The sequence below is a fragment of the Ochotona curzoniae genome, unplaced genomic scaffold (genome assembly GCF_017591425.1).
Source record: "Ochotona curzoniae isolate NIBS_2020 unplaced genomic scaffold, NIBS_Ocur_1.0 contig_883, whole genome shotgun sequence".
Taxonomy (NCBI): Eukaryota; Metazoa; Chordata; class Mammalia; order Lagomorpha; family Ochotonidae; genus Ochotona; species Ochotona curzoniae.
This window is the reverse complement of record NW_024466599.1, coordinates 75,281,962-75,570,319: the sequence shown is the minus strand read 5'-3', so window position 1 is coordinate 75,570,319 and position 288,358 is coordinate 75,281,962. Positions and strand designations below refer to the sequence as shown.

The following is a 288,358-nucleotide window of genomic DNA, read 5'->3' as shown; positions in this document are numbered from 1 at the left end:
GGAAATAACATCGCAGATTCACAGATTGCAAGATTTAGCATTATAAACATGCCAATACTCTCCAAAGCGATCTACAAATTAAATATAAACTCCATCCAAATCTGAAATGTTTCATTTGCAAAAATTGACAAGTTGATCTTAAAATCCATATGAACATTCCAGGGATTCTACTTAACCAAAACAATCTAAAAGAAGAAAAAGTTTGAAAACTCATGAAAGTTTTTAAAATTCACTGTAAACTATTGTCATCAGTACCTTATGGTGCTGGCACACACTTAGAAGAACAGAACAGAATTGGAAGTCTGAAAACAAATCAGAGCATTTATGATCTATTTTCAACAAGGGTGGCATATAATTAAGTTAGAAAAGGCATTGCGATTTCAACAGAAGGCACAAGAACAACTGGGTATCAATGTACAAATAAACTCAGATTCCTTCACTTCACATATAAAAACGGACTCAAGATGGATCATTAAGCTAATTCTAACAGCTAAAACCATAAAACTATTAGAAGAAACATAGCAGCAAATGTTCATGACCTCATGTTGGGCAAAACAGTGTTAGGTACGACACCAAGACCCTGTGCCCTAGTCCTGGAGCCTAGTTCCATGTTCTCTTGAAGCAGGGGTGGATGCCAGCACTGAGAACCCATTCACTTCCAAAGATAGAGGAAAAAAATAAATATGTTGGATGTTCCCCAAATTGAAATTTTTGTGCTTCAATTAATTCTATCAAGAAAGTAAAAGCAGGGATGAAAAAGCCACTTGGGACACTGGCACCCCATATTGGAATGCTGGGCTTTGAGCCTTGGTTTCCCTCTCTTAAAAAAAAGAATTTGTTTATGTTTATTAGAAAGACCAATTTGCACAGTGAGAAGGAAAGGTGGAGACAAAGATCTGGTTCACTCCTCAAGTGGCCACATTGGCTGGAGCTGAGTTGATCTGAAGCCAAGAGCCAAGAGCTTGCAATGTGAGTGCAGGGTTCCAAGGCTTTGGGTGATCCAATAGTGCTTTTCCAAGCCTTAAGCAGGGAGCTGGAGGTCAAGTAGAGCAGTCAGGACGGGAACTGGTGCTCATATAGAATGTCAGCACTTGAACAGGGAGGATTAGTCTATTTAGTCACAGCACTGAATCCTGGCTTCACTTTCAATTCCAGCTTTCTCGTTGTTGTAAATGACTGCTCGAGTACTTGCGTCTCTGCTACTCGTGTGACGATTCTCAAAGGGCATACAGAAATATGCCACAATTGCAAAATAGGAGGCTAAGCATCAAACACTACTGGGGAACAGCAAATCAAATCATATCTAAATACTACCTCATGCCTGCTAATAAGTATTGGTAAGGATATTGGGGAAATAGAATCTCACCACACTTCTGATAAGAATACAAAAGGACTGGAAGACAATAGTTCCTCTGATGGTTAAACATGGAGTCACATGACCTAACCCTTCCATTTGTTCCCAACCCCAATACAACCCCCAAAACAAAAGCTTGTCTCTACAGAAATTTGTATGTGAATATTCCCAGAAGTATTAACAAATAGTGAAAAAAAATCAAAATGTTCATCAACTGATAAATGGTAAGGTAAAATGAGGTACATCTAATGATGGAACATTATTCAGCAATTAAAAACAGTGAATTCTGGTCCAGCTGCAACAGGGGGACACTGGAAAACACCGTGCAAAGAGAAAGAAAGCAAGACTTCCTATGGCATGATTTCATTTACATCAAATTCCACAAGGCAAATCAAGAAGAGATTAGTGGTTGCCTGGGGTTGGGATCAGGGAGCGAGAAGAGCGAGGAGACAACAGAAGAGACGATGATTACTAATGGGTATCCAGTTCTAAGGGAAGGTGATGAAACGCGAGTAAAATTGATGACTGCGCAACTGAACTGTTTGACGAAGAAAAACCATAGCGAATATCTAATGTCTTCCGTATTTGTACCCTAATGGGTGTTGTAGTGTCTGAGTATTCAGATTGCAGTGTGTGCCAGCAGTTGCACGAGGCTGTGGAGACTTTACACACCCATGCACACGTACACTCCAAGTATTCCTTCCGGGGGTAGGACAATGCTTAGCACAAGTCACACACTCAATTTTTAGTTAACAATAGCGAGCCTAAAAATAGAGAATGTTGAAAATAACATAGAACAAATGTCGTGTGTTTTCCTAATGCTCCATCTCTCCTGTCTGCTAATCTGGAAGCTGTTTCAAAAAACCTCAGTTCTCCAAAGTTATCCATGTGCTGGTTATTCAAGGATGACTAGTGCTAGAATGCCATACCCAGAAGTAAGCTGCATTAAAGGGAGGCTTCTGTGCCCAGATGCTGAAGGTCAGGTTCAAGCCCTCAGGCTTCCAGATGCATTGTATATTTCCCAGCTCGTACCAACCATAAATTTCCATCAGCATGTGGCAGGCTAATACTCTCTCAGCAAGCTGCTGACAGATGACTGCAGCCAATGCCATCCTTTACAGGCCTCATGAATATGCCAACCTGCTCCCAAACTCACCAGGCCACACTGGAGGCACAGCTGCTCATGGACACAGTGCAGCACCTGCTGTCCCAATAGGCTAGTGGCCCATCTGGCCTCAGCCATCAGTGATATGCATCTGTAATCATTAAAAGGCCATTCTCCTTGCTGCCGCTGCTTCCCATCACTTCTCCAGGAGTCTGGACTAAGACCTTTACAAACGCTTTTCTACAAGTACAAGTACACATGAAACTCAAAAAATTTTTGCACCAAAACAAACCATTCTCTTCATTCATTTTCTACAAACTTTCTGAAGTACTACTACAAGCTTCTCTCTCTGACAGTCAGAAAGATAAACAGAGAGCTCTTATCCGCTGGTTCACTTCTCAAATGCCTGTGAGAGCAAGCCGGGAGCTGAGAACTCAATCCAGCTCTCCTAGCTGGAGATCAGGAATCCAACCACTGGAGCCTTCCTTCACTGCCTGTCAGGGTCTGTGCTGCCAGGAAGCTCAGGAAGCTGTAATCAGGAGCTAGAGCTGGGGACCAGATCTGAGCATTAACTGCTGGACTAAATGCCTGCCCCTCTTGTAAGCTGCTTAGGAAAGTGTGTCTGCTTTAGCTTCCTGTTTACTGTGGCGCATGAAACTCATTGTGTGGTGTCCATCAGTTGGATGAGGACAGTGTCATTTTGATGCAGGTAAATCTGAGACTCACAGAGACCGAAGTCTCCTGCGGCTTGTACTTGGAATCAAAACAATAATAATAACTTATTAAACAATTAGGGGTATTCCCGAACAGTCTAATGGACAGTCTCATGACCTTCACAGCCAGCTTGGGAAGGGGTGGATGGCTCATCACACCCTCCCGAAACTTCAGGTCTAGAGAAACATTTTTTTTTTTAATTTTTGTTTGTATTTAGCCTCTCCTACCATGTAAATGCGAATTCCCATCAGATGTGTTACACATTAAGTCAGAGGGTTCTTTACATTGTCCCCTGAATAAACTGATTGATTTGCTCATGTGATAGCTCAGGACTCACAAGAACTTGTTCTGCAAGCCAGAGACCCTGGAGTGTGTGGCCATGAGGCTGGTGGGTGGGGCAGGCAGCACAGCGATTGTGTGGAGGTGGGGTAGGCGGGGTGGGGCATGTCAACCTCTTGGGATAGAGCGTCCAAGTTAGATTCAACAGGCAGCCTGCTGGAAGGAGCAAGAGGAAGCCCTCGCAACACACCCCAACACACCCAGACACAGCAGAGCCGCTGGAGCACAGGTCCTCCAGCACAAGAGCCCATTTCTAATTGTCTGGAGTGACAGCCTGGCTATAGAGGTGGCATCTCAACCCTTCACTCCAGCTGCCTCTCTGAACCACTCAAGGTCCCCTGAGCTCTGCTTCCCCCATGTCCACAGTCCTCCCTTTAGCCAGCACCACCACAGCCCCCACAACAACAGCTCGGCTGCTTGTTGCCTCATCCCTGGCCACCTGGCAGCTTTGTAGCTCCCAATACGTTGTCGCCTTGTATCAGGCTTCAGGATGCGTGTGTGTGTGAGTGCGCATGTGTGAGTACAAAACATTTGAGAGCAAATGAGTAGAGTATCTTATTGTATCATATTTCCAAAAGTTGGTAGTGAATCAATCCTCACCTCTCTGAGTCACTAAATCATTGAATTTGGGAACATAAGTATGGTTGGCTTTTCATATATAATGGAGTTTTGCATCTGTGGATTCAATGGATCACAGATTTAAGAGAGAAATAGCACAACAAAGGAACAAGGAGAAAAACAACATCCAGGACAGGAGTGTGAGGGCTTGCTCGGTATCTGAGAAGCTCACATTCTCCCTGGTGATCATCACCCTTTGAGATGGGGAGATGGCAGGACAGGTGTAGAGCGGCAGGTCAAAGGTCTGGAGGGCTGACCCACGGGCAACAGGAAGCCAGAATGGGGCTGGGAAACAACAGTCTCTCCACCCGACAGATGGCGGGCGCAGCGTGCCTGTGGATTCCACTCCACAGGGCCTTGAAAATGAGACATTCCTGCTCCTTCCCTCCGCATCACCTTGTCCAGGAGAGTTCAAAATCTCTACACACTGGAGTTCTCAATTCCCATGGCACTTGAGCAAAGCAAAGTGTCTTTTTCCCACCTGTAGTTCATTGACAAATGATTTATGCAGCTAAAAGTCGTTTTGCAGGGCGTCCTTTGAAGAGGGTCCTTTTGTTCTTCACCACGTGACTAAAATACAGAAGTAATCCCAAATTGCAGAAATAACTACAAAAGACTATGTGGGTCAGATAATGTGTGCTAATACAGTCATCTGGGTCCATTCCATGTGAACCTGCTCTTGGCTATCAGGTACAGATGAATTATGATGTTTGGATTTCATCTGCAAACACTATCAATCACAAAGACCTAGGGACCATTAGCTGACTTTTACCTATGTCCTCTCGCTGAGGGAGGGAAGGAGTCACCCTGGAGAAGGCCAGGCTGCCCACTTTGCCCTGGCCCACTGGCTAAAGAGAACGCCCTTAGGTCATGGATCACGCTTACCTGTAGGGGCTCCCTACTCCTTCAAGTCTGGGGACTCAAACCACAGCTTAAAAGCCTACAGCAATAGGTCCGGTATAATGGTTCTATGACTAAATCCTTGCCTTGCACCTGCCAGATTCCCATATGCTTGCTGGTTCAGTTCCTAGCTGCTCCACTTCCCATGCAGCTCCCTGCTTGCGGACTGGAAAATCAGTGGAGGATGGTCCAAAGCCTTGGGATCTTGCATCTCCATGGGAGACCCAAAAGAAGCCCCTGGCTCCTGGCTTCAGATCAGCTCAGCTCCAGCCATTGCAACCACTTGGGGAGTGAACCAGCAGGTGGAAGAGCTTTCTGTCTCCTTCTTTTTGCCTTTACAATAAAAATAAACAAATCTGGGCCTGGCACAGTAGCCTAGGGGCTGAAGTCCTCACCTTGCATACACCAAGATCCCATATGGGTGTCGGTTTTTGTCCCGGTGGTCTCACTTTCCATCCAACTCCCTGCCTGTGGCCACTGGGAAAAGCTATCGAGGACAGCCTAAAGTCTTAGGACGCTGTACCTGCATGAGAGACCTGGAAGAAGCTCCTGGTTCCTGACTCCTGACTTTGGATCGGCTCATCTCCAGCCGTTGCAGCCACTTGGGGAGTGAGTCAGAGGACAGAAGATCTTCCTCTCTGTCTCTCCTCCTCATCTGTATATCTGACTTTCCAATAAAGATAAAACAAATCTTCAAAAAACAAACAAATCTTTCTAAAAACTATGTAATGATCCATTTTGGCAGGGATTTTAGTACTGTAACATTTTAAACATGAATCAATTTATTAACATTCTCCAGACCCTGCAATATGCTTCTTCGAATCACATGCATTTTGTATGCATCATTATTTATATTACTTGTTTCATAATATAAATCTTATATTAACTAGATAAACTAATATCATTTTATTTCAAGTTATTTTTAAAATTTTCCTTCTTTTTATTATTATCATTTTGTGATACAGTTCCATAGATTATGGGATTTCCTTTATCCCCTACCCAATTCCCTCCCTCCTCACTGAGTTGCCCTATATCGTTACTATAGTATAGTTCTTCATACACAGTCATATGTCCATCACTGCAGGCATAGACAATGGAAGAGAGTCCAGCATCCTATTGTCAAGATACAGTAAACAGTTTCATTGGAAGTTCATCTTTGTCTGAAAGTAGAGATGCATACTGCATTATATCCTCACATCTGGATACGATAGTCTCCATTACACAGTTACTATACATCCCCTTAAATGAAAAACCACAAACCATAATCAACAACAGGAAGAGAAAAGAAATTAGTAACACTATGAAGTTAAATAACATGCTACTGAATGACTAATGTATCGCTGAAGAAATTTAAAAAATAAAGACCCTTCTTGAAGAAAATGATGTTACTGTAAGATCTATGAGTCAGTGAAGAATTTAATCAGAAGAAAGTATTTTGAAGAGATGCAACTAACAAAAAAATCAAAATCCATGAGATATAGTTTCCACTGATCTTTGTTGGTGAGATATGTCTCCTGCAGGCAACCAATAGATGGGTTTTGTTTTTTAATCCAGTCTACTAATCTATGACATTTGATTGATGAATTTAAGCCATTTACATTCAGGGTTAATGTAAATAGGTGGTAATTTGGTCCTGTCAATTTAGCAATGGGTCGTTCATTGATTTAGTCTCCTGTTGTTATTTTACTGGGATGTTCTTCACATTTGCCTTTGGTTTTGGTGGGTGATATTCCTTTTCTGGCAAGAGAACATCTTGAAGTATCATTTGTATGGCAAGTTTGGAAGAGGCTTTTTCTTTTAACTTTTCTTTACTGTGGAAGAATTTTACTCCATTTCCGAAGACAAAAGAAAGCTTTGCTGGGTACGTTATCCCGGGCCAAATTTTTTTTTTTCTTTTAGAATTTGGAATATGTCACTCCATTCTCTTCTGGTCTGTAGAGTTTCCTGTGAGAGATCTATGAATTTAATTGGAATTCCTCTATATGTCAGCTGATTTTTTTTCCACATGCACATTTCAGGATCTTTTCCTTATGTTCAATTGAAGACAGCTTGATTATCATGTGTCTTGGTGAAGACTGCTTTTGCTCAGCCCTGTTGGGAGTTCTGTGCCCTTCCTGTGTTGTTTCTTTTTTTTTTTTTAAAGATTTATTTTTATTATTTTGTTATTGGAAATGCGGATGTACAGAGAGGAGAGACAGAGAGGAAGATCTTCCATTCGATGATTCACTCCCCAAGTGAGCACAACGGGTCGATACTATGCCTATCCGAAGCCAGGAGCCTCTTCCGGGTCTCCCACGAGGGTGCAGGTTCCCAAAGCTTTGGGCCGTCCTCGACTGCTTTCCCAGGCCACAGGCAGGGAGCTGGAAGGGAAGCGGGGCTGCCGGGATTAGAACTGGCACCCATATGGGATCCCGGGCGTGCAAGGCAAGGACCTTTAACCACTTGCGCCACCGCGCCGGGCCCCTGTGTTGTTTCTTAATTATTACTCCAGATTAGAGAAATTTTCCCTTATTATTTCATTGAATACACCTCTAATACCAGTTCTCCTTCTGCACCTTCTGGGACTCCCATAACTCTTATATTGGGCCTTTTAATAGTGTCCTTCAATTCTTGAATACTTTTTTTAGCTTGACCCAGCACTGCTTCCAGCTTTTTGCTTGTTTTCCCTTGGTGACAGGAAGTATCTTCCAATTTTGAGATTCTTTCTTCTGCCTCCTTCATTCTGTTGTGGAGACTCTCCACTGTACTTTTAGTTTGCTCCACTGTATTCTTCATTTCTGACATATCAGCTTTCATTTGATCCATTTCCAGTGTGACATATCCCTTAAATTCCTTGAATGCCTGCTTTATGTGCTTCTCATTGTTGATATGAAGTTATGTAACAAGTGTTTTGAATTCTGTATCCCCCCATTTTTTCGTTGGTTTCCTCGGTGAACTCTGAGATTGGCAAAGGGTTTTGCTCCTTTGCAGGTTAGTCTTCAGTAATATTCATATACCTCTGTGTCTTCTTTTGCTCTTGGCCATTGTGTTCTAGTTAGCAGAGTTTCCTCCTTAAGGCAGATTTCTGAGCTGAGTCATCTCCAGCTTACAGTTCGATTTTACCTATTGCAGTTGGTACATGGCTCTTTGTTTGCAGTCACTTGTGCCACTTCCTCCAGTGAGTACCAGGTCTGAATTCTTATGTTAGATTTCCACCATGGTCTCCGTAGCCCCAGCTCCTGGCTCACCACTCTCCAGCTCCTATGATCCTGTGCTGTGGCTGCACCATTGTCAGTACAACCTTTCTCCCACTTCTGGTTGGAGTAGGTCCCAGGATTAGGGAGACACCAAGTGTCCTATATAGCTAGGTTGTTGCTGGTGATCTTGCCGGAACCTGTAGGCCATCAGGTCTGAGGGCTCCCTAGACCTGTCTTGTTTAGAACCTGTAGGATGCCACGTTGTTGCAGTTCACTGAGCCAGAAATGAACTCACTCCCAGCTCCGTGCATGCGCAGTCCTGCCCCACAGCCCTTGTCTCCTTAAACAAAATGGTGCTCAATACAGCCATAGGAGGGCAGACTGGACTGTGCAATCCACCTTGTTCCTGCACCTCCCCTCTGGGACTTATTGCTCTGTATCTGCTCTTGGTCAAATCAAACCGACAAGCAGGTTGGGCAGTTATTTGTCCAGGTTCATCTTTGGAGCTTCTGGTAAACATCCCTTCCCACCTTTTTCCTGGTGGAGTTTTGGTTGCTGGTGGAGTTCAGATTGCTGTTCAATGAATGCTGCTGGGTTATCAGTCACTTTAACACCATATCGTTGTGTCTGCTGCGTTCCTGTGTCTGTCAGTCTCCAGGTACCCCTCTGCTGTTGTTCTATCCTCTTCTACTTCCTGGAATGTGTCCTCTCTGCTTCACATTGGCTAATATTTCTCCATCTGTTTAAATGTGTCCTTACCCTATTATGCTATCTTGATTCTCTCATAAATGTTCTATTTCAACATTTCTATCCAAGAATGCTTGAAAAAGCAGCGTACCCTTGCTGTGCTCTCTGAGTCGAGAAGGCGCTGAACACTGTGCTACATGTAGCTGGACACCACATCTTCAAAAAGACAGTCTGAGAAGATTCTCCTCCCTTCAGATAAGAACTGTAAATTCTAGGCAGATAAGAACTGTAAATTCTAGGCAGAATTTACAGAAACTTACAGAATTTACCAGAAGTCCAGAAGTTCCTCCTGACCCCTCAAGTTTGAGAATTTGCTAGAATGGCTACAGAACTCAGGAAAGCACTATACGTATGGTTACAGATGATTATACAGGATACACCTCAGGAGCATCCACAAGAGACCAGTAGGATGTGGCTTCAAGTGACCCAACCATGAAGTATCTCCGCCCTCGACCAACACGTTATGTATTCTCCGGCCAGAAAGCACAGTAGAGCTCCAGTAACGGCAGTCTTCTCGCTGGCATCAGTAAGTACGTAACACTGACTACATCATGGGTTGCACAACTGAACTCGGTTCCCAGCCCAGCTTGCCTCCCTGAGGATGAGCTTGTATCATCTAATCCAAAGCTCCAGTCAACAATCCTCTTTCCAGAATGACCAATCTATCCTGCGATACCTGATTAGCATAAGCCAGCAGCAACAAAGTCCTGGGGAATTGTTTAGTAATTCCCTTTGATGAATCAAAGACAAAAAGGCTTTTTTTCCCTTAAGATTTCTTTATTTAAAAGTCACAGTTTTAGAGAGAAAGACAGAGACAGACAGATGCATTCATTGGTTCACTCCCCAGATGACTTCAACAACCAGGTCTGGCACAAAGCCGACAACCAAGAGCTTCTTTCAGGCCTCCCACATGGGTAGCAGGGTCCAAGCGCTCAGACCACGTCCACTGCTTTTCCCAGGTTTTTAGCATGGAGCTGGATTAGAAGTGAAGCAGTCAGGACATGAATCAGTGCCCGTATGGGATGCTGGCATTGCAGGAAGCAGCTTCTACTGATTATGCCACAACAAAGTTAATTTTTTTGTAAGATTTATTTATTTTTATTGGAACATCAGATTTACAGAGAGAAGGAGAGACAGAGAAAAGATCTTCTATCCACTGGTTCACTCCCCAGGCGGCCTCAATGGCCAGAGCTGAGCCAGTCCAAAACCAGGAGCCAGGAGTCTCTTGCGGGTCACGCATGTGCTTTGGACCATCCTCGACTGCTTTCCCAGGGTACAAGCAGGGAATTGGATGGGAAGTGGAGTAGCCAGGGAATGAACTGATGTTCATATGGCATCCTGGTGTGTGTAAGGACTTTAGCCACTATGCTACTGCACGAGGCCCAAGGCTAATTTTTTATAATACAACAGGGAAAATTTCCTTTTGACAATGACAGACTCAGCTTCCAGGTCCTGCTTCATGACTTACTCATGACGAAGTACAGATTAATAAATGCTGAACTTTAGGTAATAAATGACTCCCTGTAGATCTCAATTAGGTGGGTTAATCACTACCACCGAAAATGCCTGCGGCATATTGTGGATCGTTTGTTAACACAATTCATTCCTTATCTATCTGTTCATTCAATAGACACATTCGAAGTTTCTAAGTGCTTCAAACTGCCACTTGTCATGCCTGGTAATTGAATCCATAAGGCTAATGGGTGGTTTCACCAGAAATGGTCGCTCGGAACCTGAAAATAAAAATCACCCTTGAAATACTGGAAATTAGTGCAGTTCTCTGCACGCAGAATGGAGTGGGAGGGTGGCTAGCCTCTTTGAGTGCCCTCAAGTCCATTTCTTGAATCCTCAAGGTGGAAGTCTCTATAAAGAGGCAAGACTAACAGAGGCTGTGCTGCCCACATGCAGGGAGTACCCTAACTTCAGGTTACCCCGATATCCACTTCTGAATACAAGCTTACCTTCCTCACAGCGGAAGCAAAGACACAGGCATTCCTAAACACAGTTTCCAGTTGTATCAGTCTCCATGCGGTCCATCCAGAAGTCTCTCTCATATACCTGTTCCCAGGGACCACCTCCCAGCATTTGAGGCCAGCACCAAGGCACACCATGCAGGCATGTCATACACATGCCAGTCTTGGCTGCTCCACTTCCAGTTAACTCTCTGCTAATGGGCTTAAAACAGCGGATGATGGTCTAAGAACTTGAACCTCTGAGTTCATGTGGGAGATCCTGGGTTCCTATCTTCAGCCCAGCCCAGCCCAGCCCTTACCATGGAGGCTTTTTAAAGAGTGGACCAGCAGATGGAAGACCTTTCTCCCTTTCTCTGTTCCTCTCTCTCTCTCTGTAATTTTGCCTTTCAAATAAATAAATAAATTTTTTTAAAAAGAGAATTCTATTATAATTGCTTAGAAATATGAAATAGTAAATATTTTAATGATTATACAGTATATACTATACCCTGAGTTAGAGTATAATATTCTAGGCTTTTTCTACCTGTCCACAACACACATATTTTCATCTGATACTAAAATATTCATTAGCAGATACATATGTATATACATACATATACATAAAGATGTATCTCGCATTGCTATATATGTATGTGTGTGTGTGTGTGTGTGTGTGTGTGTGTGTGTGTGTGTGTGTGTAGAAGTATTTCCATTTATGGATCCATACATCCATGTAGGAGGTTTTGACATCTAGGTTATGTAAGTCCATGCCAGGTTGTTCACACAGCAACATGTTTGTTTGACAAGTAATTTCTCACAATTGGCCCTGTCGTTAGGAGCAAGTGACTGTGTTGCCGGGAAAGATGGTCCCAGGCAAGAGAGGACAATACATCAGCATTGTCACCTCCACTTGTCCCCTGGCCCATCACAGCATGTTGCCAGGCTCTCCTGTGAGCCAGAGCATGGCCCAGGTGACCAGAAAGACATTTGTTCTCTGCCTGGCTCTTTTTGCTCTCAGTGTGAACACAGCTTTGTTAAAAGGGGGGGACTGCTTCTTGGGGGGTCCAATGCACACTTTCTGGGTTCAAATCCTGATCCAATCACCTGCCAGATCACCCATTACCTAATGCTCAGAAACAAACAGCACAACTCTTGGTCCATGGTAACTCCTCAACAGATCAATGTTTGTTTTCCCTAGTCTCTAAATCCGGCTCTAAATAAATAGGAAACACATTCAGTTCATTCACTTCCCATGTTTGTTTGGAATCACCACTTCCTTTCATGCTGTTTCTAAAAAAAATGGTTTTCAAGCATGACAGCATGTAGGTGACCTAAACTCCTTAGGAAACATATAGATACTGCAGTTGCTTCTGGAGAAATCTTTACATCCCTTGCTGCTCAAGCTCTTGGCACTGATCTTACCGTTCATTCCTCCTTGGAACCTTCCAGAAGGAGGTATCTCAATCTGTGTGCATGGTCTGATTGCATGGCAGTAAGAGGTCAACAGGAAATGACAAATGAATCTACTTTGTCTTCGCTCGCTACACAGAGAGGACTAATTGAAGGCAAAGTGAAAGTGCTGGAGGGCTCAGTGAGCTCTCATACAGGAAACCCCTCCAATTCACCGCTGGGCATCCTGCCAGTGGATGCCACAATGTGTGCAAGGCTATTGCTGAGGACAGGGGAGGGAGGGTGCGGCGGGACCAGCTAGGACACAGAGGTTGGGACATGCTTCTGATCACATTCTCCCCTTCCCTTGCTCCCAAGGAGGAGAATGGGACTGTATCATCCATGCCATTGTTTGCTGCATCAGAGTCTTGGATTCCCCAGCTAGGAAATAAAGGAGATACTCTCTACCTGGGAATTTTGTAAATCGCATTCATGAAGTGTTGGGTGCTTAACCTCATCTGGGGCTGCTAGAGCAGAGTTGGTATATGGTAAAAAGATGAGATTTTTCCCATTCCAAAAACACAGAGCTTCCATCTGGGGCCATCAGGCTAGTGTAGCTGCAGGGGCCTGGTGGGTTTCTATGTGACCCTGAAGGGTCGCTTTTCAGCTTTCAGCATCTGCAGGGGATCAGGGATCTCCAGGGCGAAGTTCCCATGAACTGGCGAGGGTGTTTGGCAGGTTCATCGTCTCTGAGAACTGGTGTTGCTACCTCTCCTTCCCAAGCAAATATGCCAGGAACAGAACCACAGCTTCAGATGTTCTTAATGCAGAAAATCACGTTCGAGCAGAAACTGAATCTGCTGTTCAGACAGAGGATGTACATCTCAACCTGCCCACATGCTATTGCCTTTCAACACGGAATGTTTTTCTCCTCCCCTTGGCAGAGATCCACCCAAAAACGAGGGACCTCCCTAACTTTTTTGGAAATAAAATTAAAAAGTAAGTATAGAGGCAAGCATTGTGACGTATAAGATTAAGCTCTTCTGCATACCATATGATCCAGCAATAGCACTCCTAGGAATATATCCAAAGCACCTGGTTCACGACAAACCAACATGCACCCCTATGTTCATAGCAGCACAATCAGTAATTGCAAAAACATGGAAGCAACTGAAATGCCCATCAGCAGAAGATTGGATAAGAAAGCTTTGGTTCATCTACTCCATGGAATACGACTCAGCTATTAAAAAAAACGAAATGCAGTTCTTTGTGGCTAAATGGGCCCAACTGGAAACTATAATGCTAAGGGAAATGAGCGAATCCCAAAAGGTTAGATACCACATGTTTGCCTTAATTTAACCTGTAATTTTTGTTTGGTTGTTTGTTATTTTTTGAACCTGTCATTGATACTGTCTCAACCCAGGTGTTTTGAAGAATTGAACTTGCATTATTTTTAACATATTGTTTACTCAATACTATGTCAATTAATTCCATAACATTGTATATTGATGCTGATGTTTTGTTGGGGATTTTAACTGACCGGAACTTTACTCTGTTAGCTCTACCCTCAGACCAGAGAAGGTCTCCCCAAGAGGCCACTGAACTTATCTGGACAATAAGATGCTGGAGTTTATGCTAGGTATATGCTTGCAATGAAGGAATCTCAACTGAACTTGAACTGTGGTTATGCAGCAAGGTGGAGGAATCCACTATGGGGGAAGGGTTGTGGGAGGGGTGGAGGGAATCCCAGTGCCTATAAAACTGTATTACATAATACAATGTTAATAACAATTAAAACAAATAAATAAAACTTTAAAAAAAAAAAGATTAAGCTGTTGCCTGCAACACTGGCGTCTTTTATGGGAACGCCAGTTCTAGTCCCAGGAACTCTGTATTCAATCCAGCTAGCTCCCTGTTAATGAGTGTGGGAAAGCTGCAGAAGATGGACCAAAGACTTGGGCCCCTGGCACTCAGAGGGAAGACCTGAAGACCTGAATGAAGCCCCTAGCTCCTGGCTTCTTCCTGGACCAGCTCAGACCAAAACAGTCAATTCAGGGAGTGACCCAGCAAATGGAAGATCTCTGTTTCTCATTCTCTTTCTGTAACTATACTTTTCAAACAGCTAAAAATAAATAAAGAAACCCCCAAAAGGCAAAAAGAAAAAACCCACCCCTTTTAAATGTGTCTATTATATTTCCACTGTACCATAACATTTTCCATCATCAATAAAGCATGTATGTACTTATTTGAAAGAGTGAGTAAGTGTGTGTCTGTGAGAGAGAAACAAAGAAATAGAAAAAGACAATATGAGATATTCCATCCATTGTTGAACAAGAGCCAGACCTGGGTCAGAGTGAAACCGGGAGTCAGGAGTTCAGCTTGTTCTCCCAGATGGGTGGCAGGAATGCAAGTATTTGGGTCATCTTCTACTGCCCACCACCTGGAGCTTGAGCAGGGAGCTGGATCAGATGTGGAACAACCAGGACTCACACAACATGGGATGCTAGTCACACACACAAGCAGTGCTTGACCCTGCTGTCCCATAGCACTAGGCCTAAATGCTTCAGTATTGGCAGGAAAGAGGACCAAGGTGGCAATCTGCAGCTTAGAGAGGCACCTTTTTTGTCTTATCTTTTTCTTCTATTTGTTGGGCAAAGGGTGGGGACAGTGGTGTTTACAGTTTCTGGATTTCTGAACAACCAGCAACTGTCCCAGGGAAGGTAAAAGGCAGAGCTGTGGTTTTGCATCCAGAGTGGAGCCTAATGAACCAGGATCAGGGAAATTGCTCTCACAGGGACGACAAAAAATTACCTATTGCCCCTTTCTTGTACATGTCAGATACGGTGTTTCAACATCAGCGCACAATATGAAAATCCAAACAGTGTTAAACAATGAGCCTGAAAGCTGATGAAGAGTAAGGAAAAGCTTCTATTTTCCGCAGATTGAAACTTGGCTTTACTTTGACTAGAATTCAGGGTATGACGGCAAAGTTTCTGCGCTGCAGTGCCCTGCCTGCCATGGTGGCAAACCCAGTCCTCTTGTGAGGTCCATCTTCACCTTGGCCTTGTAAACGGGATCATGAAGCCCCCTTACTTTGCTTGCTTCAGGTAGTAGGTCAAATAAGAATAAGCAGGAATGAGGGAGAATCTGGGAACCCTTAGAGCTCACATGCAGCTGGGCTCCTCGACTGTCCTGACGGCCACTGGGTTCAGCTACATGAGCAGTCCTCCTGCGAGAACGCCCACACTCTCTCCGCTGCCCCAGAAGGCCACACCTGTGGTTCCATCAGTAATCTTCCAGCCTCAACCTGCATGCCAACATGTGCCTTGTCATCACCTATTTGGTCTTCAGGAATTGCCATCCTTGACAAGAATCGTAACAGGAATCGATTTTTTTAAATTTAATTTAAAATGTTTAAATTTAAATTAATTTCAATTTTTCTGACTCTGAGATTCTTAGTGTGGCTACTTAAAGAAGATGTGGAAATGCAGGGAGGCACTGGGCATGCTCCAAACCAGAGGGGTGAGAATCCCTGGTAGGGTTTGTTAGCTTAGGCTCCCTCCATGTCAGGTTCCCTGGATTCGAGTTCCACTTGTTTTCCTGATTCCAGCTTCCTGCTCATGCAGACCTTGGAGGTAGCCCCTGGTGGCCCCGTACTTAGGCCTGTGCCATCCACGTGGAGGACTTGGATGGCACTGCAGGCATTTCATGACTTTACCAACAGTTGGAAATTTCTCTCCTCCTCTCTCTGTCTCAACTAAATAAAGGAATCATCTGGAAAGCTTTACATTTTTTACTTTTTATGCCAAGAGGGGCATCCCCTTTTGACTTTTGTGGGTATATGAAAATATACTGACAATCCTATTTTGTCGCTGCATTGATATAATGTAGCTATGTCAGTGCTACATGTTAAAACATTCCCTTTGCTCCAAAAGTGTATTTCCTCTGTTTAACTTTAGATAAACATTCTTTTGGGGGCTCCAGAAATATGAAGGAATGTCAAAAGTTTGTATAAAGAATTGAACTTGAGAGATATGTTCATTTTGCTGCAAAAATGTTAAAATCCAAGCATCGTTTTTCTTAGTGTATGTTTCCCATGACTATTTGGGAAGATGTCATGGGCCCTGTGTACTATGCCAAGTGGGCAAGTCAACTCCACCGAGGAAGACTAACTCATTGTTTTCTGAAGTGGAACCCAGGCTGCAATTTCCTCAAGTTTCCTCCGGCTATTGGCAGGGTTAGGCCATTGTTTGTGCCATTTGTGGTCATCCAGTTAACCGGCAGTACTGGGTCTCCTTTTTTTCAGTACATCTCTCTGACTTCATCTGAGACAGAATAGAAACAGGACTCAATCAAGCCCCTCCAACACCCGTCATGTGTCAATCCCCAACTACAAACCAGTCTGGAGCAAGAAGCATCAAGACCCTAATCACAAAAGAAGCCCTGGTGCCTGTTAGGAATGTCCCCAACTTGCAGGTGACTGACTCGTGATTGTCTTGCAGTGGCAGTTGTCAGCAACACTGCCATTTTGAGCTGGTTGGTATGCCAAAGAAACAGCAGTGACTGTGTATGACACTGAGCTAAGTGGAAATGAAGTGCTGTCTGCTGAGACTGAACAGAGCTGCAGGCAGGGTACAGGCAAAGGTGTCATGTGCCCGGCAGGAGGCACCATACCACACCAGCCCCATGAAGGCGCCCATACAGCTCTCAGCAGCGGAGCTTCTTTCTGCCATGCTGAAGCCTAAACCCCAGTAAACCTTTCCTGATTTACTCATCATCCTCTTGTTGACTGGTATTTACAAATGAGCCAAGGAAGCTGGAATCAGTAACATGTCAACCCATGATCTGCCCACAGATCCTGATATTCTGGAGACACCGCAAGCCCCTCACTCCAGCCATCACACCTTGGGCTTCTGACCCATGCCTGCCAGCAGACCCTGTATGGAAGCACAGGAGAAACAGGATCAGGGACATCCACCTCACTTCCAGTTGCAGGGACCTGGTCCCCAGTCAAGGAGATGGATGGAGCCAGAACTCAACTGAACCTATCTCTACCTCTCTTTCTCTGAAACAACCCAAGAATGAGCTAGAAGGCACCTAGGGGCAGAGCCCAGAGACTCTCTTGAGGGAATGATTTGCTTGGCCCTTTTCATGATTTTCTGGCCATGAGAGAGGCCTGTCCCTCCCTGCAATGAAATCACCAATAGCTCCTCCTGAGAACAGAAGGTGAAAAGAACCAAAGTGGAAGCTATCAGAAACCTTCTAAGTATGTCCTATGAATACAAGGATCAGAGTGAGGAGCAGGTAAAGGTTGTTGGTGTCCACGAGACGCCAAAAGCCTGAAGCCGGTAGCATAAATTGCTTCCATGGCCTTCCTTCCTAACCTCCTCTCCTTCCCTCTCCATTCCTCAAACGTCTGCTATGAACCTACTCCCAACTGTGCAAGATACTGCAAGGTGTCAAACACAGAAAAATAGCCCTGGGTTTAACATTGAGGTCTCAGAGCCAAGTATCGAGAAAGGTAAGCACGTTGTAACAGGACATAAGTAGAAAATCACAGTGAGGGAGGCCAGAGCAGGGACCACATGACTTAGTCCTGGGGGCTTGCGGAAGCTTCGTTTCCCAAGTGGCACCATTGGAGCTGAGCTCTAAAGAGGTTCTCTAGTTGCCATGGAGACACAGTTGGCAGCTGGCAGTGCCTGAAGCGTGGAATTGAAGGGGAGCACCAGTGTTCTTCAGTGCTATTTACTTAAGTGTTTCCCATTAGGAATCGGGGCATTAATTATCCGCAATCACCTTGGTCATTTCCTTGATGTTCTTTCTGCAAAGGCAGCTAGGGGTAAGAGCCTGGCACTTAGGTCAAGGGATTCTTTTCTGCTTCTGTGCACAGCCGTGAAAGGAAATGGCAAGAATCGCTGTCAAAACCTCCCACATTTCACAGGCTCCTCAATAGCAGTCAGCTAAGGAGTGGGATTGGCGCCTGAAAGATCTGAAGGAAAGGCTTTGGAGGAATGAAGCTTGGAAAGCTGATGGGTAGAATGCCTGCCCTGGGCAGTGGTCCTCATTCTCAAGCCTTTGCTCCTGCAGCAGCCAGAACCAGTGCAGACGTCTCAGCACTTCACCATTGCGTCCTGTGGTCATTACGGTGTCTCATCAAGGCAAGGCCTCATGGAATCCAACACAGACCAGTCTTTCCCCTGGTTTCCACTCGCCATGACCATTTATTTTAAAGATGTATTTATTTTACTTGGAACTTAGAATTATGGAACAGGGATGAGTAGGAAAGTCAGTGAGAGAGAATCCATCTTCTGATTCACTCCCCAAGTGGCCACTATGGCCAGAGCTGGGCTGATCCAAAGCTGGGAGCCTGGAGCCTTTTCTGGGTCTTTCACATGAGTACAGGGGCCCAAGGAGCGAGACCTTCTTCCACTGTTTTCCTAGGCCTTTAGCAGGGAGCCAAGTCAGAAGTGGAACAACTGGGACACGAACTGGCACTCATGTGATGCCAGCGCCATATGAGAGAAGTAGCCTGATATGCCATCGCACCAACCCCATGTCATAACCATTTTTAACCTTGAATCAAAGTAATATATTACAATATTATCAGGGTTTGGTGCTTGCTTTTTGTTGTAGTTTTTCCCTTTTTTCTTGTTTTAATGACGCTTAGTTTTGAAATCATGCAGACTCACAGCAGGTTGGATATCCCAATTCCCTTCTTGCAGCTTCTTACAGCAGGGACACCCAGATTATGTGCATCTAACATCTACCACAAAATTGGTATCAGTGCCTGGCTACGAACCTTGCTACAGACCTTGTTCAGACATCACGAGTATTTACCTACACCCATGTACACATGTGTAGAGTACTATGCAAATTGGTCCCATATAAAGGCTTTTGTTGTCATATTTTGAAAAGTTTCATAACAAGAAGGCATTTGAATTATAATAAACAATAAAACTTTCCTTTTAAACATTTTAGGGAATGTCTCCCCCCAAAACCCTAAATATATAACATCTTCACACCAAAAAAGAGTAATGTTTATTGCTAAATTACTTACAGTATGAAATTTTAAAGCTCTCAAATTCCCAACTAGAAGTAATTAGGATCTAAAATTAACTCGAGTACTTGAAATGTTTATGGGAAAGGCTGATTTTGAATGATGCTTTTATGAGGCTAAGTCAAATCCGAATTATAGAATCGGACACCTGTGAGGCACGCGTTGCAGGTCAGTAAGTCAGATCACCACTTTGATATCCGCACTCCACGCCTGGGTTCCCATTTCAAACCCAGCTCCCCTGCTTCCATTCCAGTTTCCTGCTAATGTGCTTGGAAAGGCAGCAGAAGACACAAGTAGTGGGGCCCGGCCAACACATCTGGAAGACCTAGATGGAGTTCCTGGCCATTAGCTTCAGTCTCGCCCAATGTCAGCCACTGTAGGCATTTAGAGAGAGAACCAGCAAACAAAATCTCTTATGCTTCTCTTTTCTGTGTCACTTTCAAATCAGTCAGTCATCCATTCATGAAATACAACTGTGCAAGTAAGATGATCACTATGCAATAAGAAATCAATACATGGAGGAAAGCAAGAAGTGTGTACCGTAAATGTTGGAAATATGGAAATTCATGCATATGAAAAGTCTTCAAAAGTTAATAGAAAGTTCATTTTTATAAAGACTATGCATGGATCTCAATTTTTTGCAATGAAATAAGGATGTGTTAAATTTCACTTTCCATTAGCTTCTTGAAGTACCCTTGTACTTTTTTTTTTTTTAAGATTTATTTTTATTATTTTTTCATTGGAAAGGCGGATATACAGAGAGGAGAGACAGAGAGGAAGATCTTCCGTCCGATGATTCAATCTCCAAGTGAGCGCAACGGGCCGATACTATGCCTATCCGAAGCCAGGAGCCTCTTCCGGGTCTCCCACACGGGTGCAGCGTCCCAAAGCTTTGGGCCGTCCTCGACTGCTTTCCCAGGCCACAAGCAGGGAGCTGGAAGGGAAGCGGGGCTGCCGGGATTAGAACCGGCGCCCATATGGGATCCCGGGCGTGCTAGGTGAGGACCTTAACCACTTGCGCCACCGCGCCGGGCCCAGTACCCTTGTACTTTTTTTGTTTAGAATTCGTTATTACACTGTGCTACCAGCTTTGTAATACCCATCTTATTTGATCATCACAATATCCTGAGAGGAGCAGGGCAGGCAATTCCATGGGAATTGATTAATCTGAGACAGCATTCCCTGATATTCTTATCAGCTTTTGAGAGTCTTCCTTCCAGGACTTGGTTCAACACCTTCACCAGGACCCTCCTTGGTCAAGGAAAATCACGGCTGCAGCTGCTCTCCAGATATAGCTGCATGAAAAGTCTGAATATGAATTGGATGAAATGAAATTGTGAAGGGACTCCATCCTCAGACAGGTGGCTGCAGTAAGTACATTTAGAAAAATCTATACATCACACACACACTGGAACCAAGTTTCTAACAAATGAATCAGTACATAAGAACACAATAGAATGTCACTGGATAATGAGGGCAAAATGCTCCCCAGCCACTGACAGTGTGCACAAACACTGTCAGAAGTATACACCTGTTGGGGGAAAGAAGAGCACACACTGTGACTTCATTGAATAAGTGACTTCATTGACAGACACAGACAACTGACTCTGTAGTGCAGAAGGCCAGCTGAGTGCTCACCATTGGAGATGCAAGGACAGATGCACCTAGGGGAGATTTGGAAGTACTGACAATATTCTATTTCCTGCCCTGGCTACACTCAGTTTTGGAAACGCTTTGAACTGTGCAGTCTCCTAAGTGGTTAGAAAAGCGAACCATCAGATAAGTGTCCCCTTACTTCTCTCTTGTATCTCAAAGGGAAAATAAGTTTTGAGGAAAATAAAATGGAAAGATATTAATTTGGGGGCTGGTACCATGACATAATTGGCTAAGCCTCAGTTACAGTGCTGGTATTCTATATGGGTACCAGCTCATGTCCCAGCTGTTCCAATTCCAACCCAGCTCCCTGCTGATGGCCTGGGAAATCAGCAGAGGATGGTTCAAGTCTTTGGGCCCCTGCACCCACATGGGAGACCCGGAAGAAACTCCCAGTCCCTAACTTCAGATCATCTCAGCTCCGGCCATTGTGGCCATTTGAAAAGTGAACCAGTGGATAGAAGGTTTGTCTCCCTCTCTCTGTCTCTCGTTCTCTCTGTAGCTCTACCTTTCAAATAAGAATAAAATAAACTGTGTCCAAATATTCAAAGATAGTCATTATTTTGTGCAAATAATTTTGAAATCCATGCATACATTCTCCCATACTACTCATTTTTCTTTGAACTCTCTGCTGATTTATCTTAGGCATCAATTTGCACATTTGGATCATCAAAATAAACTTCTTTCTAAGCTTAAAAATGTTATTTTAATACCTTTAGGGATCTTTATAAAATCATGAAAATATATATACTAAAGAAAACCATGCACAGATTTCAAAGTTCTAAATTAAACTAAGTTGACCTTTTAATTTCACTTTCCATGAATGTTTGAAGTACTCTGATCAAATCTGCCCATTTGCTCAATTCTGTTGTTTGCAGAATCAAGATCCCTCACTCCTGTTTTCATTGTTTCAAGAGTCAGCCATTTATATCTGATCGGACAGCACTGACTAAGAAGTGAGTACTGACATTCGAGAAGCAAGGACTATGCAGCATCAGCTTCTTGGACCTCTTGGTGCGTTGACTAACACCACTGGGAAAGAGGGAAAACGGGATGCTTACCTCCAGGCTTTGCCCTGATGTACTGGATGGGCGTGCTCCTCAGTGTCTTAATAGCTAGGCTACAAGCCTACCCTTCTGATACTTTAAATAGAGATTGGAGAGAGAGTAGTGGCTTTGTATAATGGTCGCATCAGTCATAGTGTTGTGTTATTGGAACCCACATGTTCCCTGAAGGGGGATTATTCAGGAAGGGACTTATTTTTGCATTTTTAAGGTTTTTCCCAGAATTTTAGTTGAATTAATATGAAAGCACAGGAGAAGAGGGCATGAAAGGGCTTCTCCTAGCCAAGGCCACATCCCAAACACTCAACTGTTTTGTTTTTTAATTTTTATTTTTTTATGATGTAGCTTCATAGGCACAAGGATTTCCTCTCCCACTGTCCCCATTCTCCACCTATCCCCACTGTTTCCGGCATATCATGACCATAGTATAAGCATTGTCACAAGCCCATCATTCTGCTATTTAAGTGTATTGTGACATTATAGATACAGAAAAAGTCTAGCATCCTATTACCTATATATATTTAACAATTTCATTTGGGAGTCCATCTTTGACTCAGGAGTAGCGATGCATACTGTAATGCAAGCTCACTTCCTGGTATGCTCATCTCCGTTATACAGTTTTTTTAGATGAATATATGCATATACATGCTTATCTATATATCTATTGATCTTGTATTTTGCATGAAGGTTCTGTTATATCAGGGAGAACATGCAATATTTGTCCTTTGGGAATTGAATTATTTCATTGAGCATAATGGTCTCTAGTTGGAACCATTTAGCATTTAGTTGCAATTGGTAGAATTTCATTCTTTTCAATGGCTGAATAGTATTCCATAGAGTAGATATGCCACAATTTTTTTATCCACTCCTCTTTTGATGGGCAAATAGGCTGTTTCCATGTCTTCATTATTGTAGATAGTGCTTCTGTCAATACAGGATTACAGGTCACTTTCTCATATGTAGATTTCACTTCCTTAAGGTAAATTCACAGAAGTGGGATAGCTGGGTCATATAATAGACCAAGTTTCAGTTGCCTTAGCAGTCTCTGTACAGAATCCATAGTGGCTGTACTAGCCTATAGTCCCAAAACCAGGTTACCTTCATCCAGACACCCACACCAGCAGATGCTGTTAGTAGATTTCCAAATGTCAGCCTGAAGCTCACTGGAGTTAAATGGAATCTCAATGTGGTTTTTATTTGTATTTCACTGATAGCTGGGGATTCTGAGCCTTTTTTCATATATCTATTAGTCATTCGATTTTGTTATTTTGAAAAATATCTGTCCATTTTTTCCCCCGTATCTTCAAAGGGTTGATTGTTTTGCCCTCAACAGTTTTCAAACAATGGGGAAACCCAAAGCGGCCCCAGGAGTTCTATTACACTTCTGATGGTCAGTGTGAGAGTGGGTATAGCAGAACCATGCAGACCCGGGCTTGTGGCCAGTTCTGCCCTCAAAACCAGCTCTGGACAATAAGACGCTGGACTTTATGCTAGATATGTGTTTGCAAGGAATGAATCTCAACTGAACTTGAACTGTGGTTATGCATCAAGGTGGAGGAATCCACCATGGGGGGAGGGGTATGGGAGGGGTGGGGGGAATCCCCAGTGCCTATAAAACTGTATCACATAATACAATGTTAACAACAATTAAAAAAAAAAACAAGTCACTACTATGCCAGCCTCAGCTTCAAAATTCTAACAGGGGTATGAGAAGTCCCCCTTTGGTGGATCCAGAAGATAATGTATGCAAAAGGGACCAGTGTAGGTTGGTACCTCTTGGGCAATTCAGATATGATCCTCAGAAGTAACCTTCCCTTCTTTATTCAGCAAATCCAAAGAAACCTTAAAAGTTTATGAAAACCAACTTAGATATTGATTTGCTTTGATGCAAACTCAATATCCATGAACAATTTCTCCCTAATGTGCATTTCCCATGAGCTTAAAGAAGGTCTCTTGTATGTAGATCTCAAAACTTCTTGCATTTTCCACAAGTTCTATGAAGTCCTCTTGTGCTAGGAGCCACATGCCCTTCCAGTCACCAGGGATAGAGATGAAACGGGAATGAGTAAGGCCCAGAAAGCCTTGCCTGGGAAGTGTAAGCAGCAAAGTGTCCACAAATACATAAACACCAGCATCTGGCCAGTGATGAACAGTTTTGAAGGAAGTGACTAACATTCTAAAGGAGAAAAAACAATGGGATTTATTCCACTTGACCCAGCACTCAGCAAAGCCTCTCAGAGAAGCTAATGTGAGCTGAGACCCCGAGGACAGGGACAAACAAATTGCATGGACGGCTGGACACAGAGAAACACTCAGGGAGTGTCCAGAAATAGAAGGTTTGGCATTTGTGGGAACAGAAAGGAGGTGCGTGTAGCTGCAGGAATAGGGGAGTAAGGGGGAAAGGTGAGAACAGAGGAGTAGGCAAGAACCAGATAACGGGGGAGAGCAAGGATCATATCTATGCCGATAATGAAGGCAAACTCCTAAACCCTTGCTGAACAGGACAAGACTTGATCCACATTTAGAACCTTCACATGCGATGGAGAATAAAGTGCAAATAGGACAAGGCAAGAGAAATTGCAGAGGGGTCTGCAATCCTCCGAGTGCCTGAGTCCAGGCGAGACTGGAGGGGACAGAGGGAAGGAAGAGACAGAGTGAGTTCCCACTGGTGGGAGAAACAGGAGGATGGCTCCTGGCTAGGGATCCATCAGGAGGATGGGACAGCAGATTCAGCATGATGGCAAAAGGAACAAGTGCAGGTGGTGGACAGGGTCTTGGAGCTCAGGGGAGAAAATCCAAACTAGGAGATGGGTGATAGAGGAGGGTCCAAGAGCCCAGGATATCACGTGGCCTCTTTTAGGAAGAGAAGGTAGAGGATGAGGTCTCATTATGACCCCATTTCAAGGAAAAGGCCAGCAAAGTAGCAGAAGAGACAGGTGGTGACCCCTACAGGGGAAAGGTGGAGGTGTGTGCTGTGTTAGAAGCCCAGGGAGGGAGTCCTCCAAAATGACAGAGTTGGAGGGTGATGCTGAATGAAGCAAGGTGACGAAGCAGAATGACACGAGTGTTCAGTAGGTGGAGGACTTGGAGTTGAGTCATTATTTGGACTGGGGTGAGAGCAGGGGCTAAGGTGTAATTGGAGATGCCTACACATGGATAATCTTTCCCATTCATTAGGAGGGAAGGGAAGCAAAAGAACTGTATGGTGCCTTCCAACTTAATCTCCCCAGGTTCATAGATTCTGTGTGTCCAAATAAGAGAAAACATGGTGGAGGCATGAGCTGGGAACAAGGCAGGATGCAAGAGCTCCCTGTGCTGAGCGGAAGTTATCCAAATTCCGGAGTCAGAGAGTAAAACTACAATAAGGTCCTTTTGAAATTTGGCTTGTGCTGAGAGTCTGGCACTTCCAGGCTGGCCTAGGGATTCCTGAGCAGTGCCCTGTCCCACTGATGGGGAGCCTGGAGGCACTCCTTGCTGGCCTCCTCCATCTTCCTGGCATTCCCCCTTCACTGGTCACATAGCGATTCAGGCGCACCGTGATACCCTGCACACAGTGGCACACGAAGGGGCTCTGGCAGGAGGTGCTGAGACTACAAGCACCGCATCCCGAAAGTGTCCTTCTTACAGGGCGAGGTGGTAAGGAGACACTGAGTCACATAAGAGAAGTGTCCACTGTGGGGTGGCTCCCACACAGTGGCTTTTGTTTTTGGCAGTAATCCCCAGCAGTCATCAACTCGCTAGGTGAAGTGGATGTGGCTGAAGTTGTTTGGAGCAAAGTTTTCCAGGGGAGGTGAAAGGAGTATTTATTGGGGCTGGGAATGAAAACAAGGTTCGGGAGCAGCGCTGTACTATGAACAGAGATGTTTGCAAATGGAGAATTTTTCACTCATGGAAAGGGAGGCAAAGCGCCCTTGTTTATGGACTCTGTATGTCCAAACAAGTGAAAACAAGGTCAAAATTTCAAAGAACAGGAGCTGATTCATTTACCTAATCTTTATTGTGGCTGAAAAAAAATTAAAAGTAAATAAAAGAAAGCTGAGAAAGATACAGTGGATAAAAGTCTACTACAACATTTTGAAGATGATATCACCCACAGTCCTAATAACTATTTAACCGAAACAGGAGAAAAAGGGAGAGAGAGAGAGAGAGAGAGTATGAGAGAGAGAGAGAATGAGAGAGAGAAAGAGAATGAGAGAGAGAGAGGCTGTATTTATTACAGGTGGTCCCAGCTCTCTCCTAAGAAGGGCAGAGTGGTAGAACCACCACTACCTAGTGCTAAGTGAGCTACCCAGCCTGTTAGCACTAGGCAATCCAACCTGGGGAAGAACTGTATTTACTTGCCTTGCAACAAGCCCTTTGTTTGTTTGGAAAAGAGCGGAAGGGGAAAGCAAGAAGAGTTGGATCCCATTCCCATGGAAGCCCCAAGACTGACTGCATGTTTAGCTCTTTCCTCAGAAATGCTCCAAAGCCTGACCCATCCTGAGGAAGAAGTGGTGCCCAGGGCACCCTCACATGCCAACAGGTGACCCATCTTCTAAATACGCTCCAAGGGACATTTCCCATCTCACCTCTGGATATTTATTCAAAATCCTTCAAAGAGAGACACAGTCCCTCAGTCACGGAAGCCTTGTCTGTTTGCACACTCTCTGCCTCTCTCTGTGGGCCTCTTGCCGGCTTCTCAATGCCCCTCAGCGGGTTGCGTTACATCAACCCCCAAGGTCGATCCAAAAGGGGAGATGTGGGTGTGAACTCCTACAGGTGAAAGACGGAACCTAGACTTAGCACCCATTAGATTCTCAATGAGGTCTGAACCTCTGAGAGATGCAGGACAACTCTTAATGCTTCCTGTACCAGCTGAACCCTACTGCAGGGACACAGCAGGTGCATGCCTGAAAATGAGACCAGGACACAGCAGCAAGCCCTGCATGCTTGCTCAGTGCTCCACAGCACACCAGAGCCCAGTCCAGGTGGATTTCAGATACACTACATCCAGATACAGCCATACCAGCACACAGGGCACTCCAGACTTTTCCCAAATAACCTAAGCTAAGTGCTGCAAAAGAGGAGTAAAACAAATAAACAAACAAAACTTGGCAAAATGTGTCCTGAAATGGTCATTTAAAAACCTCCCAGGGGCCTGCATGGTGATGTAGCAGCAAGCTAATCCTGCTAGTCTTCCACCAAATGCAGCTGGAGCATGAGCCAGCCTTCTGCTTTGCTTTTCATGCCTTCCATTCCTGCATGAAAGTCCACATCAGAAATGGTTCAGTCCTGCAAAGTATGCTCCAGAACCGAACACATGACTACGTGATTTTCCTCGAGGTCAGAAACCTCACCTGGGAGATCTTCAGGCCTTGGTTTCACGTGTGGCAGCTGGTGCAGAATGCAGCAGTCTGGTCAGCCCCATCTGCGGCCCTGGCTCTCACACAAACCAGTGGATACTACAGCCTATCCCAGCTAAGCCTGCCCCAAGGCCCAGCTGTCACGTGCACCAGTGGGTGCTGTGGCCTAGTTAGAGTAACCCCAAAGAACCTGTACCAGGCACACCGCAGCCCTGGTTTTCATGCATGCCAACAGGTGCTACAGCATAGTCCAGCTCAGCTTGTCCCCAGCCCCAGCTTTCATACACATGGCAGGTACTGTAGCCTATTGGAGACAGACCCTACAAACCCCTCCAGTACCTGTCCCGAGCCCCTGCGCTCTCAGGTCCTAATCACCTCTTGATACTCTTCTGTCGGGTGTTCAAACCAGAGTGGTCAGACCGAGCGAATGACATCACACCCCAACTTTCTGGGGTTGCATCCTGTGCCATGAAAGGTGATAAAGAGACCCCTGCTCCCAAGGCTGCCCACAACAGCCGTCATATGAGAGCCTCAGGGACAACAGGATGAGGGAAGTGCAGAGATAACCAAAGAGGAATCGCAAGATACTGCTGAAATCTTCAGGAATCCATGAAGGGGGAAGGAGGTGCTTTGGAAGGGCCTGAGCGGTGAGCAGAAACAGCGGATTCTGCCAGTCCTGCCTGACAAACTCAACTTCATCCTTTCTGCTGCTACCTTCTTTATCTTTCTTTTTCCTCAATTTTTGAAACCTCAGAGTCTCCCTTCACCCTTACTCACCCTCTGCTTACTCCACTTTTCTGCCTTCTTGCCCCTTCCTTCCTGCTACTCGCGTTAGAAGCTGTTGGAGGAATGAGGTGGGGACCTCTCCACGGAAAAGCCGCTAGCTTATACAACCACCCTATTCTAATTGTCTATGTATTGCGGGTGACAGTGCATTTAAAAGAAGAATTCCCAAGAACTAGAGGTGAAGAAAAGAGGCCAAGGAGCAAGGTGGTCTCTGTTTAGAATAGTCTCACAGAGTTGGCTATTCTCTTTAATGCGCAACTTGGGAGAATATCAATATTTACATGGCATTTACACAGCTGGTACAAGGCGCCAGCTCCACCATCCCACACAGGCATGATGCTTGGCTGCTTTATCTGGGGAGTACTAATTGCTCTCTGAAGGTGGAATCACTGTTCTGGGACCTGGGGGGCTCATCTGGAGCTCAACAATGGGGCCTGGACTCAATGGTCCCCAACAGCCCTGCTTAAGTTGGCATGACTCCCCTACCCCCACCCACTGCAAGACAAGTAGCTCGTTCTTATCCCACCAATTCCTTCTGGTTTATTCTCTCTCTGACAATGCCAAGACCCCTGAGCAGGGCAGACACCAAGGATTGTTCTCCTGAGACTTCAGGGAGAAAAGGAAAGCTTTAGGCTCAGACAAGAACTCATGTCTGTAACTCTTGATGCACGCTACACTTCCAACACTGGCTACCAAAAGGAGACACATTCCATGTGTACTCCCAAGATAGGGGGCCAAGGTCACCCAGAACACACGGCACACACCCAGGCCTCGGAGGCATGCTTTGGAGCCGTCTGTTTGCTGAGCTGGCCAACGAGAAGCTCACAGTGTTCCTTTTACTTGGTAATTCTTTAGCTAAAAACTGCAGGAGGCCAGTGCAGCAGAAGAGTGGTCAGCAGCTTTAAGAAGCTCCCCAAGCCCCCGTCTCTAAAGACGCTTTTGTTTGCCTCTCTCATTTGCTCCCCTTTTCTGGATGTACAAGGAAGACTTTCTAGGCAGTGTCAAGAGACACAGAAGCAGCAAATGGCATTGCAGCTCCATCATTGAGAGTATCAAGGCCAGGCCTAGGAAATCTAGGCTATTGAGACAAGAACCCTGGACCAGAGTGGGTGTTCAGACTATTGGTGACAACTACTGAGACTCACATTTGAGCTTCTGCGTTTCATGCCTGGCTCTGATGCCTGTCTCTACTTCCTGCTAATATGTCCTCAGGGAGGCAGCAATGGTGGCTCAACTGATCTGGTCCCTGTCGCTAGTAAAGAAACCCGGACTGAGCAATGGCTTCCAATTTCAGCATGACCTAACCCCAACTGACGTATCAAGTAGCTGATCCCCCACCTGCAGCATTGGCATCCCATGTGGGCACTGGTTTGTGTCCCAGCTGCCCACTTCTGATTCAGTTCCCTGCTTATGGCCTATGAAAGCAGCAAGGGATGGCGTAAGTCATTGGGTCCCTGCACCCATGTAGGAGAATTAGAAGAAGCTTCTGGCTTCAGGCCCCTGTACCCTTATGGGAGATCCAAAAAATATTCCAGGCTCCAAGCTCTGAACTTTCCATCTTTGGCTATTGCAGCCATTTGTGTAGTGAATCAGAGGATGGAAGATCTCTCTTTGTCTTTCCCTAACTCTCTCTCTCTCTCTCTCTCTCTCACATACACACACACACACACATCATCCCTTCCCAGCAACTTCCCCTTCTCATTTTCATCCTCAGCAGAAAGCAAAGCGGCACTCCAGTTCCTAGACTGGAGTTTGCTCTAGGAACAGCATTACGTTCTGACATCCCCCTTCCCTTGCTATGTCCTGCCTTCAGCTCCACACCTCTTGATCCTGAATATCCCTGAGGAAGAGTTCCCACCATGCTCCAGACACAGCCATACTCCCCTTCTACTGGCTGGAAAAATTAAGGTCCTCTTGTCATTGCTGTGGCCCTCAGTTAAAACATAGCATTGATGAAAGTCTAGGATTATGGAAAGGCACCTGCACTTTGAATTGAAGTTCAATAATAACAGTGATTAAGTCTGTGTCTTAATCTTTTCAGGGATTAAAAGAGAAACTTAATTCTCACGGCTCTGGAGGTGGGAAGCCAAGGTCAGGCTGCTGGCAGATTCAGTGCCTGGTACGGGATACCTTCCTGGCTCGCAGATGATGCCATCTTGCTGTGACCTCACAAGCTGGGAGGAGGAATGCCCCTTAATGTCTTCAGTCTCTTTCTAAGGCCATGAATTCCCTTCATGACGCTGCTTCTGCTTGACCTGATCTTGACCTTGCAAAGGCCCTGTGTCCAACGTAATCATGTTGCCCAGGGCTCTCAGTGGCAGCCATGTGACATCCAGAACTTGAATGTGAGGCTGAGATTTCTCCACACTTTCCCTCAGCTCTGCTTCCCTCGGAAGGGAAGAAGAGACTGCAAACCCTGTGAGTGTGACGAGGTGACTACAGGTAGGAAGGCAGGAGATGGCAAGGGGGCCATGCAGGGGCCATCAGTGTGATGAAGGGAGGAGTCTACCCTGTAGCTTGGAGTTCTCCGTTCCCTTAAGAAATGATATTAATACATCCTGAGCAAAAGGAATTGCTGCTCTTTGTGCCTACAAAATGGAGGCAACCTTCCAGGGTTCTGACCTCCCTCATTTCTTTAATTTTATTTATGTGAGTGGCAGACAGACAGAAACAGAGGCACACCCATTGCTGTCTCTGCCCTCGAGGCCTATAATAACCAGGGGCTGTGTTCAGGCAAATCAGCTGAAGCATCTGTCTGGTGACTTGGGGCAGCTTCAGGACAAACTCAGGGGGTCTCAAAGGCTGGGGGAAACTCCTCAGGCTGTGGTCTTGAGTTTCCTGTCATGTGAAAAAGCCTTGCATGAGCCTGATGCACAAATTCTAAGTCTACCTTGATTTCTGTGACTATTGCCCTGTCAGAATGATGGGTATTGGTCAATGGGATCCAAGGGTCCCCTCTGGATGGGAAGAAAGCAAATTTTAAAAGCAGAGGCTGCATGGTACCCAATTGGCCAGAGAAAAGCTTCAATCTGCTTGGAAAGCTAGGAACAAACATTAAGAATTGGGTGTCCCCTCATCAGAAAGTGAGCACCAACTCTCCAACTTGTGTTTCTTCTTGAGCTGTCAGCATTGTTCTTTGGGTTTTTTTTTTAATTATTTTATTTGATAATACTTGATTAGGGCACAAAGGGTCAACGGCTACAGGAAAGTGGGTAAGACCATTGTTTCCCCATTACCATTATTTTTTTCTGCATCTGGGGTAAGAGGGGAGATAAAGGGAGAAGTCCCACCCGGTCTCCCACCCAGTCCAGAGTTCCCAATGTGGGGCATGCTCTGAGGGTCCTGCTCAAGTGATTTTGATAGTTCGACATTCTGAATTGCTGCCAATCTCACCATTCCAAGCACGATGAAATCTCTCCAGAATCCACTGGCTGACTTAGTCCACGTTAGAGTCTCCATTTGCCCAGACTTTCACTGCCGACATATGGCTGGGGTGATGGATTGATTTGTTCTGTCCTCTGTCCTATGTTGTGGTACCAAGTGTCCTCTGCAGGTTCCAATGGACTGCCATATCCTCCACGTGCACTTGGATATGCTGTCCACTGCTCCATCTGAGCCTCTGAGGAGGCCCAACTTTGACACTTGCACTCAGTGATCAGACCGTGAAATGTACAATTCTCTTCATGGTTGGGGTTCTGAGATCAGCAATTCAGTTGGAGAGATCCCCGAAGAAACTTCGTCTGAGGTGATCCCAGACCTGATTTTTGTGTGTCCTTGCCGGTACAGGGTCTGGCACAATCCGTTGCCCCAACCAACTGGTTGAAATTGCTGGGTCAATTTTGTTTCCAGGCCTGTCTTCCACACAAACCAATGGGTGCTGCAGTCCAGCCTGATTCTGCCCACCAATCACTCAACCATCACAAAAACCAGTGGGAGCTACAGCCTAGCTGGAGTAACCCACAATAACCTCCGCCAGGCCCACCCCCTGCCCTGGTTCCTGAGCTTGCCTATATGTACTGCAGACTTGTTCAGTCTGCCCCACATCCCATTCAGTTCTCATACACGTCGATGGGCATTGTAGCCTAGTTCAGCCCAACCATCCCCACCATCTAGCCCATACACATCTGGCGGGTGCCGTTCTGTCTAGCCACCCCTGCCCCTGTCCTGGTTTTCGTGCTCTCCAGTGGGAGTGATAACCCACTATTTCCCTCTTTGGCCCACTCCCACATCATGGACTCTCCAGGTGGTTCTGCAGTTTGACTTGACAGAAGTAGCCCCCAGTGCCAGCCTCTGCCAGCTGATGCTGTGGCAAAGCCCAACCAACTCTCACCCACTCTGATTTATGCTTGCACCAGCAGGAACAGTCAACCAAGCCTGGCTTTTCCCTGATCCAGCTCACATGAGGCCCACAGGTGTTGTAACCCTGCCTGGTCTGGTCTGCCCCCATCCCAGCTCATGCTTTCCAGTGGGAGTGGCAGTCCAGCAGGGGAGCCCTCCACATTCCCCCTAGCTGCTTTGCCCCCTTCCTCCCTCTTTCTCACATGTGTTGTTTGGGTGCTGAGGCCCAGTCTGTCATGGCCCCGTCACCTCGGTTTTTACCAGCGGGTGCTGTAGCCTGGCCTAGCCTAGCTCTCCCACAATTCTAGCTAATGCTGATGAGGGTTACAGCCTAGCCCAGTCCAGCAGGTACCCAATCCTAGCTGTAATGTGTACTGGTGTGTGTTACGACTGAACCTGACCCGACCCACCCCACACTCTATTCTGGTGCTCAGATTTGCCATTGGGTGATATGAACTGGTTCAGCCTGATCTGCCTCCGACCTATGCCAAATGTATTAGACAGCATTGTGCTTCCCCTGAAGAGTGTCATGGCACTCAGTGACCCCACCGTGTTCCCAGAGTGGACTTGTCAGTGCATTTAGTCCAGGCAGCCTAAGTGCTCAGATGCACTGCCTCCAACAGATAGTGACTTGGTGAGGTGGCAGTGGGGTCGCAGTGCAGTGCAGCTCAGGAGAGATGGAAAACGTGCCATGGGGTTCACCATGTTCCCTGCTGTGACATCAGAATCCAGGCTGCTGTCATCTGTGGCTTCCAACAGAATCTGCTCTTGGATCTTGTTCAAGTTCAGCCAGTTAGCTAGACCCATGCTCTCAACCCCAGCAGTTGCCCACAGGGGAACTCCTAAAATGTTGTTGCCCTTATCACCTCCCACAAACTGTGCGAGCTAGTTCACACATCGATCAGGCCAAAAGGCTTTCTACAAATTCTACTTTCTTGTGGAAGAAAAGACTACAGCTTTCCACTTCAAAGACATCTCATTAAATTTCCTTTTGTATAGAAAGGCTCAACACCCTGCTATATCCAAAAACGACTCAGCAGAGGGCGACTGTGGCTCAAGGCCACAGAGGGATAGAGCTTCCTTGTCTGTGAGTTGCTGCAAGCACCATCAACACGAGGATTGTTCAGAATGGCACCTGTGAAGTGATAGACACCTTATTGGTCGCTGTCCCAAGGGCCCCTCGAACCTCTGATCAGTTCAGCATCAGCAGCCTAACCTACTTGGAGTCTGCACCTGCGAAAGCAGTGTATGGCCTCATAGACGCCAACATGAGGCTGTAGTATTCACAGGGAAGCTGAGGTGGGGGATCTTTTACACTAGCTGACACTGGGGCCAACAGCCCTGGCTTTGTCCAAGGTCTCAGAACCTGTTTGATGTTTGAATACCCAAAATGGGGCGAGTTCTAAGGAAAAAGATGGAAGGAGAGATGAAAGGACAGGAGGTCAGAGAGAGAAGGGTTGAGCTAAAAGCAAAGCTGCATAATCAGAGGAGACAAAGAGACTACAGCAGCCAAGCCTGCGAATGTCTGTGACGCTGCTCTGCGGTTCAGAAACCAGAGGCCCTGCTGACCCAAGCCCCTCTCTTCCCCCGTGAAACTGAGAGTGTTGGCAAGATCTGGATGATAAGAGCCTTGTGGCTCAGCCCCATGCTCTGAGCTCCCTTTGGTCCTGCAGCATCAGAGCTCTCCTCTCCTCGGGCACAGTCTCAGAGGTGTCTAATGACCAGCGCTGACGGCTTTCCCTACTGCCTAAAAGAGGAGCCACAGGCAGCACTTTCCCAGAGCTCTGTCTGCTCTGCCTTTTAGCCCAGCTAGAGTGACTGATGTGTTGAAACAGATGGTTGCGCAAGCCAGAGGTACCCAGCACAACAGAGTCGATTGCAGATTTACCTACATATTGGCATACACGATGCAAAACATATGCACAAACATACAGGTACTAACAGCAGTATGTTAACATATTTCATACCCATATATTAGTATGCTGTCAGTATGTATATATTAACACACATGCATTAGTGTATATATAGATAGATAATATTCTCAGTATAGCACATGCAAGGGATCGCTAAGCAAACTGGTGTAAATGCATATTATAAAAAATTTATGCATGGATTTCAAAATTGTTTTTCGCATCCAAATGTACTTGGCTTTTAACCCCATTTTGTCACAACTTTTTAAGTCCTATTGTATGAAAATTATATATATATGTATGTGTATATATACACACATGTGTATAGATGTACTCATTCAAGGATACACAATGCTACTTAAAATTTTTGCAGAAAATGGAATTAAAAGATGAGTTTATTTTGGTGCCAAACATTTTTAAAATCCATGATTTTGTAAGTATATATACATTCACACACAAAGAGGTTATAAAGAACTGGCTCACAAGGTTATGGGGGCTGCCAGTTAGAGACCTAGGAGAGCTTATGGTGAGTTCCTGGTCTGGGTCCAAGTCCAAAGGCAGAAGAAGACCAATATCTCACCTCAAAAACAGACAGAGAGAACAAATTGTCCCTTTGAGCCTTTGTGCTCTATTCTGGCCTGCAACATATTTGATGAGACCCACCCACACTGGGGAGGACCATCTGCTCCACTCGGTCTACACAATCCAGAAACACCTACCAGCATACCTCCAAGGGGGCCCAGACCCATGTCTGGACACTCCCTGGCCCTGTGAAGTGGACACAGAAAGTAACCATTACAGTGGTCACAGACACCAACAGTGGCACTCAGCGGGCCTGGAGCGGAGCTTCTCCAACGGGCACATTTCAGCAGCCCAGCAGCACCCGAGGCAACAGGTCCAAGTCCCAACCTGCTGCACCAGACACTCAAACGTGGCCCCACAGCTGCGTGTCAACCTTTCCTACAGGGGTGTGATAGTCTCTAAAGCCCGATGGCCAATGGCCAGGAGACCAGAAGGCTGCTGTTTTCCGTGGAGCTCACTTCTTTTTGGAAAGGGGTCTTCCAAAGATTTACAGGAAATGCATGTTGTGAAAATAAAGCGTATGGATGTCATAATTGTTTGCACAAAACTAAACATCTAAACAAACAAAATTAAACATCTAAACTAAACAACTAAACAAACTAAACAAAACTAAACATCCCATTTTTTAAATCCTCATATTTGAAAGTTATGCAACTTATTAAGGGCATCTGTGTATATTTAATCCTCATAATGGTTCTGCAAACTTAGATAAATAAGATCTTGGTAAAGTCAAAATGAGCTAGTTATTTTTATTATCAGAATGCACCGTGGTACAGCCAGCTGCTTCTCTCCTTCCTCCTTATTACTCCTTCCCTGATGGACACAGGGCTCTGAGCCCCAGATTCCACACCCACCCCAAGAATACAGGTTTTATTCTCTCAGCTACCAGAACAGTGCACCCTAATAGCCCTTGGTGGGGGCCACACTGCCTGAAGACAGCACCCATGCCCAAGATCATACGTCCTTCCCAAAGGTAGCACCTACCCCCAGTGATGGATGGATGTTAGGGAGAGCAGTCTGACCCAAGGCACCTGACAGATGCAGGGTGAGTATGAAGGGTCGAGCTGCTCAGAGCTCTCCACGGGCCAGCTGTAGCCTATGCACAGAAACCAACTCTTCCTTCTCTGCAGTTCAGTTTGCAGCCTCTTCCTCTTTAAAATGCACACACACTATTAACACTTCAGAGTCCTTCAAAGACCCTGTGTCAAGCAGCGCGTTGACACTGGTTACTGTTCCCAATAAAGATGTATGCCATCCCTGTCAGTGGACAACCCCTGCTTTACTTACACACACACACAAGCACACACAGACACACACTCTCTCTCTCTCTCTCTCTCTCTCTCTCTCTCTCTAACACACACACACACACACACACACACACACACACACACACACACACACAGAGTTCTGTAGAAGTTTGGGGCCCTGCTTGACAGGCATCACAGCAGAATTGTTGGAGTTCTAGCTCTGATAACAAAAGCTGTGCAACATCTCTTGTAAATGGAAAAACCCAATGCCCTTGTATCTCATGTGTTCTGGGTGACCGTTTCCAAACTTTTAGCCACCTAAGGATTTAACTTCCCTTGGCGATCTTCCTTTGGCCTTGCATCATTTCAGCGTTTCACGTAAAACGGGCTCGGACCTGACGTTGTACAAACTTTCCAACACCTGTTGCTTCTCTAGGAAGCACAGCTCATGCTGCACACCCTCCCAGACATATCTCCAAGGAGGACAGAGCAGCACAGGGGCTGCTGACTACAGCACAGAGACACCCATCGTGCAGTCCACCCACTATCATACACGTTTTTTATTACCCTCCTAGCAAAAAAGAAAGCCCAGCATCCTTAGAGACCTAACACCCTTGGCACAAGTCTAAGAGATTTTTTTCTTTTCTCAAGAAAATAATTCCTAAATGAACTATTATGTTATGAAACAACCACTAATAGATACATTGACCTGACTTAAAAAAAAAAAAATCCTCGGGCCTGGCACCGTGCCTAGCAGCTAAAGTCCTTGCCTTGAATGTGCTGGGATCACATATGGATGCCGGTTCTAATCCCAGCAGCTCCACTTCCCATCCCGCTCCCTGCTTGTGGCCTGAGAAAGCAGTCAAGGACAGCCCAAAGCCTTGAGACCTTGCATCCGCATGGGAGATGTGGAGGAGGTTCCTGGCTCCTGGCTTTGGATCAGAATAGCACCGGCCACTGCGGTCACTTGGGGAGTGAATCATCGGATAGAAGATCTTTCTCTCTGTCTTTCATCCTCTCTGTATGTCTGACTTTCTAATAAAAATAAAATATATCTTTTAAAAAAATTCTTATTGATGTGAGGTTACTTGAAAAAGTGTGTGAGGAGGTATAAGTAAAAATCCACGTATTTTGGTGCAAAAAAAATGTTGAAATCCACAGTTTCTTTCAAAAAACACATTTTCCATTGATTTTTAAAAAAGAGTTATGTATTTTTATTGGAAAGTCAGATATACAGGAAAGAAGAGCCTCCATCTGCTGATTCACTCCCCAAGTGGCCCCAATGGCCAGAACTGAGCCAATACGAAGCCAGGAGCCAGGAGCCTCTTCCAGGTCTCCCATGCAAGTACAGGGTCCCAAGGCTTTGGGCCATTCTCTACCGTTTCCCCTGGCCACAAGCAGGGAGCTGGGTGGGAGCAGGGAGCAGTCAGAACATGAACTGATGCCCACATAGGATTCCAATGCTTCCAAGATGAAGATTTAGCCACTGGGCCATCACACAAGGCCCCCATAAGGGCATTAGTTTGAACCCAGCTGCTGCATTTCAATTTGAACCCAGTTGCTCCATTTCTGATCCAGTTCCCTGCTTATGTCCTGAGAACATAGCCCAGGATGGTTCAAGCCCCTCAGATCCTGAACCCACCTGGGAGACCTTGAAATAAACAAGACACGACAACACAACAAGGAGGCACTGTCGTGCACAGAAATTGAATTTTCCTCTGGGGAAAGCCTTAAAGTTATCATCAGTTTCCAAAGTTTACAGCAGGAGGAGGCAGCAATAGCGGGTCACTTTGCCCCAGCTTAGTCAAGAAGCTGTTACATAACTCCTATCTTGGACTAAATTTTGAAGCTCCCAACAGTATCCTGAAGCCTTAACCCAAAATGTGACCGTATTTGCAGTTGGTTGGCATCTTGGTCTTACACTTCTGTCTCTAGACCTATACATTTCTGTTGTTTAATCCACTTAATGTGTAGTATTTTGTTCTGACCATTTGAGAAGAGTCGGTATTCTCTTACAGGAATGCTAATCCTATCATACCCAATGTTTGGCATCACTGTAACCTTACGATGATCTACAAATCCCCATCTACTTCTTTTTTTTTAAATTAATATCTTTATTTTTTAATTGTTAACAACATTGTATTATGTGATACAGTTTTATAGGTGCTTGGATTTCCCCCGCTCCTCCCACAACCCTCCCCCCATGGTGCATAACCATAGTTCAAGTTCAGTTGAGATTCCTTCCTTGCAAGCACATACCCAGCATTGAGTCCAGCATCTTATTGTTCTGATAACTAACAGCTTCTTGGGGAGGCCTTCCCTGGTCTGAAGGCAAAGCTAACAGAGTAAAATCCCTGTCAGTTAAAAGCCCCAACAAAACACCAGCAACAATATACAATCTTATGGAATTCATTGACATAGTATTGTGTAAACAATATGTTAAAAATAATGCAAGTTCAATTCTTCAAAACACCTGGGTTGAGACAGTATCAATGACAGGTTAAAAAAAAATACAGGTTAAATTAAGGCAAACATGTGGTATCTAACCTTTTGGGATTCGCTCATTTCCCTTAGCATTATAGTTTCCAGTTGGGCCCATTTAGCCACAAAGAACTGCATTTCGTTTTTTTTAATAGCTGAGTAGTATTCCATGGAGTAGATGAACCAAAGCTTTCTTATCCAATCTTCTGCTGATGGGCATTTCGGTTGCTTCCATGTTTTTGCAGTTACTGATTGTGCTGCTATGAACATAGGGGTGCATGTTGGTTTGTCGTGAAACAGGTGCTTTGGATATATTCCTAGGAGTGCTATTGCTGGATCATATGGTATGCAGATTTTGATCTGTTTCTGCACTGCAAGTAATTGGCAGCTGTTGGTAGCTGGGCTGGAAGTAACAATAGAAGTGACAACTCAAGAAAAGTCATCTGGCAGCAGGGTAGATTTTAGCAGCACAAACTGGAGGCAGGGAAACTAGCAAAAACAAAGTCTGCTTCCATAGAACACTGGACTTCGATTAGTACTTACCAAGTGCCCAATGACTATGCCCGAATTTATTAAAGAGCAAGGAACAGAATTCAGTAACCAACGACATAATACAGAGAAACGTAAAATGATGTTGAACTTCCGCCAAGGGTTCCAACAGACCTTTCTCTGTCAAAGGCCATTTAGATATTTATGACTTCATTCATGAGCCAAACTAAATTATCATTGCGGTCTGGTAGAGATTAATTAAATTTTGAGTCCTGCCTACAGTTGCCTTGACAAAGGCCAGACCTTCTGTGGCCCACAGCCCAGGCATGTCCCCATCACTGTATGATCACTGGGCGACACTCTAAAGGTAATACTGAGTAAGGAGATGCCTATTTTAAGGTCTGGGAATTAGGAACGTAGAAATCTACTGCTCAACTAAGCAACTGATCAGTTCAGTCACTCATACTTAATTTCTGGCCTGATCATATTTATAAGTCAACAAGGGAAAGGAGAGAATGGGCAAATAAGAACATGGATTGGTGGATAGAGGGTATATGTAGAAAAGTGTGAGTGTGCAAATATGAGAACAGGTGTACTGGGCAGAGCTGTGGACGCACGTCTCCTAGTTTGTAAGACTACAGGAGTTTGGGCATGTGCCTGCATGAGAAACATTGTGTGAGCTTGTAAGTGCGTGTATGTGTGTGCGTGTGTTGTGTTGGGGTCTGTGTATGTGCACACACATGTCAATGTGTACATTACTGAGTGAAGTATATGAACAGGAAACTTATTCGTAGTAGCAGGTATATAGTTGCCTTCAGAAGGAAATATTCAGAACTGAACTTCCCTTCGGTGCTTGAATATCCAAGAAATGAATCCTGCAGTTCGCTTCCTCTACTTTGTATATGAATTTTTTATTGCATTAGTTCATTTTTCACTAGCACAGCAAAATATCTGAGGCAGGATAACTTTAAAGAAAAGAGATTTATTCAGCTCCCAGTCCTGGAGAGTTAAGGAATGGCACCAACATCAACTCAATTCAGGTGAGGATCTCATGACAGATGGCAAGAGCTTATGTAGCAGGGGCCACACCACTGAACCTGAAGCCAGAGGGTATCTCAAGGCTGGGGCTGTCTCTTCCAACAACCTGTTCTCCACAGAACCCAGGGTCTCATGAGGAACCACATTAACCCCTCTAAGGATGGTATACCCCCAATGACCTAAGAATCTCCTAGCTTTTAAAGAGCCCAGCACCAACTGAGAACCAAGTCTCCAGCACACAAATAAGCTCAAGCCACATCAAAGCCACGGCACTGGTCTAAGAGAAAAAATAAAATCCTAACGCTTCCTGGGCTCATAAGAATGTACCTCACAAGCAGACACATGTCACTTGCCCCAGTCAATTAATGAGTTGGGGGAGGGACATGGATAATGAGGTCCAGTTTCTCTATCTTCACGTTGTGGCGCTTTCTTGGACATATGGTGGTATAGGGTGCGATATCGAAGCTGGCGGCAGTGGGCTGTATCAGGAACTCAGACACTGGCTTTCATATGGGATGCAGAGTTCCTCAAGGCAGAAGAACTTTGTCAGCTATGTGGAAAGATTTGATGAGCACAAATTACATCAAGAGCTCAGCTACATGTGGCTGAGGGAGAGGGAGAATTACCATTTTACTTTCCCCAAATAAAAAAGAATTTTGGCTTCTGAGGGTGCAAGTGAGTTAAGTCAACCTATTTACTATTATTTTCTAAGAATATCCAAAGCTGCCTGCTTTCATGTTGAAACCACATTGCCTCCCTGGCTGTAGACAACTGCCTAGTTGTCTGGTGCCCAAGCAAGTGCTGGAAAAAAAGCAGTCAATAGCTGGCTGACATTCTGGTTCTAATCCGTGCTAACTGTGTTAACTATACCAATGTGCAAACACAGCTCTTCATTTAACATTAAATCTTCAAGAATTGGAGGTCCATTTGATGGGGTTTATGGCCTGTGGAGGGGGCCAGTGAGGGCTTTTGATGTGGGTAGGGCTGCAGCCACCGGCCTCTGCAGGCCAGGCTGTTGAACTTGCCAGCACACACATGAGAACCAGAGCTGGAAGCTAGCTGGGACAGAGGCCTGAAGATTTGGCATACACACCAGGGCTTCCTGGGCCTGGCCATAGCACCTGTTTGGGGGGAAGTCCATCACATTGAGGGAGGCAACATATCCTTTCATGTCAAGGTGGCCTCAGACCTGTCAGGGTCTCTGACCTCAGGGACCAGAACCATCTTGGGTGTGTGGTCTGGCATTTCAAGTTGCATGTTTAGGCCACCTACATTGCTTACTCCTGTGCAAAGAAGCCAACAGCATCTCAAAATAATGATGACGATGTAAGGGACATAGCCATTGGCACTGAACAGATGTTCTCCGACTCTTGAAAGGGATCCGTTAAATGGAATAGAAAGAAAATTCTGAGCTGCTAGGTAGCCAAGCCCTGTGTTGGTAATCAGCAGAAAGTAGCTACAGAAAATGTGATGAAGCTGTGCCCTTCAGCAACCATTAGCTTAAGAGTTGAAAATCTGAGCAGGAAATGAAATGACACAAGTAGGTAGTACCTGGCTTAGAGTTATGAGCGGAAAGCCACACACCCTCTGCTCTTTGTAAATTTCATCTTCCTATCAATCAGTGACCCATCCTCGAGGTGTACTTTCCCTCCTGGAAGGTCTGGGGCAGCATGATGAAACCACTCACCCTTCCCAAGACCATATGAAGACTGGCAATGTCGAGAGACAATCTCTATTCCTGAGAACACAAATGGTAGCTAGAAACATTCCCCTCTCTCCCACCTTGTCCCTCCCAATCCTCTCCACCCCAAAACATGCCCAAGATATACCTGTTCTCTCCTACCTTTTAAATAAACTTTAAAAAAAAGGCACTCCCTAGTGATCTGGGGAGGTAAATTCAATTGAAGCTAGATTCCATCCAAGTTTCATATGAAGGCAAAGAGATCCAAGGACAGTTTAAAAATGCCACATTTGCTTCGGTCATTACTTAAACAATGTTGTAAAAGAAGGCGAAGAAGAAAGAGAGAAAGAAAGAGAGAAAGAAAGAGAGAAAGAGAGAAAGAAAGAAAGAAAGAAGGAAAGAAAGAAAGAAAGAAAGAAAGAAAGAAAGAAAGAAAGAAAGAAAGAAAGAAAGAAAGAAAGAAAGAAAGAAAGAAGAAAGATAGGAAAGAAAAAGAAAAGAAAAAGGAAGGAAGGAAGAGGAAAAATTCTACTGGTTTTGTTTCTAGCTTTGTACATTTCTACTGCAGCTATCATTTAGAATTTTTACAGATACCCTGTCTTGTGTTCACAAAAAAAGATCCTTGTTCTTGAAAAATGGTGGAGACACTGCTGTGCCCCTGGGCTGATTTCATGTTTCTGAAGTCACCAGAAAAACCTTGCAGCTTAAAACACACGTTTGCCACTTTGACACTGAGACTGAACATTTGGCCCCCAGACTGCCCGTTCTCCTCTGTCTGCAGCAGCGACTACCGTTTTCTCAACAAAGCAGAGGCCTGACTACCACGTGAGATCAATTTCAGCCTCAGAGTCTCGGCGTTCTAGAGGATGTCTCCTTAGCTCTGTGTGTTCTGCATCCTTTATGAAAGTGACTTTCCAGGTAATCCTTGAGTTCCACTTCAGCTATGAAGTGCCCCTCCCCATGCCCAGTGAGCACCTGCTGGATCCAGTTCACTGGTCTTGTACCACCACCTACAACCCCAACACCTGGGATTGTTCCCATGGAAAAAAACAGCGGCAGAAGATGATACCAAGGATCCTGAAGACTATTTCTGTGCAGGGGTGTTGATTCCTCTGTAGGATAGACTGAAAAAAAAAAAATTCAGATTCATCTTGAGGTCTCTAATTTTCCTTTGACTCCTCATAATGGATCATGGTTCCTGAATTCATCTAGAATGGTAAAACTGGAAAGGATTCAGGCCTGTAGATACGGCCAGCTAGAGACAGAAGTACTTCCCTTTGTCTCTCCTTTTTGACTCCTTGCTAATCCCAGTGTCTGGACCAACATGCGGAGTTGGCAATCTTCAGTCAAGGTCTTTTCACAATCCTTCACTGTGATCGCTTCATGTTTCCGACTCTTTGCCCATGTGTAATAATGAAGACATAAACAGCTCTACCCACTTCTTACAGTGTTAACTGATCCCCAAACTGCATTGCTCAGGGTTCAGGAGCTGCTCCTTTTAGAATTCCAAGGATGGAGAGACAGATTGATTTCCAATGATCTTCCTTCCTGGAATACAAGTGTCACAAGGGAGACTTTAGGGTCCTTGTGCTCCCACCATTATATCCACGTGGTACATGGAAGCCATCCAATAAATATCCTACAGCAATGGATAGATGAAGTCCTGCCACCCCCAGCATGATTTCTCCCTCCCAGGCATCTTTCCTAAGCTCCCTGGGATGTCTACACCCATGAGGGATAAGGACTGGCACCAGTGCTCTGTTGCCATGCCCAGCTGTACCATCTGCTCCTTGTTGGAACTGACCTCTGACTTCTGAGTGTGAACAGGGCACTACTGGCAACTCCAGAACGTGAGAGCCCCAGATCCGCTCTTGCTCAGTCCTGCCAAGACTGAGGCCCTACAAGTCCTATGAATTCTCCCTTTGAATAAATGAGTGCATGGGAAAATGTCTTCCTGTTCTTCTGCAGTTTCTTACAGCCCACTTGACCCTGGCCCTTACAGAGCCCGTCATCTGGAGTTGGCTTGTACTCCGCTTGTGAGCATGTCCAGCCTTCTAAAACACACTCTTGTGCTTTCCGTTTTATTCTTAAGGGTTTATGACCCTTTAAGAGTTCATGACCCATTTCTGTTCAGCAATGTTCCCATGGAGCCTCAGAGATGGGAAGCCTTTTAAAACACACGCTTCCATTGCTTAGATCTGCAAAAGCGTCAGTCACCAACAGGTGGCACAGGTGAGCCCAGATGGCCGAAGAATGGGCAAGCAGGCAGGCAGGGCAGCTAAGCAGGGAAATAGCAAGAACCACTGTTCTTGTCACATGTTCTTCCAGAATATACACTTGCTCTCCAGGGTAAAGGCTATGGAATGGATATGTGGGATTAGCCCTATGGTGTGAGAAAGTCACCAGGCTTCTTTTCCTCCCAGTCTTAGAAGACAATGGTGTCTTGGCCTGTGCATCCCGAGTCTCACCCAGCAAGTCTCCCTGGCCAGAGAGGAGAGTGTCTGCAATGATGTAAGGTGAGGACAGACAATGGGCCCCTGGAGGAGCTGTTACACGCCCTTCGTTTGTCTAGAGATTACTGCAGACTCCGGTTACTGTAGGCTCAGGCTATAGTGGATGCTTGCCGTCAGAAAGACCACATTCCCCTCATCTATGCTCTCAGAAGAAAATAAAGTCACAGAATGCTGGGATATTATGTTTGAAAAAGCTGTCTCCCTGCAGAAAGCACTATTTTGAATAAAGGCTAGAAGGGTGGCACAGGAGGCATGCTATGATGCCAGTGCACCTGCTGCCCTCCCACTGGGTACTTGTGCTGGCCTCACCCCATGGAGTGGCCCCCTTCCCAGTGCCAGCCATGGCCTAACTGGAATTGAAATGAGTCTTTTAGCTGTTACTTTTACACTGTGCCCTCACTAAACTTTTAAGCCTATCACACGGGTCAGTGGCCTCTGGGTTTCTCTGTCGTGCAGTTTCTTGTTCCCCTTGTGGAATTGCTGCTAAAAGCAGCAAGAATACAAGAACAGCAGACAAGTGGCCCCCAGACAAGGGATAAGACAGGAAGCAGTTGGTCCAGGGTACTAAAGGATTGTGGGAAGGCAGGTGGGAGCTACGGACATCCTCAGTGCTTCAAGTGCCCAGCAGCAAGTGGCAAGCTGCCCTGCGTAGACCCCGTGTCCTCAGGAGGGAAACTGAGATCAGCGCTCCGTCCTAGAGGGAAACTCAGAACTGCTGGCTCCTGCAGCAGCTGCTTCCGCCACCTGGACATCTGCCTTGGCCAACGGAAGTCTCCAAGTCTATCCTATTGTGGATGTCACCTGGACTTACAGAGCGGGAAGGGCCTTTGACATCTTGAGTCCAGGACTTCTACCTTCTAGGGCTCCCATCTGAACACTCTCCCATTCCCATACATGGGAAGGTAACTTCCTCTGGCTATTTCTCTCTAGGTATGTTCCACCATATGTCCACAGTATTTCAGAAAGAAAACTGAAAGATGCAAAGTGAGACCACCGAAACCCACTAAAACCCTGGACACACCTTCAAATGGGTGGCACACGAATTTTCCAGCCTTTTCCTACTTGGTTGAGATACCACCAATGGGGAACATCTTCCATGCAGGTATCAGGACACCTGGACAAGGAGGTATCAGGGAATGCTTAAAATCCCAAGACCTTCTGAAAACCTTGGGTATCTTTCCCTCGCTTCTTTCAAGAGGCACTTCATCTTCCAGATCCCTCCCAGGAAGTGTTTTCAACTTTCTTCTTTTCCTGTTCACCTATTTACTTCACAATAAAACTTCTCTGCCTGCAACCAATTCTTGCCTTTTTATTTCTTTACTAAGATGAGGAAAGAACCCAGAGTTCTGCCAGTAGCACATAGATCAGCAACCTGCCCTGGCAGGGAGGAGAGGTTCAGAGGAGGTGGAAGAGGAGGAATGCCGCTGGTTCCCCCAGTGCCCTGAAGGTGGTAGGGAGGTCCTGGTCTTTGCCTAACGGTGTGCCATTCCACAGGCCCAATTAACCAGATGGGCATGGTCTTCCACAGGTCCACACAGACAGGAAGCAAGGTGGAAACACAGAGAAATAACCAAGAGGAGGAGGCCACCCAGAGCTCTGCAGCCTGTTCTGGCCAACCTTGACCTGGTCCCTGCCTCTGAGAGCTCTGGCCAGCCTTGACCTCGTCCCTGCCTGGCCAACGTTGACTTGATCCTTGCCTCTGAGAGCTCTGGCCAACCTTGACCTGGTCCCTGCCTCTGAGAGCTCCCACCAGCACAGGTGAGAGGGGCATATACAAGTGCCTGGAAGAGCACTTCCCACTCATTAAGCCCCCATGAGGACATCTACGTGGATGCCTCTCCTTGGTCCTATAAAGATCTCTTTCTAGCTATAAGGATGCCTCTTCTTAATCCTGACTTTGAAAGTGCCAAGCAGAAGCTGAGGAACAAGCAGGAGGAGGCTCACATCTGGGTCCATCCAATCCCAAGGCATGTGCTACCTTTTTACCACACACAGGTTTAGATTGTATTTGGTTCAATAGAGAATGATTGCAGTTGGCACTCAGTGTCTGCTTGGAACTGATTCTTGGAGCCTGCATGAATGCTCATATTCCTTGTATAAAATGGCATGGTATATACGTAGACTCTACATGGCTCCTCCCAGGGACTTCAAACCAGCTCTAGATTTCTTAGAATGCCCAACACAATGTAAGTGCTATATAAATAGTTGTTATGTGGTATTGTTTAGGGAATAATGACAAGATAAAAGCCTGTGTATATTCAGTGCTAACATATTTTCTTTCAAATATTTTTGGTCCATGATTGGTGGAATCTGGGGGAAGTGGAACCTGGGGATATGTAGGACAACTGTGCTTCCCCCTCACAAGCCAACTGTTACTGAAACGAAAGGAGGAGGGAGAGGGACAACCAGGACAAACAGGGGAAGGACAAACACTCCTGAGTGTGCTGACAGCAGTAGAAAGTCTTAGGGAGCACTCAAGAGCACAGAGACCACAGTAGAATTTCTGAAGAGTAAACAACTAAACAAATGACCCATGGATTAAGTACTGAGACATGGAGAAGATTCTGTGATGAATAAGAGCTCTCAAGTTGACTTCCTGTTATGTATCAGGAAATGGAGACATGCACCCAACCCTTCATTCAACAGAGGAGCCTGGAAGCCAAGTTATAATCTTATAGGGAGGGGCAACCTGACAATCCAGTCCCAAGTTGCCCTCACAACCATTGCCACCTATGCTTCTGAATATTTGACATACAGCTGGTCTACGCTGAGCCGAGTGAGTTGTGTCAAATCTACTAGCTCACAAAGCTTTTTTAAAATCTCATTAATATTATATATTGAATATGTGCTGAAACCATTTCATATATTTAATTAACTATATTCTTAACACTGACTTTAATTCTTTCATTTTTACACTTTTAAAAGGGGTGGCTGTTAGGAAGTTTCAAATGGCATTTGTGGCTTGCCTTATTTTCTGTTGAATCAGCACTGCCCTGGAAGGAAGTACAAGATCGCCTTATGACTAAGCTTTTCAACAGTGTGACAAAATAGCAGAAAGAAATCTACTTACCAAGGATAATGACTTTATTCTGGCTCAGAGTTTGCATGGTTCCGATCCACAATCTGGCTTCCCCCATTAGCACAGCTCTCGGGTGAGGGTGGGAGACAACAGCGATAGGCACAGGCAGCAACTGGCAGAGCCTGGGAGCCCGGTGCCTGGGTCCACCTGCTAACGAGCACCGCATCCCGAGGTCATTAAGGCCCTTACACTGGGCCAACTTCCTAAAGACTGTAACTGGATTAGGCTCCACACTCTTAGCATGGAATTGAACTGCTTGAGTTCAGAGCCAAATCCTGTTAACACCGTAGCAATCCCCTTTCAGAGTTGTTCTTAGTCCAAGGCCCTAGGCAGACTTTGGAGAAGCTTCCAGCACAGTCTTTTCTGGAGTCCACACTCTGCAACCCTCGGACCATCCTGGGCTTTCAGAATCGGAGGCCACCTAAACAGATGCCATTTAGCATCAGAAGTAAGTCTGCCATAGTTAACCTTCAGGAACAAACTCCCGGAGCCTGTTGCTGTAGCTCAACAAGCTAACGCTCTACCTTCAAACACCAGCATCCCATATGGGCGCTGGTTCATGTCCCAGCTGCTCCACTTCCAATCCAGTTTCGTCCTTGTAGTTTGTAAAAGTAGCAGAGAATGGATCAAGAACGTGGGCCCCTGCACCCACATGGGAGTCCCGGAGGACAATCCTGGCTCCTGACTTCAGATCAGCTCAGGTTGTTGCCATCTGGGGAGTGAATCAGCAGATGGAAGATCTTTCAGTTTCTCCTTCTCTATGTGAATCTGCCTTTCTGATCAAAATAAATAAATGTTAAAAGAAAAAAGAAAAAGAGAGACAGAGGAAGGAAGGAAGGAAGGAAGGAAGGAAGGAAGGAAGGAAGGAAGGAAGGAAGGAAGAAAGAAAGAAAGAAAGAAAGAAAGAAAGAAAGAAAGAAAGAAAGAAAGAAAGAAAGAAAGAAAGAAAGAAAGAAAGAAAGAAAGAAAGAAAGAACGGACTCCTGGAAAGCTTTGGAAAGAGCCAACATCAGGGCTCCCCCTCCACACCACCACATAGAAACCCCAAGGTACATCTTGTCTTCCAGCAGGGTAAGCTCAGCAGTGACAGCTGTCAAACAGTAATAAGCTCAGGTGTCAGAATGGCTGGCTACAGATTATTGTCTCCAATGCAAGGAGAGACTGTGAGGAAGGCACATGGATAATAACCAGCGGAGGAGAGGAGCAGGCAGGAAGAAGCAAGCAGGCATGTTCAACAAAGAGGTGCACTCCACAAGGTGCAGGGTCATTATTTCATGCGAACTGGAGACACATGATCAAAATAAATAAATCTTAAAAGAAAGAAGAAATAAATGAGCAAGTCTGGGGCAGGACTTGAGTGCCACCCTTTGATTTGGAAAAACCAGAAATGCAATGGTGTCAAGATGCATGATGGGATTAGGTGTGGCAGCCACAGTTAATTGTATTACGTTGACTCTAGAATGAGCTAAAGGTCACGTGGGAACGCAGTCGGCAGCTTTGATGGTTATTTCTGACTGGTGCTAGTTTATGGCAGCCACTTCATAGGAGTTTCTGTTTTTCACTCACACGAAGGAGGGGTTGGGGCTGTACTCTGCAGGGCTGCAGGGAGGAGCTGGAAACTTCAGCTCTTCATTGCTACCTCCCTGTCCTATGCCAAGAACACAGATTTTCCTGGTTGCAGCAACTCACAGAGTCTGTACGTATTAACAGATAGTAGTACAACTTGCTGAAAGCAAGCATTCCATGTGGCCATTCACAAATACTCTGTATCTTCTTTAAGCTTCCACTGCAGATCCAGTGAGAAAGGCTGCTGTGCTCTGTTCATTGAAGCTGTGCTAGGTAGGGCCTCTACCCTCCTGAGAAGACATGCCCAGGGGCCACTGCACCCTTGCTGCAGCCCTGGTGAACGCTCAGCTGCTTCTAGTTCCCAGCCTTGGGTCCACCAGCACTTGACAAAAATGGCCCTTACTTCAATTAACAGCAAGCATGCATTTGCTGGCACGCAACCAGGTGCAACCATGTTCTCTGCTTTGTTTTAGCATTCTCTCCTCCAGACCATGGAAGAACTTCATGGCTCTGATTTATATGATCATGGGACATCTCCAAAAATGGGTGCACTTTGTCATGGGCATGAAGGAGCACTTGGTAGCAGCAGCTCCTGACTTACAGGTTTCTTACGATTTTTAAGGTGTTTGAATTGGGATCTTATTCAAGTATCTCTTGTATCATTTCCTATGTTAGCTGTAGCCCACCCAGGCTTGCAAGAGGCCAAGGGGAACCCTGCCTTTGGCTTCTTTGCAGAAAGCTCTCAGCAAACTGACCAGATCACGGCTGGCAGGGGGCCAAGAAGCTCATTTACTCCAATCCTCTTGTTTATACTGGGTGCTGTTCTATTTTCTCCATATCCTCTAACCAACAGCTCTGAGATGCATCCCATATCCTCAATCCTGATGACTTTCTGTTAAGCTTACCTCTTCTGCTACCAGCTTTCAGCATCATCTTCCTGTACCTGGTCCCCTTTTGAAAAAAAAAGAAAGTAGGTTTCTCCTAGAGGAGGTTGATCTTGCCATCCCAAGCACTCTTAGCTCACACAATCATGTCAGTTTCATCTTTGAAGAATCACATATTGAACAGAGGACGTCACTGTGCCAAGTGTGGAAACACTGTGAGCCAGCAGGCAGGTCCCACTGAGCTTCCTCTTTGTTCTCCATTTCACTTTGTACAGTTGGTTATAGGTGGCCAACCATGACCCAAAAATGTCAAACAAAAAATGGCCATAGAAAACAAAACACAAAGTGAGTTGATCTGGGTATTAAAGCAATTGAAATCCATGCTTATGTGAAGTCTTCCAACGGTTCATGGAAAATACATATTACGAAAAAAAAGGTATGGATTTCAAAACTTTTTACCATCATCCTATATTAATGTTATTTTCCAAAAATATTTTAGAGTATCCTCTTATATGTATAGGGTTTGGTATTTTATGGTTTCAGGCATTCACTGGTTGATCTTGAAATGTAGTCTGCATGGATGAGGGGGAACTACTACTTTGCAAAGCAATTTGGCGTTTTGAGTGTTTCTTAAATAAAAGCTCTGGCCTCATTTGGTTCAATTCATTTATGCCTTTTTTTTCTCAATCTTCATGAAAATCAAATGGAAGTCTCCCTCCAACTTGCAGAAGACCAGCTGTGCTAGTTCCTTCAAAATCCCATTCCTAGGCTCTGACGCTCTCCTCCAACCTCCTAATGGGCATACCATCCTGCCCTCCTGAGAGCCTCCTTCATCCTCTCCTCCACACCCACGGGAGCCTTGGATGTCCAGGCAGAGCCACAAAGCGGGGCTGACATCTTGCCCATGGCAACCGCAGCCCAGCTCCAGTTGACCACCTCATTATCACTGGCCAACACACAAAAGAGCCACTGGGGACTTGTGAAAACTAGCCAGATTTCCGTGTAGTGTTTCCTCTTTGCAATGGCATTTTGTCTTTCCACCTCTGAGATGAACTCTAAATTAATTATTGCTGGATGATTCCGAATCAGTCCCCCGCATGCAAGGGTGTTTTTGCATGACTCTACTCATTTTCATTCCAAGGTTTTCAGATATAAAACAAAGAGTTGACGGAATCTACCCCACTACTCTGTTATAATTAAGCAGCCTCCTACAGCCTGCATTGGCGAAGCACTGCATTGATCCGTCGTTCATTTAACCCATAAGAGATGGCTTTTTATGTTTGTTTGACTTATGGGAAAATGGCCACAGCCCTTGTGTATGATGTCTTGGCTCCTGCTCTCCCTAGGTTACAATAATATTAACTGCTGTTTCTTGGTTGCCTGGCTATAAATCTCAAGTCCAATGCTGGCACAATGCACAAGGGCTTAAAGGGGGTGAGCAGTGGGGAGTCTGTAGTTACAAACAAAGTAGGTTCACGTTCTAAGCTGCTTCGCAACGCAATTCTGAACCTAATTTATGAAGCAAACGCACTTTGAATACCAGGAACTACCGTGCTGTTAAAGATATGGGTATCCCTATACTTCTAAATGTGTCTTACAGCAATCGACTTTTCTGCCAAAGGTACAGGTTGGATTCTTGCCAGTCCTGATTGGAATCCACTGCTCACACACAGCAAATGGAAGCCTGGAGGAATTCCCAGCCACCTTTCCTCTCCTTACCTAAGGGTTGGAGCTCCTGGGCTGCCACATGCAGGCAAATCCCCTGGCCCAGATCCTTGGGGCTGCAGACACACTGACTCCCAAGGTTCCTGTCTTAATTGAGATGTGTATGTGTTTCAGGTTATAGCTGCTGGAAGCAGAGTTAGCTAGTTGAAGCTGAAAGGCATTTATCACAGCCTGCTTCATGGCTATGGACTCCTTGGGAAAACTGGAGAAACAGACCCCAGGAACAAGCTCTTGGCACTCTCCCAAAGCCACGCACACAGCCTCGCCATGTTTCCGGCTGCACACCTACCTGCCAACTCAGCCAACAGCGCCCGCCTCCCCACCCACACTTGACTGGGAGTGGACCACCCATCCCTGCCCCTCTTTGTTCATGCCAGGAATATACATCTTACGCCCTGTCTTTCGGCCACTTGACTGACTCCAAATCGAATTCATCCCATGTTTTATCAAAGGTAGATGCTCTATGATTTTTTTTTAAGATTTATTTTTATTATTTTTTTATTGGAAAGGCGGATATACAGAGAGGAGAGACAGAGAGGAAGATCTTCCGTCCGATGATTCACTCCCTAAGTGAGCGCAACGGCCAATGCAATGCTGATCCGAAGCCAGGAGCCTCTTCCAGGTCTCCCACGCGGGTGCAGGGTCTCAAAGCTTTGGGCCGTCCTTGACTGCTTTCCCGGGCCACAGGCAGGGAGCTGGAAGGGAAGCGGGGCTGCTGGGATAGAACCGGCGCCCATATGGGATCCTGGGCGTGCAAGGTGAGGACCTTAACCACTTGCACCACCGCGCCGGGCCCCTCTATGATGTTTTGAACACTTGTTCCTGGGACTCCAGGTTTTCTACTTCCTAGTCTCTGCTGCCACTGAGCACATGAGAATGGTGTTGGAAAGCACATGGAATAAGTTGGCCCTCAGCTGTGTCAGGTGTCCAGCACAGACTTGACCTTTGTTTATGTACGTATTTTTTTTTTGTCATTTTAATCTCTGTGGCTTGCTTCACCGTCCAGAGCTCCTCTTGACTAGAAATCAGAGCATAAGGCCTTGAGTCACGCCAAGTGCACAGGGCCTGCTATGTAAGCGTGAATAGTGAAGTCAATGGAAAGAAGCAAATCATCTTATGGAGGGAGTGTTTTCCCCACTGGTCTCAGCTCCTCCCCAGCCCCAGCCTCACTCCAATTTGGACTCTGTGAGACCCCCTCCGTGTGCTTGTGATGTTCTCACTGTCTCCTGTGGCTTCTGCTTGCCTGGATCTTCTGTCATGTGAAACAGGAAGTCCAAACAGCACGTATCTAGGGCGTGCTGTGAGGGAGACCCTTCACCTGTCTCCCTCGCTTCTGAACTCTTTTTCAGCCCATCCGTGTCTGGTCACTCCTGTGGTAACAAAACAGAGACTTATCCTGCCCTTGCTGGTTTTCGGAGCTCCTATTCTGTCCTCTCTGCGCCATCGCCTTTCTTCTCTTGCCTCCAGGATGCTCACGCTGTGTGATTTCCCTGCCCAGTCTCTACTGTTGCTTCTGCATGTCCCTGGCATCTCAATATTTGTGCCATTTCTTGCCTCTTTGCTTTCACTCTAATCAGCCTTTAGTTTCCACATGCTGGCCGCTGTGAACTTCCAGATACATCTGGCTCCTTGGAGGTGCCAGCAGGACACTGAGGGAAGGTCTTGGGGGTATGTCCCATTTCTATTTCCTCCTGGCTCTACCTCCCAAAGGCCACCCAGCTTCACTTCCTGTTGTGTGAACTCAGCCCCCAACACCTCCTCTTTATTCCCCAACGACCTGCCTGTCAGTAGAGACATGTCTAATGGAATGTGCAAAAGAAGCGATTAGGATTAATGAGTTTAATATGGATGGTTGCAAACATATCTTGCTAAAATCTCTCAAATCAAATTTATAAATAAGAACTACCCATTACATTAGTGGCTTTTCCTATAATATGCTGAGCTAGGAAAACAGCAGTTACTGATATCTCAAAAGTGAAAAAAAAAATCTCATTTTGTGCATGTATTACACTTTGAGACAATATGGTCACAGACTGAGAAATTGAGTGCAATAGGCCATCTGGTTGCCTCAGTAAAATCCAGTTTAACTCTATCGAAATCTCATTTTCACACAGACAAGAAGAACATTGTTCCAATCCCTGTGAGCTCTCAGAGTAGAAGTCTTGGAAGTAATTTTCTAACATACAAATTAACATGCTGCTCTCTCTCTTTTTCTCTTAATGCCTCCGGTGAAAGAATTACCCACAGCAGAACTTCCCAAATTGTGATGCTGGATCAGAGATATTTCTTGGATTCCACCCAGACCTGCTGGATCTGAATTTCTGCAGGTGCACCCCATATTCTCTTTTTAGGGGATTCTGATGCCAGCCAATGCAATCACTGGAATATACAACACGGGGTATGGGCCGAAGCTAAACTATCATGGGACCCAAAACTACTATGCTGGATTACACTGACAAAATTTCCCCCACTTTTCACAGACTTGCTCTGTTCTGGAAAGTCCATTAGTACTTTGATAATCATGTTCATTTCCAGTAATCGGCAAAGACTCAGAAAAGAGAAGCGTGAATAAATGCATTTCCATATATGCTACTTCAGGAAATTTATGCATCAAAAGTGAATGATGAGTCACACACATTCATGGTGTGTTTTATTATTATATCATGGAAAGAAAGTCATTGAAGATCAAATAACACAGTATGTACATGGTACATATAAAATCTGGAAGCAGGATGAACAAAACAGGCTCACAAAGAGGTGGCAAGATTAGAGAACCAGGAGTGGCGTTATTTGAAAGTTGGCAGAGCGGTGCCCCCTGGAGAAAGACCTGTGTCGGGGAGTGAAAGAGATGTACAGGCAGAGCTGGGGCAATCTGTTTTTGACACGCCTGGGCGTTGTGTGAGTGTTGGTTCACTGGGCATATAGGTTTAAGCATTTTAATAGGTGCATATTTCAAAATTCAAATCTGTCTCAGGAAGCAAGGCAGAATCCCAGAAGGCACCGCTTCAGAAGTGAGACATAACCCACATGGGCTGAGGCACCATGGGCAATCCCCCAATCACTGCTGTTCCCCCGGCCCAAGACAACTGCTCCAATGACTGTGTATTTAATTATGCACATGTAATATACGTATTTATATAATGTACATATATATATATATACACACCATAAACTGAGCTGTATCACTGTTTTGTATCCTTTATGGATAGTCTCATTTGAAGGGACTTTAATAAGTTTCTAGAAAATTTAATTAATAGGTAAATAGATGGGGTGTGGAACTCTTCGAAATCCATGCATAGTTTTTTCATAGTGTTTGTTTTTCCCACAAATTGTTAGAAGACTCCTTGTATACTATGTGCAATCCTCCACAATATTTCCACTCGTGTCAAATTCTACAGATGTCTATTGCGGAATTTACTACTGCAGAACCAAAGTTGATTATCATTTCTGTATTACCTTCTTTAATATGCACACAAATATATTTGGCTAGTGCATGATTGGTGTACATGAGGCTGTCTGTGTTACTGATTATAAATAGTACTGCTGGGGGGCCAGTTTGGTGATTCAATTACTAATCCTCCACTTCCAAGTGCCAGCATCCCATTTGGGCACAGATTCATGTCCTGGCTGTTCCATTTCCCATGCAGCTCCCTGCTTATGGCTGGGAAAGCAGTGGAAGATGGCTCAAGTCTTTCCGACCCTGCACCCATGTGGGAGACCCAGAGGAGGCTCCTGGCTTCTGGCTTTGTACCAGCCAAATAAATCAATCTTAAAAGTAAATAAATAGGGCATGGCAAAGTAGCCTCGCGGCTAGAGTTCCTCACCTTGAACACACCGGGATCCCATATGGGTGCCAGTTCTAATCCTGACAGCCCTGCTTCTCATCACAGCTTCCTGATTGTGGCCTGGGAAAGTGGTCAAGAACAGCCCAATGCTTTAGCAACTGCATGGGAGACCCGGAAGAAGCTCCTGGTTCCTGGCCTCGGATCGAATACAGCCCTGGCTGTTGCAGCCACTTCAGGAGTGAATCAGTGGATTGAAGATCTTTCTCTCTGTCCTCCGCTCTATATATCTGACTTTCCAATAAAAATAGAATTAATCTTTAAAAAGTGAATAAATAGGGCCCGGTGGTGTGGCCTAGCAGCTAAAGTCCTCACCTTGAACGCACCCAGGATCCCATATGGGCGCCAGTTCTAATCTTGGCAGCTCCACTTCCCATACAGCTCTCTGCTTGTGGCCTGGGAAAGCAGTCAAGGACGGCCCCAAAGTCTTGAGCCCCTGCACCCGTGTGGGAGACCTGGAAGAAGTTCCTGGATCCTGGCTTCGGATCGGTGTAGCACTGGCCGTTGCGCTCACTTGGGGAGTGAATCATCGGACGGAAGATCTTTCCCACTGTCTCTCCTCCTCTCTGTATATCTGACTTTTCAATAAAATTAAAATCTTTTTAAAAAAGTGAATAAATAAGTAGCGCTGTTGTGAATAGTCTTATGTCTTTTGTATGTCCCAATATACATATACACAAACCTAGTATAAAATGGTACACAGCTATCCTAAAATCCCACGTATATTTTGTTCCCCAAATAGATTGTATCAGTGTGCAGTCCACGACTACCCGATGGGCGTGAAACAGAATCAGAGCATGCTTTTCCTCTGCACTTCCCTCCCCCTTGGAAGGATGGCTTTCCTTTGCTGTGGTCGTGTGTATCTCCTCCTCTGTCTGCTGGCTGTGTGCACATTTGCCCATCCTTGTGCTAAGTACAATTGGCCCACTATATCTCCAGGTTCTGCATCCATACATTCAATCAATCAGGAATTTAAAACATAGTTCTGAAACATTGCACCCCACAGAATGTGTACAGCCTTCTCTCCCATAGTGCTTCTCTGGACAACATGAGGGCACTTTTAAAAACATCCTTGGAGGACCTGGTGAGGTAGCCTAGTGGTTAGAATCCTCACACGGTTTGTGTCCTGGTGGCTCCACTTCCCATCTAGCTCCCTGCTTGTGGCCTGGAAAAGAAGTAGAGAATGGTCCAAATCCTTGGGACCCTGCACCTGCGTGGGAGCTCCAGAAGAAACTCCGGGCTCCTGGTTTTGGATCAGCTTAGCTCCAGTCATTGTGATCACTTGGGGAGTGAATCATCAGACAGAAGATCTTCCTCTCTGTCTCTCCCCTCCTCTCTGTATATATGACTTTCTAATAAAAACAGACAAATCTTTCAGTAAAAATCTTTGAAAAACAGAATTTAATAAATAAATTAACTCGGTGCAAAAACGTCTTCTGAAAAATCACACATACGCGTGGAGTCTTCAGAGAGTCCTTGAAAATGTGTATTATTAGAAAAGATACATAGATTTCAAAAATGGTGCCAAAGGAAACTTACCTTTAAATTTCATTTCTGCTTGTTTCATCTTGGAGGTATACCAGTTGTTTCCCCAGCACTTCCCTTGTAGCAGGTGTTAGAAGTGTCTAGGTGTCTCAGCTAATGTGACTTGGTGTGGTACACTTGATCATCTGAGACACTGAATGTCCTCAGGAGGCCCGGATGCAACTTCACGGATCCCCATGCATAGCTGCCCACCACTCTTCCCTTTTAAAGTTCTTACTGCCGTGATGTGTTGAAAATATTTTCTCCTGGTCCACACTTTGCCTTTTAGTCTCTGCCTTGGGTCTTATGTAGAATGAAATTCTCATTTTTAGTGGCATTGCACTTGCCCGTATTTCTTTCACTGTTTATGTATTTTTCATTTTCTTGATAGTCCTTGTCCATCTCCAGTTGTTGAACAATACCTTCTACAAGCCTATTTGTGTATGATGTCCTTCGGTTGGCCAGAATCTTACTCTTGTGAAGTGAATAGGGCTAAGGATCATGCTTTACAAGCCTGCAGTCTTGCAAAGATCAGTCCTCTCTCTGAAATCCACTATATTCACTTCCTGATGATTCCTCCGATCTTCCTCGGTGTTCAGATCCCACACATTACCTGGTGGCTCCCTGTTAGGATGAAGGAGGCTGTGCTTCTTGGTCCATCGGAGTCCCCTCCTCTCCATCTCCCTACACCTTCTGATCATTTTTTTTTTCTTGCTTTTTCCTCCCATGTCCTTGTGAGTGGAAATGTATAATGTTTTTTTTTGAAAGATTTATTTATTTACATGAAAGGCAGAGTGAGAGAGAGAAAGAGTCTTCCATCTGCTGTAATAGTTAGAGCTGGGCCGATCCACAGTCAGGAGCCCAGAGCATCCTCTGTGTCTCTCACATGGGTATAGGGCACAAGCATGCGGGCCATCTTCCGCTGCTTTCCCAGGCATAGTAACAGAGAACTGGCTTGGAAGTAGAGAAGCCGGACTCGAACCAGCATCCGTATGGTCTGTCAGGACCAGAGGCAGCAGCTTTGTGCGTTTTGCCACCGCACCAGTTTCAGGGAGTTCCTAATTTTACTTTTAATTCTTGTATATCTTGTCATTTTCTTCTCTCTTCACTTTAGAAGATTTTTCCCAAATGTAGTTGCCAACTTTCCTAATAAATGTATGAATAAGACCATCTTATTCTGAAATTCCAAGAACGCTTTTTGTTGTGGTCGTTATCTCGTAGTTTCTGTCTAATGGTATTCTACCTTGTTAAGGTGCACTGTTTTCCGACAGCAGCAATGTACCACAGTTACAGCTGTGGCTCGGAAGAGATGGGAGGATGCCCCTGGGGTACCCTGACAATTCAGGCCACCAGGCTGGAGAACACTGCCTCCGAATTCCAGTGAGACTGAATCACACCAGTACACGTTCTAATAGACTCATTTTCAAAAAGACGAAGATTAAATTAACAACCTTATACTTAACCTAGTATGCCCAGTATACTATCATTTCAACAGATAGTCAAAATGAATAATTATCAGTGGCACTTTAATTTTTGCGCCAGGTCTTCCCCATTTGAGGTGTGCTTTGCACCTGTGCCTCTCTCCTTTTAGACTCAGCCTGCTTCCAGGGCTCAGCGGTTGGACAGTTTGGGTCGCAGGGAGCTGCACCCAGGTTGCAGGCTCATTACGGGGCTACCTTGACAGCCTCACTAACATCCTCTCTGTCCTTCCTTCTTGGCTGGTGGCAGGACCTCAGACAGGACCTGGTTTCTTCCTAGCACAGCACCTGCTGCCTCTATATTCTCCCTCCATCTTGGCATCATCTGTGGGACTGCATTTGTTATTAGCTTCCCTTTGAAAAGTGCAGGCTCCCTGTTCTATGATTTGAGTATTAGCCTGGATGCTGAATGTCCCCAAAGGACCACATGTCCCGAGCTTGGGCTCCTGGTGGTACTGTTAACAGGTGCAGGAAATTCAGAGTGCAGGTAAAGCAGGAGGTCCTTCGGTCACTACAGAGGCTACCCTCAGAAGGCAGGTCTTGTGAGTGGTTCTTTTAAACGCCTGAGTCTGGGCCACCCTTCCCAAGCTTGCTGGCTCCTCCATTGCCACCTATTGCTTCCACAAAGGCCAAACCAGCTAGACACTCAGTCTAGGACATGCATCTCCCACACTGTGAGCTAAAGAAAGCGTTTCTCTCATGCAGCACAGTGCTGTGGGCATTTTATTACAGTAACGAAAAAACTGACGAATGCACTTCCCTCCTGAGGACCTGGTTCTGTGACTGCCATCCTTGGTCTGTACCAGATGTGCCAACCTCGACTCCCCAGCTGCTGCCCAGCTGCCCAGCTTCTCAGCCTGGCTAGCACATTTGCAGCCTGCAGAGTTCTGTGAAGTGTCGGAGAAGCTCATTCTTGATAGACACATCAAGAACTGGATCCAGTCCCAGCCAGCATAACTTCAGCCTCCAACTACACGTGGGGCAAGGGTTTCTGCTCTGGTTGCTGCCAGCTTGGGGCTACAGCATCGCAGGTCTGACATCTGGGGCTTTGCTCGGGAAGGCCAGGAGGAATGCAACAAGGGGCAGGAGGGCTGGATAGAAGAGAAACCACCAGAGCTGGGCAAGGCGCTCGGGTGATTGGGAGCAGAGATGGTATTCCTCCAGGAAGCTCTGCCCACTCGGGAGTCCTCAGGGAGGGACTGCCAGGTGTGCCTGATGAGTCAGCCCTGGGCCCCTGCCAGGGTTTGTGCTGCTGGCTTTGGGCTCACACAATAGCCCATTGTGCCATTGCACTGGACTGAGGCTTGAGTTACAGCCCAGGGACTTCAAGGGACAGACAGAAACAACAATTAGAGAAGTCTTTGTACAAGCCTGTCCTGCAGCTTAGAGCCCAGCATCGCAGTCAGTGTTGCAGCGACTGAGAAAGGACAACACTGCCCAGGCTAACGGACTGAGAGTGACAGGAAGGGACCAGGGAAATTCTTGTCTGTGCATGTTAAATGAGGGGTCAGACAAAGACCCTGAGATCCTCAAGTTAGAGAGAGATGGCAAAGTCTGCAACCACAGAAGACTTGCAGCCAAATCACCAATATGAATAGATTGACTTTTCTATTGTCATCAAGTGCGGAACATTATTTAAGGCTTGTAAATAAAGGGGTGGTCAGGGCAGCCAGGAGGCTGGTGAGCCCAGAGACTTGGTTCTGCCAGGAGGGATGCTCAGCTCCACTTTCGCAGGCGGTGAGCATTCTGACAGTCTTGAAATCAGACTATGTGAGCACTCGGAAGGTTCTTGGGGAACAGCAATCAAAGATAAGATTGGGGAGCAGAAAGGTGACAAGTTAAGCTGCCGCCTATGCCTACTTGGGGTGCCAGCACCCTATATTAGAGTGGCTGTAGGAGATCCAGCTATGGCATTTCTGATCCAACTTCCCCCTGGTAAAGCACCTGGGGAAGCAGTGGAGGCAGAACCAAGGATTGCCATGGAGGAAACCCGGAGGGAGTTCCAGGCTCCCTGCCTCAGCCTAGCCCATTTAGGAACCAAACAAGTGAGTAAAAACGCTTTCCGTATTACATGCGTGCTCTTTTTTTCCCCCCTTACTCTCATTGATTTTTGTAAGACACACAGTTTTTTTCATGATATGTATTTTCCATGAGGACCTCTTGTAAATGAATTTCCTACCACTAGAGCATGTTTTGATACAAAGCATTCCTTCCGCAGCAGCATCTCTGTGGGGCTAGTCTCACTTCCAGTGTGGTGGCTGCATTCCTGGGATGTTTTCCTAGGACTAAGGTATCGGGCAGAAGTTGCAACACCTCCAAAGTTGAGTGGCACCATTTCTGCCTCATTCTGCTGGTTTGAAGACAACTGCATAAGTCATTCTGTTGGGAACCTGGACTCCATCCCTTAGTGGCTGAATGGCAAGGCTCTACAAGAGCATGTGGGAATGAGTCATTTTTTAAAAAGTACCATTTCCTCCAAGCAGCAAATCCATGAAAGACAGAGAGAATAGGATTGAGACCTGTGGCAGATCCAAAAGGAGACTTCCCAGAGTGAGAAAAAGGCAGTGTGGAAAGTTGGAGATGTGTTCCAGCATCTGCTGGTGAGTTCAAACATTGCAGACATGCATGCTGGGCATTTCCTTGGGGGTTTCAGTCTGACTGTCTGCTTGTCTCTGTATTCCCTGATCTCCATACCGGATTCCAAGGGGAAGTGCTCTCTAGCCTGGGAGCTGCGAGTCTGCTATGTGTCCTATCTTCACACCAGTCACGGCTGTGGCTCCCTGTAACACCCTAGTGACTCATGGCTCTGGATTACCCACAGAAACAAGCAAATCTCCCCCAGGGACTGTGGCTGCATGAAAAAAATGGAGATGTCTGATTTGTTTTCAAAATGAGGCAGCCCCTGATAGGGCTTGCAGGGGCGGCATGGGGCGCTCATTTTAGATGCCTAGCTGTCCATCTAGCTGAAGACAGGAACATTCAGGATGGTATTCAAGAATGTTTGGAAACATATCAGATGTTCCCAGGCAAGGCATTTTTTCAAATCCATGGATCTTCAATGATCAGATACACAAAGGTGGAAAACACAACTTGAATTTGATCACTTGGCTGTTCCCAACCAAACTGAGCTCACCATTGGTAGACCTATGAAGAATGATTAGGTCCTGAGGACTGTACCCTCATGACTGGACTATTTCTCTCCCAATGAAGCAAGCTTGGTTCTTGGGCCCAGTGCGATGGCGCAGTGGTTAAGGTCCTCACCTTGCACGCCCCGGATCCCATATGGGCGCCGGTTCTAATCCCGGCAGCCCCACTTCCCATCCAGCTCTCTTCCTGTGGCCCAGGAAAGCAGTCGAGGACGGCCCAAAGCTTTGGGACCCTGCACCCGCATGGGAGACCCGGAAGAGGCTCCTGGCTTCGGATTGGATCAGCTCCAGTCGTTACAGACACTTGGGGAGTGAACCATTGGACGGAAGATCTTCCTCTCTGTCTCTCCTCTCTGTATATCTGACTTTCCAATAAATAAATAATAAAAAATAAATCTTGAGAAAGAAAAAAAAAGAAAAAAAAGAAAGCTTGGTTCTATCTCTTGATGTACCCCTATCCCCATGGAATCCCCACACCATCTTGGGACTGCATAGTCTCCATCATCGAGCAGCCCTTTGATAGAGCATAAATGACCCAGTCAGAGGTATTCAGCTCTAGCATGAGAAATGAGAAATCAGACTAAGAATAGGATTCATCATTGGGAAGCCTGCCATCTCCTCTTCCTTAGCAATGTCCCTGCAGCATACACTCTCCTCTTTCTCAGCCTCAGGACACACTTGTACTCTCCCCACTCTCTCACTGTCACAAGCAATGCATGACCTCATTCCGAGCTCAGACCCACAGCTTGAAGTTCTACCCTAGTATCATGTTGCTAAGGCAACCCAGCTGAAAAGCTGGCAGAATTCCCACCAGTTCTGAGACGTTTAGAGCAGCATGAGGACCACTGAGTCATGCCCGCACAAAGAAAGACTTGCTACTGAAATTGGCAGGCAAGGCTGCCACGTGCCCATTTCTGCTGCTAGTAAGATGCAGGCTTTACAAACTCAAGAGCCCTTTTGGCAGGTGACATTTAAGAATGGTCCATCTCAGCAAACTCTTTGAAGAAGGTTATGGCAATTCCAATGCTGCTGAGATAGTTTCCCACCCTCTCCCTGTGCCTCAATTTTCTGCTTATAAAAGAATAGCATGGATCCAGGGGACACTACGTATCTTCCAGCCCAGAATGTTCATGAATGTGTTTCCACTCCGTATCAGGCATGGTTGTCCAAAGCCAAGGAACCCACAAGGTATCATTTAGAAGTATAAGAGATTTCCTATGGGAGTTTGTCCCGGGGATCACAATGGCGAGGAATTCTCATGCTTTCTGTTCTTGTCAACTGGAGACCCAGGAAAGTCAGAGGAGTGGTTCAATCTGATACCAAAGACCTGAGAATCTGGGGGTGAGTGCCATAGCCCCGAAGCTGGAAAGCCAGGAGCCGCAATATCCAAGGTCAGGAGAAGATGAACTTGGCCCAAGAAGACAGAGGCAGAGCTGATCTTGCTTTGCTTTTTGCTCTTTTGAGTGCCTCACAGGTGGGATGTTAGCTCTTTTTTTGATGGCAGTTCTTCACTGGCCTACTGATTTAAACAGTAATCTACTCCAGAAGTGCTCTTACAAGCACACCCAGAAATCATGTTTGGGGATGAGAGTTGTGACACTGCAGGTTGGACTGCTCGCTTGGGATGCTTACATTCCATATTAGGTCCTGATTAAGGTCCTGGCACGCCAATTTCAATTCTGCTTCTTGTAGACACATCCTGGGAGGCAGCAGATCACGACTCAGCACTTGAGCTCCACCACCCACAGGGAAGACTCTAACAGAGTTTTAAGCTTCTGGATTTGACCAGGCTGAGCCCTGGGTGTTGCAGTCATTTAGGGAGTGAATAGACAAGTGGATTTTTCTCACTGCTTCTCTTTCTAATAAATAAACACTTGAAAAAAGCAATAATGGCACATTAAAGCTGTGTCTTGGGTGGGTCAGACCAGGTCATTACACCTGCCAGTGAATGTGAGCTGGGGCTGAGGGCAGGCTGCACCATGCTATTGTACTCATTGGAGTATGGAGCCTGGTAGGGGTTTTGGTGGTCTCCCCAACCAAGCCACTGTATCTGCCAGTACATATGAGAGCTGGGGCTGGGGTGGGCTGGGTTAGGATGCTGCACCTGCTGAGGCTGGCCTGGTGGAGGTTCAGGAGGGTATATCTGACCAGACAACTGAGCTTGCCAGTGTATTGCCAGATCTAAGTGTATACTGAGTAGGAGAACCTAGAGGGTCTTCTTGGACCAGGCTGCTGCACCTGCCAGCATGGGTAAGAGGTGAGTTTGGGGATGGAAGGACAGGCCACTGTACCCACCAGAGCATATGAGAAATGGGTCTGGGGGCAACCTGTACCCACTGGTGCGTGTGAGAGTCAGGGATAGGATGGTCCAGATAGGAGGACCTTGCTAGGAATGGGCTTCTTGATTCTCATGAATGCCTCAGACAACGGGACCCCTGATTTCAGATAACAGAGCCTGTATTGTTGCATGACTGCACCATCTCTGTTGCTGACTCCCATGCAAGGGTAAAACTAGACCCAGGTATACATGAAGCATAAGACAGCTGTTGTCCTAATCCAACTGAAGACATCAAGTGCCTCTTCAAAGGGTAGAAAGATAGGGCCAGCACAATAGCTCAACTTGCTATCTTCCACTTCCATGTCCTGGGATCCCAAATGGGCACCAGTTCATGTCCCAGCTACTTCGTTTCTTATCCAGTTACATGCTTGTAACCTGGGAAAGCAATGGAAGAAGGCCCACAGCCTTGGGACCTTACACCAATGTGGGAGACCTGGAAGAGGCTCCTGGCTTCAGATAAGCTCAGCTCTGGTCATTTGATACATTTGGGAATCAAAGGATGGAAGATGTCTTTCTCTGTCTTCCCTCTCTCTGTAAATCTGCCTTTCCAATGGAAAGAAATACATTTGGAAAAAAAGGGAATGTGGGGGTGAATGAAACACAATTTGGACCACTCTTCAGGTCAGGTTCTACACTGCATACCGAAGTCTGGATATTCTATGGTTGCCATGGACAACCAATGGATTTTAGAACTTATAGAAAAACAACAATGAAAAGCCTGGGAGAGGACAGATGGGATTTGCCACCTCCTACCATGCAAAGCCAAGAACTCAGAACAATCAAGAAGATGCAGGGGGCACAGCCATTACCGCTAAACAGAAGTCTCTGGTGAGAAGGGCCTATTAGATGAGGGACCTAAGAGGGATAACTAAGCAGCTAGCTTAAGACCAGGAGCCAGAAGTCACATCTGCCCTGCTCTACATAAATCCCACCTCTATATCACTTGGGTGGCATCCCCAGGAAATTCCTCCCCTCGTGGGACCATTCCTATGCCTTAGCACATGTATAGTGTGACAGCAAGGAGGAATGTCCTCTCCCAGCAACCCCTCACAGACACAGGAAGGAGCATGGGAAAATTTTGTCTCACCAACCTTTCCTGACCTAACTCCATCCCAATTCATCACCCACACAGCTCTGTATTCCTCTCCCCTATGCAACACACTTTAACAAAAACAAGGACAAATATACTTGAATAAGTGCGTTGATTTTCAACAGCTTTAAAAAGATGGAAATAATGTTTGGCCAATTATCTGAGCATGTCCCAGCCTTGCCATGACGTGCCAATTTAATGACACGTGAAATTGACATCACAGCCACTTTTCCAGGGAAAAGATTGATCATTTACCTGAGTGTGGATTTTGAAGGACAGTACAGAACAGTTTATTTTAGAGTCAGAAACACATACTGCAGAAAGAGTGGGAGAGCAGAGAGGAAGACAGAGTGAGAAAGCAAGGGATATTTCACTGCATGGTTTCCTCCTGAAAAACCTGTATTGCATCCTCATGTCTGGATATGACAGTTTCCATTACACAATTACTATACATCCCCTTAAATGAAAAGCCACAAAACTAAATCAACAACAGGAAGAAAAATAGAAATTTACAACACCATGAAGTTAAATTCCATGTTACTGAATGACTAATGTGTCACTGAAGAAATGAAAAAGAAAACCAAGAACCTTCTTGAAGAAAATGATGCTACTGTATGACCTGTGAGTCAGTGAAGAATTTAATGAGAAAAAATATTTTGAAGAAATGAAAATAAAACAAAAACTTAAAAATCCATAAGATATCATTTCTGCTGATCTTTCTTGGTGAGATGTGTCTCCGGGAGGCAAAAGATAGATGGGTTTTGTTTTTTAATCCATTCTACTAATCTATGGTGTTTGATACCTTCAGGGTTCATATGAATAGGTGGTAATTTGGCCCTATCATTTTAGCAATGGTTTGTTCATTGACTTAGTCTTCTGTTGTTATTTTACTGGGATGTTCTTCAGATTTGCCCTTGGTTTTGGTGGGTACTATTTTTTTTTTTTTTTTGGTCAAGAAAACATCTTTAAGTATCATTTGTAGGGTAGGTCTGGAAGAGGCATATTTGAGATTTTCTTTAGTATGCAAGAATTTTATTTCATTTTTAAAAGACAAAGGAAGGCTTTGCTGGGTACACCATTCTGGGCTGACAGTTTTTTGCTTGTAGAATCTGGAATATGTCGCTCCATTCTCTTCTGGCCTGTAGAGTTTCCTGTGAGAAGTCAGCTATGAGTCTGATTCTCAATCCTCTATATGTCAACTGTTTTTTGTTTTTTTTGTGTGTGTGTGTGCACATTTAAGAATCTTTTCCTTATGTTTGATTGAAGACAGCTTGATTATCATGTGTCGTGGTGAAGATCACTTTTGGTCAAATTTGTTGGAAGTTTTGTGCCCCTCCTGGATGTTGTTTCTCAATTCTGTCTCTGTATTTGGGATGTTTTCATTTATTTTTTATTGGATATAGCTTCAAATCCAGATTCTCTTTCTGTACTCTCTGGAACTTCAATAATTCTCATATTTAGCCTTTTCACGGTTTCTCTCTCTTTTTTAAAAAAGATTTATTTTATTTTTATTGGAAAGGCGGATATACAGAGAGGAGAGACAGAAGGGAAGATCTTCCGTCTGATGATTCACTCCCCAACTGAGCACAATGGTTGGTGCTATGCTGATCCGAAGCCAGGAGCCTCTTCCAGGTCTCTCACACAGGTGCAGGGTTCCAAGGCTTTGGGACATCATCGACTGCTTTCCCAGGCCACAGGCAGGGAGCTGGATGGGAAGCGGGGCTGCCAGTATTAGAACCGGCACCCATATGGGATCCCGGGGCGTGCAAGGCGAGGACTTTAACCACTGCGCCATCGCACTGGGCCCCTCATGGTTTCTCTTAATTCTTGAACATCTTTTTTTTTTTTTTAGCTTGACCCAGCATTGTTTCCAGCTTTCTCATTGTTTCCCCATTGTGACAAGAAACATCTTCCAATTCTGAGATTCTTTCTTCTGCTTCATTCATTCATTCTACTATTAATTTTCTACTGAAATTTAAATGTGCTCTACTGCATCCTTCATTTCCAATAATTCAGCTTGGTTTTGTTTCAGTGTTGCCATTTCCTGTGTGATATATTCCTTAAATTCCTTGAACTCTTGACTTTTTCTCGTTGTTGAGAAGCAGCTTTATAATAAATTTTCTGAATTCTTATCCCCCTTTTCCTTTATGTATTTCTCAGTTAACTCTGAGTTTGGTAAAGGTTTTTGCTCCTTTGTAGGTGAGTTTTCAGTAATATTCATTGTGCCTCTGTATTTTCTTTTACTCTTGGTCATTGCACTTTTGGTTAGCAGACTCTTCTCCTTAAGGCAGGATTCTAAGCTGTGTCATTCACAGGTCTACACTTTGATTTTACATACTGCGGTTGGTACATGGTTCTTTGCACTCACTTGTGCCACTCCCTCCAGCAAATTTCAAGTCTGTGTTCTTATGTTAGACTTCCACCAAGATCTCTGTATCCCTGCTCCTGGCTCACCACTTTCTACCTCCTATGATCCCCTGCTGAAATTGCACTGTTTTCTGTAAAAACTTTCTCCCACTTTGACTTTGAACAGTTCCCTGGATTAGGGAGACACCAGACGTCCTAAACAATTAGGTTGTTGATGGTGCTGATCTTGCTGGAAATTGCTGGCCATTTGCTCCAAGCTCAGTGCCTGTACAGTCCTGTCTCATAGCCTTTGCCTCCCTACACAAAACGGTGCCTGATGCGACTCTGGTGGGGGTCTGGGCTGTGAAATCTACCTTGTTCCTACACCCCCTGTTTGGTATCTGCTGCTCTCTTTCCTCCTGGTTGAATCAAACAAATCATCAGGTTGGACAGCTCTTTTGTCTGGGTTCACCTCATGAGCCCTTGGTGAACTCCCCTTCCCACTAGCTGCTTGTGGAGCTCCAGCCACCAGTGGAGCTCAGATCACCACTCACTAATTGCCACTGGGGTGTCTGGTCACTGCAACACCACACCGTTATCTCTGCTGCTTCCCTGTGTCCATCAGTCTCCAGGTGTCCCTCTGCCTTTGGCCTGTCCTCTCCTATTTCCTGGAATGTGCCCTCACTGCTTCACCCTCGCTAATGATTCTCTGTTTAAACATGTTCTTACCCTATTCCACCATCTTGATTTTCATTGTCAATCTTTCACCACGTACCTTAAAATAATGATAATAATAATAATAATAATAATAATAATAATAATAATAATAATAAACAACTATGCTGGCATACTGGTGTATTTAACACAAATTTGGCATTAAGCAGGTCCCAAATGCCTGCCAGCTACTGGGTGCTTTTTCCCAGCAGTGTAACACTTGCCTAGGTTTGAGACAACCTGGGAAGCTGCCTACAGCTAGGATCAGAGTCTTATTTAGTGGAAGTTAGAATCAGGAGCTGAGCCTAGAATCATGCTCAGATACTTCCACATGGAGAATGAGTGTCCTAGTCAGTAGTTTAAACACTAGGTCAAACACCACCCCTTGAAGGCAGGGGTTCTTCTTAAGGTCTAGAATTGGTCAATGTATCTGAACAAATCCAGCTTTGTTTCTTCTTTCCAAAGACACTTCCTCACACCCCTTTCTTGCCACCAACCCTATCTCCTCCACATCCTGTTTTCCAACCACAATTTGCCATCCTTTGGGCTCATTACTCTTTCAATCCTCCTTAGAATCCTGATCTTAAATCTCCTACATGTTTTTCTTCCCTCACCAATTTCTCTACCCGATTTGTATTTATGTTCACAACCAGAGTAAAGGCTATTTTATCCAATGTGGCTTTGTTTAGTAATTGGCATTTCAGTTTTTTGGGATTTGTTGACTTATGCATTTGAAAAACAGAGAGAATGAGAGAGAGAAGAGAGAAATAAAGAAAGAGAGAGAGAGTTCTGATATGAGATGCTTGTGGCTAGCAGGCAGGACCTTAATCTACCATCCCACAACACTGATAACTCAATTTTTGAAAAGTTCAAATGTAAAAAATATTTGTGTTAAAACTGGAGGTTCTGAAAGATTATATTCGCACTATTGAGGTTGTTGTTTTAGTTTGTAATATACAAGCAGTTATGTTAATTTAACAGTGTTTGAGCGAGGTCCATGTGCTTCCTTTGAGAATGCATCTTCTGTTGGGAGTTTTGAGTGGTTTTCCTTGCAAGTGTTACTATAAAGCCTCCTCCACAAATGCCAGGGCATCTGTCTTTAAAATCGAGTGAACAGTGAATGGCACTTATGCAAGCTTACATGTGCCATAGCATGTAAGCTTGGAATAGACAGGTGCCGGGTCAGCTGTAAGTCCAGAACAAATAGAACTGCTACTTGTCATGCTCTTGAACAGCACAGTGTGCAGATGCTCATGAGCGAAACCATCTTGTGGCTGCCCTGTGCTCTTCGAAGGCCACTTCGCAGCATTTCCTCTCTCCTCAGACACTCCTGCTCCTCAGCCAGCCTTCTGAGAATGTTGCTCCAGCCAGTGCCCCCTGCCTCTGTCCCTTGGCGGATGGCAGTACCACTCATGGCCATGAAAGATTCAACCATGTGCCTGATACCATCTACTACTGCAGCACTAGCGAGGTGATAGATAGGAAAAGCATCCTCTACAGAATGGTCCAGAAAAGAGCTAAGGTGCATTTAACAATGTGCAAGTGATTGCAGGCTGCTATGAGTAGCAAAGCAGTTAGCCACACTGTGACTGGAATCCAGTGGTGTGAGCAGGAGCACCTGTCACAGGAGCAGCCAATCAATACCTGTGCCAGGGGCCATGCTGATGTTTTAGTGAAAATAAATGAAAACTGAAAAATCCTAGCAGCTGAACATGCAAATCCAAGAAATTCCTCCCAGAAATTGAAACATTCTGGGGATGACAATTTCTTTTTGCAAGTGTGTTTTTCTTAATGCCAGGAGCATAGAAAGATTTCACATCATGTATAGAAGTGCTTAAGAGAATCAAAATATCACCATTTTGAAAGGCAATAGAAACTGCCTTTTTAAAAGGTTTATTTATTTTTATTGCTAAATCAGATTTATGGAGAGAAGGAGACACAGAGCAAGAAAGGTCTTCTGTCTGCTGGTTTACTCCCCAAGTGGCCACAACAGCCAGTGCTGAGCTGATTCAAACCCAGGAGCTAGAAGACTCCTCTGGGTCTTCCACATGAGTGCAGGGTCCCAAGGCTTTAGGCCATACTCTATTGCTTTCTCAGGCCACAGGCAGGAATCTGGATGGGGAGAGGAGCAGCAAAGGTCAAGACAGGGGTTGGGCTATGCAGAGCTGGGTAAGAGAAATCACCGGTACTAGGAACAGACCTGGTTGGGGAGCCTAAAGGACATCCTAGCTAGGTTGTGGTTCCCATTGTTGAGCACAAGAGCCAGAACGGGGGTGGAGGTTTGAGCTGGACATGGCTGCAGTATCCTGCAGCATGGGCGTGGATAGGCTCTTGGGCATGCCAGACTGGGCTAGACTCCAGCATCCACTGGTGCTCCTGAGAACCAAAGAGGTGTAGGACAGATTGGGCTAGGTTTTCACTCCCACTGGGCCACATAAGAACTGTATCAGTATTACAGGCTGGGCTGTAATACTCAATAGTAAGACCTGGGTTGGGTATGAGCCAGTTGGGCAAGGTTACTATTCCTGCCAGGACAGTAAGCGGACTAAGTCAGCCCAGACCAAGAACCCACCAGTGTGTGTGAGGTCTGCCACTGAGAGGAGACCCATTATAGGAGCTTGGGGAACTCCTTTGTCAGGGCACAGTCCCTGCAAATGAGTGCTAGAACCAAAGCAAGGAACAGCCCAGAGCAGACCAGGATACAGTACCTGTTGGCATACGTGTGGCTCAGGTATGGGGATGGGCCAGGCTTGACCGGTTCGTAAGACCCACTGGCAGATCTGAGAACCAGGATGGGGTACAGGACAGGTTGGGTCTGGCTTCATTATCAGACAATTTACATTAAGACTGGGACTGGGGGCTGACTGTGCCAGGTTGGGCAGCAACTCCAACCAGCAAGAGCTGGAATGGGGCCAGGCTGGGCCAGGCCAGGCTATTGCACCTGTTGGCAAATGCCAAGCTGAGACAGGCCACACCAGACTGGGCCACAGCACCCACTGGCATGCGTGAGGCCAGGATAAGTGGGTGATCTTGGTAGGGGAGTAATGGGGACTCCTCTGCTAGGTCATCACTCATGCTGGCAAGTGTGAGAGCTGGAACTAGGGGCAGACCAGGCTGGTCAGGGCTACAACACCTGTTAGCCTACATGTAAACTGGGTTAGGGAGAGAGCCAGGCTGGGGATAGTCAATTGTATCTGCTGGTACAGGCATAAGGAAGAATAAGGACAGGCTGGTTGGGCTTTGTCACAACATCAGTTGGCAAGTGCTGGCACTGGGGGGCAAGTCTTGTCAAGCTAGACTTCAGAAACACCTTGAGAGTGTGAGATCTGGCGCAGGGAGTGGGTCCCGTGGGAATGGGAGGTTGTGGGCTGCTCTCTGACGGGCTGCAACTCCCATTGGTGAGCATGAGAACCAGGATTCAGGGAGAGCCTGACTGTACAGGTAGTAGCACCCACTGGCTTGAGTGTGTGCTGGAGAGTGGAGTCAGTTGGGTTCAGTTAGGTTTCAGTGTCCAATGATGTGTACAAAATCTCAGTGGGATGTAGGACAGAGCAGACCAGTCCACTGCACATGCTGGCAGGTGCGGGAACCAGAACTAGGGGCCTGATCCGGTGAGGGTTACTGGGGGATGCTCTGACTGTGCTTTAGCTTCCCCTGTGGTTCTTGAAGATGGAGCATGTATTAGGCAGGGTTGGGCCAGGCCGGGCTTCAGAATCCACTGCTTTGCTGAAGATGCAGGGTAGAACAAATTTATCCACTTACCCCAGTGAAGCTTGACAGCAAATTTCTGGGCCGATGGGGACTCGAAGGCAGACTATAACAGTAAATCGACCTCGGAAGGATTTCCTCATCCTTGGAGCAGTGCTATGAGCAGCATCTCAGAACTATCAAAAACACATGGGCAGAACCCTCACATTAGGGACCCTGGGATGGCATTGGGTGGGGTTTCCCATCTCTCATTAATGTGGCAGTTGGGAGGCTGGACGTGGTTTCTCCTCTTGTATCTCTCTCTCCTATATACAAGAAGAAGGAAAAGAAAATGTGTAAACAATGGTCTCACTCACTGTCCCCTGATCCTTGACCCTTCCCACCCTGATCAACTATGTAAACATCATCACTAGTAAAACTGAAAAAAAAAATTTTAAAGGTATACTTAACTTCAGATTTCCGATCTTAGGTTCTTTCTCACTAAATGCATAAATAGCATGAGCACATTTAAGAGAAAGCAAGACTCACAAACTTTATAGGTTCAACTTATTAGATTTTCAAGAATTGCTTAAGCAGTCGGGTAATTGGAAGGGTTTGTTTGCCAAGTATACGACTATTTCAGCAAGGAAACAGAATTAACAGTACCTAAAAGCAGTTTACAATACATAAAGTTTAACTCATTTAAAAGGAGCTGCTAAATGTTGAGTTCATAAATAGAACGAACAGATTGATGCCCTGAATTAAAAACTGAAGGAAGAGCAAGGGTGTAGTGATAAGTGTCTTCATTTTACTACACGCAAATAACTTTCATTTGAATAATGTTCTGTGCATTCACAAACCATCCTTAAGGACACAAAAATGTCCCAACGACTGCCTTAGACCCTTCTGTGGCCTTAGGGACAAGCAAAAAGCACCCATCCTTGTCTGGTTACCAAATCTACAGGCCAGCCTGGCCTGTTCCCAACCCTAGTATCCACGAATATTTAGAGTTCCATGGTCATGCCTAGCTTGGTCTGTCCCCACTCCAGTTCTTGAGCAAAGCAGTGGATATTGCAGTCCCATAGAGGGGAGACAACGTGTCTTGTGCAGAATCTGGCCCAGATTCAGTTCCCTGTCATGCTGGCTAGTGTCATGGCCCAGCCTAACATGACCTGTGCCCTGTTCTGACACTCAGTAGCAGATACTGTGGTCAAGCCCTACCAGATAGGCTCTCAGCCCTAGCTTTCATGTGTGCCAGTGGGTGGTGGTCAGCAGTGGTTGTTGCTAATTAGCCCAGCTTGTGTCTCCCACATGGGAAGGTGCTTTGATCTGACCCAGAAAGATCCTCCAGGTGACCTCTTCAAAACCATTTAGCCCCAGTCACCATGTTTACCTGCAAGTATAATGGCATTGCCACGAGTCACTCCTCACCTACAATGTACTCCCTCAGCAGTCTCCCCTCCCTCACATCCGATCCCCCCTTCCCTGAGCAATCCACAGTCCCAGGGCCTGTGAGCACGTGATTTCCACAGTCCAAACATCTGGCTGGGTACCTGTTGGCTGGGAGCCCTGTCTGTCCAACCAGGACCAAAGTGCATGCCTTTTTCCTAGAGACCTCTGGCAGGTGTGCCAGCCTAGGACCCTACCCCTCCACCCACCAAAGGTCCAAGCACGTTCACAGTTCCCCAAGTCCTGGCCACTAGCACATTACATACAGCATGCTATCCTAGGGCTCTCCACCCTGCCCACCCTGCTTAAGACCAAGCACCTGTGGAAATCCCCAGGCTTGCCCTGTCTGTCTAGGCACAAGCTCACACACCCTCTCATGCCTCCTCCAGTGCCATCCCTGCGATTTCCACCAGCCCGCACCCCAAGACCCTCAAGAACCTACCTGCTCTAGCAGAAGCCAGGTGCTCATGTTCCTAGTTTTTCATAATGCTCATTTTCCACAAACCTTTTGAATATTCCACTTTTGCGATATAGATGGCATTTAAACCAGGATAGAAGAGAAGAGGGGAGGAGAGGAGGGGAGGGGAGGGGAAGAGAGGAGAGAAGAGAAATCTTGTTTTCTGGTTCACTGCCCAAATGGCTGCAACAGACAGGGCTGTAAGAGTCTGAAACCAGAAAGCCAGAAGCAGGTGGGTGACAGGGGCCCAAGAACTCAGGCATCTTCTGGTGCTTCCCCCAGACACATTGACAGGTAGCAGGATTGGGAGTAGGCTACCCAGGACTCAAGTCAGCACAGTGCTATGGGAAGTAGGCATCATTAGGAATTGCTTAACCCACTCGACTACCAATCCAGCCTGAACTGACCATCTTTCTACTATGAGCAATTTCCCATCAGTTCTCTTAAAAGTGCATCCTCACACCACACTGTCTCCAGGCACTGCAAGCTCTGAAGTCCCTCCCTACCTTTGAAACCCAGGCAGATGCTATTCCTGTGTCATGCTCTGTCCTTGGGACACCTGCTCCTTCAGCCCAGTGTCCAAGAAGCCCCACTTACAAAAATGTCACTGTAGTCAAGTTAGGCAGCCTTCTCATTTCCCAGGGAGACTTTGTGGTTTTCAAAGTGCCTCGATTATCTGTGATCCACACTGCTCTTCCCTAATCACAGCCCTCCATCACCCTCACAAAACGCAAGGTCCCGGAGGACAGCCACCATGTCTCCTTCCTCACTACTGCATCCAGGGCCCAGCCTAGGCTCACAGGGTGACATGCATGAGACAGTATGAGTGTCTGAGAATGGAGCTGGCTAAAACAGCAAGGGCTCACAGGTCCCCGTGGAACCCGACTGCCAACTTGGATCCTGATGGATTGAATCAATTAAAGGCAAAGGCAGGGGGGATGTGGTGACCATTGTGACAAGGTTACCCTTTTTATTGCTCCTTTTAGCTGATTTAAATGCTAATCACTTTTAACATATTCTTTTAGAACTGGTCAAATTTTCACTTTCAGATTTGGCTTTTCTGCGCTGGAGTATCTGTGCTTGTACTCTAATCCCATAACTCACGGAATGAAGATAGTTCACCTCCAGTATCTCTGGGGTAATTAGATCAGGACCCTGCTTTTCCACTGCAGATAACAAAATCTGCTCAGGTCCCTTGTATAAAATGGTATGGTATTTGCCTAGAATCTACACACCTCCTTCCATATATTTTAAGTCACCTCCAGATGACTTACCTGCTTAAAACATTGTCAAGGCTGTCTCAATGGTTTTTATACTGTATTTTTCAGGAATAAGGATGAGAACAAAAGGTCTGAACGTGTTCAGTATAATTTTATTTTTGCTGTTGTCCTGAGAATTTTTGATCAGCATTTGGTTGAATCCTCATATGAGAGTCCTTGGCCAGTAGGGAACCACCTGCAAGTGATTTCTGCACAACAGGATAGTATAAGTGGAAGAAACTTTCTAAGCCATGTTGTGACTGGGAGAGAGGCCATACAGACATCAAAGTGTAAGTTCCCACATGCAGTTACGGACATGAGAATGAGTTCTAATGGTGTGTCCCTTTCTCTCTCTCTCTCTCTCCCTCTCTGTGTTTTCAACAATGTCACCATATACACATTCATTTGCGTGACCACAATCCAAACTGCAGAAAACAGTAAATGTAGATAAATGGGATTAATTGTGCACTGTGGTGCAAATGCTAGCAGTACAGCCCCTGTGGAGAATACAATGGCAGTTCCTCGATTAAAAAGAGTATTTCCAGGTGATTCAGACATCTATGGGAGATTTAAAAACAAGACTCAAAGTGATGTTCACAGAATAATTATTCACTATAGCCAAGAAGGGGAAGAGACCCAAGTATGTGTTTGGGGGTGAATGGTAAAACCAGACAGGGGCACTTTTAGAAAGTTCCCAGAAAATGACATTAAAAGACAAGTTTATTTGGTGCAAAAAAGAGAAATCCATGCAGTGCTTTTGGTGGCACACATCTTCCAAGAACTTTTTGAAAATGTTCCTCCATACAACATAATATTATTCATCTTTAAAAGTAGAAGGGAATTTTGCAATCTACTACAACACGGATGCACCTCAATCACATTATGCCAGTTGCAAAAAAATTCAGGAGCTCTATGATTCCACTGATGAGTTACCCGGAGGGTCAAGTTCACAGAGGCAGAGATGAGAGTGGTGGCTGGCAGGTTGCCAGGGCTGGTGAAGGCAGCATGAGTGGCTGGTGTTTCATGGGGACAGTCTCCATTTGGGAAGATGAAAGTCCTCTGCAGGTGGCTGGAGGTAATGGTTGCACAAAGGAGTGGATTTGCTCAGCAGCGCTGGGCTGCCCGCAGAGCAGGAGGGAAGACAGCACACTGAATGTCACGCATGCGCCAAGACAATCTTAAGCATCACAGTGAGTCATGGACCATTCAGCATGCAACTTAGCACTTTTCAAAAGTTCCGTGGCAGATGGAGATGAGGAAATAGCAGATGTGCGTAGTGATCCATCTTGGCCTTGGATGTCTCACTAACCTCATTTCCAATTCTTATCAGAGATGGAGATGCAGAGCACAGGTTGTACCTCTGGGCCTAGATGCATAACTCCTGCCTAAAGAATAGGCAGCCCTCTCTTCAGCCAACACTCACATGAAATCTTCAAGTGTTTGTTTCAACAGGCTTTGCTTTATCTCCAAGTGGGAGAGGCATGACTGTGACAGGTTTTTCTTATTCTGTGGTGAATGAATACTATCTGTGAAAAATCCACTATGTACCCAGAGCACGGGACTGGGAACTTAGAAATAAGTTTATTTTTTCCTTTGAACTGTGAAATTGCTGATTGTCTTGCTTGAACAAAAGTAATGGCGATTCCACATCATTGGTCAGTCAGACGGGAGAAGGACTCAGGTACTGAAGAGCAGGAGTGTCCGTGGATGGCTGTCGCTCACCCAGGAGCACAGCAGATGTGAGGAGCTGGAGGTGGGGCCAACACATCAGAGGTGGCTCTGCACATCCTGGCATCTCAGGAGGAGGGGCTAAACAAGGCAGGGATGTGTCCACGCCTGTGCCGAGCCTGTTGGTGGAGTTACAGCGACACCATCTCCAGTACAGACTTAAGACACTGGCATGGACATGTGAGAGGATCTGGGTCGCTTTGAGAGCCTGAGGCTGTGTTGACTGTCCAGACTTTGGGTTTTATCTATTTCGAGGAGATGGGAGCCCAGAGTCAACAAAGAGGCCAGTAAAGTGATGCGAATAAAGCAGTTTTTCAGGAAGGATAGAATGCTGAGGAAAGAAATTATACGATAGCTGTGTAGTTAGAAACATTACTGGTTAGTCTAGCAGAATGCAATGAGAAAACAGACTCCACTTCTGGTGGTTGAAAATTAAAAACAAAACAATTATATACTGGGAATGGACAAAACCAGGAGCCAGGAACTCCATCGCAGCCCCAAATGGCAGGGACCACAGAGAGCTGGGCCCTCATCTGTTCCTTTCCCAAGTAGGTACATTACCAGGAGGATGGATGGGAAGTGGAGCAGCCAGGATTTGAACCAAGACTCCAATGGTGGATGCTGGTATAAAATAAAAACGAGGGGTGGGCATTTGGCTCTGGTTGAGACAACAATGAAGACAGTGCTTGGGTTCAAGTCCCAGGGCCAGATTGACTAGTTTCTTGCAAATATACACCCTGGAATGATCACGTGTTTGGGATTTTACTACCCATCTAAACTGAGAATCTACTTCCTGGTTTCAGACACATGCAGCCCTGGTGACCATTTGTGGAATGAACCAGCAGATGGGAGATGCGTTTTCCATTTATCCCCAATAACTGGGTGAATGTAAGCTCAACCAAGCACTGATGGTAGCTTCCTGACCCACTTGGGATTGGAACTTCCCATGTCTAATCAGATACTCTAGTGGCTGCCACTAGCCCATGTGAGTGATGTGGACTCACAATGCCAGTGGCCAGCTTCTCCACAGAGTGTGAATTCCACCTACCTAGCAGGTGCACAAGACTCCTGGATGTTGGATGGGCTCTTGCCCATACTCAACATCATCCTGTTGTCTAACTTGGGGATGTGACCCACCTCACCAAAGAACAAAGACTTCATCTATCTTAAAAGCGGTCCCTTTCTTAGGGGACCACAGGTTTTGGTTTTAGGCTTCTCAGCAAAGAGGGGCCACAGGATCCTGCGAGAGCAATCTCCCTTCTGGCAATGTGAGGAGTTGAAGTTCTTTAAGGTAGGGCTGCACCGCTTTGGAAGCTACCAGGTGAGGGTACCAGGGTCTGATGGAGCTAGCCCTTGTGGGAGTCCTCTGCGGAAGGCGATGCCTAAGCAGGCACTGTGAGGTCCAGGTGAGGAAACATGCACAGATTTTCTGCAGACCTCCCTGGCACTCACTATTGCAGTACTTTATTATACTGACCACACTCACCTGGGCCACCCCAGCAAAGCCTTCCCCCAGTGCGGTAACCCCAGAGGCGCACAGCAGTCCCACCCCATTCCTGAGCAAACACATCCAGAAAAGTTGGTGACTGGCCGTCAATTCCAGGACTGTCAGGACAGCCACCTTCACACTTGACTTTGAACAGGTGTTCCAGTGTCTGTGGAAGAACCAATGCTACATTTTAGCACATATGCTAGCAGCCTAGCAAGGTGCAGGCAAATACTGCACTAGACACAAAATTACTGGTCAGTAATAAGCATAGAAGGTGTGAGAAAAAGGCTGAAACCACACCCATGCTTGGTGAGAAATCATATTAAAATAACACTTAAAAAAAAGGAATTCCAGGGCCTGGCGGCGTGGCCTAGCAGCCTTGAACGCCCCAGATCCCATATGGGCGCTGGTTCTAATCCCGGCAGCTCCACTTCCCATCCAGCTCCCTGCCTGTGGCCTGAGAAAGCAATCGAGGACGGCCCAAAGTCTTGGGACCCTGCACCCATGTGGGAGACCCAGAAGTAGTTCCTGGATCCTGGCTTCAGATCGGCATAGCATTGGCCGTTGCGCTCACTTGGTGAGTGAATCATCAGACGGAAGATCTTCCTCTCTGTCTCTCCTCCTCTCTGTATATCTGACTTTCCAATAAATAAATAAATCTTTAAAAAAAAAAAGAATTTCATCCAGGTTTCCCACGTGGGTGTTAGGAACCCAAGCATTTGAGCCATCTTCTATGCTTTCCAAGGCACAGGAGCAGGGAACTGGATGGGAAGCAGAGCAGGCGGGACTCAAACAGGAGCTCATAGGAATGCCAGCATTGCAGGCGTTGGCTTACGTACGATACTTTCCAACTTTTCCGTCCCTTTCGTTCTCAACTTTTTTCTTATTTTGGCATTCACACTGAAAAGTATGTCGCAGACCTGTCAGCACATAGCAACTGAAGACAAAGCTGCCGAAGTGCGAAAAACTTTGCAAATTTTAGTTTCCGTTATTACGAAGAGAATAGTGTAATAATGTACGTTGTGATGCATGGGGAGGGGAAAAAAGTAGAGTTTGCTAGAAACATTTAATGCATTTGCTCATAAGGCATATAGGGGCTTGGCAGCGGTGGCTGTAAGATAGCGGGGTCCTTGCATGGAACATTTATGTAAAAATGAAGACACACTGAAATGCAAACAAGGGAACCAAGTTGTCCAGCTATGCACAATTCACCTTCATTGTCCCTTGCAGTCTTTGGATGTCTGCCAGCATTCGTGGTCTTGCTTTGACCCCTTCACTCTCACCAGAGGCTCATCTCATTTACCCACTCTCCACCTGGTACCACAGGGTACCGGTTGCTTAATTTTAAATGCTGCTCTACTGCACAAGGCAACGGGTGCCAAGACCGAACATAAACTGCTGGTTGTATAATCCCAGGCCTTAAAGAAGTTCCTGAGGCCAAAATGTGCATCTGTCTCCTGTCCCTTAATCACTTGGTTCTTTGCAGAGCTGCTCCGTGACAGTCCAATCTCTTGGCAGTGCAGGTATTCACGGTGGTGCAGGGTCCTTGCAGCTCCAAAAGGCAGCACGTGGCAGTGAGACCTGCAAGCGTCCACAGCTGTAAGACACAGCGACTCCTCTGCCTTTGTTCATCTCCGCCTCCAAACAATCACTTCCGAGGGACCAGCATCACAGGCAACCGATGTTCGAATGAACCCAAGCAACCAGGCATGGCAGAGCGAGAGCACGCTCTCAGCGCACACACTTCATGGCTCCAAAATCCTTTCTCTAAAACTGCGCCCTTGAGCATGACTGTGCCTCATTCTCTTCATCCCTAAAATGGGGCTGACTGAAGGACCCAGCTCTCCGGACGGGTGCAGAGGTGTGCCTCTGCTGTATTAGCTGGGGTCTGCCTGGGAGGAGGACATGGATCCGTGTGCTGTTCCTGCACTCCCGGGGCCTGACAGACCATGGCTAGCCAACACACAGATGGACCGAGCGAGACAGGTTAGAGAGGGGCGCTCTGCATGCGAGTGCCCCATGTTTGGAAAAGCATTTTTAAGCCAATCAATCGCCAAGAGGAGAGCAGAGAGCAGGCTCAACTAGGTTCTCTTGGAATTTCACTAATTAAAGGGATTATTTCAATATACAAAACCATAGTGGCAGGAGAGGCATGCATGTACACACATACACACACACACACAGAATGCATTCCTTATGATCCCCTCTAACCAAGTCCCCCCACACAGGGAAAATTAAATTCACCCATTTCGGCGGTCGCCCTCCCAACAGTAGTCACAGCCCGCTCAAACTCAAATGCACACAAAGTCATGTTATAATATTTTTTTATTACAATATCCAAAAAAACTGGGTATGTAAGTTGAAGGGATCTCAAGACCCCTTCTTCAACCGTAGGAATGTGCCACCTCAAGACTGTATATATTTCAACTATAAAGAAGTTTCAATGTCAAGAAAAGAGAGAATGCGATTTCTTCATAAACATTCCGTGTCTGACGACCAATCACATATTCTTTTGTAAACCCTGAAAAAACTTCCCTGTAAAGCAAATGCAACATACACGTAGACACACGCATCTACGCACACACGTGTGTACAGCATGCATGTGTGTGTAGGGAGTGTGGCTCGCTCCCCTTCCCCACAGATCATCCATCTTCCTGAATCATCCCTATTAGTGTCGACAAATGGCTACAGAGAGAGGGCTCGGAGAATTCAATACATCATTGTGAAATCCAAAAAGCTGCAGGGCATGAGGACAGAGCACGGGGTGGATGGCACATTTCGGGGTCAATTACCAAAACGTGTGTCTTTCTGAGTCACCAACCAGTTCCCTCGGTTGCAGAATGCCTGTCGAGGAAATTCTTATTGCAAGCACAGCCCCAAGGCACTGGACAGCTTCCTCATTGCCCCCCTCGCCCGTTGGCCCCAGGCTGCTTGTCCAGCTCGCAGGGTCACCGCCACCCTGGGCCCTGGGAGGGCACACCTCTGGGGCTGGGGTTCCGGACACAGCTTGCTGTGTGCACCGGGCTTCGGTGAGCTGGAACAAAAGGAATACAGTAAACCTGCTTGGCTCTTCCACCTGCAACAGCTCCAAGGGGCTGGGCTGGAGTGTGGCTGAGGGATTGTGGCAAACAGGAAATGAACCCAACGGCCAACTAGATCAGAAAAGATCGCCCAGACAGAGGCAGCGGAGCGGGGCCGGGCTCCTAGGGCAGCGTAGGTCTCCAGCAGGTGACGACAACTGCAAGATGGCTGCATCCGGAGACCCGCAGCTCCTGGGCCAGGGAGGGGCAGCCAGAGCTCGGAGCCTGGAGCTGGTGGGCGTGGCACGGCCAGGGGGCACAAGGTGATGACGTCACTGCAGGGCCCGGACGAGGTAGAGTTTCTCCCCGTGCTCGCTGGTGAAGATGGGGGCCTTTTTGTAGTGTTCCACCAACTCGTCCATGGTGTGGAATCGCCGCTGCCCAATGCAATACACATTGTCCACGAGCTGCACCTTGAAGTGTTTGTTCTTCCCTGATGCTTTGAGAGACACGGAGAAGTCGCTGGGCTGTGGAGCAGAGAGCACACACGGTTACTACAGGGCGCCAGTGGGTCACTCCCTCGCTCTGCTTTGGGGACCTCTGCCTGAATCTGCCACCCAAACCCAAGCCAGGAGTCCACGGGGTCTCTGTGCAGGTATCCAGAGCACGACCTGATGCTCAGTTCAAGCAGGGCAGGCTGGGACCCTGATGCTGAAGCCTAGAGTCAGGGCAAGGACACCCACGTTAACCTGGCTGTTCAGGAAACTCAGCTTTCACTTCCTCCAAACTATTTAAGATAAACGGGGAATTTATGACAGGAGGTTTCTATGCAATGATTAAGAAACTTCCTAACACTAAGTTTTTGTTTTGAATTCTAAGCTACTTAAAAACAAACGGTTGGGGCAGATACTTGGGTCAGCGGCTAAGATGTTCCTTAGGGTGCCAGTGCTGCACACTGGAGGGCTCGGAGCACCTGGCTCTGCTCCCAACCCCAGCTTCTCACTCATGCAGAGCCTGTTGCAGCAGCTGGACCCCACCACCCCACGGGAACCCTGGACTCAGTGGCCGATCCTTGTCTCGTCCGAGCCCCGGGCACTGTGGACATCGAGGGAGTAAGCTATCACACAGTCATTGCTGGACAACCCTTAAAAAATGTCTTAAGAGCCGTGGACAATTCTGGTAACCTTTAACACGGTTCTTAACATCACAGGCAGATTATATCAGGATTTGAGCACTGTCAAGAAATTTCCAACTCTGATTATGTCAATGCCTTTTTAGGTGTATTTTCCAAATCCTATTATTGTTGTTAAAATTGGTCTCCTATTTCACTTACTGAAAAACACACATGAAAGATACTGAATGAGGAAATGTTCCTGATAAAGTACTGGGTAAGTAAATAACAATTAGTTATTCCATGTCAGAGGGGCCATCCTTGGACATCCATCCATGGGTGTGCATGGGGCACAGGCTCTGTGGGTGACAATCCAATAGGAAACAGACAACAGGTGGAAGTACAGTTGCAAAGCCTAAGTTGTATGAAGACAGCATGTGACCGTGAGTGTGCACGTGTGCAGGAAACACACGTATATCCGTGTGCATGTGTAGGGTGAGTGCGAGGCCTCCGAGCACCACGTGGTGGATGCAGTGCTGGCGGCCAACGCAGGTGTGTGATCATTCCTCAACCGACTTCCTGCTGCTCTCATGCCAGAGAGATTTTTAAAAATCCCAGATAACATTCGAAGAGAAAGTTGAAAATCCTGCAAAGCGAGGCAGAATTGCATCCGCACCAGTGATGACATAGGGGGAGGGGTTTTGAGCCAAAGTACGGAGGGCAGCTGGGCTCACGCACCAGCCACAGCGGTCAGTACTAAGAGAGGAAACGCTGTGTCCGCCCCAGAACCAAGAGAAACGGAATAAATCTGAGGGGAAAGTTCCCCTTTGGATCCATGCTTCCCTCGAGGCCCAAGGAAATGCTGGCGAGTGAAACTACAGGAAGAGACCCAAAGATTCATCTCCAACGAGACTGCAGGCTATACAGCCTCTTCACAACCCTAGAGGCTTGGGAGAGGGCACGCAGAATCCAGGATGGTGCAGGCCTGCTCCACCATCAGACGGATCTCAACAGCACGAGATGGCACCACCTCACAGTGAGGGCTCCATCTCACAGCGCCATTGCTTTCACAAGGCTGAAAGAGGTGATGCGAGGGGCTGTTGTAAAGTCTCCATCTGCAATGCCAGCAGATGGCACCTATGGGTGTCAGTTCTTGTTCCAGCGCCCCTGCGGACCTGGGAAAGCAGTACAAGATGGCCCTGGTGCCCGGGCCCCTACTACCCACATGGGAGACCAGGAAGCAGCTCCTGGCTGCTGACTGTGTGGCCATCTGAGGAGTAGTGAACTGGCAAATGGAACAATCTGTCTACTATGACTTTCAAACAAATCAATCTTAGAAAACCTCAGTCAGCAGGGTCAGCACAGTGGCATTTAACATCCCACGTGAGGGCCAGCTCATGTCCCGGCTGTTCCACTTCCAATCCAGCTCCCTGCTTGTGGTCTAGAGAAGGGTGGGGGGGATGGGATGGTTCAGGGCCTTGGACCCCTGCACCCATGTGGGAGACCCAAAAGAAGGCGCTCCTAACACCTGACCCTGGCTGTAAATCAGCTCAGCTCTGGCCGTTGCCAACCATCTGCGGAGTGAACCAGTGGATGGAAGATCATGGTCTCTCTCCTCTCTTTCAAGTAAAACAAATAAATCTTAAAAAACAAAGAGCAAGTCAACACAAGCTCTCCTCACTGTCTCCATCCAAGTTAGAGTCTGTGTGTATTTTAAAGAAAAAACCAGCTAATTCCAGCCAACAGGTACAGCACCTGCAGGGAAGCTCCGAGCGTTGGCATCACTGTCATTGGGCAACCGGAACACTCCAACCTACCACACAGTTCACACACAGTCTACAACACTCAGAGGGCATTTAACACATTCACGGAAAATGGGATTAAAAGGTAAGTTTATTGTGGTGCCAAAACAGTTTTGAAATCCATGCGAGGTTTTTCCATTACACACATTTTCCATGCACTCTTTGAAGACGGCCTCCCATGCTCGGAGCTCAACCATTCTGGCACTGAAGTTGACGACTTTGCACAGACCTTCTGAAATACAAGAGTTACAAAGAGCCCGGCCCTCCTCCCAGTGGCTTCGAGTTTTCCTTACAGCGATCTTTGTTCTGGTTTCAAGTTCCTCGTTAATATTTTATAACTATAGACTGTGTTAGGAGTTGTGCCCGCAGGGGACTAACGGAGGGTGTGCCTACTGGGACGGTCTCTGTGCCTGTTTTACAGGGACTTGAATCTGCTCCGAGTGACCGTGTGTGCGATGGGCGCAGCAGCAGGTGAGCTGTGGTCCAGACGGACGCCGAGTGTCAGTGGGTGACTTTAACAGGGGGCTCTGCCTTTCAGGAAAGCTCAGTGAAACATCACAGCGCGTGCCCGTGCAGCTTGCAGCAGTAAAACTGAGGCAGCGCGCAAGGTGCTTCCCATTTCATGGGCCACCCACACAGAAACCATACATACAGTCAAGAATGCACATAGGACCAGCTTATGCCACGCAGGAGGGCTGAAAATTTGGGAGTGTTCTTAATTCAAACCAGGCAGATTTGCCACAGGAAACCCCAAACCGGACCAGCTACGTATTGGCAGATCCACGGCAAGCTACAAGTCCTGCAGGCCTTATCCAAAAACGCCCAACGTCAGAACTGGTTTTGGTTTGATAACATCTGCCCCTATGGAACAAAGTACCTCGGAATGGGATAAATTTTCACTTGTGTCTCATCTATAGCTGAAATTCATAACCTGAAGGCCGTTTTCTGTAATATTTTTTACCAATTGTGTGCCTGAATCCAACTTTCAAGGTGTGGAATTTTGCATTTATGAATAAGGGTTGTAGATGAGGACAAGGAGAAACCTCCAAAGTGTCCTCCCAAGACTGGCAGCATCAGCAACACCTGGAACCTGGGAGCAGCGTGAACTCTCAGACCTTGCCTAGAACTGCTGAAGCAGACACTCGCCCGGGGCACCTGCAGTGTCACTTCCTGTGAGCCTCTGGGGATTCTGATGCATTCTGGGAACTGAAATAAAACTCAAAGCCACCAAGAACAATGGCAACTGAAATAAAACTCAAAGCCACCAAGAACATTGGAAAACCAGGAAAAATGGAAGGAGTGAGGACGTGTATGAGAGCTGAATGGGATGTGGGACAGACTGGACCAGACTGCTGTACATGCTGGCAAGCACGGGAACCAGGGCAGAGGATGGGCCTGGTGGGGGTTATGGTGGATTGCTCCGGCTAGGCTGCAGCTCCCACTGGCATACGTGAAGGCCAAGTGTGTGTTGGGTAGGATCAGGCTGGGCTGCAACACCCACTGGTGTATAAAAGATAGGACTGGAGGCAGAACTGCTCCAGCAATTGCAACTACTAGCATGTGCATAAGCTGATTGGAGCAATGGACTGTGCCAGACCCTGTATTGGCAAGCAGACACAAGAATCAGGTCTGGGATCACCTCAGATGAAGTTTCTATGGGGATCCCTCAACTGAAGTGCCAGACTCAGAACGTCCACCATGGAGAGAACTGCGGGTTCCATGGTCAGATCGTGGGGTGCATATGTCAGAGCTGGGCCTCCTCGGTGGCTTAGACGAGACAGTACACAGCATATCCAGGTGCACATGGAGGATATGGCAGTCCATTGGGCCTATAGAGGACACCTGGTACCACGACAGAGGACAGAGGACAGAGGACAGAACAAATCAATCAACTGCTCCAGCCAAGTATTGGCAGTGAAAATCTGGGCAAACGGAGACTCTAAGATGGACTACACCAACAAGTGGATTCTGGAGAGATTTGATCGTGACTGGAGTGGCAAGATGGGCAGTAATTCAGATCTGTTGAACTGTTGAAACCTCTTGAGCAGGACTCCAGAGCATGCCCCACATTGGAGACCCTGGGGTGGTGTTGGGTGGCTGGATTCAGGGTGCAGAGGCTTTTGGGAGGCTGGGTGTGGCTTCTCTCCTTATCTTTTCCCTTTTCCCCCAGATACAGGAAGGAAAAAAGAGAATGTGGAAATGGTGAGCTCACCCTCCTTCCTGTGGCCCTTGACCCTTATCGCCCTAATCAGCTATGTAAAACTCATCAAAAATAAAAATAACTTAGAAAAGGAAGGAATGAAGAAAGAGGAAGGAGATGGGAAGGAACAGGAAGACAGGCGAGTAGGGAAGAATATGATTTAGGGGCAAAGCCTTGTAAATTTCCCCATCTTTTCCATGTCCAGACACTAACTTTATGCAGCATAATTTCTCTTTGTGGATGACTAGGTCCCTGTACCAACGTTCCCACATTTCCATCTGTTATCTTCCCCCAACGATTCCTACATCTGGATGATTTTCCTACCCTCAATCAGAGCTTCTCAAAAATGAGCAATTCACACAACCCTTTTACTCTTTCTGGAAAGTCATTTCCAAGTGCACTCTGAGGACCTGACTAGGCGAGCGAGACACTCCCGCTCTCAGAGCTCTTGTTACCGCCAGCTCTGTTCAGGTTTTAGATCTTCAGCTTGGCCATAAAGCCTGTGATGAGTCCAATTTAGCTCCACGTCTCTGCAGTGGGCTCAGAGTATCTTGTGTTCAGTAAATGCAATGACTTCGGAATTTCCAATTTTGACTATCTCTTCCCAAAATCGATTCCTTTGGGTAATTCTACAGCTCATCTCTTTGCCATCTTTCTGCTTTTTAACAAGTGCTTTTAGAAAAACAGACAAAAAAACAAACCTGTCTGGTAACTCAGAGTCACAATTTGTTCCAGTCTAGAGCACCTTTGCATTTCTAGAACAGACGCCCTGGTCAGACACTTCTCCCCTTCATTCAAGATTTAATCATGATGCTCTCAATGAGGGAAACATGCAAAGCACAGTGGGGAATGTCCTTTATTAGTTCCTTCTCCCTAGGAGCTTAAGTGCTAAGGGGCTTTTCTAAGCACAAGGGCGCCGAGGGAATAGAAAGCAAGGGTGAGACTCCGCTCCCAGGCACTCAGGGTTCCTGAAGAACCTTCCAGCTCTCCTGGTTTCCTGTGACACTGAGATGAGAGCAGAAGCTGCCTTGCTCTGTCACACAGGGCATCCCGCAGGGACTCTGGACAGGCTGTCAACCCACAGCGACAATCTGCACTTAGGTTCAACCCTCCCCACTACCCCAGTGAGCAGGCACCACCCGCTGGTTTCTTAGCAAGAGCTGTCTCATTCTTCCTTTATGTTGGTAAATGGACCATTTTTTTTTTTTCTCTTTACTTTTTAAGGAAAGACATCCCTGTCCAGAAAAGTGGTTCCTTTACCAAGGAGCATCTTGGGAACCAACAGCTTAGAGGCAGGCTGCATTCCTCTGAGGAACATTCTCTTCGTTCTTATCTGAGAAACACTACCCTCGTCATTCTATTAGGTCACTCTCCCTAGTTGTCAGATGTGGATCCCCGTCTATGCTGCTGATGCTACTACAGTCAGTTGTGGCTGCTCTTCCACGTCGGATGACGTGTTCATCGAGCGTGGTGTGTCACCAACTGCTCCTGTTTTCTCGTCCATCTCAGCAGGATCTACTCAACAGGCCTGAGGCCAGCCCGCTTGCAACAGGATCGCCCAAGCTTCACTCTTGAAATAAATTCACACCAGGGAAGCAGCAAAATCAATCACCTCCCCAACTCTCATCCGCCTCCTCATTAAATGATGAAACTTCCACTGTCCATTTCCAAGGTACTACAGGGTGGGTGTCCCTGAGCCGGAAATGCCTGAAACGTGGAGGCACCAACATGCCATTGCCAGTGGAAAACTCCACACTCCATGTCATGTGACAGGCTAGCATCAAAATGCAGGTGTCCCAAAATTGCCATACTAAATGACCCGCAGACTAAGGAGTCACAAGGGTGATCTTAGACTTATGCCTTACTACCAAGATCTCTTATTGCGTAAAAACAAGTATTTCCAAATCAGAAATATTTCTGGTCTCAAGCATTTAGGAGACTCAATCTCTGTGTGTGTGTGTGTGTGTGTGTGTGTGTGTGTGTGCGCGCACGCGCTCATGTGCATACACAGATTTTTCCCATCTGGCCTTTTTCAGCGTGCTGCCCTTGTCATTGTCTTCCTGCAGTGCCACACTTGATGTGACTGAGGAAGGATAAGTGCTGATCATCTGGAATCTTCGCCTGCAACACACTGGTGCTTGACAGGCATGAATCAAGTTCCCATCTCATTACTCGGAGACCATCCTCAGCCTCGCGCACAGGCTGACCCTGGAGGTTCTGATTCCTTGGGCGTGCTTGGGGTCTGGTGAGCCACATTTCTCTCCAACTCGCTGGCAACTCTGGTCTGTGGGCCACAGCGAGAACCACTCCCACGGGGGCCCAATTTTACACAGGTGGTCTCAAACGCATCTGTGAGAGGACCTGCTTCTGTCACGCTTCTGGTCACAGTCACAACGTTGGTCACGGTCACACCGTTGGGATTTTTAAAACGCCGGGAGTGCACACAGTGCAGAGGAAGTGTGCTCCCAGCTTCACTACTGATTACGGCACAATCAACCCGATTGATTTCATCGTGGAGATTGATTTATTTCAAAGGCATGGTGACAGAGAAAGGGCAACAGAAAGGTTTTCCACGTGCTAGCTTGCTGGCCAAATGGCTGCAACGGCCAGGGATGGGCCAGATTGCCTGGAACGCCTTGCAGGACCTCCAGGGGAGTGGCAGGAAGTGTGTGTGCCACCATCTGCTGCTCTCTTAGGACCATCAGCAGGGAGCTAGACTGGAAGTGGAGCAGCGGGAACCTGAACTGGCACTCTGATGAGGGATGCCAGAGTAGCAAATAGCAACTTAGCCCACTGCTCCACAACAGTGGCCCCAGCAACCCGATTTACCCTGAACAGCTTTCTGTCTTCTAAAAATTCATGTGGTCTGAAAACTCTTGACTGCTCTACTGCAGAGGTCATGTGAAGCAAATGCTTAGTGAAAGTACCCCAAAGAACAGGGACCTGGAGGACCCCAAACAGGAATATGACTCAGAAGGTGAGGTGCAGGCTTGATGGGCAAGGATAAGCAGAAAGTATGAATAAAAGACAGGAGATAATGGTGATATTGCCAATCAAAGCCACTTCATCCCCATTACAGGGAGGTCTGAGACAGGAAACAGCCAAAGCAGGCAAGGATGTGAAGAAACTGGAATCATTATCTACTGTTGGTGGGAATGCAAAAATGACAGCTCCTCACGTAATTAAATGGAGAAACACTGCTGGATCCAGCAATCCACTTCTGAATGTGCGCACAAAAGGACCGGAAGCAGAGACTTGAGGTCTTTGCAAGACAGCCACCTCATGTCTGTCTTATAAATGCTCACTCCATCACAGAGTTCCCTGGCCGGGACCCAGTGGCATCCTCATGACTGGAAGGAGTTGCAGGAAGTTAGGATGTCAGGTTGCGAAGTCTGAGGCAGTGCCTGCCCTCTACAGTAGTGCTGCCATGGCTCCTGTGGCACCTGGAGACCAGTTTTGGCTTTTCTGGAAGGCGGGGGGGATCCCTGGGGAACTGGCCTCAGGCAGCGAAGATCACTGAACCTTCCATCAAGGCTACTGCTGGCTGATGTGGGTGCGGTTTCCTCTGTGAGTCACCTCGTCTCCAGCTTTCAAGTGTGTTTTGCTGCAGCACCCACTGGTCCCAGCTGCTGGGCCTGGGGCCCTCTGTGAAGTCTGCTATGAGGGGAGCAGTTGTCAAGCACGTTAGAAACTCTCAGCCTGGCCCGTGCCCTTCCTGCCACACTAACCAGGACACCAAACCATTCACACTCATGCAAAGGCACTGTTCTCAAAGAATATCCCTCCCTGTTGCCACATGGGGAGCGCACACAGGTCCTGTCTAAGGAGAATCGTGTGTACCTGCCCGGGAGGGAAGGAGAGCATCGGGCTGCAGGTGGCAACAGAACTTCCCTCCCTTGAGCCCTTTTGTTGAATGGCACTAATCCCAACCACATCGACCACAAGACCAGTCTCATGGAGTAGCCAGGGCATGCTCGCCAGTGGCCCACATCTTCCCTTGGCCCCCTATCCGGTTTGCATCTCTTTGTGTGTATGTGTTCATGTACTGCTAAAAAACACCTCACTCTTGCCAATTTCCATGAGTCCATCTCTTTGCTAATTTCATTATTGCAGGACTGCTAAGAAGCTTGCCCTAACATTGGTTCTGTGTGCACACCACAGGAGGATCTGCCTCTTCTGGACAGCTCATCTAGAGCCTGAAGTGTGCAGCATTGCTTGGTGGGAGTCCCATGGTGGCCACCAAGTAAGAAAGACACTGTACTCTGTCCGTGCACTGACATGACTGTTGACGGTGATGCGGCCAAGTAAAACACCTGCTCCATGACACTGAATGGCAGGGACAGTGTGATCCAGCAGCATGTAGCAATGGCCTGCGAGTCAGCCAGGATTTCCTGGAACAAAGAGGAGCGATAAGCCTATATCAGGTAGGTGGTAGGAGGGCGGGAGCTGGAGGAGGAGCTGTCATCTGGAGTTAGGAAAGGAACAGAGGCCACTTGCACTGCCCCTGTGCTAGGTGACACGGCACGGCCAGTGAACTTCACCACACCCATCTGCCGAGCACCTGCGCCAAGGCCCTCCCTGGGGACAGAGGGCCACACTCTACAGCTACTCTGGAAACCGACATGTGCTCCTGACAGCAGCAAGAGGCAATGCTCCTCAAAACAAAGAAAACATCTAAGAGCAGGACATACTCTTACTCCTCAAAACAAAGAAAACAGGAAATAATTTTAAATGCAAAATACTGTCAACCGACCATCTGGCTCATTTATAATAGAGTCACTTGGAATATTCTTTAAAGGAACTACAATTTATTTAGAAAGTCGGAGTTAGAGAACCTTCCACCTGCTGGTTCACTCCTCTAATGATGAGAATGGCTGGAAACTGGGCCAGGCAAAAGCTGGGGGCTTCATCTGGGTCATCTCGCATGTATGGGTGGCAGGAGCCCAGGCATCTGGCCTCCTTCCACTTCTTTCCCAGGTGCATCAGCAGGGAGCTGGATCAGAAGTGCAGCAGCTGGGACACGAACTGGTGCCCATACCGAATGTTGGTAAAACAGGAGATAGCTTTACTAGTCATGCCACAGGGCCAGCTCCTCTCTTGGGATCTGCTGAAAACGATAGACAACTTGAAGATGTACCTCACCGCCCACTGCTGTGCTCTACTCAGAAGCCAGGCATCCATCGAGGGAAAATCCCAGACCCCAAGACCAAGATGCAGCCTCTGAAGGAAAGCTGAGTCCTTCAAAAGCCCTACTGTCCCCAGACACTGCAACCCATCATCATGTTCCACAAAGAACCTGAGACCTCTGGATGACCAGGTAGCATCGGCGAAAACCAGGCTCTAAGTTGGGGAATGTCAAGTGCACAGAACAAAGACAATGGGCAGGAGATGAAGCAGCCGGGGGTGTGGGGGGTGGGGGGGATCAGTGGACAGAGTAAGCAAGGGGTCCCTAGGCAAAGACCTGGCCACAAACAAGCAGCCAGCAACCCTGGCCTGCGAACACTCCCTGGAGCCCCCTGGCTTGTACCCTGGGACCAAGGCAGGCACATCGGCAGCTGAAATGGCATGAGGCATGGCAAGGGTGCTCAGGGAGAGGCTGTCCCGCACAGCACACCAGGTCACGCGAAGCCTCAGCCCATGGTGGTGCTGCTGTGTACACGGTCGCTGCAAGGCCCAGGGAGGCCTTTCTGCACCCACACCCCTAGCGTCCAAGGCCCAACACACAATGGGAAAAATCCCATCTTGAGTTTCTTTTCACAGTGACTCACTTAAAAAAGAGTCAGGGAGAAAGAGCAAGCACTCATCAGCTGGTTCACTGCACATGCGCACGATGGCGGGGAGGAGTATGTGAATAGCAGCAACCCAACTGAACCCCCAGCAGAGCTTCCCAGGCCCTGCAAGGGCAGGCAGCTGACGTCAGGAGCCAGAGGCGCGTTACCAACCCCAGCATCCCATGCGGGGTGTGGGTGTTCTGATCAGTCTTAACTGCCTGGCCAAATGCACACCCCTCAGACTTAATGCAGAAGGCAAAAAAAAAAAAAAAAAAAAAAAATCCAGAAAGGCTTGTAATGCTGACAAAATACAGCAGTGACCACCACCCTTACTTGAGCAGCAGCCTGTAGGCAGCTTTTCTCATGAACACCTCTGCTCTGAGTCCAGGACAGAAAGGGCAGCAAATGAGCCAGTTCTCTCCATACCATGATCTTTTTGCAGCTCCTGAGTTTCCTAAGAAGCCTGGGATACTCCTAACTTGAAAGTCAGGATGGTACTCGGTGGCTCTGTAAGGCACTCCGGCCTGAGCGTTTCATCTTGTAGCTGGGTGTGCAGTGCTTTCTAGAAGTTTCTGCTTGAGCCAGTTAATAACACTGCTGCCCTTCATTCACTGAAGTCCTCCCACGCAGTCCACAGAAAGCGCAGCAGGGAGTTTACGTTCCTGAGATTGGTTTCATGCGATGCCTTTACAGAAATGATCGGCTCTACTGGCCTGATGAGAAAAGCACCCCCATTTCCAATGCAGTTAGCTTTCAGGCTCATCTGAGGCTGCGCTCGGCTCAGTGGAGCCGCTGAGACCACAAATACGCCTGGTTTCCACCATGCTGCATCAAAGGACGACCCCAGTTCCCCCCAGGATCAGCCAGCAGGAACCTGGAACGTGCTGTAACTTAGCGTGGGATTAGCCTTCTCAGACCCAACAGTGCCAGGACATGGGGCATACAACGGGTCTTCAAACAGCTCGTGGAAAAACCATCGTGTAAGAAAGCTAGGTATGGATTTCAAAATACCAGGCACCAACACACACATTTTTAAAATTGCAGTTCCCACAGAGTTTTGAAAGATTTTATTTGTCTGTGAGGCAGGCAGACAGAAAGGCGGTGGGGACAAAGACACAGTAAAAGAACTTCTATCCTAGGGTTCACCATGCAAACTTCCATAGGAGCTGAGGCTGGGTTGAGGCTGAAGCCCCGAGTGCGGGACTCAATCCCAGTATCCCACATGAGGGGCAGGAAGCCCCTTACCCAAGCCTGCTGCCTTCCAGGGTGTGTGGTGGCAGGAAGCGGGAATCAAAAGCCTGGCACTTGGAAATGAGGAATGGGAGTCTTAACAGCTAGGCTAAACCCATATTTGCACTCACAAACTTTGTTAAGTACCCCATTCTTACTGGCTTATGGCCTGCATTTCCTAAGGGCATTGAAGCCTATTAGAACCAGTGCTATTTGAACGCATTGGATTTTTTCCTTAGAGTTCTTGCTTTGGGATTTGGACAATGTAGGGGGTATATCTGGAAAGGTACCTACAAAACTGCCCGTTTTCATAATACATACACAGCCAGGTTGCCTTGTGTGACACCAGCCTAGTTCTTTGAGACACAAACCCCCAGTTTGCACCCTGCTGGCAGTGGCCCTTCTGCCCACGGTCAAGCGACCTAGGGCAGAACTCCACTCTCAAGAACCATAGCTCGCTTTCCCATTGAGCCCGTAAGTGCTCGAAAAGCATTGCAGAGATGAACTCAGCAGCAAAGCCTGCAGCACAAACGACCTTGGGATTGATGAGGTTCACAGAGAAAAAAACAAGCTGATCAATGAGAGGTTGCATCAGAAACCAGATGCCTGCCCACGGCATGCAGAAACAAAGTAAAACCAGCGTCTTTCATGGGGGCACAACTGCCAACCGCGAGGAAAGAGAATGCCCGTGGCCGTGGAGGGGGGCAATCTTGACCAACAGGCACGGCCACTTCCCTAAGCAGGAAAGCACAGGACAGATCCGATCCTGCCCTCTGCAGGAAGAGCACCACTGAACGGCCACTCACCAGCTCCAAGGCATATACCAAGTACGGCACATGCCGGGCTACAACCTTATACTGCCTCTGAGCCTTCACCCCGCTGAGTAAGAGCCCCCAGGACTCATTTGCTAGTCCCGGCTTATTCATATCATTGACAATAGCCATGTGGTCATTTTTTTCTTTGCTAGGGGGAGAGGACTCAAGGCCCCTGTGGGTTCTCGTGGCAAATCCCATACAAGGGAAGACTTCGTAAAACTGTGGGAACATTAATGAGATTTCAGGTTTTCCATGAAGCCTTCGTAACTTTCTCCTCTGAGGTTCACAGCAGACAGCTAGGATGAAAACGCACATTAGAAAAAAGCATGCATGCATGGATTTCAAAACCATTCTAGCACTAAAATGCGCAATGAGAAAATGCATATTATGAAAAAGCTGGGCACTGAATTTACATTTTTGCATCAAATTAACTTCTCCATCTCCTTCTTGACATACCCTTATATCATGTCCCCCCCCCCCCATTATGAAGTTAAACCTGTAAGCTAGGCACAGTAAGTGAAGAAAGACATAAAGTAAGGTGGAACAATTACATGATGCCGTAATAAACCCTAGCTGAATCTTGGAACCTGTTGCTATCTGGCTCCTGGGGTTGGCAGGTGGTCCAAGAGTGGGTGGCAGCGGGCACCTGGTGCGCGCGTGAGGACAGGCACTTACCGAGGATTCGCTGTCCCTGATGAGAAAGTCCCCCTCCACACCCCGCTCATTGAGTGCGCACTCGGCCTGGTGCCGCGTCACGTTGCCGTAGTACCACTCTCTGCCAGCAAAGCGCCCGCTGGAGGACGGCCCCGTGTAGCTGATCTGCGGGGCGTGCGAAGGGTGCAGGGCCGGGCCGTCGCTCAGGACCACCACGTAGTTTTTGGGCACTAGACCCACTTGGCCCCGGGCATTTTTGCATTTCCACCACTCGGGGTCATTCTCGGGTTTCTCGATCACCTCCATGGTCTCTCCCTTCTCGAAGTTGAGCTCCTCCTCGGTGACCGAGCTGAAGGGGTACAGTGTCTGCACCACGTGCAGCACCCGTGCGGCCTGGCCATTGCTCATGGACGCACCCTTGCGCAGGCTCAGGAAGCTGGGGGACTCGGCCGCCGCCTCATCCGCCTCCTCCAGCACATAGTTGGAGGGGAACCAGCCGATCTGCCCGTTGTAGCTGCCGCGCCACCAGCCGTCGCTGCACTTCTCCATCACGGTGACCCGTGAGCCCTTCACCAGCGACAGCTCATCCTCCCTCTCTGCCACGTAGGCGAACTTGACAAAGGCGGGGATGTTGAGGTCGTAGATGCGGTCGGCGCCGCTGCCGTTGGAAGGGTACTCAGCATCCGTGCTGGGCGTCGGGGACGCATCGCGAGCGCTCGGCTTTCGGCGGGTCTTGCCGAGGCCTGTGGAGACACAAGGGGTTCAGTGAGGGGCACGTCGCTGACTCCTGCCTAGTAGGCCTCGGGTGCAGGTCCCCGGTGGGTACCAACCACGAGGGTACTTCGCAGACACCAGGGTTAGGGGGGCAACATCCACCTAGCCAACGAACTCAGACATCTGATCTACCGGAGTACCCGGATTCCGCTCCCAGCTCCGGCACCTAACTCCAGCTTCCTGCAAATGCCACCTACACTCCTGCTACCTGCTAGGGAGACCTGGACTGAATGTCTCCAGCCACCCCAGCTTCATTCTGACCCTACCCTTGCTTCTGCAGCTCTCTGGAGGAGCCGGCTCCCACGGGGGCATGCTCTCGTGCATGCTGCCTCTGCAGTAAAAACAATGTTTGTATTAAAAGCTCTTTTGGTTAAAAAAAAATTAAAATGTACTTTTTTGTTTGCATAAAAAGCTCACAGCAAATGCATGCACCCTTGTATAACCACCGTCAGATAAATCAAATGCTGGCAAGGGCACTGTGCAGCCGGAACGTTACTAAAAGCTGAGAACGACTAACATCAGTTTCTCTCCTCATAAAAAACAGAGGTACCAGCATGGAAAGGTGGTAAGATCCCTAGAAAGAGAGCCCGGTGGTGTGGCCTAGCAGCTAAAGTCCTCACCTTGAACACCCCGGGATCCCATATGGACGCCGGTTCTAATCCCGGCAGCTCCACTTCCCATCCAGCTCCCTGCTTGTGGCCTGGGAAAGCAGTCAAGGACGGCCCAAAGCCTTGGGACCCTGCACCCGTGTGGGAGACCCGGAAGAGGCTCCTGGATCCTGGCTTCGGATTAGCACAGCATCGGCCATTGTGCTCACTTGGGGAGTGAATCATCGGACAGAAGATCTTCCTCTCTGTGTCTCCTCCTCTCTGTATACCTGACTTTCCAATAAATAAATCTTAAAAAAAAAAAGACCCCTAGAAAAACAATGGTGAAAATCGGTATGTGGGTGCTTTCACAAAGCTGGTTTAAAAATGGAAGTAAAAACTAAGTTTATTGTACTGCAAAAATTTTGGCATCTGTGCATGTGAGAGATTTTGGGAAAGTTCAATAAGGAGGCAGGTTATGGAGCTCCATGCAAACAAGCTCATCTTTCAATTCCACTTCCTATAGACTTCTTACAGACACACACGTCTTCTGTTTTGTCCTATTAGGCCAAATGCTGGACTAAGTGAACCGGAAGATCCAACCGTCCCAGGTCCATCTCAGGCTGCCTGTCAGCCCAGGTGCCTTGCCCCCAGGTCCCCGCCCCACACCCTCCCTGGTTGCCTGGCAGCACAGCCAACTTCCCAAGAAGAAACCTACAGCTTTCCTTTCTTCTCTTCTTGGATTTCCTCAGCAGACGGTTTCCTACAACAGATTGCGATGAGTGAATTAGCAAAAATTAGCTCAGAGATTAAGTCAAAGGCAGGATTGGTCATAGGCTGGTTCAAGGACCACGAGTGGATCAACAAACCCCTCTAAGGGGTTGCAAGCAGCCTCAGGTGTGTGTTGGACTCTGGGGGCGGGGCACGTGGACAGAGGGGAAAAAAAAAGTGTTCCAATTATAGTGAGATAACGGCTGCGGCTTCAGTTGCGTGTGTGAGGGCTGTGCAATGTATTTCTTTCTGTTCTTGAGGGAAGAAATGTGAAAAGCTCTAAGGTAACCTCCTTAAAACCTACGGAACCCTGTAATGTTCTGGTGGAGGGAAGCCCCTCAGCCACTGCCCAGGTGGGGCCAGCCTTGCTCGGAGCTCCTCCCGGGAGATGGGTCACCCATCTCGGCTTCGGTTACGAATTCAGTCAATGTGCGGGCTTTGATCAGACAGGAGCTGCAGCCACGCACAGTTCTCCCTCTCCTCCAAAATGACACTGAAGGACTTTCCTTGCAGCTCCACTCGTAAACTCGACTGCCATTTTGGTTTTTATTGCCTGGCACATGTGTAGGTGATGGGAAAGAGGAAGAGAGAGATAGCATCTATGAGTGTCCTGACCGGAGAGTGGGGCTGCCCCTGGAGGGGGGATGTCCAGCAGGCACGCAGACAGACTTCCGAGCGCACACATCACCCCCACCAAGGGCATGGGAGGCACAGAAGGCACGCAGAGCATCAGGCTGTGCCACAACGCTAGCTTTCTCCTTTGTCTTGCTTTGTGGGAAGCCATGTGCCTCTTGAGATCAGAAGCCACCCCTGCAAGCAATGTCAAGTCCAGGAGAGTAGAGCTTCACCACGAGACGACATAGGGCTCTTTCGGTAACTTCCTAACCCGCAATGCAGACAGTACAGGTAGACCATTCCTAACCTGAAAATCTGAAATCCTAAACTCCCCTAGATCTGAAACTTTTTGAGCACCAACATGACACCACCAGGAGCAAATTCCACACCTGACTGCCATGACAAGTGGCAGTTCCAGCAGAAGTGCAGTAAAATTGACTCAGGCACCCTTCAGACTGTGCGTTCAAGGTGTATACGAAACAGCTGAATTTCACTCTTAGCCCTGGGTTCCATTCTCGAGACACCTTAGTAGGGACTTCTTGCAGATGCAAATATCTCCAATTCCAGAAACATCCGAGATCCAGAACACCTCAGATCACCAGCATTTGGGATAAGCCAAGAGTCAGCTGACACAACACGTCAGGGGACACAACAGCGGTGACAAGCAGGAACAAAGATGCTAACAAACAACATTTCGAGACAAGTTTAATAGAAAACGTATGAGCTGACATACTGCCCGAGGGAAAGCTGTGACCAGATCCGCAGAAAGGACAGCATTACTAACTGTGGTCATCACAGGACACTGTAAAGGATACTTTCTAACTGATTTATGAATGGTACTTTGGAGACCTTAAAAATCCATTTGGATGAATTCTGCCATTGGAATGCCTGGGGCTTGAGGAGCCCTCCTAGACATTTGGAAGAGTGGGGTGGACAAGAAAGGTGAGCTGGTTTAGCCGGTCTAGCTGGTCCAGTGTGGTAGCCTAGTGGCTAAAGTCCTCACCTTGCAACCTCCAGGATCCCATATGGGTACCAGTTCGCATCCTTGCTGCTGCACTTCCCACCCAGCTCCCTGCTTGTGGCCTGGGAAAGCAGCAGAGGACAGCCCAAAGCCTTGGAACCCTGCACTCTGGTAGGAAACCTGGAAGAAGCTTCTGACTCCTGGCTTCACATCAGATCAGCTCCAGCCACTGTGGCCACTTGGTGGTGACCCGATGGACAAAAGATCTTTCTCTTGGTCTCTCCTAATTGTAAATCTGCCTTTCTGATAAAAATAAATAAATCTTAAAAAAAAAAAAGACAGGTGAGCCCACCCAGAGTGCCTACTTTTTCTGCCATTCCTGTTACATTCTGAAGAGCGAAACCATGGACAATGCACTGTTTTGCTCTACTGGGATGTAAATGGTCTTTATGGTCACCCTGGCACTGCCACGGTGCTGCCTGGGCCCAACACTTTGTAGCTGTGTGTTCTTAGCTTATTCTTACTGCTACAACAGACACCGATGGGCACTGGCGGCGACTGCCGGGCCTGCCGTAGCAGCGACCTGCAGGCTGAGTGGTTCAACCACAGGGATGTTTCTCACAGTCTGAAGGCTGATGTCCAGGACCAAGCGATCAGTGGGGTGCATTCCTTTTGAGGTCTCTGCCTTGGCTCTCTGCATCCTCACATGGTCTCTCTTTCTGGGGGTGCCTGTATCCTAAGCAGCTCCACTTACAAGGACACCAACACAGAACTGGATTAGGGCCCAGCCTGTTGACCTCATTTAACTTGATTCTCTTTTCCTATCTCCAGATGCAGTCACACTCTGAGGCGCTGGGGAGCCCGATCAGGATTTCAACTTAGGTGCACCACGGGGAGACACAATTCAGCTGCTAGCACAGTGTTTCCACAAAAGCATGCAGAAGTCCTCCAGAAAAGCTCTTGGCTGTGACCTGGCCAATTCCAGCTGGCCAGCAGCCCAGAAAGTCTGTCCACTAGGCTTGTGGTATCTGGTCAGTACCAGTCCAGGGCGTTCTTCCCAGTGCCACAGATGAGGAAACAGAGGCAGTAAGAGGTCAGGGGAGCCGACCCCACACACCCAGTCATGACGTGGCATCCAGACACAGACCCAGTAATTGCTTGCTTATCCTGCAACAGTCAACACACACCCCCAGTGCTATTAGAGACTGGTACACAGCACACTGTCCGGGTGGTGCACACCCAGGACTCAGAATTGACGAGTCCAGAACAGAATCCCCACACTTGCTCGCCTTCCCAAGTAGGGACACACTTCTCTGCTTGCAGGGGATGAAGCTGGGAGTGGGACTGAGGTTCAGGCTAATGAAGCTTTGGGATAAGGACGGTTCCAGGAGTAACAGCTGGGCCAGGCCACAGGGAATGCTAGGTAGGAAATGTGTGACTTAAGATGCTAAGAAAAGAATTTCCCAAGTCTCCTTGCATGCTTCTCTCTGCCATAGCCAGAGATATGCTGGTGTAGACTAGAAGGAACAGTAATAGCCCCTGAGTGCTGGCAAAACAAGACAATTTGCTCCACCTTCTGGATTGTAGCAGCGAGACCGCAGTGGGCTAGGTACTGGGGGTGGCAGTGGCAGCTGGGCCAAGTCCTTCAGACCCAGTAAGGGACAAGGAAGAGAGAAATTCACCAGCAGCAGAAGTTACATAGCATCCTGGGAGCCAGCCTGGCCTGACCACGTACAGGACCCAGGCCCTGGCTTCTGAAGACGTGGGCCCCAAGCAAGCAGTTCTCACTGAAAAGTACAACTTGTGACCTTGTAGATAGAGGTAGCATGGGAATATCATGGCGTCCTTACATTCTGTCTATAGTTTCTCTTCCCGTCCCGCCCCCCAACCTTAGTTTTATTATTTATTTGGAAAGAGAATGGCAGGGGGCGAGGTGAGGAGACAGAGAGAACCTTCTGTTTGCTAGTTCACTCCCCAAGTGACCATGATGCCAGGATGGCGTCATCCATGTCTGCAGGGGCTCGGGCACTTGGGCCATCCCGCACTGCTTTCTTAGCTGTAGCAATCACGGAGCTAGCATTATGAGCAGAGCAGCTGGGTTTGGGTACTCGGATGCGTGATGGGAGCACTGCCAGGCCATTTCCCTGGTTGTGCCACAACACCAGTCTCTGCACATTTTCCTGATATGTTCCTGGTTTCATCTGCCTGTCTGAAGGGATACTATATCTCTTCTGGTTGTCATGGTGACACAGTCTAACACCTCAATGTGTATTTTGATTGTAATGGGTCAATGTGATTTTTTTCTTCTTCTTCTTCTGGAAGTTTTACACATTTCCTAAATAAAAGCGAATCTTCACTCCAATTTCTCAAAAGTCCCAGACACATCAACTTTCCGAACTAAGCCTAATGGGGCAGACTGGAATTAACCAACACTTAGCCAACATTAACCACCATTAACCAACACTTCCGCGCACCCCATCTATGCCGAGACAGTCCCAACACCCACTCCACCTTGTGTTTACCATGGCCCATGGTACACAAGTTTTTCAGCATGGTTTGGACAAGAGTTCAAATGATAAGATCTTCTTTCCAGAAAAACAGGTCATAAAAATCCCACTGCACAGCGTTCACCAAGGTGTTGCTGCAACATGCTCTGGGTGAACCCCATTACGGACCGGAGTACCTACAATGTGGCCACTTGCTGGTACCCTGGATGTCAGGGGAAGAGAGGCAATACACTTTTTTCTTCCCAAAAACAATGACTTTACAGTTTGCTTCCTAACATATAAACGGCAGCACCTCCGCATGAAAAAATAAAAAGAACAAAGAAGGAATGGAAACTGGTGTGGAACAAAACTGTCCGCAAAGGGCTGACTCGAGGTACATGTGCCCAAAGGTCTGTCTCCTGCACTGAAGACATGGCTCTGCCAGCATTTCAAGTCTCCTGTTACCCAATCATGAAATTACAGTGCTTAAGGTCTAGGAGGAACCCTGGAGACCCGACTTAGGTTTCCGTTTGCTTTGCTTGCCAGAACAAAATAGTGTAGACCGGGTAACTTACACACAACAGACCTGTACTGTTCACAGTTCCGGATGCCCCAAGTCAGGGGATACAGCTAGGTCACATCTTGGGGAGGGTGTTTTGAGTGTGTCTTCAAGTGCAAGGGATAACATATCTCTCTGGGCCTTCTCTATAGGGGACATTGATCCCAATCAGGAGGGCTGGATTTTTGAGGACTTGGTCACCTGCCACAGGCCCCATTACTCTGGCAGGATATGAACATAAAGCTTTAGGAGTAGGGCGGGATGTTCTCTGGTGGCTGCTGTGGACAGAGCAGGGGGCTTGCACCCAGCCTCCCTCCTCTACCCCTTGTCCTTCCACTGTCCTGCCTGCACCACGCAGGGATCCCAGCAGGAAGGAGTACTGCCACGTGCTCTGCGATGACACAGACGACCCTCTCCAAGAGTCTGCCCACTCACTCCAAGGCTCTCTATCCAGGAACGCTGGTAGCCGGGTTGGACAATGCCTGCTGGGGCAAAGTTGCCTCACATGGACAGGGTTAACGGCCAGGGACAAGGTGACCGAGTTCCTGCAAGGATTCACCTACATTTGATAACAGGTGGTGATGGGCAATGGCGCTTCTTGCTCTGTGAGCAGACATGGCATCACTCTAAGTGGCAAACTGCTGGGATGGACTTAAAGGTAAAATGCACTTTTCTGGTTTTGTGACAATTTTCTGGCCTGAGGCTATTGGATCTCTGATCCAGTTACATTTGTATTGACGATAATGAGCACATTTGAAGTTTCCTGAATAAAATTACACACATTAAAGGACTGGGTTCTAATGAAAGCTTGACTGCATCATACATTATTAATGTTAGCAATTTTAAAGTCAAAATTCTGCATACACTCTTCTAAAGATGAAGGGACATCCTCACTGGCAACTTTCAAACATGTTCTCGCTGTCAGCTTCCAGCTGGAGTTCTGAAGATCTGAGATAAAAACGTCAAACAAATTCGATAGTTCAGAAATGTATTCACACCAAGTCATTTAGACACGGCACAAACTGGAGGAGCTCCATGGCAGAATCACTTCATTTTTGCTATCAGTCAGATCTGTAACATCAACCAAATTTAACTAGAAAACTTTCTTGTTTCAAAGAAACTGAAGCCTTCCAAATACAATGCTACTTATAAAAGTCAGGAATAAAGGTTATTCGTTTGGGTTGGGGGTGGGGGATTCCCTTCCATTGAGATTAAAATCAAACACAGTCAACAAAAATTAACAAAATGCCCTTATTATTCACTGCTAAGGAGATCTGCCAAGATCTAATTAACACACAAAGTGACCAAAATAGGATGCTGTTAATGTTTGGTTCCTAATAGCTTCAAATGTTACCTTCTAGTCATCTAATTTGCAGCTGGTTAAAATGTTCCATGAAGAGTAGCTTCCACCATTTGGACAGGATCCAGTACAAAATTTTAACATCAAGATATTTGACTAAATAACAGGGGAAAATTCAAACTTACTGAATGTTAGGATTTTTTTTTTTTCAGATGGTAACCACATAAGATCAATATACTGCATTTCTGTCGAGCCACTTTTAGCCCTTCTGCTACTCAGCACTCCTTCCTTAAGGCGCCCTCCCCTCTGAGCCTGGGGGAGGCTGTGTGTGGGCAGAGCAGTCCCTGGAACTGCTGGGTAGTTACAGGGCAAACCCTTCCCCTGGAGGATGTGGTTAGCTGTGGTCAGCAGCAACAGCCTGCCCACACGGGTGGGGTCCACACAATAAATAAAGATGCGGAGGCAAGCAGGAATGACCCAGAGAGACAAACGATGCCCAGGGTTGAGTCCCAGGATGCAATCAATTCCCAATGGTGAATCTAACTTAATTTTTTCTTTTCCTTTAGCTATTTTGGAGTTGACTTCCCACCATTTCAATTAAGATCCCTGGAAAGAAAATAAAAAGAAAAAACAGAAACAGAACCAACTCCCACCCCTTCTCTGCCTCATTCCTTCTTTCCCACTTCTTTCTGTATCGTACACTGTGCAGTCTCACCTGGCTGAGTGGCACCCATGCAGAAGTTGAAAGAACTCAGTACTAACCCTGCAGCACCCACATTTGGGTGAGGCGGTCAGGTGGTGAAGAGCAGACATCCACACATGTGGCACACATGGCAAACTGCTGGGGTAGTGCACCTTGCTCCCCAAGCCCAGACACTCCAGGATTTGCAACCGTCAGTGCGAAAGCCACCACGAGGAACCAGTGCCAGTGGCTGGTCACAGCCATCAGGCCTCACCAACATCATCATCTAACTTGTACTTACTGTAGCCTATCACACTAGACTTCGGGTGGGCCCTGAAGAATTCACTCTGACCAGTGCTACATGCAGTTTCCCAGACAAATCCTGGGAGAGTAGCTCAGGAGAGTGGGATAGGCTCTCTGACATTCAGACAGGGCCGCATTTAAGCCAAAATGCACTTGGACACCAATGTTACCCAGTGGTTGTTTCAACTGGCATGTATGTGTTCCGTCACACAGGAGCTCAACTGTGTTACTGAGGTTTACCGTGTTAGGAGCCAAGAGAACGGGATCAGGAAGGATGCTAAACTTCCCTGACAACTGGGCGAAAGGCCTTGGATGCTACTGGTCTGGTCCATGTCTGCTGGGGAGGGTATCCATCTCTCAGAAAGTGTCCTGAACACACACACTGCTCAACAAACGTGAACCTTGGCCAATGGGGGTTCGTTCTTCCATTGCAGCATCCTCCTCACCAACATGGGCTCCACTAGCAACATGGTGCAAACATCTTAAGGGACAGATTATGCACGCAAACACCCCAGCAGTGCTGTCCAAGGTTTAACTACAGATCCACAACCACCACCTAAGGCCGATCACCTTTTTTTTTTTTTTAATGTTGTTAAATTCTGCTGTCCAAGGGAAAGCAGGATCTCTCACTCTCCGAGAGGTCTTCCCCGATGCAGTCATCACTGGTGGTCGACACAAGGACCACCTTGCAGCGTGGATTCAGGAAGAGCCCAAGTGAGGAGAGTGCAGCTGGCAGAGAAATCGGGAAACACTGGGCCTTTACAAGCTGCAAAAGGCGGGACTAGGACGTGCTCAGATCTGCAGGAGGTCTTGGGGCACAGTGCAGACAGCAAGGGGAGAACGCTCAGTAGAGACAGTGTAGGGATGGGCCGAGTGTTCCGGCAGCAGGCTTGGAGCAGACTCAGTAACCACAGTCAGAGGGCACCAGACAGGGCAGTGCGTGCAAGGACATGAGTGCTCCCATCAGGGCTGGCAAAAACACATATGGCTAACAACTCTTCCAGAGCAGTATGCTGGTAGGAAACACTCCTGGGACCAGTGCTGGGCTTAGAGGGTGAAGCTGTAGCAATCTTCACTGGCATTCCATATGGGCAATGGCTCACGGCCCGGCTGCTCCACTTCCGAACCAGCTCCCTCCGAAGGCACCTGGGAAAAGCAGTGGCCCTGCACGCACATGGGAGACATGGATGAAGCTCCTGGCTTCGACCTGGCCATTGTAGCTATTTGGGAAGTGAACCAGCAGATGGAGGATCTCTGCCTCAAACTTTGACTTGCAAAGTAAATAAATACTTTGCAGAAAGAGAAGAAAGCTCCTTTACCTGCTGCCTTGGACTGACCGCGAGGACCTGGCTACGTGTAAAGCAGGAAGCTCCTAACCACCCTGGAGATGAGTCACTCAATGTGCCAGCAGCTTCCAGGACTTCAGTGCCAGTCTCTGGGTATGGACTTCGCGTGCCCCAGACCCAGCCACGTGGCCATCTCCTACTTCTGTGAGGGTCCCTAGACAGCCAGAACATGTCACACACAACGGGAGCCCTGGGGTAGGTGACCTGCAAACCTCTTCTCCTGCAGAAATTCAACTCCAGCATCTTCCCGAATGCCCAGTTGGTCCCTGTCTCCCTGGGGCAGATCCCAGGGTGGCCTTGAGCCTGTTCCTGTGTGAGCATACGTGCAAATTCCGTGACTGAATATTAAGCCTGAAAAACAACTGAAGGATTTCCTTATCGATGTGAAAGTCAAAGGCTAACACAGATGCCAACTAGAAGAATTTCTCAAAAAATTTTCATTATAATTTTTAATTGAAAAAGCACATATTTAATGTCTCTCAGCACACTGACTGAATCCTTGTACACAGGCATTTCTGAATATGCAAAACTGCACATGAGATCTGGCAAGGATGAGATGTGACACCTTGAGCCAGGCTCAGATTGTCAGGTGCTGGCAAGAGGCCAGCACGTGGGCAACGTTTCAGAACACCTGCTCAGCGTTGCGCAACTTGACAAGTCAACAACAATGAGGAGAAGAACAGTGCATTCCAGGGGAACATGCAGGTGGCGTGTGGTTGGCAAAGACTCAATGGAACGATCCCATATGGAACCCAGCTTCTGCACCTCCCAGTTCTTGAACTCGGCAATCCTTCAGCACCTGTCTTCACCAGCATCGCCCATCTGTAAACGACCCTTTGGGGTCTTTATAAGGTCCTGAACTGAAGCAAGCACTGGGAGCGGTGAGGAGCCAACATGTCAGCTGCCACAGTTGCATCAGCCAATTAACATGGCTAGGGATAGAGATGGGGTCGAGTCGAGGCTAACAGGTGGCAAAGCATCTGTTCGCACGGTGCTCCTTGGACAGGTCACCCCCCCCTCCTGCTTGCAGTCGGAAGACAATGACATACCAGGGCTCAATCAAACAAACTGGGCTTTAAAACTGCACATAGGGGAGGCAGGAAGGAGCCCTACTTCCCAAAGCAGGGCAGAAGGGCTCAGTGGGCCACATGCTGCTCTAAAATGAGGCAGAAAAGGGCTCAGATGTCAAGTCTTCTCCAGATGCTTTATACTTGCTTCTGCCTCCTGACCCTCATCCCCCTGCAGCCTACAGTATACAGTGCACAGCCTGGACCTGACTGTGGCTGAGGCACCTGGCTTGTCTGTTTAATGACTGCTTAAGCCTTTCATTATCACATAACTGTACAGGTTGTTGCTGCGGCACAGTGAGCTAAGCTGCTGCCTGCAAACCCCAGCATCCCACGTTGGAGCGCCAGTTGGAGTCCTGGTTGTTCCGCTCCTGATCCAGCTCCCTGCTAATGCACTTGGGAAAGCAGCAGAAGGCGGCCCAAGTGCTTGGACTCCGGACTCCACAAGGGAGATCTGAATGAAGCCCTGGGCTCCTAGCTTGGGTCTGGGCCAACTCGGGGGGTTGCGGCCATTTGGAGAGTCAGCCAATGACAAAAGTCATCTCTTTCTCTCTCCCTGCTGCTCTGCTGTTCAACAAAAACAAAGGTAAGTGTAGGCCAAGCAACGAAGGAAAAGCCACAAGGCAACCAAGTGGTCTTTTGGGCCATGCCGCTCATCTCTGCCACTGCTGAGTTCATCTTCACACACTGGGTGAAACATGACAGCGTTAGTCCATTTAGCAGCATGAGAACAGCTGCCCTGGTACTACTAACTCATGTTCTACTCAAAACATTCACTCGTAAAAGTATAAGCCAACCCATTGATGGCTATATTTCCTTAAGAAGAAACAATACACATCAAACAAGATTTCCTACAGACAACTGCTGCAGGAATACCAGGCTCAATGAACAAGCAAAGCACAGGTGGCCTCAGCCTCGGAGCCATCCAAGGGGCTGCCCCCGGGAGGGATGGAGGACCACCTGAGTGCATGCACAGCAATAGGATGTTAGGAAAAGAAAGCAGTAGGGTAAAGAATTGACAGCAGAGACAGAGTTCTAACCAAGGGCGGGTGGCACGTGAATTCATGCAGGTGGATGCTCAGAGAGGCGCCAGACCCCCTGCACTGGCTGAGTTCCATCAGACAAGTCCCTGCCTAGCCTGGCCAAGCAAGAGCCCTCCCCATCGGCCATCTCCTGCAGAGAACGGCCTTGAGCAGTGGGCAGGACAGGGCAGGGCAGAGCAGGGCTGGGAGGAGGCACAAGACAGGGCTGGGCTGGACAAGGCAGGGTAGGGCACTGCAGGGCTGGACACTCAGGGGCCGGGCAGGGCAGTGCAGGGCACTGCAGGGCTGGACGCTCAGGGGCCAGGCAGGGCAGGGCAGGGCAGGGCATAGCAGGGCAGGGCACTGCAGGGCTGGAGGCTCCGGGCCTGGGCAGCCAGCATTTAACATCAGAGTCAACAACACTCTCTCTGAGGCTTCTCCCACCCTGTCTCAGGGAACAGACAAGCATGCAAGTGGGAGAGAGAAAGGGAATGTTTTAAACATATGGATGGGATCTAAAAAAGAGAGGGTGCCATCTGGGACATGTAGTCCGAAGCCGATTTCACTCTAATTTCCAGGCATTTTTAACTCACACTTGTTCACAGGAAAACTTCAGAGTCCCACCTGGGTAACTCTTCTGCTAGCAGCAAGTGTTCTTCAGAAAGCTGCACCAGAGCAAGACAATCCTAAAGCAAGACAATCAAGCTGCCACTTCCTGGGACATTCTTACCATCTCTTGTCACTGGTGCCAGGACCCCCAAGGGCACCAACTCCACAGGAGGCTCAAATCCATCCTAGAAGACAATGCGGACAGAGCACTCACAAAGACCCACCTGAACACTTCCAGTCAAAATCAAAGCAACACCAGTATTTGCTATGCTGTACTGTTTGGGAATGATGACAGGGAAACCCAGTCTGCGCATGCTCAGTGTGGAGCCGGGAGAGGCTTCCTCTGCAAGTATGGGAGACATGGAAGGGTGCTGGGTGCTAGCAGGCACCGTGGGGGCACAGGGGGTCTTGCCCAGCTCAAAGCCCAGTGCCATCTGGGCTTTTTGTGCTCTACACCTGCTTCCAGGGAGTGCAGGCCCCTCCTGGCTTCCCCCCACCCCATTTCAATGCTCTATTTTCCAAAACAATCTGTTTCTATTTTCTCCTTAATTAGCCTCCTGCTAATTTGTTGTGGCTTGTTTTACATTTCTGGTTCCAAATACTTCGAAGCTTCTGATCTATATAAGCAAATCTGCGTTTATGCTTCCTTCCCCAGCGTGCGGGTAACCACACAGGTGACCAGGTCTTTCTGCTGCTAATGATCACACAGGACAGAACCCTGATGAACTCTAAATGATGCTACACTGCTTAGCAATTCCTGTTCACACAGCGGTAGACTATACCACAGACGCAGAAAAAGTAAACCTGAAGTGACAGATAAGACTGAGGGGGCCAGCACAGTTGTACAATGGGTTAGACCATTGGCAATGCCAGCATCCCACACCCAAGCCCTCTTTGAGACCCAGCTGCTCTGATTCTGATCTGGCTTCATGCCCATGTGCCCAGGAAGGCAGCAGCTGAGAGCACAGGTATTGGGGCCCCTGCCAATGTGGGAAACCTGGCTTCCAGTTTTGGCCTGGCCAAACCCTGACTGTTATAGCCAGTTGGACAGTCAACTGGTGATGGAAGATCCTTCTCTCTCTCCATCACTCTACCATGCTAATACAATTACCCTACAAAATATACAGGAGAGCACAGTGCAGTAGCCTAGCAGCTAAAGTCCTCGCCCTGCATGTGCTGAGATCTCATATGCATACTGGTTTGTATTCCAGCAGCCTGCTTCCCATCCAGTTCCCTGCTTGTCGCTTGGGAAAGCAGTCAAAGATGGCCCAAAGCCTTGGGAGCCTGCACCCACATGTGAGAGACCTGGAAGAGGCTCCTGGCTCCTGGTTTTGGATTGGCTCAGCTCTGGCCATAGCAGCCACTTGAGGGAGTGCATTAGCAGATGGAAGATCTTCCTCTCTGTCTCTCCTTCTTTCTGCATATCTGACTTTTCAATACAAAAGATAAAAATAAAATCTCAAATAATAATCCAGGACCCAGCATTGTGGTGCTGTTGGTAAAGTCGCCATCTGCAAGGCTGGCATCCCACACGCATGCTGGTTCGTGCCTTGGCTAGTCCTGTTCTGATTAGGCTCCCTACTGACCTGGGGAAAGCAGCAACAAAGCAGCCCGAGTGGTTGGGTTCCTGCCACCCACATACGAGACCCGGATGGAGCTCCTGGCTCAGCCTAGCCCAGTCTTCTGAAACAAACCTTGAAAAAGAATGATTCAATTAAAGAGAGTACAACTCTGAACACCCACCAAGACCCTGCTGAATACAGAGAAAGGATGATTAATAATATGTTGGCACAGCAGAGCATCTGAAATAGAATGGAGATGTCTTAATGATTTTTTTCCGTATATGCGGTTTTCAGGAGGAACGGCTCTTGCATGGTACTGTCCTGAAGCGAAGACATGGCTCCTTAGAGGGGGAACTTGGTTTAGGGAACCTGTCTGAATGACATCAAGGGTAGGGAACAGCAAACTTCTTATAACACGCAGCTGAGAAAAACAAACTACTGCCAAGACAAATGCACTATCAAGAATCGGCCTGTTTGATTTATAGAAGAAGCACACACACACACACACACACACACACACACACACACACACACACACACACACACACACACACACACACACACACCAGGCTCCCACCACACAAAGCCAGGACGTATCAACATGGAAAAGAACTCAATCGATCTCATTTGCAGCAGATGGCAGGAGCAGGCATCCTGGAAAAAACTCTTTTTTTTTTTTTCTCTAGACTTACTTAACGGTGCCGTGACAGGCAATACGGAGAACATGCGGAAGTCATCTGTGTGATGTGATATTGATCGTACAAGAGTCCTTCAAAGTTCATGGGAAAAAACAGAACTAAAGATTATTCGGGTGCCAAAAACTTTTAAAGTTCATGCCTGCTGTTTTAATATGCATTTGCATAAGCTTTTTGATGATCCTTGTATTTATGGATTTGCTATCATTTTATATCAAAATAGAGTTTTGTTATAAAACATTTTTATTTATACTCACTTTATCTGAAAGGCAGGGATAGGGAAAGGGTGAGATCTTCCAGTCAATGGTTTGTTCTCTCAATGCTGCCGACAGCGGAGGAAGGGGCCAAGTCAACGTTAGGAGCCCCGGACTTGATTCGCACCGTGACATGTGTGATGGGAGCCTCCCCGGGTCATGGCCAGCGCCCTGGTGCTCCCCGGGCGAGCAGCAGCAAGAAGCTCAACTGCAAGCAGAGCCAAGATTCAAATCGAGGACTCTGCTGTGGGATGAGGGCATCTCCAGGGGACTCAGTTGACACGCTCAACACCTGCCCCGACACAGCTCTGCTCCCCATCCAATTCCCTTGAACATTTGAGAGCACCCCAGGAAACGCAGACAAACACTCAGAACTTAAATACAACTGACTACTTCTGACTGATGAGATCACGGGGGACTCTGCTTTCCTCTGTAAGTGCTTCCATATTCCAATTTCTTGGGTTCAGTATATCAGCCTTTAAGGGTGAGGACAATCAACTCGTCGCTGCATAAAGCACGATTTGGAGATGACAATTTAGAGTACCTGTTCGCACAAACCTACGTCACATGCAGACACGGCAGATGGCAAAGACGGCTGAAACATCATGCAGCCCCAGTTAAAAAAAAAATGCATCCATCAAGAAGGAGAACAGCTCCTGGGACACCTGACTCCTGAGTCAGTGTAAACACTGGCTCCTGCTAGCATCGGGAACAAGGAACCAGGCAGAGTCTTCCGGAAGTGAATCCCTACGGGCCAAGGAGAAAACCCAAGCTCAGCAAAGGAGTTGTTCTCCCACACTCCAGTACCCACCCAGCAGCCGTGTGGGTGGGGTCTGGCAGTGCCAGGGCCACGCAGGGGCCAGCCACACACATTGGTCCTAATGTGAACTAGCAATTCCCAGAGATTGTGTGTTCCTGGGCACATCACAGAACTCCAGAATCTCACCCCCTCTCACCCTCCCCACCCGACCACTCATCCCCGGAACAATGAAGCTATCCTGACTGCCCTCTTTCAGTTGTTGCGGTGATGGAAGAAAAAGGCACATTGAGTACCCAGCATCGCAGTACCTGGCGAAAGTGAGGCACTCAAAGATGAATTTTCACTGCTGTCCATTCACTGGAAAGCTGCACAGAGGAATCAGCAGGAGGGGCTGGGATGGATTTTCAGGAGGCTGAGCTTTCTGTTTACGTTCAAGGTTAGAACAATATGCCTCTCTTCTCAGTAGGAAGGATGGGGAGTAGAGATGCCAGTGTGAGGAGCCCTGAGGCCCGAGGACCTGCTCCCAACCAGCAAGAGGTTTCGTTGGGCTTTCCTGGCAGTGGAAGGCTGCAGTGATGGCTTTTAACTGTGGGGAATTTGTGTTGAAGTCACTGCCCTGAATTTCTCGCTGGCCCTGTAGAGCATAGCTACATGCCTTAACAGCACCCAAAGCCAACCATCTGCAAATAACGTGCAGATCTCTGCAAATAAGGTCACAGATCTCTCCTAGGGGTTGAAAAAGCCACATTCATCCTAACAAGGGACATGAAAGAATCTCCAAGTGGACAGGAGGCCTGAGGCCAGTCCTCCAGGCAAGAGGCTGCCAACCTGGCTGAGCTCCTCAAGCCCTGCCTTAGGGGCCCAGATGGCACCACTGATGGAATGCCAGATCCAGTTCCCTGAAACAAAGGCATCACGTATGGTGGGCGTAACATACCCTGACCAAGTGCATGAGTTGGAAACTGAATTCCCAGTGTAGCAGGGTTGGAGTTTTTATGAGATGACGGGGGCATCAGGCCAGGAGGGCCATGCCATTGTTAGAAGAATACCATTACTGTTGGGAGGGGGATTAGTTAGTGGGTGGGACCTCCACTCCTTTGCCAGAAAACGACACAACGTCAGAAGCCTGAGCCATGTCCCTAGACTTCCCAATCTCCAGAACCCCAATAAATCCATTTGTTACCTAGTCATTTGTCATGCTGCTATGGCAGACCTAGCACGTTCCCACAGAAACCTGATCTTCATGCCTGCTAAGCTTGAGATCAATGCTTGAAGCATCCTCCTCCACTGACTGCCTATCTGTGCCTCTGAGTCAAACCATGCTTGCCTGGTGGTTCAGTCACTCCTCCCACTTCCTACCCCTCTCCAGCATTCTGCAGGTGTTCAAGCTCTACAGCCTTCACTGCTGACTCCAGAGGGGTTTCCTGACACCCGCCCCCTGCTGGGTTCAGGGCTAGCAGTGTCATCTCTGGGTCACCCTAGGCTTCATCTCCAGCTCCACTTCACCCCTAAAACACTCTGTCCCCTCCAGTCCCATCCCCAAGTCAGGATGAGGACAACTACTGTACATGCAAAGAGATGTGGGGATAGGTATAGTCATCTTACTCCAGGTTCTGGGTTGGTAAACAGACAAGCATTTTAAACGCAAAAACATGTAGAGTGCACAAAGAGATAAAACAAAAATACTATTTTTTTAATAAACAATAACAGTTCATTCTGCCCAGTAGTTGGCCTCTTTCATGAGGTAAGGGATGGGGCGGGGGGGGGGGGCGCTACAAAGGCACGACCCTCCCTGGGAATTATATGGCACCACCACCAAGCTCCATGTGGAGCTCAAATTCTGGTCCCAAATAAAACAGATGCATCCCAGGAAAAGTGGATGCTCTGACAAACGGGAAGACAAATTACATAAGGCACCTTTCAGGGACTTCCAGTTCAGAGACCTAAACTATCTGTCCCTCCTGAGTCCTATGGAAATCTTTGGGGTTCCCTCTTCCCTCAATCAGGCCAGGGCCGTCACAGAGTAGGCATTCCCCAGCACTCCTGCTGACTCGGACCTGGCTGGCTCCCTTCACGTCCTTGGAGACACCTGTGGCTTGCGGCCTTTTGACTTCCTGCAATGGAAACCCCACTTCCCGTCTTTCTCCACCAACCCCAGAGGATTCTTTACATGAATTACTTCATCCTGTTCTCAGAAGTCTCACGCAGCAATCACTTATCTTTTTATACAGATGATGCAACCAAGGCTCACAGCTTAATGGCTTGCCCCAAGTCATCCAGAAGCCTGGCGTTGAAGGCAGGGGGATCTAACATTCCAGGGCTGACCCTCCTAAGTACAATGTCATACTGTCATCCAAACACACAGGTGAAGGAAGTGCACAATTTAGCTCACTTTCCAGTGAGACAAGCCTTGATGAGACCATTGATTGAGTGAAGTTGGTCTTTGTGTACCAATTCTTATTTTCCCAGTGATATTCCTGCCTTTAGAAAGCCAGGGACTAAATCGGATCTTTCCTTCATATCTCAACCAGATGCAGTCACACCAGAGCAGGCCCTCACGTCTGACGTGCTCACACCCACGCTCAGGGTGATCCTGACTTCACATCTACATCTTACTGCAAAGCCTTTGCAAACTGTTTTCAAAGGTCACTCAGCAGGGAATGCTTTAGGAGGGATGTGCAAGCGATGGAGAGGGTCAGCTCAAACTCCACATCAGCTGGCACAATAACCAGGCTGTAGCTTCCATCACCCGCTTGCATTTCAGAGCTCAGGGGCTCTGCCCTTGCTTGGACCCTGTGGGAACACTCCACAGCCACACGTGTCATAAAGCCTCATCAGCTTTTGAACTAAGCTCCCATCTCACAGCAAAAAAAAAGTCCTTTCCCTGACCTGCCTGAGACTGCTAAGATGATGTCCCATCACCCCAAAGCGTCGGACATGTTTTCAAAAAAATAAGGACATTCATCAAAATCAGGAAGCTTACACGGGTCCATTCGTATTTTGCTAATCAGACCCTAGGTTTTCATCTGTAAAATAAATAATCTGGATTTGCTAAAATTTCTTCTGACACTCCAGAAAGCACCCAAGTCCAGAACAGAGTCCCATCAGCTGCACAGAGAGGCCCAGCTGTAAATTTGGATGATCACCCCAAGTTAGCGAAACACTCCGGCTTCCAGCTGTCACCCCTGCTGGGTCTCCTCCGGCATAAGACCGGCATTTCTCATCTACGATTTCCAACAGTAACAAGGCCTGGGTCTGGGTTATATTATTGTGCTATTAACCCACATGTTTTCAGATATTCAATCGCCTGACTTGACAATTCTACTACCTGTACCTTCCAAACAAAGCAGAATGGGTGTGTTTTGTGTGAAGCGCAGGTTCAAGAGGTCCTGGTCTCTAGTCGGAAGCCACTGAATTGCTCCTGCACGGAGTCAGGATGTTTTATTGCTGGTAGCAGACAGCTGCTTGGTAAACTTCAGCCTGCTGTATAAACTGCAAATGATGCTCTTATGATGTGCATGCACGCTGACCTGCAGGTAACATTCAGTAACCCCAGGCAAACCCTGCTTTCTCCTGCTCCGTTCTGCGATGCTCAGGACCCCAACTCCCTGCCAGCTACTTCCTGCAGCTAGTGCGCAGAACCCAGTCAAAATATGAAGCCATATTGAGCCTAAGATAAATAATGGGGAAAAAAAAAGAAAAAAGAAACACAACATCCACAGAGAAACTTATTTTGTGCTTTAAAGCAAACACACACATATATATTTGAGATTATTCTCATCTCTCTCAGAGAAGCATCTGTATGCTTTCACTTTTTAAAATAGTCCAGCGTTGCCAATGTGGAGATCTCACACTAGACTGGCACCTGGCCATAGCCCCTTCTTTGGGGCTCCGCGGGCCCTTGTTCCCTTCACAGTGAAGCAGCAGAGCTCTGGAGCCTCCACCAAGAAAGATCTTGGCAAAAACTCAAAGACAACACAGCATTCAGAGTGCCTAGCCGGTGGAAGGAGCAGGGATTCCCCACCGCAGAGGCAGACGGGGCCTCAAGTCTCCTTCCTGAACCTGAGTGTGTACACCTCTCCTGCCCTCCGCCTTCCTGAACCACCAGGTCCCTCCTCAGCCCTGCCAAAGACCACAGGGCACCCTGCTTAAACCTTCGACTAAGTGCGTTCACCCAGACAAGGGGCTCAACTCGTGGGCATAGCTATGGAGGCTTCACATTCCAGCAACATCATGCTATTGACCATTCTGAGACACAGCACAGCCACACCAAACATATAGGTCCCCAAGCATGGACCTTGTCTATCCTGACAGCCAGGACAGAGGCTGACCGTGTGCGCAAAGGAACAACAGAGTCATGCCTGGTGGTGGCTTTCCTGAATCAACACTTGGCTACGGTTGCTTGGCAGTCTTCAGTCACCCTGCAGGCAGGGCCTGGAGCTCACCACCTGTGTGCAGGGTCCTCCCTGTCTTGCTCCACTGCTCCACTTTCCCACTGTAAGCTTGGAAAAGTAGCATTGTGACGGCAGTTATTTCTTCCCTCCTCCCAGCAAAAAAGCAACACTAAAGTCAGAGTTGAATACGTGGCACTTTCCTGACCCATGCTCTAAAAGCTTTTCTGTGGTGATGGTGCTGGTGGTTGGTTTTAAGTCTATTCTTCCAAGCACAGGCTCAATTATGTGGGTACAGAGCTTGTATCCCAAACCAACCAGCTGTCCTGGTGGGGCAGAACTTCACCTCCCCCGCTCAAATGATCATGATCTTGACTCCTAATGCCAAGGATTCGCTTTCACTGCTTTTGGATCACCTGTAACAGAATCACACACTCATAATCTTTAGTGTCTTTGGTCAGCTCAAGGCCGAAGTCAATCCTAGCACACAGAGTCCCTAAGAGCCTCTGAGTGTCACCCACAGGAGCCATTCCTTCCTAAATGCCCCAAAGCATTAGCTCAAACCAGTGCAAAGGGTGTTTCCCAGCAGTGAGCAGCGGGGAGCCTCTTTCGGCTCTTACCTGGAGCCCCACAGGAGAGGCTCTCAGGGATACTCCCTGGCCTTCAGGATGCTCGTGCTGAAGGGACAGGGCACTTCTGGCCCCAGATGACTCCAGGGCGCAGTCGGCAAGGGGCAGGTATGGCTTTGAACAAACCATCCCCAGGAGGAGAAGACTGAGTTTCAAACAGAACTGTAACCTAATTCAGCTCAAGGACCTCCATTAACCACTGAAAAGGGAGCCAGGGTAGATCTGAGCTGGTAGCATAGAATACTAACAAAAGCTGGTCTACAGTAGCTTGAAGGGAAATCTTTGAAAAGTACCTCCCTGGGAGCAGCTGCTCTGTCTCAAAAGAGCTGGCAGAGTGCTTCTGTTAACACCCAATTGGCATGATTGGCTACGTCAGGCTGCAGTGTCAGGCCAGGAGCTACTGAGCTGAGTGCTGTGCCATCTGAGCTCTTGCAGCAATGAGTGGGCCCTAGTGGGGCAGAAACAGCCCCGATCCTGGCTCCTCCTGTCCCTGACTACTCACTCCCTAAGCTCTCTTGGCCTATCCATGATCCTAGGTGGAATACGTCAGGGCATGTAGCATGTAAGTGTGCCCATGTAAGAACAAGAATGTACAGCTTGGCTCGATGATGAGTTACGAAACGTGACAAGCCTTTTCTGTGACAGTGAATGGTCATTCTGTCGAAAGCTCTGCTTTCTGTTGAGTCACTTTAACAAAGTACATGGCCCCCTTCTGTGCAGCAAACAAGTGCAAGAAGCTGCGAAAGCCTACAGCATCTAGAGATGGGGACCCATACGTTTATAAGTCTGTAGCTTTACAGAGAGACTAACGCTGTGTTATCCCAAGCTGGACATTCACAAGGGAAATTCAACCATGGATTTCAGAAATGGGCGAATTAACAATACAGACGATGCCATCATAGTGTAAGGTACCCAGGGCTGGTTTTTGGTCTTGTTTCCGCTCTTCCTAATACACAGTACAAATCATTCCTGCTGACTGCTCAGCTGTCCAAACACAGTAATTCTGGCACCACACTAGTGACAACTAAATATGAGGTCATGAATGTCTTGGCTCCAGTGATTTTAGCGAGAGTGAGTAGTGGGAGTGGGTTACACTGTGCTCGGGGATTCCCACACCCCACAGCAGACTGGCTGGGATCAGGGAGACAACAGATGCTGGTCCTCATACTTGGGTCCTGGTGTCCAGGACAGAGCCAGATGGAGCTGCCAGTTTCTAACTTTGCCCTGTAACAGCGCTGGCTGGACTTTTGGGGAGTGAGCCAGTAAATGGTTCATCACTCTCTTTGTCTCTCTCTCTCTCCACTTCTTCCCCTATGATCCCTCGTGCCACTTTGCCTTTTAAATAAATAAGTAAATCTCCTGATTAAAGAGAGGCCAGTGGGAGGCAGAAAGGGCTAACAGAAAGCCGTTCACCTTTCGTGCCTACAAGTTTTGCGTGGATGTTGGACTATGAAGTCATCACCACAGAACGGTGGTTCCCTGCTCAGGGCTGGAGCCTCCCCTTCCATTGGATGTCGCTCTGCAGGTCAGCAGAAAATGCTTCCCTTTCTGCCCAGAAATGCAAGTACTCAAGTAGGCATGACAAGCACAGCAAAGCAAATATTAATACTAAAGATACAAGACGCTTCTCCCTGATGCTGAGTGTACTGTCACCAAGAACCTTAATGCTATGGATACCCAATGCTACAAACAGAGACTGCGACACACACACACACACACACACACACACACACACACACAGGTACACATGCAAACACACACAAGCACACGACACATGCACACACACAGACACAGGCACTCACCACCCCCCATCCCCTGGCTCACTCCCCCAATGCCTGCCTGAGTGGAGGTTAGGACTGAAGCTAGGATCTGAGGACTCAATCACGGCCTCCTTCCCAGGGCAGCAGAGGCCCAGTGGCTTCAGCCCTCACTGCTGCCTCCCCGACTCCACATCAGCAGGCAGCTGGAGGGAGAGGCAGAGCCAGTGCATGAACGCAGGGGCTCCGACTCGAGAGGCAGGAGTCTCACTGCAAGGGCCAAACACCTGCTCCCAAACGTAAAACGCAATACTGCAGAACAGAACGACACATACGCACTCTGCTTTCATAAACAAAAGCTTAACAGAAGTGTTTTCAAAGACTCATGCCTCTGCACTGAGAGTGAAACCTACAAGACAGCTGTGATGGCACAGCATGGCAGAGGAGGCACTTACAGACGCGTGTGACTTTGGTTCTATTTCAGGAAGAGATTTCGAACAATCTCTGCTTCCCAAACATGGAACCAGCCAACTCTATATTGGTTCCTGCAGAGTGGCATGGCCATCCATCTGTCGGGATGGGGCAGCTGGCCCTGTTATGGCTCCAGGGGGAGCAGGTTGGTTGGGCCTGTGAGTCTCAGAGGACACAAACCCCCTGACCACAGCTCCCAGGAAGCCCACACACCATCCTCATATTTCTCTCTGAAAATCTGAAGAAGAAAAGCAACAACCAACTCCAGGGAACAGCTGGATGACACAGAGGGCTTGTCTGCCCTTCGATTGCCTACAGATTTCTGGGTATTTCATGATTTAACAAAAAAAAAAAGTACAAAAAAGAAGGCCAAATTAAGTCCACAAGATTTAGCAATCAGAAAAAGAAGGTGCTGCAGGCAGGAACTGGAAAACTGAGTACCACGAAACTCAGGCCACCTTACAATGCTATGGCGCTCATGCTGCCACCAGACTTACAGAGGACAACTGTGCTGCACGCAAGTGACATTCTTGTGCAAATAGCTAAAAGGCTCAAGAGGTGGCAGATGGAATCTTGACACTGGGCTCAGAGCCTCGGCCAGCTGTGACCTGATGTCATCCGCCCGGAGTCCTTGCCTGATCCAGAGAACACCCTCACCTGTTAGCAGAGACATTCTACTGCATCAGCAAAGGCTTCACGGGGTTTAGGAGAGCTGAGAGATACCGAGACTACGTAAAAGCAAAGAAGCCCTTCTGCAACACTCCCCACGTTGGGCGGTGTCATTTTTCAGCTTTTCTCTGTCACAAACCTCGTTAGCAAAAACATAAAGGGAGACCTCAGTCAGCAGCACAAAACATGATCACCGTGGCTTATTTCAGGGATAACCCGGCAGTCTTGGAGACAAACATTCCACTCTTGTAAGGAGGGCGCACACGTCCGCCGTCAGCTCAGAGCACTCGCTTTCTCCGAGCCTCTGAAGCAGTGACTGCCGCCCACTCTGTGAGCCCAAGAGGCACGCACCGAGGGCAAGACTGGACACAAGTGACGTCATGCCACTCTGGGGGGATTTCCCATGACGTGACTGCAGGGAAGAGAAAGGCGTGAGGACAGAAGCCGAAGGCACGGCACAGTCCCCACCTGTGTGCCCTCTGGGATCCCAGCTGTCACCTCAGCAGACAGCATCCAGGACTGGGGCCTGAAATGTCATCAATTTCAGAAGGGAAATTGTGAGTTGGCCATTTTCTTCTCTATGTGTAAAGGCCAAATGGATGGGATTTTGTAAGATCTGATAGTGTTGATGATACTGGTGGGAGTGGAAATTCCATTTCAAGCTCTTCTCCAATTCTAATTTAAGGAGACAGACACCTTTGTAAGGGGTCCACAGAACAAAGAAAGAAGTGTCAGTTTATGTAAGATTTTAAACTCTAAAATCCCCAGGAAATGACAAACTATTTCCCCATGTTTATCTCTTAATGCTCATCAAGTTTTAAAAAGATCTCTAGGAAGATGTCAACATTCAAATGACTGGTAGGGCTGGCCTGTGTCCTGCTGGCTGAGATGCCAGCCAGCATAGGTGCATCTTGTGTTGAAGTACCTGGGCCTGATACCTGGCTCTGGTTCCAGACTAAGGCAGCCCCCAAGGAAGGCAGCAAGTGAGAGCTCACGGAATTGGGCTCCCAGTTTGCCATGGGGAGACCTGGAGTGAGTCCCCGACTCTTGGCTTTGACCCAACTTCTGGCTCTGTCTCTGCTTCTCAAAGCAGCAAAATAAGAATCCAAGCTGAAAAATGCCATGAAAAATCAGAAATGGAGACTGATCAGAGAGATGACCAACCTGCCCTTGAGATGCCAAGGGCCTCCGCTCTCCACAGAGAGGCAGCTGGGCCATGACCTGGGCCCAGAGCAGGGACACTCACCCAGCGTGTCCTTGAGGTTCTTCACGAGGGAGCCCTTCTTGAGGCTGTTCTTGCGCTCCACGTAGTTGGATGGCACATAGCCTGTTCTGTTGGCCGCGTTCCGCACTCGCCACCACGTCTTGGAGTCGTCCAGCAGCCACAAGCGCTCGTTTTTCTTGATGTCCAGCTCCTGGTCCTGCTGGGCGGTGTAGTCCCACTTGGCGATAACAATAACTTCTTCTGTCATCTTTCATGGAGTCCTTCTGTCAGAAAAACATTTGGAGAGGCTCATTAGAGAATGGTCCAGCCCTCCATCCTCAGCCTCAGACATTAGCCAGTTGCAGCTCCCATGGCTGCTCTGTAAATTGAGCTCTCCTGGGCCTGAATCGCCCTAGCTCAGAGCAACTATTTTTTTCCCAGCAGGCTTCAGGAGCATGTGTAGTAATAGCAGCCCTAAAAACCAGATCCAACCTTACCGAGAGCTGTGCCCTGGAATCCCTGTGAGCTCCATGAAGAGCCAAAACAAACTTTCAACCAAGGATCACAACAGTGCAAAATTCAATGCGCTCACTTAAGGGAGCCGACGTGTGTACAGCCATTTCTTAGGATAAGCCGAGTTTCCCAAATGTGCTTAATAAACACAAAATACACAAACCACTCCTGAAAGTCAGAATTCATGGAGTACTGACACCATGAGTCATCCTGGATGGGATAAGGAAATCAGTTAGAAACACTGCTGAGGTCTGAATGGTAACAGCAAGACACCAGTGCTAATTTCTCTGCCTCCACAACCTGCTAAGCGTCATGTGAGAAGCAGGGGAAGGGTCATGTGTATGCTGCCTACTATCTCCCCAACTTCTCTATAAATACAAAATAATTCCTGCAAACAGATCTACACCAAAGCCTACCAAGGTTATTCACAACAACTTCATCCACAGCTGCCCCACCCTGGAAGGAGCCCAAGTTAGTATGTGAATGAACTGGAGAATATAGATGATGGAGCACTACTCAACACAACATCACGAGCTGTCAAGCCATGGAACGACCCTGGGGAGCAAAAGAAGCCAACCCAGAAAGACTGCCCACAGTACAACTCTGACAAAGCTTCCAGCCCAAGCTCCACCAGCCTGGCTCCTCAGGATTGTCCACCCAGTGGGGCCTCAGCCTTGTCCTTCCACATCCCTCTCTGCCCCACTCAGCCTCAGGAAGATTCCTGCAGAGTTGGTCCAGCTGGACTCTCTGTCTCTTGACACCTGGTCAGGTTCCTCTCCCTCCCTGCCCTCGCCACCTCCTGCCCTGCCACATTAGGTCATCTTCATCTGCCTTCAACAAGAATCCTGCTGGATCACCAGACTATCCCATAGTCCTGCCGCTCCTCTTACCAATTTTTCTCTCCACTGATCAGCCCTACTGCAAAACTATTATAGGAGTCCCCTATTTTAAAAATAAATAAATAAAAAGTCTGCCTTACTGTGCAAATGCCATGAATAATTATTTTCTTTAATAGCTCCAACTATGAGACACTCTGGAAAAAACCAATCTATGAAGACAGTAAGACGATCTGTGCTTGCCAGGAGCAAGGGAGAGAAGAGACGAGTAGGCAAAGCACGCAGAATTTTCAGGGCAGTAATAGGGGTCTACTTAACTCTCAGATGACGACTACATGTCACAATACATTTGTCAAGAGTTCAACAATGTACAACAATTAAAGTCAATGTCACCTAAAATTACTGCAAAGCAAAAGTTCATCAAAATAGCCATGAATCTGGTATTTTCTGTAGCTGGTGAGGTCAATTTTGATAGCAACAGAGTAAAAGTGTACCTGATTAAACAGAAGCAAGACAGTTATCAAGTACTCCATCAACTCCACACTCTTCAGGCAGAAGATGGGCCAGTGTGCCTGCAGCAGGAAAAACAAGTATTCGCTCCTTCTACTGACCACACACCTCCCCCAAACCAGGCACTGATTCCTCTTGATCCTAACACCTTTCCTGCCCAGCAGAGAGCGGGTCTCGTTATTGTAAGGGATGATTCCAGGACTACAAAGGCGTCCTGTAGTGCTGACTCTACGGGAACATGCACACCATTTTTAAGTAACATGACACTTTCTTCTAGAAGCAGAAGATGCTTATACATAATGCATGCCCTCCTCTTTCGTGAATTAATTTCCAGACTCAGAGATAACAAATCTTTGGGGAAGGAAGAACTGCTCTGTAAACCCTTATGAGTACTGCACCCGCTTTACAAGAGGCTACTGTTGACCCAAAACTCATTTTTATAACTGGAAGTAATTCTGTTCATCTACTTTCAGAAAATCTCAAGTCCATACCCCCCTAGCTCAATCACGGGTCAGCTTAGGCTTCTGAAAGGCCAATTCCTAAGGAGAGGTGATAGGCAGCAATAATGGGCATGGGGTTTTTGGATACCAGGGCTGCTGCTTCACTGAGCTATTTCCAATTATTATTATTATTATTTTAAATAGCACCTATTGAGATTTGGCCAATGAAAGCTCTTTATCAGCTGCTCTGCCACACACATAGAAGTTACATAAGCAACCAGCTTGCCATGGTCCACTTGGGAGTACAGAGAACGTCACACAGGAGCTAAGAGGCCTGAGCTCCAGCCTTCTGTCTCAGCACTTCCAAGGGTTCTCGGGATGAGAAGCCTCTCACAGCTGGCCAGGCAGAATTTCAGGGCAAAACTAAATCAGAGGAAACTGAGCCACGAGCACCTCTTCATCCTCATTGACTCTTCCCCTGGCCCCACGGGAAGTTCTGTGGACCACAGTGAAATTGAATGGGCTCACTTCTGGAAGTAATTTTGACACCTAACACTAGCCAACGTGTTTCATCATGACACCACCTTTCCAGAAGGTGTTACCTTCTAGGACATGAGGAACGCAGAAACCAAGTGACTTGTTTAAGACAGTCACTAGAGCTGAGCCCAGGTCTGACTCCCAATGCTGCACTCAAGTGCTCACTCAAGGGGTGGCTTTGGCAAGTGCTGTCATGTGTGGTCCATGTTCCTTGCCCTGGTGAGCATTCAAAGTCCCTACGCACATTAGGGAATGACTGGCTGTTCTGGGCCATACTAACAGGTTTTAGCCCTATTCCAGTAGTTTACCATATCCTATCAAACACACACACACTTCTGGAGGCTGCTTCCGAGGTCCACTCGACCAACCGCAGCCACAAGCAAGTGAAGTCGGTCAATCTACCACTTCCTCATTCCACATGAAGATCAACCACCAACCAACCACGGCCACAAGCAAGACAAGTCGGCCAATCAACCACTTCCTCATCCCACAGGAAGATCAACCAATCAACCCTTAAACAGCTCTAACTTCTGAAATTTGAGGAATTTTGGAAGCCAAAATTCTTCGCAGGAAAGTCAAACTCTTTGCACAGCAGACTGATTTAGCAGTCTCTCTCCGTTTCTAATTCTGATAAAGAGGCAACTTCTTCATTTACATAGCAGGACTGGGTCATTGCGCTCAGGGACCCCAAAGCAAGGGGGGAAAGACACTCCCAGCCCCCAGCAATGCTACTGCCCTGTATCACAGCAGAATCTGAACTTCATTTTCTTGGCCCACACAGGTTGGAAAGGCCATTCTGAAAGCCATGCATGCTGGGAAAGAAGGGTTGAGATTTTCCCCCCACTGAGGCATTGGGAAGCTGTTTCTTAGGAGTCCAGCAAGAGAACATGGTCTTTTCACTAAAGAATGATATGCTACTGTGCACGTGATGGACTGGGAGAGGAAGCACCTGCAGATGCCTCATGACTTCACAACAAAGCAGACACACCAAGCGACCAGGATTGCCAACACGGGAAAAGCACCCAGAAAATGGAGTCTTGCACATTCTACCTAACCAACAACTCCATACACAGAATCACGGAGGTCAGATCCAAAGAACTCCAGCAGAGCCAGTTCAAGGAAACCTAACCTTGCCTTTGTTACGCACAGCTAAGTTTACCACCTGGGTCTAGCACGTGGAGAGAGGAGCCAGACACTTAGTATTATACCATGAGATCACCTCCGTTAAGTCACATCACTGCTCCGGAATACAGAGCTCAGTAAAAGCCTCGAATTATACGAGAAAAAGAAATGCCCAGCGAGAACTTACAAGTTAGACTGCTTTTTCCAGTCTTGGAAGATGTAGGGGAAAAAAAACAGAACAAAACTAAAAACCAGAAAATGTAATAGTTGAAAAAACTGTCTTGGCTGAACAGTTTTCACCAGCCCCTAAAACAACACCAACCCTACCCCAGGACCCTGTTTTCTTTCTAAGCCTGATGCTGTGAGCTGGGGCATGCTGGTGTGTGCAGCACTATAACAGACAGCGTTCCTTCAACATCCAAAAGTGCTCACTGCTGCTTTCAGAGGCTACTCAGTTTTCACAGAAGAGGTTCCAGTCTAAGACCATGCTGATGACCCACAATAATGTCAAGGGTTAAGAGGGTGGGCTCAGTGTCACCAGGCCACGGGCTGCACTTCTGCCTGCCACACCACCTTCGTCCAGCTGCGTCTTGGACAAAGTAGGGCAGTATCAGTACCTCATTTAGAAGCACGTGAAAACAAAAACAAAAGCACTTGAGACCACTGCCTGGCACAGCACGGACTCACGAACCACCACGGTGCGCCTCGGTATGCAGGGTTCCACACCTGTGAGTTTCACATGCGCAGGTTCTGCATCTCAGATTCCTACCAACCAACATCTGAATATTCAGGAAGAAATTTGCATCTAACCTGAACACGTACAGATGGTTTTTTTCCTTGTCTTGTAATCCCCAAACAATACAGCATCACCACAATTTATGTGGCACTGATACAGCGCATCAGGCATGGTAAGTCCTCTACATTTGACTTGAACTTCTTATTGACGAGATGTGCCTCGGTTCCATGCAAACACTCCATGATTTTACAGGAGGGACTGAGTCATCTGTAGTTCCAGTCTCCACGGTGGGGAACCGATGTGTGGATACCCGGGGATGACTGGTCCCAGCCAGGAATACTGTACTCCATACACACGGGCAGGACCATGTCCTAGCCACCTCTTTCTTCATCCAAATCAGATCTTCCTGAGTATTGATGGGTACCAAGGTACTTTGCTGAGGAATACAGACTTAGAGGCCACTCTCTCAGGACTCAGGGTCAAGATTATGTGGCACCTCCTTCATTATCCAAGTCATTTTCAGGGTGCTGGCAACTTGCTTTATATCTTTGAAAGGCATTTAACCTGCGAAAAACCCCTCACTTTTTTGTCTAGGAGGCCCCATAACGTGTTGACAACGGCTGTCTGGGCTTCAGCCATAAGGCTGAATTCATGGAAGGCTCAGGAGAACGCTGATGATTCAAGGTTAATATGCCTCATTCACCCTTCAACTGACTAACCAATTCAGCCTGGAGAGAAAACCAGGGTTGTACATGTTCAGCACCCTGTCAGTTACACGATAATGTAAACCACAGATGGAGAGCTAGGATTTCTTCGACTCCATTCAAAATACACGCACAAATAGACAAGTCTGACATTTACCTTCAAGGATATTAACCTTGAAATTTCAGAAAAATACATATGGGTACCGTGTACAGAGATATACGAAAAAAACCTGTCTATGAGTAAAGCAAATACACTTCAAAAAAAGCTTATGCAAATCGAATCAAAAACTTCCTTTGATAAAAACAATTTAGAAATCCACGTTTAGAGGAGTTGTAAAATTTTCATGGAAAATGACTACTATAAAAAAAAACACTATGCTTTCAAAATGTTTAACAACATGGTACCTTTTAAAAATCTTTACTTTTCTCTGTGGGGGAGGGAGAGGGAGGAACGGCCCTCATCTACCAGCTGATACTCTAAATGCGCACAATTGCCAGGACTGGGCCAGGTGAACGTCAGGTCTCTTGCACGTGGCAGCAGCGACTCTTACTGAGTCATCCGTCACCTGCTGCTTTCCAGCGCCTACATCCACAGGGAGCTGGCATCAGGCACAGGGAGCTGGCATCAGGCACTTCCGCGTGGGATGCAGACATCCCAGCAATGATGTCCTAACCATCAGGCCAAACACCCATGCTAACAGATTTTTAAAATATCTATTTGCAAGAGACAGAACAATGGCTAGGAGGCTCCTAGCTTCTGCCAGGTCTCCCACATGGGTGGCAGGGACTCAAACACTCAGGTCATCTTTTGCCACTTTCCCAGGCCATTAGCAGGGAGCTAGATTAGAAGTGGACCAGCCAGACATGAACCGCTGCTAATATGGGATGCTGACTGGCATTACACGCAGTATCTTTCCTGGTTACGTTACAACATCATCCTTGAATTTGTCTTTTAATTTCATTTTTTTCCCATGGAGTTTTTGCTACTAAGTGGCTTAGCAAATAAACAAATGAGAGGAAACTGAAAAATTTTTTTTCCTAAAACAAAACAAACAAACAAACCAAGTATCATCTATATCTTGACTTTCAACATAGCATCTGAATTATTCAAATTTAAACTATTTCACTGAGGGTCCTTATAATTTTTTGTTTTTGCAATAGCTCATGTCTTCAAGAGAAAAATATAATTGATCAAACTATGGGGGCATATGTTTTTGGTAGCTGTGGGAGACAGACAGTCCCTCATAGACATCCACACCAAACACTAAGAATCTGGGAGTAACATGCCGGACCTTGAAAAGCTGGGCTTGCTGATCCACTCGCCAGAGATGAGTACAGCCCCCTAAGTTATCCAGGGGCCCAGAGGAACCACAGGGCCCTTCCATGTGGGAGAAGCAGGCTGGGGAATCACAGAATGGAAACCCCTGAGCTACCGCCCAAACACGCACGTGGTCTCCAGAGCCAGAAGAGGCATTTCCAGAAGCAACCCACACCTGCCGACACCTAACAGGTGGACCAGACTTCTGACCTCAGAACTCTGACATGAGCTGTCAGAGCAGTCACAAGGAAACTGAGTTTGCAGCAGTTCTAGTACAGCCATGGGAAACGAACGCAGGGTAGGTATGCTCAGGTCAGCCCACGAAGGGGGATGCTTAGTGTATTCTCCCCCAATTATTACAGTGTCCCCTCCTCCACCACCCTGCCTGTGTCTATTTGCAAATAGCTTTAAATAGTGCATTTGCATTCAGGAGACTTACTCGTAAAACAGAGAAGCAACTAAAACTCTTCATTAAAATTTCCAGTTGTTCACAGATAAAAGGCCTGCCAGATACCAACTAATCCGACAGGAGTTATCTGGGAGCCTGCGGCCTCCGGTGGGGGAACAGGGATGCTGACCGGTGGCTTTCCACAAGCAGTGCCACTAATTACAGTTAATGCACTTCCACTTTAACTAAGACACACTACAGAATCCAGGGACTGTTCTAACTCCAGTAAGTTCATTAAGCTGTGACAAGAGTCAAATACACTACATGCAAGAGAGAAAATAAACACATCTACCTTTCCCCACCCAGAGGCAGAGCGGCCAGTACACAGCACTGCCTGGCAGTTTATGGCCTCCTACAAGCTTGAGCAGCACACATTCGCCTCCTACCCACGAGGTGACAACGGCTTCATGTATGTGTTAGCTTACTCCACGCACACGACAGGGATCGTTTATAAATGATGAAGCTGGGACTCGCAGACAGCAAATAACTCACTCAGGAAGCTACAGTGCTCAAGTTGGGATTCAAACCACCAGAGGTGTCTTACCACACAGCCCCATCAATATCTACTGTCCTCATTGCCTGCCAATGATAACGGCAGCAGAAGTCTATAGCATCACTTAAAAAAACAAAACAGATCCCCAGGAGAAGGTGGCTGGGGAATAAACAAGAACAGGATTTCAACTGTCTCTGGGTGAACGAGAGAGTGAGATGCTCAGGGAGGAAGAGGAGCAGGTGGGCCCTGCAGCAGGGATGCGTGGGAAGGGACTCGCTTAACACTTTACTGGGGATGGGCAAGGGAGAGCTGAGCTGACTGACAGGCCAAGCCAGAGCTGACAAGCTCAGCTCCTGGCCGCTGGGGCCCAGGGTGATGGGGACAGCCCCTGCTGACCGTTAGCAGCAAAGGGGTGTCTCCTCTGCAGGGCATCCTGAAGCAGGTGGAAGGTCGCGAGGGTGAGGCATCAATCAGCAACACCTTTGGGCCTCTGCTCCCAGGGTCATCCGGGAGAGATGTGGCTTCTAGTTGCACTGGATACTGATTACACAGACTACGGCCTATAAAAATCTCTGCGTCTTGTAAACTGCGAAGATTTCCTCTGAAGCCAATCACAGGCACATTTCCTGCCAGTCAGCGGCAGCCAGGCTTTGGCAGCCGACCTGGGGCCAGCTGTGGGATGCCAGTGGGAAGCAAGGTGTTGACCAGCCCTGGGTTTGTAGTGGAGGGCAGGCAGAGCTTCTGGGATGGTGAAATGAGCCAGTCCACAGGAAGCACCTGTCCGGGTCCAGGCTGGCGAGCACTGCTCATCCCTCTCCCTTGGCATCCACCTAGACCTCACTGGACTTGAGTTAACAGTCACAGGACCTCTGGGAGGCAGACAGCAACATTCACCAGGAAAGGGACAACTAAGACACAGCGAGGACCAAAGCACTCAGGGACCCCGTGAGTATCATGAACACCACCGAGAAAGTTTTACAGACTCCCTAAAGTCCCTGGGGAATAGCCCAGCTCCCTACCCACAATGCTCCCAGCCTGTATGGAGCCTGCAGAGGGCTTTCCTCTCCCACAGCATCCTCTGAAACACATGTTGCCGACATGGAGGTGTAGCCAAGTTACTAAGGAAACAAATCTAAAGAATCAGTTGGTTCCAAGTCTAAAAACCAGAAGTACCTGGTGTAGGATCACCTGGATTCTTCCCTCCCTCCTGGGCTGCCCCTCTACCCCGTCAGATCCGGAGCGTCCCTGGCCCTTTTAGCCTCCTACTCCTTCCCAGGAACCCCTGTAGGCTCATCCACTTCCCACAGGCTGTTGAGCTCTGGACTCCAAGGCTCCGTCCCTAGGGCTGCTCCAATGAACACCTGCATTTGCACCTGTTCACGGGACACACTGCACGACTCACTCCAGAGCATCAACTGCCTGAGTTCAACCATACCATGTGATGTATCCTTTACAAACTGTGGTGAAACACACCTAGCCAAGCTTTCATCATACCCACTTCTAAATGTACAGTTAACGGGCATGAAGCGCACGCGTGCACGCGCACACACACACACACACACACACACACACACACACACACACACACAGTTATACTAGTATCACCACCACCCAGCCACACATGCTGACACATTATACACACTCACTCTTACACCTCCCCCAGCCCGAGACTCCTACCATTCCATGGTCTGCCTCTATGAACTGGAATACTCCAGGTGCCTCATATTAGTGGAATATTCCACTGTATGCAAATACCATGTTTTCTTTAGTTCTTCCTCCTATGATGGAGAGCTGGGTTGCTTCCATCTTTCAGCTACCGTTAACAGGGCTGCTGGGAACACAGGAGAAACAATGATCTATCTCTGCAGGTACCTGCTTTCCGTTCTCCAAGGTACATAACCGAGAGAGGAACTGCTGCACCGCACGGTTGATTCTATACCTAAAGTTTTGAGGAACTGCATTCACAACCCCAACAACTGCGCACAGGGGTCTAATTTCTCCACATCCTGCCAACACTTTGTTTTCAGACACCCATGTGAGCCTGCAGTGCACACACTTTCTGAAGTAAGCCTTCTTGCTGCTCACGCTCCCTAGGATTCATCAGCACTTTCCTGACAGGGATGGATCTGTAAGCGTCTGATGCCCCTTCCTCTCCCTGACCCCCATCTTTGGTACATGAGTACACCTGTATTGCGTGGACCAGGCTCTGTCCTCAAATTAAGCCACATAAATACCTTAAAATGCAAGTTGGTCAGGGAGTTTCCAGGAGCTCACCGTCCAGCAACTCCTTTTCCCTGGGCCCACACACCAGCACACCAAAGCTCCCAGGCAACTGAGGGGAAGAAAGCGACATAGTGACACAGCTGCTTCAGCTAGGGTCTGGGGAATGCTACCGTACCCATGGGTCACCTCCCAAGCCATGGGAGGGCACATTTTTCTAGCTTTCTTCAGCTTCCTTCTGGCTGTCTGAGATACCGATCTCACTAGAAATCACAGCAAGGACCAAGGGATCACCCTCTGGAGAGCCCCTGTCCATTTAATAAACCAGCTTTATTAAGCAACATTACCTGTTAACAAATGGAACTTGAGAGCACTGCACAGGGGTTAGAATCAACACTGCCTTCTGCCAACTCGGACATCACAGTGTCAGCGATGGGAGAACACTAACCTAGGGGGATGAGCGGCAAAGGTCTTGTGAAATCCAACCTAGAATTGGGAGTAATTTGGCCTGCTAATGTTTATTCCCCTAATCATGAAACTCTACCTTGTATAACTTCAACACGTCGCTCACACACATACCAAACCCTAAACGCCACAAACCACTTCAGTTCTCACCAACGAATTCAACTACATTAATCGATGACTAACTTTTCTCCTTACTGCCTTATTATTCACGATTTCTTGACTTGTTCTGAAACCCCAGAAGCACTGGCATTTGGAAAAAATGGAACTCTTTATTATGCAGATCTCGTAATGTGATCAGGCTGCCAAACGGCTTAGGCCGACATCCTAAACATGGCAACTATTTCATATTTTTCTATTTGATGGGAGAGGAATTTACTAGTTGAAAGTGCCTCTGAACCTCACCCTGGGACGGGTGCCTCTCCCTCTGTGCTCTGCAGGAGCCAGGACAGAGATCCAGCGACAAGGGGAGATGTGTGGTACTCCGGCAGTTTAATCCCCACACAGAAACCTCTCCACAAAAGACTTTTGTAAAGATGACTATTAATATTTATTCCAAATTTATGATCCTAATCTTTCTTATAAATCCAAGGGAACAGAATGAAGAAATAAAGGTTTCAACATCTGTGTTGGACTGCTTATTTATTTTAGCACCTGTGTTTGATTTGATAAAACAAATTTACTTTTGAGAACCATTTTAGTTTCCTCTTTTATTAATATTTTTTGCTAATCTGGCATACTTGCTATAATTAAGGAACAAAACTGAGGTTCATACTTTCGCTCTAATTGCCTTAGTTTTTCCCTAAAGTCCTTTAAAAAAAAGGACTTAATTGAAAGACAGAGAAATATACAAGAGAGATCTTCCATCCTCTGGCTGATTCCCAAGTATCCTTAACAGTCAAACGTGGGCCAAGACAAAAACTCAGTCTGGGCCTCCCCTGCAAGAGCAGAGGACCCGGTGATCTGAGCCATCTCCTGCTGCCACGGAAGGTGTGCATCAGCGGGCAGCTGGAGGCAGGCACGGTGCCAGGTGCCTGACAAGGCATGCAGGCATCTCTGGAGATGTCTCCTTCCCCACCAGGCCAGAGGCCCACCGCATGAAGTCCCAAGGTCCCATCCCGAATCCTTTCCCGTATCCTTTGCCACCAGGTCTCCTTCAGGCTCCTGGAGTGTGTGACAGCTCTCAGACCTCCCTGGTCTGGAGTTGAAATGATCAACAAGCTATTCTGCAGCCACCTCTCCTCGCTGGATAGGACCTTCCAGATACTTTTCTCCTGATAGATCTAGGGGTATGGTTTTGGAGAGGAGGAATGTCAGGTCCAGGGGCAAGGATGCAAACACACATTCATATGACACCACTGTCACTAGTGTAGACTGTGACCCCCTGGCTGAGGCAGCCTCTCCACTGCAAAGCATGCTGATCCCTGGAAGGAATCAAGCTCGGCCCAAACATGGAAGTAGGGAGGATGCTCTACCTCCACAAGGAGACTCGTAACCCTGAGAGATCTGTCTCTCTCTGCCTTTGGTTGCTAATTTATTCAACCATTCTTTTACTTGATCTTTTAAACAAACAATAATAAATAAATAAAAGGGAGCTGGATCAGAAGGGGAGTAGCCAGGACTAGAAGTGGCATGTTCAAAAGGATGCCTTTGTCAAAAGTTGCAGCTCAACTCACCGCAGCACAGCACTGGCTGCCAGAGCATTTTATCTGTAAACGTCGTCTCATGGCCATTGATCTCACACTCTAGGTTACAGCACAGTAAGCCTTTGCTCCTTAAAATGTTCCAACTGGGGCTATTTAGAAGTCACAGTTGGCTCCCGTGACCTCTGACAGATGACCGGTAGGGTGATTTTGCGTCTTAGTTTTCTGAACACATCTTTGCTTCCTGGCACAAGAGAATCCTGACTCCTCTCCTGCACTCCCCCATGCACACCTCAAGACTCAGTACAGCTGAGTTTATGGTAACCATTGGTATCAATAGTCTATTTGTGTCCATTTCACATACGAATCCCTCCTCAAACAAGGCAGGTGAATCACGATCACAACACAGGATTTGGAGGCTTTCGCTGTACTGACTCCGGTCCAACTCCTGGGCTATGTGTTGCTGGAGAACGTGAAGAAGCTGTACTGTGAGTCTGTTGGCACCTTCTCCCGAGCAGTCCTTCCAGGGGGGATGCAGGATGGGGGAGCAGAGGCCACTGTGCATCTGCCGTGCCCCTCAGGAGTCCTCTCCAAGACCATCACGGAGTTCTATTCTATCAGCAGCCCACACTGATTAGTGCTCCAGCTAGCCGGGCTCCTTGAGCCACTACATGCTTTATGTAAGGCGCTTCCTACAACTCCACATGCAGTGAGTCAGAGATAACAGTAACTCGTGTCAGCAGTGCTTGAAAAGGTCTCTGATGCTGAAAAGCAGAAGTCCGACCTGGTTACCGTAAAACATTTACAAAAACATGTAGTGCAACAGTAAAACACATAATAAAGGTTTGGGAGAAATGTCAAAGAAATGTACATGTATAATACATTCCAGATTTTCATTTTCAAAGAGTTTTATTTTCATTGAATAAGTACTGGAAGCATACAGGGAAGAAAGTTAAGAACTTGCCTCAGTCCTTAAGGATTTCTACCATTTTTATGTGCAGAAAGTAAAACCCTCCAGAGACGCCTTTTCCATTCCCAGCCGTAGCCCTCTGCACCCCACCGTGCCCTGCCCTGGGAAGCTGGTCCCATTCACGTTTTTGCTCAGCAGCCTTACACACTCAGTACCTCACACACTCACACTTCTGAGTGAACTTCCTGTTTGCATGTCTATTTCACAGCTATTTTTCTGTCTCTGATCCTTCTCTGCTTTCTGCAACCCTAGTTGATCAAAGACATTCCTTCTCGTTAGACTGAAAATAACAGAAGCAACAAGATGGTGCCCCCATGTGCCCATGGTGTGAATGCTCTGCTGCCCTAGTGTTACGGACAAGGGGACTGGGTGCTTGCAGAAAGCCATCCTCCTCTACTGAACCCACCTTTCACGCTTCCTGAAGGAAGCTGCTCCCACAGTCATTCCATGCTCTGTTTCGTCTTTCAGGATCACCCATTTAGAGCTAGGGACACTGAGCTATCCTCCAGCCTACACATGCTCTCCCCTTTGAGTCAGGCACTTGGTGCGAGGGTTCAGATGCCAGCATAGAAGCCCACTTCCCCATCACACAATGCCTGGGGGTCAATCCAATGCCCAGCTCTGCTCCCTACTCGGGTATCCTGCTAACCAGCAGGCGGAAGTGATGGTTAAAATAGCTGCTGCCAGGCCCGGCGCGGTGGCGCAGTGATTAAGGTCCTCGCCTTGCACGCCCGGGATCCCATAGGGGCGCTGGTTCTATCCCAGAAGCCCCGCTTCCCTTCCAGCTCCCTGCCTGTGGCCTGGGAAAGCAGTCGAGGACCACCCAAAGCTTTGGGACCCTGCACCCGCGTGGGAGACCAGGAAGAGGCTCCTGGCTTCGGATCGGCCTAGCATTGGCCGTTGTGCTCACTTGGAGAGTCAATCATCAGACGGAAGATCTTCCTCTCTGTCTCTCCTCTCTGTATATCCGCCTTTCCAATAAAAACAATAATAAAAATAAATCTTTAAAAAAAAACAGCTGCTGCCATCCACATAGATTTGACTGGACTGAGTGCCCAGCTCCTGGCTTTGGCCTGGCCCAGCCCCAGCTGCTGAGAGCATTTGGGACGTGAACCAAAACATAAATCTGTTTCCATCTGTCTTTTTGACTTTCAAGTGATTGTTTAAAGGAAAACTCTCCTTTGGCTCTTTGCCCACCATCCCTCCTTTACAGTAGTCATCAACAATATTCAGTCCTCTCCCACCTGCTCTTTATTCCAGATTACCTGGCTATGTCAGCATGCCAACCCCAGGGTCCTCACCTCACCACTCTGTTGTAACAAGGCCTTGGGGTTCACAACATAACCTGAACTTCTTCCTTGCTCTTGCTTGCCTACTGCCTCCCACCCCTATGTCTTTTTTTTTTTTTTTTAATTTATGCATTTGACAGAGTTACACAGAGAGAGAGGGAAGAGACACACAGATTTTTTCCATCTGGTGGTTCACTCCTTAGAGGTTTCACTGGTAAAAGCTGAGAAGGGCTGAAGCGAGAAATCAGGAGCTTATTCTGGTCTCATGAATTTGTGCAGGGCCTAAACACTTGGGCCATCTTCCCCAGCTTTCCCAGGTCATGAGCAGAAAGTGGGTCAGGAAGTAGAGCTGCCAGCACTTGAACACATGGGATGCTGGCATGGCAGGCAGCAGCTTTACCTGCTAGGCCTTCCCCCCAACCCCCCCGTCTCACCCTTTGACCATCCCCTCCTAAATGCCTACCTGTCCTACTGTGTGTTGGGCCACTCCTGCAGCCCCATCCGGTCTGAGCATCATCCATTCATTGCTCCCACAGGGAGATCTCTACCACTGCTCTACCTGGCACCCCGAGAATTCTCCATGAGGATGTGCAATGTGCACCCCAGACGTCACATGAACAAAAAGCAACTCTGGATTCTCCCCAAGGAAAACAGAAGAACGCCAAGCAAGCAGCAACAATCCTCCTGGCCTCCACCATACTCCCTCCTCCTGGGCCTCCACCACACTCCCTCCTCCTAGGCCTCCACCATACTCCCTCCTCCTGGCCTCCACCACAGTCCCTCCTCCTGGGTCTCCACCGCACCCCCTCCTCCTGGGCCTCCACCACACTCCCTCCTCCTGGGCCTCCACCACACTCCCTTCTCTGATGTGAATGACACACTTAACCACCAGTCATTCACATGGGTGCTCAGGCCAAAAGCCTGACACCAGCCTCCAAGCTTTTCTCTTCTCTGCATCAGCAACCTCACAGGCAACTGCCTTCCCCCAGTGTCCCACTGCTTGCTGACACCAATCCATGTCAACAAAGCTAATTCTGCAGCAGTCTCCTAATCCAGGCCCCCGCCAAACACCCGGGTGCGTCCGTAGCCCAGCAATACTCAGTCTGGATCCCACTGGCAGCCTGCAAGTGCTCCTAAGCTTCAAGGGGCTTTGTGTCACTCCTCTGCTCAAACCTCACCTCAGCCCCCCTCACGCTGGACTCCAGGCCTAAAACAGCTCAACTGTGGGCTCTCCCCCAAGCTGACAGCCTCCTAATCTCACCCCGAGTCTCAGTTCCCTCCCTCTGGGCTGCTTTTTAAATGCCCTCTCCCTCACCACAACCCCATCCCATCACTAAATTCTATTCAATTCTCGGCCAAGCCACACCTGTTCACTTCTATGAAACTGCTGCAACATTGCCTGTCACCCCTGGCCTGGTTTTCTCTCATCCCCAGCACGTAGATACTTCACGCATGTCTATTTAATCATGGTCTGTTTTCTTTCTTTAAATGTGACTCCTTGAAGCCAAGGATTCTGCTTCCTTGTAAAGTGAGCTCCAAGAATGGTGCCAGGCCTTAGACACCTAGCAAATAGGGGGGGAAGTGAGTAGATGTATGGCCTGGGGTGTTTGTGTCTTTATCAGGGGTGTCTAATGGCCACAGGGATCCAGACCCCATCCTGAAGGTCTGTGTTACGGCTGGATTCAAGTTCACAAGATCTCATGGAATACAATTCCACCTCTTGGAACAGTGACTGTCATCCTACCCACCATGTATGATGCATGCCATGTAAAAATTCTGAGAAATGCTAATGCACAGTACTCAGCAACCTTGAGTAAATGTGTGAAAGCAAGGAGAATATAACAAGTATGCACAAGATGATGCAGCAAGAAGTCAACCTCCTGTTTCCAAACACCGATGAGTGAATATAGCAACAGATACAAAAATGTTTCAACAAAGCCCATTACACTATTGAGAAGGCAGAACTTAACACTATATTAAACAATTTTAGTATTTTTAATCAAATTTAGGCATTTGAAACTCAATTTTAAAACGAGCCATTGAACACTGAGACAACACAGAAAGTCCACAGCCAATGCAACAAAGCTTAAAGAATACAAGATTCACTCTGGAACACAACAAAGTTTTACACAGGACCCGGTGCACTAGCCTATTGGTTAAATCCTTGTCTGGCAAGTGCTGGGATCCCATGTGGGCGCTGGTTCATGTCCTGCCTGCCCCACTTCCCAACCAGCTCCCTGCTTGTGACCTGGAAAAGCAGCAGAGGATGGCCCAAAGCTTAGAACCCTGCGTCCCTGTAGGAGACACGGAAGAAGCTCCTGGCTGCAGATTCGCACAGCTCTGGCCATTGTCGCCACTTGGGGAGTGAACCTGTGGACAGATCCTTCCCTCTGTCTCTCCTCTCTGTAAATTTGACTTTCTAATAAAAAGAAATAAATCTTCACAACAACAACAAAGCAAGTTCTAAGTAGGAGTATTCAACCTTGTTGGCACAGTAAAAGACTGTTGTAGTGAAACAGAAAATCGATCCAGACACTGGATTCCTATAGGTAGTCACAAATCAAGACGTGACTAAATGTATATTTGCAAACAAATATTTTCAAGAAGCATACATGACAAAGGACTGGTATCTAGAATATGTAAAACCCCCCACAGCTCAATAAGAAAAAGACCAACACCTCACTAGAAAAGGGCAAAGGCGGAGAAAATGCACAGACAGCTAAAACATGAAACACACACAATTGCACTCATAATTTGAGTTCACAATACTGCTTTACACTACGTGGACAAAACCAGAAAAGGCTGATAATAGAAGAGAGAATAATCTAACTACCTTGGAAGATAATTTGGAATTACCTTGCACAAGCTGAAGCCAAAGGCTTCACTCCTACTTCTATGGAACTTGTAGGTCAGGGAACAAGTACACTCAACAGCACTGCCTAGTTAGCAAAACAAAGAAATAACCCAGTCCACGGGAGACAGGACAAGTGGGTGACAGCATCACACAGTTCAATCGTCACGCAGTAGTGAAAACAAAGAAACCCATGGCTTCCTCCAATCATACAGGTGACTCCGAGAAACACCACAGAATGGGAAAACATTCCAAGGAAATCTACAACCTGATTCCCTTTGTACAAAGCCTTGAGGTAATTACCCACTATGGCTATGCATGTGGCTTGGGGAAGCAGCAGAGGATGGGCCAAAGCGTTAGGACCCTGCACCTGTGTGGGAGACCCGGAAGAAAGTAATTGTTTCACATGAGAGGACGACAAACTAGGAAATACGTCAGACTGGCTGGCAGAAGAATTCTAAACAACTTAGCAGATGCTCTGTCCCCGAGGAATGCCCACCCTGACATGTGGCTGCACATGGAGACTTCCTTCCCAACAGCAGGCTTGCTAAGCAGAGACAATGAGTTAGTGTCACGCGATGTCCTGGCAGGGCTCCTGGGACAGAAAAAGGAACCCTGGCTACATTTTTCAAAACTCGAATAAAGATGAGACTTTGGTCAACAATAGTATATCAAAACTGTTTTGTTCATTAGTCATGAACAAAAGAATACAGTAATGTGAGAATAAAATTAGAGGAAATCGGAAGCCGTGTATACAAGAACTCTGTACTATTTTCCCAAAACCATTTAATGGCATAAGATCAGATGGAGAACACTGGGATTTTCACACTATGAGGGTACTCAGAAAGTACAAAGAAAAATGGAAGCAAAAGGTAAGTCCACTGGGTGCAAAGTAATTTGAAACCTATACACACATTTCTGTGATAAGCATTTTGGTGAGCCTCTGAACTATCTTTACATCGATAGCATTCTAGTGTGTAGGTCAGCAGGAGTATTAACAGATGCTTGCTTTATGATTATGCCCCTATGTGTGTAAATGGCTCATCATCATCATCATTATTATCCCTGCTTTTGGGAAGATCTAGGAATGTCTGAACTCAGACACAGACTGGTGTCTATCAGAAGCCACTTCCAGCTGGGACAACTACCTTCTTGTGAGTGTAGCTGAAAAAGACCAGTGACAGAATATCCCTTCCCTGACAAGTACATGCTCCATACACGTCAAAGTCAAGTGTTCAGGGAAAATGTGTATCAGGAAAAATCCCTGTGTGGGTTTCAAAGATTTTGTACCAAAACACCGTTCTTTTCATTCCATTTTCACAACCTTCGTAGTGCTGTCACAGAGACTGTGTTCCACGTGAACCGGGACTTTTGTTGCTGAGACAACCAGGTCCTCCAGCAACCTGCACGAGCTCTCCCTGTTTCCATTACATTTTCATCTTTTGTGACGTTCTCATCAATCACCAAGCAAATGTGAAAGCTGCTCAGATCCGTGAGTGGAAGGGCCAGTGTTCTGGCATATCAGTTGAACGTGACTACTGGGATGCTGGCATCCCACAGGGCCAGGGGTTCATGTCCCTGCAGTTCCATTTCTGATCCACCTCCCTGCTAATGCACTTGAAAAAGCAGCAGAGGATGGTCCCATTCAGGAGACCTGGATGCAGGTCCTGGCTTTTACTTATATATTATATGTTATATATTATATATTATATATTATATATTATATATTATATATTATATATTATATATTATATAGTATATAGTATATAGTATACAGTATACAGTATACATTAAACAAGTTGAGCTTCTAATTTTTTTTTAAATGATCATTTATTTACATACTTGGTAAGTAACAGGCGAGAGACACAGACATTCATGGACTCTAATCACTAGGCTAAATGCCTATGCTAACTTTTCCTTTAAAAAAAAAATACTTCAATAAGAACTCATAGGAAATTAACAGTAGAGAGTGCTATCCTGTACCCATACCCCAGTTGCTGGCAAGAGCGACAGCTCACCTAACTACGGTGTGATCCCAAAACCAGGAGACTGACGCGAGCACAGTGTGTATGTAATGCTGCCAGTCCACCACACATGGAGACTCCGGAACCCACCAACACAATCACACAGATCTCCTCAGGCCACACAAATCTCTTCTCCACCCCAAGAATTTTGCCATTTTAAGAATCTTACACAGGGTCCGGCGTGATGCCTCCGTGGCTAAATCCTTGCCTTGAAAGCTCCAAGATCCCATATGGGTACCAGTTCCAGTCCCGGCTGCTCCACTTTCCATCCAGCTCCCTGCTTGCGGCCTGGGAAAACAAGTGAGGACAGCCCAAAGCCATGGGACCCTGCCCATGTGGGACACTCAGAAGAGGCTTCTGGCTTCAGATCAGCAAAGCTCTGACCATTGCAGCCACTTGGGGAGTGAACCAGCAAACGGAAGATCTCTCTATCTCCTTCTTAAATCTGATATGCCTTCCCAATAAAAAATAAACAAATCTTAAAAAAAAAAAGAGAATGTTATACAAATGGAATCATAAAATAGTGAAATTTTGTGATTTTTGTTTTTTTAAATTTTTTTTAACAAAATAAACCTACCCCTAAAAATTTATTTCTGGGATCAGTGCCATAGCATACATAACGAGCTAATCCACCATCTGTAGTATCAGCAGCCCAGATGGCTCTAGTTCATTTCCCAGCTGCTCCACTTCCTTTCCAACTCCCTATTGTGGCCTGGGAAAGCAGTGGAGGATGGTCCAAAGCCTTGGGATTCTGCACCCACACAAGAGAGCTGGGGAGAAGCTCCTGGCTCCTGGTTTTGGATTGGGTGAACTATGGCCACTGTAGACACTGGGGGAGTGAACCAGCAGATGAAGATCTTTCTCGCTGTCCCTCCTTTTCTCTGTTACATCTGCCTTTCAAATGAAACTAAAGAAAATAATAAATAGAAATTCATTCATTTATTTGGGAGGGGATGGGGAGGGAAGACAGAGGGACCATCTCTTCTCCATTGGTTCACTCTCCAACTGTGGTCTGTCTGCATTTCCTTGAATTCCATCAGCTGTTGTTTTACTCAATTTACAGCTCTGCTGATTGGTGCATATATGCTTAGAGATATTATGTTTTCTAGGTAAAGATCTTTCTGTCTCTGATCATTGTCTTTACTCTTAAGTGCTCTTATCTGATCTTAAGCTAGCCACTCATAATTTCTGTTGATTCAATTTTGTGCAGTATATCTTCATGCTTTTAATTTCAATATATACCAACAAAAGCACTTCAGAAAGTTGATGAAGGGCACGGTGTGGTAGCCTAGTGGCTAAGGTCCTCTCCTTGTACAGTGGGATCCCACATGGTTGCCAGTTCTAATTCCAGCAGCCCTGCTTCCCATCCAGCTCCCTGCTTGTGGCCTGGGAAAGCAGCTGAGGATGGTCCAAGGTCTTGGGAATCTGCACCCAGGTGGAAGACCTGGAAGAAGCACCTGGGGCTCCTGGCTTCGGATCAGCTCAGTTCTGGCCACTGAGGCCACTTGGGGAGTGAATCAGTGGATGGACGATCTTCCTCTCTGTGCATCTCACTTTCCAATAAAAATCTTAAAAAAAAAATTATGAAGGGGCTATCATTGTGACACAGTGGATAAAGCTGCTGGCTGTGATACTGGCGTCCCTTACTGGTACCAGTTTGTGTTCCAGCTGCTCCACTTCCATTGCACCCCTATGCTTACAGCCCCACCGCTTGGGCCACTGCAACCAAGAATATACAGATGAACTTCCAGCCTGACCCAGCCTGGTCGTTGTAGCCATCTGGGAAGTGAACCAGCAGGTGGAAGATCTCACTGCGCTTCAAATACAAAACTAAATCTCAAACAGCAGCAGCAAAAAACAGTTTAGGGAAAAATAGTATTACAACCAACTTTAGATATAGCTTAGCAGTCAAGATGCTCCTGACTGCACTGCCCTGCTAATGAAGACCATGGCAGATGTTCATGAGGGTTCCAGTGGCTGCTTTCTTGCCCCCCTGTGGAAGCCCCAGCTTGAGTTCCTGGCTCCCAGCTTTTGGCCCTTGGCTAACCCCAGCCATGGCAGGCATGTGGGAGTGAACCAGTAGACAACGGGCAGGGCGCACATCTGCTTGCTGTCTCTCAAATAAATAAATTTCAAGAAAAAATTACGTTTATTTTGGTGGAAAAAGTTTTGAAACCCATGCAGTTTTTTCATAGCATGCACTTTCCACAAATTTGAACGTGTCTTGTACAGCGTGTCTCTAAAATGTGTCAGGACAAGAGAGGGGACAGTGGCCGTTCCCAAGAGGACAGAGGAATGGGCATACATGTGGCACCACTTGGTGTCAAGAAGGAAGCCCTATGGAGATATACATTGGTGGTCAAATCCAGGGTACCTGGAACTGAGCAAAGAGTTCTGGGCACTTTACCACATAATCCACTTAGATTTGGGTTTTTTTTTTAAAGATTTATTTTTATTATTTTTGTATTGGAAAGGCGGATATATAGAGAGGAGAGACAGAGAGGAAGATCTTCCGTCCCATGATTCACTCCCCAAGTGAGCGCAACAGCCAATACTATGCCGATCCGAAGCCAGGAGCCTCTTCCAGGTCTCCTACGCGGGTGCAGGGTCCCAAAGCTTTGGGTGGTCCTCAACTGCTTTCCCAGGCCACAGGCAGGGAGCTGGAAGGGAAGCGGGGCTTCCGGGATAGAACCGGCGCCCATATGGGATCCCGGGCGTGCAAGGCGAAGACCTTAACCACTGCGCCACCGAGCCGGGCCCATATTTGGGTTTTAATTGAGAATGCGATGGTTTGATTTATTAACTATCTTGGCAAGATTTAAAAAAAAAAAAAAAAAGCAAACACCTGAGTGACCAAGTGATATAATCCATATTCAAGCCTAATTCTTCCTTTCTTGAAAGTCAAAATGCCACCCTCCCCCGCAACTGCACAGACGTATCATTTGTACTGCAAGTAAGCCGAGGTGACAACACTGGGCCCCAAGGGGGTCAGCTTTGTAAAGCTCATGGAACGTTCCAGCAGCCTGTTCTAGAGCTAAAAAGGACAGAATGCTAAGCAGAAGCTCCAATCCTGGTCCCCATCCTGAGCTGAGGACAGAGGGTCTGGTTATGTAACAGGACACACTGCCAACATTGGGGGGATAAGGCAACTGGCAGGGCAATGTGTACACACTTCCTGCTGAAGGTTATAAATACTTCCATCCCTCCGGGCGCCACCAGTTGACCCAGATAACAATCCCACTGGGCAGAAATTTTTTTTTAAATCCCTAAAGAAGAAAATGACCATTCTCAGTCACATGCTAATAGGGGCTCTAAAATGCGAGAGCTCTGCTGACCTTTGTGCAGTGACCCACCATCCCCCGGGACAGACCGACCCTCCATGGTGAAAAAGGTGAGGCGTGATGAGCAAGCGCAGTGCCGACACTGCTGCCAGGCTGTGGAGCGCTAGGTGCCCGGGCCTGCTTCCTGCATCTCATCCACCTTCTGTTCAGTTTCTGCGCATCAGCTGCATCTCCGCCCAGGGTGAGCCCCCTGGCAGCACCGAGGATCAGAATCACCGACAAATACCATGTAGTCATGGAGGCGCTCAGAGGAGAAGGTCTCCTGATGTAAGGAAGAGAACATAGCAATGCAGATGCCCAGGCCCTGTCTGCCCACTCCAGCATCCTGAGCATCCCAGGTGACCCCAGCATGCAGCTGGCAGGCACTGACTCGGGAGCTCCTGGAGGCAGGCAGAGGTCAGAGCGGTCAGGCCCAGCTCCACTCTGCCCACGCAGCTAACCCATTCTTCCACCTACAGAGTCATTAGCTGGCAAAGTCAGCAGTGTCGGCTTCCTGCAGCTCGGGAAGCCCCTGCTCTGACTTCCTGGATAAACTCCTGACTTCACTGCAGTTGGGTAGGAGGGCATCGCTGGCAACCACAACCTTGGCACATTTCCTGCACAGAGTCTGTGTGCTACAGCAGCCAACACAGCCTGTGGGCACCATCCTTGGAGGCCTCTCATCCAAACCCTCCCTCCATGGAGCAGTCACAGAGGGCCAGGCAGGAGGGGAACACCCACCCCGGCAACACCTGACACTTCCTCCCCGACACCCAAGACCACAGGCCTCTCATCTAAACCCTATGTCCACAGCGCAGTGGCAGAGAGGTGGGAGGTATACACCCCCCAACACCTGACGCCTCCTACCCGCAAGCCAAAGACAAAGAGACTTGGTAGGCTAAATGAGCTCTTGGGTTAGAAAACATGAGCACTCCAAGACGGTCTGCACCAAGCTTCTCCCACAAGGGGCCTCGCCAGACCCAGTCTACAGGCAGGGAAGACCTGCTGTCTGTGCTGGCCTCCTGCAAACCACAACCTCTACCTTTACCCTTCATTTAGTGAACGCATCCACAAAATCCATAATAGAAGTTCTGGGTAGATCAAAATGTTGCTGTGTGTCTTGAATCCTCTACACAAAACAAGCTTTGCTTGCGGCACAGCACTGGAGCTCCTGCATAAGACACTACACACACCAGAGTGCCTGGTCTCAGTCCTGGCTGCCCTGCCCACAACCTAGCTCCCTGTTAACAGAACTCAGAAAGCAGTGCAAGTTAGTGTAAACGGGGCTTGGCCCCTTCCATCCACACGGGAGATGAGCAGGGAGTTCCGAGCTCTTGGCTTTGCTCTGGCCCAGCCTTGGCTTTTGCAAGCATCCGGGGAGTGAAATGAGCAGATAGGAAATCTCTGTACTTGCAAATACACAGTTTAAAAAGGAAAACCGAGTCTAAATGGGGTGGGAGTCTCAAGCCCGCTGTGTCTCCCACTCGTTCTCCTTGAGAGTGGCAGGTGCCCAAGCAGACAGCAGGGCAGTCGTTATCTGCAGCTTTGCTTTCTGTGGTTTCAGTTCTCTGCAGCAGTCTGGGAACATCGTGTACCCTAATTTAAGGAGAAATAAAGGCATTTTGAGAAACCACTTTCACATAACTTTCATGGAGTTTACTGCGATCACTGCTCTGTTTCATCTTACTGCAGCTAATTTGTAAACTGAACTTTCTCATACACTTGTATGTCAAGGAGAAAACAGTACCAGGCTTTCAGGAGGGGTCTTGGGATGCATCCGTGAGGGATAAGGGGGTAGAGTAGTGCATTCTACAGATGTGTAACGTTCACAGCTAAAGTATTTCACTATGTATATATTTCACATACACAAAATAAGAGGAAAACAATCGAAGCCAAATGGAAAAATGGTGTGTTGGCAGCCAAGAGAAGTTGGATAGAACAAATTGCTAAAAAGCTGCTCCGGAGCCTCCCCCACCCACCCACTCTGAGCCTAGGCACTGAGGAGGGACATGACCTGTGCAAGCGCTCTGGCCAAGGGTCCCCATTGGCTCTGGCTATCTCGGATTGCAGCCTGCATAGACCACAGGATGGGTCATCCTCCAGGATGAGCAGGAGAGCCAGGGCTTTGGCCAGGAAACAGCCACAGTAGGTATAAGCCTCTTCCTGACCTCTCGTGGGCAGCAGCCATCCTCCATCCTGGCCAATGAACTTGTCTGCGTTGGGGGAACTGGATGGTTTGACGGGGTTGACACAGGCAGCTGCAAGGGTGGCCTCCTCGGTCACACGCCAGGCAGGACAGGTCACCTTCCACCCCAATGAGTGTCATTTGTTTCCACCCCAAACTCACACTGTGTTAATACTTTCCTGGTTAACACAGTACCAAAACTTCTTCTCTTTCAACTGCGATCTTTCACAGCCTCTTTTATGCAAAAATATTTCTACAATGGGCTTGGGAGCCAGTACTATTTTTAAAGAAAATATTTACAATATTAAAATAATAAAAATCAGTGAGAAAATCGACTGATGGGGGGGGAATAAAAACAAAACTCCATGTGCTTCACCTTATAGAAAAGAAAACCAGAGAGGCCACATGAGTGGCCTGACACAGCCCAGATGAGAGGACACTGGCTGCAGACTCACACCCAGATGGCCGACTGGGAATACTCTGGCCACGCTCCTTTTTGTAAGAATCCCTGAGCTGGGCTTGGAGATGCCATGGATGGAACGGAGTCGTTCTAAAGAGACAGACCACATGTAGCTTGACGAGACCATCACTGCAGCTAAGCTTCCAAAATTAGGACAGGTGGAGAGGATTTCATCTTAATGGCCCTTCTCCAGAAAGGTAAGCATGTGGGATCTGACAGGTGGTGCAGGCTTTCAGCACGCGAAACCCTGAACAGTGTTCTGCCGGGGTGAGAATGACTTTACGGCTTTAGGTCTGAGGGTGCTGCTCCACAGGTCTGCGGGAGAAATTGCTCAAGTGTCGCTGGCACAAAGTGGCTGGTACTCCCGGGGCACGCACAGTGGATAGAGGTGTCTCTGGGACCTTTGTCTGCTACTGCTGTGCCCTCACTGTGGGCAGGGCAGGCAGTGTGAATGTGTCAGGAGTTTTCTTGCCGATTTTTATCTTTATACCATTGTAAAAGCTTTCTTTGGAAACAGAACAGGCTCCATGCTATGAAAAATATTTTGAACAAATGAGGCTGTAAAAGATCCCAGTTTAAGGAGATGAAGATAGTTACACCACCTGGTATTAAAGAGGATTCATGAAAATTCCTCTGTAAGTTCTTTTTTTTTTTTTTAAAGTTTATTTATTTGAAATACAGGGTTACAGAGATAGAAAAGGACAGAAATTCCATCCTCTGCTTCATTCCCCAAATGGCCACAATAGCCAAAGCGAGCCAGGCCAAATCCATGAGCTTCAGCCAGGTCTTATGCATGGGTGCGGGAGCCCAAGCACCTGGGCCACCTTCTCCTGCCTTCCCAGGCACATTAGCAGGGAGCTGGATCAGAAGCAGAGCAGCCAGGACTCAGAACCAGTGCTCATAAGAATGGCCGCCACCACAGACATCAGCTCACAGCACCAACCCCTCTATAAATTCTAAGACATAAACCAGAGAGCTGCATGTGTTCCAAGACCCTCAGTGGACAGTAGACACCATGGTTGTTAGTACAGAGCCCTAAAGCTAATATAAAAACAGTGACAGCTGGCTGATAACTTGACATGGCTACAAAAGGACGAAGGGATGGGTAGTGTATACAGTGTGGATACGGGCACAAGCAGATGACTAATGCCCACAGAGGGATGGACTGGGATGGCATGACAGTCCATAGAGTACTCAGACAGACATGCAATTCCAAACCTTGGAAATACTTCTACAGCTTTCCATTTGACGTTTTTGGGCTGCATTTATACCAGGCATGACTGAAATCTCAGAAAAAGAAAAAAAGGGGAGGGGCTACTATAGTTGAGAAATGGACAGGATGTCACATATTCTGTTTTCACAATCTGTCACTTGGAAAAGAGCAGGGTAGAAACAGTACATTGTTTTTCCTTTGTTTCTCCAGCATGCTACAATCCACACTGACAAGGCATACATGGAAAAAGGGAAGGCTGCTAGGTTTAACTTGGCTCATTTCCATAAGATGGACGGAAAGGAAAAATGCTTGGTTTAACAGCTCAACTCCTCAACTAGGGGAAAGTGATCATCCCACTGGCCCCAGGCCCCTTGAGGGAACACTGAACTGCACCCATGTGACTTTTTGTTTGGCATTACAAAGAGCTGTGGTAAGTGGATGGGGCCACAGGCACGACCTGGCTGTCCATGTGGTTACTAAGTACACCGCCCATTAGCCTCACGGACATCTCTTTCGGCAGCTCTGCTACTGAGTGGGGAATCTGAGATGCGGCATTTCTGAGTGGTGCCCAGCAACACCACCGGAGTCCTTGCCTTGGTCCTTCCTAGACTGCCTGGCTGACCAGGGTCTTCAGGAAGTGCCACGGGTCCCTGGGGGCGCTGGGCTTCTTCGTTTTAGTCCCCAGCCCTCCCAAAGCCTTCCTTCATTCTCCCTTCCTGCGGTTTGTAAAGGGAACTCTTCTACCTATTTTGTTCCTGGAGAGTTTTCTAGGAAAATAAAATTTTTCAAAAAAGGACAGAAAGGAAGGGAGGGAGGGAGGCAGGAAGGAGGAAACGGGACACATGAAATCCGTGCTACAGAAATAAGGAAAACCTTTGCATTAGGAAGACATGAGCTCCTGGCCTGCTCTGCTTCCTTCAAGGACTAACTTCATCCCCGAGTCCCGGCTGAGTAAGGAGTTGTCAGTATGTCTCACCATGGCATGTCAGACAGCAGTGTAGGGGGCAGAAGGAACGTGCACTTGCAGGCAGCAGATCTGGGTGAAAATGCTCTCGTGTATATTCAATTCCACAGCCTTAGGCTCCTCTGTCTACCAAAAACAGAGGTCCTACCTCTGTGTGGCAGACCAGGGACAGTGCCCAGAAGGCTGGCAGGCCCACCAGGCTGCCACCAAGGGCTTGTGCATTAAGGCTGCACCGTGACTGTACTGTCAGAGTGACTGTGCTGGCACTGACGCCCCTATCTAGCCGTCTGTCTAGAAATGCAGCCAGCACCTACTTGCTAGGACTGTCCAGACAATCATCACAGGTCAACCCACTGCAAATGCTGCGGCCCCCCCTGACACCCAGTATCCAGCAGGGAAGAAAGCATTAGTCTAACAGCAGAGGAGCCTCCCTTGGCCGCTCCTAGGGACCCATGTCCGTGACAGGAAAGGGGCTGGGATGGTCACCTTTATGTTGGTAGAAAATCAGCCAAGTGCCTTCCAGGTAAGAACAGATCTCTGGTCCTCCAACAACAGTAACTCCAGCCCTAAAAAGTTTGGGCTGCGCATTCAGTGGTTAAGATGTCAGCTGGAATGCCCATATCCCATCCTGGAGTCCCTGGGTTGAAGTCCCAACCCTGCTTCTGAGTCCAGCTCTCTGTTAATGCCCACCTTGGGAAGCATCATGCAATGGCTCAGTAGCTGCATTCCTGGCACCTACATGGGAGAGCCAGCTTTTGTCCAGCCCCAGCTCCTGAGCACATTTGGGAACATTACTCAAAACCAAAAAAGCAAAACAAACAAGAGTAAGAAATTGAAATAGTCATTCACTGGACTTTATGTTTAAAAAAAAAAAAAAACTAATTCTGTGAAGACAAAATCCTAGGTTGACAGCTCCAAAACTCCAAGAAGATAAACTTATGAAGAAAGCAAGAGGCAAATGTCAAGAGCTTTCCTAAGTCGCCTGCTATGGTCTGGATGCCACGTGAACACATCCTGGGATGATCCTGAGCTGGAATCAACCCTGCACTGTGAGGTACCAAGTGGATGGGAACTCAGCTGATGGCTTTAGTGGTGGCGCCTTCTAGGAGTGACAGGCCTTGGTCAGGCAGAAGGGTAGAACTCTGTGACTGGATCCCAGCAGCTTTATAAGGAGAAAGAGACCACAAGACACATGCGTGCCACCTGCCTCTGCCATGGCTAGCCACATGCCACCTTGAGACTCAGCCACAGCGCCATCACCTGTGGACTGAACCACGAACTAAACACACCTTAGCCTCTTTTTCTTGCTACTCAGCCTGAGGCATTTTGCTAGACTAATACCAAACAGACTTCAATATACCTGTAAGTACACTGGGAAAAACTGCTCTGGAATAAGACAAAGGTTACACCGCTCAAAGGAACATTGTTGGATAGCTCGCACTGAGAGCCACACTGCGTCTATGGGAGAACGGCCATTCCAGCAGACAGCACTTGTCACATGCTCTGCCAGTAGTAAGGCGTCATCAGCTTCCAACTGCAAGAATCCCAGTCCATCTCGAAGCACACATGCGAAGGGCATTAACTGCAGATCATCCACGTGTTCAGCGAACAGCTTTGCAGCTAAAGGGAACTGTGAGATCAGCCCTGGATCTCTGCCTGCCACCTGGTGGGTGTTACAGCTCACCTGCCCAGGATCCGAGGCACAGCACCCAGCCCTGCATGCAGAACATGACCTGTGACATGAACAGAGGGTCTAGGAAAACAGACGTGCCTTCTAGCCAATTACAATGTCATTGCTGGTTGGTGGAGAGGGGCGGCTGGGAGACACCCTCCTGCCCTCCCCGTCCCTATTCTATATAAGCTTGTATTTTGTTCACAATAAACAGACATCCCTCACCACTTTGTCCCCAGTGGTCTTGCGGCTGAAGAACACTATTGCCTCACCCTTTGGTGGCCTTGGGGCCTGCTGGCAGTAATTTACCTAAGAGAAAAAAAGCCTGCCACCAAGCTCTTCCCACAGCTTCCACATCCCAAAGCCAGGAGAGCACACCACCTGCCCAACAGGGAGTTGTCTCTCCAGAGAGACTAGGCAGGCCCCTCTGCCACTTGGCTTGAGTACCCTCACCCTTCCTGTGCTGGTCCAGATCATCACACAGTGCCCACACTGGGCATCCAAGGCTGTTGTTCCCCCAACTATGCTATCAGCCCAGCACTGCGTCCACTTCCTTCTCACTCACTCAATGGTGGGGATGAGCCAGCTACAGCTTTTCCTACTGGCACCTCCACAGCAGCCAATCAAACAGCACATACTGGTCACCAATCCATTATTAACCTAGATGATCTGGAATCTCAAAGGACCCTTTACCAGGCAATTCCACCTTACCTGTCCTTTGCCATTTGTTCTAAATATAACATGCCCTAGCTTTCTCGGATCCCTGCCCAAAGGGTTGGTGCCTCCTTGCATCAGAAGGTACTGGCTATGGAACCCCAACTCCAGTAGTCACCAAGGTGGCCGAGGTGTCAGAGGCCAGTCAGTTCCCCAACAGCATGAAAAATGGTGTCCATAACTACATTTGATCTATCATAGCTGCTAAAGCAGCCACTGCAAGAAAATTGTCTAGAATAATACAGTTGGTGCTCACGATCAATATTTACCACCTAATGGTGACATCTTAAGCCTCTCCCTAAGGAATATTTTTCTAAACCAAAGAAGTCAACCTGAACAAGTAAACTAGGGTTGCTATCTGGATTTCATGAACTTAGGAAGCAAAAATAATCAGTAGAATTGCACTGGCATGGATAACGGGTACAGCAGTTAGGATACTTCTTGCGACACCTCGATTCTACACTGCAGTGCCTGGATTGGGGTCCTGGCTCTGTTTCTGACTCCATCATCCTGCTAATGACCACACTAGGAACGGCAGGTGATGCTCAAATGCCTGAACGACTGTCATCCACGTGGGAGACCTGAATTGAGTTTCCAGGCCCTTGGCTTTGGGCTGGCCCTGTCCGGGATGCCACAGGCATTTTGGGCAGTGAACCAACAAGTGAAAGATCTCGGTCTCCTCCTGCTCCCCTTCAAAATTAAAGAAATCACGTGGGTACAGACAGCCTTCTGTAACATACTTGTTTTCATGATAATCGATGTGAAGCTCTCGGCACTCAGTCTTCCCCCCGTACAACACCGTTGCTGGGTGTTCATGCAGACCCTGCTGCCACGGATAAGCTCATATTTCTTCCTCCAGACTCCCTACTTCTAGAGGATGCCCGAAAACTTCAAGTCTGTTGACGCCACTAGTGATCATGAACTTTCTACAGAAACAGAATCAGATTCCGTTACTGATGAACTGTTTGAAAACCCTGATGATGAGATCTGAGAGTTGGTAGTTTCTGGCTTATCTTCCCCTGAAATATCTGTTGACAAACGGATTGACATATGATGCCTCTTCAAATGACTCAGCTTAGAGGTCCTGCTTCAGTGACAAGGAACAAAGAACTGAGTGACCATGGATTTCAAAAGAGTTTTCTCACTTCTCAGAAATCTCCCAGGATCAGAATGGAGAGACCTCAGTGATGATCACCTAGCTGAGGCTCTAGCAGGGATATCTGGGCACGCCTTGCACCTGCACGAAGGGATGTGAACCTAAGAGCTCGTGAGCCTGGGGCAGACAGGTTCAGGACAACACAGCACACAGAGAGGATGGACGAGGGCAAGGAACTGGGTCATGCCCCACGCACTCCAAGCTCTCGAGTCCAAACAACAGCTAACCCCGCAGGTCTTAACCAACAATATATAAAGAAATATGCTACTGTCTCCAAAAGAAATCAAACAGGAGAACCCAAGACACCAAGACACTTAATCCTCCCCTTGCAAAATACACATATTAATCTATGGTACTCTAAATACTATATATCAAAAGGGACAGAATCAAAATTAAGAAGGTCCTAGAAGATTAAAAATAAAGGGGTCAAGGAGAAAGAACACACCCAGCGAAAGTCACATAAGTCATGAGTCACATAAGCATGTCTTAGTGAACGGCAGATCATCTGCCCCACAGTGGCCTGCCCAACAGGGATGACACAGACACAGCTCACTGAGCACACACTAACTGAACTCACCAGGCGACCCATTTCCCTGAAGGCATCTGCCTTGTTGAGCAGCCCAACTACGACAGTTTCACACCAAGGAAAATGAAATTCCAATTAAATTTTTAGAAACCATAATACCAAGAAAGTCTACTGTGTAAAACTTCTGATTCATTCATTTGTAGATAGTGCAGCTTTTCAGGGAAATTTGTAGATGGTGGAAGCCACAGCAGCTTTTTCAGGGGAAGCTGGTGTGGCGTGCTGTTGCAACGCTGAGATGTTCGTATGGAGGTGAAACTCACTTCTGATAAAGAGCTTCCGATTGCTCCCCCAGAGCCAGGCAGCACCCGACTCGACATGCCCAACAGCCCCTCGGGAATTGGGATTCCAAGTCAATGGTACACCTCAGCAACAATTACACCACATAGGAGTAGATGTTTCTATTTAAAATCTATCAGCGCAGGAACCCTGGGTCCTGCGTCACCCTGCTGCATTAGCATCAGGATGTTAGCAGGCAGTACACAGGAGGTACCAACTCATCACACACAGGGCTGGCTAGGTGAGGCACAGCCACGGCCCTTCAGGTAGGGGATGCTCAGTATCTTGAGGCCTGGAGATACCATCAAAACCATCCCACAACAAAGCTGGAATGGAGAGAACCTGCTGTTTTAGCCAGCCCTTGAAAGCCTAAGCTTACTGTGAATCACAGCTACAGCGCTGCCATTTGAGGAATCCACAGCACATCCTGCCAGCTCAGCACTTGAAGCCCCACCAGCTCACTGCGTGTTCAAAGCACAAAACTGCAGACTCACCTTTGGCACACAGTGAACAAGAGGTGACTGGCAATACGCAGGACTCCTCAGAAAGACGAAATATTCCAGCTGCTCACACGTCTGAGGTTACCAAGTGGTGAGAATTCTCCAAGTTAAACCCAACTCAAATCTCAGCAGAGCATTAGGATCCGGGACATCCCTTGGACGAGGAAAACACAAGAAATCTAAAAAGCAAATACAAAGAAGTACACAGCAGGTCAACTTGCTTGTTCTAAGTAACCATGCTTCAAAACATCAATTTGTCTGAAACCAATCAGGGATGATGATGATTATTATTATTGGTGGAGTGGTGGGGGATTGCAGAAGAGAACTAGGTAGTAATACAGCTGTGGAGATCTTCTATCCCAAATGCCTGCAAAAGTGTTTCTCATTTACTTTCTTTTTTTTAGAACTACCTGTTGTTGAAAGATTTCTACCCAAAGTCAAGTGCCCCATCCTTTTCCACCCACACTCTTCAATGAGCTCTGAGCAAGTTGCCTGATGGGCCCCTCATACCTGTAAAACAGTAGGGCCCCCTACACACAGAGACAGGGGGCTGGGAGGCCCCAGCACAGCACAGCACAGCACAGCACAGCACAGCACAGCAAGGCCGGAGCACAGGTACTGGTTAGAATGTTTTTCTTTCAGAGACCCACACAGCCAGCTCACAGTAAGAGTCCTTGGCCTAGGGCTTGAAACATCCTCTCACTGCAGGGAGCCTGAGCCCACCACTCCACAGCACAAGCGGGCCAGGCGGCTGGCAGTGGCATGCAGCTGACATGCCCCTCCTGTCTGGCCTCAAGGTCACAGCTTGGGCAAGCGTTTTTGGGCTGTGACTTAAAAGAGTTTCAAAAGGATCCTGTCGCATCCTGTGGGCTTCCCAGGAGGTCACCAGTGTGTTTAAATACCTTTCTACCCCAGAGGGGATCTGTCTTGATGGTTCACTGAGAGAAGATTTGTTAATTCATCTCTGGCATGATGATGACCCAAAATGTTAAATACCCTACGGAAAAATCGAATTCTATTTTAGTCAAATAGAAGAAAGATAATTCAAGTCGGCCTCTCGCAAAAATGTTATAAGGCCAAGGGCGGAAATTTTGATTTTAAAAAAAGTAATTCCTCCAGCTGTATTCTCTAGCATTATCTTGAAAACTGTGTTGATCTTTTGTAGCGTGAGGGAAGGGGGCTCATCGGAACAGGAAAGGCAGACTGGCGACACAGCTACCGTGCACTAGGCGATTCCAACCTTCTCCGAGCTAAATGCTGCCAAAGACACAGCAGGTCGTCCGGAAGTGGAAGGGCTGCTTTCCGGACCCAAGACGGAGCCTCATTTCTAAGTGGACACTAACAACTGACCCTTGTTGTTTCCTGAAGCAAGCGACCAACAACAGTAACAGCTGGGCGGCCAGGACCCCCAACTCCATCTCCACATAGAATAAGCTGGATCCTTAATGCTTGAACCAAAAAGTAACTGCCTAGCTTGAGACCTCCCTAGGCCAATGTTAGCATCTGTGTGCGTGTGTGTGTGTGTGTGTGTGTGTGTGTGTGTGTGTGTGTGTGTGTGTGTGTGTGTGGCTGTTTGAGCTGCCCACTACAGGCCTCCCCCAGCAAGTACTGAGCTTCTCTCTGCCTGGATGCTCCCTGCAACAGCCTGGAGAGCCACAGCAAAGAGCAAGGAGCTGCACGGGGCTCTGGAATCCTCCAAGGGAGAGCAGATGGGAAGACGTGAACTAACACAGCAACACCAGCCCAAGCGTAACTGTTTAAAATCCACTGTGCGGGGCCAGTGGCCATACTGGATTCAAGAGGGAAGCGTGAAGGCTGTAGTATTTCCTCTGAGAAAAGCACTTCACTGGGAAACTATCACTGAACTAAGCCTGCCAATAACCACCATGATCCCGGTTTCTCTGTGAGTTCAGATGAAGTCTGTCCAGTGCCAGGGTCATCGGCAGGTGGAAGGCCAAGGAATGCTTTCTCCATCACCGGCCTCAGGCAGGTGGGAATATCTGAAGGAGGCATGCACTGTTCTTCACAAATACTCCACCCGAGCATCCTGAGCCTCTCCTTCCAGAAATAAACCATGACAAGGGAAGGGAAGAAGTGATCAACTCGCTCAGCTTAGGCACCTCTTTGTTCATTTGAATTTCAACTCCTAAAAACACCAGACTTTGGGCCCAATGTGGTTAGCCTTAGTGGCTTAAATCTTTGCCTTGCATGCACAAGAGTCTCATATGGGTGCCAGTTCGTGTCCTGGAAGCCCCGCTTCCCTTCCAACTCCCAGCTTATGACCTGGGAAAGCAGCCAAGAATGGCTCAAAGCCTTGGGACTCTGTGCCCATGTGGGAGACCCAAAGGAAGCTCCTGTCTCTTGGTTTGAGATCAGCTCAGCTCTGGCCATGCAGTCACTTGGGGAGAGAATCAGCGGACGGACGTTTCACCACCATAAATCCCAAGGTACTTTCTGAGCTCACTGGAACACTGGGATTTTCATTTGTTGACCTGGAGTCATACCACAAAGTTCAGGCAGATTTTCTCCTAGTTGCAGAAGCAGGCTCTGTCCTGTTGTTCCCCTTAGCTGTGGCCAGGTACAGGCACAGGCGTGGAGTGACCCCTAGGCAAGCTGGCCCAGCCCATCCCAAATCCCCGCAGTACTGGCACAATGCCCAGGCTACTTTCTCCAAACCTCAGTGTGGACCAGATGCCCTGTGGTGGTGTCATTCGTAACTAAGGCACTTAACTGGAGCGTAGCCACTTGGGGTCCCAACAACAGCCCCACACTGCACACCTTGTGGGTACAGCACTACGCTCCCGCGACCTCCAAGTTGGCTGGCCTGTCCAGATGATGGAAGCTCAGGGACCCCCTCTTTTCTCCCTGCCAACAACAGAGGAAGAACATCAGTCAAAGGGACAGCCATTTAGCTGCTGCCACAGCAATCTCCACAAGGCCACCCATCGCTGCCCCCAGCAGAATGCGGGCACAATGTCCTCTGAGTGGGTCCTATTGTTTTTCTTTAATTAACAGATGCACTCATTTCAAAGTGGCAGACCTAGCCACTGGGTTACTCCACAAATGCCTAGAACAGAAAGGGCAGGCTGGAGGTCAAAGCAAGAAGCCCAGGACACAGCCCAGATCTCCCACGGGGACAGCAAGAACCCAGTTACCCCAGCCTTCAGCAGCGCCTCCCCAGTTCTGCACAGCAGGAAGCTAGAGTCCAGAGCTGGGGGCAGAAATCAGACCCAAACACACCAACGTTGGAGGCAGGTGTCTTCACCCACAGAACACAAGTTCTCCCCTTGACTGACATTAAAGCCAGGTGTAGGAACTTAAAACACAGACATATGTATTTGAAAGGTAGAGTTCTAGACAATGAGAGTTCGTCTGCTGATTCACAGCTGGAATTGCTATAATGGCCAGGGTCAGGCCAGGTCGAAGCCAGCAGCTTTATTCAGGTCGTCCACACAGTTGGCAAGGACCCAAGGCACCCTTCTGCCCCTCTCCCAGGTGCATTACCAGGGAGCTGGACTTGAAGTGGAGCACCTGGGACTTGGACTAGTGGCCTATGGGAGGCCGATACGACAGGTCGCGGCTTAACCTACTGAACCAAAGCGCCTTTCGTTCTCTTTTTACCTACAGTGCTGCCCTTGCAAGAACAAAACTCCACAGCACCCAGCAAACAGCACGTGCTGCTGCCACCGTGGGAGCCCACTGGCCACCTCTCGGTCACGGAGGGGCTGGGTGAGGCTAAGGCAGGCCAGTGGACGCCCCACCTTCACAGGCCCTTGCTCTCTTAGCTGGCAGGGGTCAGGGCAGCAAGCAAAGTGGGTAGGTGCCAAGTGAAGCGCATAGCCTAGGCTCTCGGCCCACAAGGTATTACCCCACAGCACATCAAAAGACTTATGGAAAACAGAATTCAAGAGAAATTTATTTGGCTGCAAAAGATTTTTTTTTTTAGATCGGTGCATACGAGAGGTTTTCTAAAAAGTTCATGAAAATTGTATAGTGTAGAAAAACTGCAATGGCTTGCACTTCTTTTGCTACACAATTAAACCCATCATATAATTTCATTTTCCATGAGTAAGAAAGACCCCGGTACATAAAACACATCAAGAAACATAGTCCCCAATCCTCTAACCCGAATGCAGAGCTGGAGGCAATCCTCTTTTCTATTAAAAAGAAAAGGCATGAGATTAGCATAGGGCTCTGAGCACCCAGGAACTCTACCCCAACCCCCAGCCCAGCCAGAACCATGAGCAAGGGCCTGCAGGAACTCCCTATGATGCACAGCATATCTAGAGGGTGCAACGCTGCACAGGAAGGCGCCAGGAAAACCAGGGGCGCCTGCTGAACTTCTTCGATTTTTTTTTAAGATTTCTTTTTATTGGAAAGTCAGATATACAAAGAGGAGAAGAGACAGAGAGGAAGATGTTCCATCCGTTGATTCACTCCCAAGTGGCCACAACGGCCAGAGCTACACCAATCCAAAGCCAGGAGCCTGGAGCCTCTTCCGGATCTCCCACGCGGGTACAGGGTTCCAAGGCTTTGGGCCGTCCTCAACTGCTTTCCCAGGCCACAAGCAGGGAGCTGGATGGGAAGTGGGGCTGCCGGGATTAGAACCAGTGCCCATATGGGATCCCAGTGCGTGAAGGAGAGGACTTTAGGCACTAGATTACCGCACTGGGCCCCTGCTGAATTTCTTGTAAGAGGCGTTTCCTCAAGTGGGGCAGTGCTGGCTTCAGACACTAAACAGTGCTCGGCAAGTCCCCAGGAGTAGACTGGCTGAAGTTCAACACTGAAGCTCAGCCCTGTGTGCATCCCCCACAAGCAGCTTGGCTGCACTTATCAGCTCAAGGACTTCCAGGGAAACGACCTCAGTGCTCTCTCAGCACGGTGGTTCCCAGGCACAGCAAGGACCGAGCACAGCCCAAACCAAAGTCCACTCACAGCAGCACTGCTACTGTCGGCTGTCTGCCCAAGGCTGGAATCCTGTCCAATCCAAGTGGCAATGCTGATTATTGGGCTGAGCAGAAGTTGACACCCTCCTCCCCACCTCCACTCAGGCCAAAAAAAATAACCCACAGGTGGGGGGAGGGAAAAAACAACACTCCTCATTCCACACTGAACGGCCACAGGGACCTCACCTTGGGCCCACTCACATGTAAACAAAGGGTCCGATCTCAAATGCAGACAGTTCTGGATTCTGGAATAATGATTCTGCCTGCAAATATTCCAGCACGAAGAAAGAAAAACATGCAGGCAGTGAGTCAACCATAAGCTATGAGAAGCAAAACGCAGGCCAGAACAACTGGTAAGCACAGGTGGGTCAGGATGATGGGCAGCTTGTCTGGCTCAGCCACCAAACCACCTGCCCGCTCATCCACAGCCCCGAGTGGTTGGCCAGGACCACAAATCAGTTCTGAAGCTCTGAGTGATGTGGGCACAGGCTTCAAGAGTACCATAAATCAGGGCTGCGGTGTGGTAGCCTAGTGGCTAAAGCCCTCACCTTGCACACGCCAGGATTCCCTATGGGCACTGGTTCATGTCCTGGCTGTCACACTTTCCACCCAGCTCCCTGCCGTAGCCTGGGAAAGCAGTCAAGAATGGCCCAAAGTTGGGACCCTGTACCTGCACGGGAGACCCAAAGGAAGCTCCCGTCTCCTGGCTTCGGATCAGCTCAGCTCTGGCTATTGTAGCCACTTGGGTAGTGATCTTTTTGTCTCTCCTCTCTGTAAGTCTGCCTTTCCAATGATAACAAATAAATCTTAAACAAACTGGGGCTGGCATCATGGTTTAACAGGATAATCCTCTACTTTCAAACGCCAGCACCCCATGCGAGTGCTGGTTTGTGTCCCAACTCCCTGCTTAGTCTGGGAAAGTGTAGAGGATGACCCCAGGTCCTTAGGACCCTGCACGCAGCAGAAACTCCTGCCTCCTGATTCCAGCTCTGACAGTTGGGGCCAGCTGGAGAGTGAACCAGTAGATGGAAGGTAGGGGTGTGTGTGTGTGTGTGTGTCCTTCTCTGAATCTACCTTTTAGATAAGATAAATTTTACCAAAAATTGAACCCAAGATGTCAAAAGTTTATGGTCACGGATCTGTGACACACCTCAGCTGGCTGCCCTAGGTTCCAACACAGGTATCCGATTAGTGACACTGCTTCTCGGGCATTGCAAGGATTTCGGCTTGCATAACAGCTTCTTCTTTCATTCCCTAACAGGTTCTCCACAGGCGTTCCCCTCAGTTCCTGCTTCCCTGGCCCTGGTCTACAGCCTCATTTTCATCATCAGACTAAGCCTTGCTGCACTTGCTGCAGAGCTCCATGTCAGAGTTGGCCACCTAACTACTCCTACCTTTTTTTCAAAGGCTCCCTGACAGTTCCTTAGTCAGCACCCACAGGATTTGCTTAGGTGCCCAAATCAGTACAACTATGAGGAGTAGCGTGCAAACAACCAGTAACACGCACTATTGAATAAAAGCTAGGGGAGGGTTTGAACAGAGGAATGGAAAGACAGACTGAATTCTCCAGCGAGACCAGAGTGCACTGGGTGACCTGAAGGGTGCTGGACAAGTGTCAGGCACTGTGTGGGTTAGTATGTCCCACGTGATGGGGGTGGGGCAGGGAGAAAGCTTGAAAAGACCAAGGCCAGCAGGGGAGTAAATCTATCTCTCTCTCTATCTCTCTCTCTCTCTCTCTCTCTGTCACCTCACCCACCTTCCATAACACACACACATTTTAAGACACAGAATCTTGAGAAGCAGTCAGGCCACATTCTTCTTAATTGTGGTCACAGCTAACAAATTTAAGGAGAGGAACCAGGAGCTGAGGCACATAACTTCACCTTCAACTTCATTTGCTTCAACACTTGAACTTTTACAATATGCGTTAATTTGGAACAAAGAACAGCTGTGGGGTCTGGTACACTGGCACAATTGGATAATGTTCCCCCATCAAATGCAGAATCCCATATGGGTACCAGCTCATGATCCAGCTGCACCACTCCTATCCAGCTCCCTGCTTGTGGCCTGGGAAAGCAATGAAGGACGGCCCAAAGCCTTGGGACCCTGCACCTGCATGGGAGACCCGGAGGAAGCTGCTGGCTCCTGGCTTCAAATCAGCTCAGCTCCAGGCATTGCAACTACCTGGGGAGTGAACCACAAATGGAAGATTTTTCTCTCTGTCTCTCCTTCTCTCTGTAGATCCTGCCTTTCCAATAAAAATAACTCTTTTTAAACAGTGGTTTTTTTTTTTTCTTAAAAAAAAAAAAGCAACTGTAACACAGGAGGAGGAGGCAGAAAGTTCTCAGACTCTGCATTATCCTTTGTATTGCACACTTCCGGGTTTAAGTGTGTGACTTTGTGCCCTTCTCCCTTTCCTGTCACTGGGCCATGTCCTGAAGCTGAAGCCCAGGAGCCAATGTGGCAGAGGAGGGTCATGCCTGTCCACTCTCTCTCACCACCCAGTCATCACCAAGCAAGGTCATCACCACCATTGCTCTGAACACCACCACTCTGCAGAGCCCTCCTCCACTGCTGGCACCCTCCCCGACTTCCCGCTGCACAGCTCCCCTCATGGAGCAAGCTCGGTTGAGCAGGTGGGGTGAAATCCCCCACACCTCTCTGCAGAAGCCCCCACTTAGGAAAAACTTTCGGGATGACTTGCTAGACAGGGAAACATTCTATTCCCTCGGGTCCTGCAGCAGCACTGGTGGCATCATGAGGTTTTGTAGATCCCTTTTTCCAAGGCCCGAACCATGTGCACCTGCTCCCCTAGCATCAAAGCTCAGGTCCCAATCTCCTAGTCCTTGAGAATGTGGTTTTAGAGGTGATTAGGTGAAAATGAAGTAGTCAGGGTGGAGCCCTAATCCCCCAAAACTGGGGTCCTCCTAAGAGGTGGAAGAGACCAGCAGGAATATGTGCACAGAGGCAGGGCCACAGGAAGACACCACGAGAAGGAAGCGCCCGTCTGCAAGTTCTGGGCAGAGGCCCCAGCAGACACCAACTGTGCCCAACCTCCTCCTGGACTGGCAGCACCAGGAAAGAATCAAGAGTTCTTCTTTCATCCACAGACTCACATACAACAGGAACCTGAGAAATCCTTCTTGAGCAAATGCAATGACTCAATCCAAAAGCCAGGCAACAGTTCCCAGCTCCCTGCTGCTCTGAACAGCTTTTACTGTCCCAGCACTAAAACATCGCTCTGGTCCCACTTAAAGCAGGACTGACCATACCCTTCACTCTCCTACCCACGGGGTCCTCTGCGCAAGCTCCCAGCAGCATTCCCCACCTTGCAACAGCGGCAGGACACCTGCATTGCAGTGGCAATGTTTGTATGCAGATATGGGCGAGATGCAGATAGCCTTTCTGACCCAGTGACCCAAAGTCAACAGTCCCAAGTACACAGCCAGCAGCCCCTCAGCCCTCACCAGGTGACTTCAGAGTACAGCTCATGCCACATCTTGCTGCCCACAAACCAACATCACTGTGTTACCACGCCTTAACTAATTCCTTGGTATAAGTCTTATATTGAGTTAACACTCTGACTTTCCTGGGTGTACTGCACAATGCCTTCCTATAGCTGCCTTGGTTAAATCAGGATCCAAATCGCTACAGTTTCTTGTGCATTGCTTTGAAGCTGGCTTCCTCTTTCTGACCAGAGCCCAGTGACCTGCCCTGCAGAACCACAGGCGTTCTGCACCCAGGGGATTCCATCTCGGTGGCATTACATTCCTCCCTTCTCCCATGACCCTAGTGTTTCTGGTCAACTGGGCACTGGCTAGTTTAAGGGACTCCTGGGATAGAGTACTGGCCCAGCCTTGGCCCGGTATGTGGCACTGAGAGCAGCCCAATTAATTAGCAATTGAGTAAATGAAACGGGAACTCAGCCGAGCTAACAAGAGGTGAGCCCTGCTGTCCTCTGCCTTTTCTCAGGCTGCCAATGTTAGAGGGGATTTCCCCTGGGGCTGAAGGCACACTATATGCCCTATATGCTTTTGGGGAGAGAAGGGACCCTCACTTGCAAAAAAAAAAGACTTGCTCTCTGTTTCCAATGCAGAAAAGTACACAGAAATTTAAGCCGAAAAGTTATATGACCAACACTGGCATCCCACCTGGGCACCACTTTTGAGTCCTGGATGTTCCACTTCTGATCCAGAAGCCACGTCCTGGGGCACAGGAACCCACACAAGGGCTCATGTCACTGATTCCCAGCGACAAGTGTGGTTGGCCCATGTTTTCACATCACCCCAGGAGGGTGGCAGTTCATGCCCCAAATGACCCATCCCGGACTTCAGTCACTGCTCTCCATCGTATGTCACTCAAACACTTTGCCCCATGACAGAAGCCCTTGCTGGTGTTTTTTTTTCAGAACTAGATTTTCATTGTAGAGGACAGCAGGCTACATGCACAAAGCCTGCCACTCCTATACACACCAGAAACCCAGACAGCGCCGCCCCAGTCAAGGCCAGGTCCTCATTAGTCCACGATTCAGCTGCTGTGTCCTGGACGAGAGGGGGAATCCAGTGATTCCCAAGCACTACTCGGCCCCGACCAATGTTACAGCAAGCAGACAAAGGCATCACTGAATGCCGGCTCGGAATGACCGACGGCCTTGACATTGCAGAAGTTCCCAGGCATGTGGAATCCAACCAGACGCTGAACGGAAAGGCTGAAGGATGCTTGCATTCTTGAGCTTGTTTTATAAATTACCAATCACGGAGAAGTCTCATCTGGAATGGATTTGCTTCTTTCTGTGAAACTATGAAAGGGCTGGTGTTGTGGGTTAAATAACAGCTTGCAACATTCATTTTCTACACTAGAGCCCTGGTTCAACTCTTGGCTGTTCCTCTTCCCATCCAGCTCCCTGCTAATGCATGTAGCTGGGAAAGCAACTGAAGATGGACCAAATGCTTGGGACAATACCCCCAACCCCCAAGTGGAAGACCAATGTAGTTCCAGGCTCCTGGCTTCTCCACTGAAAGAGGGATGGCCAAGACAGACATTCTATCGGCTGGTTCACTCCTCAGATGGCTGCAACGACCAGGGCTGGACCAGACTGAAGCCAGGCGTGCTATCCGGGTGGACCATGTGAATGGCAGGGAAACAGGCACTTTGGCCATCTTCATCTGCCTTCCCAGACACTTTAATGGAAAACTGGATGAGTAGTGGAACAGCCAGGAGATGAGCCAGCTCCTTCATAGGATTCTGGTATCGTAGACTGTGGTTCAACCCACCGCACCTGGTCCCACTAAATAAACCTTAAAAAAAAACAGTCATGGCATGTTGTCTTCTTCCACCTCGGAAGTACAGAATTAAATTGATACTTTTCCTCCATTCTTAAATAGGAATGATGCCCACACAGACATCACAGCATTCCAAAAACACATTCCAGAAGATTCCATGTGAAAGGAAATTTACAATGTCTCATTTTCAATTTTTTTTCTCAAAGATGTATTTCTTTATTTGAAAGTCTGAGTTAAAGAGGGAGGAGCAGGACAGAGTGAGAGCAAGGGAGGTGGAGCGAAGTCTTCCATCTGCTGGTTTACTGCCTAGTTGGCCAGAACAGCCAGGATTGGCTGGGCTGAAGCCAGCTGCTTCCTCCAGGTCTCCCACACAGGTGCAAGAGCCCCAACACCAACCATCCTGGAGTGCTTTCCCAGGCTATTAGCAAGCAGTGGGATTAGAAGTGAAGCAGCCAGGATTCAAGCTAGCTCATACATATGAGATACTAGTGTTGCAAGCAGCAGCATGCCATAATACCAAACCCCATACGACGCCCTATTTTTTAAAAAGCCAATAAAGATATGAGAATAACCTGAGTGTCTGTTGATTACTGAACGGATAAAGAAAAGGCAATGGAATACTACACAACCCTAAAAAGAGAAACCTTGCCATCTGTGGCAACAGGTATGAGCCTGCAGGACATTATCCTAGAAAGTGTAGTAAGTGAGCCACAGACAGGCAGGTGCGGGAGGAACTCGCGTATCTGAGCCGTCTAAAGGTGCTGCACTCAGAGACCGAGAGTCAAAGGTGGCTCAGTAAGATCTTGGTCTGCAGGCACAAAGCTTCAGTTTTCAAAACGACTAAATTTTGGAGATCCCATCATTTTAGTCCTGTTTCTTTTTTAACTTAAAGAATAAATTTAAAGAGCTAATACTTCCATGAGGGGAAAATCTGATTATTTCAATTGAATAAAAATTTGATATTGCTACTTGAAAAGTCTACATTCAAATACTCTTGAAATACTCTTGAAACTGTCGGCGTTCGATCATCCCAGACGCTAGCACCACTCAACAACCTGTTCCCTGGAGTTCCACCTGGAAATATTTTGGCTTCTGGCTTCCCAATGCCACTGCCCAGCCCAGCCCAGCCCAGTCCAGCCCTGAGGAACGGGTGCCACCAGGCTCTCCTGGAAAATGTCTCCCATTCCTGTGGAAACCACCATGTTGTAAGATCATTAACTCACATTTAGCAGAAGAGGCCTTGGGAAGGGATCTCAACTTCTTCACTGGCAAGTACCTTATGGAGAGGCCAGGACAGGTGCCAGGTAACATAACTCATGCCATATTTATCTTCCAATAAAGTGGAAATTCCTGGGTTACATCTGCCAAGTCTATTGTCATGGCCCAATATCCTACATTAGTCAATAATCCTCCGGCCTGAGTTTTCAGAGAATCCAGTTCCCTCCCACAGCCACCCTGCAAATAGCATCATAGGGCTGTACAACAGGTAAGCGGAAGCCACGCTGAAATCGCACTCTTCAAGTGTCGCATTTATTAAATAAATTAGCAGTGAGCAGGACAGAATCAATGAGTGCCACTGATTTCTAAAACCAAATCCTTGCATGTGGCTTCCCGTAGCAGCTGCTCAGGGAATGCCACCCACAAAGCAATTCAAACACAGCATCTGGGCCGAAATCCAATTAAGTCATTTCACTGTGGATAGCCCCAAAGAGCCCCCTGTTGAGCTCAGAAGTGGGAATCCTCATGCTGGCCAGATTAGCTGTGTGAACACCGAAACCAGACAAAAATGCAAAGGGCAACATGCCTGGCCTTTTCACCGGGCACAAAGAGGGGAAAAGAGAGATTTCACTGGCCTCTGGCAGAAAGTCAAATCCACTTCCTTGTCCTGCCAAAGTTTCCCAAGTAATCCCCATTGCATGCAAGCTTCAAAGAAAAGCTCTGGTTGGTTCATTTACACACATCTTGAAATGACCAACTTTGGCTCCACGATGCAGCCTTGTGCACTGAAGAGATTCCAAGCTCTCCCTGAACTCACGATTTTACCTTCTACAGCACATCCCGGAAGTAGGGAAATCCTAAAAACACTATCTTGATGGAAGCAATCCATCCCATAAGCAAGCGCAGGTGAAGCTTGCTTCACGGAGAGGCACGCGAAGGAGACAGGCTCAGCCAACCAGCCATGCTACTCCTCCACCTGGCAGCCCCCTTTCCAAGGTGCAGCTCACAGAACGGGGCATCTTCCGGCTGTTGAAAACAACCAGAACTGTGACTGCTCTGACCACACACTCCCGGAAAAAGAAGGCTCCTGGCCTGTCCATTCCAGTCTCCACCCGAGATTGAGGGGCTGAAACATTTGCAGCTTCTAAAAGCTCCGAAGTGGTTAGGGTGTGCAGTTACAGCACACCAGTGTAGGAAGAAGAAAAAAATCAAGAGGGGCCATGTAAAGAAACTCTTACTATATGAACCTTCATAATCTACATACAGTGGCTACCTAAAAAAAGACTAGCCCTAGCCAGCAGGGCACACATTCTGGGTTCCTCCCTCCCTTCTTCCTTCCTTCTCTTCCTTATCTGCCCTTCCTACCACTTCCTTATTGCCTCCCTTCCCATCCTTTCCTTCTCTTTCTTTCCTCTCAGTCTATGAGACAGAGAGCTCCTTTCTGCTGGTTCACTTCCTGGAATTGGAAGGGATTGGAGCCAGCCAAGGCCAGGAGCCATGTAGGTGGTGGGAACCCACCGGCTGAGCCACCACTGCTGTGTCCCAGGGTCTGTATTAGCAGGAGATCCAAGTCGGGTACTAGAGAGCAGAGCATCAAAGTGAGACGTGGGCAACTTAGCCACTGGTCCAGATGCCCTCTCATTTTGTTGTAAACTGCATCCAAGGTTGTGCCTTGGCTTAGCACTTGAGGCTCTGGTTAAGACACCCACCTTCTACAATAGAGTACGCCGACTCCTGACTCAAGCCTCCCATTAATGCAAACCTGGGACATACCAGTGATGGCTCAAGTAACCAGGCTCCATGTGACACCCAGGATGGTGTTTCTGGCTCCCAGCTTTGGTCCTTGCCAAGCGGCTGTGGCAAGTTTTGGGGCAGTAAACCAGCAGTTAGCAGCATATTTATTTACTCTTTCCAAAAAAAAAAATACATAAACTGGACACAGACAATCCTGGTCTGTAACTTCCCAATGGGATGACTGAGCCCGCAGAGAGCAGGTTTCCTTGGAGACGCAATCAGTCACCTGGTCAGCAGGACTGCACATATGCCACGTATAAACTGCACATTAAGAAGGCAGAGGCGACACTGCCTTCCTTCCAGGAGCTCACCCCCTCGTGAAGAGCCAAAGTTAAACAGAATGCCGCAGAGCAGGGGAACTTTCTTTCACTTGCAGGAAGATAACGTGCTTATAAAAAAATTAGCTAAAGTTAACTTCTAAAACCGATGTGTGCTATCCAAAGTATCTGCCTGAAAATTAAAACAGTTCTTTCAAAAAAAAATTACTTTTCCTGGAAAGGCAGATTTACAAAGGAAAGGAGAGACAAAGATCCTCTATCCACTGGTTCACTCCCCAAGTGACCACAAAGGCCAGAGCTGAGCCAAACCGAGTCAGGAGCTTCTTCCAGGTCTCCCTCTCAGGTACAGGGTCCCAAAGCCCTTTGCACCATTCTCCACTGCTTTCCCAGGCCTCAAGCAGGGAGCTGGAAGGGAAGTGGAGCATCGGAGACATGAACCATTGCTCTTATGGGATCACACTGCATGTGAAAGGCGAGGATTTAACCATTGGGCCATCACACCAGGCTCAAAATAGTCCTTTCTTTAAGATTTATTTGAAAAGCAGAATGACAAAGACACAAGGATCTTCCACCCCTCTCTCCAAGTGGCCACCACGACTGAGGGCTGTGCCAAGCCAAGGCCAGGAGCTCCATTCCCTGCCATGAGCATGCAGGGGCCCATGCACTTGGGTCATCTCCTACTGTTTTCCCAGGTGCATGAGCTGAGAGCTGGACAGGAAGTGGAACAGCTGAGACTGGAAGCAGTTCTCAGATACGGGAAGCTGATGTACCACAAAGAATGCTTTAATTCTGAGGAGACAAGCCAAGTGAGTATTACATTTATGTAATCACTTTAGAGAGTAAGTCTGGTCTCCCTTCCCCAGGCTGGACCACTAGGACACATCTTAAGACTCCTCCAAGCGACACTGTCCTAATTGAAAAACGACCACTTCGTGAATCTCGCCATCTCAGTTCTGCTCCCTCTTCCAGTTGGACTTCAAGTTCCTTCAACTACTGAACATTGGTCTACCAACACTGAGGATGCTGCCGGACACCCAGCTCGCCTCCAAAAAGCCAAGAAGGCACCATGCAGTTAGTAGTCAACAAGAGAACTCAGGCAGTGCCCAGCCAGTGCCCACTACAGAACAGGAAAATATGGGTCTTGAATCCTGCATCATCTTTACGCGAGGAATTCAGCTCACCAGGTAGGGTGGCTGGCTCACCAGGCCAGGGCCTCCTGGGGGAAGCTGATGTGTGTACTGCCCCTTCATCGTGCCACTTTTCATCCATCATGGACCTGAGACACAGATGCTCCCCCACCATCCTATGCACTCATCACCTGCAACTCAGAAGCGGGTTGGCAGGTCTTCATCCAAGTTGTGGCACCAGTTACAAGCCCTTCCCCAAGGGCAATGGAAACAGCAGATGCAGTGCTGTGCCCATGGCCATCCAACACAGCCCACCTAACAGATCTAGACACAGGAGGCAGGCTTGGAACAAACACTAACTTTGATACAAAACTTATTGGTGAGATGGCTTACCACTCTCAAAGCCCCATTTCCTTGTCCATGCATGCAAGATAAAGAATCAGACTGTGATCCTGCCTTGCAGATCTGTAGGATCTACCGTAGGGTATGCAAAGCACCCAATGGAGTCCCCCATACATACCTGGTACGCAAGGAAAATGATACTTCACTCCCCGAGCAGGCAGGACAAAATGCTTCTCGGTATGAAAGCAGACAAAACCAAGCACCACCTCCCTGTTCTCAAACAGCTAACCCTGGAAGGGACTTGGGAAAGAACAGGAACAACCCCTGAAGTCCCCTTCACAAGGTGTGTGTGTAGCTCCCTGCCTGTGGCCTTGATGTTCCCAGCGGGCCTCCAGGTCTGGGTCACTCCGTCTCAGGCAGCACTCCACAAAGTTCCCTCTCAAGCACTATCACCCAGTCTTTTTTCTTTTCTGCCAATCCTGTATTTGGGTTCCTTACATAAACATAGTGAAAAGAAAAAATTCATCTCGTAGCCACGCGCAAGATGTGTTAGTGATGTGGGGGAGAGAGGAGGCTGGTTCACTGAGCTGGTCAACAGAGGGCAGACTTGGGTCCCCCAGGAGATGGTAATGCTCTAAAGAGTGATGGGGACCATGGCTGGAAGTCACATTTACACCAGACTGAGCGGGCACATAAGGAGGTCTGGCCACACGCAGACACCCAGCAGCACTGAGAAGACGCTAAGATACGCCCACGTTCTGGCAACTCTCACCTCCCATTTCTCATCTTGCAAAATGTCCCTTCCCCTGATTCCGCCTTTTCCTCCACTCAGAACTCTAAAACATGTGCATACCTCTGGTCACCTACTGCTTCTCCCCTCTGACAAGGCCACTCAGAGGACATTGACAGGAACCAGGTGGGACCACACAGACACCTGCCAAGGTGCCAAGCTCAGGGGCATGCTGGCTGTAGCTGCCTGGCAGCGCTGGGCTCTCCCGTTCCCTCTGCCCTTAATGAGCCTCAATCCTTCTTGGAGCCATTTCACTTGGAGGATGCTTCTCTTTGACAACGGACAAACCAGGTGGGTGTGCAGCCATCAAGCACATTCGTGCCATGAGTCACTTCCGGCTGCAAGCTTCGAGCCTACTCTCTCAGACCAAACACAGAAAGAGGACCTTTCCCAGACCTCAGGACTCCTGGGCTATCCTACCCCAAGGGGATTCCACTTCCCTGTGTGCCCATCACACGCATGCACACAAGGAATTCAACATTTCTGCTGCCTGCTCACTTTGCTTCCCAAGGTTTCAAGTTACCCTGGTTGACCATGGGCCAAAACTCATGCCACAATACAACAAGGAAGTAATACAATTTAGGTGGAAGGCATCCATGTGACTTTATTACACTCTTTTGGTAGGTCTGTTCTTTTGCCAGTTGTGCTCATCTCCGACTATGCATAATTCGCAAATTCAACTTCTTCGTGGCCACAAATATACGAAAACACACGGTTACAGACAAGGGGATTTCAAAAAGCGAATAGAAAATGCTATTAATTTAGCTTCGGTGCAAGTGTTCTCTCTAATCGACACAATGCTTTTTGTATCATACGCATTTTCTGTAACCTTTCTGGAGACGCCTTGCAGGGATAAATTTCAAAACTACACCAAAATAAAGCACAAAAGAAAACATTTTTAATAAAATAAAACTCCTGAGATGCTCAGAAAGAGAGTAGGCTAGCGACATAGGTGCCCGGAGACAGAAAAAGACACACAGAGAGCGCTCCCAGGTTGAAGGTCATGAGCGTTTTAGAAAGTACTGGACTGGACTGCGACCAAAGCCAGCAGCCAGAAACTTAACTCAGGCTTTCCAGGCTGGCGGCAGGAATCAAACCCACAAACTAAGCTGACATCATCATTAAGCTAAATATCCACTCCAACTTTTCTTTCAAATTCCCTCCCCCGCCCACCCCCACCCTCAAACTTTCAAAGTTTCCTTGTATAGGGTTCAGCATGTTCTCTTGAAGGATTTCACACAGGGGTCCTGCGAGGTATTTCCAGGGACTGAGGGAAGAAAGGGCTTGACTCTATCCAATCACCCTTGGCCTCAGCACTAAAGAGGAAAGGAAACCGACCTATGAAAACAGCCACCACTGACCAACCAACCAGCATGACGCAGCCTGAACACTTTCCACATATGTTCACACTCTGACCTAACTGCACCATGTCGCTCCCTTATCCCCATTCCGACATGCAAAGACGACGACATGCACAGGGAAAATGGCATACAAGTGCCTGGTCAGCAAAAGAGACCTTGACCTTGAGCCTGTGCTCCCCGTACTGGGCAGCCTGGCTGGTCAGCTGTACTGACCCTGCTTCCCAGGAAGCAGGTGCCAAGAAGAAAACAAGAAGGGAGCACTGTGAGATGCTAGTGCAGGGAACACAGAGAACGTTGCCAAGGGACCATGTCGGCCACCAGCATGTAAACTTAAAGGCAACTGCTGGGGATTCTCAGGTACTTTCCAAAAACGCTCAAGACCTTCAATCTGGTACGCCCCAGGCCACCCTGACTTGCCTCCCCTTAGTAAGCATAGAGCCTGCAAAACGAGATTCCTGGGGAGCCAATGGCTTCTTGTGATAGGAGAGGTACATGGGCAGGAGGTAAAACCTCCAGGTAGGACCTAGTAGGAGATCAATGTCATCAGGTGGACTGCCCTTGGAAAACGGAAATAGTCAGAAAGTGGTTACAGAGAAGCCCCAGTGGGTGCCAGACTCGCTGTGTGTCGTAACTCACTCTGGGATCCCGCACACTGACTCCCACACTGCCTTCAACAGAAGCCAGGCCAATGAGACACCTGATCTTGGCCTTGAATCTCCACCATTGTGTGCTCAAAGAACTTCTCATAAAGTTAGTCTCCTCCAGCACTTGTTCTTGTAAAGAAGAGAGACCAAAACAACAAGCATAAAAGTAACTACTGAGCAAGAAGGAGCACAGTAAATGGACCCAAGTCTACCTAGGAATTCAATGGACAACCAAGCTGGGCACTGGGGAGAGGCGCACTCAGAAACAGTCAAGGCTACTTAGTCATCTGGAAGAATACCACTCCGGTGGTACAACACATCAGCTCAGAATGCCCCTAAAATTGACAAAAAAAAAAAAAAGACATAGGACATGTGGTAGCCTAGCAGCTAAAGTCCTCGCCTTGAACACACCAGGATCCCATATGGGTGCCAGTTCTAATCCCGGCAGCTCCACTTTCCATCCAGCTCCCTGCCTGTGGCCTGGGAAAGCAGTTGAAGACAGCCCAAGGTCTTGGTACCCTGCACCTGTGTGGTAGACCCAGAAGTTCCTGACTTCTGGATTTGAATCAGTGCAGCTCCAGCCAACGTGGCCACTTGGTGAGTGAATCATCAGACGGAAGATCTTCCTCTCTGTCTTTCCTCCTCTCTGTATAGCTGCCTTTCCAATAAAGAAAAAAAAAATAATTAATCTTAAAAAAGAAAAAAGACACAATGGAAAGCATCCATTATAACCCTGCATAGAGAACTTTAAAAAAACAAAAATAGTAAATAAAAAATTAAAATCTGATTCCAAACCTAGAAACCGATGTAAAAGATGGATGAATTTGGCCACATAAAAAATGAAAAGTACTTCTCATGCCAAACACAGCACAAATAAATCCAACAGAGCTCCTGGAGACCAACCACAAGACCAGCAAGCCAAGAAAATTGGCCAAAGGAAGAATGGGGAAGAAAACCCGGCTTCCAGACACAAGGAAAGGTGCTGGACTTTGTTCATCGGAAACTTAGTGTGAAACTCAATGACACCTGTCAGGCCCTCAGAGATCAAAGCATGGTGACAACAGCACTGTATCAAGGTTGGCATCCGATCTCTAACTGCACTGTAGTCATTTCACGTTAACGTCTGAGGAAGCCGGACCAACAGCACACAGGAGTTCTTCATACTATTTCTGCAACTCTGTGTAAACCTACATATTTCCAAATTGGAAGCTTGGAAAATTTAACCCAGAATGTGGCCGGGTGCAAGCAGGTGGCACACACACGGAGGATGCCATGGGATGCCATGAAGCGAGCACCTCTCTGGAGGCCAATGTGCTGCAGTTTTCCAATGGACACTTCCTGAACGCTCATGACAAGGTGAGCAGGTGAAGAATTCCTGTCTACAGTGAAATGCTATTCACTGTCAAGCAGGAGGAATCCATGTTCTAAGCAGGAAAGATTGCCAAGACTCACCTTATATAACTCAGAAAAAGGAGGCAAAAATGCCTTGTATCATGGCTCCCAAGACATTGTCAATTAAGCTGCCCCAATGGCACACCACAGTTACCCTCCTCACGGTCAGTGTAACTGTTCACATGGATTTAATTACGGGAACCCGGGCAGGCTCACCACAGGCTCTCTAATCCATACAAGGTTTTTATCTTTAATTCAAGCTACACAGATCTTAGGGGATCTCATTTTTCATAGCCAATAATGCCAAGATGAAAGCATTCATAAATGGCTATTTCTCTCCAAGCCGGTCCCCAAACTGCAAGGTTACTTTTTTATTAAACTGATGTATACTTCACACACTAAAACACCCACCCTTTAACATGTGCAATCCAGCAGTCTGTCTTGTTCTCAAGGGTATGTTGTGATGTCTGGATCCCTTCGCTTTTGTTAACACTAAAAGGGGGACAAAATGACTTGGGTAACTGAGTACTCCGAAGTTTCCAGAACAAGAAAGTTCTGGAAATGATGATCGGTGAAACCGCCAGAATGACTGGAGCAGGAGGGGGGGCTTCCATGAGTATGATTTTGACAGCCCCTCACCTTTTTAAATATGTGTTATTTTTCAAGTAAAACTTTTTTCCAACAAAACAAAAAGACCAATGTTACAAGATAGCATTGACTCCTATTCTTTTCACAAAAATCTTACACCGTAAAAATAGCTGCCTTCCAAAACACAACTTCTGGAAATAGGAGGTAATTTAAAACTGGCTCTGAAATAGATGGATCAAGACTGTAAGTTAATGAAACCATAGTTAAAATTTTGTGCTCCCAGGAAATGAACTGAATTGGATTAACATGGCTATCACCCTACCAGTCAGGCCTTCCTCAGGATGATTAAACAGCTTAAAAGTCGGTCGTTAGTGCCAGCAGCTTTAAAAAGTTACGAAATTACAAATTAGGAAGAGGAGTCCATACCAAATTGCCAAAAGGGTTTTTTTCTGTGCTAACTTTACAAGCTGGTTTCCTTCTCTGGAAGCATCTTGTTTGGACAGGAAGGCAAAAGCTCATGGGAGTCACGAACGGGAGTGCTTTGTTTTAACTGACTAGCTTAGGGCAGGCTGCACATGCTGCTGAGCCTGAGCCAGGAAAAGCACACTGGGCCTCAATTCAGAACACCCCTAGAACTCATCACTCCACAGGCATCACAGGGAGTTAGACCAAGTTCCCTCCCATCCACCCTCCTAAAGACACAGCTGCAAGTTGCTCCCAGTACCCAGGCAGGGAGTACTGAAGACCCTCGCTCCACCTGCAGCACCTGGTAGCATGTTGCCTGGGCAGGCCTATCACTTTTGCCCCTTGGTTTGCACAACCTAGAACTGCATGACTGGCACCTCCTTCCTTGTATAAAGCCTGAAATTCAACATCCCCACTCAGCAGCAGCACTTCTTCATCCCCTAACACTGACGAGCTAAATCAGCGAAAGCTTCAGAATCCCATCGGCGCTTAAAGGGTTTCTTACAACAAGCAAACAACAACAAAAAACCACCAGCCTAGGGACCGAGGTGGGGTAAGTACTGCCCAAGATCCTGATTTTGCTCAGGAAAGAAGGTTAAGAGTCAAAGTGGACATTTTTCTGAACAGGGTAGCAGAAGATGCTGAAAGAAAGCAGTTGGTGGGGTAAGCTGTGCAGGAAAACCCTAAAAGGACACGCAGTTTTTAACTTTATATTGCCACGATGTAAAGCCAAAACAAAGCGGGATTTCGGGTCCCTTTCTGAAAGACTACTGTGGCAACCAGCACCATAATGAACACTAGTCCCCGAACGGGGTACTGGACCTAGCAGAGACAAGTACAGGACTGAGCCCAGGACTAGCACAGACAAGTACAGGTCAATAAAGCCCTCCACACAGAAGTGGAGAAACGCATAAACTCCCATCATCTGTAATAGATATTTTCTTCCCATGGATTGAATTCACATCAGTTTTCCCCTATTCATTTAATTCACCTTGTAGGAATGTGCAAAGACACAACTGAAGTGAAGCTGGGCACTTGGGGAACAACACTGCTTACCACCCCTCTGAAACGTAAATTCCCCAAGCAGAGACAGACACCCAGTGTTGCCCCACATGCCCACATTGCTGACGCCCTCCCTCATTCATCTGGATGCATTCATGGAACCCTCAACGTGGAAAACGAGTTAAGTATGCCCTGCTGGTTTTAGTCAAGAGTACAGGGCTGTGGTCTGAGACACGGGGTGGTTAGGCGATCACACTTGTGCAACCTCATCAAGTGCACGTACACGCTTCTACCCTTGCAATCTCAACAAGGAAACCCGTGCTCCCCGGATCTGTTAGCGCAGCAGGACTAGCTTTCCAAAACACACCCTGACTGCCCGCATGCATTATACCAGAGCACACCACAACAGGGTTTTCAAGTTCACCTTACGCAAGACAGGTGGAGACCACTTCGCTGATGGTCTTAAGTATTTTCACTGTAAATGGCTGATAGTTTCCAAAAGAGCCAGCTTTCAAGATTCCATTTTACTGATTAAGAAGGAACGGCAGCAGGAGAGGAAGGGACTCAGAAATGCCCGGATGACTAAGCAGGCGTTCTCTTCAGGAGCCAGGGTCGTCTCGGTCAGGGGGTTATCCAGGCAGGGTCATCCCAGTCAGGGGGTTATCCCAGGCACTGCAGGGTCATCCCGATCAGGTGGTTATCCAGGCCCTGCAGGGTCGTCCCGGTCAGGTGGTTATCCAGGCACTGCAGGGTCATCCTGGTCAGGGGGTTATCCCAGGCACTGTAGGGTCGTCTCAGTCAGGAGGTTATCCAGGCACTGCAGGGTCGTCTCGATCAGGGGGTTATCCCAGGCCCTGCAGGGTCGTCTCGGTCAGGGGGTTATCCCAGGCCCTGCAGGGTCGTCCCGGTCAGGGGGTTATCCCAGGCACTGTAGGGTCATCCCGGTCAGGGGGTGATCCCAGGCATTGCAGGGTCATCCTGGTCAGGAGGTTATCCCAGGCACTGCAGGGTCGTCTCAGTCAGGAGGTTATCCAGGCACTGCAGGGTCGTCTTGGTCAGAGGGTTATCCAGGCTCTGCAGAGTTTTCAGCACCAAACTCTTCCCACCCTCAAGTGGCAGCAACCAAAGACATCTCCGGACATCGTCACAGGTCCATGTGATTTACACAAGACAAGTGTTTAATATCCATCAATTTTCTAACTGCCCTGGAACAGGATCAAAACACTGAGGCAGCAAGTGCTGCAACCATCCCTTCCCAAAATCAGTGCACAAAACACCTTCAACTGGTCAACTCTAGCTTGAGAAAACTGCACAGAAATACCTAACTACAGATACGTACTAGCTCCCATCGTAGAGCAATAAACACTACACTGCCTGGGGCCAGTCCCACAGGATCCTCAACACCAAGAGTGAACCCGAATATCAACTGCAAGTGACAAGAAGGTGCATTTGCTGCAAACCGCCACAGCCCTACGGCAGGGTGCTGGGGACTGCCACGCTGTGCGTGTTGGGGGTGAGAGTTCTCTGGGGCTTCCTCTCAATTCTGTTGTGAACCGAAAGCTGCCTTATAAAATATTACGATTTTTTTTTTAAAAAAAGCAACCAATAAAGAGGAGGGGAAAATAAAAAAGAAAATCCTGTGAAAATGAATGGCGAAAAGGAGAGCAGAGAGCGCAGTAACCCAAAAGGAAACTTCTCCAGATACACCGGGGCTGGCTCTGCCGTCACTTAAATAGCTTACATAATTATAACCTGCAACTGACTTTATGAGGGCCTCTAAAATAAAAGCAGAAGAAACAGACGACAGCATCTGTTGAGCTGGTAGCATAAACAAAGAGGATTTCTCCCTGCAGAAATTTCACTCATGAGAAAACCCCCAAGTCAGCAAACACCCTCAGCTGTAGCCACTACTCCCACTGCTGGCAATAACACTGGTGGCAATCTCACATGTGTATGTACTGTGCATAAATAAAGCAGAATAATTAAGCAAATAAGCAATTACGTAAATACTCCTGGGACAAACATGTTCCAACAGGAAACAGATATGAAAGAAAAAAGAATTAAATACTTTACAATCCTAAATTTGAATTTTCTAATCAGTGTGAATTTATATCAGATTACATTCAAAAAAAAAAAATCTTTGCTCAAAAGGCCCAGAAGCAATGACCAACTCAAATGCCATTTCCTGCCAAAGGGACCACATTTCCTTCACAAGTGCAGGAGCCCCCGTGCAGGATGGGCACCCCGCCTGGTCAGCCCCCCAAGCCTGGCAGCTCCCTGCCTCGGCTGGAGCCTCACAGAGGCCACCAATGGGCAGCTCTCTCTGGCCAAACTGGGACTCTATCCCAACAGTAATGAGCCAAAGGTGATGGGGAGAAAGCATGCAGCAATAATTTACATCACAGATGTGCTTCTACGTGCCACAGGGCTGTGTCCTGAGGAGCCGGAGGTCAACAACACCCTGGGCGTACTAGCTGAGCAGCACAGCTCACTGCCCACTGGGGGCACAGGCCCCTGGGATCAGCTGGGCTCACTGCGAGATGCAGCTGCTACAGCCCTGCTTCACCAAAGGGCACGCAGCACAGTGCCAACCAGGGCAGAGCCACAGAAGACATCTTCAGAGCAGTCTGCAGAGAGCATGGGACACACATATCAATGCATCAGGCCATGCAGAGACAACGAACGTTCTGCCTCTGCCTTACTGTTCCTACCACTTTTTGGTGTATTTTCCAAAGAACGGTTTATCTGGCAGTTTGAACTCCTGCTCCCCAAGAAATAGCACAAACCCTGTGAATTTATCCAGATGCTGACACACGACCAACACACGGCCACACTGCAGCTGTGTCACTTTACACAGGTCCAACACCAGACACAACGCATGGGCTACCAGCACGTACCTGAATCGTCACAGCTGGAAAAACACCCTACCAAGCAACCACTTAGAGACCAAAGTGATCAGGTCCTCCACAAATTGAGACCATCACCAACACTGCTCTCTCTGCAGATGTTGCACATCAGGAGAGGTGTGGACACACACAGCAAACCATGACAACAGCCCAAGGATAAGAACAAAAACACAACTGCTGGACCAGCCAAGCCGGGGAGGATGCAAGAGCAGGGGATGGGGACCCACCCAGGAGCAACACTCGGCCAGGGACCCCTTCCCATCAGGCTGCTCTTCTCCCAGAGGGAGGAGCAGGAATGAAGGGTTGCACAGTCACATGGGAGAGGCGAAAGGCATCCATTTCTGAGCAGAAACACCATGTCCCATCACGCCTGATGGCAAAGATAAAACCCCTTCCAGGCTAATCCTTCATTCAATGAACGAGGGGTGCAGAAGGGCCAAGGCTGAGCCACTAGGGTGTCGAGTGGCTCCCACGGACACTCACTGCTCTCAGAGTCCCCAAGTCACATGAGCCAGAGGGTTACCCTGTTCCTGTTGAGGTCCAATGCCAAGAGCAGTCTCCCTGAGGTCTGCTCCTGCCTACGCAGGTTCTGGCTGGCTCCTGGACAAGCCCTCTGCAGGGACGAGGGTGCTTTTCATTAGCCACATCACTAGTGTGGCCCCTCCTCTGGCACAACTCACAGGCCTGATGCCCTACCCAGTTGCTGCTCGTGGCATGAGCTGGTGGCAGGAGAACCACCCAGCCAGGTGCCTTAAAGAACAAGGTCACGCCCCATAAAGACAAGCTCCACCTGTGCACACCAGTCCCCCAGGTGTGAAGAGAAGGGACGCCACAGGCCAGGGACTCCAACGGCCCTCCCCTGTGGCTCAGCTCAGGTGGCAGAGGCAGTAGGATAGCCCAGAAGGCCATGAGATTCTTACACAGTACCACCTGGGCCATTTCTCAAGCAGCAAAGGACACTGGGACTCCTGCCATAGACCCTCTCATGTGGGCGCAGAAACCAGAGGGGGAGTGGAGGCGGCGAGGCTCCCAGGCTGCCTGCCAGAGCAGTCCAGGGCAGTGCCCATCTTCAGGTCTGGCCACCACAGCTGATGGTCCTGGGAAGTTCAGAGTGCAATGTTGCTTCCCACTCGGAGTGTCTAAAAATAGGCAGTAAGCAACTACCCAAGTTGCAGGAAGTGGAGAAATGAGAGTCTGTCATTCTAATCGGATCAACAAACCCAACTAACTAGAGCACTGTTTCTTAATGGCTTACTTTCCTTAAAAGAAAAAAAAAAAAATGGATGTTTTTATTGTTTTATTAGAGGCAGATACAGAGAGGAGAGACAAAGAGAAAGATCTTCCATCCACAGTTTCACACCCCAAATGGCAACAATGATCAGAACTAAGCTTATCCCAAAGCCAGGAGCCTCTTCTTGATCTCCCACCTGAATACAGGGACCCAGGGACTTGGGTTATCATCTGCTGCTTTCCCAGACCACAAGCAGAGAGCCGGATATGAAGTGGAAGAGCCAGGACACAAACCAGTGCCCATATGGGATGTCAGTGCTTGCAGGCAGGGGATTAGCCTGTTGAGCCATGGCAATGGCCCCAAAGGTTTTACTTTCACAACTAAATGCCCAGATCTTTTTTCATGGGTTTTCATAAAGGTGAAATGCTATACCCCGATTTTGGCTCATAAACCAGGTTCTAATTCTTCTCATAAACCAGGAAACAGCATTCTACACAGAAGAGGTAAAAATTCAGACATGTTGAAGATCAGCCAGTCCTGCATCCTTGTGGTCAGCAAACAACGCACTAACTGCACTTTGCGCTCTCCACCTGCTAGTCGCCAGGAAGGCCGGCCCAGCAGGCACTCCTGGGAACCGCCGCATCATACCTGCCAGTCTGTGTTCTAGTTACCTTCACATGTGACAGGCCATCACCTGGGGACAGGTCAGAAATGCAAAGCACCAAGACAGAAAGGGAGGGTGTGTGGGGCAACAGTGGTGTTTTCAAGTGACACCACGGGACACATTTGTGCCTCAGGCTCGCTTTCTGGCTCCTATTAGGAGACTGTCTAGCAACAGCATGATTTTCACCAGGAAGACTCAGAGAAACACGCCTTCAACTGGAAACACTCCTAAGAGTGTTGGAAGATGCAGGCCCATCGCCTTCACGCTGAAACTGAAGTTGTTGTTAAACCCCTGGGTTATGGGGCCCAAACACCTGTAGCCTCAGCCCCGGCCTCTCCTCACTCCTCTGGGAGTCCAGGGACCCTGTCAATCAGAGGGAGTGAGTTGGGGGGAGGACAGGCTCTGGTCCTGGAACAGTGTGGGCATAAGAGGCTGGGAGGAGAGTGGCAGACAAGTTGGCATGCCACATTCATGATACTTCTTCATAAAGAGCTGCCCATTTTCGTTCAGAATTCATGTTTAAGAACTCAGATCAGAAAGCCCTGACTACTGTCTTGCTCTTAAAAACTTGACAGAATAATTTTCTTAAAGCACTGAGTGTTGAACTAAAGCGGCCTATACTTTATTTGAACTGAGAATGAAGACGAGACTGGAGGGAAAGTAGAAAAAAAGTATGCATTCCATGAATTGAAGAATACGGAGGAGGCGAGGAACAGAAAATTTAAAAACCCCAAGAGAATGTCCCCAGGCCTCCCATGTGGGTGCTAAGGCCCCAAGGACTGGAGCCACAGTCAGCTTTGGGGCACACCTCAGCAGGAAGGCGGAACAGAAGCAGAGATGAGATGTAAACTTAGGCACTCGGGATACAAGGCGAGGTGCATCTCAGGCAGTGATTGTCTTAGCCACCACAGCAACGCCCACTCTGCAATCCACAGCCTGAATCCTAAACACGCATGCTCTCCCACGTTGAGGCTGCAGAGTTCAATCCCCTCTGGGGATGCTGAGCCAAACTCAGTTCCCTGCCAGCCTGGTAATCATGAGGCAAAGACACCAGTGCCCTGAACTGTGCCACTCTGCCTAAGCACAAGGCATTCAGTTTGTTGCATGAGAGACTTAACACTCAACACTAGGCATTGTGCAAGATCAGCTCGCCCATGGTGGTCTACAGCAAGTGTCTGAACATACCCCGGGGAGCCAGGTTAAGCTGGACTCTCAGTACATGATGAGGAGTCAAGGAACCTTCGACTTAGCATGTGTTCAATTCACTGGGTCTCCATCAGGGCGCATACTCCCATCATAAATGAAAGAGCACCTGTACACGAGCCAGAGGTGACAGGGGAGAGGGGAGTAACGCATTACCTACCCAAGGAGCAGAGAAACAGAGAACCTCCACTTCCTTTTTCAAACAATGGCTTGACTCCGCTGAAGAACATTTGATTGGTGGAGAAGTTTCAGAGCACAAAAATCCTTCAAGGCAACGACAGTACTTCGGTTTTCTAACTTGCATCTCCAATTTATACAATTGGTTAGAGAGACTCACTTCAGAACTGATCTTTTTCCTCTCTCCTTCCACTTCTCCTCCAGTAAGTCAAACATACAAAAGCATAACAAAAGTCAAACTTCAGAAACTCTTCGGAAGCCCAGATCCACCCTTTCATCTTGACATGAGCAGGCCCAGCAACCATGAACAGGCCCAGTGATCCGTCACCAGCTGGCTGCAGGTGGTGAGGTCAGTGGAGAGCCATGGACCAGCAGGGCATTCTAGGGCCACACGGACCCCCAGCCAGCCCAGGATCTGCAAGTCACAGGTCTCCACATGGGTTTCTCCCAGGATGGGCTCACCTCCCCATCTGGACAGAGGTCACCGAAGGCGGGCCTGGCACTGGACTCTGCAGTTAACCTAACAGCTAAGGTGTCTGCAGGGTACCTGAGATGAAGTACCAGCTCCTGCAAATGCAGACCCTTGACAGGAAGCTGGGATGGTTCAAACACTTGGCTTGCTGCCACTCACAAGAGATCTGGAATGAGTTCCAGGCTTTGGCCTAGCCCAGCCCTGACCACTGTGGATATTTGGAGAGTGAATCACAGATAGATAGATTAAAAAAGAAGAAGAAGAAGAAAAAGAAAAAAGAAAAGAACTGGTCTTAATCTTAATCTTCTGTCCTCAATCTATCATTGTCATTAAGCAAGCAGACCCTTGGGGCCCAGCACAGTAGCTTCACCTTGTCAGGATACCATTCAGGCACCAGTTTGTATCCCGGCTGCTCCATTTCCCATCAAATTCTTTGCTTGTGGCCTGGGAAAGAAGCAGAGGACGGCCCAAAGCCTTGGGACCCTGCACCCACTTGAGAGACCCAGAAGAAGCTCCTGACTTTGGATCAGCTCAGCTGCAGTCATTGCAGCCTCCTGGGGAGTGAACCAGCAGATGGAAGATGTTTCTCTCTCTGTGTAAATCTTTCCAATAAAAATAAATCATAAAATATCTTAAAAACACCAAAACGGACCCTTTCTGGTGCACCCCTAGGGATGACAGAGCGATCATTGGGGCTCCTCAACACCCCAATAGGCCATGTCTCCACCACAGAGAGGGACTAAGTAAGGCTTACCTTAGGGAATCTTAATCCAATACCAAAACCCACGAGGTTACACAACACAGTCGTGCTTCTTACAGTTCTGGGGGCTGCAGGGCAAAGCACCCCCAGGTCTCAGGCTCCTCCTCCCATGTCCTTGCTTGGTGAAGACACAGAGCCTCTTCAGAGAGTGGTTCTTCTTAAGTAGGGACACAATTCCTCCTTCCGGAAGGCCCCACCCTCACCTTACGTGCTTCCTTAATATTCCCATCTCCAAATATCAGCACTTGGGGGCGGGGCCTCACCTTGTGAATTTCAGTGGATTGCAGGTGGATTAAGTTAGACAATGGATTCAGGAGCAAGAGCCAGCTGGGGCTGGGCTGGGCTGGGCTGGGCTGGGGCTGGGCTGGGCTGGGCTGGGATGGGCTGGGCTGGCGCTCCTTCTGGGAGAGAAGGCCGGACCCAGGGGAAAGAAGGGTACAGGAATAGCAGGGGCTGTGGGCTGGAGTCAAGAACGGGAGAGGCGGGAGAGGCAGTAGGGTCAGAAGCAAGCCAAGGCAAGGCTGAACTGTAGGGTGGACCAAGAGGAAAACTAGGGATATAGCAACCCCTGACCAGGAAAGCTCAATGCCCACTGGGCCCCTGGAGAGCTTCAAGTGCCAAGGCTGCTGGGCCCACCCTCAGCAAGCCTGATAACAGCCCCATAGGGCAGGGCGAGGAGAGCTGAGCCGCAGCAGCTGGGAACCCACCCCGGGCCAGCAGCTGTGGGATCCAGAGCAGGACAGGCTGGAGACACTGGGGGAAGAGGGAGGTACAAGCTGAGGGCAGTAAGGGCAGAGGCCAGGTGGGAAGCAGGGAGAGGGTAACAGCTGCGGAGTGGGAGCCATATCTGTGGGCAGCAGGGAAGGGCAGAGGCCAGGTGGGAAGTAGGCTGAGAAGTAATAACTGCGGAGCTGGGAGCCATGACCTGTGAGCAGCAGGGTCAGGCCAGGCCATCACCACGGTGGACGAGCACCACACCGGCCTTCGGCACCATGGATCCTTGCCAGGAGCACCTTCTACTCTCACGAGCCCTGGAGTCAGCCACATCCCCCTTCCCAAAGCCGTGGATGAGGGTGTGAGGGGAAGTCACCCACTCAACATCTCATGACTAAAGGGCAACAGCAGACACAGAACCCAGACCTGAGCCGAGGCCGTATCTCCAAACCCAGACATTCCCCGTACAACCCAGTCTGCCTGCGTTCCTGCCCTGTACCCAGGCTGTCCAGTCGTAGCCGCTCCCCAGGCTTAGAGATGGGCCTGGCCTGGGCATGTGATCAGGTATCGAGAGCCAGAACGAGTGGCATTTGTTTGTCATCAGAGCCATTTGTACACAAACTCTTCCCTAAAAGGAAGGCTGGGATAGTCTGTAACTGACAATTTCATCCACAGCACTGACCAGGGTCCCCACAAACAGAACAAATGATCAATGAGACTGGATACGTGAATGGATTAATAGGTACAGAGAGAGGTGTGCAGTAGCAGGGACATGAAAACAGACAGATGGGCCAGAGTGGGGACACACACACACCCCCCTAGCTAAAGTACAGGGAAGAAGGTGGCCAGGCTCAATGACTCATGCCTCCCCAGAATGCAGCTGCGCTTCTCTTAGCCATGGCCTTTATGTCCTCCAGTGCACCAGGTAAGACAGCTAAGCAGACATGCACCCATTAAGAAATGGGCTCCCTACCTCCAACTTCCAAAAAAACCTGAGCGTGAAACTGTGCGGGCCCAAGGACCAGAGAGTGGCTCGGGAAGCACAAAGGCAGATTTGACGGAGGCATCAGAATGGCCCAGACAGAAGGAACACTGGGGGCAGCTCCAATGAGGCCTGCAGCTACCGTTCTGTTCTGTGCACAGAGCAGGAAAACATGGTGGCAGGTATACCTGGTGGCAGCACTAAGACAGTATTGGCCTTCAGCAACGCAGTGGCCAAGCCCGCCATTGCCTTTTGCACTGGGGTCTGGGGGATGGCACCAGCGGGGGTGATCAGGGACCTGGGGACTCACGTCCAGGCAGGCCGAGCAGAGCCGAGGGATGTTCCATCTGCATAGCACTGGGTAAAGCAAGGGGCCCTAGGTGGGCCAGGTTACAGAAGGCTGCACTGGGGGACCCATGCGCTCCCGGGCCTAGGGTCCATGGGGTTGATCAAGAAAAGGAGTAAGGAGATGTTGGAAGGGAAAACCGCTGGGAGAGTACGTTACAGGTGAGAAGGACTTCTCAGGGACTCCCAACGACAAGGCCACTGTACTTGCAGGTAACGGGGAGCTCAGACTGGGTGGTTTGGAGGGTGTAAGCTGGAGGACCTTTCTAGGTCAGACTAAAGGCCCAGCCAGCATGGGAGACCTGAGCTGGCCTAGTTAGCATGGACCACTGCAGAACACCACATTCCAGTGCACATTAAAGCTAGGGCCGGGAGCCTACCTGGTAGGGCTAGATCACAGAACCTGCCAGCGAAAAGAGGAACAGGAGATGGGCAATGTTATGCTGAGGCATGACACTAACCAGGCATGAGAGAGAACCAGGTCTGGGGGCAGATTCTGGGCGGGATATGTGGACCCACCCTGTATAACTTTACTTTCCATTGGTCTGCTTAACAGTTGGGGGTGGTGACAGGCTGAGCTAGGCATGACCATGGAAACCTCTGACACCTATAGGTGCTGGGGTTGGATATAGGCCAGGCTGGGGGCCAAGATGCAACACACACAGGTATACCCAAGAACAGGGCATGGGACAGACCAGATCACAACATGCACCAGCTCATACAAAGGTTTGGACAGAGTGGGCAGACTGTGCCAGATAATGACCTAGCCCCTTCCAACACATGTGAGATCTGAGTCAGGTAGGGGCACTTAGGAAACTCCCATGGTAGGCCATAGCTCCCACTGGTGAGCATGTGATTCAGGCCTGGATGTTGGTCAGGCTGGACAAGGCAGCTCCACTCGTCAACAAGTGTGGAGGTTGGTTATTGAGGAAGGTGAACTAGGCAGGGTGCAGCCAACCTGAGCCCACTGGCATGTGCAGGAGCCAGGAGGGAGTACAGGCCATGCCAGGCTAGGCCATCATACCTACTGGTTTGCGTGAAAGCCAGAGATGGGAGTAAACTGAGCAGAGATAGGTTGCAACACCTGCCAACGAGAGTTGGGACTGGGGAAGGGCCGGGACAGGCCAGGCTGCAGCATGTGATGGCAAAAGCCAGGACGCAGGATGGGCTATGCCAAAGTCGGTCAGAACAACCACTGGTAGGTCCAAGATCGGTGGCTGGAAATAGGCCTGGCTGGGGAGCTAATGAAATGCCACATAACGGTTGTGGTTCCCACTGGTGTGCATGAGAGCCAGAATGGGGGCAGTAGGGTGGGCTGGACATGACTGCAATGTCCCTCGGCATAGATGTGGACTGGGTCTCAGGTGTGCCATAGTGGGCTAGGCTCCAGGATCCACTGGCGCTTACAAGAGTCAAGGTAGATATAGCACGGACGAGGCTAGCTCTCAGCTCCTGAGCCACACAAGAGTTGTGTCTGCGATTGGACCAGATGTGGCTGGGTTGCTCACACGAGAGTAAGAGCCAGAATGGGTGCAGGCCGGTTGGGCAAGGCCACTGCTCCTTCTAGGACAAGGAGGTAGGCCAAGTCAGTCTGGGCCAAGGACCCACCGATGTGTGTGAGATCTGTTACTGGGAGGTGATATGATAGAGAAGCATGGGGAACTCCTTTGTCAGGACACACTCCCTGCAGGTGAGCTCAAGAAACAAGGTTAGGAGCAGCCCAACCAGGCCGGGTTACAGTACTCACTGGCATACATGTGGGTCAAGTCTGGGTGCAGGCCAGGCTGGGCCAGTTCATAACACCCACTAGCAGATCTGAGAAGCAGGATGGGGTGCTAGACAGGCCGGGTCAGGTTGCAACACCAGCCAGTTCACATTTGGCCCAGGACTGGGGGCTGGCTGGGCTGGTCTAGGCCACAACACCCACCAGCATGAGCTGGAACTCAGGGCAGACCAGGCCAGGCCAGACTCCAGCACCCGCCAGTCAATACTGGTGAAATGGGCCATGCCAGACTGAGTTGGAGCAACCACCAGCACATGTGAGACCTGGTGGAAAGGAGGGTTTGCAAACCTGGTAGGGAGGACTGCGGGAGGTTCTCCTGCTGTGCCACTGCTCCTGCTAGTGAGCATGAGAACTGGGACTGGGGCAGACCAGGCCGGGCAGTGCTACAATACCTGCTGGCATGCATGTAAATTGAGTTAGAGGGACAGCCGGGTTGGGCCAACTGACTATATCTACTGGTGTGTTCATGAGCCAGAGTAAGTGCAGGCTAGTTGGGCTTTGCCACAGTATCAGCTGGCAAGCGCTGGGACTAGTAGCCAATCCTGTTAAGCTAGACTGCAGAACCCAGCGAGTACAAAGACTGGGAATGAGCTCAGTAGGGAAACTGCGGGCACTTCTCTGATGGGCTACAACTCCCACTGGTGAGCATGAGAACCAGGACTCAGAGCAGGGCTGGGAGCAGGACTGGTCAGCATGAGTGTGGGCTGAATAGCTGGGCTGAGCTAGGCTTCAATGCCCATTGACATGTACAGAGCTAAATGGGACGTAGGACAGACTGGATGAGGGTGGCGCACAAGCTGGCAAGCACAAGAACCAGGACTGGGAGCAGACCTAGTGGAAGTTATTAGGGGTCACTCTGACTAGGTTACAGTCCCCACTGATGTACACGAGGGCTGAGTGTGTGGTGGGCATGGTTGGGCTGGACCACAGCATCCATTGGTTTATGTAAGAGACTGGGTTGGAGACAGAACCCACCCAGCAACTACAACTACTAGTATGTGTGTAAGCTGATGTGGATGACAGACTGACCCAGACTCCATACCGGCAAGCACAAACAAGTCAAATTTGGGATCACCTCAGACAAGGTTTCTTTGGGGATCCCCCCAACCTCTGGACTCAGAACACCAACGTGGTGAGAACCACAGGATGTGAGAACTAGGCGTCCTCAGTGGCTTAGAAGGAGCAGGGGACGGCAATGCCCAGACGCACATGGAAGATATGGTGGGGCCTGCAGACGACATCTGGTACCACAGCAGATGAAGCAAGCAGGGCACAACAAACTGGGCAACACCCCCAGCAAGTGATGACAGCAAATATCTGGGTGATTGGAGACTCTAGGTTTGACCGTGTCAGCCAACGGACATTGTATGGATCTCTTCATCATTGGATTAGCGAGATCCACAGCATTTCAGAACTATCAAAACCACTTGAGTGGAATCCTCGGGGCATGCTCCACATCCGGGAACCTGGGATGACATCTGGTGGCCCTTCCCCATCCCCAGGTACTGAGGCGTTTGGGAAGCTGGGTATGGCTTCTCCCATTCTCTTTCCCCTTCCCCCAGATATAGGAAGAACAGAAAATTTGGAGACAATCGTTTTGCCCACTTTGCCCTAATCCTTGACCCTTTCCACCCTAATCAACTATGTAAACATCATCCAAAATAAAAGTTAAAAATAAATGCATAAATAATGCATAATATAATTAATGCATAAACAGTGTTTTGGGGACAAGTCTGAGTTAAGAGTTCCAGCTCTCCTCCATTTTTCACTTTTCTGCAAATCCACAACATGGAAGGCAGTGCTACGGTTTACCTGGCTTAACTACTGGAGTTCCAACAGAATCCAATGAGTTCCTGGCTCGTGCCTTCATCCTGGCTCGGCCCTGGTCATTACAGGTTTTTGGGGATGTGGAGGCATGAATCAGAGGATGAAAGATCCAAACATCTCATCCTCTTTTCTGTAATTCTTCCAAACGAAATTCTCACTCTCTCTCTCTCTCACACACACACACACACACGCACAATACCATATTGTAACAATGCAAAATGGGAAACACTAGAGGCCTAGGGCCACTTGGTCCTGGGACAGCAGGAGGACAACAGGTCCAGGGACAGGAAACACACACAGTGCCTCCTTCCTTCCTTCCTTCCCTCTGTTAGCGATCTTCGTGGCTGCTGGAGCTTCCACTAGACTGAGAAGATGTGCCCGATGTAAATACTGGCAATTGCCATTTCAGTAATGTCACACACACACACACACATTTACACTCACGTGCAATGCCAAAGACTCAGAAACCTCTCTGTGATGTCCACGCTCTCTCCAGGGGCACAGAGAAAGGCAAGGAGGTTGTGACAAGGCCTTGGTGTATTCAGAGCATAGGATCTGGCACATAACAGAAATACAAATGTTCCTTGATTTTAACAGGAGATTTCACTTCAAAAAAACCAATGCCAGCATTTATTGACCTGAACATACCATTTTAAGTAACCGGACATGTAAATAAATGAACTTCCGCCTTTCCTGGTTCACCCCAAGCCTGTATGACAATGGGTCGATCAGCAGGTGCAAAGCTTGCTCCCCTGGAAATGCCACTGGGTGTGGCCAGGGATAGCAAACTTCTGTTAACACAGGATAGGTGGGTGTCTGACCTGGTTTAGAATTGAGGCCAGTTCCGACACCCAAGTGCCATATCAGACAGCCCAGATTTGACCAGTTCTAGTTCCTAATGCCAGCTCCCTGCCAATGCAGACCCTACAAAGTTGCAGCAGTTCAAACGGGCAGGACACTCAGATGCAGTTCTGGCTCCTGCCATCCATCCCAGTCCTGGCTGGGGCAGGCAACTGGTGAGTAAAAAAAAGCAGCTGGAACATACCTCCGTCTCTCGAATAACAGAGTCAACGCCTTTCTGATTTTGCACAGGCCAGGTAGTACAGAGAGCTGAAGTGGGGTCCAGAGAGCTATGAGGTGACCCAGAAACCCAACAGAGAGTCTACCTTCTACAGAAAAGGGGCCGCTCCATTTCATCCTACAAATCCCACATCCCTGCCTGCACACGGTACGGAACATAAAGGGAGAAGAAAAACAATCCCCATGTTCTAGGAAGCAGAGACCTTGCTCCCAGCTGCAAGGCCCCTGTGAGGGCCAGCATTCCATCCTGGGCTGGGGAAATGAGCTGCCGCGCTGAAAGGGGCAGAGGTCTCCATCCTTCATTCTTTTCCTAGAGAAAAAACACAACCTGCGCGTACTTATGTAGGGCTATCACCTGGATTATTTATTGAGTTTCTTCGGGGTAATGTATTTTACGATCCTCAAAGGAATAAGATAGATAAAATTCACCATTATCTCCCCCTCCCCCCACTAATGGCTGCCTTCCAGTAATTACACCTGCCCTGGGAAGTGCTACAAACTGACATGCATGAGTGGGTGCACAAAGTCTCTGAAAGGGCTCAGGCCACGTCAGCATCAAGCCATTGTTTACCTCAAATAAAAATCACACAGCTCCACCGTAGAACCGGGAGCAGCGGAGTGTCTAGGTCTTCCACCATGAAGACTAGCCCTGGCGGTGCAGAGCACCAGTGCAGGGCATCTCACCGCAGCATCCCTACCAAGGCTCCGCTCACTGACCCCGCCTCCACCCTCACAGTTCCTGGGGTGGGAGGGGGACCAGCACTTCCTCCAGCGACCTCTGCAGCCATCATGAGAGCTTCTTAGCTCCTCTTGGGGGACTCAATCTGTGCCTTCTCATCCGAGAGTGAACCCCATTCCCTGAACCCAAGGCCAAGAAGAGCCCCCAGGCTCATTTCTTCTCCCTGCCCTGACCCATCATTTTGCAGGCGGCCAAGGCTGGAGTGGAGATCTGCTGTGCAGCTGCGGGCAACCCAGCACATCGAACAGGACAAGCACCAAAACGCCAAGCCCAGGCCCTCACAAGAACAGCCACTGCCCCAAACCACTACAGCTCCTGCCCAAACCACTACAGCTCCTGCCCCGCTCACTTACCCGGCTGCTTGCAGAACTTTGCCACTGAGAATACAGTGCTGGCTCGGCTAGCGCCCCTCAACACTTGCTGAAGAGCTCCTGGTCTCAGCCAGGGTCACAGGTCACACACTGCTCATAGCCGAGCATCCACAGAGGGGCAGGCACAGTGGAAAGGCAAGTGTCACATACTACCACAATGGATCCCACGTTGCTCACTGGCTCCAGGGCCTCGATGTGGACCCACACCTGCAGGGGTTCGGCTCAAGTCCCTTCCTAAAGAAGGCACAGCAGTTTCAGTCATCCAGACATCTTAGAAGCCTCCTGGATCTCCCACATGGCTGACAGGGAGCCCAAGCATGTGGGTCTTTTGCTGCTTTCCCACGCCATGAGCAGGAAGCTGGATCAGAAGTGGGGCGACCAGGACTCAAACTGGTGCCCACGTGGGATGCCAGCATCACAGGCAGCAGGTGCATCTGCCATGTCACAACACCACGAGTCAAATCCTCGGCTGCAGACCCCATAGAGGTGAAAGGTGCAAGGTGCATTCCAGGGAGGCTGTGTGCCTTGCCAAGAGCATGGGGTGGGAAGGCTCTCCCTTGCTCCACGACACCATCACAGCCCTGCCCAGAACCTCAGCACAGCCACAGGCCCTCTCAGTCCCTCTTCCCCTCCAGCTGTGCCCACCAGCACCAGGACAGCAGCGGTGACACAAAGGCCAGTCTGAGCCCCAGACCTGGGGGAGACATGTCACCCAAGCCTTTGGCTGCACAGAGGGCTGCAGTGAGACAAGCCAGTGTCTATCCAATTGTCACCACTGGCTCCCAATCCACACATTTAAACCTCAGGAGCACAGGATGCAAATTGACTCCTGCGGTGGCAGTTGGCCTCACAAGAGGGGCTCAGGTCACTCTGAAAAGGTAGTTCCCAAGAGGTGATTGATGGAAAAGGCCCAGCTGGGTGCACCTGCTCTCTCTCTCTGCAGATGAACCTTCTGCCCACACTCCACCACTGCCAACCTCCAGACTCAGCAGATACCAAACCAAGGGACGCACCCAGTCATGGACTGGACAGTGAACTTCCAAAACCATGAGCCCAAGCAAGCTTCCTTCTTCCATAAGTGGTTTCTCTAAGTACTTGTTACCATGACAAAAGCCTGACTAGCCAGTGGCTTTGTCAGCAGGCTGTCAAGAGAACAAGGAGGCCAGCATCCAAGACCATTAGCACTGCTCCTTTAAGCCCCACCTACTATCGGCAGATAAACCTGGCTACGGGCTCAAGCAACTGAAGGGACTGGCAGGAGCTGCAAACAAAGCAAATGACACACAGTGTGTGCCAAGGCAGCTGCCTGGCCAGGAGGGAGTCTCGCAGTGGCCCAGAGTGAGAAGCCTGCTCTGAGAGCCAGGAGCTGCTGTAGAGAAATGCAGGAGCATACTTCTTCACATACAGCATGGCCAGTGGGGTCACACACAGCCCCACTGGGAGAGGCGACAGAGTCACACAGCATGCACACTGCTTCCCACTGGTCAGCTGCAGGCCAGCAAAGGCCATCGTAAAGACAGGACAGGCTGGGTTGGCTCATTAGAGCAGGCAGGAAGCAGCAAGCAATGGGACACAGGAGCACACAGAGCAGGCCCAGAGTAGAGCAGCAAGAAGAGCAGCAATGGCTCTGCCCAGTATCACAGACTAGTCAGCCTCAAGCCCTCAGCCAAGGAGACTTCCCGAAGCAAAGCACAACCTGTACCTGGGAAAGGGTGTGGCCTAGCAGGTAACACCCCTGTGCCAGGTTAGACGCTGAGCTCCAGCTCTCAATTCCAGCCACCTGCTACTGAAGACCCTACACTGCAGCAAGAGATGCCTGCAACAGTTGGGTCCCTGCTGCCTATTCCAGGATCTCAATTGGATTTCCAGCTTCTGGCTTCCACCCAGCCCAGCTCCACAAACTGGACCAACATTGGAGAGTGAACAAACGGACAAGAGCTCTCCCTGTCTCCAACAGACTCATAAATTCTTCAAAGAATTTGTTTTATGCAAAACAAATGACACCACACTTTCCCCGCCACCAGGTCCTCTTAGCTTTCAAACTGCTCATCACACTCAATACAAGTCTCCAGGCATTCAACTACTGAGGTCACTCAGCAAACCTGATATGACATTTAAAAAGAGTGTGCAGTCTTGAACATTGCAACACATCAATTCGCAGTGCAAGTTCACACAGACACCGCTTCTTCCAAAACGATAGGCAACAAATTCATCCTCAGACACTGTCTTCCGCACTGCTGGTTCACGATGGAGAACAATGCACCTGTGTGTGGCCAGAGCCCAAACACAGCTGACACAGTAGGGGAGGGGCCCTAACCCTGGGATCCATGTCACTTTCTGCAAGCAAGAAGATTGATTTCACAGGACACAGTCCCCCATAAAGATCATCAGGACCTGAGTCAACTTCCACACCCTGAACTTTGCTAACTGAGACATTCTCATGCACACCAAACGAAAGTTCTGTCAAGCAACTCTCACAGAATGGTCAGCCAGGCCAAGGTCTTCTCCTCTAGTCACAGAGACAGAGGCTGCAGCCAAGGTTTACGGAAGACGCTAGCCTTCAGCAGCTGCTGCAAGGGGCAGGGAAGGGACAGCCTGGAGGTGCTAGAGGCGGCAGATCCCCGGCCATGCACTGGACTTGAGCTGTGCAGTCAGCACCACAGAGCAGGTGTGCTGCTAGAGACAAAGGTTTTTGTCATGCTTCCTTCCATCACCCCTGAGAAACTAACGCAGCCAGCATCTGGGATTCCATGACCACACCCCACAAGTCTCCTGCCCAGGGTACCAGGACCTCCATGCTGCAGCTCCTCGGAGGATCATAATGGTATCAGCCCAAACTATGGAGAGAGAGCCGAGCACTTTTCTTTCTGGGAGCTTTGAACATGTCTGCAAAGTTACATGGTTGAGTTGTCCTTACTTGAAATGCTTGCAACAAAACATGTTTTACATTTTAGATTGTAGAAGTGTTTGCACAAGCGAAGGTATCCCCAAAAGTTCATGACAAAATGGAATCAGAAGCATATTTTAGCACAAAATGTTTGAAATCCGAACAACTTTTTCATAATATGCATTTTTGTAAACTTTTTAAAGTGCTCTCAAATATGTAGATTTCAAAGTCTTCCATATAGGAACAGGGTTGTGAATGCACGTGACAGTGCTCACCAGTTTATTGTCCTTACTGTTCTGTTTCCAACACAGATCCCTGCTAAGGGCCTGGGAAAAGCAGCAAAAGATGCCCTAAGCATTTGGCCCCCGCCACGCATGTCTGAGGCCCAAAGGAAGTTCCTGACTCCTGGCACAGGCCTGGCCCAGCACTGCCACTGTAGCCATCTGGGGACCAAACCAGCAGACGGACAATTTCTCTCTGTCTTTTCCTCTAACTTCCAAAAAGAAATAAATCTCTCTCTCTCTCTCTCTCTTTTTTAAGATTTATTTATTTTTATTGCAAAGTCAGATATACAGAAAGGAGGAGACACAAAGAGGAAGATTTCCCATCCACTAATTCACTCCCCAACTGACTGCAATGGTCAGAGCTGTGCCAAGCCAGGAGCCTCCACCAGGTCTCCCACACAGGTACAGGGTCCCAAGATGTTGGGCCATCCTCGACTGCTTACACCCAGGCTACAAGCAGGGAGCTGGATGGGAAGCAGGGCTGCCGAGATACGAAATGGCACCCATATGGGATCCCAGTACATGCAAAGCGAGGACTTTACCCACTATGCTCTGGCACTGGGCCTGAAATAAATCTCTGTTTTAAAATGTGAAACAAAGTTTATCTTCTAATTTCACCTTCCACAAACTTTTACTTAGTACCCTGGAACCTAGGTCTACATGTATTTTTCATACACACTTTACTCAATAATGTAGCCAGGATTAGAATCCAAACATGCTGATAGGAGATAATGCAATCCAAGGAACATCTTATCTGCTTCAACAAACATCTACATTACACAATATTTTAAGTACACCTGCATTTTGATTCCCCATCGCATGAAGTCAGCTGAATTTTTCACTTGTGACATCACGTTGCTCTCTAACTGCACGTTTCAAGTAAAAACAAATAAATCTCTAAAACATTTGAAACAGAAAATACCTGGATGATGACTGGTGTGTGAAAAAAAAAAAATGCAACCAACCCAGGATCTTGGTTGCAAAGCAACCCATGACACCAGTGCTATGGTTTGGATAGGGTTGGCGTGCCCTAAGGGTTCATGTACTGCAAGCTTGGTCCGCAGGGTGGCAAGAGTAGGACCTGGGGACATTATGGGCCATTAGGGGTGCTGTCCCTTAAAAGAGATTAGGTGGTTCTCTAGGGACCTGAATTCCTTGACAGTGAACTGTTTAAGAAAGCAGCAAACCCTAGCGTCTTATGTCTTCTTGTCTTGCCTCATGACCCCCCGCCTCTCCCATGTGCTCCCAACCAGGAGGTAATCTGCCACAAGATCCTCACCAGAGGCCACAAAAAGAGTCCCCCAATTTTGGACGTTCAGCTTCCAAAACTGTGAGGTAAGCAAACCTCTTTTCTTGATAAAGCATGAGGCGTCAAGTATTTCCTTATAGTAACACAAGAGACAGAGGTGGTCCTTGGAGAGGTCATCAGCATTTCTCAGCACATTCTTACAGGGGCTGACTCAACCGCCAGTCTGTGCGAGATGCCGCCCAACTTCCTGGCTTTGGAATAACCTCCTCCTTCACAACACACAAACACAAGAAGGACACTCAGGGAGGCCTTCTTCCACCAGCAAGGGTTGCCAGAGGCAGGAATTGGGACAGCACCTAGGATCCAGCCACGTGACCAGCAGCATTCAAAACTGCACTGACCAGACTTTGCCTTTTTGCAATGACCGCATACCATTTCAAGGAAAGCCCAAAGGTAAAGCTGGCTACCTTTCTGATGGCAGATGAGCAGCTGAGATGTGGGCTGCTGCTGTTTTCCCAGCAGAACTTGGAGGAAGCACACGACACCTTTGAGAGCTCTGGCCCCCAGGATTCCTTGACTTGTTAAAAGCCCCAAGAAGGCAGCTTCTCCTTTGGTTTTGCTCCACAACTGAATCCTAAGTACTCAACCACAAGCACCTTGGGCGGCTCAGGCTCCATCAACTGCCAATGGAACCAACGAGCCCGCTGCACTTGGCAAGATCAGCCTGTCACCTCAGCAGCACCAGAGGGAGTGTGCCAACACAAACGACCTGAATCCAGTTCTGAGAGGCACAAGCTTTGGGCCACCATAAGCACACAAGCTGGATCCTCGCTCTCAAGGAAATGGTCAACTTTCATCATCTGACACATCTACATGGACCATGAAGACGACACTGCTGTAACACAGCAAAAAGATAAAAGAACTGCTATTGACCCCCCCGATGATCCACTACAGCCCCCAAATAGTAAAAGGAAGATTCCAGAAATCAGCATTTCCCATGTTTTAAACTGTACACTGTTCTGAGCGGTGTTAACAAAATCTTGGCATCCTCCTGTTCTGTCCTGCTGGGATACGACCACACCTTTGTCCAGCGTAACCACGCAGTATGTGCTACCCACCCTGTAGCACTCCGTAGATGCCTCAGTTACCAGACCCGCTGCCCTCACTGTCCAAGGGTTTGTGTTCAGATCACCTTGATGTTACTTAACAGTCCCAAAACACAAGATTAATTATCATCTTGATTATATAGTTGCCACCATCTTGGCAATTTCATCATAGTATCCTGTCATAATCACTGTATCTGATTTCTAGTTATCATTATTACTCTCTTAATGAGGCACTTACTAAGACATATATTTGTTGGAAAAGCACACAGGATGTCTGCATAAGATTCAATACTATCCCTGGTTCAGGGTATCCTCTAGCGGTCCTGGGATGTACCCTCTGTGGACAGGGTAAAGAGAGAATGCCCACCACACAGAAACCAGGCATCACCTGAGAGGAAGCAAAGAATCACAGCAACCAACAGGCAGGATTTTACCGCTGGACTGCATTAGGAATCAGCACAAGGATCAGATACACGGAAATTAGCAGATAATTCAGGGGCTTGGTTACCCATTCTAGCTAGGAGCATTCCAAAGGCTGCAAAGGAGAAACACACTTTGCACCAAGGTTTGTAACAGCGGAAGGCGGCAGGTGGAAGTGGAGGCAGTTATAGGGAAGGCAGCCCAGGCATCAACAAGAACAAGGGCACCTACAAAGACAGAGAAGTGCGAAAGAACACAGCCCGGATTCACCAGTGGAATCGTATTTGTGAAATTGAAACGTACAGTGTTGAGAAAACAAGGCAAAAGTCAGATGTGTTAATCCCACGACCAACACAACAGAGCCTATAAAGAGAGAGCTACAGGTTTAAAAGAGAGAAGGGAAATGACCACACCCATACCTCCAGCAGCCAGCTCAGGACATCAGAGAGGGGTGGATGGGAGGTCAGAGTCAGCGGGCAGAGAGCAGCAGAGCCCCAGGGAGAAGACAAAAGCCTGATGTAGGCAGTGGGAAAGGCGAGGGCGGATCACTCAAGGCTGGATGCTGCCTCAGCCAGAGCAGGCTACTGGCACGCACACCCCACGCCGGAGGGCATACCAACGACAAAAGCTACCTTACAGGCCCATGGCTGAGGTCAAGATCACAACGTTGTCACCTCTGGGTTAAGATCTCAACATGAACTTGGGAGAGAATACAAAATTCACAGCAGTGGCCATGTGGCTCAGTGAATAAACTACTAAGAGTGCCCCCCTGGGCCTGGCATGATGGCCCAGCAGCTAACTCCTATCTCTGAATGCCCAGGACCCTGTATGGATTCTGGTTCTAACCCAGGCGGCCCTGCTTCCCATCCAGCTCCCTGCTTGTGGCCTGGGAAAGCAATAGAGGGCAGCCCAAAGCCTTGGGACCCTGCACTCGCATGGGAGACCCAGACGAAGCTCCTGACTACGGGCTTCAGTCCAGCTCAGCTCCAGCCTTTGCAGCCACTTGAGCAGCAAATCAGTGGACAGAATATCTGTCTGTCTGTCTCCTCTTCGTAAATCTGCCTTTCCGATAAAAATAAATAGATCTTTAAAAAAAAAAAAAAGGAATAGCTCCTTCCACTCTAACGTCCCCTGTTATAGAGGACAGACACACAATTCTTACTAAATACCCACTTGGACTCGACGTAAGGCCTGAGGACAAGTGGTATGCAGAGATGAAAATTAGAATTTAAAAACAGAAACAAGATGAAAGAGACATTCTGTGTGTGCCCTTTCAATAAATTTACATACAAGAAAGCTGTGCTACAGAAAAGTAAAACACGTTAAACACTTGAATATTTATTACTACATGCTGAGAAGCAGAGCTTTTAATACCAAAAATTCCATTTCAAAAACCTTCCAGGGTCAGACAGTCTAGTTGCCTAAGGCACCAGTTAAAATGCCAGTGTTGGGCCCAGTGCGATAGCCTGGTGGCTGAAGTCCTTGCCTTGCATGCACTGGGATCCCACATGGGCACTGGTTCTAATCCCAGCTGCTCCACTTCCCTTTCAGCTCCCGGCTTGTGGCCCTTGGGACCCTGCACCCATGTGGAAGACATGAAGAGGGTGCCTGTGGATCAGCTCAGCGTGGCCGCTACAACCACCTGCGGAGTGAACCAGCGGATGGAAGATCTTTCTCTCTGCTTCTCCTTTTGCGTATCTGCATTTCCAATTAAATAAATCTTTTTTAAAAAAAATCAAACAAAATAAAATGTCTAGTGTCCCACACGACAGGGGCTTGGTTCAGGAGCCCACTCCCGCTCCAGGCCAGCACGAACGTCGGGTGGTGTCAATCAGCTGGATTCTTATCCCCACATGAAAGGCCCCATCTGAATTTTGAGCTCTGGGTTCTGGGTTTGCCCGGGTCCTAAGCATTTAGAGTGAGCCAGACGATGGAAGGTGACTTAACTTCCACTCTGGCTCTCTGTCTGCCAAGGCTAAACAAGCAAAAGCCTTCCCAAAGTATACAATAAATATTTATTATTCTTGATTAGTCTTGCAGCCAGAGATTTTTTTTTAAATGCTCCATTTCTAAGAACATCATATAATTAGCAAAAGGCAAAACAGAACAAATGGAAAGGGTAGATTTAAATAATTGAGGAGGCACAATAAGTGCTGAGAATTCACTCCAGTGTGTGGCTATTCTTCATTAGGTACCACGTCACAAAGGAGGCGGGGCTGGTCACACACAGGCCTGGGGAGCCTGCGGTGTCCCCGCTGTCATGCTCGGGTCAGGTGCTTCTTTCCTGTGACTAAGAATCCTGCCTCCTGGAACCCAGAAATGTCATAAGGCAAAACGTCGATTAGCTAATTACCTTGCATGTGTGCTGGGGGCATCTGAAACCACGCATTAACCAACTCAAACCTAGAGTGACGTCAGAACTTGCTCTACGCAGTGTATGTGGGGGAGCAGCCTCATCCCAGGCCTACCACCAGGTCAGAGCAAGGCATAAGGCATGACCACTCTCCTCTACAGAGACCTGGGCACCCTCTGCTCTGCGAAACTAACGTCAGCTGGAGCACTGCACCGCATCACTGGGAGGGGACAAACAGGGTCCTGCCACATTCTGAGAGTAACAGCCATGTGTGACAATCGAGGGGTCTTCAATGAAACTGACATGAAAAGAGTCAAAGCCCCGAGTTTTTTTTTTTAAGCAATGACTTTAATAAACAAATCTCACTAGTTATTCTTAATAAAATCCATGTTCAACAATTTGATGTTAATATATTCATGAATTTTCGAGTTTAAGAAAACATCTACAGCACCCAACACTGCTGTACAGTGGGTAAAGCCATGGGCTACACTCCAGCATCCCATTCAGAAGCCAGTCGGAGTCCCAGCTGCTCCAGTTCGGATCCAGTTCCATGCTGATGCACCCGACTAGGCAGCTGCAGATGACCCAGGTATTTGGACCCTGCCACTCACGTGGGAGACTTGGAAGAAGCTCTTCGGCCTGACCTGACCCTGGTTGTTGTGGCCAAATGGGGAGTGAACCAACAGATGGAAGTGAGTTCTCTCTTTCTCTCTTTCTCTCTTTCTCTCTCTCTGTCTCTCGCAACTTGGCCTTCTCAAAGCGTCTTCTCTTAGGAGATATCATTTCAATGTATACATATGCCAAGTGCCACAACTAGGACACTCACTATTTTGCCCAGTCTAGGGAGAGAACCTGCTGTAAGAGGCCAGTGAGGCGGACACCCTTGGCTTCTGTGTGAAAGATGCTCTGCTGATAAACCGCACCAGGCTGCCTGGAACCATCAGCTCTTCCCTCTACCCTCCTCTCCTCCCAGTCCCCACACACATGGCCGCAAGAAGGGCAAGAGTGTTCTCATGCAGCTGGGGCCACGAAGCCCCTCCCTGGATGGGTAGAACAGAGAACAGACCCAGAAGATGGCGGCCTCTGCCGGACACCCAGGTTCACGTTGCTGACGGTGGCCACCAGGTACCACGTGTGCTAGGAGGCAGACACCCAGTCTGTAACGTGCTGCAAGGCAAGGGGCCTTCTGGGGTGCGAGCCTGGGAGCCAGCCCAGGGAAGCCTGCTGCCTACTCCCCCATCCCAACGCCCACGTTCCTGAGACACCTGTCCCTGGCACAAATCTCTCTCACTTGAAGTTGCTCACGGGAAGGTCTGTTACCAGAGGCAGAGAGAAAAGGCAGGATGCAAACAAGGAAGCTAGGGAAGATGCACCGAATCTGGGTCTAAAACAAGAGCCTTCCATGACTCAGAGACGAGCAGTGGCTGGATGGGTGAGGCCAGCCAGTGTGCCGCTGCTCGCTCCCTGTCGGTGTCTTCCCAGCGCCTGCAGGAGGCACAGCATTTCCAGAGGGACCAGGTGGTTCCCCAACAGGCCACGGCACAGTCCCAGCCAAGGCATGCAGGCTAGACTAGGTCCCTCCACCTTCAGCTAAGCCCCAGCAATGGCTGTGCTCAGGACCCCCGCAGCAATGTGCCCCGCCATCCAGGAACTGTCCCCTGCAGCATAACATCATCCCTCTCACCCACCAGACTAAATCCTGGTGGCCTTCTTGCTCCTTCCTGTTTTCCAGTTTTAGCAGGGAGCATGTTCTGCATGATTAGCATATTACCAAAGATAGTTTCCACCAGCCACACAGAGAAAACAATGTGCCCACGCCGTGCCAGGAGGTCAAACGCAGGGCTATTTAATTCCACCCACCCTCGTTCCAGAGCCCGCGGTCACCTGCAGCCTGAGGCTGTCACCTGTGTCCTCCTCTGTCCTGCTGGGGATGCACAGTAGGAAGTGCCACTTCCCAGACCCTGGCCAGCTGCATCCTAGACAGTGGAGAGCTTTGCATTCTCTAGCACTGCCCCGCTCACAGCTGGGGGGGCATCAGGTCCCCCCCAACAGCAGCCAGGCATTGGCGGGGCCAGCTGCACTTATGGCTTCCTGTTCCACAGCAGCAAGGGTGGGAAGCATGGACCCAGAGCTCCTGAGACACTCCTGGGTCCCTCTCCAGGTCTCCGCCAGGAAGGACAATAGCAGATGTGTTATCTGCTCCCTGGGGAACACGCCCGAGGCCCCCTCTAGCTCCTCACACTTTTGGTAACAGTTCCCTATAGCAGATTCCACCTTCTTTAAATACCCAAGATGTCTCTATATAGTAACCGAGGCTCCAAGAGGTGAGCGAGAAGAGCAAGGCTGAAGTCAGGCAGAGGTCATCTGAAAAATGAGGTCACCAGCTGCTGACTCCCAGCTGACTCAAAACACAAAGAAACCAGAGGGTTGTGCTGCTCCCCAGAGTCACCTATGATCTGACCAGAGATCACACTGTGGAACGGCCAAGGTAGAACGGGTTGGACCAGCTGGAAAAGGGCAGGTAACTCAACACACCAGCTGCTCCCACCTAAACCCGGAAGACAATCCCCGCCTTCCTCGTTCTGCTCATGTTCACAAAGCCACAGATGTCCCCAGCTGAGCCAGGGCACTCAAGCAAGCACGCCTGCAGGTGGCACAGCACAGGAAGCAGCCCCAGCCTCCAGCTGGGGAGTACAGACCTCAGAGGGCAGCCACATTGCACCTGTCGCGGGCAGGATGACCCAGAGTCCTCAGCCTTCCCCCAAACAGCCTTCCAGCAAATGCTGAAATCTAAAGATAACTTACGGGAATATGTAGCAAAAGGTAGAAAAACTGGGCTTTCTAGAAAAAACAATCCAGGATGTCTGGTTGCCTTGGTTTAAACGGAAGCAGGTGTATCCCCCCACAAAACACACACCCAGGGGACACAGATGAAGTGGGAGGCACTGATAACTTCAAACAGTAGGGCAAGCTTCCACAGTTGCCGAGGGACGGCCCAGAAGCAGGCGTGGGCTTCTGTACGCTACGCAGAGATGGCCTAGAAGAAGGGGCACTCAGCGTGCCAAGCCTAAATGCAACTGGGGCATTTTTTTTTTTCAAATCATTTCCCAAGTGGCAGCCATCAATTCCCTTAGCAACTGACAATAAACAATTATGCCCTATACTGTTTCGTTTTTGCTTTATGATAACCACAAAACCCAAATTGAACTTTGACAATCGGCCCATTCTCCGGTTTAAAGAGACGAGGCATACTCTTTAACGCACACGGAAAACAACACCGCACAGGAACAGAGGCTAGGTGAGTCAGGGTGGCTCCAGGAACCTGTGCACACCAGGATCTTGAGGGCCAGCAAGAGGGCAGAGCGGGGGCTGGCGAGAGGAAGCTCATTTTCCAGCAGTTGGAACAGGCTGATTATTCTGTTTCTGAAAGGCAGCATGAAATAGCTCCTTTATCTACAGCAACAAACGTTTCAGTTATGCCATAAAGTCATAAATAATGGTAAACCCCATAAGGAACCAAGATAGGACCTACCAAAATGCTCTAAGGCCAACTGAGAAAAATAAGCAAGTCAGAAAAAAATAATGAAGTGCAAGCAAACTGAATTTGAAGCCAATCTTGTTATATTACTCTTTTTTTCAGATGTAGTTCACTGCATTTTTAAAAGATGTATTTATTTTTCCTCACCTATGTACAAAACATTTAAAAATAAGCTTAAATTTTTTTTTAATTTTTTATTTGAGAGGCAGATTTACACACAAAGAGATCCCCCACCTGCTGGTTCACTGCCCTAATGGCCGAGTGCCCTGAGCTGAGTCAATCCGAAGCCAGGAGCATCTTCTGGGTCTCCTACCTGGGGACAGGGCCCAAGGACTTCAGTTGTCCCCTGCTCCCTTCCCAGGCTCAAACAGGGAGCTGGACTGGGAAGCGGAGAAGCTGGGACACGAACCAGCACCGCTAAAATCACATTCTGCTTAAAAAAACAAAATGAGGGGCATCTGGCCCAGTGGTTAGATGTCTGAGCTCCTGGGTTTGCTGTCTAGCTTGGGGTCCTAACTGTGGCTAATCCCGACCCTCAGTGGCAGCGCTGACCACCCATGCCGGTCCCATCCCCCAACTTCTGCCCTGACCCTGTTGCCACTGCAGGTATTTGAGAAATGAACCAGTATTTCAACCTCTGCCTCCCAAAGACACACCTAAGTTGTAAACAGGTTGAACATCCCTAATCCAAAAAGTCCAAATCGGAAATGATCCAGAAACCTGAAACCTTGTGAATTCTAACACACCGGAAATGGAAAATTCTAAACCATGAACTGCTTCAACCGTAATTGTAAAGAACATACAATTACAGCCATGTGTATATATAAAATGTTTATGAAATAAATGAATTTGAACTTAAGTATTCACATTTAGACTCGGATCCTTTCCCCAAGATATCTTATTATGCATTTGCAATAGGCCCAAATGTAAAATAAACAGATAAACCAACACTTCTTGCCCCAAGCATTTTGAGTAAGATTTCCTCAACCTGCAAAATCAATAAACAAATGGCGTATTTGGATAAGCACACAACTCAAAACAGAAAGATGGCCTTTTTTAAAGATTTATTTACTTATTTGCAAGGCAGAATTGTACAGAAAAACTGAGAGCCAGAGAAAGGGATCCCCCACGCTCTGGCTCCCTCCCCAGATGACCACAACGGCCAAGGCTGGACCAGGGCAGAGCCAGGAACCTGAACTCCGTCTAAGACTCCCACATGGGTATCAGGGGCCTAAGACCGTGACTCATCTTTTATTGCTTTCCCAGGCTTGATTGGAAGTGGAGAAGCCAAGTCTTGAACTGGTGCACATATGGAATGCCATCATCACACTCGGCAGCTTAATCTGTTGTGCCACCATGCCAGCCACAGAAAGGTGGCTCTTTTAGATGAGATTAGATTCATTAGTATCTCTAGGATATTGGTTCCAGATCTTTCTCTTGAATACCAAAATTCTCAGATGCTCAAATTCCTTTTTTTTTTTCTTAAAGATTTATTTATTTCTATTGGAAAGACAGATTTACAGAGAGAAGGCTGGTTCACGCCCCAAATGACCGCAATGGGCAGAGCTGAGCTGGTCCAAAGCCAGGTGCCAGGAGCTTCTTCTGAGTCTTCCACAAGGGTATAGGGTCTCAAGGACTTGAGCCACCATCCGCTGCTTTCCCAGGCCACAAGCAGGGAGCTGGACGGGAAGTGGAGCAGCCAGGACACGAACCAGTGTACTCAGGGAACCAGCGTACACACTTGGAGGTGGAGGATTAGCCAACTGAGCCATTGTGTGGTCCCCTCAGATTCTTTATATAGTGCAACAATAATTGCATGTCATCTACACATATCCTCCCTTATACTTTAAGAAAACATCCACATTAGCATATGATGCCTAATACAAGGTAGCTGCCTCACAAACACCTGTTGAACTGCATTGTTTAGGGAATGAGACAGCCAGAAACTAAGTACACACAGGGACCATCGTCTTAAGCCTAACCACACGGTACATATCAGGAACAGGATGCTGGGCCAAGGCAGAACCAAGTCCTACAGAAGGAGCAGCATAAATGACAGGCTCCATGGGGGTCTTCCTACTAAACCGGAGTGACCCGCCCAGTGGGGCGAATGGTAATACAGAGAGGACACCTTAAGGAGTCTGAGTTCCAGGGTGAAGGGTGAAGAGCAACCTGAGCATGAAACCTTCCCGCAGCCTCGACAACAGGTCTGCCTGGAGCGAGCAGCCGGAAACCAGAGGGACAAAGAAGGGCGAAACCCGGTGTGGCACAGAGGAACAAACACCCATCATCGCGAATGAGTAAGGGGCAAAAGTTTAAGTAGCACCTGGTGGGGGCCTGAGTGGCACCTGACAGGAAGGCGAGTGCCCGCATGCTGGACACGTGGAGGATGGTGGAGGCGGCCAGGAAAGCCGTGGGAGACCAGGAGCATGGGAACCAGGGGCAGAGGAGGACGGGTCAAGGATGACTCAAAGCGGTACTCATGGAGCAATCCTCCAGAGGGGGAGAGGAGCAGCCGGTTCCCAGCACAAGGGGCCTGGGAAAACTCCTGTAGGTTAGCAACACCCGGAGCTCCGGGAGGTCAGAAGTCATCCCTGTCTGTTGCTGTCTCTCCCCGGCCCCTGCAATGACTATACAGCTGAACGCTGGACCACAGGCAGCAGTGCAACACTCCACTGGGCATCTATTACATCCCAAGGCAACGCAAAGCAGAGGCGGGCCAGCTGGCCAGCCACTTCTGGAGAAATGAGTCTGTGTGACAACACAGCTCCCTAAAGGACAGAAGAGTCTGGGTGCAGGTTGGCCTACAGGTTAAGATGCAGCTTGAGTTTCAAGGTCAAGTCCCGGCTTCTTCACTCCTGACCCAGCTTCCGACTAATGCACACCCTGGAGAGGCAGCAGATGGCTCAAGGAAGGATCTGATCCCTGCCATCCCTGTGGGAGACCTGGAATCTACCTGATTCCCAGCCCAACCCGATCCAGTCCCTCTCTGGCACGTATGTGAAGTGTGAACCAGGATATGGGAGATAGCTGTTTCTCTGCCTGAAACAAATTAAAAAGAAAGAATATAATATAAATGGGGGTAAAGCGAAACCCAGGACAACACCTGTACTCCTTGCATAGACACAAAGGCAGGTCGTCCTCCCCCTGGGTCTGAGCAAGCAGAGGCAGGTGGACAAGACACCTGCCATTCACTCCAAGGGCCTGAAAGGATCTCCCTTGGTATTACAACAGACAGCGAGTGCTTCTGCTGAGCCCTGAGAAAGTAACAGTCAACAATCTAGAGAAGCCCCTGGCACTCACTCAACTCAGAAGACTCCAAGAGGCCCAGAGGGGAGACACACATAGAGCCTGAAGCTACTCGCTCCCTCATCCGAGGTCCGCCCTGTCCTGCCCTCAGCTCAGAACTCCTGGCCCTGGGGACTCCGCGTCACAGGCAAGGAAACGGCTTACAGGGTGGGGTTGTCAAGGACACCAAGGTGGCAGGGCTCCCGGATGCATCCCCAATGCCTAAGCAGCGAGGGTAGGGGCCAGGGAGCGATGCCAAAACCAGGGCCTCCCACTGCCCTGGGAGAGCCAGGGCGGCCAGAGGAAGCTCTGAGAAACAGCTCCAAGGGAAGAACAGGGAGGTGAGCGTGGGCTGCGGCTGGCCCAGCAAAGAGGAGGCAGAGGCCAGAAGAGCTTTTACTGCAAACAGGAGGAGGAGGTTAGAAACCGCTTCCAGCTGCAATCAACCAAATGACATGCTTTTCCTAGAAAGGTCTGGAAGCTCCAAGCAAGTCTCCACAGCCTCCGTTTAGCATCAGTATTCAGTAAACTGCCGTTTTCAGTCATAAGAAAAGCATACTGGTTTCTCACTGCAGCTCATCAGCAAAAAGAACAGGAAACTCTCTCACGACATGTCACAACTCAAGGAAACGCGAAAGAGGACAGGATCAGCACCACTGACGGAAGAGTACACACTGAAAACGGAAATGACAAGCCACCGGGAAGATCAAACCACTTCACGTAACAGCACTGGCTTCCCAAAATGACTGCCTTGAATATCTAAAAAGGTTTTTAAAAGGCAAAAAAAAAAGGGGGGGGGGGTGTCTTCAAAAATGCTAATCTTCTTGACCTATTAAAAAAAATACTACTAAATATCAGTGTCCAATCTGAGGCACAATGGCTTTCTGCAAGAAACTAGATCAAACTCTGAACGATGAGGGGGTCGACCTAGAGACCAAGGTCTGTGTCTCGGACACAACAAAGGCCGCAGCTGAGCTCTAGTCCTTTCCATCTAAGCAAACGATGTGAAAGGCGATCATTCCCCATACCACGCACACACACACACTCACTCATACACACACACTCAGAGACACACACACACACACATACACACACACTCAGACACACACGCGCACACACACTCATACACACACACACTCAGACACACACACACACACTCACTCAGACACACACACACACACACACACATCCACCTGGCAGCGAGCTACGGGGCTCAGAAAAATTCCACCCGTGATCATGGAAATGCACCTGGCTCTCAGAAAGATGAAAGTCAAGCGCAAATGCCAGCCAAGAAAAAGACCTGCCCGGCAGATACAGCCACCAGATCTGCCTCGAACCCAAGTCACACAGCAGTGGAAGCTTCAGCCCTGCTCTTAACCAAACTCAAAGAACCGTTCAGGAAGCCGTATCCACAACAATGTCCTAGACTTCTGATTCTTGGAAATTTCTGTAGCAATCACGCCCTCCCCACCCCCAACACAGCCACCACTCCCCACAGCTACCCCCAACACAGCCACCACTCCCCACAGCTACCCCCAATACAGCCACCACTCCCCACAGCTACCCCCAACACAGCCACCACTCCCCACAGCTACCCCCAACACAGCCACCACTCCCCACAGCTCCCTGACATTCTCGTCCACCTTCAACAGCTCCGGTAACCCACCCTTTCTCCACTCGCCAGGAAGCCCCCTGGGAAGGCAAGCCAGTGTGTTCTAGGCTTTAAGACCATTTTTTTTTACTCAACATAAAACCCTCTTTCCAACGAAGCCAAGTAGGCAAAGGATCCACATCAGGACCCAATGGCGAGGCCAAGATTTGACCCTGGCCATCTGGGGCTCCAGAATTCCAAATCGAAAACCAGAAGAAAAGGCTAGAAAAGGCAAACCTTAAAAGTACAGTTACATCACACACGGGAAGAAGGGAGGCCAAGCATTTTTACCAAGGGATAAAAATCCGAATTGTTCTCTGCTGGGCCTTCACTAGTTTTACTGACAACGCCACCCCCCCCCACATACACACGTCCCACCCCTGCTGGCCCTGGCCAACGGCACTCACCCTTCTCTTCTCCTCCCACAGGGCAACAGGCACCGCACCGGGCTCGCCCACATCCCACACCACCCATTTCTTAGAAAACACACACTGAGCTGCCTGTCCTGGGTTTTTTCCTGTTCCTTTTTCTAAGCAGAGTCACAACTGGTGTGCTACATTTAAGCAGTCTGTATCTCAGAGCCTCCCAAGAAATGTTACTATATTTCCCCCTACATTTGCTTCCTGAGGTCTAAGAACTGGGGGAGGCATCAGTCAGCATGACTTGAGAGTCATGATTAGTCAGAGGGCAGGGAAGAATGGCAAGCCAGAAGACATCAGCTGTTTCCCAGAACAGGGCACCGCCAGCTGGGCTCGGAGAAGGGGCGAGCTGCCAGAGGATCACACAAGCTATCCTGGGCCTTTGTTCCTGCTTTCTGGCACAGAGCTCCCAAAAGCCCTGGAATTTCCTGGATGGGAGAGGAGTGTCTTTTGTTGCTCCCAGGGGTAAATGCTCTTTGAAGGGGCTCTGGGTGGGACCCTAAAAAGCCTCAGGAAGAGCACCACCCACACCTCTGCAGGGAAGGCAGGAATGGACATGGGGTTCAAGAGGGCTGCAGTTTCTGGGCTGGGGAGCACTCTGGGCTGGGAGCCTGGGGAAGGGTCAGCAGTTCCAGACTGTTCCCCATCCCTTGCCCCTAACCACTGCTGCCTTGTGGATGTTCCTGAGCCAAATGCTTTATAACCAAGCCTCAACAGAAGCATGAAGCAGAAATTACAAGAGGCCGACATCTGATTCAAGCTTCTGCACCGAGAGCCAGACCAAAACTTAAGTGGATTCCTCCATGCTAAGGGGAGGCAGCTGTGTCATAACTCAGAGCCTCGTTTGTTCTCCTGCTGACCTTGGCTGCCTCCAGGATGCAGCAGCAGAACTGAGTCACCGTGACTGGGTACCTAAAGGGAGCTAAGCAGCTTAGCTGACCTCTCAAAACAGCAGGGAAATGAGAGCTGACCAACTCCCCGGGTCTGATGGCACAGCTGCGCCTGCCTTGATGCTCACACCGAAACGGAAGCCTGAACAACCTGATGTTAGGCCATTAACTGCTCTTACACGGTCAGTGCCCCACCTGAAGTTAACTCGGAGATGTTCTTCTTTCCCTAGTCTCTGCTTTCTTCCACCTTCCCCTGTCTACAAAAGCCACCTCTTCCGCTCAGCACCTGTTGCACAGAACAAGGGGTTGCCCGATTCTGGAGTTGCAAATAAAGCCAATAAAGCCCTCTAAATCAAACCTTCGTCATTTTGTCCTGGACACGATGAACTGCTCTCCTGAGTCTGAGGAATAATTTTCCTAGCCAATTATCAAAACTGAGGAGGGGACCACAGCACCGCTGATGGTCAGTTTGGCCAAGGAGATGTGCAGGCAGCTCCTGGGGCGGACAACTGCCAGGTGAAACGGAGACAGGCTCTCCAAACATCTTAAGTCTGCACTAACTCTGAGTGGCTGCTGCTAGAACTGAACCAAACTACAGAATCAGAGACATAGCCATAAGGTAGCCATTCTCAACAAAGGGCAAGGGACAGGCATTGGGCATAGTGGTAAAGGTGTGGCTTGGGACGCCCTCAACCTGCACGGAAACGCTTGGGCTTCAGTCGTGGCTCTACTCCACATTTCAGCTTCCTGCCTATGGTCACTCTGGGAGGCAGCCGAGGACTGTTGAAGCAATAGGGTCCCTGCCACGCAGGTGGCAGACTGAATTTCCAGGCCCTTGTTTTGGCCTGAACTGGCTCTAATTTCTGTGGACTTCCAGGGACTAAACCATGAGATGGGAGATATCTCTCTCTCTCTGTTCCGCCTGCCTTTTCCTTTCCAATGAACTGAAAGAATAGGGAGATGGATAAGGAACGAATGAGCAAGGAATGAAGGAAGGAGTGATGTGGCAATTCCAGTCATGCTATATTAAGAACAAAACACACTGATAATGAACTCAGATGTTGGGGTGGGGTGTGGGGAAGGAGTACCTAATTAGTCATTTTTCATATTGGGTACATGCTGAAAAATCCTTGCTACTTTAGACTAAGACATGAACAAAATATTTAGCTAAAGCAAAGTAGAAAGTTACACACTTGCCTTTTACTTCTCATGGGCAATGTTGGGAGATGTTTTCATTTTTAAAAATCCAGGCACTGAAACCCACCATTCATCTCAAATCTTGAAGTTTGGAATGAAGAAACAGCAACCGCCTGAGGATGAGTGAAGAGGATATAATAAAGACTAAAAAGGAACAAACATAAATATACTTCCCAAATTCCTGCGAAATGGAATTCAAAGACAGCTTTATCTTGGTACAAAAAAAAAAAAAAAGTGAAACCCATGCGGGCAATGGGCCTTCAAAAAGTTAGTGGAGAAGTGGATAGCTTAATGCAGCAGCTAAGCCACTGCCAGGACACCTGCAGCCCTTCCAGCGGCTGCTCCACTTCCAATTCCAGCTTCCTGCCAACAGCCATCCTGGGGGAAACAGTCGGGGGATGGCTCAGGTACCGAAGTTCCGGCCACACCCATGGGAGACTTGGAGTTAGCACCAGGCTCCAGCCTGGCCCAGCTCTGGCTCGTGCAGACATCCAAAGAAGGAACCAGTGGGTGGGAAATACCTGCCTATTATCCACAGCTCTTTCTCCCTCTGCCTTTCAAACAACTACACTTTTAAAATATTCATGCAAAGTGTAATTATGAACAATGCATAAAACTTCATTATTTTCTACACCAAAATAAACTTGCCTTTTTAATGCCATTTTCTATGCACTTTTTGAAATATCCTTGTACTGGGATCTGCCCTTACCACATCTGACCTTACTGTTAACACTGGGAGTATCCTCCTCCTATCCCAAAGGTGGGATACCCTGTGGCAGGAAAACTACAGAACTAGAATTCCAATGGAACAGCTTCTGAGCTCACCTCTGTCTCTGCAACACACTTGGAGGACTCCTTCTGACATATACCTCAGGTTCTGTAGCCCACTGTTTATGATGGAGGCAGCCACAGGCAACAAACCAACAAATGACCCTGTTGTGCGTCAGGAACAGGAACAGATTCCCAAACAAATACATGCTTCTGCCATCCGTGTGGCACAACAGAACCCGTGAAACATCTCTCTCGCCAGACACGAAGATGTTCCTAAAACAATGCTGAGTGGGGACAGTCAAGTTCCGCTGCTAAGCTGTCACTGCCATGGGCAGATGTGCTGTTTAGCTCCAGAATGCTACTAGTGCTGCAAAGTGCATTCTCACCATGCCCTGGCAGCCTCTCCCTGACTCTGCCGCCCTCGTTCTCCAATCCTTTTAATGGCAGGCATCTCTGCCAGAGTCTGAGTCCTGACTCGACTCCCAATTCCCGCCCGCTGCTCCACCTTGCAGATGGCAGGTGATGGGTCCCCGTGACCCAAGCAGGAGAGCTAGACTGAATGCTCAGGGCTTGGCTTCAGCCGAGCCCAAGCCTAATCAGACTGCATGTAGGAGTCAAACACTACCTGTGAGCACGCTCTCTCTCTCTCTCTCAGGCTTCCTGTCTCCCTCCCTCTCTCTGAAATAAATAAATGCCTTTATAACATCTGAAAAACAGAAGGAGGATAGGAATTTCAGGGAGTGTCATCCAATAGCAGGCCCGGGATAACAGGATTACATCTGTGTGCAGCCTTCGCCACCTGCCACCATAGGACATGGCAAGGCCCACAATCTAAGCTTAGTGCCTTGTTCATGTCAGCCCCCAGGGAGTCTGGGGTCTTGGTCCTGCTTACACAAGAACACACAGCTACCACAAACACACACGCGCATGCGAATTCTTGTCAACAGCAACTTTGGGAGGCTCCCTTCCCAGGTATGACAAGCCAATCACAAATATCTGCTACCCCGTCTGAAAAACATCTTAAGATGATTAGGCTGCACTACCATCGTGTCACCTTGATGCTTACCTAAACAGGATACTTCATCTCCGCCACTGACTTCATGTCCCCAACCAGGCCCCCAGGAAGAATCCACTGATGAGAGCTAACTTTGCCCCCAGAGGAGAAGGCAAATGCCATGGCTGAAGACACTTCAGCTGCACTCAAGGAGTGGCTTCCAAGCAGGGACCAAGGCCAGCCAGAGGTGACAATCAGGGGGCATCATCTCAGTGGGCACAGCCAGACCCCCCTGGAGCCCAAGAACAACTTTAATGATTTTATTTTTAAAATAAAATACTTATTTGTGTGAAAGTCAGAGTTACAGAGAGAGAGAGGGACAGATCTTCCATTCACTGCTTCGCTCCCCAGATGGCCGCAACAGCCAGAGCTGGGTCAGGATGAAGCCAGAAGCCTCCTCCAGGTCCCCCCAATGGCAGCAGAGGCCCAAGCCACTTGGACCATCTTCTGTTGAAATTGCAGGTGGCAGCTCCACTTGCTTCGCCACCATGCTGCTCACCCCCTTTTCCCATCCCACTTTCAGTCAACTGATTTGTCCTGGTGCGTACAGATTCTCGTGGATTTGGTTTTAAAGCTGCAGTGACACCATTTACCATCATGCTGAGACACAGCAACAATGCCTCAAGAGAGGGGTGGCTGATGCTCAGTAGGAGTAAGAGACCACCATACCAGACTGAGAGCTGCCGTGACCCTGTGAAGGTCCACTGGGGCATGGCAAGGCAGAGGTACTCAAGACGTCCTGGGGTGGACTCTGCAGCCTCTGCCGGGAACTGATGCTGAGGACGCAACTCAGTCACCCTACAACGAGAGCCAAGCCCAGAGACGTGCGTATGCAGGCACCCCACCCACCAGAGCCAAAATGCACACATCCAACTCAGCAAACACAAGTGTGAGCACTTCCCTCTCTAAGGGATGGCACACAGAGATTACTAACAGAAGGGAAAAGAGTGGTCACACTGCGAACAGAACATTATACAAACGAGAAAGAGAAGGGGAGAAGAACAGTGAGATCTTCCATAGGATGGCTTCCTCTCCAAATGCCTGCCAACAGCCAGGGCTCAGTTAGGGCAAAACCCACCCAGAGCTCCTCTTGAGTAGCAGGGAGCCACAGAGCGGAACAGGGAGCCACAGAGCAGAGCAGGGAGCCACAGAGCAGAGCAGGGACCCACAGAGCAGAGCCATCATTGCTGCCATCCAGGCACATTAGCATGGAGCTGGACCTGAAGTGCAAGAGCTGGGATGGAAACCAGTTCTCTGACAAAGAAGGCAGGCAATCAAAGCAGTGGCTCCGCCATCTCAGCCCCCTCTCCAGCAGCTTTCTGAAGCACCTTCATAATCTCAGAAACCTAAGTTTCCATTACAGTGGGTAAAGCTGCTCCCTATGATACATGGGCACTAGTTCAAGTCCCAGATGCTTCACCTTTTTTTTTTTTTTTTATTATTGGAAAGCCAGATTTACAGAGAGAAGTAGAGACAGAAACATCTTCCACCCATCGGTTCACTCTCCAAGTGGTCACTATGGCCGGAACTGAGCCCATCCAAAGCCAGGAGCCAGGAGCTTCTTCTGGGTCTCCCATGTAAGTGCAGGGTCCTAAGGGTTTGGGCCATATTCTCCTGCTTTCCCACGCCACAGGAAGGAAGCTGGATGGGAAGTGGAGCAGCCATGACACAAACCAGTGCGCATAAGGGATGCCAGCGCTTGCAGGTGAAGAATAAATTGATGAGCCATTGAGCTACCACCTCCCCACCCTCTCACCCATCCTTTCCAGAACCCAGTTAATGCTCCTGGAAAAGCAACAGGAGATGACCCAAGTTTGGGGGGTCACTGCACCCATGTGGGTAACCCAGAAGAACTTTCTGGCTCCTGGCATCAGCTTGGCCCAGTCATACTCACCACAACCATTGGGGGAGAGAATCAGTAGATAGAATCTCCCTCTCTCTCTTTCTCTCTCACTCCTTTTCTGCAATTTTGAATTTCAAACACATAAAAGAAAGAAACCCAGGTCTTAGTAAAGTACCTGCATGCTCTTCATATACTTGAACCTGCTGTTTGGTCTGGATGTGGTTTGTGCCCCACCTTCAGTTTCTGTGTCAGAAGCCTGACCCCCACTGGGAGATGTCAGGACTTCTAACAGGTGGAGCCTACTGGGCGGATGTGGGGTCAGCGCCCAAGGAAGGGACTGCCATGGTTCTCCCAGCACCAGGGTCAGCAGGAGAGGGAGACTCAGATCACTCCTGACTAACATTCTGACTTCTTGTCCCTCCACGCGTCCCCCTCTCTTGCACTCACTCCTCCCACTGTGATGGGTCACCGTCCACAGGGTCCTCACCAGGACTAAGCTGATGCCAGTGCCACGCCCTTCAACCTTCACAATCCTGAACTAAAGAAACCTCTTTTCCTGATGAAGCACCCAGGCGCCCAACCTCAGGTATTTTGTTATAGTAACAAAACGCAAACTAGCCACAAACCCAACTTCTCAGACCTAAGCAAGCAAGTAGCACCCCCTGTTATTTCCCACTCAACTCTTCCTCAGTCAGACAAGATCATATTCCTAGGCAGTTTCGTGGCTGACTCCTGAAACAGGACTGGCTGCCGGCTGCTGCACAAATCCAGTGCTGGGAGGGTGGCTAATGGTAAACACAGGACTCAGACAGCTGCGCACAGGGAAGCATTCTCACTCTAGTCGCAGCACTAAAATAGGCAAGCACGTGCGCTCCCAGCAACCTGCACACTGTAGACAGCAGCTGTGCCCAACACCACCAATCACTGCACAGGAGAGCAAATATCCCCCACAACGAGAAAACACTCCAGGCAAGGCTGCCAGCACCAGCACTTGGATCAATGGCCTAGCTTCTCTGCGCTGGCCGCCTCCTCTCTTACACAGGGCTAAGGGCAGCTTTGCCGGGTTGCAGAGAGGATCAAGTCAGACAACACATTATGAAATGCTCAACCCCATTAAGTGCTCAGTAAATAGCAGCTATTAATAACACCACATGAATACTTTAAGAATGTGCCTTCCCTCAGCCCATCATGTCAAGGGAATTTCTAGCAGCTGGTATTTATAGCTGCACCTGTGCGGAGGCAGCGTGCACGCAATACATGCACCAATTCTTTTTCGAAATCATTTCCTTGTTATGCAGCAGGCTCTTTAAGCACAGGCTCAAACACTTCCAAGGAGCAATCTGCCACAACCTCCCCGAGAACCAAAAAGTCAGACTCGTTCATGAAAGAGACACTTTTGAAGTCACTGACATTTTGCTAACACTGAAAACGCTGTGCTACACAGTCTAAGTCTCCCAACTCACAATCTAACAGTGATAACATTAAATAACCATAGATCCCAGAACACACATTTATGCCAGGGTTTCTTTAAGCTAATAAACTGAACAGATACTCCCCCACTATGTTATTTTAAATAATTAAAACTTACCAAAAAAAAAAAGAAGTAACTGACTTTTTCTTGGATTTAAATAAAATTCCAGATTTTCTTTTGGGGAATGAGAGGTTTCATTTTATTTACACGGAAGATGTTTTGGGCTCCCAGGAAGACTGGAAAAGGATCTGTTGGGCAGTAAGATCCAACCACTTTTCCACAAAGCTTGCACGCATGCTCCTGGCAAGTGCGTTCATTTTTATTTCTTTGACAGCGGGACATGTTCCAACCAACTGGTTCACTCCGAGAAACCCAGAATAGCCAGGGATGAGCCAGGCTGAGGCCAGGAGCCTGGGACCCAATCCAGGTCTCCCACGTAGATGACAGCATCCCAGGCACTTGAGCTGTCATCTACTGGCTCCCAGGGTGCACATCCTCACGATGCTGAAAACCCATGTGGTACCTTAACTACTGAACCAAATTACGACCATCAGCATGATTTCACGGTTTTCATTTTACATACAAGTTAAATATTAAGTTAATAATACATTATTTAAAACACATTAAGATCTATATATTTCTTCTATTTTAAGAAAATGTATTGATTTGAAAGAGCTACAAAGAGAGGGGCAGGGACAGAGATCAACCATCTGTTATTTCACTCCCCCAAAAGGTCACAAAAGCCAGGACTGCCAGGTCAAACCCAAACGCTTCATCCAGGTCTCCCAGGGCATAGCAGGACATGGACGGCTAAGGCCATCTCCCACTGTGTGTCCCAGGCCATTGACAGGGAGCTTAATCAGAAGTGGTCCAGCCAGGTGCCCATAGGGGATGCTGACATAGCAGGTAGCAACTTTACCCAGTACACAAAACTGCCCCTATACACTTCTTTATTAACACAAGAAGCAAAAAGGTCTAACAGCCATGTCTGGTAACTACACTACCAACACAGCAACAATGGCAGCATCTACTTTGAAACTGCAACACAAGTTGTGTTTTGAGAAGAGCTGCCACTTCTCTGATAACTGAAAGTTGGTAATGGGTAATTCAACATACATTCATGCTCTGAGGAGATCCTAAGTGCCATTTAAAAAAAAAAAAAAAAAACTAGTGAGAAACAGCCCAGCGTTGCAGCACAGTGTATGAAGTCACTGCCTACGCTCGGGTGTCGCTTGGGAGCCAGAATCCTAGCTGCTCTATTTCTGACCCAGGTCTCTATCAGCAGCTGACAGCCTCAGAGCCTGGGCCCCTGCCCCTCATAAGGCAGGTTTAGATGAAGGACCAGCCTCCTGGCTTCAACACAGACAAGACCCAGACACTGCAGCCACGTGGGTAGTGAGCCAACAGTACAGCAGGGAAGACTCCGCCCAGGCTGCCCATGCCCCCTTATCAGAAATCTGCAAGTCAAAACAGCGATCACAAACCACACTGGGCTAACACAGACACAGAGTGAAAAGGAAACCGTGTTCAGAAAAGCCGCTGCGCATGTTTGTGCTCGCTCATTTGTCATCAAAAGGGTCCCCAGTTACACACACACAAGGCAGGGGGTAGTCTCTTCATAACTGGCCCTCGACCCCACCCTCAGTCAACTACTCGCCGAAAATCATCCACAGGAAAACTTGCTCTAAGAGCCCTTCCCCAAGCCAACCCGTGGGCCACGTCCCCACCCTGCTATACACACATTGCAGCCTGGCAGCACCCGGGGAGCAGGTGGCACAGCGGGCTCAGCGGACTCCGCAGAGGGGCTGACTCCAGCCCATGTCCACACATGAGCGAGCTGCTGCAGGAAGGGCCAGCACCCTGAGCCTGAGCCCACCCCCATCGTGACCCACTGCCCTCCGGCTTCCAACGGGATGCTTGCCCAGAAGCCGGAGTCCAAGGGAAAGCCAAAAGTCGTGAACATTTACCAGGGACTTTCGATCAGCTCAAAATCAAGCCTAGACAGACAGTCTGGCACCTGTCTCTCTCACGTGAATAACAAAACTGCCTACAGACAAGCAGGAACGTCCCCACGCTGGCCAGTCCAATCTCCTCCTCTACTGAAACTCCAAGTCCATCACGCCAAGGATGAGGTCATCAGAAAGCACACGAATGATCTGGAGTTCATTAGCAGACAGCCACTGTGACGGAGCCACCCATTAGGAGCAATGGTCACAAGAGAGGTCCCTAGAAGGCACATCTCAGACCTCGAGGCTGAGGAAGCAGGTGGGGAATGGATTCGGGGCAGCACATCTCTGCCTGCAGGAAAGAAGAGTCAGAAGGGTCCAAACGCTGATCATAGCAAGGGTTCTCCACTTTGGATACGTCTCAGCATCGCCCAGGGAGCTCACTCCACTGGAAGGGTGACAGACCTACCCAGCCCAGGAGTCAGGAATAAGTGCAGAGCAGGTGCCAGGCGTGTGCAGGACTGGACTGTGGAAGAACTCTTTCCTCTCTTCATCAGTCCTTGCCCACAGTCTGCCAGCCCTGCTGAAAACCCTTCCCCCAAGGCACTGCAAATAACTCCACTACGTACACGCAGCCCTCACGGAGACACTGTTCAAGTGACGTCAGTAACTTAACAGCAGAGAAACCTGACAGATACCACCTGAGGCAGGAGGCCAAGGTCAACATCAACCATGACAACGTTGAAAAAGGCACCCCGATGACAAAATAAGAAGGAGGCTTTGGGCCCAGCGCAGTAGCTATGGGCTAAAATTCTTGCCTTGTATGCACCAGGACCCCATATGGATATGGGTTCCTATCCCGGCAGCCCCACTTTCCATCCTGCTCCCTGCTTGTGGCCTGGGAAAGCAGTCGAGGACAGCCCAAAGCCTTGGGACCCTGTACCTGCATGGGAGACCTGGAAGAGACTCCCAGCTCCTGACTTCGGATTGGCTCAGCTCAGCCACTGCCACTTGGGGAGTGAATCAGCGGATGGAAGATCTTCCTCTCTGTCTCTCCTCTTCTCTATATCTGACTTTGTCATAAAAATAAAATTAAAAAAAAACTAAATCTTTTTTAAAAAGAAGGAGGTTTTTATTGGTCTTCCTCCCCAGAACCCAATCTAAGAGTGAGAACATCTGGAAACTTTCAACTGCACGACAATACGCAAAACTCCTCAAGACTGTCCATGTCATCAAAAGCAGGGACCAGAGAAGCCAAGGATCTGTGAGGATCGATCCCGCGAGTACCAGAGGCAGAAATGGACACTGGCAACTCAGCTCAAAACAACGAAACTCCAAGCAAAGTGTATGGACTTCAGTTAACAAGAATGAACCAATCAGTGCTGATGATGCTACCACCGTGCCAGCAAGTGGGCCCCAGGTCTGCGGGTCGCGCTGGAGTACCTCTGAAACGTTTCTGTGCCTCCTAAAGGCTAAGCACACGCATCTGTCCACACCTGCCATACAGATGCAGAGCCTAGCATGCTCTACTTTCCCCACCAACATCCGGCCCTCCGGAAGTTAGTCAAACACCCGGCGCAGACACACGTACTTGCAGTTCAGCCCAACTCAGAGGCGTTACACAGGTTGAGCTTGGCTATCTTTCAAACAAACAACACTTCACTCTGTGAACCTGGAGATGCAAAACGGCAAACAACAAACCAAATTCTGTTCCCTTGAATGGAATCCAACAAAGACCGGTGCAATACAGCGTAACGCCTTCTCTCCTACGGAAGTGCCAGGATCCTGTGATGTTTATATTCTAGGAACCTGTGGTATTTATTCTAACTCTCAAAATGCCCATCTCAAGCTAAATTCTCAGTATCCCCTCAAATTAAGTTCATTTGCAACCCTAAGTATTAATTATCGTCTATCACTGATTAATTATGGTATATCTCAAGAAGACTTTTTACACTATTCCACATCATCAAACGCCACACGAAATGCACACGGGTTCACTGTGAAATACAGGACAAGTCACTAGTGATTCTATTTATTTTTAATAATGCAATTCATTGAGGTGCAGATGCTAAGCAGCTCAAAAACAAGCACAGAAATCAGCCTACCTTTGGAAATGGCTGTGAAATAGCAGGCGTCTGGCTAAGAAAATGAACAGAAGCCAAGTTAAAACACTGCACAAAAAAAAAAAAAGCCCACACACATTCATAAGGAAGAAAAAAAACTTTGTTTCAAAGGGAATTGTTCAAATTATACCATCTGTAGGATAAAAAGGAAAAAAAACCCTGCCTGGACAGGCCTGGTTTGCTGTACTCGTTAGTAGCGTAGTGATGTGATTAGGCAGACCTTTCCAAGGGAAAAATGGGAAGGAAAACGTTATCAACAGAAACGGAAATGTCGTAGAGCTACCTGATGCCAGCACTCCACTAAAACACCCATTAGGAGTGTTTTATCTAGAGGTGGGACTACAGAAGGGATTGCTTGACGCAGGGCTGAGATGCCAGCCGGCACCTTGCATCCTTCGCTCAAGCGCCTGGGTCAGTGTCGGCACCTCCTGCTAAGGCGTACCCTGGGAGGCAACAGGTGACGGCTCAAGTCCAGGGGGCCCTAACACCCATCCAGGAGACCCAAATCAAGCTCCTGGCTCCCTGTTCGGGCCTGGTCCAGCCCCAGTTGTTACGGATACCTGGAGGGTTCACGAGTAGATGGGGGAGATCTCTTACTCTCTCACTTTGACTAAAATGTTCCATAATATTTACAAAAAGCAAGGAAGATGAACAACATATTCACAGAAGTTTACAGTATCTGAAAACCACAGATCAACTAGTTGACCCCAAAATCAAGCACTCTTCATGAGCACAATGACCTGACCCTCATCCAGGTGCAGGAATGGCAGCTGGCAGCAAACCCGTGGGCAGGGAATGGGGCTCAGGTGGGCCGATGCAACTGGGCTAACGAATGACAAGCAGGAATGTCTGTTCCAGGGACAAGGCCCCTCTCCCGGGGCTGCCTGTGGAGCCTCAGGAAAGCATCAGCCTTCCCTGGAATGCAGGAGATGAATGCTACCTGACCTTCAGGCAAGCAGGGGGAGGACTCCCCATATTCCCACGGCGGCACCGTGCTCCACCATGCAGAGCTGACCAGGAGACATTTTATGCACTTGTTAACGAAGGTGAGCGTTGAGGCTAAGCCTGTGAAACCCAGCCCTGGACTGGAGGCTCCATGAGAGTAGAACTTTGTCCGGCTCCCCTTGGTAGTCCCACTGCACTGGCACAGTGCCCAGCCCAAGGCGGGCACCAAGGAGTACTCAACTGTCTGAACAATTGCAAGGACAGCCGGGACAGGTCAGATCAGCACCAGTAATGCGGTTTCCCCAGCTCTCCCAAGCAGGACTCAGACCAAAGGAACAGAAACAGACACACTCACCACTCAAGCTCGGTCTCCACGACTCTGAAGAATGAATCTGCAGCGCTGAAGGAACTGCCCCACCCCGCCCCCTTAACACGGAGGAGGACAAAGCAATAACTCCTAACACCAGCGCCAACCCCACCTCTCGCAGGACACACGGCAGAGGTCAGGTTCAACCCCATCAGTAGCAGAGCAAAACAACAACCTTCGTTTCCATTCCTGCTAGCAGCCAAAAATCTATAAAGTTCAAAATGAGACGAGTGGTTAACAAAGTTTAGAGTGAACCAACTCCTTAAGATGCCACCGCAGACACGCAGCTGCTCTGCAGGAGAGAGGAGCCGCAGTCTTGGGGCTCCAGGACTGCAGCACCCTGACACCACCTGACTCACGTCCCACAGGGCTGCCACTCACAGCAGAACCCTAAATCTCAAGAGACCCACATGCCTCCCCTCCTCAGAAGGTTGACTAGCCACCGAGGCCTCCCTCCTCCCACCACAGGCCGTAAGGAGTCAGAGGTTCCATACCACACAATTTCAAAACTGTCAGCCCCATCCCAACCCCCCCCCCAGGAATCCCTCAGAGATGTTTCTGAGTCATCAGAGATGGGGAGATGGACAAAAACGCAAGAGCTACTTTGAGCCATCTCCGCGGGAGGGAGGTCCAAACTTGAAAAAAGTGCTGACTCTGTGTTCCTCCTCGTAACAGAACAGGACGACCGGAGATAAGGAACAACAGTCAAAAGGCGAGTAATTGACAGGAAATAACTTAAACAGATCATGATAAACCAAGAAAACAGCTGATTGGGGGCTGTCTCCATTCCGAGGCACATTCTGCTAAATCAAGAAGACAAAAAAAAAAAAAAAAAAAATACCAACATCAGATTCCAGGCGGCCTAGTGGGCAGCTCTGCAGACGCCAGGAGCTGGGGACAAACAGCCAAGTTAGCATAATCCCTTTTCTTTTCCCCTGCACAGGGTCTAATTTGTGGCATTGTTCTCTTTCCCCTTGAGAGTTGTAGGATGCAACAAAGTGGGGGGGGAGGGGGTGACATTCAAAAGCTAATATATGGGGCCTACTCCAAAGTTATCAGGCTGTATCCTAGACACTGTGGTAAGAACAAAAAAGGAATTTTTTTCCTCCTGATAAGCACTGCTGTGAAACGGCTGGTGTAAGAACACAGGTGTCTTTGATTAGCTCAACCCTGGAAACTAAGTCCCCCCTGCCCCCACGACTTCCCCACCGGCGGGCATTCGACGAAATGTGCTGTGACATTCAGGACGGGCACATGGGAAAACAAAGCAAAACGGGCACCACGTGCCTACGCTAACGTATAAATGAAGAAAGACTAGGTTACACCGAAGACTCTCCCTCAACATCATCTAGCGTACAACAGAGGCGTACAACTAGTGATGCAACCTCTAAATACGTACTCCCAGTTTATTAAAATAAAATAAAATAAAAGCTTCTCATGAAAAGGCAACAATGTGAAAGAACACAGGTGTGCTGGGACAAAGCCGAGCAGCACTCACTGGTATCGGAGGTTCCTTGACACTGGCATGTCAAATTGGGGCGTCTGTCCTGTGAGCTGCCCCGTGAGCTGCCCCGTGTGCTGCCCCATGTACTGCCCGTGAGTTGCCCCATGAGCTGCCCTATGTGCTGCCCATGAGCTGCCCCGTGTGCTGCCCATGAGCTGCCCCGTAAACTGCCCCGTGTGCTGCCCCGTGAGCTGCCCGTGAGCTGCCCATGAGCTGCCCCGTGAGCTGCCCCATGAGCTGCCCCGTGTGCTGCCCCATGTACTGCCCGTGAGCTGCCCCGTGAGCTGCCCATGTGCTGCCCATGAGCTGCCCCGTGAGCTGCCCCGTGTGCTGTCGGATGCTCAGCCCGGGTGTTAGCCTTCTCCTCATCAGTAGCATCCTGCAGGCATGACAGCAATGTCCTCAGGGACGGGGTGTCCAGCACGGTGACTGAGACACAGAAAGCTCACCTGCAGAGCAGGTGATGCCTCAACGAGCTGGATCCCTGCCACCCTTGAATTTCCAACTCGCAGGTGTTTGGGGACTGTACCATCTGAACCTACATGTGTCTGTCTCACTTTTCAAATAGATCATCTTTTAAAAATGCCTCCAGATAGACCTGGAGTGATAGCCTCGTGGCTAAATCCTCGCCTTGCACACCCTGCATCCCATATGGGCGCCGGTTCATATTCTGGCTACTCCACTTCCTATTCAGTTCCCTGTTTGTGGACTGCAAGACCTGGAAGAAGCTCCTGGCTCCTGGCTCCAGAGCGGCTCAGCTCTGGCCATAGTGGCCACTTGGCAAATGAATCAGCAGATGGAAGATCTTTCTCTTTAAATCTCCCCTGTAAATCTGCCTTTCCAATAAAAATAAATTCATTAAAAAAACACCAATAATAATAATAACATGCCTTCAGACATTGCCAAATGTCCACATGGCCAAGCCTGTCCTAGGTTGAGAGCTACTAGTGGGGTCTGTGTGTGTGTGTGTGTGTGTGTGTGTGTGTGTGTGCACAAATCAGTAGACTTGCGTGCAGCTTCAAACCTCAACTAAGCTTTTAAAAATATTAACCATGAAAAAGTGTACATAAAAGGCAAACTGTTCGTACTCCCTAAGCCAAATCTAACAGCAAATAAGCTCCAAAAATGGTGACACAGCAGCTGTCAACATGCTGTGTGATGACACAGACAGGGAGCCCTGATCATCCAGAGGCACTCAGGCAAGCCCCAGCGGCTTGTCCTGGGAGACAGGAGGCTGAGAGCCATCAGGTGCAAGGCAGGAAACGCTACTCTCCATCCACAGCTGATTAATCAGGCAGGCCGACGCCGCCTTTGCTTTTCAGACAATGTCATCACGGCCTGCGCGTCATCACCACCGGGTCTTGCCTCCTGAACCGTGCAGGTCAGATTCTTGCATGGAGGGCCGTGAACGAGAAACTGGAGAGAGAAAAATGGCAACGCAGAAGGAAAAGTGAGCCTTCCGCATCCCAGACAGGTCCCAAGAAGATACTCCAGTTACAAAGGAGAAGATGCTGGAAGCACATGATGAGGACAGACAGAAAACAGACCCCAAGACCACGCACCTGCCAAGCAGAAGCCTGGGCCAAAGGAGTAAACGGGAAAAGGCGAGGGGAGAACCAAGAGCAAGGAGTGAACAGAAAGCAACACCAGTTTTAGTCTATGCGTGCAGCTTCTGCTGTTTCTTTAAAAAAAAAAAAAAGCCATGTGATGAAAATCCACTGTGCACCTCTATCAAGTTTCCTGAAACTGCTGCCAAAACAATCCCTTGTTGTTTCTCAGCCTTTTAAAAATACTCCAGCTGCATGTGGTTTTTGTGTCAATGTCCCCAAATTGACTTCCGTCACCCACAGCAGTAAGGGAAAAAGCTGTTTATCACCAGTGCTGACCACACACCCACACCCAAACCCACACCTACCCCACCACCACCACCACCACCACCAACACACACACACACACACACACACACACACACACACACACACACACACATCAAAACTGGGATACCACAGAAAATGCAATGGCTCAACCGGCTAGTCCTCCATCTGCAAGCATAGGCATTCCATCCAGGTTCATATCTCAGCCACTCCATTTCAATCTAGCTCCCTGCTTGTCACCTGGGAAAGCAGTCGAGGATGGCCCAAGGCCTTAGGACCATGCACCCACATGGGTGAAAGTTCCTGGCTCCTGGCTTTGGACTGGCTTAAGTCCAACATTACAGCCATTTGAGAAGTGAACCGGTGGATGGACGATCTTGCTCTCTCCAACTCTCCCTCTCTCCGTGAATATGCCTTTCCAATAAAAACAAATAAATCTTTAAAAAAGAGAGAGAGAGAGAAAAGAAAAACCCCTAGGATACCAGCTTTGTACAATGATAGGCCCTAAAACCCACAGAGCAGCAAGAAGGGGACAGCAACTGCCCTTCTCATCCATGGCTATCAGGGAGGAGTGACAGGGACACAGATGGACCTTGACCTCCAGGGTGGCCTCAGGTACCCTCCTGAGCATCTCAGTAGGACCACCGGAGAACCTTCTAACACATCTCTCACTGGCTGCCCTGTCCCCTCCCCACTCTCCCCCATCTCTGCGAGCACTGTTAAGCTTGATTACATGATATAATAAACTGGATACATAAATGTTTGTGTTACTCATTTTGGATCATACGAGTGCCGACCATGTGCAAGGCTGCTCACTGCACATCCATGCCCACGCAAGACACGGCCTATCTGAAACCCTGGCATCCACGAGCTTGTCCCACATGATACAGACTCACCACGCATCCAGTGCCCTCTGCCCCAGCGAACAGCTGCCACACTTCTGAGGCCCCTGGGGCTCCCCAAATACGGAAGGCTAGTGGGGATAAGAACTCACTTCTACTCGTGGATAGTCCCTGTCCTGAAGACCTAGCAGCTGCTGTCTTCGAAGAAGTCAAAGTTGTCACTTGGCCACTTCTTTATTCTTCCAAGCCATCCCAAATGTCAGAACACAAGGAAACAGGATTTGCTACATTCCACTCCAAGGTTGTTGGCAAGGGCCCATCTTATAGACTTGCCCCACTTCACTTGAACAACAGTATTTCATTAAGCAGCAGCTGAAAATGGCTCAAACCATCAAAAGTGAGGGCTGACTGGAACAGCGGAAGATCCTGCTTTGGGCCTCACTGAGGCTGAGACAGGGTGTGATGTGACCCTGGCCCACGGTCTTTATGAAGAGGCCCACAGCACAGGTCTATACTTCAGTGCTTCAGGCCAGGCTGCGGGCAACTTGTTGTGCCAACCCCAGCAACACTAATCTGAAAACCCGAACTCCAAAATGCTCCAAGATCCAAAGCGGATGTGACGTCACAAACAGAAAATTCCACACATGACCTCACATGACCCATTGCAGGCAAAATGCTGCTGTACTAAGAGAACCGACAGTCACCTTCAGGCTGTGTATCTAAGGCACACGTGAAGCATCTTAACTGTCACATGTTGCTTGAGTCCCCTCTACCGTACACAGGAACTATTTTGAAATCTGAAATCCTAAACACTTCTGGAGCCACGGAGACTCAGCACACACAACTGAGGAAGCCCTGCGCTCAACTGCAACCCATCCCCTCCAGCAGCGGTTCCCAAAGTGGGAGGCCTGTCTCCGCGCAGAACACTTGGGAACGCATTAGTAAAGCAAGTTCCCAGGCTCCCCTCGGATCTCTGCCTCGGGTACCCATGGTGAGGATTAGCCCTCCCAAGCCTGCTGAGACACATTTCAAGATGAGAGGGCCTGAGAGTTAGAAAACCCACCATCTGAAGGGACACAACACTGGTGCCCAGGCAGGCTCTCGGGCAGTGCTCACAGCTACCCCTCCGTGACCAGGCACCCAGTTAATCATTCATCACTCATCCATCCTTAAAAAGCTCAGGGCAGCCTCCTCCACCGGGCTGATGAGAGGTCCCACAAAGGACCTGCACCCACGCTCCATTCCCTAGCAAGGTCCCCATCAATGTCTCCCAAACTGGTACACTCATCAACGAACACGGCGCTGCTTTGCGTATTTCCACTGTCAGTGATGGCACTGGGACCCAGGTCATGAGTAAGGCAGACACTCAAAGCCAGGCAGTTGGAAATGTGACCTCAGATCTGCCACCAACAAGCTGTGGAGCTCAAGGCCAGTAAGCAGTGCCACTTCTCCCTCTGCACATCTGGAGAGAACCAAGCCAGAGAGTAAGAACCCATGAGGTCCTGCCACATGCAGCTGCTCAGTACAGCAACTACTAGGAGGTGCCTGGTTATGTATGGACAGAAACGAACAATCGCTAAAAGGAAATGATTCCAATCCAGTCATCTGTCCTTCCAGGTCAACCGCTTAACATGAAGCAGAAATACATTCAACATTCGTGCCCAAGACAGTTCTTTCACCGGGGTAACTTAACCTGCAGATTCCCAAACACATTTTTAACGCATCTGTATATGTTTGTAAAAGGTGCTTTGATTACGCATATTCATGTTTAATCAAACCGGACTTTTGTACTCTGAGTGCCTGAAATATTAGTGATAGAAACACGAGTGCCTGAAACCTACATGGTTTGGCCCCTTCCCAAGAAAACACAATAATAATGACCATCACTGCTGTTGAAACTCAGGGGTGGGGACCCTCGTTTCTGCCAAGGGCCGTTTGGATATTTCTAACAACATTCACAGGCTCTACAAATACAACGTCATCAAATTCAACACTAGGCTGCCTTAGATGTATTGAATTTCAAGTTCTGCCTACCTTGCCTTGGCAGGGTTCACCAACATAATTCTGCAGGGTCTGGACGTTCCCCGGTATGTCATTTTGTGATCTCCAGTATGGAAAATACAGGATAAATGAAGTTAAGACGTAAGATATGAACAGAGCAACGCTGGCCAATGTGGAAGCCACCAGATGCCTGTGGCTATCAGCCACTCAAAATCCAGCAAGAACGGGGCTGTGCTGTCAACATATACCACATGCTGGCTTGCAAGACAGAACATGAACTGTCCCATGAATCATGTTTTATACGTACTGCACAGGTCTACCAAAGGGGCCTTTAAGAAGTCCTTGGAAGCATATAACGAAAAACTGCACGAGAATTTCAAACTTTTGACATCAAAACAAACTCAGCTTTTAACTGTATTTGTCCTTGAACTTTTTAAGGCACATACACTTGGGGAATGTGTATTACTACTCTATGGTTTTTGACCGTGACTACCAGAACACTTAAAACACATCTGTGGCTTGTATCCTGTTTCAATGAGACAGTCCCGCTTCTGACAAATCATCGTTTTCAGAGGCATTGCAGGGGAACCTTCCAAATCCCAACACACACACACACACACACACACACACACACACACACATTCTTTCCACCCCCATGAAGGAGATCCAGGTTCATACACCATTCCACGCACAAGTGTGGTTGTGTAACCATGGCCCTGTCACAAAGAAGGACCTGATGGGGGCTGGAAAATGTGGTGTAGCAAATGAAGCTGCCACCCACAACAGTGGCATCCAATCTGCATGCCAGTTCATGTCCCAGCTGGCTCCACTTCTGATTCAGCCCCTTGCTAATGTCCCTGAGAAAGCAATGGAAGATGGCCCCAGTTCTCGGATCCCTGCCACAAATGTCACAAATGTGGGAGACCCAGATGAAGCCCCTGGCTCCTGGCTCTGGCCTGGCTCAACCCTGGCTGACATCTGGGATGGAAGATCTTTCTCTGTCTCTCCCTCTCTGTAATTCTGACTTTAAACCAATAAATCTCGAAATAAAATTTAAAAACCAAACTGATGACAACCTTGGTCATTTTTCCCTCACGGTTGGTCAGCGGCTGCTCAGTGCGCGGAACAGGCAACCCAGCAGCTCAGACAGGAGTCCGGGGTTGTAGGCCGTGTCTGGCACACTGGGAACGCAGCACAGCCACCAAAGGAAACAAAGCACCACTCAGGGCAGGTCGTGGCCAGACCCAAAAGCGAGCATGCAGCAAGCGCAAGGGATTGGCACTGGTGCCCAAATGAGAGTGAAAGAAGAGAGACTGATGGAAAGGGCCTTCAGGAGGAAGGCTCAGGAGAGGGGAGCATACACTGGACTTAGAGGGGAGAGAGAATTTCAAGATGGCCACGTGAGGCCATGATGGGGTCAGGAAATAACAAGGAGGAAGGAGTTTTAGGTGGAAATGATCACGAAGAGGTTGCCAATTCATATGAATGTATAAAGCTACAACCCACTGACTACTGAATGAACAAACAGATGGGCAGCTGAGCAGCGGTGGGTCAGGTGCCCATGGTGCCTGCTTCATGCAGTCATCCTGAACAACGAATGCAAAGTGGCTTTGGTCAGAAACCAGGGTGCAGCCACACACCTCCCGAATCAGGGACAGGCTCCCCCATCAAGAAGAGCCACATAGGGGCCGCTGCTGTTCTGTCACAGCGACTACAGATCTCCCCTCAAATCCCCCACACACCTCCAGCACTGCCCTTCTGCTTGGCTCTTCATCCAGAACCCCACTGTCCACACCTCTGATATCTGAGCAAGATGTAAGCAAACAAACCAAAGAACATGCAAGCTCCCTCCCCCACCTCCCTAAGTGTCCTCAGGTTAGGCTGCCAGGCAAAGTTGAAGGGAAGCATCCAGAGACAGAATTCACTCTAGATTCCCACCGTCCAACACACATGTAACCGCTCCAGGCTTCCCAAGGCCACACCATGGCTTCCTCCCTCACAGGAGGATAATCATTCAGGATATTCTGCAACCCTCCCTAGCAGGGCTCTTCAAACGCACACAGAGCCAGGATCCGGGTGAGGATGGCCACAGGAGCTCATCAGTCAGCCTCGGTTTAGAACAGAGTTCCAGGCTGGTGTGGACGCAACCGGATCCCCCTGAACTCCGACACTGAGCGTAATACTAAAGGAAGACACTGTCCCTCGCTGTCTGCTTCCACCCAGTTCTTCTCCTGCAGGTGCCAGAGCCCCATGGAGGCCACGGTTGATGAAGTGACGGAGCGTTTGTGTATAAACCACACATATCCTCCCAGATACTTCAAAACCCTCTCCGAATCGTTTCCAGCACCTAACAAAGCATAAGCGCCATGTGAATAATTGTTATGCTGTATTATTTATGGGATAATAAGGAAAAGGCCTAGGCATTCAGTACAGAGGCAACTTTTACAACACTATTTTCAATCCGCACTTGGTGGAGTCCTCAAAGGCAGAATCCACAAATCCAGTGGCCAACTGAACTTGAAGCAAGGGCATTTCGGGGGGATACTGCAGGGTAAATGAGGACAGAGATGTGAGGCCCCGATCCAGTGAGACACATCCTGAGAAGGAAAGACAGCCGTGACTTGCAAGCCGTGCAAGCAAGCAAACACAAGGCAGGAAGCAGGTCCTCCTGGCCGTGGCGACATTCCAGGGTGACTCCAGCTCACCGCCACCAGCACACAGGTGGAGCACAACAGCTCCTGCCAAAGAGACACCACACGCTCCCACCAGGAGCCACGCACATCCACAGCTTGGCCAAGGCACGCCCCCGAACGGTCAGCAGCACCCTGCTCCACCTACCGTCCAGGACCTACTGGGGTGCCTCAGCCACTGCCTGACAAAGTTCTGGAATCCACAGCCCTGAACCCTAGTCTCCAGACCCGGAAGTGAAAGCCAGAGCCCAAAGGTGATTGTGCACAGTATTGTGAGTGCACTATGACCTGTCACAGGAGGTCACCTGTGGAATCTTCCACTCACGGTGCCATGTTGGTGCTCAACGTTTCAAATCTGAGAGCATTTCAGATTTCCAAGTTAGGATTTCTCAAAGCGAAGTTAAAACTCTGCTTTGGACCGGCATAGCATCAGCCGTTGCACTCACTTGGGGAGTGAATCATCGGACGGAAGATCTTCCTCTCTGTCTCTCCTCTCTGTATATCCGCCTTTCCAATAAAAAAAATAAAATAAATCTTAAAAAAAAACTCTGCAAGTACCTAAGGCTATTTCTTTAAAAAAAACAAAAAATACCACGCAGAAAGGAAAGCGAAGAGGGCGAGCACTAACCTTAACAAAGCAGAGTGACCACAGTTTATCCAGAGTTTCCGATGCTGGTTGACATGGACAGGTAAGGAAAACATCCGGGCAGCCCACCGACCGGTTATACTGTTCTATTCACTGTTCTGGGTTTTTAGGTTGAGCTTACAAGCTCTAAATAAATCATGTGACAAAACATAGCAAATGACAAGACCAAGATGAGATGGTCCCATTTGCTGGACACACTGGGGACAAAGCCATGCACAGGTGACAGTGAGGTACAAGGATTCTAGAATTCTCTTATGACCAAAATCTCCAGGGTAACCCACAGCCCCCCTTGCCCACACAGGCCCGGAACTCAATCGTCACGGATGCAGTAAGTATTTGCTGCACTTACACTAAGAGGCAACACCCCGCTGCCCTCCAGGGGCCTTGGGTTATTTTTAAAACACCATGAGCACACAGAGAACAGACAGAAGGCTAGGGCCCTAGCGACTCCAATGAGGAGCGTCATGGAGGCTGCTGGTGAGAAGTGGCAAAGCAGAGCCTCAGAAAATATCCCTGGCACTGGGGACACCCAGAGACCCAGCCCAGAGGGAATGGGTGGCTGACCAGGGACAAGGACACTGGTGACCCGATACCACCATGTCAAGGCCACTTCCAACAAAGGCACTTCTGCACTGTGTGGCTTTAAGGCCCGATTCCCGAGGCAGAAACACAGGTGTGTCTATATGTGGGCATGTTCCTGCATTAGGCAGAGGTATAATTTGCTATTGTTGATTTACCTCCAGCAATAAGCATGCTCAAAGTGAAACACGGGAAAGGAAAGAAAGCCAGAATTTTAAAACCACGTGGATAAAGCGGTTTAAGAAGCTGAGCAACTAGTCCTGCACGAAGGCTCAATCCTCGCCTTGCACGCACCGGGTTCCCATATGGGTGACAGTTCCTATCCCAGCTGCTCTACTTCCCATCCAGCTCCCCGCTTGTGGTCAGGGGAAACAGTAGAGGATGGTCCAAAGCCTTGGGACCCTGCACCTGCGTGGGAGACCCTGACTCCTGGCTTCAGATTGGCTCAGCTCTGGCAGTTGCAGCCACTTGGGAAGTGAACCACCGGAGAGATCTTTTTGTCTCCACTCTGTACATCTGCTTTACTAATAAAAAATAGTAATCACAATAGTGATTAATAAAATTTGAGCAACTATTTTGACTAGCTGTCTCTTCCAGTAACCTGATCAAGGTAATCTTGACCTCCTTAGCTGCCTAACTCGGGCATCCAACAATACTCAAGTCACTTTTTTAGTTTTAGCTAAGGCTCTCTGAGAAAGGCCCATGAAGGCGGACAAACGATGTGCTATCACCATGTGCAGTCCCTTTGGATGAGAAAATGAACTTCCTGCGCCTCTGGGGGCAGTTGTGGGGAGTTTCCAGTGAGCTAGGGAACCAAGTCCGCTTCCTGAAACACGGCTCACCACCCTCCCCTACAGCTCCAGCAAGCAAAGTTGAGACTGTCGGACAGCAAGCCTCTGTGTTCCTGCTGGAAAACCACATGCACAGGCCCTCACCCCCCAGCACACACCACAAGGGGCCGGAGCCCTAAGCAGCAGGTGATCCTTTCAGCCCCAGAGCCTGGTCTTGCCAGGAAAACAAAGCTAACGCAAGGGACCGGGCAAAGGAGCCCGGGTCACTGCATGCAATCAGACGGCTTCTGCTATTTTAAAAGGTTATCTGGTCCGTGCATTTGCAAGGAAGGTTTCCGATATATTTACTGTGGACAATAGTTACACATCCCCAGCACTGTGTACATTAGAACTGGCTGTCAGTTGAAAGAGGCTAATTATCCCCAATGTAAATGGCAGAGGCTGGAAATACGTAAAAGACCCGACGGGGTGGGATAAGAAAGGCTTAAATACACAACACAGGTACTCAAAGCCAGAAAGCTGACCACAGCTACCTGAAATGCACCTTCCACTTAAACAGAAAAAGCACCAGCAGCAGCCAGCGTCTCCGCAGGCGGGTGCAGGAGACGCCAGCAGCCTCTTCGGTGGTGGCTGGCCACTCAAGTTGGTCCTGTGCTTCAGGATCATGGCCACAGCAGAGCCCAGGCCAGCAACACTGCACGGCAGGGAGCTCTCCAGGAGGCCACCACGATCAGGCATGCGTGGAAACTGAGATTAGCCAAGCCCGCGGAGAGAACCACTCCTGTGTGCGGCGCTGGGTGGGCAAGGACAGCAGCCCCTCCTAGGTAAAGCCCTTCTCTCCCGCACCCACAGCCTCCTGTATTCCTTTCTGGCCTGCACAGCACACACAGCCTGGAATCCTACAGTGAACTCCCCCTTTATCTAGGAACACGTGGCAAGCAAACCCAAAGGAGGATTCGGAAACACATTATCTGTTTTGATAAGTTAAAGCAACCCAGGTGAATTTCATTTTCCCTCGCTTCCGGGGACCTGAATAAAAAAATCTCTGTAGAGAACTCCACCAGAGGCGGTAGCAAACAGGTACCCTGATCTACACAAAAATCCTCCAGAGCTCCCAGGGCTGGGTGTGGATCAGGAAGGGACTCCCCACCTGCGGGTCCCAGCAAGCCACGCCCACCGCCCGCTGGGGTGGTTTCTTCCCCAGTCACCGCAAGAACAGGCCTAGCAGGCGAGGGAGTCCCTTCCAGCCCAGCCCCGGGCCGGCTCACCCCATTATGCAAATACAAACTTAAACCTGAGCCTTAAACCTGTTGGCAGAATAAACAAAGCCAAATAAACCGGGGGGGGTTGGGGAACTGCCACCCACAGTAAGAAGGGGCCCCGGGTAGGTTCAGTACTGCACCCCACACACACACACACCGCATCGTCCCTGAAGCCCCTTACTAACAGGCTAGTTTAAGGCAGGTACCAGCTGTCCTACAGCCCAAGATAACCCGGCACCAACGACGACCCTTCCAAGGCAATCGTCATTGTGCACAAAGTACAGCGTTTTGGTAATTTCAGTCCCTCCTCACGGTGTCAAGCCAGCTGCACCCATCACAGAGCCACAGTCGCCGCCTTGGAAACCTCACAGGGAAAATTTTCAGGACGACTTGGTGGTTAACAGGGCCCTGAAGAAACCGAGAGGGCAGAGCGATCCGGGAAAAAACTTTGCTTCCAGGTGGCCTTACGGGAGTCGGGGGAAATCTGGGGCAGGGCGCAGAGTCTGTAAGCGGCACAAAAGCAACCTTCGCCGGGGCGAAAACCTCCTCCGTGCGATGTGACAGCAGCTTCGTGCGGGATCAAAGAGAGTTGCAATAAACACGGGGAAGTTTTCCCAGTCCGTCGAGGCCCTCCCGCGCGTCCCTGCGTGGGGGTGGGGGGGACCCCCAAGATCCGACGATTGCGTCCCAGCGACCGCGGTCACCGCTCGGTCCCACGCCGGCCCGGGGCTTTGCGCCCGCCGCCGTCCCGCAGGCCGGGCCACTGCCCTGCGCACCAGGGATGGTCCCGTTCCCGGGCCCCACCGCCCGACCCGAGCCCGCGGTGGCTGCCCCTGCCCCCGCGGCCGCCCCACATGGGGAAGCCGGGCCCGAGAGGTGAGCAGAAAAAGATGTGGAGCCTGGAGGTGCCGAGCAGTCCTTAGCTGGGATGGCGGTGGCGGTGGGGGCGCTCAGGCCGCGCTGGGGCCCGAAAGCACCCGCGGAGCGCCGAGGGGGCCCCGTTCCCGGAGCCCCACGCAGGGCGCGTCCCGGCCCGCGAGCGTGCGCCCCGGCGCGCTCCCAACTCCACCACCGAACAGATCCAAGTTTGCGTCTCCCCCCCGCACCCCTGGCCCGCACCACTTACCTCGCCGAGGCCGGAGGGCAGAGGAGCGGGTCCCGGGGCGGCGGCCGCGCTGCGCCCGCTCAGGCGCCGCTCTTTGTCTGCGCCGTTCCCTCCTCTTGCCGCCGGGCGGACCCAGCCGGCCCGGGCTCCGCGAGCCCTCCCCGCCCGCCCGCCGCCCGTCCGTTCGGCCGCGCCGCTTCGGCCTGACGATCCCCGGCGGCGGCGGCGACCCTCCCCCGGCGCGCAACGCCCGCCTCCTCCGCGCTCTTCCTCGTCCGCCCGCGCTCCTCCCCGGCCTCGCCGTGACGCCGCCCAGGGGCCGGCCCAGGACCGCGCGCGCGCCCGGGGCTGGGGCCCGAACCCCACCGGGGAGCGCCCCCCAGGCGACGCCGAGCCCGGGCCGCGCGACCCCGGAACGCCGTCCCCCGCCTCCCAGGCCCGCCGGGGCCAGAGAACGCGGCGCTCGGGGAGATCGAGGCAGGCGAGGGCCGGACGCAGAGCTCTGGGACGGGTCCCCGCGCCCCAAAGTGCCGGCACGGGAGAGTGGGGGCGGGGTGGGGTGGAGACGGCGGTGCAAATGCAAACAGCAACTTCCAGCTTGGGATGACGGCCGGGTGGGCTTCGGGTGCTCTTTTTGTTTGTTTGTTTGTTTGTTTAATTTTCTTTGCACCACGCGCCGGTGGGGAGGCGGTCGCCCCCTTTCCGGAAGCATTCCCACGGCACTCGAGCCAAAGCAGGCCTGTTGTGCATCAAAAAAAAAAAAAGTGACTTATATTAAAATGCCACTTCCTCCCTAGGATTGCTTGCGGGCATTTTTTATTTATTTGCCTTGCATCTATTTACTTTCCCAACCAGACACGTTTTTATTCCACAATTCCCTGTCGGAGGCACTTCCTACGAAGGGGGTGGGGTGGGGGAGGAGCGGAAACCCGACCTCTGGTGCCTTCCTGGCCAGCGGGCTCCTAAGGCTGGGATTCAGGTTGCTGGAACCCAGAAAGGAGCCGCCTGCGCCAGGGCCCCAGCAGCAGTGGTACTAAGGGGGCGGCTCAGAGCAGCTCACCCAGCCTCACCCGTCCCGGGGTTTGTAAAACAACTTGGAGGATGAAAACCCGAGAGGGGGGCGGAGAACCCGAGAGCAAGTTCACCAGAACAGGCATCCGGATGTCTTGGGTTCCCAGGAGACATCCATCCTGTTCCAGAGTCTGAGCCCGGCCCCCCACCCCGTGGGATAGCCCACCTCTGTGTCGGGGAGTCTTTCCCCAGCTTCTGGTGTCTCATCTTCAGGGAGGCAAGGGGATGTTCTTGGAGTCACTCCATCCCAAGTGCCCTAGAGTGGGTAACCAGTCACCGTAGCCCCTCAGCCGTGGCTGGCTGGGACTGTGAACTTCCTGAGCCGTGGGATGGTACACAGGGATTCCTTCACCTTTCTCAAGTGTGTGCAATAGGCAGATAATGTTGACCCTGCTACAGAACCTGGCGCAGGCCCTGGCAGGTGCTCACTCAAATATTGCTCAGTAGGTGGAAGGAGGAGCCGAGACCTTGAGCAGAGGTCCAGGTCAGGGTCTGGGGAATCAGGGTGGTCTCTATGTTTTGACTCTGGGGAAGCAGCTGCCAGGGTTCACTCCTTTGGTGCAAACCTCATCGTACGAATGTCTACTTTTACCATGAGGAAAGCAGAATTCTGGACAGTGGCCTCGTACAAATTGCCGTGCGCTTTCTCCGAATAGGCCCAAATTTTCACAGGTTTGTAAACTTTGAATGGTGGTTCTCTTTTTTTCTGTGATTCTGCGCAAGGCCCACTGATGCCACTGTCTAACCCTAAGAAGCCTTTTCCCTGTCCTTATCCTGCAGGGTCTTCTGAGACATGTGACATGTCTGTCTCCTGAGACGCCATCACCTTTTCATTTATCCCAGATGATTGGTCTGAATCCTGTCGCCTTCTGCCCGGCCCATCTTTTCTCCTTGTAGAAAGTCCATTGTCTTTGTGGCCTCCAACAATGATAATCTCAGAGCAAGCGAGATTTTCAACTGATATATACTCCTCTTAGTTTGACTATCCAGTCTGTATTCCAAGGCTGAATGCTTAAAACAAAATGTATTTCTCTTTATTGTTTGCTTAAACACAGAGCCATCCTCTGCTGCTCCCCTCCCCAGCTGCCTGCAAGGGCCAGGGCTTGGCTGGGACCGGGGATCCCAGCAGGGCCTCCCATGGGGGTGGCAAGAACCAAAGCGGCAGAACCAAGATCACCGTGGGCCCTAGGCTGGATTCAAAACAGAGGAACTGGGACCCAAACCAGGCACTCCCATTTAAGATGTGGGACTGATCTACAAGACACAACTGAACTGCTGGTCCAAACTGCTGGGCTGTGAACTCGTAGCTCTGCAACCCTGTGGAGCTCATTTCTATCAGGTCACCACCATCAGAAGAAACCCATCTGCTTTCCAAACCAACTCCTCCACAGTCTCAGACATGGTCAAGTTTTCTCCAGGCGCTTTTTTTCTCCCTAGAGAACCTCGCTGCCATCCGGACAACTTCCTTCCACTTCCCCGAAGTCTCCCCAAGGGGAAGGCATAAAGGACAGTGGCTAACCCAATGGGGACTCTTTTCAACCTGCCCCAGGTAGGTACTGGTCATTCTTACACAGGCCTTCCTTCCAACTGTCTCCCATGTTCACATCCCCCACTTCCTGTTGGATGCCATGTCATCCTAACTGTTCTAAACGTGGCCACTATCTGCCCCTTCCCTCGCTCAAGACCTTCCTGTGGCTCCTCATCACCCACCCCAGTCCCCCCAAAAGTCCAGCTTTGAACATTTGCTCCAAGGGAGCCTGGGCAAGGTTAGTCCTTGGAGACGTGCATTAGCTTCCAGGGACACCTTCTGCTAAGGGCTTCCATGCAGATAACTTAAAACAGCACTAATTCCTCCAAGTTTCTGGAGGCCAGGAATGTGACATCGAGGTGTTGGCTTCACTCCCCATGGCCTCCAGAGGTGGGGGTCCTTCCTCCTCTTGCAGCTTCTAGTGGCTCCAGGCACACCTTGGGTTGGGGCTGTGTCATCAGTGTCTCTTCCTTCACACCCCTGGTCCCTGTGTTTCCTTTGTCTCTTTTTATCTGCCATGGACTGGACAGCCCACCCTGATCCAGCGTACCCACTCAGCAGCCTAGACTTAACACAGCAGAAAATCAGGTGACAGTCACAGGTTCTGGATGAACAACTCACCATAAGGCCCAACATGGGGAGACATCCCTACAGCCTCTGCTTTATCTGCAAATGCATGTGGGTGTCTGCATGCTACTCTCTTAGTGTCTGGCTTATGATTAAGCGTTAAGTATTAGAAGCACAGTGGACTTCTTTGCCTGAAATTGCAACAGCCCTGTCTGTATGATCTCCCTTCCAAAGGCCTCTCCACCTCAGTCCCATTATAGCCCTTTGTTCTGTCACCCTGCTGTCACCACCATGCTTCACTGAGTCATACTCACTTCCACCTGCTGGCCCTTCCTCCTCCTTCAGAGCTCCGTCTGCCCCCTCGCTGGCAGCATGGGGCCAGGTGGAGGCTTTTTCCCTTTGCTGACCTCAGAGGCTCCACGCCGACCCCAAAACCTGTGATTGGGGCCACTTGAACCCAGAATTCTCAGACACTACAGTTTCACTTGGGGTCTTCAGGGAACTGATTCCAGGATATGTCTTGGATACCAGAATTTGAGTCGTTTCTGTAACTGGTGATGCCCAGTGCCTTCCATCATCTCCAGAAGACATCCAAGACCTGACATCATGCAAATGCCCTGTAAATAGTTCTCATACCAGATTGTATAGGGAAGCGATGAGGGAAAAGATCTGGAGCTTCTTAGTGTAGACATCGTGTGCTTTCTGTGGTTAGTTGAATGAGTAAAGGCAGCACCTGTGAACTAAAAGGGACAGCTCCCCTGCAAAGAGCAGCCAGAATGAAGTGAAAGCATGTCACTATGTTTGGGCTGTGTGGTTGGCACGTGATAAACATTCGCGTCAGCTTTTCTGTGACCTCCCTTCTTGCAATTCAGGGAAGCACACCTCATGTATTTCTATGTGAAAGGCCTTGTAAGATTCAAGATTCATGAATTTGGCACATACACTCAAGGCAGCCTAGAGGTCCGAAGAGCAGGTGTAAGTTTGGTACAAAATTAGTTCAAAAGGAGTTGAGAGGAAATATGCAAAAAGAAGGTAAAGCCAGGACTTGGATAACTATAATGTGAAACTTCCAAGCAGCAATCAATAAAGGCTTCAGGTTTCCTAAAAGGCTGTGGTGTCAGACAGGAACCCTGAGAGAGGACAAGACGGGAGGCCATTGTGCTGCTGAGTGGGGTTCCTGGGTCTGGCAACAAACCCCTCTCACTCAAGACTTAGGAAACTGTGATGTCTGGAAAAATCCATTGCCGTGACTGAAGGGTTCCAGCAGCCACACTTAACCTTGGCTCTTCCATTTTTTGTTTCCTGCCAGCTGCTAAATACCCTTCCAGAAATTCTCCTCTTCTGCTTAAGGTAGCCAGAGGCAGTTCCTTGCCTTACACTCTAAACCCCTGAATGACACAAAAAGTAAGATTTCTGAAAGCAGGAGACAGGCAAGGAAGGAAATTCCTAGTGGAGGGAGCTTACAGCTCAAAGGTCAAAGGAAACGGGCAGGGGCTATTTGCATAAATGGAGCTAAGGATGCTGGGAGAGGACCCTGAGCAGATGTAGCCGTTAAATATGGCCATGATCTGACTCAGACTGGGGTCTGGACAATTCATTTGGTATCTGTGCCTAAGAATGTCTGAATTTGGAAGAGCAAACCTAAGTTTGTGTTACCTAAAGAGATAATAACCCAGATAGGGTAGAGATAGGCTAGCAATCCAGAACAGATGGGGAAGTGGTAGGGGGAAGATTGAGGGGGAGGGCCCAGAAGGAACAGGCAGCTGACTGAATGTGGGGGTACCCATGAGACTGGGAGACTGGTATACGTAGACCCTGACAGCTTGGCTGTCCAGAAGGGCACGTTGCCAATAGCAGCAACAAGCACTGGGGGCTGAATACTTCTTGGTACATTCTCTGATTGTATGATCATTTATTGCCAGCTTAATAGACAAAGAGACTGGACAGAAGACACGCAAAGGAACATGTCACAGTTGCTGGCTCTCGAGTGACTTTTGGCTATAAAAGGAGTAACTAGATTCCAAAGGGTTCCATGCCCATCTGAGTGTGGATGTATACACCCGGACGGCGGCCTCCAAGTCCAGTTCCATGTGCATCCTGAGAACCAGTCCCTTCTACCCAGAACAGCGCAGGTACTTGCCAGACGCTTCATGGGGATGGAGAGCCCACACCCTAAGACTTTGCAGAAGAGGACAGAGGACTGGGAGTCTTCCTGGGGATGCTCTATGGACGCACTGTGCGTATTTCAGGACAAAGTGCGGAGCCACGTGCAAGTTTCCATGTTTCATTTTATCTGCACAGAGGGAAGACTAGTCCAATTAGTCTTATTAAGATAGACATTGGTTTCCACCCAGACTTTCAAGGACCTCCTCCCGGGCTCTTCAGATTCAAGAGGGGCAAACTGGAAACCTGGGGTCCTCTCCTTTCCATGACTGGCAGCCTTTTTTTTTTTTAAATCGTGAATACAGAAGTGGACCTGTGATTTAGAGGTTTAGAAGTTCATTTGCCACCTTGGGGTGCCCACATCCCATCTTGGAGCACCTGACCAGATTCCTGGTTCTTTTGCTTTCAATACGTGTTCTGTTCTGTATAGCAGGGGATGACAGCTCAACTTCTTCTCTTCCCACCTAGGTGGGAGGCTCAGATGAAGTTTTGGGTTTGTAGTTCGGGCCTGGGCTGTTGCAGACATTTGGGGGTAAAACCAGGGGAAGGGTGATCTCTCTATCTCTTTCTCTCTCTCTCTCTCTCTCTCCTCCCTCTCAAATAAAATGAAAATACATTTTCAGTGTGAAGGAAAGATCTCTTTCCATGAATGCAGAATGGAAGGCACAAATACTTCATTCTCTACCACCTTTCCTTCCCACCCATTCAGCCCCTAAGCATGTTCTACATGTATCTGTGGTCTCCTCACCTTTTAAATAAGGTTAAAATTAAAAAAAAAAAATAGGGGCCTGATCTGGTAGCCTAGCGACTGGGGTCTTTGCCTTGCATGCACTGGGATCCCAAATGAGCACCAGTTCTAGTCTCAGCAGCCCCACTTCCCATCCAGCTCCCTGCCTTGGGACCATGCACCGCTTGGGAGACCCGGAAGAGGCTCCTGGCTCCTGGCTTCAGATCAGCACAGCCCGAGCTGTTGTGGCCACTTGGGGAATGAATCAACAGACAGAGGATCTTCCTCTCTGTCTCTCCTTATCTCTGTATATCTGACTTTCCAAAAAAAAAAAAAATAAATAAATAAATAAAAATTAAAAAAAAAAGAAAAGGGATGTGCATGAACTTAAATACTAACAAACCCACTAGCATCAATTTGTCAAAGAATGTTGATTGTGGTGGAAAACATAGCACACAACCTTGGAACTTGAAGGCTGCTTTCTCTGAAAAATAAAAATGACCAAACTTCAAATTGTTTCTGATTGTGAGTAGCAAGGCAGAATTAATTCAGATAGGCACAATCTTAAGAGAGCTCCGTAACATTAGAAAATCTAAGAGGATTTTACTCAAATTTCCATTTTGAAATCTGCCTGTAGGTGAACATCTCATATGAGCCATTTCTGTTAGCTACAATAAACCCTCAATTAATCAGATTGCCTCAGGAAGCTCTTCTCCTGAATTAAATTTCCCCTTCAGCTGGAGCATACATTAAAAAGTTTTCAAAAATAATTTCTTTGCAAGCTGATAGGGTGTCTTGGAAAGCCCAGTATAGGGAGTGGGTGAAATGAGTCCTTTTCGATGCTGGGGTGCCTTGTAATGGCTCACTCATCATTCGGTACGTGCTGAGTGGTGGGTTAGGTAGACTTTGTCCTAAGTCCCAGCCATATACTGAAACTGTTTTGTAAAGAATTCATAAAATTCACTTGTTCTCTCACTCTTCCCTCCCCCCTCCTGCCCCAAAGTTCAGTGCTGAGAAGGGAGATTTCCACTGAACGAAGCCTCCGACTCCTCAGTGTCTCGCTGGTCAACGGCTGCATGCATATTTTAAACGGGAAAGTCTTTAAATTATGAAACAATTCCCAGCCCGAGCACTGGTGGATAGAAAGGTGCTTCTATGATGTCATTCCTCTATAAGAAAGACGTGAGTTCATCTGGTGGCGCTTGCTGGGGTGCGACCCCTCTTGCGCTCTGTGTGTGTGTGTATGTGTGTGTGTGTGTGTGTGGACCTGGACAGCTTTCATTTGACTCTGTTCAAAGAATGATCCTATGTTGTTTAATAAAGGTCAGTGTTTTGGGAGACCCTCCCTGCCAAAACACATTCTCCACTCAGCGCTCAGAAAGCTCTCACCTTGGAGCTGTTTTCATGCCCCGGACCTCTGCTCAATCACTCAGCCCCAAACACCTTGTTTCCTACTGATTCATGTCTATGTGATTTTCCAAGATGGCAAATCAGTTAAGGGCAAAAAGGACTTTTTTTTTTGAGTTTTTCAGAGTATCTCACTTGCATTGCACACAAAACTTTCAGTGAAGAATAATATTCTTTTAAAAGAAAGGGGTAGGATAAAAATGAGCGGTTCATAGATATTATTTCAATGCGCATGTTTGTCTATGTCCTTTGGGTTGAGCACCCCTAATCTGAAAATCCAGGATCCAAAGCTGTTTTGCGGACTGATATAAAATGACAGTGGAAAATTCCACACCTGGCTTCATGCGGCAGGCACTTCATTGCTCTGGCACCCTCAATACACTATATACAATTGTCTTCAGCTTGTATACATCAGATGTATAGGAAATGTGAGTGACACCTCATTATATATACACAAGAGTTCCAAAATCTGAAATATTACCCTCCCCAAGCATTTCAGTCCGTAATGTGGTTGTTATTAACACTCCCCTTGTAAATAGCTGTCATTGACGGTGTCCTTTTTTCTCAACATTTTGTCTAGTCCTCACAATCCAGGGAGGGAGGGAGGGAGGCTTAATGATACTCATTGTACTGATAAGAAAAGGCCTAAAGATTTTTTAAACTTGCCTACTTTTGGGCCTGGCGGCGTGGCCTATCAACTTGGCCTATCAGCGTGGCCTATCAGCGTGGCCTATCGGCTAAAAGTCTTGAACATGCCCAGGATCCCATATGGGCCCCGGTTCTAATCCCAGCTGCTCCACTTCCCATCCAGCTCCCTGCTTGTGGCCTGGGAAAGCAGTCGAGGACAGCCCAAAGCTTTGGGACCCTGCACAGAAGATCTTCCTCTCTGTTTTTTTCATAATTTCACCTACAAATGTATCATATTACATGACAAAGTGTCTGAGAAATACAATTGAGTATGTAGCACATTTTTTTTGTAATTTTTTAAAAGATTTTATTTATTTTTATTAGGAAAGGCGGATATACAGAGAGGAGGAGAGACAGAGAGGAAGATTTTCTGTCTGATGGTTCACTCCCCAAGTGGCCTCAATGGCTGGAGCTGAGCCAATCCGAAGCCAGGAGCCAGGAGCTCTTCCAGGTTTCCCACATGGGTACAGGATCCCAAGGCTTTGGGCTGTCCTCGATTTGACAGGGAGCTGGATGGGAACGGGGCTGCCAGGATTAGAACCGGCACCCATATGGGATCCCGGTGCGAGCAAGGCAAGGACCTTAACCACTACCCTATCATGCCAGGCCCTGTAGCACATGTTTTAATCCCCTCTTACATCAGTTCGCACACTGAATTGTTCACAAAGCATGGATTCTCCCCCATTTCTCCCCAATGTTGTTAAGCATTCCTTCTGTCCGTACTGGACTGCAGATGAAGGCAAGGGGAAATGCCGATGTAACTGCTGCTTTGTATGGACTCAGCCCAAGGCAGACACGTGCCAGGCATACGACGGACACTCGCAGCCAGGTAGGATGGGCTGGGAGATTCGCTCTGCAGCTGCAGCACATCACCACAGAGGCAGAAGGTAAACCATAGAATGTGGCCGTACAGTTCTGCACAACGGAAGTCCAACACAGGTTCCCCCAGGGCTAAGGTCAAGGTGTTGGCAGAGCTGTTGTTACTTTCTGGGGGCTCTGGGGGCATTTAGTTCTTCATCTTTTCCAGCTTTTATAAGACACCTGCTCTCCTCTGCTGGTGGGCTCTTCCTTAGTCTTCAAAGTCAGCAATGACTATTTTCTGTTGTTATCACAAAATATTGAGCCCAGGCGTGAGGCTCATTTAGTTCACAGATTTTAAAAAATATATATTTATTATTTATAGAAGTTTACCATATTTTAGAATCCAGACTTAGGAAGACAGTGGTACTTCCCTCCTCCTTCTCCCTCCTGCCCACATTCCCCACCTTCCTCCTTCCTTATCTCTTACAAAAAAAAAGTTTTGCTGTGACGTGCTTTTACTTGACGTGCACAGGTTAGTAGTTGGCAGTTTTTGTGGTTGTGAGTCCCAACGGCATCGTGCCAGCTCTGGAGGAGGCCCCTCGCTGCAGTCCATCGTAGTGGATGGCACTACGATGGGAGCAAGTGCGAGAAGGAAAGCTCACAGGGTGACCCAGGAAGCTGGAGAACAGGGAGAGAGCTGTACAAACCACCTGCCAGACCCTCCTCTTGCAGGTGCCCTACCTCTTAACATCACCATGCTGAGGATCAGGCTCCCAACACACTTGAACTGTACTGAAACCACAGCGCAGGTGGACGCAGTCTGTGACTACAGTGGGCCCGCTTACAAAGTCATCTTAAGATCGGTATCCTTTTCACTTCTGCAAAGGTCCTTGCCATGTAAGATGACCTCTTCAGAGATCCTGGACATTAGGGGAGAATAGCTTTGTGGGTCTTTGTCTTTGGAACATTATTCAGGGAACGGACTTCAAATCCTGTAGAGCTTCGTGGAAGGCTGGTGGCTGAGGCAAGAGAGAAGGCACAAGGAAGATGGGAGAATGACTGAGCCGTGCGCATGGAGGCCACATCTTGCTGGAAGTGCTTTCTGGAGCCTCTTGCCCCAAACATTATGGGTTAGAGGAAGTGTTTGCCTAACTCCCATTCACGAGTTACGTATCTTGCCTGAGAACTACACAGCAGTGTTCAGGGAAGCCTATTGTTTATTGAGCCAGGAAGGGACATAATTAAGGTGATATTTTAGATCTAACCACTAAATTGCAGGAAATACAAAGGTCAGATCCACTGGGAAAGCAAGCAAAAGAAACCAACTGGAAGAGACTGTAAAAGAGAAATGATCTGCCTTCTCCCACCAATATTACTAAGAAAAACAGGTGTGAACGTTGAACCTATGTGCTGAAAGGTTTGAATACACTCAGCAGTTAAAAGTCAGGCAAAGTAAGCCAAAGGGGTAGACATTCAACACAGCAGTGAAGCTGATCCTCAGGATGCCCACACTTGTATCACAGCAACTGGGTTGCATACTGACTCCTCTGCCTCTGACCCAGCTCCCAGCTTCCTGATTTTGTGCAACCGTGAAGGCAGCAGTTGATGATTTAAATACTTGGATCGCTGTCACTCATGTGGGAGATGCAGGCGGAATACCAGGCTCCTTGCTTCAGCATGGCCCAACCCTGATTATTGTGGGCATCTCTCTTGTCTCTCTTGCTCTCTCTCTCTCTCTCTCTCTTCTTCCCTTCTTCCCACCTTCCCTCTCTGCCTTTCTAATACAAATGGAAAATCAATCTTTCTCTAAGAAAACGAAATCATAACAGACACAGATGCATGCTCACATGTCAAGCCACAAAGAAAGTGGAGCGCTTTCAAGAGGAGGCGTTGGAGTTTGGGAGGGGGCCTTTGAGATGTCAGCAATGCTTATGGTTAAGAGAGTGTTTGAATTATAACAGCCATTAGACCATACATTTACTTCATGTGGTTTTCTGTGGGTACACTATATTTATCAATAAAATGATTCATTATCTGTGTTGGTAAGTCTGGTCAGGCAATGGGATGCAGGCAAAAGTGTAGACAGATGGAAGTTGTGTTGTGACGTAGATGTTGGATGTGAAGCCAGCTCGTGGAGGTCATGGTGAAAATTTACTGAAAGAGAATGTGTCACCCAGAGCAGTAACCATTTATAAAGTAAAGCCATTGGCTACATGTTGGAACCAAATGGGAGGACACAACAACAGCTGAGCAGCCTACTCTAACACTGACCCTTGCTGAGACACCTGAGTCCCTTGGATCATCAGGAACTTCCTGAGATGCCCTGATCTGGCTCCCTCCACAAAGGGCAAGGGTTAACAGGCAACTGATCGTTTGAGGAATGAAGCCAAGAGAGGTCCTTCTGAAAAGACTGTGCTCAACACTGCAAAGTCAGCAGCACTGGGCGGTGCAAGATACGGAGGGAGGACCCAGGAAACACCAGTGTGCCAACACCTTAATGTTGGATTTCAGCCTCCAGAACCTTAATAAAACACTGATTTCATAGCTGGTCACATTGTCAGACAAATATCAAATACTTTTGCTGGTGTTTCTGGTTGCTTTCACTGGGGAGTTGGTCCAGAAACAATATGGGCTTCAGTATGAAAAAGAGAAGGAACTGCATCTCCTTCAACCAAGGTAATTGGTAACATTTTGCAGAAGAACCTGACTGCTCAGAATTACTGAGCAAAGGAACCTTTAACTGGGGTCAGGGGCAGCTTCCCTATTCTGTGTGAGGCACCTGCTGAAGACAGCCTTGGGACTGGTTTTTGAGATGTTCACACCACCTCTGAACAGCCTGTACTTGTGATGCTGAAAGTGAGTCATCGCACAAGTCGGAGGCCAGCTGAAACCCTGCTATCTGAAGCCCTACGGTCCTTCTGCTGCTCCCTCCTCTTCCAAGGACCCCCCAGGGTCTGCTCAGATTCCCCTTTCCCTAGCAGGTTTCTCCTCTGCAGGCAGCTGCCTCTTGCACATCCTCTCCCAAACCCCCTTGACTGTCCTTTAAGCCTGATTTCACAAACAGTTGCATCTTCCAGGGAGATCGCCTTACATTCTGAAACCTCTAGATTTCAATGGTCTTCGTAACTTGATTCCTAAGAGAAAAATGAAAGCAGTTGGCACTTTGATAAGTGACCTTTTCTCTTACAAGTGGGGTGTGGGAACATGTGATGCTGTTGATGACATTGATCTAAAATCCGTGCTAATCTGGTGAACACCAAAGTAAACCATAAGAAGCTATTATTGTGCAATTGACATGCTTGTAGAAGATGCCGTTGGTGGCTGCCCTACACCCTAATTCTCAACAGCAGGCCATAGGATAAGTACTCTGCTTCCTTACACACCACTGTCTTTTGATCTCAAGGATCTGCTTGTTTTTACTGGGGGCCTTAACCATCCATGGGTGTGTGCCTGGCCTGCTGTACGGGCAGGTGAGAAGGGTTGGAGGGCTATCTCCCATGAACCACCCAACCAATGGAAGAGTACACCTGTCCATAAGCAGCCAAGCTTCGTACACAGCCCTGTGTGTCCCACACAGCCCACAGGGCCTGCCAGCAGCTGGGTCCTCTGTTTTCCTTCTTTCCCCACCTTATTTGTTAACCCCTCCCTGCTTCGGGGACAGCTGCCGTGTTAGTGTGCTCAGGCTGCTATGAAAAAGCACCATGGACTAGGCGGCTTTAAAGATGCATTCATCGTTGCACAGTTTTTGAGGTTGAAGTCCAAGACCTGGTGTCAGCAGACTGGTTTTTCCCGGGTCCCCTCTCTATGTGTCGCAGATGGCCACCTTCTCGTCATGTCCTCACATGACATTTTCTTTGTGTGTGACGTCTTTGGTGTCTTCTTCTCTCATAGGGACTGCTCTTCTCTTATAAGGACTCCTGCCTTATAAGCTCAGTTAGCTTTCATTACCTCTTCAAAAATCTTGGTCTCTAAATATACTCACATTTAGGGAGGGGACACCTTCAGTGCATAAAACTTACCAAATGATCTTGGGTCTAAGTTGAAGCTAACACAGCTACATAAAGAATACACACACACATACCCCTGGTGTCATTTGGGATGCCAGCAATCCTTACTGGAATGCCTAGGTTTGAGTCTTGGCTTTGTTTTTCATTTCATTTTCCTCCCAGTGTGCGTCCTAGGAGGCAGAAATGATGGGTAAGGTAGTTGGATCTCTGCCAGTCATATGGAAGATCTGGATTGAGTCCCTGGCTCCTGGCTTCTGCCTGGCTCAGCCTCGGCCCTTGTAGGCAACTGGGAAGCAAGCCAATTGGTGAAGATTCTCTCTCTCTTTCAAATACAATTTTAAAAATAAAAACTGAAATATGCCACTAAGAGCCCTCAGCTAGATTCTCTACCGTGTTGAATAGCACCATTCAAGAATAAAGTGGGTAGCCAGGTGGCATTTCTTCTTAAAAGAGCCCCTATATGAATTCGGTTTGTTTGCCTTCTCTGTAGCTGGTTCCTTTCCGCCAATCTGTTGCCATTGTTCTACACAAAGGCAGCTGTGTGCAAACCTAATCTTGACTGATGGGAGGAAAGTTAGAAGACAGACAGGAGGCCTCAGATAATCTGTTTCCTTGGTGTGTATCTAAGACAGGTGCAGGTTAGCCCAGCAGCGAAGACACCCATGTCCCACATCAATATGGCTGGGTTGAATGTTTGGCTTTAGTTCCTCACTCCAGCTTCCTGAAAGAATAAACCATCCGAGACGGTGACCTTGACTTCAGAGATTGAATTCCTGCCACTCAGAAAGGAGCCCTGCATTGAGTTCCTGGATTCAGGCTTCTGCCCTGGTCCTCTCACTGTGCACACTGAGAGAGTAAATTCATGCACAGGATCCTTCTTCTCTCTCTCTCTCGCTCTCGCTCTCTTTCATTGTCTATCGAATGCATATAACAACCATTTTAGACACATAGAACTGTTGGGCCTGTTCAATTTCCTCCCATTATGACCATCATCAGCCTGTGGCTAATCCTCTCCCTGAGAGCCACGATGGTGGGTCACAGGACCAGGGCTCTCCTCCCTTCCTGGGGCCTGAACAGTCTCCCAGCTTGCACCTGCACCAACTCCCTTTTTTTTTTTCTCCAAATACATGCAAGCCTGCGGTGCTGAATAGAGCACAGACTCACCCTGCAGTGTTACTGAATTCATGGAAGGCTTTGTTAGTCTGTGTTTGGAGTTAGAGGATAAGCTACAACCGATAACACATAAAGGTCTTCAAATAACCAGTGAGAAGGGATCCTCCCACTCAAAATGCTGGAGTCTTTGTTCTCTTCTGTAACAAAGACACTGATTCAGTCATTTAGCTGAGTCGACTTTGGCAAGGCCCAGGAGCAGAACCTGTGATCTGTTTTCTGTTCATGACCTTTCAGCCCCAGAGTTTCCTTAAGAGATCGCCTGTGCCAAGGTTCTTTCGTTCTCTCTTTGCTTCTTTCTTCCTCTTCTCTCTGTCATCTCCTAGAAGTATTTTCCACTCTGATCAGCTACATTTTTCTCTTCTCACCTCGATCAACATTTTCTGTTATTCTTGTTTTTTTAAAGATTTAATTTTTATTGCAAAGTCAGATATACAGAGAGGAGAGACATAAAGGAAGATCTTCTGTGCACTGATTCACTCCCCAAGTGGCCACAATGGCCAGAGCTGAGCGATCCAAAGCCAGGAGCTTCTACTGGGTCTCCCACACAGGTGCAGGGCCCCAAGGCTTTGTGCTGTCCTCTACTGCTTTCTCAGGCCACAGGGAGAGAGCTGGATGGGAAACAGGACCGCCGGGACCCAAACCAGCACCCGTATGGGATCCCGGTGTGCGCAAGGTGAAGATTTCAGCCACTAGGCTCCATTCTCTGTTATTCTTTTATGCCCTTTTGCAATCACCACTTCATCAAAAAGCCTTCTCAGGATGGACATGTGGCCTAGCAGTCAGCATTTTTGTGAAGGTTCCAGCATGCCATATCAGAGGAGTTTGCTGAAATGCCCAAATCCAGGGCCCAGTGTGGTAGCCTAGCAGCTAAAATCCTCACCTTGAACATGCCCTGGGATCCCATATGGGCACCGGTTCTAATCCCAGCAGCCCTGCTTCCCATCCAGTTCCTTGCTTATGGCCTGGGAAAGCAGTTGAGAACGGCCCAAAGCCTTGGGACCCTGCACCCATGGGGGAGACCCGGAAGAGGCTCCTGGCTCCTGGCTTCGGATGGGCTCAGCTCCCAGCCATTGCGGTCACTTGGGGAGTGAACCATCAGAAGGAAGAACTTCCTCTCTGTCTCTCCTTCTCTCTGTATATCCACCTTTCCAATAAAAATAACTAAATCTTAAAAAAAAAAAAAGTGCCCAAACATGACTCCTGACTTGGGCTTCCTGATAATGCAGACTGGAGGAGGCAGCCTATGGTGTCTCTAAGTAGCTGAATTCCTACCACCTTTTTGGGAGATCTATATTGAGATCCTGGTTCCTGGCTTCAGACAGCCCACCACAGCCATTTTGGAAATGTAGGGGGTTGTGCTGGTATAGTGGTGGATTGAAGTATTCTCTCTCTCTCAGAAAAAGTCATCTTATTCCTCTCTGCTTGTACCCAATCAGGTTGAAGCCTTGCTTCTAAAGTCAGAGGTCAACAACAAGATGAGGAAGAGTCACCCGAGTATCCACAAAACCGTAAAGGGCAGCTGTACCCAATAAGCAGACTGTGCTGGGCAGATTGTAGCAGGTGGGGACCAGTGGAAGTCAGGACAGCTGGGTTCCAGGCCAGTGTGTTCCTGTGACAAAGGGCTGAGCACCAACTGCAATGAATGGAAGATCTTTCTCTGTTTCTCCCTCTCTCTCTAACTCTGCCTTTCAAAAAAGAATAAAATAACTCTTTTTAAAAAAATAACTATAATATAGGTAAGCTGCTTCTCTCTATACCTGGGTTTCTTTAATATAAACAATGTACTGGCACAGTAGCACTGGCGTATTCCAAGGAGTCTCCAGTAGCCACTTGAAAACCACTGAAAAGGCATTTATAGATCTTTCAAGTGAAGTCTCAAGGCTGCAAGTGAAGGGGAAGGATGCCATGGCTGTGCAGCTTACGACAGAGGCCCTGGCCGCCTTTGTTCCAGGTTGACTTGTCAATGGCATTGTATGGCAGGAAGTACTGGAAAAGAAAGCCAGGTTCTTCCAAGTGCCAGTGGTAGTTTCTTCAGGCTCTCACCTGTCAGGGCTAGTGTTTCTCTCCAGTGCATTGGCTTAGCAAGTTTGATTGCTTGTCTCTCAGGTTTCCTGAGAGCCTTGGGGTCCTCAGTGATGAAACAAGGCTGTCTCTGTGCACAGCATCTCCCTGGTCTACTCCTCGTTGGTTACCTGGCACGACTTAAGAGGCAGAAGCAAAGCAGACATGAAGCTCATACTATTTCCTGACTTGGGAGTCCCCAGGCCCTTTGTCTTTGATTCAGGGATCTTGTATATTTTCCCCAGAATTGAAGAAACTATGGAAGGAAGCTGACTTGTTAGATAACAGGTCAGGTAAAATCTCAGATTGAATGTTCAGAAACTATTACCATGCTGCTGGCATCACTGATACAGTGGGCTGAGCAGCAGGTGTCTAACATAGCAGTTAAGGTGCCACGTGGGGTGCCAACATCCCATGTTTGAGTGCCTGGGTTTGGGCCCTGCTTCCACCACCAGTTCCAGCCTTCTGCTAGTGCCTGGGACCTGGCGTTGTAACACAAGCAGGTTGAGCTGTTGCCCAAGAGGCCAGCATCCCATGTGAGTGCAATGGGAGTCCTGGCTATTGCATTTCTGGTCCGTCATCTCTGATGATGCTCCCAAGAAAGCAGCAGCAGATGACTCAAGTACTTGGACCCTGCTGTTCACGTGGAAGAACTAGCTGGAGTTCCTGGCTCCTGGCTTCAGCTTGGCCCACGTGCGGTTGATTAAGGAGTAAACCAGTGAATGAAAGATGTCTCTCTTTCCTTCTCTCTCTCTCTGCCTTCCAAATAAGTACATAAATAAATAAATGAACAACAACAACAAAAAGAAGGCAGCTGCATCTCTGCCATATGAGAGAGCCGGAGTTCTTCAGGATGCCTGTGTGAATTCTGACATCTCCCTGACTCAGCCTCGGATGCTGTGGATGGTTGGGGGGGTGACACAGTGCACGAAGTGAAGACTCCTTCTTGCTGCCTTTCAAATAAAAGTAAATACCATGTTAAAAGCGTAGGTTGAAACAAAGTTTGCACCATACGATGACCACTATTGTCCACTAACACAGTCGGACAGAACCTAAGTGCAGATCCAAGGCTCTCGAATAGGTGACTCAAAGACAGAGACTAATGAACCTTACTACTTCATGGAGTCAACTCGGCGCAGGTGGGGGAGTTTTTCTGTCTTTATGGTTTTTGCCGAAATCCCTTCAGACAATTAAAAGCAATACTTATTACTTTATGAAACAACCACACACCTCCTAGGAGCAGGAAATTTGAACTGCTTCAAACACACACACACACACACACACCCCACTAATAGTTTTATGAAAGTGCAGAATGTTTATATAATGAGTGACAGCAGTGGTGGAAAAGTTACTCACAGCAAATTATTGCAAATATGTGTGCAAGCAGTGGATTTGCATAACAAGCACTGTCACAGAGAAGGCAACTGCATTGTTCTCAAATTTTGGGTGCTGCCATACAAACTGCCAACTTTATTAACGGATTTTCATATGGCAAGCTTTTCAGTTATTTACAACCAAGGGGGTAGATTCTAGAATTCACTTTTCATATTGAAGTTTACTGGTTATACTAAGCAAGACGCCAGAGTGACTCCTCCAAATGAGACAGAAAATTACTCTCATACAGTAGAAGCATCTCAGTGAAAACTTTCAAATAGAACGTAACTGCATTGCTTTGCATGCAAATCTTGGCGATATTTTTAAGGAACCAAATTTGGCAATGAAAGGCCTCTGTGTTACCAGACCTAAACTTACAGCTAAAATGTCAGCAGTGAAACTGAGAGCTGAAGTTTGGACTTAGCATGCAAAACAAAGTGAATTAAAACGTTTCAAAACCTCAAATCATCATCTGACATTATCTCTCTGCTTTTTGAAAACTAATATGGTTGCACAACGTGTGAGGGTCTGACATGCATTTGAAAGCTTTATTTTGTCCAGTGAGAATTCAAATTGACAAAGCCATTTTGTTCTAAATGTGACAACTATCAATTAAGAAATAATAGCATTAAATGACTGTGTTAGATATAATTTCCCTACTCTCAAGCATCTGAATGAGCTTAATTGACATAAATTCTCCATTGCTAGACAGGTTGTTTTTTTAAAAGACTACTTGGAAATACCTGGCTTTGTGAATTGCAATTGTTTCAAATTACACAACTGCACAGAGGTGGCAGAAAAGACTAAAATCCAGAAGCCCTTATGTCTAGATCTGGTGTTTTTCTGACCACTCCAAACTGCTTCTTATGTGAGCAAATACTATTCACTTGGATGTATAAAACACACATGTTAATAAAATACTGTAATTCTTATTTTGCATATTGGAATTCTCCATAAGATTTTGCTTTTGTACAATAATTCTACGAGTAAAAACTATTTTACAAGTCCCTGGGTCAATTAATTTTTAAGAATCTTTCATTTGTGAAGATTCTATCCCTCTAATTTGAACTTCAAACTTCTGTGTTTTCCAAAAGACTTAAATATTATTGAATTAGATATATTCAGGTTCAGCCTCCCTAACCTGCAAATCCAACTTCTGAAATTCTCAAAATCCAAGTGGGACGTTTAACACCTGACCTCACGTGACAACTCACAATCAAAACATAGGTCTGTGAAAGTACTGTGTAGAATGATATTCAGCCTAAGGGATCGGTGAAGTGAATTTTCTGTTTAGACTTGAGTCCCCGCCCCAAGATAGTTCATTATGTATGTGCAAATAACCCAAAATAATAGAAAGCCTGACGTCTGAAATTCGATCTCAAGCACTTTAGATTAGGATGCCCAGATTTGACATTGAAAAGACACACACACACACACACACACAGGTGATGGTGTATGCACACACACAAATATGTGCTTGATTTGTTTCTGTTTTCTTCCTCTGACACAATTCAGGTGCAATCTTTTTGTCTGCTTTAGTTTTTCATTGTTATTCCCTCCAGCTAAATGCTTTGGGTCTAGTTCATCGTGCTTCCAGATTTTCACTGAAAGATAAATGGGATAATTTATATAAAACAACAATGGCAGCAACCATAAAACTGGAAAATTCGTGGTCCCTGCATTGTAGCACAGGATATCAAGACAATACCTGTGATACTGTGTTTCTCATTTAGAGTCCTGGTTGAATACTGGCTACTCCACTTTGTATCCAGTTACCTGCTATTGTGCTTAGAAAGACAGTGGAGGACGGTTCAAATACTTGGGCCCCTGACACCCACTTGAAACATCAGGATGTAATTATGGACTCTGGCTTCAACCTGACCCAGACTCAGGTGTTACCACCATTTAGGAACTAGCTAATGGAAAATCCTATAGATACCATAGGGGTGCTGGTTCGTGTCCCAGCTGGTCACTTCTGATCCAGCTCCCTGCTTGTGACCTGGGAAAGCAGAAGAGGAGGGCCTAAAGGCTTGGGACCCTGCACTCATTTGGGAGACCTGGAGGAAGTTCCTGGCTACTGGCTTCAGATGAGTGCAGCTCCAACCAATGTGGTCATTTGAAGAGTGGATCAATCTTTCTTTCTTTCTTTCTTTCTTTCTTTCTTTCTTTCTTTCTTTCTTTCTTTCTTTCTTTCTTTCTTTCTTTCTTTCTTTTTCTTTCTTCCTTCCTTCCTTCCTTCCTTCCTTCCTTCCTTCCTTTCCTTTTCTTTCCTTTCTTTCCTTCCTTCCTTTTTAAGATTTACTTATTTTTATTGGAAAGGGAAATTCATAAAGAAGGAGAGATGGAGACAAAGATCTTCCATCTGATTCACTGCCCAAGTGGCCACAATGGCCATAGCTGAGCTGATCTGAAGCCAGGAGCCAGGAACTAGGAGCTTCTTCTGGGTCTCCCTCATGGGTTCAGGGTTCCAAGGCGTTGGGCCATCCACTGCCGCTTTCACAGGTCATAAGCAGGGAGCTGAATAGGAGCTGGGTCAGCTGGGACATGAACCAGTGAGAGAAATGAGATAAGGTGGGACTGAGTTGTGATGTCTCTGCCTTCATGAATGTCTTAAGAAATCAATGCATTAGTGGATTGATGTATTATTGGGGAGTTACTTTACTGTAAAAGTAAGCTTGTTAGGGCCCAGTTTCCCTGTCAAACTCTGTGATGGCCCCTGCCCTATCATGACCCAGCTGGAAAACCCTAACCACATGCCAAGCAGATTCCCATGCAATGATGTCAGATTTCCAGAAACACGAATTAAATTAAAATTAATCTCTGTTCTTTATAAATCACCCATTTTGATGTATTCAATTATAGCAACAGAAAATGGACTAATAAGACATATGCCTAAAGGACTGACATAAAGCTATTCCAAAGTGGACAGGAAGGCTTGGCTTCCCCTCACCATCTTATCAGAATGTCGTAGCTGTCCAGATAGAACATGAGGGCGGTGGTGGCAGCGATCAATGGCCTAGGACTCCCACTCTCAGAACCCTGAGCTTTCAAGCCCATACCATGGAAAGGTGAGGCCAATCAATCAGTAGAAACTGTGGGGTACACTGCAAGGAACCCAGAGCTTCTCTCATCTTCTGTAATCATACCTTGGTCCTAGCCACCAGAGTGTGACCATGCTTCATCGCACAGAACATGACTTCTTTTTTCTTAAAAGTTAAAGCAATTCTTCCTCTAAATTCTTCCCCCTTGCCGTCCTGGCCATCTGCTGTAGCAGTTTGGGGAACTTTGTTACAGGGGTGCACCCAGGTTTCAATCCTATTCTTGCTTTAACTGCTACTTAGAGCAGCGGCTGATAGTGCCAAGCTGACCAATCTCTGCCTCGCCCATGAGGAGCAGCTGCATGAAATGCCACCTGGGTGCAGCTTGCTTACTTGTCAGCTGCCACTGCTATTAAAAATAGCATCTTCCTGCTGGGGTCTAAGAAAGTGCTAGATCTATGTCTGGGAAATGTACAATTCCACGGGAAACCCAGCATCATGAGTTATGTCACACTCAGCAAAACACAAAGTCGACAAGAGGAGGAATGCAATTTCCACGTTGGGAACAAGAGAGAGAATCGCTCCTGTAAGCACCCCCAAGAAGAGTGATGGAGGAGCAATCAGTGACGACAGGCTTTGGTGTCTGTCTAATGGCTTCAGAGCGCAAAGCCTGTGTGTGGCTCCAGACTCATTCCGAATGAAGACTTTTCTTTGGAAAAGTTCAATTAGGACTGTCATCTCTAGAGGCTGATCTGGATCTCAGCTGCCAGGGCTGCCAGGGCTCTGAAGGAATGCTGGTGAACGCAGTGCCAGCAGCAACTTGATTCCCCGAGGTGTTGGCTGCTCCGCCTCTCCTTAGTACAGATTGCAGGGGGAGGAAGGAGCTCTGTCGAGAGCTATTTTAACATCGACTGAAGAAGCACAGCTATTTTTAGCCCTAATTTATAAACTTCTATTACTTAAAACCCAAGCCTGAAGATCAGGGTTAGTAGGTGGGGTCTTTTTGCTTCCATTTCAAGCTTTCTTCTTCTTCTTCTTCTTCTCTCTCTCTCTCTCTTAAAGTATATTGCTTTTTATTTTTCTGAAGGTCATTACTTTTCAAGCACTAGTTCACTTCCTAAATGCCCACAACAGCCAGGGGTACACCAGGTCAAGGCCGGGAGCCAGGAACTCAACCAGCATCTTCCTTACAGGTGACAGGAACCCAGATGCCTGAAACATATTGCCTACTGACTCCAAGGATGTGTATTACCAGGGGCCAGAATTAGAGGTGGTACCAGGACCTAAACCCAGGCACGCTAAGAGGGAAAGCAAGAGTTGAACACCTGCCTCTCGGGCATTCTTTCCAAGTCTGCAGAAGTCATTCTTGACCTGGAATGAGATGAATTCTGAAATACGGTAATTAGCTGTTTAGGATGCACTCAGCGTGCGGCAGACCCTCAGTCAGCCCCTCAGTTTGAAGTCGCGGTGAAATGAGACTTCTTCTCCAAGCAGCTCTTCAAACATGTGACTTCCGACTTCTCCACTTGGCCGGCGTATGGGAGACTCCCGGCTCTCCTAGGCCCCTGGCATGAAGCTCTGGGGACTTAGCATTTTATGTTGAATGAAGTCTGGCTGACACAAGTTCACCAAGAGAGCTTAGGAGGGAAACTAAGAAGAAAAGTAAAGGGCAGGTGCGTGATCGAGGGAGGCAGACACGACATTTGGACAGGCAATTGACAGGCCATTGACATCCAAGTCACTCTTGCTCGGCCTCAGTTGATTTCTGAGCATGTCTGGAATCTATTTTTGGAGTGCAAAATATTTATAACAAGAGTTTTTTTTTTTTCACTTACAACAACTGTCTTCCTTTTTAAGTGAATGCAAGATGACAACCTTCAGCATTGATAAAAGAGGGAATTAGTTTGGCTCTTCTGGACAGCAAAACAGTTTTTAGGGTGCAATTTGTGATGTACTTTTATTTCATGTACTCTCTGCCTCTCATCAAATGCCTTTCACTCACTGTTGTAAATCTGTGTTTCTCTGAAAAGCTTGGCCCTAGAGACCAATGGATAAAGGGTTTGTTGTGGCTGGCTATTTGCCCCCTCAAAATTACCGAGGTAAAACCGCCATGTTCTGCCATGTGAGAGGGGGCATGAGCAAGATGGGAACACAGCTCAATGTGACAGCAACCAAGAGTCCCTTCTCCACATGGTCTCCCATTCTGTGTCACAGGACACTATGTGCTCACTGCTTGGTTCAACATTTCCTTGATAATTTCTCTGTGGTTTAATGTGTCTCTGTATCTTGGTTGGTTTTTAGTATTTAAAAAAGTTATTTAAAAAAATCAGAGAGACAGAGAGAGTTGTCATCTACCGGTTCACTCCCCAAAGCCCTCCACTGGTCTGCTCTGAGTCCAGAGCCACGCCCAGGAACCAGGCGCACAGTTCAGGGTTGCTGTGTAAGTATCAGAGCCAGGAGCCTCCTGCTGGAGCTGTGACCCGCAGCTTCCTGGGGTCTGTGTTGTAATGAATCAGGAGCCAGTGCCAAGGATTGAACCATCCACTATGGGGTGTAGATGTCTTAGGCAAAACTAAATGCCCAGTATCATTCATTTCTGAGGCAACTTCACCAACTCAGCAGATCCTGATGTTCCCATGATGGCTAGCTGTTCCCTGCAAATGGGAGGACAGCAAGAAGTGAGTGAGAAAGTGAGATGTGGTTTCCTGAGTTTACTCCAAGAGATAATCCCCCTGGGAAAAGAGTCATTAAATGAGCAGAGCTTTCCTTTCTGAGGCACAGTGCCAGCGGGCAGCCATGCCCTTTGTCCAATCAGACGGAGCTTCCAATGGCTTCTGGAGTCTCCCTGCCACTCACTGAGTGTGAGAGCAGCTTCTGAGCCCTCATGGTGGGCGTGATGGCAGGGATGCTGGTGACAGACGCCTGCGGCTGGAGCTCCGTGGTGTGCTACCTAACTGGGGAAGTCAATCATCCCAAGATAGGTGTCACCATCACGATGGTCCCCGCTGCCCTCCCAGGAGCAGCATGTGCAGAGGAAAACTAAAGAAAAGTGTGTGTGCGCATACACACCAAGGGTAAGTTTCTGTCCACTGGGAAATCGGACGCTACAGAGAACACTCAGCTCAGTGACAGCCGGCTTCAGACTCCCCTGGGCCCGGGACTTTTACCTACTGTTCCTGCAGGCCACTTTGGGAAGCTGTACTTGTACCTCGCTCAACTGCAAAATCATACTACATCAACCCCCAAAGAATATCATGTCGGGGGCCCGGCGGCGTGGCCTAGTGGCTAAAGTCCTTGCCTTGAACGTGCCCAGGATCCCATATGGGCACCTGTTCTAATCCCAGCTGCTCCACTTCCCATCCAGCTCCCTGCTTGTGACCTGGGAAAGCAGTTCAGGACGGCCCAGAGTCTTGGAACTCTGCACCCGTGTGGGAGACCTGGAAGAAGTTCCTGGATCCTGGCTTCGGATTGGCGCAGCACCAGCCGTTGCGCTCACTTGGGGAGTGAATCATTGGAGGGAAGATCTTCCTCTCTATCTCTCCTCCTCTCTGTATATCTGACTTTGCAATAAATAAATAAATCTTTAATAAAAAAAAAAGAATATCATGTCGGTTCAGCGAATCTCTGTCATGCAATGTGGAATGATATTTTATTTTCTTAACAGGTTTGTTGAGGGTAAAATTGATATTATAAATTATGCCTTTCACATGCAGGTGCAAAAGCGGACGGTATAGACAAGGAGTGCAGCGTGTTGAGAGTCAGCCCCCAAAGGTATTCATGTCCTCATTCTGGAACCTGTGACATGGCTTATCCCAGAGAGAGAGTCTTTGTGTGTTTGCTCAATTTAGGGATCTGAAAGGAGGGATTATTCTGGATTATCCAGGTGGGCCCTAAGCATACATGTGTGTTTATAAGGGAGAGGCAGTGGGTGGCTCGTCTATAGACAGAGGGGACGGCTGTGTGACCATGGAGGCAGAGGTGGACAGAGAGGAGATGCTCTAAGCAGTTTTGAGGATGGAGGAAGGGGCTTGGAAGCAAGGATTTAGGGAGGGAAGCCCTAGGCTGCAGAAAGGGCAAAGGGACGATTCTCCCCTGTGGCCTGAGCAGGGAAATCAGTCCCAAGACACTGACTTCGGATTTCCGGCCTCTAGAACCGAAACAGTTTCTTATGGTAAGCCACTTAGTCCGTGTCAACGTGTCCCCACACTTACACAAAATGAATACAGCTATGTCTGGACTCACCTGAAGTGATGTTATAGTGGTCAGATTGCATGTGAAGATAGAATAAACCAAAGATGTGGGCTTGGGGTCTCTGGTGGATATTCAGCCAGATAGGGGTGGTCCCTAAGCACCAGCCCTTTCCCTTCCCAGGACTATACACATCGGCTTTTCAACATGAGATGGTCTCGGGTAGGTGTTTAGCACAGCAGTTATAATGCAAGTGGGGAACTCATGTCCCACATCAGAGATCCTGACCCTACTCTCTGCTAGTGCACACCCTAAAAAGTAACACTAATGCTCAAGGGGTGGAGCTTCTGCTCCCTTCTGGGAGACACCCACTGCATCCCCTACTCCTGACTTGGGCACCAACTATTTCAGGCATCTGGGGAGTGAACTGCCTGTTAGCCTCTCTTCCTCTCTCTTTTCCTCTCCATAAATTTAAAAGAAAATTGGGAAGAATAAATCCAAATTAAACATTTCGTGAAACTTACACCAACATGTTTCAAGATGAAGGAGCGTAATTTCAGAGAGTTCTATGACCACAACCCAGCCACTATTTTCTATTTGACCTATTTTTTTTTTCCCCTAGGATTTTTTTTTCCCCACAGTTAATTATAGGCTATGTTTTCAATGTTTGTGTGCCTCTTCTAATCCAGCTTCATATGCTGAAAGCTAATCCCCGAAGGGGTGTTGCTAGGGGCTGGAGAAGGCCTTGTGGTGATCAGGTCATGAGGATGGAAGCTTTAAGAATGAGATCAGAAGAAGCCAGGAGGGCCTGTTAGGTCTCCAACAGGTAAGGACGCAGAGAGAAGGTTCCTTCTGGGGGCAATGGGCCCCCTCAGTGACTCCAGAATGGAATGAAGTAAATGTTTGCTGTTCATATCCACCAAGTTTGTGGCCTTTCTGTTTGGGTAGCCCTAATGGTCCACATATTTCACACAACTGACTTTCCTTGATAATATTTTCCCTATGCTGCCTTATAATTTTTATAAACACTGCTTGCTATGTACAGGGCGCTGCTAAGTGAATACACCGGACTCCAGCTGTTACATATTTTTCTGAATTTTCCTCTTTAGTAATTATTTTCATAAGCACTATATATTTCCACATTTGAGAATATTTGCCTAACCTATAATTTTGTAAGTGGGAATACTGGAACAAGCAAATAAAATCTTTTTTAAAAGATTTATTTATTTTTATTGCAAAGATATACAGAGAGGAAGAGAGACAGAGAGGAAGATCTTCCATCCGATGATTTATTCCGCAAATGACTGCAATGGGCAGAGCTGAGCAGACTCGAAGCCAGGAGCCAGGAACCTCTCCTGAGTCTCACACATGGGTGCAGGGTTTCAAGGCTTTGGGCCATCCTCAACTGCTTTTCTAGGCCACAAGCAGGGAGCTGGATGGAAGTGAGGCCACTAGAATGTGAACTGGCACCCATATGGGATCCTGGGCAAGTTCAAGGCGAGAACTTTAGCTGCTAGGCTGCTGTACCGGGTTCTAAATGAAACCTTTTTATTCTCTATATACATTTCCAAACTTATTCCAACATACAGTGTCCTTGATTTACAGGTTTCACTAAACTCTAATTAGAATCAATAGAAACCTATACTTACATGTAAGTTCCATGGTAAAATGGAAGCTGGGACAGGTGTTGTGGCAGAGTGGGCTAGGCTGCCATTCAGGTTGCTCATACCCTAAATCAGAGTGCCCGTTTAAATCTCAACTATGCAAGTTCAGATCCAACTTCCTGTTGATGCTCCTGTGAGAAAGCAGGTGATGCCCAAGTACTTGGGCTTATGCTATTGACACGGGGGATGGGGTAGATTTCCTGGCTTCCACCTGGCTTCCCCCTGGCTTCCCCACTATTGCAGCATTTAGAGAAATGAGCCACTACACGGCAGATCTCTCTCCCTCTCTGTGTATGTCTGTCTCTCTCTGTCACTGTGTTTCTCAAATCAATGAAAATAAAAGTTGTTTTCACTTTCTTGTTCCTATTTTCCTAACTTTGACGTACAAGATCTACTAGATTTCCCCCACATTTTGTTTATTCATTTATTTTCTTGTCCATGAATCGTTTGCTTGAGTCTTTCTGCTTATGTGTCAAGGCTGCCATCTTCTCATACATCCTTAGGACTTTATTTTTCTAATAAATGGATCCATCATTCATAGTCAAATTAATCTAGCCAATGGTTTGATTTTTTGTCTTGAGTTTTCCATAAAAAGGATCTAAGGACTATGTGGTCACAACCTTTTCTGATGTTTTCTGTAAATTTGGTGCTTGCAAAACCTCTGTAGGAGTTTGGTAAATGTTATTCATGCTATTGAAGGCGTTCCTTTGTGTATTTGTTTATGTTTGGTAGAATTTCAAATGAAATCTTTTTTTCTATTTTTACTTTTTAAAATTTTTACTTATTATTATTATCATTTTATGATACAGTTCCATAGGTCCTAGGATTTCCCTTATCCCTTTCCACTCCCCTCGCCCCCAGCTGAGTTCCCCTATGTTATTATTATAGTGTAGTTCTTCATAAATAGTCATATGTCCATAATTGCCTGCATGGACAATGGCAGAGTCCAGCATCCTATTGTCAAGATATTCTAAACAGTTTCATTGTGAATCCATCTTTGTCTGGAAGTAGAGATGCATACTGCATTGTATCCTCACATCTGGATATGATAGTCTCCATTACACAGTTACTGTACATCCCCTTAAATGAAAAGCAACAATACAAAATCAACAATAGGAAAAAAACCAGAAATTTACAAAACCATGAAGTTAAATAACATAACATGTTACTATGTTATTTATTCATATGATAGTCTTCATCACACAGTTACTATACATCCCCTTAAATGAAAAGCTACAAAACAAAATCAACAACAGGAAGAAAAAAGAAATTAACAACACCATGAAGTTAAATAACATGCTACTGAATGAGTAACATGTAGCTGAAGAAATGAAAAAGAAAATCAAGAACCTTCTTAAAGAAAATGATCTATGAGTCATTGAAGAATTTAATCAGAAGAAAATGTTTTGAAGAGATGTAATTAACCAAAAAAAAAAATCCATGAGATATAGTTTTCACTGATATTTGTTGGTGAGACAAAGATCAGTGTCTCTATAGGCAAAAAATAGATGGGCTTTGTTTTTTAATCCAGTCTACTAATCTATGACGTTAGATTAGTTTAAGCCATTCATATTCAGGGTTAATATGAATGGGTGTTAATTTGGTCCTGTCATTTTAGCAATGGTTTGTTCATTGATTTAGTCTTCTGTTGTCATTTTTCTGGGATGCTCTTCCCATTTGTCTTTGGTTTTGGTGGGTGCTATTCTTCTTCTCTGTCAAGAGAACATCTTGAAGTATCATTTGTAGGGCAGGTTTGGAAGAGGCAAATTCTTTTAGCTTTTCTTTACTCTGGAAGAATTTTATTTCATTTTCAAAGACAAAAGAAAGCTTTCCCGGGTACAATATCCTGGGCCGACATTTTTTTTCTTTCAGAATCTGGAATATGTCACTCCATTCTCTTCTTGCCTGTGGAGTTTCCTGTGAGAGGTCTCCTGTGAGTTTAATTGGCATTCCTTTATATGTCAATTGATTTTTTTCACGTGCACATTACAGCTGAAGAGAGTTTGATTTTCATGTGCTGTGGTGAAAATCACTTCTGGTCAACCTTGATGGGCGTTGTTTGCCCTTCCTGTTTGTTGTTTCCCAGTTTTTTCTCTGGATTAGCGAAATTTTCCCTTATTATTTCACTGAATACACCTTTAGTCCCAGTTCTCTTTCTGCAGCTTCTGCGACTCCCATAACTTATATTTGGCCTTTTTATAGTGTCTTTTAATTCTTGAATAGTTTTTTTTAGCTTAATCCAGCTCTGCTTCCAGCTTTTTGTTTGTTTTTCCCTGGTGACAGGAAGTATCTTCCAATTCTGAGGTTCTTGTTTTTTTTTTTTTTCTTTCTGGATCTCCCATGTGGGTGCAGAGTCCCAAGACCTTGGGCCACAGCAGGGAGCTGGATGGGAAGTGGAACTGCTGGGATTAGAACCAGTACCCATATGGGATCCTGGGCACATTCAAGGCGAGAACCTTAACCATTATGCTATTGTGCCGGGCCCTAATTCTGAGATTCTTTCTTCTGTCTCCTTCATTCTATTTGGAGACTCTCCACTGTACTTTTAATTGCTCCACTGTATTCTTCATTTCTAATGTATCAGCTTTCATTTGATTTATTTCCAGTGTGATATATTCCTTAAATTCTTTGAATGCCTGCTTCATGTCCTTCTCGTTGTTGATAAGAAGTTTTATAACAATTGTTTTGAATTCTGTGTCCCCCATTTTCTCGATGTGTTCCTCAGTTAACTCTGAGGTTGGTGAACGCTCTTCCTCCTTTGCAGGAGAGTTTTCAGTAATATTCATTGTTCCTCTGTCTCTTTTTTTGCTCTTGGTCATTGTACTTCTGGTTAGCAGAGTTTTCTCCTTGGGACAGGTTTCTCAGCTGAGTCACCCACAGGTCTGCAGTTTGATTTTATTTATTACAGTTGGTACATGGCTCTTTGTTTGCAGTCACTTATGCCACTCCCTCCAGCGAGTTCCCAGGTCTGCTCATAGCCCTTGCCTCCTTAAACAAAATGGTGCCTAATTCAGCTCCAGGAGGCGGGCTGGGCTGCGAAATCTACCCTTACCCCACACTGCCCGTCTGGGACCTGCCGCTCTGTCTCTGCTCCTGGTTAAATCAAACAGACCAGGAGGATGAGCAGTTCTTTGTCTGGGCTCACCTCCTGAGCTCCTAGTGAAAGTCCCTTCCCACCTGGTTGCGTGTGGAGTTCCGGCTGCTGGTGGTGTTCAGATCGCCATTTGCTCAATGCCGCTGGGGTATCAGTCACTGCAACACCACTCCGTTGTCTCTGCTGCTTTCCTGTGTCTGTCAGTCTCCAGTTACCCCTCTGCTGTTGTTCTGTCCTGTCTCCTGGAATGAGCTCTCTCTGCTTCATACTGGCTAATGTTTCTCTGTCCATTCAAATGTGTCCTTACCCTATTCCACCATCTTGATTCTCCTCAAATGAAATCTTAAGGACGCACATGCTGTTCTTTGTTCTCTGACTCCACCCTCTCTCTCCAGGAGGTACAGTTCCTCCTGTGGCCTGTCACTTGGTCAGCCTCCAAGTTCAAAGCTGCACTGGTCATCAGTGCCTACAAGGAGAGCCTGGAAGGAAGAACTCTGTGGCAGACAGGGGAGAGTGCATCTGGTGAGTGAACCAGCCCTTCCTTTGCTCTTTTTCATCCTTACGTTATCCTTCTTTTTTTTTTTAAAGATTTATTTTATTTGTATTGGAAAGTCAGATATACAGAGGAGGAGAGACATGGAAGAAGATCTTCTGTTCATTGATTCACTCTCTAAGTGGCTGTGACAGCCAGAGCTGAGCTGATCCGAAGCCAGCAGCCTTCTCTAGGCTTCCCAAAGAGGTGCAGAGTCCCAAGGCTTTGGGCCATCCCTGACTGCTTTCCCAGGCCACATACAGGGAGCTGGATGGGAAGTGTGGCTGCTGGTATTAGAACCGGTACCCATATGGGATCCTGGTGGTTGCAAGGCAAGTATTTCGCCACTAGGCAACTGCGCTGGGCCCTATATACTCTTTCTTAAAAAGTTAATGATTTTTACCACTTTTGATCATCATATTACACATTTTATGGGCCTCTGCAATATTTCAGCACCTCCACCCAGCGCAAACTAGGCAGCGAACCTTTCCATTTCCTTATCTTGTCTCTTTGTTGGGAGCGCCCCAATTCCACTCCCCCAGCTCCACATGGAGTGTGACCCAGCACTGTGAGCCTTTCTGTCTCCTTCCCGCTGTGGAGCACTGCAGGTGGTACTTGTTCAGGACGGTGTCTGGGTACCTCTTCCTCCACCTCTCCCTCACCCTTTCTGCATTCTAGTGACTATTGTGTTACAAGCAGACAGTCTTTGTCTTAGTGTGTCTGGTTAGTTGACCAAACACAAGGACCCCCAAGTCCTGCTACAATGCTTCAAATGTCAGGATTCTTTATAAAGGTGAAACATAGTCCATTTGGCGGTTGTACCACATTTTGTTTGTGCATTCGTTCACAGGTGGACACCTTTGTTGATTCCAGACCTGACTACTGGGAATCATGAACATCTGAGTGCAAACATCTCTTAGAACGATTGACTCCAGTTCCTCTGGCTACAGTCCCAGGAGTGGGACAGTTTTGTGATCTCTGTTTATCTTCCCTTTTATGATTTATGTATTTATTTGAGAGGCATACTTACAGAGAAAGAAGGAGAGACAGAGGGAGAGATCTTCCATCTGCTGGCTTATTCCCTAAATGGCTGGAAGGAGCCAGGAGCTTCATCTATCACACATAAGAGACAGGGACCCGTGTCCTTAGACCATTAAAAAAATTTTTTTTTTTTTGTTGGTTTCCCAGGAGCATGACCAGAGAGTGGATCGGAAGTAGATCCACTGGGACTTAATCTGACACCTGTATGGGTTGCTGGCATTGCAGGCAAATGCTTGATATGCTCTGTCACAATATTGGCCCCAACTTGGTGGTCTCTTAAAAGAGTTGTACATTCTGGAATAGATTGTGGAGCAACACTGGCCTTTTCTGGTTCAGAGATGTGTTGGACAGCTGCAGCAGCTATACTGGGTCAAATCTTGACCTTGCCTCCCACTGGGCAACCTGCAAGGCGTTCCATTCTGCATGCTATGGCATTGTGCTGCTGGCAGACAGGCAGGCAGACAGATCAAAGCTCCCTGATATCACTCTCCGAATAGACCGTTCTGTGTTCTATCTTGCCTGACTGACCTTCTGGCTCCCTGGGACCTCCTGGCTGCCTAAATGCAGAGACCTTGACCTTTGGAGCATTCTCATCACTGCTCTCTGCGGGAGTTGAATTGCCATCCTGCCCAAGGGTGGCTACACACGTTGAGTGGCATCTCACAGGCTTTCCACAGCCTTTTGCCTACACTAGAGACAGGGAAGGAAAACCCTAGCCTGCTCAACATGGAGAGAAGTCAGCAAGTTTTCAAAGCTCCTATTTAGAGACATGATTCTCAGGTGACAGTTCCATAGGCTCCGGGACTTGCCACCACTGACTTGCCCTCCATCATTTCATTGCATAGTCCTTCATGGACAGTCATGGGTCCCTCATTCCACCACTCAAGTGCATCCCGACATTGCAAGTACGCTTTTTATACTCTGATAACATTCAGTCCCAGGCACCCCTCCACCCCCATAGGTCAAGATTGTCCAAGTTCCCAGAAGTTCCCCCACCCCACCCCACTTTGAAGATGGCAAGAACTGGCTGAGGTGCAGTCACTGGGGAGCTGTGGAAGCCGTTATTGCTGGAGACAGAACAGGGCCTGCATAGCTCAGTGGAAATCCAACTTCAGGTGCTTGGAATTCCTTGATTTTTTTTTTTAAATCACACCTTCCTGGTGGATATCTCAAATCTTATCAAGCCTCTGCCATTCATGTGGAGCCATTTTCCGTGGAGAAGGAAATGAACACTCTGTTTTTCCACATTATGAAAGCTAATTCGAGCTGTTCCTATCACATCTTTCTTGAGATTCCAACAAGTCCTCTTGTTGTAATCATGGCCCTAGTAGAGGGTCTAATATTTACCATAAACATTGCCCTAGGTTTACATCACCAATGTTGTTCTCTTCTTGGCAAGACAGTGAGAAAATGGAAAATGTCTTTGGAGTTGATACTATTATCTGTTCAAACTGAAATCATGGTTTAGTTTTGTCGATATGTATATAAGAAAAAAAAATCTATATTCTCGCCTTGAAAACCTGAATCATTTAATAGTATTAGCCTTTGAAAAACTTGATAATTGACACATTGAATATCACTTCGATAAATATTAACAAGTAATTACAACACTGTAAGGCTCTTGCTCCAGAAATGCAAACTTTGTACGGAATCAGTGTTTTGAGAGGTTCCTCCATGCCCTTGGCAAAAGCAGGTTTTATTTAATGGATGGTGTCCGATGAGTATTGGCAGCCAGGGGGAAAACACATTCAGACCTTGTAGCACTAAGTGGGAATCTCCCAGGATTCATTGCTCCTTCTTTGGTGAAAATAAAGCCTCTGGGTTTTTTCAAAGCACCTTAATGACCAGCTGTATTTCCTATTCCCTCAGCTCCCTGACAAACAGGCAAATGGTGCAGCTCACTGAGTCAGTCTTTCTCTCTCTCTCTCACAAATATTCATTCATTTATTTTAAAGGGAAAGAAAAAGAGAGAGAGAGTCAGAGAGAGATTCTCCATGTACTAGTTCACCTATTTTGCCACAAAGGTACATAGTGGCCAGGGCTGAGTCAGGAGCCCAGAACTCCATTTGCGTTTCTCACATTGGAGTCCAAGCACTTCAGTCACTCTTGGCTGCTTTCTTAGTCGTACCAGCAGGGGCTGGATTGAAAGTGGAGCAGCTGGAGCTGCAAATGGCACCCATAAGGGATGCCAGCACTGGCAGGCAGTGGCTTAATCTGTTATACCACATCGAAGGCCTTATTTGGGCATCCTACTCATTCTTTCTGCCTTTTCTCAGGAAATGGATGCACACTTGCCCATGGTGAACCAGCAAGAGCCATGTGGAGGAAGACAACACCTCAGGAGTGACCGAGGGAAGGAGCTTGGCTTCCTGCCTGAGCTTATGGGGACAGCAACTATCATCTGACCTGGCCTCAACTTTGACAACCAGTGATTGGAAGTCATCTGACAAGGTAACTGGGAAGGGTGGGTGGTTGATCAGCGTCTTGGGACCCCACATCCCATATTGGTATGTCTGAGTTTGAGTCCCAGCTCTGCTTTGGAGTACAAGCTGCTATTAACAACATGCACCTGAGAAGGCAAAAGGTGCTGGCTCAAGTACCAGAATACTTCTCATCCACGTGAAAGATCCGAATGAGTTCTTTGGCTCTTGACTTGGGTGTGGCCCAACCTCAGGTGTTACCAGCATTTGGAGAGTGAATTAGGTGATTTCTGTCTGCCTTTCTGTTTCAAATAAAGTGAAATGAAATAAGAACTGTTGTGATACAGAATAACTAATCCAATATGAAAACGGGCCACCCACAGTTCCTAGTAAAGAACATAGAAGTAGCTCTTGACTATGTAAAAGAATATAATTCTATTACATTCTAGATTCTATTCACTCTTATGAAAAATATGCTAAAAATAGCACTTTAACTTCTCAGTCTGACAAACGATTAATAGCAATCCTCGAAACAAATGCAGCAAAGCTTCCACGAAATAAGGAAAAGATACAAATAAAAATCATACGGAAAAGCAAGTACATATTGGAAACAAAATACCAACATTCGCATGTTTTTCTTGCTAATGCTGCCCATATAATGGTGAAATACACATATTCCAACAATGCTGAGATGAAAATTGGGTATTCTCTTTTTGGAGAAACAAAAAAGAATTGGATTTCCTATAGCCTTTGCTAGTCTATTACAATGAAATGATCTGAAAGCCAGCAAAGGTTGTATGCATGAGATTATTCACAACATTGTCATTAATAGTAGGAAAACATGGGACTCAAGATACCCAGGCAGAGAGAACTTGTTATTATGTATCCATTCAGTGGCATACAAACAGATCATTTAACGTGATACTGGTGAAAACTGCAACAGTGACAAGGAGACTGATGTATTTTTTAAGCGGCAAAAGCAAGATGGGCCCCCTGGCACTGTAGCCACCAGCGTGGTAGCCTAGTCGGCTAAAGTCCTCGCCTTGCATGTGCCCTTGCACGCACCGGGATCCCATATGGGCACCGGTTCTAATCTCAGCAGCCCCACTTCCCATCCAGCTCCTCTGCGGCCTGAGAGAGCAGTAGAGGACAGCCCAAAGCTTTAGGACTCTGCACCTACTTTGGGAAGCCCGAAAGAAGCTCCTGGCTCCTGGTTTCGGATGGGCTCAGCTCTGGCCATTGCGACCACTTGGGGGGAATGAATCATTGGATAGAAAATCTTTCTCTCTGTCTCTCCTCCTCTCTGTATATCTGACTTTCCAATAAAAATGAATAAATGTTTAAAAATATTTAAAAATGGACATAGCATTCATTTTTTTGCTGTCGTACCACCAATACCCACATTTTTCACTGTGTGTCTCAGCCCAGTTCTGTCTTCTCAGCACAATCTTCAAGTTCAGATGCTTGTCTTTGCCTGTGTATGTCTTTGTTTTGTTTAATAATTCTTCTGACTTGTGCCAAATTAATTCATTCACGATTTATTCAGCAAATATTTACTGAGTGCTAATCGCTAGCCAGGAGAAGTTCCAAAATATGGTCTACTTCACTGAGCAAAAAAAAAGATCCATGAGCTCTCAGAGTGTGTGTTCTGGCTGGAAGAAACAAAGAATAAACATGCGAACAGGAACTCCCTGGAAGAGTGGAGCAACAAGTTGAGTGCAATGGTGGAGTTAGACAAATGTGTATTCTAATTATGAGTATGACTTAAGAGAGAGCATGTGACAGCACCCCTGTGCTATTTCACTCCTCAAATGCTCACCATGCATAGTGGCTCGGGCCCTAAGGCTGGGCTGGCATCTCCGTGCCAGCCAAGTGGGTGGCAGGAATCCAGTGATTTGAGCTTACTGTACCACCCAGCTTCTACATTAACAGGATGTTGGCATGTAAGCCACAGCCAGAACCAGAAGCCGGTTACACTGATAAGAACACAGTTGTTTTAAACACTGTGTTCACAGCTACATGAAATATTTGTCTAGCTAGGTGGGTGTTTGAAGAGAAAGTAGTCCAGGAAGAGAACGCTGGGGTAAAGCTCAGCTCCAGGGTGGGACTACACCTGACACGACAGGGGCCCTGTGGCTGGAATGGAACGAGTGAATGGCAGTGTAGTGAAAGGCAAGCTGGGTCAAGCAGGTACATTGAGATTCTGATCTGAGAAACATGGGAGACATTGCAGGACCTGAGCAGGTGAGTGGTCTTGACTTAAATTTTGGAAAAGTAATCTCTTGGACTAAGAATGGAATAGAGAGGCAATGGTGGGAGCAGGGGGACCAATTCAGGTCTCCAGCTCTCCAGGCGAATGAGAGGTTTACATCAGGTTTTGTGATCTATGAGACTGCATTCCAAATATCTTTTGAAGGTAAAGCTATGGAAGGTTCTAATGATACGTGGGACTGGCATGGAGAAAACGGATAATTCCAACCATGTTGGCTTGAACAACTGGAAGCATGTTATTTATCCCCAAATGTGGTGAGTGCAGGAAGTGTGAAAAACCTGCCAGATCTCCCAGTGGTAATGCTGAGTAGAAAATGCACGGAGAACTCAGCAGCACAAAAGACATATCCTTATGGCATTGCACATAAAAGTTGATGTGGAGTTTTAATCAGCAATGGGTTGAGTTGTTATTGACTAGTTCGTGGCTCGTTATGGGCTTGACTTCTGCTGTGATTGTCTCCCTTCTTAGGTTCAATCGTTGACATTCAGCTCCTGAAAGTGCTGTGTAGATCCTGGCTGTGTGTCTGCTGTGTTCCCAATGGGTCGGTAGGGTAGACAGCACCCCTTTCCTATGAGTGCTCGGCCGTCCCGTCAGCTCAACCACTGCCTCTCTGCTCACCTCCCTCTGAAGCCATCCCACACTGTGACAGCCTATTTTCTACTATCATAATAGAATATTCAGGCCTGAGTAATTTATGGAGAAAAAAGAAGCTTGTTCTGGCTCACGGTCATAGAGGCCTGGGAGTTGTAGAGTGTGGTGCTCGTACTTGTTTGGTTTCTATTAAGGGCCTCGAGTTGCTTCCACTTATGCTGGAAGTAAAAGGATGATGTGTGTGTGAGTGTGTGTGTGTGTGTGTGTGTGTGTGTGTGTGTGTGTGTGTGAAGGAGGAGTATCCTTGATCCACAATGGCCTGTTCTAATCCAATCCTATGACAGTGAGAGTTCATTCCTGTAAGAAAGGCACTAATTTATTAAGAAAGGCACTAATTTATTAAGTTTTTGCCACCAGAACCCTCATTCCATGCCCTGCTTCCCTGAACAATGCTGTATTGAAGAAATAAGATCCTGACCAGTGAGCCTCTGAAGAGGCATGTCAAACCATAGCCCAGACCCACCTGTATGTTCTCTTTCATCACCCTAGCAAGCTTAGTTCAGGCCATCTAGAGTCCCCCATGTGCTGAGTCCCATGCCAGTTATTGGAAGTTCTGATGACCTGACGAAGCAAATGCGCCCCAAATGAAGCTACATGACAGAGCTGGGCTGCAGAGAAACTTCCCCTGCATTTGAAAGAAATTCCACCATTGAGTTACGTTGTTGAACAACTTGTAAACCTTAAAAGCCCATTATTTTTCCTGTCTTCAAAATGAACTACATACAGATTGTGGAAGTCTGACCCCGAGATTGGATCTTTGGTTTACATATAGCAGCTAACAAAACTGTGATCTGAGTACTACTGGGATTCCCTCCCATCTACCTTCACTTACGCTTAGGAATTAACATTTTCACTGATTTTGAAAAGGAGCCAGTTCACAAAGGCATCTAAAAACAAGAATAACATGTCTACTGCAGAGGGGGACGCTGAATTCAATCTGAGGTTTTGTTAGATTTGTTTCTGGGCATGTGGTGGAAAGAAAAGCCCGAGACTCAATTCCTTTGAGAACCCAGTGGGTGGTTGGCACTCAAGATGGAAGTGGCGTCCCAGCACGGGTCACTCTAGCTTCGGATCCTTGTCTTGTGATCCAGGACTTAATGCTGTGTGTCACTGTGTCCTCACTTACACAGAGAGGGTAGTAAAGAGTACATTTCCAGGTTTTAATGTGTCTAAACAGACTCTGAAACTTAGGTCTGTACCTGACATGCTACATTCTCAGTCAATGCTAATTTCTCTTCTTTATTTACATCATTTGAAGTGTTTATCCTATTTGAGGTGTTATTGGACAATAAAGCTATGTGCCAAAGTGTGAGATTTTAGTTGCACCAAAGTTGTCTTGAATCTTACTGTAGTTCTCCAATGAGCAGGCCAACGATGGATATAAGAACATCTGACTGTTGTCAGGTGCCGCCAGGGACCCAGGGTCTTCGGTGCCTTCTCAAAGCAGTGGGTAGAAGCCATCATGATCATCCCCCTTCTACAGGAGAAGCTGAACTCTGGAGGAGGGGTATTGAGCACCCTGTACCACACAGTTGGTGACTGGGAGAGGCAAGTTTGAACACGGGCTGCCTGGTCGTTCTCCACTTCACCACGCTGTGTTTCTGCAAGTGCCTATCTGTTCCACACACACACTTGTGCATCGGAAGGTCTCTAGCAGAGGATGCCAGCATCCTCACTTCACATGGAGCTCCTGTTGTGTCAGCCCTGTTGACTCAGCACAAGCAAAGACCTTAGTTCATTGTGACTTCTGCATAAGTATTTTCACCTTTCCTGTATGTTGGTCATCCTCATGATGACGTTGGCAAAAGCATGGCCAACCTAGCCTTGCTGGAAGGAAAATGTGCAACAGAGTGGTTAGGATCAGCGTTCTATCCGAGTGTCTGTTTGTTATCCTGTTTGCTTAACTCACAAAAACACTTTCCTTAAAAAAATCTGTCCTTCAGACCCTGTTGGACCATGTCTCGCCCCTGTGGCTGCAGCAGTGGGAACCACATCAATACCTTGAACTTTTCGACAGAGTAGTGTCTAGCATGTCAATGTCAGTCAGGTGTGCCGGAAGGTGTTAAAATTTCATTGTGTTTTCTGGAAAGACTTCTGTCAGATCTGTAAGCTTGGTAAGTCAAGGCCCCTTATTTCATCACTTTTACCACTGTTGACATCTGACTAATTGGAAATTGCCTTAGAATCTTGCTCAAATATTTGAACATATTTGTCTTATTGCTTCTAGTACTCAGGAGAGTGTCAAGGTTGGTCACTGGTTAATTTGATGATCGGTGTGCCTTCACCCCTTGTTTAGAATGCTACGAAAGTTCTGCACAGAGACAGAAACAAAACCTTTGCCTGGAAATTCCAGTGCATGGGAAAAACCACGGGGGTGTGCTGGTAGATGCAACTGACATTCTTCGAAGACAGAGTGTGGGACCTGGCAGACTGGCTCAATGCCTAGATTTTCATCTTTTAAAAATTTTTTTTTATTGTTAATAACATTGTATTATGTGATACAGTTTTATAGGTGCTTGGATTTCCCCCGCTCCTCCCACAATCCTCCCCCCATGGTGCATAACCATAGTTCAAGTTCAGTTGAGATTCCTTCATTGTAAGCACATACCCAGCACTGAGTCCAGCATCTTATTGTCCTGGTAACTTTAACGGCTTCTTGGGGAGGCCTTCCCTGGTCTGAAGGCAAAGCTAACAGAGTAAAATCCCGGTCAGTTAAAAGCCCCAACAAAACATCAGCAACAGTATATAGTGTTATGGAATTGATTGACATAGTATTGAGTAAACAACATGTTAAAAATAATGCAAGTTCAATTTTTTGAAACACATCTGTTGAGACAGTATCAATGACAGGATCAAAATTTTTTTTAAAAAATACAGGTTAAATTAAGGCAAACATGTGGTATCTAACCTTTTGGGATTCGCTCATTTCCCTTAGCATTATAGTTTCCAGTTGGGCCCATTTAGCCACAAAAAACTGCATTTTGTTTTTTTTAATAGCTGAGTAGTATTCCATGGAGTAGATGAACCAAAGCTTTCTTATCCAATCTTCTGCTGATGGGCATTTCGGTTGCTTCCATGTTTTTGCAATTACTCATTGTGCTAGACTTTCATCTTGCAAGTACTGCCAGGATCCCATGCGGATGCCAATTAGTGTCCTGGCTGCTCTACTTCCTACCAACTCCCTGCTTGTGGCCTAGGGAGCAGCAAAGGATGGCCCAAAGCCTTGGGATTCTGCTTGCGTGTGGGAGACCTGAGGAAGTTCCTGGCTCCTGGCTTCGAATCGACTCAGTTCTGACTATTGCGGCCATTTGGGGAGTGAATCAATGGATGAAAGATCTCTATCTCTTCTCTCTGTAAATATTACCTGCCTTTGTAATAAAACTAAATACATCTTTTATAAAAAAAAAGGAAGAGTGTGTTATCTATTAAAAAAAATTCTAGTGTGGTATCTATCCATTAGATGCCAGACTCCCAGGATCACTTGCAACAAATGACAGTGAAAGGTCAGGGAAGATGAAAATAGATGATTGGGGAATTTAAAATCAGAGTTACTCCCAGGAAGCTCACAGTGCAATCCTGAATGGGCTCACACTGCTCTGGCTTAGAGTGCTGCCTGGCCTGAATTTGCATTGCATCCCTGGAATCCTAACACTTGCTGTTCCCCGTGCTCTAAGTTACCCTGACACAGACCAATGTTCCCTGACCAGGACATCATCTACCCAGGAGCTCACCCTTGAGTGGCCTTTAGGCCTTATTAAATACAGACACTCAATCCACTCAGATGCACAGAGTCTGCATCTTAGATTGGGGCCTGCTTTTTTCTGGGTAATCCTGATGCCATCAATCCCTCCTCATCATCATCCTGCTCGTCTTCTTCTCCTTCTCTTTCTCTTCCTCTCCATCCTCTTCCTCTCCCTTTCCTCTTCTTCTTCTCCTTCTTCATCTCCTTCTTCTTTCAAATGCAGTGGAGCTGGTCTAAGAATGGGAAAGGAATTGGTTTTGGGATAAGCAAGGCTGGGCTAGAATCCCAGCTCTGCCAATGATTGGCTGTGTGAACTTGGAGAAATGACTTGACTCCTTACAAGGTATGAATAATAAAAATCACCCGGCAGAGTCGTTCTAAGACTCTAAAGCTGAACAGACATCACAAATGTTAGCTAACAGGATTTTCATTACTCCAGACCTTGGTCTCAACATACCCACTGCCTCCCAACATGCCAACCTTCTGCTTACATGATCCATACCTCAACAATCAGGAATCTGCTTCTGGAGGATTTGGCTTCTGACTTAACATTTTGGCTTTGGTTGCTATCTGACCATATCACAACATGGGAGGCCACAGTTTTTCACTGATTTTGCCTTTCAAGAGAGAACACCAACTCAATGACAATGATGACTGGCCTAGGACTGAGAAACACTGAAGATTTCCTATCAGTTTTGCTATCTGTTACAGGTTCTCCCATAGGATGATGTTTTCTTTCCAGCTGATTCTGGTATTTGCTGTGACTGCATAAGCTAGGTGGGAGTTTCAAGAGCAAGGCTGCCATTAAGCCACCCCCAGACAACTCCCTCCCATGGTAATTTTCAGGAGAAAATTGGGACAAGGTCTGGAATGAATCAGTGTATGTCTAAAAATACATGCCAACTCAGTAAGATGTTGAAATGTCAAATTCTTACCTATCATATGCCCTCAAAATTCAAATGACATGTTCATAGTGGACTTATTCATAATAGCCAAAAGATGAAGGGGTGGGGGCATTCAGACTAGCAATGAGAAAGCCAACAAAGGTGCCTGTTGTCCTACACGAAAGTACCACTAAAGAGAACTGACTCCAGTTTCTCATTAGTATGGACCCAGGAGACAACAGGTGGTAGTCCAAGTAGGTGGGTTCTTGTGAACAATGTGGGAGACCTGGATTGCACTCCTGTCTTCCAGCTTCCCCCCAGCTATTTGCTGCCATTTGAGGGGTGAACCAGCAGATGGGAGCTGTCTTTCTGCATGTATCAGTGAGCTTCTGTCTCTCAACAATATTTGAAAAATAGTACACAGACAGATGAATGAATAAATGAAATGTGCGCACAAGGAAGGGAATTTTGACCCAGTCTGGATGAACCCTGAAGACATTACACTAGCTGTAAGCTTGTTTCATTGGTATAGAGTTCCAGTTAAGGATGCAAATGCGCATGGGGAGAGCACGACAGTGTTGCTCTGTTTACGGCCACTTGCAGTGCTTAGGATGGTGGATTTCATATTATCTATGCTTGACTACAAGAAAAAAATTTAATTTGAGATGTGGTTGGCTCAGGGGGATGGCCAGATAAATTTGGAGAGCGGAAGGGGTCTGCTTTTGCCTGCTTCTAAGTTAATTTGCAATATGACAGTTCATCCATCATGGAGCCTGGTGTCTGAGTAGACTCCCCTATAAATCCTTACCACAAGCAAGCAACGGAAGAAAGTCACTGAAATGAGGGGAGAATGCTGTTCTGATGGAAACCATTGCCTTATAATAAAATGTGGAATAGGCAAGTCAAGTAAGAGCCCCAGATACCTATCAAGTATCGGTGAAACAGAAGGCAGCTGTTGAGAGGCAGTGGGAATTCAATCATTTACTTCCTCCCTCTGCAGCTCAGGAAATACTTTCCTTGCTTTCACCAACAGATTTTTTCCCATATAATTAAATCTATGGGGAGTCATTGGCTGTTCTATAAAATGACTTTTACTTAAATACATTTTGCAAAAGCTGCAGAGGAGGGCTAGTGGATTCTGTTCTCTTCTTTCCCCCGTGCCCTGTCAGGCAGAATGAGCTCTTGGGCAAAGGCAGTGGGCAGTGGGCAGTAGATAGTGGGCAGTAGGCAGAGGGCAGAGGCAGTAGGCAGTAGGCAGTGGGCAGTGCAGAATTCTGCCCCTACTTCTGAGTCATGCTGTGGAGGTTTTGTCTTGGCCTATTTCTGTCTGCATGTTCTCCCCTTTCACACAAGCCCTTTTGGATGTACACAGCTCGAAGTGCACGTGAAAACATACGGTGATGCTCCCCCCAGCCAGGGGAATGCAGTATTGCAGAGGTGTGACGAGATTCCAGAAAGGGACATTGATGAACACTTCTGAGCTAGATTTTCCTCATTTAATCCTCAAACACTCCTGTGTGCTGCTACTCTTGCTTTGCAATTGAGAATATGGAGGATCAGAAAAACAAGACAAAACAAAACAAAAAAATAAGATCCCATGATTAGTCAGAGGCAGAATTTGAAGCCAGATCTTCATGAGGCAAATCCTTTGCATTTCTTATGATCACAAATGGAGTCTTACATTTTGTTGGTGCTCTTGATTGTGTGAGTTCTTGAAAGCATAGCTTTAGCTACTGGATACTCAATGTGCTTTGAAGTGTGTCAAAGCAGAGCAGGCATCTGGCCTAGCTTGTAGATTGCAGGTTGGGAAATCTGCATTACGTATTGGAGCACCTGGGTTAGAGCTCCAGCTCTTCCCGCTCCTGCTTCCTGCTGATGCATCTACTGAGAGTTGGCAAGGAGGGTTCAAGCAGTACCAAGGGAGAGACCAGGATCTAGCTCCTGGCTTCTATTTTCAGCTTGGCATGGTCACAGTCATTGCAGTTATTTGGGCAGTGGATCTGCAGATGGGAACTTTCTATCTCGCAGGCAAATAAATGAATAAAATGTAACAAAGCAAATAAAAAGGTACAAAGCATCCAATGTATTGTCTAGAGGATCCTTCTTAGAGGATAAGGCACATGTGAAATGACTAGTGGGAAGCCAGCATCTGCAATGACTGCATAGCGCAAAAGCAGAGACAGTAACAAATATCAGAAGGGACCATGTGGGAAGCGTTCTAAAGACAGAGACTCGCTGTGCAGATCCAAGCATTTTTATATAACAACACAGAGTAGCATCTTGTGCTCCTTCCTCCTTTTAGAAATCTCCCAGAACTAAAGGAGAACCAAAGACAGATAGGAAGACACTTTTTAAAGGAAACACAAGAACATCAGTAAACTCCATCTCAGATTTGTGATGAAGAAAGAGCTGCAAAGTGCAGCAAAGTTGAAGGTGGGACAAGACCCAGGGAAACGGGGCCTGATGTTCCCACCTTGGGAGCAGCCAGCTCAATGGAATGATGCAGTGTGGGGCCAGAGGATTTGATCCTTTTTTTTTTTTCCCAGATGGAGCCAAAATTACAGAGAGCAAGGAAAACATACAGGCAGTATGTTGTGTGGAAGACAGTGGGACAGTAGCTGGCTGGGTTGCTGGCTCTTCAGCTCCTCATTCCTGTGATTGAAGCAGTACAGGCTAATACAGTTTTCTCTCACTGCAGACACATGGTGCATAAAGAACTTCACTGAGATGTCAATTTCGGTACTCTAGAATACCACCCTCTGTTTTTCACATGAATGTACCACAAATCACTTAAAGCATTAAGAAAAAAAAAGAGGAAATAGAGATAATTACTTTTAAAATCTTACTAAAAAAGAAATGGAAAACTGTCCACAGCCTGGTTTCCTGTGGCCCTTTAGGGAGTGAAGCACCAGAAGGAAGGTATCTCTCTTTCTCTGCTTCTCTTCTAGCTCCTACTCTCTCTAAAAAAGATTTATTTTATTTTTTATTGGAAAGGCAGTGTTACAGAGAGAAGGAGAAATAGAAAGATCTTCCATTCACTAGTTCACTCCCCAGTGGCTGTAATGGCTGCAGCTGCACCGACTAGAAGCCAGTAGCCAGGAACTTCTTCCTGTTCTCCATGTGGGTGCAGGGTCCCAAGGCTTTGGGCCATCCTCTGCTGCTTTCCCAGGTCACAAGCAGGGAGCTTGATGGGAAGTGGAGCAGTGGTAAGCAAACTGGAGCCCATATGGGATCGCAGCTGATACAAGGTGAAGATTTTGCCACTGGGCTGTCATCCAGTTCGCACCCTCTCCTTTTTTTTTTTTTGTTTTGTTTTTTTAAAGATTCATTTACAGTGCCCAGCTGGGCAAATCAGGTAGAGGAGCTGCAGGGAGCTCCCCTGCTGGGCCACTATTCCAACTGTTGAGCATGAGAGCTGGGATTGGGGCAGACTAGACTGGGCAGGGTTACAACACATGTTGGCCTGCATGTAAGCTGGATTGGGGACAAGCCAGGCTGGGCAGACTGTAACTACTGGTACATGCAGAAGCCAGAGGGGGTGAAGGTTGGTTGGGCTTTGCTGCAGCATCAGCTAGCAGATGCTGGCACAAGGAGAAAGCTGTCGAGCTATACTGCAATATCACCTGGAGAGTGCAAGATCAGGGAATGGTAGTGGGCCCATTAGGGAATCAGTGGGCACATCCATCTCGGGTTGCCGCTCCGTCTGGTGAGCCTGAGAACCAGGGCTGGGACAGGCATGGCTAGAGAGTGGTACCTGCCAGCACATGTGCAGATTGAATGGCTAGTTGGGTTGAACTTCAGTGTCCATCGACATATATAAGAGCTGAATGGGATGTGGCACAGACAGAACCAGTCTGCTGTCTGTACTGGTAAACATGGGAACCAGAGCAGGAGGCAGGCATGGTGGGGATTACTGCGGGTCACTCTGACTAGGCTGCAGCTCCCATTGGTTTGTGTTGGGGCCAAGTGTTTGGTGGGCAAGGTTAGGCTGGACTTCAATACCCATTAGTTTGCATAGAAGACAGGGCTAAAGACAACTGACCCAGCAACTGCAACTAACAGTATGCACATAGGCCCATTTGCGCAACGGACTGTGTCAGACCCTGTATTGGCATGAACACACAAGAATCAGGTCTGGCATCACCTCAGATGAAGTTTTTTTGGGAATTCCCTCAACTGAGCCACCAGACTCAGAACTCCAACCAAGGAGGAAATTTCAGTTTCCATGGTCTAACGGTGCAATGTGTGTGTTAGAGCTGGGTCTCCTCTGTGGCTTAGATGGAGCAGTGGACAGCATATCCAGTTGCACATGGAGAATATAGCAGTACATTGAAGCCTGCAGAGGACACCTGGCACCATAACAGACAACAGAGGATAGAACAAATTGATCAACTACCCCAGCCAAGAGTTGGCAGTGCACAGCTGGGCAAACGAAGACTCTAAGGTGGACTATGTCAGTCAGTGGAATCTGGAGAAATTCCATTGTGATTGGAATGGCAAGATCGGCAGCAATACAGAACTGTTGAACTATCAAAACCACTTGAGCAGTGCCCTCGGAGCATGCCCCAATAGGAGACCCTGGGACAGGTGGGAGGCTGGGGGTGGCTTCTCCCCTTTTCTCTCCCTTCCCCCCCTAGGTACAGGAAGGAAAAAAGAGAATATCAAAGCAATGATCTCACCCACTTCCCTCTAGCCCTTGACTCTTTGCACTTTAATCAAATATGTAAAAGTTATGAAAAATAAAATTTATACAATTAAAATAAGATTCATTTATATTTAGCTGAAAGGCCATAGTTACATAGAAAGAAAGATAGCAAAATCTTCCATGTGTTGATTCACTCCTGAAATGGCCACAACACTGTGAGTTAAACCAGGCTAAAGCCAGGAGCTTCTTCTTGGTCTCCCATTTGGGTGCAGATAACCCTGGGCCTTGACCTTGGGCCTTGGTTGTATTTTGCTAATTTCCTAGACAGTAGTAGGGAACCGGATTGAAAGAACACTAACAGGGTTTCAAACTAGGGCCCATATGGGAAACTGGTATTGCAAGCTTCAACCTATTCAGACACAAAGCTGCCCCTGTCACTCTTCCAAATAAATAAAATAAACCATAAAGACATACAAACAAAAAGAAAACCCCAAAAAACACAAAAAGGCAAACATAAGAGTGGCACTCAAATCAGACAAGACCAGTATGAGAATGCAGAATTGCCGGTCAAACTCATCAGCACAAACACTATTGCTTTATTCATTTTGAATACTCTGGGAAGAAAAAGTGGTCATTTTAAGAGATGAATACAAAAGCATATGTATAATTTAACGCCTATTTATTATACAACCTCTTGTCAAAAACCATAGTTATTAATTATCTATAGCAAGCATCTTATTTAGTGATAAAGTGATAGGCATATCCCTTTAAAATCAGGAAAAAAGTTTGAATGATTACTTTCACTTTTTTCTAATCCTCATGATAACAGAAGTCTTTGTTGTAGCAAAAAAGTGCAGCGCAAGTATTTGGAAAGAAAAAAAAATCTATTTACATAAAATTTATGAGTCAACATAGAAATAGTTAAAAATATTTCATTGTTATGTAACAGCAATCGAAGAAAATATAACTTATAAAATATACCACTAAAATGGGCCCGGCGGCGTGGCCTAGCGGCTAAAGTCCTTGCCCTGAATGCGCTAGGATCCCATATGGGTGCCGGTTCTAATCCTGGCAGCTCCACTTCCCATCCAGCTCCCTGCTTGCGGCCTGGGAAAGCAGTCAAGGACAGCCCAAAGCTTTGGGACCCTGCACCCATGTGGGAGACCTGGAAAGAAGTTCCTGGTTCCTGGCTTTGGATCGGCATAGCATCAGCCGTTGTGCTCACTTGGGGAGTGAATCATTGGATGGAAGATCTTCTTCTCTGTCTCTCCTCCTCTCTGTATATCTGACATTCCAGTAAATAAATAAATCTTTAAAAAAATATAAACCACTAAAAATCAGCATAGACATTTCACATACCTAGTAAGGAAGCAGGAAGTATGCAAGAACACTCCAGGAAAGAATCTAAACTTTGAGAAAGTAAAGCACACATAATAATGCTTAAAGCATTTGATTATACAGAGTGCTTTTTTTCCCCTTCCAATTGAGTAATGTTAATGTTCACTTTTGGGGTGAAGTGGGTAAAGCCGCCGACTCTAGGGCCAGTATTCCATATAGGTGCCAGTTCAAGTTCTGGTGCTCCATTTCCTGTCTAGCTGCCTGCTAAAATGCCTGGGAAAGCAATGGAGGATGGCCCAAGTACCCACACCCCTGCACCCCGGTGGGAGACCCAGAAGAAGCTTCTGGCTCCTGACTTTGGACTGGCAGTTGTGGCTGTCTGGGGCACTGAAACAGCAGATGAAGACACCTCTCTATCTTCCCCTCCGCCTCTCTCTAACTGTGCTTTTCAAGCAAATAAATACATCCTTAGGAAAGGTCACCGTATATTGCAGTGTGTCTGCTGTAGGCACTAGCTCTTTCCTACCCCGTGAGATACAAGCTCTCAGAGGAAGGCCAGTGGGAATAGTTTCTGGAGAGCAGTTCGGAGGCGTGTGTGCAGGGCAGCAAGCTCCTGACACAGACAATGTCCACAGCCTGGATGTTTGAGGAGTGAGCTCAGGTCTCAGAGAAGAGCCAGAGACAGGACGGAAGAAGAGAAGAAAGAATACAGCCATCAGTGGTTGCTGGGCCAAGGCCGAGAAGCAGGGATCCGTATCTCTCTATGAATGGATGCCTAGATAAGTAGGTAGGTAATAGGTACATCGACATCTACATTATACACATATGTAATTTAAAATTTATACTTATTTATTTGAGAGAGGAAATAGAGTTCTCATCTGCTGGTGTTCTCAGTGGTGGGACTGGGCCTGGCCTGGGCTGAGAGCTGGGAACACAATACAAGTCTTTAATGTGGGTATCGGGGACTCAACCTTTTGGACCATCACCTGCTGGTTCCCAAGCTCAGCATTCACGTGAAGCTGGAGTGAGACCTGGAACTGGGATGCAGACCTAGGCATTTCGATGTGCACACAGGTGCCTTCCTTAACCACTGGACAAAGTGCCTGCTTCTGGGTGAACACCTGTTTATTCTTCCAATTCCAAAGTAGAAGAATTGTGCAAAGGTTAAGACTTTTGATACTTGTTAAGATGGGATGTAGAATGCCTATGCAGCTCCTGTCCTTATCAATGGTGAATGAAAATTATAGATACACTTGCCTGACAATGTTATTATCTCAAAATAGCTTGCCAATTTTGTAGTGGACATTCTTGAGATTGTGTTTTATTGCTTGTGAATGTTAACATAGTTTCATGTTTGGTGATGACCTAAATGTTTTCTTTAGCTTTCTAAACAACTATAGTTTTTGCCCATTTCCCCCCTAAGTTTTGGGTTCTTAATTTTGAAATGTGTTTATCTTATATCAGATTTTCCCAACCTTCACTTTTGGGTTTTCATCACCTTTACAAATACAACAAATCTTTCTATCCAGAGATATTTGTATATTGTGTCAGCACATGTTCAATGATTTAAGTTCCGACAATGCAATTACCAGACCCAAGAGTAGATGAGTTCAAAATGTTGATACCTCTTACTATTTATATATCCCATTTATTTTTCAAAGCAGCTCAGTGATTTAGTTATTACAGACACTATGAGATAGATAAAGAGAGCAAGGCATGCTTAGCAACTTACTGCACACAACACTCCCAAAGAACCGGAACAGTTCAGCATGGAATCCAGGGAGTCTTACAGTTGGTGTGCACTGTCTCTGAAAGATTCTGTCAGGAAAAAAACAGGACTTTATTTTTAAACCCTCAATATTTTTTTTTCTCAGAAATTGGCATTCTAGACATCAGATTAAACCATTTTATTAAACGTAGCATCAACAGAGAATGTGGCCTAGGTTAAGGAAGAGCTATCTTCCTCTACTGCCCAGGAACAGCCTCAGCCCACACAGCTCTTGCTTGCACTGGCTAGTGCACCAGGTGGTTTACAACAGACAGTAAGCTCTGGTTTAAAGAGATGCTCCTTCCTCCAAGTCAAACCACAGAAGATACATCGTGTGTGTGTGTGCGTGCTTCCCTTACAAAAGTCTCTATGAGTTTTAGAGCTGGTAAGAGATCGTGTAAAAAAAGAAATACAGATGTTGAAAAAACGGCTTTTCTATTATATTCTGCTCAGTAGAAATGCTTCAGTAAAGTGATGGAACCTAAAAATGGTTTCATCTGGTGGAGTGAAGCGAATATAAGTACACATTATTACATATTGCTTTCTCCCAACCGAGAAACAGTGTGGCATTTCCAAATGTATAGCATCATGTACTTCTGTTATAGTAAATAACTTTAGCTCCCACCATCTGAGTTATTGTTTTGGAGATACCTCCTAAGAGGACGATAGATATTGCCAAAGAACTTACGTATTTCATAAACGATGTCTCAGCTTCTTGACAATGCCTTAACTATGCAAGACATACACTTATGTTTTAAAAAATGTATTTATTTTTACTGGAAAGTCAAATATACAGAGAGGAGGAGAAACAGATAAGAAAATTGCCCATCCACTGATTCACTCCCCAAGTGGCTGCAATGGCCACAACTGAGTCAATCCAAAGCCAGGAGCCTGGAGCTTCTTCCGGGTCTTCCATGTAGGAGCAAGGTCTCAAGGTTTTCGGCCATCCTGGACTGCTCTCCCAGGCCACAAGCAGGGAACTGGATGGGAAGCAAGGCTGTGGGATTAGAACTGGCGCTGATATGGGATTCCAGCACGTGCAAGGCTGCTCGGCTGCCATGCCAGTCCCACAAACTTCTTACAGTAATGAAAACTCTGTAAGTAATGGACATGCCCTCTGGGTGTAAAGTAACCTGATCAGGGACGAGAGATTGGAGAGCAGGTAGAGCATAGCCACAGTTGAGGATTGTGGCTCTGAGTTCCAGAGTTCACTGTAGACCGTCATTGGAGACACATGTGGAGCTACTGTACAGCTCACCGGGAAAAAGCCACGAAGGCCCAGAATGCTCGGTTTCATGGCTCTGACTTTGGGATGTGTTATAATGAAAGGCTGGCAAAGTCTATCTATCAGACTGTCTCCTTCCTTCCTGGCACAGACCATGGTGGTGTAGCTTCCGAGGCTAGTGTGCTTGAAATGAGAAGGAACTGCACTCCCCACAAGGGAACACAACATGGAGACCATGATGGAACAGCAGCGGACTGCCACACACTGCCACAGATACCAGTTCACAATAATCATGAGAAGAGAACCTAGAACACAGACATGTAAAGTGCTTAGCGAGAGAAGGAAGGTTCACTGGGAAGGTGGAACTGCCACATTTATAAGCAAACTGAGGAAAACACTGCCCCTGGTCAACTGTGGTCCACTGTCACAGCAGCTCATCTACTATGACCAAATAAGTAGATTTTTTTAAAGATTTATTTTATTTTTATTGGAAAGGCGGATATACAGAGAGGAGAGACAGAGAGGAAGATCTTCCGTCCGATGATTCACTCCCCAAGTGAGCGCAACTGCCGATACTATGCCGATCCGAAGTCAGGAGCCTCTTCTGGGTCTCCCACACGGGTGCAGGTTCCCAAAGCTTTGGGGCCGTCCTCGACTGCTTTCCCAGGCCACAGGCAGGGAGCTGGAAGGGAAGCGGGGCTGCCGGGATTAGAACCAGCGCCCGTATGGGATCTCGGGCATGCAAGGCGAGGACCTTAACCACTGTGCCATCGCGCCGGGCCCAAACAAGTAGATTTTTAAAGGTCCAATCCTATATATGTCCATTAAAGTCCGACATTCAAGTAAATGAGGATTTTAAAGAAATTATTGGATTGTTTTAAGCCCAGTATTTATATCTATTGATTGTGATCTGTAATAATTAACTAATATTCAAATGTAACAATGAGACAAAAAACTTCTATCCACAATATGATTGTAGAATTGATTTTCTTCAAAATGTGTTAAAGAAATGGGAATTTATGGAGTTAGGAATAGGTAAGGAGAGGAGGTTTGGGAGCTGAAATCAATGCGAGCCTTGTTAGGAAGTGTGATGGCAGGGCACTAATGTTTGACACTAAACCCAGTATGGCTCGAGCCAAGACTGCTTAAAATGAGCAGGAACCTGAATGAGGGGACGCTGAGGGCCTTTCCAATATACACCCCTGACTCCTCGCGTGGTCATTATGTGATAAAGATAAGCTAAACTAGAACCTTAAGAGTGCCTTAAAAAGCAAGATTATTATGGTTCAAAAATATTGAAATGTTTGCATATTTTTAGAATATGTATCCTCCTTAAACTTTTAAAGGCATGTATGAATTTCAATTGCTTATTTGCTTAAACATAAATTTCTTTCTCTCTCTTCTTTCTTTGGAGAGGCAGAGAGACAATGAGAGAGAGATGCAGAAAGACAGACAAAGGTCCCACCTCCTGGGTGACTCCTCGAGTCAGCATGGGCTGAGCCTAGAAGAGGCTGAGGTCAGGAGCTGGGAACCCAATCCAGGCAGCCCACATAGGTGTTTGTGCCATGATTGCTGGTCCCAGCATCTGAATTAGCAGGAAGCTGGAGTCAGGAACCGGAGCTGAGTCCAACTCAGGCACTTGGATGTGGAATATAAGTGTCATAACTGAGGTCTCCACCACTAGATTTGATGCTCATTCCAAACTGATACTTTAATTCAATTTTCTTTCTTTTTAAAAGGATTTATTTATTCTTATTGGAAAGGCAGGTTTACAGGGAGGAGAGAAAGAGCAAAAGATTGCCCATTTGCTGGTTCACTTCCCAAGTGGCCTGAACGGCTGGAGCTGAGCCAATCTGAAACCAGAAGCCAGGAGCTTCTTTGGAGTCCCACACTGGGGTGCAGGGTCCCAAGGTTTTGGGAAATCTCCCGCTGCTTTCCCAGGCCACAAGCAGGGAGCTGGGTGGTAAGTAGAGCAGCTGGGACACAAAAAGGCACTCATATGGGATCCTGGCACCCGCAAGGCCGGGATTTAACCAGGTCCTAATTTGTTTCTATGGGCCCCTTGAAGTCATCTTACATGATTGGGGGGTGGGGGTGGGAAGGGATGCTTTAAGGGAAGAATAAACATGAGTAAATATCAGGGGTCTTCAAAGGGCTGAGACGCTAGTCCTGATTGGGTGCATGTTTAAAAAACTTCGTGGGAAAGCTCATCTGAGATTGGCTCGAAGTGGGACTTGATGATGTATTGATGGGAGTGACAAATGGGCATATTCCACAGAGGAGATGATCACCATGCTAGCTGTATGGTGGGAAAGGTGAGGTTTAAGGCTGTAGCTGTCAGTCCTGGATGCACATGACCATCACCTGGAAACTTGAAACAACCTATGCCTGGGCTCAGTACTTCCCATGGCCAGCCAGATACCTTCTCTGTGTACCCACATTACAACTCCATTCTCACGCAGTTCTCCCAGTCCAGGTCCACAGACTGGAACTTTCTGAGGGTGGGACCCACAAAGTGCCATTCACGTTGGTTAAATTATTCTGATGTATGATCAGGATTGAGGACCTGTGACATTTGGTCCAGCAGATGGACCAGTGCACTGGAGTTCAGAGGACAAACTGGAAGGTAAGAGAGTAGACTGGGATCCTTTTCTGAGTACTTTTGTGCTTGATAAATCCTTGAAGAGCTGGAAGAGGGACTTGGCTTCTCCCTTGCTGTTCCTGGAGGAAGAACTAAGGACACAATGGAAAACTATAGGTATCACTCATTTTAATTCAATAAATGTCAAAATGTCTTCACACTCCAAAATTTCCATCAGAGAGCCAAGGTGCCTGGCGAGGCAGTAGATTCCCCATCTGTACAGGCTGCTTTTCCAATGCTGTATGGAACAGCATCTCTGCATCCAGATCAGCCCAGAGACCGTAGCAGGTGCCGCCCTGTAGTGGGCTGACTTATGTCCTCCTCCCAAGGTCACCCGTGGGATGTAAGCTGACCCCCCAAGAAAAGGATTTTTTTTTAAGATTTATTTTTATTATTTTTTATTGGAAAGGCGGATATACAGAGAGGAGAGACAGAGAGGAAGATCTTCCGTCCGATGATTCACTCCCCAAGTGAGCGCAACAGCCGATACTATGCCAATCCGAAGCCAGGAGCCTCTTCCGGGTCTCCCACGCGGGTGCAGGTTCACAAAGCTTTGGGCCGTCCTCAACTGCTTTCCCAGGCCACAGGCAGGGAGCTGGATGGGAAGCGGGGCTGCCGGGATTAGAACCGGCGCCCATATGGGATCCCGGGCGTGCAAGGTGAGGACTTAACCACTTGCGCCACCGCGCCAGGCCCCAAGAAAAGGATTTTAAAGAAGAAATGTGGTTAGAATGTAGTTTTCAGGATACGTGCCAACCGACATGACTGGCATCTTCAAGAAGAGGAGGTTTGGATGGAGACAAGAAGAGGGAAAACCCTGCAAAGGGACAGGGAGAAGATGAAATTCACCAGCCACAGAGCAGCAACATCCGCACACACTGTGAGCTCTGCCTGCCGGCTTTCAGAACTGGGAGACAAGGCATTTCTGCAGGTTCAGATGGCCATTCTGGATAATAACTCTCAATCTTCCCGAGATTGTGCTGCTTGGTTTATTCACTGGAGATCAGAATAATGCTGAAAGTAACAAGTCTTGGCAGGTGACAATGCCGAAGGAGCCCTGGGCGCCGCTGCCTGTTCCTAAGCTGCTTGAATCATTGAATGAGGAGGATATCACAGAGAAGAAACCGCTCGCAGAAGCAGTCATTCATTAGCGAGTTGTGAGCTGCCTGTGTGCCAAGCACACTGAGTTAAACCATTTACGGTCAGCTGGGAATGCAGGCTACAGCAGGTGGGTGTCTGGATTGATCCATCTGGATACAGGAGATAATGCCTCTGGCCTGGAAGGGAGAAACGGGATTTCCTCAGCACCACTATCCTGTAAAACACTATCCTGTAGAACTTTGCATCCTTCAAGCCTCCTCCAGCTCTCAAGCTGGTGAAGATGAAATGAGTTTCTTTTGAGAGCGGGGAGGTATTTGAATGATGGTCTGACCTTCATCCCTAGGGATGTTCTCCCAAGAATGAAATCTCAGAAGGGAATTCAGCTAGGTTCCTTAAGAGGAACCTTTTTTTAAAGATTTATTTATTTTTATTGGAAAGGCAGATATACAGAGAGGAGGAGAGACCGGGAGGAAGATCTTCCGTCCGATGATTCACTCCCCAAGCGGCTGCAACAGCCGGAGCTGAGCCAATCTGAAGCCAGGAACTAGGAACCTCTTCCAGGTCTCCCATGCGGGTGCAGGGTCCCAAGGCTTTGAGCCGTCCTCAACTGCTTCCCCAGGTCGCCAGCAGGGAGCTGGATGGGAAGCAGGGCTGCCAGGATTAGAACCAGGGCCCATATGGGATCCCGGAGTGTTCAAAGTGAGGACTTTAGCTGCTAGGCCACGCCGCTGGGTCCTCTTGGTATCATTATACGTACATTTATGCTCTACATTTGTCTATATTATACCTAACTGTGGCTACCATGAACTAGTTTATTCCCTTCTGTCTCCTCCTCTATTTCTCTATCTTGTATGGTGACCTCTGTCTATCTCTCACTCCTGCTTGCCTTCCTTCTCAAGCACCAATTGTTAGATATTGTTATATTTCGAAATACTTCAAAACAGATTGCCACAAGTAATTATACCTTGAAACATCTAAAACAAAATCCTATTCATTGTCATCTTCTAGAATGTCCATTCAACTCCTCTAACCCATTTCGTTTTTCAGCATTCCAGAGCAAGCATTTTCTCCTCCCCCTTGGAGCGTACTCTAGCGTCTTGCTCAAGTGTTAGGGACCCTCTGCATCCCCACTCTGCAGCCCCTAACAGGCTGGATCCACCCTCCCTGGCCTCTACTCCCTTAGCAGAAGCCTCACATTCTTAACTCTCCCTTTGCTCAGTCACTTATTTCCAAACATTTATCTGAGATTATTTAGGTGACCTACCCATTGTGCAAGGAGCTTCTATCCAATTCTCACCCATCTCTCAAGTTTCTCTCTCATACATTGCTGTATTCAGTCATTTCTCAGCTGCCACCTGTCTTGATCCCTTGTCTCTGCTGCCTGGCTACCATCTGTTCACCTTGTCATCTAGGACAGCACCGCTCTCCAGCCTGTCCCACGGTCTCCGTAGCAGCCATGAGCTCACTGTTTCTTCACTGTGCTGCTCAGCCTGCTCTCCAACGAGCTCATGATACACCACAAGGCAGATGGGCAGCTTCCCATCTTTCTGTGTGAGTTTCTTTCCTGGCCAGCTGGCTTAGGGTTCCTCCAGGGATATACATCCTAAGGGATAACAAAAAGGTAAAGAAATAAAATAAGATAGGGTTAACGTTGTGGTGCAGCAAGTAAAGCTGTGACACCCACATCTCATGTTGGAGCACCAGTTCAAGTCCCAGGTGATTAACCTCTGACCCTGCTTTGCACAAGTGTGTCTGGAAAGGCAGTAGATGATGGCTCAAACAGTCAGGGTCCAGACAACCATATGGGAGACTAAACACGATGGATATTCTTACCTTCTGGCTTTGGCCTGAAGCAGCTCTTGCTGTTGGGGAAATTGGGGAAGGCACGGGTGAATATAAGATCTCTGTCTCCCTCCCCCCACCCCCTGCCACCTTCTCTTTTAGTCAACATGCCTTTCAAATAAATTGTAAAGATGTAATGTGAAAAAGAATAGCAGTGCACATATTGGCTGGAGATACACTCTGTGGTACACAAGACAATAAATGTGGCTCTGTTATGCAAAGAAATGAGAGGCCAAGCATTGACAAGAAACGGTAGGAACTGAAACGCACATTGCTGAGTGGAGAGAGTCCATCTGAAAAGACTACATTCTGTTTGACTCCGCCCATATGACATTCTGGAAAAGGCAATGAGTGCCAGGGGCAAGCAGGAAGGGCGGAATGAATGGCAGAGCACAGAGGATGCTGCAGGCAGCAATGCTGCACCATACTACTACATGATCTGCATGACATTACAAAAACTGGCACATGTCATTATACACTAGCCAACTCCACAGAACTACAACAGAGGGTGAATACGGATTCTGATCATGACAATGATGCATCTACACAGGCGCACCAGTTGCAACCGATGCACCACAGCCATGGAGCATGTGGACATTGGGGTGATTGTGC

The 288,358-nt window shown here is 48.0% G+C and overlaps 1 protein-coding gene across 6 annotated transcripts; it reads right to left on the bottom strand.

Moving 5' to 3' along the window:
• Positions 1 to 81,528: 81,528 nt before the first annotated feature.
• On the bottom strand, positions 81,529 to 232,258 carry NCK2 (NCK adaptor protein 2). 6 transcript variants are annotated; one of them, XM_040993888.1, is made up of 6 exons: positions 232,116 to 232,258; positions 176,143 to 176,371; positions 152,510 to 152,694; positions 120,396 to 120,637; positions 94,901 to 95,622; positions 81,529 to 81,823 (listed from the first exon to the last, which is right to left on the bottom strand). In XM_040993888.1, the coding sequence occupies exons 4-6, from the start codon at positions 120,619 to 120,621 to the stop codon at positions 81,629 to 81,631; spliced, it is 1,143 nt and encodes a 380-aa protein (XP_040849822.1). In that variant the 5' UTR covers positions 120,622 to 120,637; positions 152,510 to 152,694; positions 176,143 to 176,371; positions 232,116 to 232,258; the 3' UTR covers positions 81,529 to 81,628. The 6 variants fall into 6 exon arrangements, with proteins under 6 accessions (XP_040849822.1, XP_040849826.1, XP_040849820.1 ...); XM_040993892.1 differs by lacking the exon at positions 176,143 to 176,371 and adding an exon at positions 130,245 to 130,342; XM_040993886.1 differs by lacking the exon at positions 176,143 to 176,371.
• Positions 232,259 to 288,358: the final 56,100 nt, after the last annotated feature.

What these genes read in the sequence shown, in the direction of transcription:
- NCK2 (XM_040993888.1), bottom strand. Translation starts at nt 120,621, where the DNA reads ATGACAGAAGAAGTTATTGTTATCGCCAAGTGGGACTACACCGCCCAG. An exon ending in GAACCTCAAGGACACGCTGG is followed by an intron (nt 95,623 to 120,395) that starts GTGAGTGTCCCT and finishes GTGTCTCCACAG; the next exon opens with GCCTCGGCAAGACCCGCCGA. An exon ending in TCAGGGACAGCGAATCCTCG is followed by an intron (nt 81,824 to 94,900) that starts GTAAGTGCCTGT and finishes TCTGCTCCACAG; the next exon opens with CCCAGCGACTTCTCCGTGTC.